General features: G+C 37.3%; 7 protein-coding genes across 17 annotated transcripts in view; 4 read left to right on the forward strand and 3 right to left on the reverse strand.

Moving 5' to 3' along the window:
* Positions 1-41,592: 41,592 nt before the first annotated feature.
* On the reverse strand, positions 41,593-69,568 carry LOC139700210 (zinc finger and BTB domain-containing protein 24-like). Of its 3 annotated transcripts, none has more exons than XM_071598827.1 (5): positions 69,316-69,568; positions 68,929-69,072; positions 64,136-64,417; positions 44,466-44,756; positions 41,593-42,000 (listed from the first exon to the last, which is right to left on the reverse strand). In XM_071598827.1, the coding sequence occupies exons 1-5, from the start codon at positions 69,460-69,462 to the stop codon at positions 41,905-41,907; spliced, it is 960 nt and encodes a 319-aa protein (XP_071454928.1). In that variant the 5' UTR covers positions 69,463-69,568; the 3' UTR covers positions 41,593-41,904. The 3 variants fall into 3 exon arrangements, with proteins under 3 accessions (XP_071454928.1, XP_071454909.1, XP_071454918.1); XM_071598808.1 differs by having other exon boundaries at positions 41,895-43,350; XM_071598817.1 differs by lacking the exons at positions 68,929-69,072; positions 69,316-69,568 and adding an exon at positions 67,636-67,734 and having other exon boundaries at positions 41,895-43,350.
* A 17,567-nt stretch (positions 69,569-87,135) lies between these two features.
* Positions 87,136-92,187, forward strand: LOC139700219 (uncharacterized). The gene is made up of 4 exons (XM_071598840.1): positions 87,136-87,258; positions 87,402-87,518; positions 88,189-88,430; positions 91,444-92,187. Exons 1-4 carry the CDS (start codon positions 87,139-87,141, stop codon positions 91,841-91,843), a joined length of 879 nt encoding a protein of 292 aa, XP_071454941.1. The 5' UTR covers positions 87,136-87,138; the 3' UTR covers positions 91,844-92,187.
* An 18,159-nt stretch (positions 92,188-110,346) lies between these two features.
* On the reverse strand, positions 110,347-129,883 carry LOC139700229 (1-acyl-sn-glycerol-3-phosphate acyltransferase alpha-like). Its single transcript, XM_071598853.1, has 6 exons — positions 129,795-129,883; positions 128,768-128,981; positions 128,187-128,320; positions 126,043-126,224; positions 125,584-125,749; positions 110,347-111,161 (listed from the first exon to the last, which is right to left on the reverse strand). The coding sequence occupies exons 2-6, from the start codon at positions 128,935-128,937 to the stop codon at positions 111,007-111,009; spliced, it is 807 nt and encodes a 268-aa protein (XP_071454954.1). The 5' UTR covers positions 128,938-128,981; positions 129,795-129,883; the 3' UTR covers positions 110,347-111,006.
* A 6,585-nt stretch (positions 129,884-136,468) lies between these two features.
* LOC139688748 (1-acyl-sn-glycerol-3-phosphate acyltransferase alpha-like) lies at positions 136,469-157,169 on the forward strand. Its single transcript, XM_071586257.1, has 5 exons — positions 136,469-136,807; positions 136,935-137,068; positions 137,135-137,316; positions 151,971-152,187; positions 154,359-157,169. Exons 1-5 carry the CDS (start codon positions 136,614-136,616, stop codon positions 154,598-154,600), a joined length of 969 nt encoding a protein of 322 aa, XP_071442358.1. The 5' UTR covers positions 136,469-136,613; the 3' UTR covers positions 154,601-157,169.
* On the reverse strand, positions 157,054-171,922 carry PpV (Protein phosphatase V). The gene is made up of 7 exons (XM_071586258.1): positions 171,727-171,922; positions 171,297-171,392; positions 171,006-171,213; positions 168,662-168,741; positions 167,452-167,557; positions 162,734-162,895; positions 157,054-162,531 (listed from the first exon to the last, which is right to left on the reverse strand). The coding sequence occupies exons 1-7, from the start codon at positions 171,793-171,795 to the stop codon at positions 162,341-162,343; spliced, it is 912 nt and encodes a 303-aa protein (XP_071442359.1). The 5' UTR covers positions 171,796-171,922; the 3' UTR covers positions 157,054-162,340.
* A 215-nt stretch (positions 171,923-172,137) lies between these two features.
* On the forward strand, positions 172,138-231,483 carry shi (dynamin-1 shibire). 6 transcript variants are annotated; one of them, XM_071586251.1, is made up of 18 exons: positions 172,138-172,206; positions 172,515-172,909; positions 173,088-173,161; positions 173,257-173,406; positions 175,121-175,324; positions 180,548-180,740; positions 182,202-182,322; positions 183,491-183,579; positions 184,009-184,208; positions 185,191-185,336; positions 188,370-188,527; positions 189,700-189,886; positions 193,232-193,354; positions 193,679-193,798; positions 201,361-201,567; positions 204,062-204,240; positions 209,102-209,356; positions 227,675-229,538. In XM_071586251.1, exons 2-18 carry the CDS (start codon positions 172,746-172,748, stop codon positions 227,808-227,810), a joined length of 2,706 nt encoding a protein of 901 aa, XP_071442352.1. In that variant the 5' UTR covers positions 172,138-172,206; positions 172,515-172,745; the 3' UTR covers positions 227,811-229,538. The 6 variants fall into 6 exon arrangements, with proteins under 6 accessions (XP_071442352.1, XP_071442356.1, XP_071442351.1 ...); XM_071586255.1 differs by lacking the exons at positions 172,138-172,206; positions 227,675-229,538 and adding an exon at positions 230,329-231,483 and having other exon boundaries at positions 172,408-172,909; XM_071586250.1 differs by lacking the exon at positions 172,138-172,206 and having other exon boundaries at positions 172,408-172,909.
* A 22,909-nt stretch (positions 231,484-254,392) lies between these two features.
* Positions 254,393-288,358, forward strand: part of LOC139688780 (EEIG family member 2) — a 251,010-nt gene continuing 217,044 nt past the window's right edge. For all 4 annotated transcript variants that reach the window (XM_071586259.1, XM_071586260.1, XM_071586261.1 and 1 more), the window contains exons 1-2: positions 254,393-254,556; positions 254,770-255,197. In XM_071586259.1, the coding sequence (XP_071442360.1) occupies positions 255,049-255,197 (149 nt within the window). In that variant the 5' untranslated portion in view covers positions 254,393-254,556; positions 254,770-255,048. The remainder of the gene's footprint in view (positions 254,557-254,769; positions 255,198-288,358) is intronic.

Below are 288,358 nucleotides of genomic sequence, written 5' to 3' on the forward strand. Positions count from 1 at the left end.
GAATAACCATTTCATTTTCCCATTACCGCTGTAGTACCAGGCGCTCCCTTTCTCTTTCTAAATCCAAACTAACATTTACCTTGGTGGTCGTCCGCCCTATTCTCCAATTTCATGAGTTAGCGACTTTGACGCGTGAAACACTAAACTTATGAAACTCCACGTTCTGTTGCTTTCCCTTTCTTCGAATTAGGGATTGAAATCGGCCTTCCGGGGTCTTCGGGCAAAAATGCTTCCTTCCTTAAAAGAAGACACAGATCAAACCCAAAAATATTCATCCTTTCTTGTTTCCCTAAAACTTTGCGAGTCCTGCGAATACTACCATTAGTACTTTTAGGTTAACTATTTTTGGTCCTCTAACACGCGCCCGCAGTCGTCAACAGTGCATAACTAAAGTGGCATTTGCCGTTCTTCAAATTTGGCGCTGTGGTGCCTTAAATGACGGCATCCCTGTCACTGATCGCTATACAAGTATATCCTTGAAAAAGTCTAATATTTTGCAGAGCGTATTCGTCTTCAATTATCTTTTTTCACCTTCTCAGTAAATCTCACAGTTCCGTGTGCTTCAGAAAATTCGAACTTTTGTTCACATCCCCAGACAAATGTATCATTATTTCTAATCCGAATTTTGGCCGAAATCTCAGAGGAAGAGGGTATAAATTGAACGTTATTACCTAACCTCCCCGAGAATCACATCGCTTTGATGATCGCAGGTGGGGTGGAATAATCAAATCGGGTCCGCTCCTCAACGCTAATGGCTGGTTTACTACGTGCCCTAAATATTTTACTTTTCTCATCTCTTCAGTAATATGTTCAGATTTTACCATTATTGTGACCCATTTAACATCAAAAGGACGCCATCGAAGCGGCTATATGGTGATCGAAACTATTGCTGTGTGTCGTGTCATAGGTAAACCGCATTAGAATATTGTGCCCCCGGAACCACCTAAACGCTGAGATCATATTTGCACCTATCATATTCTCCTCGCCGGGCGGATTTCGAAAGGTAATATTGCGCAACCGTGCAAGCCGAAAGTAGTAAAGAAGGCAGCGGTTCGTCTTACCCTACGGCGCCAAAGATATCTGGGTGTATGCTAGTAATTAAGTCTAGAGTTTGAAGGAAACGTGCCTTTACGAAATGAAGAACCACGCTAATAACCGCTAGTCACGTAAAAGCGTCGATTCTTACGCAAGTTCTTCTTAAAAAATCTTATGTAAGTTTTATTTAGGATTATTTCAAGTATTGCGTTAGAAGAAAGAATTTCAGCTCTTTACCTCTCTTAATTGCAATGAAACAATTTTAGAGTGTAAAAATCATTGGCCTTGACCGGGATTAGAACTCGGATTCCTCGATGTCCGGTCGAATACATTAGTCACTTAAGCTACCTAGGCGTTCTCTTATTGTTGCACTGTATTTCACATATAGCGGATGACTCCGTTTAAAGCTACTGTCGCGGTCGCTCCCGCAGATTCTTGGAAGTTTTAAAAGGTAAAACACCCCAATTGTTTACCGTTGGCTTTAACCTCATGGACTGTGGCGCAACGCGCATGACTACGAATTCTTGTGACAATGCTTTCACGGTATTCCGTCAGGTCTTGTTCCTTTAAAGCCCCAAAAATCTCGAAATGTAAGAGGACGCCGCGGTAGCTTAACTGGCTAAAGCACTCGACCGGAAATCGAGGGATCCGGGTTCGAATCCCGATCACGTTGGTTCCATTTCACTGTTTGTATTCCAATTACCTTAAAACTTAAAAAAGATGTTGTCATTCATGGCAGTGAACATCGTTTTCAGCAAAAACATGTCATTGAAGTGTTTAACAGATAATTATAGTGAAAAACCCTTTCGTTAAACGTATACGCGCTTTTTATTTTTTTAGAAGAAGCCTTTTTGATAAATTAATGATGGCGGCAATAATACCTGAAGAGAGGGGCAAGTTAAAGCTTTAAGGACATTATAAAGGGGTAGAGGAGTAAAAAAGTAGAGAGTGGTCTTACGAAATTTAAAAGACGGAAAAATGTAAGAATCCCACCTCGATCTCGACCACTGCGGCACAGCGACGGAGGAACAGCACAGCGGCGTCGAAATGTGTCACACTTGAAATTCTTTCGAAAAATGACCACGTATCAGACCGAAACCCCGTGTTTATATGTTGGGGTCCCATTTGAATATTGCCCCCCCCCCCCATTATAGCCACAATATAGGGTCACACTCTCAGAGAGCCCAGTTCGAATTCGTTAGGGTGGCCATTGCATTTGCATTCCACCCGTTCCATCTCTGTTTTCATACAATCGGGGGAAATAGGGTACTTCCAGGGCTCAAGACGACCAACTGTCAATTCACGGCAGAGTCCCTAGGTTCTTTACGTCCGTCCTTACTCCAATGGCTTGCATCAAAACATTTCCTTTCTTATTTTTATGGCATCGCTATTTCCCTTCGCCTTCAAGTGCAGCGGTGTGTGGTACTCGTAGTTATATGGGTATGATTCAGAGTGACGATGCCTTATGGACCTTCAAGCCACCACTGGCAGGTGGTGATTCAACCCCAGATATGCAACATCGAAAATTAAGTTTTTTTTAATTTTTAGCTGTAATTTATGCATGAAAAATAACTCAAATAATGTAGGTTATGAGAGCTACAGGCACATTCCTTGCGGTATCTAAGTAATATATACACCCCTGCGCATGCAACGGAACCTATTAGTAAACAGGACAATAACTATGGTTAGATGAGACAATGACAACATAATAGGCTACTTAGAATGTTCAACGCTTATTATTTCTAATTTTATCAACATGATCTCTCCTACTGTAGTGCATTCAGCTAGTCATAAATGTTCAACACCATTGCTAAATAGGTATCCTTTCAACTTAAATATGTAGAATATAAATTGTGATTTAATCTACGCTCCGCAGGCCATTCCCAATCTACCTCTTCTCATAATACCGATACGCTATTTAGTTTACCATAACGATGTTTTAAAATCTAACTCCTTTACACAGTACGTGATCTGATTCGGCAATACACACCCGTATATTTAACTTCATTAGGGTCTCATATCGTAGCAGTATAATTTAAATTAGGCATAACTAGGAAAAGATAACTTTTCTACGTGACCTTCGCGTCAAATTTCACGAGTACTAACCCGATAAATACTAGCTTTATGCTAGCCTGTCCACATAGTCCCCGTATGCCTTTCACCCAGGAGAGGTCTTGAGAAGAGGTAACGGCTAAGTACTAAGAGTCTACATTTTATATCGGTATTTCTGATACACTAAGTGTTCGGGAGGGAACTGCTCTTATTCCAAAAATTCATCATTATGCACTTTTTGAAGTATAATTCCAATTGCCAAGTGTTGCACCAACGTTGTATTACATGAAGGTTATCTGCTAAAGCCACTTTATCCTCAGGATTACGGATGTATCTGTAAACCACTGCATTTTCGGAAAATAAACATATCTTACAGTTAACCACTCTGTTAAGGTCGTTAACTCAAAGAAGGAATAAGAGAGGTCCGAAAATATTTCCCCAGGTAACATTTGAAGTGACTTAGCTGCATTAGAGCTAAAGCCATCTACGACTACTCTTGTAAGTAATCATTCCATAAATATTTAATCCAACCCAGGATATATCTGTGCCATCGCTTCTAGCTTAATGTGTCATTTACTATGAGTTACTTGGTATAAAACTATTTTAAAATTGAGAAAAACTGCGTCCATTGGAAAATTGCTCTCTCCCGAACCAAAGATATTATGAACAAAAAGCACACATTGCGTCTTGCAGGATCTAGTCTTTCTGAAATCGTGCTGGCTCTTCATCAACAACTCTTGACTATCGAGGTGACCCACCATCTAACTAGCAACTATATGTTCCATGACATCGCATGATATGGATGTGAGGAAAAAAGGTCTGTTGCCTAGGTTCCTTCTAATCCCCGTCTTTAAAGACAGGTGTTACCCTAGCCGTTCTCTATTCACTGGAAACCTTGAGATTTACTAACGTCTTCTTAATTATGATATCTAGACTCCGCGCTATTTCCGACGCTAGTTCCTTAAATATAAAATCGGACATTTGTTCGGACCCTGAGGATTTATTAGGGTTGATATTTTTCAGCAAACGTTCCATTCGATTATATGAGGATTTTAATTTTGGGCAAATTTTGGTAGGGGCAACATGTAAGCTATCAGAGATATTCGGTGAGACAAGTGCCAAGACGCTTTGAAAGAAGGAATTCGATAAGTTGGCCTTTCCCAAACTTCTGGTTACTCTTTCGCCTTAATCGTTTTGGAGCGAATTAACTTTACATTTATTTTCCTGAACCTCTTTGACATTAGTATGACCCAAATGATTTCGGATTTTCTTTTAAATTTTCTGCTGATCTTTTCCTTTTGGATTTCCTCAACGCTTTCCGGAATTCCTTCTTGGCATTCGCCCTAGATATCTAACAATCATGAATGCTCTCATTCCGTTAGCCACTAGATATATCGTTCCTTATATTTTTCATCTTCGCGAGACATAGATTTTGACGTCAACGATTTTCTAACTTCCGCGTCGTATCATCCAGGTTCCACGTTATCTTCCATAAATTTACTTAATGAACCTGTTAACTGGAGAGCGCGTATTGTCAAGAAAGTGATCCCTCATTTCCTCAGTGTTTCGGTATTTTATTTCTTAAAGTTTACACATGAACTCTGTAACACTTACATTAAGACATTTTTGCCCCCGTTTTTTAAAAAAGTAAATATTTCTTTCCTAGGGCTTCTTTTTCTGACCTAATTCAGGGGAAACTTAGGATTTACTGCTCTGTGATCACTAATTTCTTTATAGTTTCTATATTTAAGACTTTTTCAGGTATTTTCGTTGCTATCAAATCAAGAATATTATTTCCTCTATTTAGTGACGTTACAAGTAGGAGTACGGAGTTCAACATAAAGGAATTCCATAGCGACTCGCAGGTATCCTTGTTTTACTCCCCGTTTTAAAACTATATATGTGCCCCAAACAACAGATGGGGCGTTGAAATCTCCAGCCATTGTCATGTTGAAATATTCGATTCCGACTATTATATCCTTTGTTTTTGGATGAGAAACTTGTGATATGCTGGTCTAGTTTTATTATTGAAATAATTCGGTCCGGTGGCCTGTCAAAAATGTGCAAATCTATATTCTTTTGGATGGAGGACTTTAAATTAGACACCAGACACTTTTCAAAACGTTATCCGGCTTATATTACTACACCCTAATACCAAACATATATGATAATGCAAGGTACAGGTTAGTGTTTAATATAGCCAGCAGAGATTTGGGGGCAGGGGAAAAATAATGTTAGAGGGAGAGCTTTATGGTAAATATATTAGAAAGGCTATTTCAGAAATGCAAAGGGAATGCGATGTAAACGAAGATAGATAGGGTCCAAGAGTACTGGATAAAGAGATTGAAAAAAACGCTAGGCGAGATGAAGTTGAGCAAGGCAATGGAGCTTACAAGAGAAGGGATATATAATATACCCGCAGAATTACTAAATATGTAAGAAAAACAGACGTAAGGCATCCTTTGAAATTATATGAAGCATTTATGAAGAAGGAATATGGCCAAAGATTACCTATGATCAATTTTTATCCCAAACCCAAAAAAGTGTAAGTCATCTGTATGTGAAGACAATAGGACTTAAGTTTAATTTGGTATTTAATGCAGCAAAGATAGTTCTAAGAATCATCAATAGAAGATTACATATTGGTAAAAGAAACTACCTAAGTGAGAAACAGTTTGGCATCGGAAATGGGAGGGGAGTGCGTGATGTCATTGCGTTGATGCGCAAATTAATAGAAAGGAACAAATATATTCAGGATGTGTTTATGTACTTCGTGAATTTTGACAAGGCGCTTGACCGAGTAGAGTGATAAAAGTTAATGAGGTTATTGCGAAATATGGAAGTGGACTGGAGGGATAGGCAACTTATCCGAAACTTGTGCATGGATCAGACGGTGCTGTAGCAGAGGGAGAATCGGTATCGTCATGGGAGTGAGACAAGGTTGCCCGTTATCGCCGGAGATTTTCAACGCATATACTGAAGGAATGTTAGGTGAGAATGAAAGTAGTCGGTGAGATGATTAAGTTAGACTTGTAGATGATCAAGCAATAGTGAATAAGACAAGAGATTAAAGTTGCTATTGAGTACTTCACAGGAACAATGTGAGAGTAATAGGATGGGGATCAACCACAAGAAAACAAGAGTAATGAGGTTTTTGAGAAGTACGAAAGCTAAGTTAAGTATTGTTTAGCAGTTCATGTATTTGTAGAGTACTTGAGAGGGAAAGGAGGATTGCAATGAAGATATTAGAAGATAAATTATATTAGCATAAGAGGAATTTGTAAGAAGAAGAGATTCGATGATGGGCGCACTTAGTGAAGATGTGAAGAACATTTTGATTAAGATTTTGACATGGAGCGTAGTGCTTTACGAATGTAAAACTTGGTCTTTGAGGCAAGAGGATGAGTGTATATTGGAGGCTCTTAAGATGCGAGGTATACCGAAGAATAGAGAAAATAAGTAGGACAGAGAGACAGAAAATCACTGAGGTTTTAAATAGGATGGGCGAATAAAGGAAGTCGCGGGCTGATATGGTGTACAAGACCTGCCCCAGAGACTACAAGTAAGTAAAAGTACTTAAACATAGTAAAGTACGAGCTCGTATAATGATGGTATAAATGATTTCCAAAACCATTGTTTGAAATTGTGGCTGGTGCCTTAACCACATCCGATTGAGGAACCAGATTCACCTGAATATCTGTAGGTGTATCGGGTTAAACTCTCAAAGACAAAATTTACATAATACATTAAGGAACTGTGCAGTAGCAAAACGATTATTTTAGAAATGTGGAAGAATGCTACAGTATACAAGCGATTGCGACAACAAACTTTAAGAACACACTCTTGTTTTGTTAACTATTGCTGTGAGTCAGTTTTTTAATACATGTGTTTGCTCTATTGTTCGAAATGGAGCATTAACCTTACCTCTAACGACTTCAAGTTAAAAATGTTGACGCGAAGAGTGCCGGTTGCCGAATATGGACTCGATATATTTTATTTATTATAAAAATGCATTTTTAGCGGAAACGGATAGACTGAGTCTTTCATTATATCATGAATATGTTCCAAGAACCAAGCTAAAAAAATATCATCTTTTTAAGGTGCGTCAGTTTTAAAGATCCATCAAAATTTTACTTTATCCGATATTTTGTCAAAAATTGAGTTTTTATTCAAACTTTAAATTGCCTCTACCAAAATCACTGTCGCTTTCGGGATTCTCATTCTTATGATATAATGCCCGTCATAATGCAAGCAAAAACAGGCACCTTTCATACACGTGAGTGAATAAAATAATTCTCACAAATATTAACTGAAAACTCGAAGATCAAATATGAGAAGTTCTCCAGCAGGTCAAATATTTCGATGACAGACGAGGAAATCCCGATTGAGAACCCAAGAGAACTTCGTTTAGAGCATGCGCCGGGATACCACCATATCTTTTATTGATAAAAGCTTAATTTTGAAAATAATTATTATACGCGTCGTTCAATTATTATGATAGACCCGGTGCTTGCATACGAGGAGCTGCCACAGAAAAAACCTGCAAGTTCTGAAAAGGAAATGGCTACCACGTTCTGAAAATCTGGATTCAAAAATTTTTATGTGACTATTCTATTTGAGATGAGAATGTATGAACTAAGTTTCCTGATTGCTGTTTTGAAGTCGTGAAAATGCGTATGAGAACGATCAACGCATCTTAAATATTTACTAAATTAGGCCCCTGTATGTATGTGACCCAAAATACAGTATGCGGCTTGAGATAATCTTGGGATGAATTTTTGGCCTAGTGAAAGCAAGATTCCCCATCCTTAGTTTTGGGTACAAATATATAGTACTGAGTTAGTTGGGGCTTAGAAATTTAACAGAGCATAGGTATTGGATCCACCAAGCACCCATCCTACCCTCTAACTATTAATAATAATATTGGGCTTCCTTGGAAACCGCAGTTGGCACAGGGAAAGGATCTTCCTCCCTCCCCTTCCCTGGTGTGCTAATTTCACTCGCTGTTAGGCTTAGTACGAGGGTTACTGTTTATATTTTCAGCCTAATAATGAAGTAGTAGTAGTTTTGAGGAGAGGCGACCGACAGCTGAGGTCATTTGCGCCATAGGGGATGGACAGGAAAGGATGAAGGGTGGAGAGAAACCCGGCGTCGGCATTAGCCTGCTCTTTACGAAAGGCGCCAAGGGGTCCGCAGCTTAACGTCCCATCCGACGGACGGCGTACTTACTCAAAGTGCCCTCCACAAAGCACCTCAAATAGGGATCGAGATACCTCTGAAAAATATTCAACACCGCCGGGATTTGAACCCGCGCCCTCTGGGTGGGAAGCCAGTACGTTAGCCGCCGCACCATCTCGATCCCCCCTAATAATGAAAAGACAGTAATTTATTGTTGAAATTGGCATTATTGTTTTTCGAAGTATTCTCCATGATAACCAATACACTTTTACATGCGCTCGAATTAATTATCGTCACACTTTTACCACTCCGATTGAGGTACCTCCAAAACATGGTTTTTGAATGTTCAGACACCGAAAAACGTTTGCCACGCAATTTTTTCTTTATAAACGGGAATAAAAAGAAGCCATTTGGTGCTAAATCAGGGCTGTACGAAGGATGACTAATAAATTCGACCTTTTGACCAGTCAAATAGGTAGTTTTTTCAGCCGATCTGAGAGATGCATTGTAATGATGAAGAATGATCCTTCGTTGCCGCTTCTTTTTCCGTATTTCATCAAGCACTTTGGGCAAAAAAATGCTTGTGTACTATTCAAAATTCACGGTTCTACGTAGCTCTAACGGTACGGTTGTCACATTTCCAGTTATTCCGAAGAAGAAGGCGATTATTTGCTTCGATGTGCTTCGTGCACGAATCACTTTCGTCGGATTTGCCTCTTCTTGGAAGACCCATACAGCAGATTGCTGCTTTGTTCCGGGCTCAAACGTATAATCCAAGGTTTGTCACCTGTGTAGATGTTATATATATAGCTTTTGATGTACCGCGGTCGTATTTCTTGAGCATTTCTTTGCACCAATTGACACGAGCGTCTTTTTGAGCTTTTGTCAAATTATGCGAGGTCCAACGCTAACAAATGTTTTTCACAGTTAAATGTTCATGCAATATCTTATTGATGCTCGTCATTCTAATCCTCAATGATGCCTCAGTCTCACGATAATTCACATGACGATCTTCCTTTACTAGTTATTGCACAGCATCAATGTTTTCTGGCATAAAAACTGATTTCGGACGACCTTCACGACTGTCGTCGCTGAGCGAACGGCAGCCATGATGCCACATATACCAGCGTTCCACAGTGGTAAATAGTGGAGCTTTATCACCATAAGTGGAAGTAAGTTGATCGATGCTCTCCTGTCTTGATAATCCATGTCGAAAGTCGTAGGAAATCATTGCTCGAAAGTGTTCACGAGTTAACTCCATTTTATCGCTGAGACAAAATTTTCGAGCCACTGTAAACAACACAAGTCATGATCAAACTACAATATGTTCTGAAGAAAGTTAGCGTTAAAAGAGTCAAAATTTCATAGATAAACGTCAGATGGCGCCTAAAGCATTTAGTGTTATCAAGGCTCAAAATATAAATAGCAACCCTCTTGCGAGGTGAGCTCTATCCTCACTTTTCAAACGGAACTTTGGGTCGGTCTAATAAAATACGTCCACTTTCCTCGTCTCGAAAAATGTCTCCCTATTACGTCTTCCACCACATCTCCGCCAACTTAATTCCTCTCCTTACGTTAATTCTCAATGTTAAGTCCCTCTAATTCCATATTCATATTCTTCCCCTCCATTCTCATTTTTATCGTCTTAATTATAATCCCTTCCACAATATATTTTCTTAATTCTCCTCATAATTGCCTTTTTTATTTTATCTCTTCTGAAATTTTCGTACCCAGAATTCAGTCAGTTAAGAGCAGCAGTTCGGATCAGGTGACCAGTCTACTTTGGAAGTGTTGCATTATGGAACAGAAAATTATTTCATGCTTTCCCAGCAGTTATCCTCAACCGAGCCGAGTGGTTAGGTCAATAAACAGTCGAGCTAATGACGGGGGGTGTTCCGAGTTCATATCCGGTTGAAACCTGCAATAAACAAGTGAACCCCATCTTAATCTCTTTTTAACCTTTTGTAGAGTAGAAGATTTAAAAATTAGACGTAGGTGTTTTGTGACTTGACCTTAGGTAGGTTAGATTCGTCTATGACTCTGGAGGTCCCTTCAGAGTAAATACAGGGAGAATTCAATTTTGCATTTATTTCCATTTTCCGAGTCTTCAAATATTATAATTAGATAAATTTACGCTGACTGCAATGAAACTCTCTCTCTTTCTCTCTGATTCTTCTCGAAGCGAATTTTGCAAATCAAAATATTTAGTAAATAACTGCTGCTGATATGGCTCAATTCTTACGCAATTACTTAGTTTCAAAATCTTAATGAAGTGATTCCATTATTCGGATATGTGAAATAATGTTATTTATACACGCCAACACAAATCAAGTGATTATCACCTCTGCTAATCAACAGTTCCATTACACTCTCATTTTAATCGAAATTAGGCCACCTGACGTCAATTGAGAAAACGAGATGAGTGAGATCTTACGACATGGGATGATACTACATCAGCAGCCACAATATTGTTTCTGACTCGGAGGTGGGGATGGAGGTACTTTTGACAATGCATCGAATGCGAATGGGGTTGCAGCAATCACAGTCCGGAAGCGAAAGTTCACGCGTGAGACAGTAGAAAAAAGAACAGCCATAAGTATATAATTATACTTTCATTCAAATAAATATTTTTAATGACTGAACAATAATAATGGCTTTAGTTTCAAATAAAACGATGTGTTCATTTTTCCAATTGAACAACGACAGACTTCTACTATTTTATGTTGGGACATTTAATTCCTAAACTCTAAATAATTAATTTAGCGGAAAAATCTTTTCAGGCATCGTATTCAACGAGCTGGAACACGACCTGCATAGAATAATCCAACTCTACTTTGCTATTTCTATGTAACATTTGGGATTGCAAAAACACTTAAAATTCTTCAAAGTACTGTCCTTGGGCCTCTACAAATTTTTTCCAGCGACACTGCCATGACCGGTACGCGCCCTGAAAGGTGTCTTAGGGGACTTCTCGCAAGGTCTTCGTCATGGCTAATTGGATCTCTTCTATGGACGAAAAACGGGTTCCTTTCAGGGCTACCTTAATCCGAGGGAAGAAAAACAAGTCTGCTGGGGCGACGTCAGGACTATAGGGGGGTGGGGAGAAATATATATGTATAATATAAACATAAAACCATAAACACAGTAATCAACCCGAAGGTCGGTTTGGTAGGTGATGGTAGAGTTCACCCAGTACTAAGCCCGACGGCGTGTTCATCAGGGTAGGGGGGCCAGTCCCTTTCCCTGTGCCGGTTATGGTTTTCGAGGAAGATCTAGTACCCGAAAAATCACATATCTTAGCAAGCTGCAGGTGCCTAGAGACTTGCTTGGAAATCGAACCCGGGCCCTTTCGGTCAGTAGTCCAACGCTCTACCCCTGGACTACCCTCCCAATAAAAAAGAAATGGGTTGTGGGTATCCTTCTTAAAGTCTCAGCCTTGCTTGCTCTCTTCGTGGTTCCACGGGTTCCAGCATACCGGTCACGCTTTTTCTTTTTTCGTAACTTTTTTTTTAATCTGGCGGATTTTCACTGAATTCCTACCAATCCCTCAATTAATATTTCCTCACATTCTTGTGCGTGCAGCGTGTTCTGACTGTAGCCTAACTAAAGCGTAAGTTGAACTTCAATTAGGCGAAATAACTTTTACACTATAAACTTAATTGGTAGACAAGGTAAAATAAAAGTCTCATTATGTGTTATCTCAGGACAGATCCTCCCTTTCGCTAATTTTTTCCAAACTGCTCTATTTTCGTGTACTTATTCCCCTTCCCCCTCTATCATGTATTACGTGCTCTTTTGTCTCTGAGATTTCAAATATTCATCGCCCTGAATATTTCTCCGATCACATTCAACCATGGAGTTTCTCAGTCTACCCCTTCCTATCTCAAAATGGTGCATTTCCTCTCCTCTCATATACCTGTTAGGTGATTCGACTCATATCCACTCTTTCAATAAGGCCAAACCAGCGAAGCACACCTCTTCCATACTTGTGTTTCACCTATTAATTAATACCTGTGTACCTTATCTCAGTATTTCTAGTCTCCAATTCTATGAAAAAATCATGGCTCTAGTTCAAGGGATTAGTTTTCTTGAATATCAGAAGTTGATAGTATCCTCCCTAACTAATAGCCATCAGCCTCGCAACAAAATGAAAGCAACTGCCTCTTAGCTATCGCAAAATTAGGACGAAATTTGGATATAAGGAAACGGAAGTACCAAAGATATATAGGAAGATGTATACCCGGGTTCCAAACCAATGCATGCCTCATCAACCATGTGTGATCATCATATCAGAAAACACAACATCCATGTTCATGTGGAATATTAATGGATGCAAATGTAACAAATCCATTCCAAAACTTAGGGGTTTGAGTACAAACACGACTGTTTCTAAATTGTCTCAGTGATGGGGGGAATTTTTTTCTGAATCATTAGCATCCATTTTTATTGCTTTTTTGCGAATTGGACTCGAAAGATAAAAATACCCCGAGTCTCTCAGGTGCCCACCCTCGTCCATTTGCATGACCATCCCCAAAAACTCTCGTGCGCGCGCGCACTGGGCGGAGTCAGAAACCAGAGTGGCACGCTTCGGGGCCCCTATGGTTCGCGCCCAAGAGGAAGTCTCCTCGCGAAGAAATTTGCCAATATCTTCGGATGGAGGGGGAGAGACGTAATTCCGTTCGAAACCTTGCTCGAAGACTCCTCCCCGCGGGCGCTGACGACAGCCGGCCGAGACCCCGTCCCGGCTGACGAGTTCCGGCCTGCGTTTATGGGCTCGAGACAGATTGAGGAAAGTGAAAGGGTAGTGGTCAGTGTATTTTCACTGTTGCGAGTGACCGTTTTTTGTTTGCCTTAAAAATCTTTCATGAGTAATGGAAAAGACTTGGAATTCGTTGAAATTCAAAAAAGAGACGTTTCAGGCGTGATATGCTGGAATATCATGATTAATAAGAATTTGGTCGGACCTGATGTTGATTTAGTTACACTGAAACCGGTCGTAATAAATTTTATTTTGTGGAAAATTGCCAATTTTAATTAATTGTTAAGATTTGTTTGATTTTCTTCTTTCCAAAGTTCAGGCATCGCGATTGGCAAAAACATTGCCGCGATAATGCATGTTTCTCCTAAAGAAATCCTTTCAGTGAACTGATGGCATTATTCTCCCCGTTTTATTCATGGCAACAATACCAACAACAGCATTCTGGATAAGCACAAACTCCAAGATGGCGAGGTGCGGCATTTTTATTGCAAGCGTATTGATGGCCGGGTGGCGACGACAATCGGTCCGGTTGACGAGTTCCGACAAGCATTGATGAATCCAGACACAGATGAAAGAAAGTGAAACTCCGCTTGTGCTAATGGAGCTAATGGCGCTATCTCCTCCCCCTCCCAAACCGGTCCAAGCACTCCCAAGTAGCGCGTGCGACCTCTCTTTCGGAGAAAGACCGAATGAGTCCCGGGCGTAGGAAGTGTGGGAGGGGAAATCGTAAAAATTCCATCTTCCAACTCACCTTACGGTCATTATGTTTCCTCTTCCTTTCTCAAAGAATGATCAAATCATGCAAAAGCAAGAATGCTTCACATTATCCCCCGGAGGATGGGGGTCGACAATGGAAATGGGACGAACAAAAATGGACGTCGGGGTCAAGCCAAGGCATCTACACGTACAGACAGTGAAATATCTAAATTCGCACCAGTAGTTAAAATGACTATGAAGAGTTCGGCGCGCCACGGTCAAAATCTAAAAACTGACTTAATCGGGCCAGTGTGAGTACCAGGAAAATATAATCTTCAGGAATTCTTCGGTGAATTTAGAAGTCGATGGCATAAAACTTAGTACGAGGGGGGACCCAAAAATAACAGGAATGTTGTTATAGATTCTTTAGTTCTCAATATGTTGATATTAAATTTTTTCACCTTCAAAGTATTCCCCATTTCTCCAAACGATGCTTCAATTGTTCGAAACATTTCTGAAATTCATTTATCGGAATGTCCTTTAGGCCTTCTAGCAATTTTTGTTTTACCTCCTCCACAGTGTCAAAACGCTTTCCTTTCATGTCCCTTTTGAGTCTGGGGAACAAAAAGAAGTCACAGGGAGCTAAATCTGGTGAATATGGGGGGTGGACAATCGATGTCATGCCGTTTTTTGTCAAAAACTGCATCACTGAGAGGGCGATATGAGCCAGCGCGTTGTCATGATGGAAGAACCAGTCGTCTGTGAGCCAAAGATCTGCTCTTTTGAACTCTATGACACTCCAGACATCTCACAGAGTTGATCAATGTTTCTGCGACGGTCTTCACGAATGAAGGCATTGATTTTGTCGACTTTTTCGTCAGTTCTTGATGCTGAAGGGCGGCTTGAACGGGGTTGACATTTCACCATTTTAAAAACGTGTAAACCACTCGTAGACTCTGGTTGTGCTTAGGGCAGCTTCTCTATAAGCAGTCTTGAGCATTACAATAGCTTCCGCGGCTGATTTCCCCAACAGGAAACAAAATTTCACTGCAGCGAGTTGCTCTTGATAATCCGCCCTCACGTTTTTCGCCGAAATGAAAAAAGTTGTTTTACTGAAACAGCTCTCACGGACGGACCGATACAGTCACAGCGACGGCGCTGCGCTTACTGCTGTAGGAGGCGTGAGCCTGACGTACGACCGGCCGAACAAAGGCTTCCCCCACTCTCGCTCCCCACCGCAGCCCAATTTCCGTTAGTTTTGGGTCCCCCCGTATTCAATTCTGACGGATCGCAGAGGATGGAGTAAAGTTTCTAGTTTTTGCTAAGCCTGCCCAAATGTTTCTTGAAATCGGTAATATTTGTGGGAGACATCATCAAAAAATTGATTTTTATCACACAAAGTTTTAAAGACGCCTTATTTTCGTTGACCGTGGAGACTTTCAGGTAAAGATTCAACGTACTGTCGGTAGAAATGGCTTGACGGTAGAATGGGGTTGCTGGTTTCCTAGATCTTGTCAGCCCGCATTCAAGATGCGCGCCCAGTAAACACTCGGAACATCAGATGGGGAAGGCTAAACGGATCGAAATCCTTAATTAATTTCTTCTCTACAATATGCTAAGGGATCGGGTTGATCTGGTGGTTTTCCTTTGGGCTTCCCACCTCAAGGGCTCAGGTTGGAATTTCGGCGGTGCTAGAAATTATCAGAAGTATCCCGATCCCTCCTTGAAAGCCATGTGAATAACACCAAGCGAAGTCTGTCGGAAGGGGCGTTAAATTTCGTGAACCTTTGGCACCTTTCGTTACGAGTAAAAATATAACGCAAATGGTACGTAGGAAGTTGTTTGGTCAGTCCCACAAACAAGTTCGGCAGGAGGTTAAGATCAAGGGAACGACCGAGTCACCCGTCCAAGACATTGCAAGGAAGAAAAATGACAAGGACTTTACTACGGATATTTTCATTTTATGTTTATGTTGATGATTTGAACAACAAACGGAAGGATGTATTTTGCCTTGTGTAAAAAACAAACTGACGTTTGCCGAATAAAGAAGAGATCAAGTCGGGAAGGCGCTAAATTAGTTAAGACAGATATTACGTAAAACTTGCGAATATGTTTTCATCTTCGATTTTCAACCTAAAGTATAACATTGCGATTTTTATGAATTGTATTATAACAATTATTTTCGTTGAACGAAATAAACATCCAAAGTCGTTTAAACGAAATAAGAACTTCGCGGGCGGGTTCAATTCTTTCAGTCATCAACGAGGAGTAGGAAAACTACAGTAAAGCAAGCGATGAGGTCAGTGTATGCGGCCGATGTAAAAAATGGATTGAATACAACCACTGCCTAAGGATCATTGAGGCTGCGAACGTCACCATAGTAATCAAAACTCGAGGTTCGGGTTGAGGTCACTTCCCACCGAGTCTGAAATCGTATGCGACTTACCTGTCGAGTGTGGCTCATCTTCTGACAAAATGTGACAAATAACTTAACTGACTTAATAACTGAGTATTAGAGGTGCCCTAAAGTGGGCACTAGGTGGTCATTCTGATAGCCTGAACCGTATTCAATCGTTTTTAAAAGAAACTGAGCAAATTTCTAAATTTTAACTGAACAATTTACAGAACAACAGGAGACAGATATGTACAAAGACTATCGCAAATGACGAATTAGTCGCTTCATTTGGATTTAAATCCAATACACAATAGACCCGCAGCCGAATCTTGTCCAATAGGTCGCCACGCCCTGTAAGAAGTCATCGTCACGGGTATTTAAGCTGCAGATTGAGGGCGAGCCTTTAACAGATATTACAAAACGTAGTGGAATTCTTTCGGCCTGAATTCTCGTTTGGCCTTTGCAATTGCATTCTCCAATTTTCCATGCTTTCTACTAGCTATAATGCTGTCCGAAAAGTCCTTTCTCTTCCTCTAGCTCTTACCTAACGTTGCCCCTTCTAGCTCGACCTTTAGAACCTCTCAGTATCACATCCATTCACTACTACTGCATTCTTTGAATTTCCCCTCCCAACTTCCACACTCCCCTGACCTAACTTTGAACCTAGTCGTTTTTCTTCCACTATTCAACGCACGCCATACATTCGTGTCCGTATCCACGTCTAAAAATATTCTGAACAACGCTAAAATAAAGTTTAAAAGTCCCGCGGGGAAATATGCGATTGGAAAATGGTAGTTTGTGCACCATTTCAGTTGGTATGGTCAGAATTTATTTTTCCGAGTGCCATTTGAGGCTTAAGCAGTAGTTTCTATGGAAACTTACATCTTAGAGAATGAGACCATAAACTTGATTGGCACTAGGTTGGTTTAAAGGGGGTGTTAAAAAAAAATGACAAGTAAGGGGAAGATGGGAAACATGCACTAGGTCACTTGGGCGTGTTTGGGAAACAGTGACCCACGCGTACCACAATCACACACGAACAATGAAAAAAATAGATAAGGAAACAAATTTACAACCACTGGATCACCAAAGTGTGTTAAGGAATAACAGTCACTCTCGTGAATCGTATTCACACACACACACTCAGGGTTTGTTAAAACTCTGTTACGTTCAGATAACGTGGAGCCCATGATACAATGTAAATTTAAAATGAACGTACCTACGCTCATGAAACAATGGAGGTTTGTTTAAAGGGGGGGAGAGGTTCAAATCATTATGCGATCCATAATTCTTCTCTGAAGATGCCTGCTTGACAGACTTGGTGTCAGTTTTTCTCTAGGCACTTTCCTAACCTCGCTACCTACAACCTTCCTTCGTATTTTTTTCATCTCTGTGAGTGACGGGTCCATGGCATAGGAGGAATCCTTGTAAACCCTGAACGAGTGAGTGAGTGCGATTCACGAAGGTCTAAAACACCCGAGTGATTGAGTGATTGCGCGTTTACGTAAGTCCTTTCTGTTTAGTTTGTAATTTCCGTGTGATTGACGGGCCAATGGCATAGGAGAAATCCTTGTAAATCTTCAAATCCAGAGTATGTGTGTGAATGCGATTCACGAGTGTGAATGTTATTCCTTAACCCTCCCTAGTGACCGAGTAGCTGTAAGTTTGTTTCCATATTTATTTTTTTGCATTGTTTGCGTGTGATTCAGGTACACGTAGGTCACTGTTTCCCAAACACATCCAAGTGACCTATTGTGATTTCCCTATCTTCCCCTTGCTTTTCACTTCATTTTTACCAACCCCCTTAAACAAACCTAGTGCCAATAAAGTATACGGTCTTGGCTATTACGATTTCCATTGTTTCACGACCGTGAGTGCGTTCATTTTAAATTTACACTTACCTCTAATTCTCTCCTCAAATAATGTACGCGGATTATTCCATTCTTTCAAAATGATCCGCGATCTGGATCGATGCTTCAAACCATTACGCAATCCACTCCCCATCGTATGTGTCAGATTTCTTACTATATCTCACTTCCGTGCGCCACGTCTCTGAAAGTTGACCCGAAAATGGCGCGAGTCACTAAAAAATTCAGAGTGGGTCGTCGGAATTCTCCCAAATCGATGTTTTGCACTTGGTCACGCACTTCCTGCTTGAAATAAAACGAGAGTAGTAGCCTCATTGCCCAGTGTAAGGTGCGCATAAACGTATTGCGAATGCATGGCAAAATAAAATCACCACCCATTCAGTGAAAAATAAATTTCCTGTTTCCAAGTCCCGGCTTACTTAATCAAGCCACACTCAAAACAAGGAGCTCCTACACCTAAGCGGAACATCGCAATCATCTTCAATTTTCATAGTTCCAGGCCGCCGTTCGGCTTTCATTTGTCTGACCTCTTCAGCATTCCTTAATACGTGGGCTCCTAAGGGTGGCATTTTGATTAAGGTACTAAAGACGTGTGAAATAGTATTGGGTGTTGATTATAAGTTGGATGTTTTATGGTCTCCGCGCGTTATATGGTGATCTTTTATTTTGGGGTGTGAAGGAATAGTCTATGCTTGGTTTTGTTCGTCTTAGTGATTTTTCGTGGATGCATTTACTCATCAACCCGGTTCTGAGAGGGGATAATACCGAAGGAGTTTGTTGTCGTTGGTGGAGTTGGTCGAAGGAAAAGGAATGAGCAGGTCGAATGCTACATTGAAATGTGTCAAGGACGGATGAATTGTTAAGTTAAGTTTCCGCAAGGGGAACTGAATAATTATGCCCGATGGATTATATTGTTATCTTGTCAAGTGTCAAGATGGCATTGGATTTGATCCTGGCTAAGAATGAAAATCGCTGGCTCCCAGGAGACAGATGTAAATGGGCGAAAAAATGAGCTTGTCGTGGAGTGATTTATTTCTTTGAAATCATCTGGCACTTGGGATGGAAAAGAGAATGACGTTTCGTTTGGTCTGTAATTCGGTAAAGTGAGAGGGTTTAACAAGTTGGTCTGGCTTAGATGAATGTAGCACGGATGCTGGAAGAGCACAAGAGTTTTTAAGTCTAGTGGTTCAGGCTGTTTTCCCTACATAATAAGGGAAAAAGAACTCTCCTTTCTACTTATAATTCACTGCTTAAAATACTGGGAATATTTCAGCTTCTCATCTGAGTTAATGCCTTATAATTGTGTGGTGCAAAAATTTAACTTGTACATTTCTGCACAAAAAGCCTCTTGTAACACAATTGCAGTGAATGTATTATTTTACAAATAAGATCACAGTCGGGTAGGCTCCACAAATTTGGGTTTCATCCAAAGATTTGATTTTTTCTGAATGAGAATTGGTTTCCCTTTTTTTTGTCTGTTCGGGCATAATTTTTTTCATTATCATAATCGGACCAGACATCCCCCTCCGTTCTCACAGACCCGACCCATCATACCCCTCCGTCCTCACGTCGCTCGTGGCAGTCTTGTCATTTTCGCACATTCACATGTCAGTCCATTCCATCTCTCCTCCGACGGCATACGCGTAATCGCCGCCAGGTGGAGTCGATGACCAAACCGGGATTCGGCGCTCGGGACCCCACGGGAAGTGCCTCTACGAGGTAATTTACTAATGTCATCGGACGAGGTGGAAGAAGCAACGCCTCCTTGCCCCGAGATGAGGAGATAAACCCGCTGCCTGCCGCTACCGGCCCGCTGGCCCCTAGAGTGCCGACGTACTGAAATGGATCGGAAACGCACGAAAGAAAGTGAAAGGAGCCCGCCACCGCTGACACTAGGCGCTTCGCCCAGCAGCCGGCCGCGATCCTCCCCTCCTCCCAAACCGGTCCAAGCACTCACGAGAGCGGGGGAGACCTCTTTTGAGGAAACACTAACGATCCGTGGTCCTTATGCCGTGATCTGTGCTTCCTCTCCTTCCCACTCCGCTGGAGAGTGATCGAGCTAAGCAAGGGCCGCGCGTCACTCGTGATCCCCCGAGGGACATTAAACGAAAGGAAAAACAAGATGGAAGGTACCAACAATGACACAATACGTTAGGGATGGATTACGTAGAAGAAAAACTCGCGGAAGTTATCCACGCAGGAGTCAAATTTTCCAAACGTCCACATCGATGTTCTCGAAGTAATTTTCAATGAGTATTTCTAACAACTGGTGACCGACTCCGAGGAATTTCCGCTCGCTATGTATGTTTACGCACACACCAAGACACAAATTCTTTCTTCTTCCGAGCAAATGAACATGGAATATTTCAAACATCACCGGTATAAACAACAATGAAACACGATTGTTTCATTGTTTGCTCGTTATTCTTTTGACTAAAGGCTATAAGCCTGCTTTTCCGCGGAATAATTATTTCACGCTGTTCGTTATAATTCACACATCAACAGGGCAATAAGGGAGAAAGTCCCTTTCCCTGAGCCGCCAATGTTTTCCTCTTGAAGGTTTGGTATCCGAAAAATCACAGCCTGAGTGAGGATCCCCCAAGGAGTCATCCGCAATCAAGCTCGAGTCTTCCGATTCCGTTGCTCAGCGCTCTACCCACTGAACTACCACGCCCGGCACCTGAAGTGAAAATTTCATCCAAAATAGTACCAAAAATTGCCGTTTAATACAATTTCGACTGACATCTATTAAATGACACCTCTGTAGGGAATGGAATCAATAAACTTTCGCTCCAGTACTGAATGAGCAAAACTGGCTAGAATTCCCGATTCCCTGACGTATTTTTCGAGTGTTTCCAAGATCACGATGAAATGAACTGGCATATCCTACATGGCCCGTAGAGGGGAAACGTAAGAGCATCTATTTCCTCTTGCTTTAAAATGGAAAATTATGGCTTTGTAACGCCACAGTATTTTATTTTGACAATGTGTTTCGGCGTTCAACATCAGCACCAAGTGATGACATTGAACGTCGAAATCCCGGTCATGTCCAAATAGAATACAGTGGTATTACAAAGTTATATACAAAAATATACGTATGGTACCTTGCAAGCCACCCATAGGGTGTGGGGCCGGGGGTGATTACGCATCAGACTACTCATCAGACTCAAAATACTTTTCTCCCTTACGTGGTCGGGAAACGTTATTCTGATCCCTCAACGTTCTAGGGAAAAATGGCATCTTAAATGTTTTACATTTGATCTCACTACTTATTTTAACATGTAGTCTCTTAGCGAAATATAATGAGGTTAATAATACATTTTCAACATAATTACAAAAGAGGCATAATTCCAAAGTATGCATGAGATTTAATCTTTAATTTAACCTTCGCTCCGTGAGTGATACCCAACCTACGTCTTCTAATAATATTGATACGCTACTGAGTTTACCATAACAACGTTTTACGAAGCTAACTCCTCTACGCAGCACGCGATCTACGAGGGTCATCCGGAAAGTAGTACCCGTTCGTGAAATAAAGACACAAAAGTAAATATTAACAAACATAAAAAATTTTATTTGAAAGAGGATACTTTAAACTACTTCTCAACATAATCTCCAAGCAAATTAAGGCATTTGTCATAACGTGTGACAAGTTTCTGTATTCCTGCTGCATAGTCCTTCGCCGCCAGCTCATTGAGATACGCGAGGGACCCATCTTGCACAAATTTTTGCATAATGCAGATGGTGTTTAACAATTTCATGAACAATTGTTCGAGAAACATTGGGAAAATGCTCACAGATGTCATCAATTGTGACGCGCCGATCGTTCCTCACGAATTCGTCAACTGAGCTCACCAGTTGGTCTGTAATGACAGACGATCTCTCCGAACGCTCATCGTCGTGTGTGTTCCCCCTCCCCATGTTGAAGTTGCGACACCACCGCCGAACAGACGACTCGTCCATTACATTGTCTCCATACACCTCCTTTAATTGGCGATGAATATCACATGGGCGAACGTTTCTTGCATTGAGGAATTTAATCACTGCCCTCACTTCACAACTGGCGGCGTTCTCAATTTTTTTAAACATTGTAAACAATCACAGAAACAACACAGGCAATGCTAGCGTCACGCAACTTGGCTCAGAGAAGGCAGACAAGCCACTGAAGCTATCTGACCTCGTCCAGCGGCTACTCGCGTCGTCAGCACTTCATGCGGCACGAACGGGTACTACTTTCCGGATGACCCTCGTAATTCAGCAATCAATCCAACTTCATGAAGGGACCATATCTAGCGCAAGTACGTATTTAAATTATCAAAGGATATGATATTAAGCTAATAAACACTTGATTAAGTTTTCTCGGGTCTTCCACCGGGTCAGGGGTTCCATGTTGGCCGACGTTTCGATGCCCGACTCGTGCATTGTCCTCAGGGTAGATGACCTTCTACCCTGAAGACGATGCACTAGTCGGGAATCGAAACGTCGGCCAACATGGAACCCCTGACCCGGTGGAAGACCCGAGAAAACTTCATCAAGGAAATACGCCGGGAAAGCATCAGATCTTACCCCTAAACACTTCCGAAAAATTCTGTTTCGTTGTTTCATTTATGGAATAAGAGCTGTTTCTCCATAAATAAAACTTTTCGTTTTCCTTGTTTGTTATTGCTCCCAGTTATATGTCCATGGCAACAGTGTCAACAAATATAGGGTTCCAAACAAACAATATGGCGTGTAATGAAAGATCTGGTGCTTTCCCGGCGTATTAGTTGGGTGAATTCTTCTCGGGTCTTCCACCGGGTCAATGGCTCCATAGCTGCCGACGTTTCGATTCCCGACTCGGTCATCGTCATCAGGGCTGATTGCCGTTGAAACTTTTTGGCGGAACGGCAATCAGCCCTGATGACGATGACCGAGTCGGGAATCGAAACGTCGGCAGCTATGGAGCCATTGACCCGGTGGAAGACCCGAGAAGAATTCACCCAATATGGCGTGTTTCAGGAACGGCATTTTCTATATTGCAGCATATGCTAAATGAGGCCCAACTAGCCAAAGATAACATTTCTCTTTAACCTTTTCATCACATTTCCCCAAATCTCTTCTAATAAACCCTAATTTTTCTCACCTTGCTCACTACTTGTTCTGCTTCCAGTATGTATGATTCACCACCTACAACTAAAGCTACACAATACCCCGAAAGCCTTCGCAGAGGTGTGTGGCGGGGGGTGTTAGAGCATCAATATCAGTCGGGTCTAGAAACATTTCATTCATGACATCGAGAGATTTCTAAGTTGAACAGCTCAACGTAGGACTGCTGACAGGTGCAACGCAAGCACAGGACAAAATGTTATAAAAGCATAATTTGGCGCATGTTGAAATTATTACAAAAAAGAAGTTTTGTCGCTGGATTGAAACTATTCAAAAATTAAACACGGGGAAGATTCACCTTGTATTCCCAAGACAGAGTAATTTTTCCCGATCGGTCCGAAAAGACAAAGTTATAAAAATGGATGCACGAAGCTAAGTATCTGATGATTTTTGCTGCAGTGAATATGTGATCATGAAAACTTAATGGTTCTTGTTTCCCTTTTCAGTACCATACACTGCCATATGCCTTAAATAGATTAGAGATTCTAGATATCGTAATTTGGTCCATGCATTGCAAACTATGAGCTGAAGATCCGTGAGAAATGCTTTTTTCAAATAAAGTCGAACTTACATGATTTGCACGCCTTATGTGGATCCCATAATTTACTCTGCAACCGTTCAAGTTTCCTCCCTCGAAAACCAAGCGAGACACGGAAGTAAATCTCTAATTACTGACCGATGGACGCAAATAGTATGGCCCCATATGACCGTGGGAGTTTTATTTTTAAGTAAGCATTACTATGAAATAATCAAAATATCTGGATAAAAATTATACTTAATTGATCCATTCGAACAATATGTTGTAAATTACAGCTGTTGACGTCGATTTGTTTGTTTCAGGAAGCCCTAGATTGAAGTAACGCTAAATATGGAGCAGATAGAGAGGCTTGCAGCGCCCAAAAAATCCACAATGAAATCGTGGCTCTTTATGGAAATGATAGCCTGTCATTTGACACAGCTACGAGGTGGAAAAGGAATTTCGACTCATGGACAATTCTGCCACAGTGAAGAATGTGGCCGAGAACTTTATCCTATCCAACCGAGAAGGAACCAGCCAAATGATCACGAAGGAGAATGATCTTTGCTATTGGAGACTGTGGAAAATTATTCACAACCAACTACACATGTCAAAGGTGCCAGTACGGTTCCAAGACTACTGACTCCTTATCAGAAGCAAACAAGACGCGACCGACAATCAAAGTGAGGTGGCTTTGAAATATTGCCACAGCCTTTTCCCAAGTTTGCCCCAAGCGACTTTATCTTATTCCAAAAATTCAATAAGCCATTGCTGTGTCGGAGATTTGACAACAGAAATGACGTCATTCAAGAGGTGGCACAATGGTTTCCCACGCAATTTGCCGAGTTCTACAATGACGCCCTTCTAAGGTAAAGAAAAGCTGGGAGAAATATATAAATCTGGATGGTGACTATTTAGAGAATGTCTTAAGGATGACAAATAAAAATCAATTTTCTACCTCGATTATTTTCTAGTTACAATTAAAAGATTACGATACCCCCTCGTAAGTTATGTCTACTCAAGAAGTTAAACATGTTCATAAATGTCAAAATGCTGACTTTCTCTTTCGCTTTCAGGGTGATTCATAAGGAAAAGCTGACCAGTAGGAAGCCAGCTTTGAGGAGAAAAGTACGATGAAATTGACTGCATGTTTGCAGCAGAAAAGAAAAATATTTCAAATCGTGACTTCTTACGAATGAGAACATTAAAAGCGATCTGTTAAGAATTTACAAAAATGTGTATCAGGGAATTTTTTGGCATTTGGCAGAAAATTTTTATATCATTAGGATGAGCTCCATAGTAGGACTGGTGCTCAACAATGTACCATAAAGATACTTAGACGTGGAGTTACTTACAACGATAATTGCTTATCAGGGCAAACGAGTTTCAAAAAATTTCCATTCAGATGAACGAATCCAAAAAGCCAGCACCCAAAATACTATTTCTGTGATGACAATTAATTGTAGATCAAAAATACCAAATTACACAATAATAAAAACAGCCCGGACAAATTTGGAGATTCGCTATGGGAAAACATTTGGTCGACTTGGTCGAATGAGCAGTGAACTTCCCGAGCAGGTAGGCTGACCGGTCATACCTACGACATAGCTACGATAAACCAGTGGTTTGCGCGTTAGAGGAACGATGACTAATTTTAAAAGTTAAACCGAATCACGTTCCAAGCATTAGAAACATTTACCTCAGCACTATCATCAAAATATGAGTTTGCGACGGAGCCTACGATAGAAGAGCTACAAAGTAGGTGAAACGGTGTTTTGCGATGCCAGAAGGAAATTTGAATAACGCGTCACGAGAAGGTTGTTTTGGCATTAAAAGTTAACGAAGCGTTTTTGTCACACGACCACAGATCATTGGTGTATAATTTCGCAAGAACTGACGCAATCCCTGCGGTGTCCGCCAAGGGGTTAAAACATGAAAATAAATAATGCGGAGGGAGTTGAATGGTGAGTTCTGCAAACGAGTTTGTTGGAAGGTTAAGATCAAACGAGCGGCCGAGTTAGTCTTTGGAGGCCTTGGGGGGGGGGGGAATGAGGGCTAAGAAAAGAAGGGGGAGGGAAACTTAAGCATGAACATTTCGACAAAACAGTCTGATTTTCGTGGTTTTGAATTCAAAGGCTGGGAGGGAGACTACGGCGTGAATCAAGAGCAACAGCTGTTGCGTTGGGGTAAGAGAGGACATATATCTGGGCGAGGCGTTGAGTTCCCTCCGTATTTTAAAATGGTACTCTTCTCGTTCATCGATTGTGATTATACTCTCGTCAACAACCTGACACAAAAGCAAATTTCATCACAAGGAACTCAGCATGCCAAACAGTTTACTTGTGACACCGGGGGAATTATTATGGCCCATAAATTACATTAGCAGATCGGACCACCAGGATAAAATAAAAGAGAGAGGAAAGGTTTGATGCGCTCGTTCCTCCCCCACACGATGCGCCAGCATTACAAGACCAAACACAAACACTCCAAAAGGTTTTGTTCAAAGAGCCAATTTTAAAGATTCACTCAAACATACCGATTATGATGCACGCGGATATGCATATGTACGTATATTTATGAATATGTACAAATATATATTCATATTTATTAATATGAATGTATTCATACATAAATGGCTAGTGCCCTTTGCCAAGCGCCCTGGCAGGGTATTTTGTATAAGTAGCTGATTTTGTCGAAACATTTCATGGTTGGTTCTATTTACAAATAATACTCATAGAAATGAAGAAATATTTGTTGAGTAACGAGGTAAGCTGCTGACCGGATGCAACCAGCGAATAGTCTCGAATTTAGATCTTCTATGCAAAGTGATCTCTTTCCCAGTGATGGTCTAGTGTTCTGGAAATATTGTTTTTAATATACCTGTATTAGACTTATTATTATTATTCTAATGGAATAATATTATTCCAATGGAAAAAAACCGCAGTGCTCATTAACAGCTATTAAATATTTTTAATGTACATAAAATTCCTCTTTGTAATTCGTATTGTTATATTTTTTTCTAATGAGTGAATAAACATCAAATTCACACAACCGTCTCCACTCACCGAATACAATTCTCGCAACTTATTTGAGTTGGCTCTCATAAAAATATATGCAACAAAGGGTATCTAATAGAGTGCTCTGTCTCACGAATGATTAAAAGCTTATGCAGACATGAGCAGTGCACGTGAAATATTACCTAAAATAAAATATCGCCAGCTGATTACAGTGTGGCAATACAAAAAGCTCCCAATCCGTCATCCGTCGAGGACCTGCAAGCAACCCTAAGTGCTATGGATCAAGTACTCGGGGGATATAATATGAACATCAACAAGGAAAAAACTAAAATCCTTACGTGTGGAAGAGAGAAGCTGAATGCAGATATCACCATTCGAGGGGAGAAACAAGAGCAAGTGGAATCCTTCATCTACCTGGGCAGCAGCATAACATGGGATAGATGAAGTTCGACCGACATCAAGCGAGGAATTGCCCAAGCTAAGAACGTATTCATGAAGAAGAGGCTATTTCTATGTGCAAAGAACCTAAGACTGGAAAAAAGGAAACAATTCGTCAAGACTTTAGTCTGGAGCATAGCGCTCTATGGTTCCGAGACTTGATACATTGGAAAAGTGTGCCATCGAAGAATAGAAGCCTTTGAAGCATGATGCTGGAGGAGGATGCTGAATATTAAATGGACAGACTTAGTAAGGAACAAGAAGGTACATAGAAGAACAGAAGAAGATAGGACCATATGGAGAACTCTGCGGTAGAGAAGAAATAGATGGATTGGACACAAATTGAGGCACAGTGGATTGATTAGGAATATAATAGAGGGCAAAATAGAATGGGAGATTCCACGAAGACCAAGAGATATGTGCATAGGACAAATTAAGAAGGACGTAAAACAGAGAAGGTATCAAGAATCGAGGGCATTGACGTTAAAAAGAGTAGAATAGAGGGCTGTAGTACACCAATCCTAGGATTGAAATACTGATGATAGCGTTATGAAATCGTGGCATGCACGTACAATCGACAATCAACTCATAACTCACGAGTCTTTTTGCTTCCGAGAACACAAGGACAACAATTTCATTTATATAATTAATTTTTGGATTAAAATGTAGAGTCATCATTTAAAGATGATCCAAATTATTTTTTTTATTTTCTAGCTTCATTCCATCAAAGCATGACACTTTCAAATTACCGTAGTAATACGCAGAAATTTCTCAGCGGAAAAATCACTCACCTTGATTAGTATGCAAATCTCCGATTTCGGCGAATGATATCCTAACTATGCAATTCCCCCATTTTCGGTGCTCATCAGCGGATGACTCCGTTGAAGTAACTGTCCCAGCACACGACTGCCACAGGTCATGGAATTTGTCAAAGGGAGGTAGTAAAATCCTGAAATGTTACGCATCACAAACAATTGAGAAAAGCTTTCGATACACTCGAGCGGGTCAAAGTCCGATTGAAATCTTCGCGGATTTTTCCCCAGGTCAAGGTTACAGGGCAGTGATGAGGGCGGCATCACCCTGAGGACGATGACGTAGTTAGTCATCGAAACATCGTCACCTGAAACCCTGACATGGAGGAAAATCCGCGAAGACTTCATCGCAATCGTGCGCCGGGAAAAGTCCAAATATTTAAAATTTTGTCACGTTTTGAGTACACAAAACGACCAATCTGCGACATACTTGAAAATCTAGTTATTTAGTACTAACAGTAGGGGTTTAGGGGTAAGTTGACAGAGGAGTTACTTCATAGTTTCAATATCGTCCCAAAATAAAGACGACTATCCATCCATCTAACCGGTATTTTCCACATTTGGAGTTCAACCCACAGTCCTCACATAATGCCAATTCACTGTTTTCAAAATTGACCTTGTGAGTGAGCCTCCTGGTCAAATTCCTTCCTCACTAATAACACCAACGTAGACGTCCAAAAAACATCTTTCGACCATTTTTCTCTAAACACCTGTAATTTTGTGGTAATTCGTCTGTTCCTAGTGCCTTGTTCCCTTTCATTTCCAGTAACGCTTTTTCTATCTCGCTGTCTATTTCCTGGACCGAGGCTATCCTCATCAGCGTCGCCTTCTTTTCCAAAATCTAAGTTAATTGGTTTCATCTCTTCACCAAAAACTTCTTTTATGTCCCATTCCCTCCTGACATGAATCACTTTCTGTTCCATTAATAAAATTCCTTTTGCCTCGCACAGTCGGTGTAAAGTGCTAGGCTAAACGATTTACCCTAGCCGAAAGTGAACCTGTCAGCACCCCGTCTGCTTTGCAAACAATCTTCAAAGTGGCCTTTAACGGTTTAATGACCTCTATTTAGTATACTTAGGGAGACGTAATCCGAGAGAAAAATTCCTGGTTTGAATGGAGTTCGTCCCGCCTTGAAGCACTGAATCACCTCTTTGTTATTCATATAACTCTCCTGATTGTGACCACGAGATTTGAAGGGAAAGGAATTGAGTAGAAGAGGTTAACTAAAGGAAATTTACTAGAGTTGTTCAACATTTTAACTCAATTAAGATAGTTATTAATAGGTTCTCAGTTCTGGTTTAGAACCCAAGGTTGCTTTTACTTACCAATATGATGGCGAGCCCACCTCCATAGCTATGAAAGAAGCTTAATGAAGTAAATTTATAAAATACTGGCTGACCCGGCGAACTTCATACCGCCAAACAATCAATGAACAGTTTAGTTATTACATTTATAAATCAAGAACAGCTGTACCGATTTTAATCAAATTCGACAGGTTACAATGACGTAAGAAAAACATTCAATAAAAATACAAAAATAAGTATTACAATGGCTTGTCAGAAAGACATTTTCTTTATTTAATATATACATATTACATTCGGGTTAATTCTCTTCAGTCAAGCACCTTCAGATATCCAAAAAAATTTATTTGTTTATCAGGTACGAAAAAAATAAAGCGAATGGTTTACCAACACGTGAACATGCCTCATATAATTGACCATGAGAAAAAACGGGTTTTCTAGATTCAGACCACAAACACTCAAAGAATGGCCATGTGATTTGTTAATCGCCATCGCGAATGCAACACGAATTGGAAATGGAATTCGTTTAAACTCCAAGGCCATATCGGTTGGGATCATAGGAATCCTCGGAATGAGAACTTTTTCATCTTTGAATTTTCTTTAAGTAAAGTAGTGTGAATTACATTGATCATCATTTTTTCTATCACCAAATCGCCCCATTGCATAGTTTTGGTTGGTTTAGATTTCGAAGCATCATGAACACCAAGCCAATCTTCAGCTGTAAATTGAGCATTGGTAAGCCAGGCAACAAGGAGTTTAAAAATTTAGATGGATACTTTGTGACTTCGTATTCGTTCGTTACAAAGTCAATAGATTTAAATGAATGCAGTGTGCCAACGATTTGATTCTGAATTATGAATATCAATGGAAAAATTTCAGTGTAAAAATCATTCTCCTTGATCAAAGCGAATGACTTTTACACTCTGAAATTGTTGCATTGAAATGCATATTACCAGGTGACTCCGTTAAAAGTTACTGTACCGCAGTTTCATTCGAATCTGAATTATGCAGTTTAAGTCATTTACATCTTTGTTCTTAGCCGCCAAAATTGTTCGCTCACTCAATCATTTGTGATTTTTGTTGTTATCAATGATGTTCGGGAACACTTTGTTGATGAGCTCATCTTTCGATGAAATTAAATTGCAAAAATTCCGAGGAAATGAAATCAATCCGCTCGATTTGTCGGCAGGAACATGGCCATTACCGATAGTCAACCGATTGGTTGGAGAAATCATCAGCAGACGGCTCGTTCAGCAATGCAAGTCTAATGTTTGTTGTCAGTTGAAGTTTCTTCATATAGCGCCACAGATTTGATAATTTGAGGCAAGCGTTTATTTCATCCACATCAGTCGATCTTCAAATGACTGGCAAGGTTTTGTGGAAATCGGCAGGAAGGAAAATCATTACGCTACCAAAGCATTTCGAGTCATTGTGCAGATCTTTCATGTCCGGGCAAGTATTTCCTACGCGCGTTCGTGCGCCATCGTGCATTCGTCTCTAATGATTTTAGATGGTACTAAAATTTTGGCCATTGCGAACTGCTTCGAAATGTTACATGTCACTTGTTCCGAATTTTGTGGGTTTAACGGCAACTTTAACGCTGAATGAGCCTTACGGAATCCTTGCAACAATGTGGCCGCAATGCCAGAAGAAGCAACTGCTACCATAATGTCCGATCTCGCAAGAACAGTGTTCAAAAGCAATGATATGAGGAATGTCTTCCCAGGTCCACCAGGGGCATCCAGGAAAAATAAGCCACCATTTCCATCATCAATTGCCTTCATTAATGTATCATATACTTCAGCAGGACATTCGCTTGAGATGATTATGTTCCGAAGCCTGATTGCATTACGGGTTTGTTGGGAAAGGTTAGATCTTCTGCGTCGCGGCATAATAATATGAAGCAAACAAATTGACCGGTAACCTATATGTTTGCTTGTTGTCTGTGATTTGTTTACAGACACTGTAGTGACGTGTCAACTCGAGCTAGGCTTAGCTGGAATTTACTCGAGTTGAATTATCAATTAATCAAATCTCGAGTCGAATTATGAATCAATTCTCTCAAAGTTTATAATATTGTTACTAAGCTCACTCATTAAATTGCTAAAAACAAAACAAATCATTGATACGATATTACGATACGATACTTTTACGATGTTATAATAGCCATTCTGGGCTAAGGAGAATCCAAAAGACCAAATATCATTGAAATCGGTACAGCTTTCTAACTTCACTAATAACCTGCCGCTCAAGAGGTAACACATGTCTTCAATCAACAGCAAAGCCTGGTTATAAATCTCCTCATTTTCCTCCATACCAAGATTTCTTGAACTTACACGAATTTGATGTGAAATGTCTTCTGACAGGCCAGGTGGATTGGATAGGAAGCATGTCGAACGGATGATAGCAAATAATGTGCGTATCTGACTTCGAGATGGAGAAATAGATCCTCCAGCCATTGCCGTGTCCCAAATGACAGGAAGCGCGTCGCCTTTCTTCCGACGCTAAAATTTCTTCGATGAAGCGATGCGATACGATATTTTACGACACGATACTTTTACGATATTTTAATGGAGAACTGTGTCGCCCCGCTTCCGATTCTGCATTTTCTTCAATTAAACGATACGATATTTTACGATACGATACTTTTAATGTGTTCATAAACCCAGATATCCTTAACGGAGTCGCTGTAACCTGGTGAAGGATTCCACCTTGGATTTGGGTGTTTGTTTCTGTAGTTGGTCAATGGCGAGGAAGTAATATTCCCGCAAACTACTACAGAATGTTATTCTGGTTGAGAGGCTGTGGTCAGCCACTGTCGAGGAATTTCTTTTCCCACGAACCATCGCAACAAATTTAGTTTTCATTCCGAGACGAATGATGCAAAAGAAGAGTATCAGTAGAACGCACATCCGGATCACCAGGAACCGCGTCAACTTACTTCCGACGTTGAAATTTCTTCAATGACACGATACGATTAGATATTTTACGATACGATATGATATCTTACGATACGATACTTTTACGATATTTTAATGGTGATTCTGCTATTATGGGCTGATATGAATCCAAAAAACCATAAACCGTTAAAATCGACGATACGATACGATATTTTAATGGTTATTCTGCTATTCTGGAATGAGTCGTATCGAAAAAACCAAACATCATGAAAATCGGTTCAACCGTTCTCTAGTTTTAAATGGTGTAACTAACACGATTTACAACTTCCTTTTTTTAGATTCTAAGGATTGAAAGTCATGCATTATTGCTATAACTGTAGGAATATGTAATTGCACAAATTCATCATGATTTGATGACAAGCTAATAATTAAGTTTTTTCAGTAATCTTCCGGTTAAGGTAGTGAAGGGGTATCCTTCTACGCTAGTGGACGTTAGGAAAAATTACAGTCGAGAGTTAAACTCAACGGGTTTATTATCGAAACGGATTTACAGAGGGCGATCGTACAGCTTGCTTCTTCATTCGCGCCAGACTCACTCTCCCGCCCGACGTCCACCTTTCTCCGTCGTACCGACGCCGTGTCCCCCCTGGTGGTACTTTCCGGAACTTGGAACAAATAAGTTCCACCGTGCGTTCCGTCTGCTCTCCTTGCGCCGCCACATCACCCCCTCTGTAGACTTTAGGCCACTAAAGAACGAAAAAGGAAGGATTAGCGAAAAGAAGTGAGATGCTATGGTACAAAATCTTCCAGGTGCTTTGGGAAATGGACCCTCCTCCCAAGGCGGGTCTCTTTCGGCTCTTCGGCAGGTGCAGCAGTGGTGGTTCTTGGGTGTGTTTTGTCCCGCAGAGATGCGGGTGCTGCGCTGCTCGTCCCGTCGTTCTCCTCAAGAGTGTAGGCAGGTTTTATGCGGTCGATTGAAATTGTTTTCTCACTACCTCGGACGTTGACCACGAAAAATTTTGGCTCTCTTCGGATGACCGGGAAGGGACCCTCGTACGGTGGTTGAAGAGTAACCTTTGTCGCGTCGTTTCTCACGAAAACGTGGGATGAGGACGACAGGTCTTGATGCAAGAAGACAGACTTCTTGCCGTGGCGTGACGCAGGAACTGGTCGTATGGTGGAGAAATGTTGCCGTAGCTGCGCGGCGAAATTAAGGTCGTCGTCCGCCGGCCGCTCGCTAGGGACGAAAAACTCGAAAAACGATAAACCATCTCCGCCGGCGACGCCCCAATGTCTGCTTTCCAGGCGGCTCGTATACCGAGCAGCACTACTGGCAGGACGTCCGGCCAACCATCCGACTGGTGGCACATTATGGCTGCCTTCAGTTGGCGGTGGAACCTCTCCACCATGCCATTTGCTGCGGGGTGATAAGCCGTGGTTCTCAGGTGTCTCGAACCGGTGAGCCCCGCCAACTGCTGGAACAGATGTGATTCAAACTGTCGGCCTTGGTCCGTCGTAATCCGGAGTGGAGTGCCGAAGCGAGCCACCCAATTCCGAAAGAATTCCTTGGCGACCGTGTCAGCTGTTGCGTCCCTAACCGGGAACGCCTCTGGCCATCTTGAAAAACGATCGACACACGTCAGGCAATACCGATATCCCGCGGAAACCGGCAAGGGGCCTACAATGTCGATATGAACATGTTCAAAACGCTGGGTGGGCGGAGCAAAGCCTCCCACAGGGGACACTGTGTGGCGATGAATCTTCGCTCGCTGGCAGGGAATACATGCGCGTGTCCATGCACGACAATCCTTGCGCATCGAGGGCCACACGAACCGTTCTGCGACCAACTTGGTGGAAGCCCGTATTCCTGGGTGTGACAAGCAATGCAGCGAGTCAAAGACTGGCTTCCGGAAGGGTTCAGTTACATAAGGGCGGACTGATGGTGTCGACACGTCACAATATAACTGAAATTCACACTCGGGAATGCGCATCATTTTCAACCGGAGGAAATCGTTGGGCTGTTTGAGCCGGTCGTCTTCCGCCTGAGAACGTGCGAGGGCGCGGTAATCGATGGCACCACTCACAGCTTCTACCCTTGAAAGGGCGTCCGCGACTACGTTTTCGCTGCCTGACAGATGACGGATGTCGCTGGAGAACTGGGCAATGTAATTTAGATGCCGAAACTGACGCGGGGAACACTTTTCTGGTTTTTGGGCGAAGGCATAAATCAGGGGTTTATGGTCAGTAAAAATTGAAAATTCACGACCCTCGAGCATATGCCGAAAATATTTAACAGATTCATACACGGCAAGCAGTTCCCTGTCGTACGGGCTGTACTTTTGCTGCGTGGAAGTGAGTCTACGGGTAAAGAAACCGAGTGGCTGCCAACCGTTGCTCGTACTCTGCTGCAAAACTCCGCCCAACGAGGCGTCCGACGCGTCCGTAAAAAGGCCTAAGGGCAGAGAGACGTCTGGGTGCGCGAGAAACGTCGCTTGCGCGAGGGCGTCTTTGCATTCATTGAACGCACGATCCAAGCCGTTATTCCACCGCACAGGTTCATTCCCTTTTACTCCCCCCCTTAGGACATCGTTAAGTGGCAGTTGGATTGCCGCAGCCTTTGGTATGAGCCGTCTATAAAAGTTAATCATGCCCAAGAATTGGCGCAGTTTTTTCACAGTTTCCGGGACAGGAAAGCACTTAATCGCATCTATTTTCGCCGTCGTCGGCTTAACCCCGGATGCACTGACACAGTAGCCTAAGAAAGACACTTCCGTCCTACCTAGCACGCATTTGGCGGGATTTACCAGCACTCCGTACTCCCGCAAACGCGCAAATAGCTCACGTAGATGGCGCTCATGCTCTTCAACGTCCATCGAGGCGACTAAAATGTCGTCTAAATAGGCGTACGAGTGGTCCAAACCCCTTAACACCTCATCGATGAACCTTTGAAATGTTTGGGCTGCATTTCTCAGGCCGAACGGCATGCACGGGAATTCAAAGAGTCCGAATGGCGTGATGATTGCCGTTTTTGAAATGTCGTCGGGGCACACAGGTATTTGATGGTACGCGCGTACGAGGTCAATACGCGAAAATACAGTCTTACCGGCCAGATTGTGCGCAAAATCGGCGATATGAGGCACCGGGTATCGGTCGGGAATGGTCCGCGCGTTGAGACCGCGATAATCCCCGCAGGGACGCCACTCGCCATCCTTCTTGGGCACCAGATGCAGAGCCGAGGCCCAACAACTGTCCGACCGTCGGACCGTACCGCTGCGTAGCATCTCGTCGAACTCCTTCTTGGCGATGGCGAGCTTATCTGGTGCTAGTCGCCGGGGCTTGCAGGCGACGGGGGGTCCGGACGTCACCTTGATGTGATGCATGGTCGCGTGCCGGGGCTCCCTCGGTGTGCCAGCTGGGCGAGTGATCTCTGAGAATTCGGTCAGAATCTCATGGAATCGAGATGATTCGATTACAGTCTTCACCTGCGGGACCGAACACGGCACAATGCGACTGCCCGTGCCCAACGACGTTATCCCATCCGTTATTCGCTGCCGGCGGACGTCCACTAAAAGGCTGTAAAAGGACAGAAAGTCCACGCCAATGATGGGCCTATCGACATCCGCCACGACGAAGCGCCAACGGAAGTCCCGCTTTAGGCCTAAATTCAAGGCTAAGTCTATCCACCCGTAGGTCTTTATCACCGTCCCGTTCGCGGCAAATAGCTGGTAGGTAGAAAGTGGCTGTCGTCCCTTCACCAGCGTACGCGGGTAAACGCAAAGATCGGAACCGGTGTCGACCAGGAATTCTGTCTTCGTCACCGAGTCCACAACATACAGGCGGCGAGGCTGGGGGCAGCGGGCGTCGGCCGCAATTACGCCCTGCCCTCGTGGTTTTCCGACTTATAGGCGCACGGGGAACGGCACTTAGTCGCGCGAGCACCAAAAGTAACATGATACCAGCACCACCTTGCATCTGGGGGCGCGGAAGGGCTGCGGGCACGCCGCTGTCGGCTTTTGGAACGTTTCCGTCCGCGAAAATCTGGACAAGAAGCAGTCAACGCGGCTACCTGTTGTGTAAGGGCCGCTATCTGACTTCGAAGTTCCTCCACTTCGGAATGCGGCGTGACACTGGCGACTTGCGGGGGGCGCGGCACCTCGTGCACCTTGTCGGCTAGTTTCGACAAGCTTTCCAGTTCCAGCGAGTCTTGTGAGGCCAGGATGGACTGTGTGTGGGATGGCAAGCGATTCATCCACAGCGTCTTCAGAAAGTCGTCTGGCACGGCAACGCCAGCCAACGTCCGTAGATGGCGCAAGAACTGGGATGGCTTCCGGTCCCCCAACTCCTCGTGCTCGAGGAGTTGACGTATTTTCTGCGCCTGCGAGACGGAGAGTCGTTGGATTAATTCCTCCTTGATCTTCTGGTATGGGTCTGCCCTGGGGGGATTCACAATAATGTCCTCCACTTCCAGCGCGTGGCGATTGTCTAACTGGGCGACCACGTGGGAATACTTCGTCGCCTCACTCGTTATTCCCGCTAGCGAGAACTGAACTTCCAGCTGCGAAAACCATAGAGCCGGATTTTCTGGCCAAAAAGGTGGAACTCGCATCGTCACTCTGTTTACGATTGACTCCTCCGACCCGTTGCTTGGAGGCGGCATTTTGCACCACGTGGCGCTTCAAGTCACAGAACGAAAAAAAAAATGCAAACCTTAGCTCACGCGTGATCACGTCGGGGTCACCAATGAAGGGGTATCCTTCTACGCTAGTGGACGTTAGGAAAAATTACAGTCGAGAGTTAAACTCAACGGGTTTATTATCGAAACGGATTTACAGAGGGCGATCGTACAGCTTGCTTCTTCATTCGCGGCAGACTCACTCTCCCGCCCGACGTCCACCTTTCTCCGTCGTACCGACGCCGTGTCCCCCCTGGTGGTACTTTCCGGAACTTGGAACAAATAAGTTCCACCGTGCGTTCCGTCTGCTCTCCTTGCGCCGCCACAGTAGGTTTTGGATGGGCATAGCCAAAATGCATACAATTGTACAACAATACATTTATTTGTAAATATCAATCGGACATCAGACACTGAAATCCCTCTTCAATTCCGCAAACTTCTATCCTCCCTTCATTCCATCCAAAATTTATATTTTATTCCTTCCTCTTCATATATTCAAAGATATCCTCTCTATTTAAGTCTTCAACATTCCATTCCCAGTCAAAATGCTCTGAATCCATGTTTCTTTCCTCTGTTAGATTTCTCTCAAAAATCGTCTCTCCTGCTCCACCATATCTAGCACATAAGGATAAGACATACTCTTATTTTAGGAATTAAGAACTTAAAAGTTCTCATAGCATTAGCTTTTTGACAGGAAGGTCACTAGAGTATACACAGTAATTCTTAATCAAAGTACATAGTGTATCATGGATTATATATTGATAGTTGATGGGGTGTGAATGTATTCATCACGGAAAATTATTGGATTATAGAAAACGATATTCTCCGTTGAATGTTCAATACTCTGGACACACCCTTGAGAGTGTTGGGAGAGAGAAACGAAGAGTACTATGATACTATAAATACACAATTGTAGAGTTAACTAATGTTGACAAAATATTATTTTTATTTCTTAGTAGGATGCCACTTGTGTCCAAGCCCTGAAACCTAATCACCTATGTAGCCCGACAGGTACAGTGAAAGAAAATGTCCAGGACAAATGTGAAAATTTATTTACTTTAACGATACATTCAGTGAAAAATATTAATATTAAAAAATGCAACAGAGCTGCAAATCAAGCAGTCATTTATTTGTTGTCCTAAAATCATGGTAAATCTTGTGCAATCATTGCTTATTTCCTTTCCTTCTTCTGTACACTTTTCTCAAAATAATAAATTTTCATTTATTTTGGAAGTATTCACCAAGAATCTATCATTTTTCTACTTACCAAAAGTGTTCCAAAAATAATTATTTATTCCAAGTGGCAAGGCGGGGACCTTCACGACTTATGTGGCTCCATATAAGGTGCAGTTGGAGTGTATCACTTGAAACAGGCTGTCAGCAATCTCAAATGGGTCTGATGTACGTATATGTACTCATCATATGTTAAATGATCATGTATTATCCCGACCCAATTCCAAGCAGATTGCAATTACTGACACAACTTTCGAATCCTCATTGAATCTACTTTGACCATTGAAGAAGCTGATATTAGTCCATTAAAAATTCAGTATGTGAGATTCTCTTGACCAAACACTTTCAAGAATTCAATTATATGAATTACTACATTGAACCACAATGCAAGATTCTAACTTACTCTGTAATCATAAATCTGAAAAGCAATGAGCACAATCCAGAGCACAATATTAGCTTGTCTAATGCACATGCTCCTGACTGCCCAGCTGCAACTCTCACCTTGATGGTTAGCAAGGTCAATGAGAGGCAATCAGTAAAAATGATTGCCTTGCACCATTTTGCTTTGATGGGAACTATTATTTTCACTTCTCCTCTCTACTCTGAGGTAAAATTACAAAATATTTCATATCAATCTGTACTAAGAGCAAATTTTCAGGGATCTAGAAATAGCATCCTTGGTTTTCAAGGTAAAAAACCCAAATATGAACCAAGGACCTACGGTCAGTGGGGAGTCCAATATTTCCAGCAGCACTCACTTGGCCACCACATCTGCAACTTTCTTAATGTTTCCTTTAGAATAATTAATAGAAATAATTATGCACTTCATAATATGAATATGATGGTTGAAAAAATGTATTCTGACAAACTAAATTAATATTCTTACAGGCCATATTTCAACATTTTCATTCAAATGTCTGCTTTTCAGGAATTTGCGATTAGAAATTTAATAATGATGCAGTGCAAGTTCACCGGTAATGTAGCAAACCACACCCTGGAGTAACACCAGCAAGAAATGACTTTCACACTCTTATTAATCAATATTATGAATTTAAATATCTTTAATTTTAATTGGTGAAGAGGCTGGCTTAGCTAGTGGCTTGTTACCAGAGTGTCAACTTACAAAGGGTGGTTTTGGCTAGGAACATTGAGTTTTTAGATCAATAGATATGCTGCATTATTAAATGTGTTATGGTACTTGATGAAATGTTTTGACTGAATACTTTTGTTGCACTTATGTTTTAACTTTACCTATCACTTTTATGTCAAAACTATTTTTATTTGCAGAATAGTATCAAGAAATCAAACTTATCAAGTGGAACTTAGAATGTCATTATTTTGAATCAAAACAGTAGGGTATGTTTTGTCATATTTGGTTGAATTCCCATTTCAATCAATTGCTATTTATCTCCCAAAAAAGTAATGCAACTATTGGGAACAAACTCAAAAGTGGGCCATAAGTGAATTTCAGTGAATTAGTAAAAATGGAGAAAATTGGTCATCGTTATGTGATACAATACTTTTATTTGAAAGGCCTCAGCCTAATCAATATCAAAGCTGAACTGGATTCTACTCTGGGTGAGTCTGCTCCTTCGTTTACAGCAGTAAAATATTGGGTAGGAGAGTTTAAACGAGGTTGTACCAGCTGTCAAGATGAGCATCGCATTGGTCGACCAAATGAGGTCACGACTCCAGAAATGGTGAAAAAAATCCACAAAGTGATACTGGATGATCGTCGACTGAAAGTGCACGAGCTAACAGACATAGAAGGCATTTCAAAAAGTGTGATACATCGCATATTAACTGAAAATTTGGACATAAGAAAGCTCTGTGCAAGATGGGTGCTGAATTTGCTTACACACTAGCAAAACAAGTGCCATGAAAATATTTCAATTAAGTGTTTAGCAAAGTTTCCCAGCAATGAGGCAGAATTTTTGCACTGTTTCATAACCATGGATGAAACACGGGTCCATTTCTTCACACCCGAAACAAAATAACAATCAAAACAATGGATTCGAAAGGGAGAACCGGCTCGAAAGAAGGCAAAGACCCCATTTCATCTGCGGGAAAGGTCATGGCGTTGGTTTTTTCGGATGCGTGTGGCACTGACTACTTTGAAAAAGGAAAATATCAACGGCCAGTATTATGCTAATTTATTGCAAAGTTTGAGCGAATAAATCAAGCAAAAGCAGCCACATTTGTCAAAGAAGCAAGCATTGTTTCACCAAGACAATGCACCAGCTCACAAATTCATTATTGTAATGGCCAAAATTCATGAATTAAAGTTTGAATTGCTACCTCATGCATCCTATTTGCTAGATTTAGCCCCCCTCCGATTATTTTCTGTTAGCAAACTTGAAAAAATGGCTTGGTGGTCAAAGATTTTCCAACCGTGAAGAAGTGATGTAAGCAGTCAATGGCTATTTTGAGGAGCAAGACAGTTCTTATTATAAAAATGGTATCGAACTCATTGAACATTGCTGGTAAAAGTGTAGAGAGCTGAAAAGAGATTATGCAGAAAAATAAAAAATACATTTTTTTCCAAAATTAATGTTTTCTTTGTGAGGTCGGGTACTTCTGGGATTACCCTCGTATGCTGATAGCTGTAATAGACATGTTTGATAGAGGTTAGGCAAGCACGAGAGGAGAAGAAAGAAGAGTTTCTTTGGAAGGCCTGACAGCAGGTAGAAAATATGAACTTCCCTATGCACATGAGTTTCCACTGGAGGAAGTCATGTGATAAATAATGAGTATTAGTAAGACTGGATAATGATGCTTACCCTGCCATCTATCTCACTTAGAATTTCTGAGGAGATGACAATTATTTAAAAAAGTACACTATATGTTAGGCATTGGGAAAATTCATCTAAAAGACACTGCGGAAGCTTATGCAACAGTGGATTTAAATTTCTCTGACTTTGAATTGAGAAGTCAAGTGCAAATAAATATCCTGTAGGTTAAACAGATGTCTGCAAGAAATACTTTACTTTGCCATTTTTAAAGAATTGAAAACTTATTGTCGGAAATATTTTGAAGTGAGCTAAGGTTAAAATTATAATTAAAAAAACGTAGTTGATAAATGTTTTAGTGATTTGCGACAACGATTTTTCATAGGCAGTACATTATGGGTATCATTGGCTTTGTAATCAATGCTTTTTTAATTCTATGCTCTTTGTTTATATGCTCAGTCATGCCTCAATGTTTTTTTCATGGATGAACATGAATGAATTCATCAGTTGACTCTACGTGCAATGAAATCTAAAACAACTTACCATCAAGCCTTCTATTTGGAGACTTGCATTATTTCAATGCCACTTCAAACACTGGGAAGATAGTTTTAACATTAGTTATCCAAAAATGACTTACCTAATTTGTATTCAAATTAACAAAGAGCATTATGATGGAAATTAAATGGCAGATCAATACTGAAATTCTTTATTTTCTCTAAAAATATATGCAAACACATGGGGCAATAAAGACATTCAAAAAGTACACTTTCTTGATACATACCTCAAAATAAATTTTAAGAAGTTATGGGTGGCTAAAAATGAAAAGAAAACTTTTTTCCTTTGATGTATAAAAACATGTATAATTTTAAAGGGCACCCAATTTATTCTTTTTTCTTGAGAACAAAAAGAAAAAAGTAGCAACCTTTGTTGAGTTTAACAAGTCAGCAGTCATCCTTACAATGAGTAAATAAATAAAATAAAACTGCATGATAACAATATACACAGAATTGACATTTGTACCTGGTAACATGCGTGTCAGTTTAATTTAGCCTGGATGAAACAAGAAAACAGATAATATTTGGAAACCAGCATGTTACCACTAAACTCATTTATTTTAGCACCTATGCCAGCAGTTCTTGATTTTCTTCTAATAATTATCATGAAACCATGTACCAGAGTTTATGAGCTGCGATGTGAAAAGTAACAACCACTTTATATGGAATGCATCTGGCAAGAACTAACCCAACCAATGGCTGCGCAAAATAGAGAGGTTTTAGCATTACACTTATAGTATTAATAAAAAACATTCACATTAATTTAAAATGTAAAGTTATTACAATTATTTTGAGCCAATCTTCTAAAGTCAACTTCCCTTGAAAATTACAACTATTTGGATATTCATAAATACAGTTTTCCAAGTAAAATAACCAATTAACCATACTGACCTAAATTTTAAATCTTAAATGAAACTTGCAAGTCACAGCATGTAATTCAATGACAGCATGACAGCTGAAGCAGTTAATTTTTCTTCCTGAATAAATCATACCCCTCTGTGCACCACAGAGTACATACCATTATCTTGATTTTTTTAGCTTTGATGGAATCTTCTAGGAAATTTCATAATAACCATCAATACAAATAGAAAATGGCTTATTCAAACACTATTATAGCATTGAAACAACCATCAGAAGAGAGGCATTGATTTTCTTCAGTATCTCCATTCTTGTACATAATACGCAATCTTGGAATTCGCAACACATATCTGCATAGAAGGTAACTTACATTTCTCAATATATGAAATGCATAACCGATGCAATTTATTCATGTTATCAGGATTGTTAAACATAATTTGATCAGCCATCTCACAGTTTGTTAAATCAATGTTGTTTAGGTCAATGACATTTGGCAGAATGGCATTTCATCTGTGACATATCCACAAAATATTTTGTACATTTATCACATTGGTAACACCAATTCTTATGATTTGTTCGAATGTGAGAAGATAAACAGGGAACACTTGCACAACTGATACCACATACACCACACAGGCATGATTGATGTTTAGTGTGCCTCATATGCCATCTTAATGAAGAAATTTTGTAATAAGCACTACTGCATTTCCCACATCTTAAAATTGGAAAAAGTGGTACATGCTTAGAAGCATTAGTCATCACACATTTCTTCCGGTGAGCTTTCAACATCTTTTTTCTATCAAATGCTTCTCCACAAACGAAGCACAGATTTATATTGTCATTAGCATGAGATGCCTGGTGACCTATTAATGATTGCATTAGTGCAAATGACTTTTTACAGATAATACAGATATATGGCAATGGCTTTTTAGTACAGTTTTTTAGATGTTCTTCTAGCTGAGGTCTAAGGAGTAAGGTTTGACAAAAAGAGCAACGAACTATAAAACATTCCTTCTTATTCATATGATCTTTTAACTCTTGTTTGGTTTTAAACTTTACCGAGCACTGTAAACATTTTTTGATTTTATCCTTACTACTCTTATTGGAGTTACTTGTTTCATTTTGGTCCAATGTAATGGCAGGTATTTTTCTTGAACTGTCATTCATTCCAGCTTGAACAACATCAGCAACCTGTTTTGCAGAACAAAAACTGTTTCACATATGTGGTAGTTGATAATAATAAAATCCTAACGTGATAAAAGAAATTTTAAGTTCATGCTGTTTTATTTCTATAAAAATTTCCACTCCAAACTTCAGCTATAGTTCAATTTCAGTGATTTTATAGAGCAGTTGTATACCGTGCAGCATTTATTCAGAGAACTCACTAAGACATATGACTATTTTTTTTTGTTAAAAGCTCAAATAGGTAATGCCTGATCCCGCTATCAGACAAAAAATTGTCAAAAATCATCATTTAGTGACATGCAGTTGAGTTTATGTGCTAAAAGCATGGGGGAAAACACCAAAAAAATGGATTTTTTTCGAATTTTGAGGATGTTCTGAAGAGAAAATAGCAAATCTAACCCCACCATTCAAAAGAATGGAAAAAAATACACAAAAAATAATTATTTAGAAGTTTGCCAAAAATTACCTACATAACCTAAAAATTCTTTGTAAAATTCAAATATTTTCCCTGAGTTCAATTTTGATCCAAAAAGTCTGAAATAATCAGAACGATTTTGGGCATAAAAATTTATGTTCATGAATTTTTTCAGATTTTTTAAAGCAAAGGATCGGTCAGGAAAATTAAAAAAAAAAAAATTTTTTTGCGAAAGGAGTCCCCTGGGGCCACCTAGGGAGCTAAAAATTTGGCTAAAGGAGTTTCTAAATATTTACTTTCGAGTGCCCATTCCCAAATAACAATCCAACCGAGAGCATATTTCACCATCCTATCCCACTATAGCCCTTATAAGCAAATGCAAAGTCCCATTTAACCATTAATGCTCTAACATAAGAGCTAACAGGTACTGAAATGAATTAGTCCATTAATAAATGTTATCAAGTGTTTCTATTCGATCTTTGGTTAAGTTATGAAAATATTCTCTAACCATTTCCCCACTTCCGACGAACAAATCAGTTTATACAAAATCATATTTTCTCCAACCAAAAAATTTATATTCTTGGATCAAAAGAGGCTAACATTAAGTTAACATGCTAGGATGACTAGCAGCACTAGTATAACCCTTCCAAAGGTTTACCTGATATTTACACAATTTACTTGGTTACCTTGAAATCAGGTTACCCACCTTAATAATTGAAAAGGGATCAAACATCTTAGTTTTACCCTTTGTTGTCCTCCCCAATGTTCTGCTACAGTGCTCAATCAATCTGATATCAAAAGTCTCATCAATCTCTTCCACATCGACATCACTTCCGCTGCTGTCATCTCCGCTCTGATAATAATCCCCGCCAACTTCTTCCTTCTCATTGAAGAGAGGATCTTCAGAAACTAACATGCTTTGCTCATCATGCAGTAATGACTCTTCCAAATGTTTATCGATAGGTATATACACTGCATTTGAAGTAGGCACATTGGGCTAAAAGAAATTAAATTACTGGTTTAATGATTCTCTCCATTACCAACAGCTAACATAATATTAAATTATGAATAATGATGTCATTCATATACCATAAAAGGAATGATAAAAAAATATTTCTTGCACAAAAAACAATAAGAACAAACTACATATATTGGAGACAATATGTAATTCTAGAGTACTAAAGAATTATATAAAAAAAATAATATTTCTTACTTGAACTTCAATATCTTACTTTTAGTAATGAAGTGCATCCTCCCTACAATTACCACCTAAGGTGAATGACGAATTAGCCAATAAAAATGTGTCCACTTGCAGGAAGACTGGTGCTTTTGCAAAAAATGAGGGCATATTTTGAAGCAGTAACATACAAAAGTACATATATTTCATTGGTTGGTGGCAGTGACTAGTTACTTAGAAATATCCAAGAGTCTTTTGCTAGAAGATCATACAATGTGATATGTTCCATATTTGTTTAAAACATGTCTTATAAGCACAAATAAACATTATCACTAGAAATAACACCTAGGATTCTTGCCCTAGGAACTAGTCCTGGTCTAGGCACCAACCCCTGGTTCTGATTAATGTATTTCACTCAAAATATAACTCACTCACACAATTTCCTTGATAACCTTACAGTGGTCCAGGGTTGATATTTAAATTAAACGTTTGCAATTTACTACCTCCAAGTGATACAACTAAAAAAAACAATAAATGCACCTGGAAGTTAATCCTCAAAATACACACAGGTGTACATTGTACATTAAGAGGAAACAGTGATAAGTATTAAAATAGGAGAGCAAAAACTAGAGCAGGTAGAACAGTTTACGTATCTTGGTAGTGTTTTGGACCAACACGGTCAAAGTAGGATGTAAGGAGAAGAATCGCACTAAGCAAAGAGGCTTTCACAAGGAGGAGGGAGTTTATGACAGGGACGTTCGGTAAGAATATTAAGAAAAGACTCATTAAAACACTGATATGGAGCGTAGTTAGGAACTGTGCGGAAACGTGGTCACTGAAGCAAGATGATAGAAGTAGATTGGAGGCTTTTGAAATTTGGGTGTGGAGAAGGATGGAGAAGCAATATCCTCATTGCATCAGCATTCTACGTAGCAAACATATTAACTTTAGAAGACCCCAAAAGGAGAGATTAAGGCACAGAAATGTTAACAGTAAGGATAGTATTGTTTTGTTGGGGCTTACTGATGCTACTTATCTTGTATGCTGACGTTGGTAAAAATGGTAGAATGCATGACTCATCACTTGTTCAGAGTCTGTGAGAAGGTGTTTATTGAGATACACATAATTTGGGCAATGAACTGCATATAAACAGGTCCCTCCCTGCACAATTTAATCAATATTGTCACCTCTACATGCCCTTGTCCATTGATCTCCAATTTTATTCTAATAACACTCTCAAAAGAAAAATTCTTGAATGAACTGATTACCTGACATGCTGCAGCCCCACTAGTTATTACCAGGCAACCATCAGTAAAATATGTAGGAACAATAACACCAAATTTAATTTCAAAATCTAGCTACAGGGTCGCACCCAAAAGTGGTAGGAGTGATTTTTTTACAAGAATTTTGTTGACGATATACTTACATCGACTTAATAATCATCAAAGTATGCTCTTTGAGATGCTACACACTTAGTATAACACATGTAGCTACATGACTCTCTCAGAAAATGTGGGTACCCTGAAAAACTACTAAATAGTAAAATCCTCAAACCGTCAACCCAATACACTCCCCTCCCCAAACCAAACCACCCAAAATGCCCTAATCTTATCACCACTTTCTTCCCCGGAACACACAAAATTAAACATCTAATCCGTGACCTCTTCCCAATTATCTATAACACTCAGTCCACATCACTTTTATTCCCACACTGTCCCTCTGTTTCATTTAAACGCCCGTCGAACTTGCAAGACATCTTCAAGTCCACAAAACCAACTTCAAGCACCCCCGTCTCTCCCCCGCCCCTATCCACACCATGCAACCACCCACGCTGCAAATGCTGTCATCTTTTAAGACCCTCCCCCTCACTCAGTACCAACTCCCAACCACTCGCCACCTGTACCTCAAAAAATATTATATATCGCCTCTCCTGTAACTTCTGCCCTGCCTTCTACGTGGGCGAATGCACGACCGCACTTTCCATCCGCATGAATAACCACCGATATTCCACCAAATCTCCCACCTTTCTAAATTATCCCATCCCTACTCACACTGCTTCACACAATCAATCTTTTGACGACTGCTTCTCCGTTTCGGTGATTGAAATCCTTCCCAAATCTGCTAGTATAATAGAGGTCAGAACCCGCGACTTGGCGCATATCTGGGTGGCCCAATCATTTAAACCGCCCGGACTGAACCAAGCCCACTGAATGCATCATATGGCTGCCTACATATATCCCCCTCCACCCCCTTGTTCATTTCCTATTGGTCCCTTACCTCCCCTTCCCCCACCTCTCCCCCGCACATGTCCTCTCCGCTCTCGCCCGAGAACACCATTCTGAAGACGACAGTCGAGCTGTCGAAACGTCAAATAACAAATTGTGAGTGTCCTTTCTTTGTGTCTCTATATTATAAAAATCTACATGTGTTTTTATATATTTGTGCGTCACCGAAGAGCGTCCCATTTCAAAGATATTTATATATATATATATATATATATATATATATATATATATCCCGGACTACAACCTTGACGTGGTGGAAGGGCTTGTGCGTTCCAATGACCCCCAGAGCTGTGCTGGCGGGAGTAATAATAATTGCTCCTGGTAGGGTCACCCATGCCAGATAGGTCGAAGGTTAGGAGCCAGACGAAGGGTAGTCCACGCAGCGTCTGCTCCTCAGTGAGGCGGCTGCAATGGCGTCTGACCCCAGTGGGGCGGCCAGTAAGTGATGGTGTCACGTTAAAAACACTATTGAGGAAGGCAACGGGATACCACCTCAATTATCATTTCCAAGATTTACATGATGGACAAAACAGAGATTTTGAGTCCTGGCAACTACGGGCCTTGGCCCAATTGGCCGTGTGTCGTGCCTGGCAGCGGGGAAGGCAAGGCTTCCGCGGTCGTCATCCCACGAAACCCTTGCAAGGGAAAACCAGCAGCAGCAGGACAGAAGACGCATGGGAAGAAGACCAACTTAGTTAGAATAGGAACGTGGATTGTTAGGACAATGATGAGGACGGGGAAATTGGAGAATGTTAAGCGGGAGATGGAAAGGGGAAATATAGATATTTTAGGTCTATGCGAGGTGAGATGGAAAGATAGCGGGGATTACTGGAGTGATAAGTATAGAATAATATACAGCGGCAGGGAGGAGAGCCAACGAGGGGTTGCCATAGTATTAAATGTGGAGGTAGGAAGAAGCGTGGTCAACATAGAGCAGGTAACGAATAGATAATTACTAATAGAAATAAAAGCAGAACCAACTTGGTTATTATTCAGGTATACATGCCACCGAGCAACCATAAGGAAGAAGAGTTCGATAGGATATACGATCAGTTAGAAGACATAATCGCATGTGTTCCTGCTGGGAAACATTTGATAGTGATGGGGGATTGGAATGCGACGGTAGGCGAAGGAAGAGATGGTGATGAGGTCGGGGACTACGGTTAAGGCACGAGGAATGACCGTGGAGAGAAACCAGTTGAGTTCTGCAGGAGACAGGTTAGTCATCACCAACACTTGGTTTAGACACCACAAAAGACGCAGGTATACATGGAAAATGCCAGGTGACTCAGAAAGGTATCAGCTAGATTATATCCTGGTTAGACACAGGTTTAGGAACAGTGTGATAAATTCGCACAGCTTTCCGGGAGCGGATGCGAACTCTGACCACAATTTAGTGGTTATGAAACGTAGCGTCCATTTCAAAAAGATAAGGCAGGGGCGGCGAGTTAGAAAATGGAATGTAGAAGCATTAAATGCTTTGAAAATGAAGGAATACAAACAGGCAGTAGAGGAAATCATGGAGGATGGTAAAGAGCTAAGTACTATCGAAGAAAAATGGGAAAGTTTCAAGAAAGGGTTGTCTAAAGCCGCAAAAGACACTATTGGAACCGTTAACGCTGAAAGGACTAGGAAACCATGGATCACAGATGAGATGATTACAAAGATGGATGAGCAGCGGAAATGGAAGAATGTAAATACAGAATTAGGCAAAATGAAGTACAAAGAATTGAACAATAAATTGAGGCGGGCAACAAATAAAGCAAAAGAAGCATGGTGGAAGACACAGTGCGAGGATATGGAAAGTCTGCCAAGGAAGGGTGAAATGCCGGCGCGGAAACGTGGTCATTGAAGCAGGAGGATAGACGTAGACTGGAGGCTTTTGAAATGTGGGTGTGGAGAAGAATGGAGAAGGTGAAATGGACAGAGAAGAAAACAAACGAGGTAGTACTTGGTATGGTGGGCGAAGAGAGGGATTTGTTGGGAGAAATCCTATTGAGGTAGGAAAAGTGGATGAAGGGGGTGTTGACCGGCAGTGGGATATTTAAGACTGTGATAGAGGGGAGAATGTTGGGCAAAAGAGGAAAGGGAAGGAACAGGATAGGGATGTTTGACGGGATGAAGGGAGGAAGAAAGTACTCAGAGATGAAGAGGGACCTGATATAGAGTAGGATGTTGTGTTTTGCTAGGGGTCATAAATTATTTAATTAGTAATTATGTCCATCCAAAAACCTACCTTAACCGGTAGATTACCTAATAATAAAATAATAATACATATATATATTTGTATATATATATATATATAGTACAATACACAGTAACACACAATATAGAAACACAAAAAAATAAGAACACTCACACGTTATTTCTTGATATTTCGACGGAAACAATCCGTCTTCCTCTGAAGATATAGAAGTAATCTATCTAATCCTATCATTACTTCTATATCTTCAGAGGAGGACGGATTGTTTCCGTCGAAATATCAAGAAATAACGTGTGAGTGTTCTTCTTTTTTTGTGTTTCTATATTGTGTGTTACTGTGTATTGTACTATTCGGCACTTCTGTGTTACGTCTACGAAAGCATATATATATATATATATATATATATATATATATATATATATATATATATATATATGTATTATATATATATATATGTGTGAGTGTGTGTGTGTATGGGTCGTGGTAGTCCAGTGGGTAGAGCGTTGGACTGCTGACCGGAGGGTCCCGGGTTCGATTCCCGGGCAAGGCACTCTGGGCACCTGCAGCTCCACCCAAGCTATGTGATTTTTTGGGTATCACGTCTTCCTGGGAAACCATAACCGGCACAGGGAAAGGAACTGGCCCCCCTACCCTGATGTGTGAATTTCACACGCCGTCGGGCTTAGTACTGGTTGATCTCTACCATCACCTACTAAACCGACCTTCGGGTTGATTACTGTGTTTATGGTTTATATGTGTGTCTGTGTATATATACATATATATGTATGTACATATATATATATGTATATATATATATATATATATATATATATATATATATATATATATATATATATATATATATATATATATATATATATATATATATACGAGTACATACACATATATATGTTTATGTATATATATGTATGTATATATATACACACATATATATAAATATACATACATATCATATATATATATGTATGTATATATATATATATATATATATATATATATATATATATATATATATATATGTATATATATATATGTATATATATATATATGTATATATATATGTATATATATATGTATATATATATGTATATATATATATATGTATATATATATGTATATATATATGTATATATATATATATATATATATATATATATATATGTTTTTCAGGGTCGCACCCAAAAGTGGTAGGACTGATTTTCTCTGGCGCGAACGGAGCGGTGGAGGGGGTCTGCCTGGCAGGGTAAGGTGGAGGGGGCTCATAGCAACAGACCGACACCAACCTCAGTTGCCTGCCGGCTGTCGTTGAGTGAGGACACCATTTTTAGTGAAGCAAGTTTTTTGTCCTCGTCGAAAAACAAAATAAATCTGAATTTAAAGCAACGTTATTCCGTGAATTTTGTGCGAAACTCGGGAAGACGACAACTGAGACCCTCGATATGATCAAGCAGGCTTATGGGGACACTGCCTTTTTCTTTATGACATTATTCTTGCTTTATGACATCATAGAATGTTTAACAAATTTAAGAGGTAGGCAACATCTACACTCCTGTGATATGAGAAAATGTGGAATGTTTGCAAGTAAAAATGAATGAAACATCCACAAAAATCTTCCGGCAGATTAAACCACGATTTCACAAGAAGGAATCAAAATTACAACTATTTCAAAAGTCACTCTAGTTGAATGAGTTTTTGATGTTGTGAAAATTATTTACCACCAGCAAATATATTCCCAAAAGAAAAAAACAGTTCTGCGTGCATTTAGCACTCCATAGAAGATATAATTTCACTGCAAGTTGCATAAAAAGGTGAAAATGTTTTTTTTAACTTTAGTCTTTTAACATGGTTAGATAGAAATGGGCAATGATTGCCTAAAAGAGACATATAAAAGTAGTTTTTTAGTAGTTCAGTTTGTAAGTCAATAATTGCTCCCCCTCAAATAAAATATAAGAAGCCTCACACCATAGATAGCATGCATACACCAGAGGTTAAGAACCACTTATTTAGAAATATGACCATGGAAGAAGGAAAGGTTCTATTCATTCCCTTGGTTTACATTTTCCAAGATTGGCACTGTGCCTCCCAGAGCTGTTTTTTTCCCAATATGGGCAGTCAAATAGAATCCTAAACAGTAGAAAAGTTATGAGTAAATTGGTGGCCAAGTAGCCAAGCTAGTTTTGCACAGATTTCCTGCTTTATCATGCGTTATCACAACCATGCAACATTTAGCCAAATTTCTCAAATTGAGTAGCTTCAGGCGTGATGGGGTGGAAGTCGAACATAATGAATAACTGATCGTAGCACTTTTCCACTTGATAAATTATCAAGTGGAAAAGTGCTACAATCAGTTATTCATCAAGTTTCTCAAAGCTAAGACTTCTAATTTGAAGTGAAACATAATTGATGCCTAACAAAACTTCATTGGACTGACTGAGTTCATGAGTTGACCCTGGGATCATTTCATGTTATGACATAAAATTAAGAAAATAAAGAAGGAATCCCTAAATACTTCAAAACCAAGGATTACAGATTTTTCAAGGAGGCAATAAATTCAAGTTTTCCCAGCTTTCAAAGTATGCCAATCAGGCATTGGTTTAGATATGATTTAATTATTGATGATAAATGGGTATAGTAAGAACATAGGCGGAAACTACCCACAGTGCTTTCGAAAAACATTTCTTTACTAACAACTAAAAATTATAGAATTGAGTATTCATGAAAGGGAACTGTTTAAAAATGGAATCATAATTTTACCTTGAATTACCACTTCCATTCATTGAAATGCATCAAAAGCACAAACATTTTCTTAATGTTTTTCCTAAAAACTAAATCAAATTTAACTTATAGACGAAAAGCCTAGGGGAGTTTCCACAAGACACTGGTGCACAGAATACCTGCATATTATACCCTTGAGATGGAAATGGTTATGTGAACACTAAGATGAACTTAACAATTGTGAAGCATATAAGTACTTAACTTGGCAGTCCCGTACAAAGTTAAGGCAAACAAATTTCATCAAATACTTCTACTGAACCATTTAGCAATAAAAAACACAATTCTTCTCATATATTTTAATTCAACCGAAAAATATAAGAAACAATATGATTCACAGTATTTTGGGGCTAATGTGACTCTGATAAGTGAACATCTAAAGAATTTTGTGTTTTAAATGAGCTTTCACATATTACACACGTAAAAGGCCTAATACCTGGACAAAACTCATTGGAATGTCGCTTAAAGCTATACCTGTCCAAAAATCTCTTCAAACAAATAGAACACTTGAAAAATCCCCGATGATGATAGAGCACAACATGCCTGCATAATTTATTCAGTGTTTTGAATTGACTTGCACATTCACCACATATGCAAGTAGCTGTTTCGTGATGCTCCAAATGCTTGCTGAGGGATGACCTAGTATTATAAGCAATATGACAAACACCACATTTATATAATTTATTAATTTTCTTTTTCTTCGTAACTTCACTAGATCTGCACTTGTTACTATCATTTTTATGATTTTTATGAGTGAGTTCGTGTATTTTTAATGAATCAGCATCACTGAACTGCCTTTTACATACTTCACATAAGTATGAAACAGGTGATTCACTAGAATTCAACAAGTGTTCACAACAAGTGCTGGCAGAAGAGAGACAAATAGTGCATAAAGGGCTAGGATACAGATTATTCTTCTTTGCCATGTTTTGTGTTTCTGACTGACTAGTGGAGCAATTAGGGAGATCCTGCCTGCTTTCACAAGAATTGCCACTTCCAGCATCATCTCGCGCAGAAGCAGGACAACGGGTGGTAAGATTTCTTGGATTCCCATCAATATCACTTGCCATGCCATTGGACACCTGTTTATTTTAGATTAGAGGCATTAAAAATATTTTTTTAAACTGCCTTATGATAGCAACATAATTATTTCATTAATGGAAATTAAAAGCTCTACTTTTAGCTCAAAACAGTAACCTGAACGTGAAAATATTAAAAGCAAATTTAAATTCTTATGACATTAAACATTCAGGTAATCCATAAGCCAATAGATTCATGTTGAATAATCCACACTGAAAATGAGTTAATACTGCAAAAAAAGATTTAAAAGCCTTAATACATGTATGTATTAACTAACTGGGTTAATAATTTACAACACACATTACCAAAATAAAGCAACCGCCTTCTTAAACTTTAACAATAAGAATAACTGAAGTGAATTGTGTCAAAAGTATAAGTGATCTTGAAGTTCTGGATTTTTTAAAAGCTACAGTTTATGAAACATTAAGCCTTCATGTGACTCTTACAGCATCACTTACTGCTCATCCTTCCCTTTCAAGAGAGACAGAAATGTTTCATGAGTGAATAACTTAGAAATGCATCTTTGGGTGGATGCTTTTATGTTCTTAGTATGTATTTCCTTGCAGTACTGTAACAGTGAAGAATCCGACAAAATGAACAAAACTTGTGCCAAGGATTAAATTCTCATTCATGGAAGAACAAAATGATCTTTTTTAAACAGAATACATTCAGATGGATTCGGGATAACACCCATTAGCAGAAGAACTATTTTCATCCATAACAAAGGGAGTAAAGATTGACATGAGACAAGCCCATTCAAAATTCATAAAGAATAAAAAATTACGCACCAATCCCACCTTTTTTAATGGGGTCATAATGCTCCAAACAAATTTTTAAAGGTTTTCTGTGAAACAAGTGAATTTGCTTGATGAAGAAGTAGTCATTTTCAATAAGCAGTGACTCTAAGTGTAATTGGGTCTATGATTGGCTAAGATAAGACATGGCTACAGATGCAAGTTTTGTGAAACTACTGTGAAAGAGAGACTGGATTAGGAAGTCACCCACAAATATGCGACCAATGTAGAGCAGTAACGTGGTACACAATTGGTAACTAATACTCTTGCACTGTTATCCATAGGAGTAGAACCTCATAAACTCTTTTCTAAAAGAATTGTTACTAACAAAAAGTTCTGTAGGAACTCATTTGCATAAAATATTATGTACTCTGAAGGTAAGCCAGCTATTCCGTGTTATCTGGGCTGAAATCAAAATTAGAGAGCATATAGTCAAACACTTTGGAAAAGAAACCAAATAAACACAATGGTTTGCTACTGAGAACTGGAGAACAGAGAACTTGACATGTGGCGAGAATTGGGTTTGATATTTTGGGGAATTGTAAAGCAAATAGGCTGAAGGAGAGCTGTGTGATGGCAGCTACAGAATTGGCAAACACACTAATTTCCTAATGAAAATGCAGAGGATAATGTCCCAGACAAATATTGAAAGGGAAAAAATTGTAGAATGCCAATTTGAAAACAGCCACTGTATATCATACAAATCAGCAATGACACTGAAAGATAAGAAAAATGCTGGGAAACTCAAGAAACTGAAGGAGATACATAAAAATACAGGAAAGACCAAAGAGTCTTCAGTCTGACTACATATACGAAACAAAAATTAAGGAACCAAGTGCGTACTTGTAATGAAGTGTCAAGGACAATTTAAGATTTTAGATAGCAAATAACAAAACTCAGACCAAGTAAAAAATGAAATGAAACAACTGAAACTGGACTCATGGTAGGCATTGGAAGAGGATTTGGAAAAAACAGTTGTTAGCATGGACTCTACGGAGAAAACACAATGTAAAAATGTTATAACTGATAATCATACAGGAAGCTCTAGGTAGAAGAAAATCCCTCAACATGATACTTTGGACCATGAAGGAAATATTAGACTAATCAATAAGAAATAAAATGTGTGATGAAGGACTCAAGAAGGGCAAGAGTGTTATAAAAGATAACAAAATTATAACCCTCAAACCAGGGTCGAAGACTGATGCAAGAAGTGCAAAAAACTTGATTTATGAATAACATAACAGCTCTATTCAATAATGAGAGACAACTGTAAGGTATGCAACAAAATTCAGGGTGAGAATAGCTAGAATTCTAATTAAAGATGATGATTTGAGTGAATGTTTGGAAAAAGAATTCATAAAAACAACAAAAAAAAGGGTTTGGAAAAAATATTTACAGGGCAAAATAATATTAATGAGAATAACAAAAGGTTTCATCATAATGAAGGCAAAACTCAATGAAAGCATATTCAACACTTAAGTGCTTTGTATAAACAAAGCCCCAAAATTGCTATCACCTTTATTAATGATTAGTGATGAAAACTATTTAGGAAACTAAAGGAATAATACTGATGGACACAACTGTTCACATTTCCAGAAGGAAATACTGATGTAAATGAGACTGCTTCGGAGCATAAACTCATAGCTAAAAGAACAATTTGAATTTTAAAAAGTTAGGAACATTAGAGGAACTGTTTCAGTCCTTAGGTTCCTTATGGAAAAAGGAAACGATCAAAAGACATACATTTTAGCATAAGATTTGGAGAAAGCATTTGATGTCATGATTTATAAAATACTCCATTGCAAATTCAAAGAAACTGCAGAAGATGCCACAACAGTAAATTTTAACAATTATCCACTGATGCACATTATGATGTAATCATTTTACAGTGAAAAAATCATTCACCTTGACCGAGAGTCAAACTCCGAAGGACACCTCAGTAGTTTAACTGGTTAAATCACTCAGCCAGACATTGAGGGTTCTGGGTTCGAATGCCCGTCCAGGTGAATGATTTTTAAACCTTGAAAATTGTTATATTGCACCATTGCATTTTATTAGTAGATTTAGAGTAACCTTTTCATGATGTCATAAGAAACAATACTCAGTGGTCTCACAAAGGGGCCATATGGCTTTGGTTTTCTTTCATTCACCCAGAATGAGATATCCAAATGATATGAGAGGAAAATATGCCACATTGCTCCAGGAACAGTGCACTAAGGCCAAAAAGCCTCTGTGATATAGTGATGTATTGACTGTTAGTACCACTGCACAAGAGACACTATATCATACATGATGGACCAGCATTAAAATTCAATAATTGACCCACCATACATGTATGTGATTTACACAAGATATTAAATTACAAGTTCAGTAAGATATGCAAAATAGCAGACTGAGCAATAATCCCATTTCTGAAATCAACCCTTCATATTAATTCTACTGACGTTATGAGTTTTCAGATAACTGGACACAATCAACATTATACCACACACCGCACACCCAACAATGATAAACAATACACCTAAGGTGGAAAGGAAAGGATAAGAAAAAATATACTTGCCATAAAAAAAATTATCAAATCATACACGCCTTAAATAAATTTTATGAATATAATAATGAGGCAATGGTAATGTGCAATTTAACTCACTGAATGAAAATTTCATTACATCAAGGCTTTTGAGATATTCAATTAACCTTAGAGGTTAACAATATATGGTCCAAAAGGAGAACCTAACATTTTGGAGAGAAGAATTCACTACTGTGGACTGGATTCCCAAGACCCATGCTAGATTTCCAACATTGTAGTACTTTCAGCAATGTGGATTGATATGAAACCATTAAAAACAGATTCTATCACGAAAGCACACAAACCAATAAGTTAAATATCAACATGTATAATGGATTATTAGTGTTTTTATGCATTTTTGTACAATGTGAATCACACAGTGAATCTGCCAGTGAGAATGAGAGAATCACCATATAAACATGTTTGTTTTCAGCCTAGATACATAATTCGAATATGGTTCCACAACATAAAGATATAAACAGAGCACTGGAACTCACACATCAAAATGTCTACTATGTTTGTTTCAATATGCCATGCCTTTACTCCAGAAACACGACTCGGGGAGTTGAAAAGTTTACGGATACTGCACAGAATACTAAAGCATACCTCAGATTATCAACTATATGCACACGCAATGAGACAAATTTGGTGCAATATAAAGGAGGCATTTTTAAAACCCATTACAGCATATTCATCTTAATGCACTTGAAACATCATGTGAAAGGGTGCCGTGTGGTGAGTTAAATGAAGTAATCGAAGCACACTCTCATGAAATAAAACTGTGGGACCACTAGGCACCTTGAAAAATTAAATGGAAAGAATTGCATACAAAGGAAGACCCAAGATGAATTCCAAATACCAGATTATGGCAAAGGAAAGCAAAGAAATGTACAGACGTTAAAAGGCTAGTAAATATGAAGAGTGGAGAGCCCCATCATATCATTGTTGACTACTAATGATCAACATGGATACCCATGAGGAAAGGTATCAAAACAAAATATTGATAAGGTGCATTTATATTAACAATTTTTTTATTTTAAAGAATGAAAATATTCTTGATGCCATTTATGAAAATAAGGGAAATTGTCTGATAAAATTCCTCCAGTTGGACACACCACTATTTACAAAATTTTTATGGAAAAGATTGAATATCACAAATTGTGCCCAAAGTGATAATCAACAATGCTAACCAACCAATACAATGAGCAAAGAATCTTAAGTGGACAAGCATTTTTGGACCACCTTTTGATAATTCACCCTACAGTCCCAATGATGCACCTAGTGACTATTTCCTCTTCTGACAATTGAAATAGTGGCTTGGTGGACAATGGTTTGAAGATGATAAGGAACTCAAGGCCACCCTACTCTGGTCTGTAGGATACTAAAATCTTCAATAAAAACTTTATCTAATGAATATATTTTTTTATGACCAAACAGACCTATACCATGACCCTCATATAATAGCCCTGTAATAGATGATTTCATGGATATCACATTTTTCTAAATAAGTGCCGTGAAAAATATGTTTTTACTCGTATTAAATTCCATATGGAAGTTGTGTCATTTTTCTCTGGTACCATATGGTATAGCAAAACATTTCCTATTCTAAACTATTAGTGCCAACTGTGTGCACTTATTTTTTCAGCTTTCTTTGTTACTTCAAATTTATTTTAATTTGATCTTTTTCATTACTTTAAATTGATATAGAAGATCTATTTTCTTCTCACCAATTTCATTTCAATTTCTCAACAATAATTGTGGACTGGAAGGCAAGTACTTCCCCCACATAATTAAAATCTTTGAAAAAGAGACTTAATGGCATATGTTATAGGTCATAACAAAATCACAAATGAGACTTTTGTAAATTAATGCATGGAATTCTTCCATAATAGGGCGAACAAGTAAACTCCACTAGACAAGGTTAATTAATAAATCTAGGTTTCACATTAGGGTATCACTTTCAAGGTCTATAGATTTATTTTAAAAATAAAAAATTTTAGCTATTAAAACCTTTGTCATCCAGTAAAGGCTGTCAAAGAGTTGATGATGGAAGAATTTCATACATGTAACACAATGCTCAGTTTTATTTGTGATAAATTTTGTCTAGAACTGGCCACCATTAAACTCCCTCTACAAGATTTTTGTGTTTCTACACAAACAAATGTTCAAAATCAACATTACAATATTTTCAAAGTTTTGAATAGTAGCCCTACTTGAGGAACAGCTCATCACACCCAAAACATAAGGGTCTCCTACCTCAACCCAGACATTCCTCTCAAAGGTGCTTCTGCAATTGAACATTTTCTGGAAAAAAAGATAAGGACTTTCATACATTGCACCCTCATGGTCAGTTCTCATTTTTGTGAAACTTTAGCCGCCCTTCACTTCCCTAAACAATCCATTACCAATAAGATTGTGTGTGGCTCATTCCTAGCAAATTCAGTGCACAATTAACAGTGATAAAGATGAATTTTTGGCTAGGGTATACGTGAATTTCTCTTAAAATTTACCTTCATAAACATTAAATACAAACAACATTTTTTCGATTCCTTCGTGGCCTTTTTACGGCAGTTGAAATAAATTTTGTTATAAAACACCAGAGGTACTGCGCTGCCTGATGCATTATGCCAAAGAAGGTGATAGATAGATGGAATGGCAGACAACCTAAACGGATGTAAACAACAGGATAACTTTGAAGTTGTGTTTAAAAAAGGAGGCTAAATGAATTAGGCATCTCAAATATAATATATCTTTGCATGTGGTAAACATAGCTCGAGTCATAAACTGCGAACACTTCAGAGACACAAATGGGTGGCAACTATTTAAGATTCCGAGGATATAGTTGTCAAAGAGACAATATTTATGAATGCAGACTACTCATTCTTTCATTAAGTGGCCCCTATTCATACATCACTGATCTTGTGCCTCAATCAAACCTGTGCTTTGTTTTGCAAAATTGCTGATTCAAAAACAACACCCCGAGGAGATTTTGTTTTTCTCATAATAACGAGCTTCCACTACATCTTGCCTGATTCTGTTGAATATATTCAATTGTTTGCTGAATTTCTGCTTCTTAGTACAGTTCCTAGTAAAATGCTATACTGTGAGGCATCCCAGCAAGTCAGAAATGAGCTTGTACATCATATGAAGGGGAGAGATTACTACAGATAAATAGTTACACACTGCTGTGAAAATGCTGCCATGGATGCCTCGGACAAAATGTAGAAAATATGCCCAGTTTGATCATGGCAAAGAAAAAATTACAAAGAATATCAAGAATTAAGTGATCTGCGGTAGTTAATTTTGATATTTCTCAGGTAAATCATCCGTGGATATTAATATTATGAATGAAATTAATAATTTCAGGCTCGACTTTGTGGAACTTATCAATTATGGAAAGAAAAAATTGCAAATTTGTTAATTCCACTAACTGTTTTAATCTTATGACCTGGGTTTCAATACATTGTATCATGTTTAGGCACATTTTCAAGCTTTACATTCAAATATACACATTTTGGTCATGGGGCAATGGTAAGGGGGCAAAAGTAGGCATTTTGGGACTGGACAGGAGTAGAGGTTTCTGAGGAAAAAGTTTTGCACATAATACAAAATTAGAAAAACATGTAATGTAAAGACTTATTCTAGAGGACAATGTAATATGTTTTCTCAATTTTATGCGCTGTGTAAAACCTTTTTCCTCTGAAACCCAAACCCACCCTACTCCTGTCCAATCCAAAAACTCCTTTTGCCCCCATGCCATTGCCCCACAATCAAAATGTATATATTTGAAGGTAAACCTTGCAAATGTACCTGAATATGATACTATAAATTGAAACCCAGGTGGTCAGATTAAAACAATAAGTGGAATTAACTAAGTTAAAATTTTTCTCTTCCCATAATATTATGAAAATGAACTTGGAAAGGTTGCAGTACCCCTAAGCACGATGATAAATGAGCTAGTGAAAACAGAATTGTCTTTCCAATTTAAATTCAATAATTATTTCATCTGTTATTCTAAAGTCAATTATCTGACATGAGTGTAGATATAGTGCAACAGGGACAATTAGAGAAACTAAATAGTATCAAAAGACTGCCCATTGAAATAGTCCTATTTTTGATGGTTAATATTTTTGTTTCAAATACAGTGCAGTCATGCTTGACAAGCACCTCGCACAGCAAGTAATTCGCATAACAAGCAAAAATATTGGTCCTGAAAACGAATCGCTTACAGAATGACTTTTCACATGACAAGTGATGAGGAGAGGAGAATTCCCAGATTCATTTCGCACCTGCTATGGCAGTTTGTCTTTAGCAATTGTTCCGCTAGCATCCCAGCATTGCTAGTGATCACACATTTTTCCAACTTGTGTTCAAAAATATCACTAGGGATTTTTTTATGCGAAGTTCAATAATATTTTGATCATAGTTTCAAAAATGACCCCAAAGAAAAATCCATAAGAAAGTCATTGAGAATAAAAATTGAAAATTAATAAATTAATAAAATTAAATAATAAAAATCAAAAGTGATATCATTTAAAACTGGGTAATGAGACATGCTTCAACTGGAGTGACAAGAGTATCTACGCAATGATTACATATTCTCAACCACGTTGAAAGGCTGCTTCTCATATGCATAAACAAAGAGCAATTGCAACGCAACACCATTAAGGAGAATATTATTGTAAGAAGGGGAATGTGATTTTCACTGACTCCACTAATTCCTAAGATGTCTGGATCATCAACAGCGGAACAAATATTTGAGATGAGCCATTCATGGTTCGAGAAGTTAACAGGAGGAACTGCCATCCACGGCATTGTGAGGCATGGTGAAGCAGTAAGCTCTGAGTCAAAGGTAGCAGAGAACTTCATCAGTGACTTCAAAAACATCATAGATTCAGAGGTTTTGCCAGCCATTACATGTTTTTAATTGTGAGATGAGACGGTTCTCTTCAGGAAGAAGATGCCGAACCAAAATTAACCTTTAACCTGTTTAATTTACCCTCTGCACTTAAAATGAAGTCTTTAAAATAAATGTGAATAAAATTTCAATAAACTCAGCAAAATTAAATTCACATCTACTCAAATTGCAAGTATGCTTGGTCTGAATTTGCATCAGTCTAAATTATCAAGTAGTTTATGGTATCAAAAATATTTAGAGTTTATTCAGGGTAGGATTACTCATGTTACGAATTCTGTTTCCCATATTTTTCTAGCATTCTTGGAGCATGATTACCCACAGATTTTCAGATCATCCCTTAAAATTTCACAAACTATTATTTTTGGTTTCACCATGGCCTGAAGAAGTAAAATGGTCTATGGTGTAACCATACAAATAATAGACACACAGCACACAAAGTTCTCATCGAGGATTCCAGATTTCCTTAACATATTCCAAATTGGTATTTAAAACTCCTGATATTTACAAAAGGTTTCCCACATTTTTTTCTAAAATTTTCAAAATAACTGAGCATGTAACACCCAACTTTTTCTTGACTTCCCAAATTTTCAGTGGGTTGGCTGTTGTTGGCTGAGTGGCTATCCTGTTATTTCCTAAGTTCAACGAGTATATTACTTTCTTATACTTCAGTCGTCAGAACTTCACAAAGCAATCAAAACTAAACAACAGTCTCCTTCACCCATTCACCTAAGAATTACTCTTAAAGCCTAGGACTATCCTGTGTAGTTCATTAAGTTACCCAACAAATTATAAACAAATCTAGTACCATAACACCACATGTCCAGGCATTTTCTCTTATTTTCTAAAAACAATGCAGAAGGTTGCCATCTTCAAAACTGCACGAGAATACATAAATTTTTTACCAATACAGATCTTTAGAGGCCATTTTGAGAGTCTCCAACCTCATGAAAGATGCATTGCCACTTCTGCAGAATATATTATCGGCGACATGTCTCCAATCGCTCACAGAAACCATTTTAAAACTGTTCTATTAGCTTTTTTTAGGTATAAAAAACATACAAAAGGCTAACAGTACCAGAATGCACGTTTAGCAAGAGCAATGAGTGCTCCCATTGCCAAGATCTCTACAGATACATGGGTCCCAAAATTGAGATCTCCAAATTTTTAAAAAATATAAATAAATGTTTATTTTCAATAATTGATACATTATTTCAAAGCTTGAAAATTCCTCTTTTCCCTAGATAATTGCTACTTCAGTCAATGCATTTTTGTAGGCGCTGGGGCAGTTTTTGTGCACCCATACATACAGCTCATCGCCATGTCGTTGAAGCATTAGACCTCATCATCATCGCTTGTTACGGGTGAAGAAACCTGGGTGTTCCATTTGACACCTGAGACCAAGCAGCTATCACGTGAGTGATTTCTTCTTCATCCAAGATGCAAAAATTCAAACAACACAGCCTGCCGGCAAAATCATGGCAACTATGTTTTGAGATCAAAATGGGGTATTGTCGATTGACATCATGGCTGCTGGAATCATAATAAATACTGGCAGGTATTACAAGGCACTTAAACCATTCAGAACTAGTTAAGAGGAATGCTGAGTGAAGGAGTGATCCTTCTAGACAATCTTCACCCCAATATCACCCAAAATCCATCACTCTCCTGCAACCGTTTTGATGGGACATCATCGCCCACCCACCCTAGAGTTCGGATTTGGCACCCAGTAACTACCACTTGTTTTGCAAGTTCAAAGATCATTTGGCTAGAATGTGCTTCACAAATGATGACGAGGTGAAAGATATCCAACACTTCCTCAATGACATGCTGGCGACCTGGCGTCATGTGGGCATACAAAAACTACCCCTGTGCCAAAAAAAATGCATTGGCCAAAATGGCCTATATGTAAAAAATTTAGAGGAATGTTCAAGCTTTAAAATGATAAATAAATCATTGCAAATAAGTGCTTATTTCTATTTCTAAAAATATTGGAGACCTTCCACTTGGGATTACCCTTATAAAGCCCAGTTACTACACTGTCATGGTCAATAATAGTGTCACCATGCAATGCATTATGGGCTGATGGCATGAGTTGAGATAGCATCTCCTGAACTGTGGGGTGCAAATGCTTCCACAGGAATTTCTTATTGGACCACATAGCCAGAGAATACTCCAAGCATGCAGTTTGGAATGTGATGAAGCAGTATTGCCAGATTTGGTGAAGATAACTTAGGGCAGTTTCAGACAAGTAATATTTCACATGGAGACTATGCATGAATTATATACTTGCTAACTATACTATAAACAACTGGGAAAGAAGTGACAATATCCCCCAGCATATGGGAGTTAAATAACTTGAGTATGAAATGAAGAAGCTAAACAAAACTCTTGAAATAGCCTACATCCCATCCCTGCATTTTTATGTAAACATATATTGAGCATATACTTAAAAAAAGAAGAGATGTAGCAATTTTTACGAATAAATAATGTCACATGGAATCAAAACCAATAGCTAGGTAAACATAAGAATAATAAAGGTAAATTAAGGAAAAATACTTACAAATTTGAGGTCATCTTGTTCAGGGAAAAAATTTGGGTCTGCGGCAGCAGAGGTTGATGGTTGACAGAAGATTTCTACATCATCATTATCTTCCACAACATCACGTAAACTACAAACAGATGAGTCATCATCACTGCTAATACTTATAGCTGGAGGAGATGGGGCACACACTGTTTCAGCACCTGAGTTTTCATCATCACTGCTTTCATCCAATTCTACAATTTCAACACCTTTTGCACAGGAAACCTCGTTTTCAGTGGGCTCATTCTTCAATGCTTGAGGCTGTATGCACATGAAGTTAGAGAGATAATGAATACCTTAATGCATTAATCCGATTGCATACACTTAGTTAAACATTTCATTACGAATGCCACGTATTTAAAAGTTATGATTGAATGGAAATAAAACTCCAGCATTAATGTGATGCTATGCATCCCCTTTATTTTATCATTTGTTTATTTTGCTTATAAGAATCCAACACGAAATATATAGTTACCAAAAACTAAATCAATATTTAATTGTAATTTTGTCTCAATGGCTCATTACATGCTCCACTGCATATACTATCATAAAAAAGTCTGTACTAATAAAAGGAGCCATTTTTTAAGCATAACTACAAAATTTGAAAAACTAAGTACGAAAAAAACCATAAAAACAGTAATCAACCCGAAGGTCAGTTTGGTAGGTGATGGTAGAGTTCACCGAGTACTGCGGCCAATGGCGTGGGAAATTAACAAATTAGAATAGGGAGACCGGTTATGGTTCCCCAAGAAGATCTGGCACACGAAAAATCACACAGCTTGGGTGGAACTGAAGGTGCTCAGAGGCTTGCCCAGGAATTGACCATAGACCCTTCAGTTAGCAGTCCAACGCTCTATCCCCTGGACTACTGCGACCCACTTTGAATAAGAAAAGCAGTGAAACTTGACAACTAAAAATATAAAATATGCTTCACTCTTTTCATCCACAGAAGTATGATACCACTGATTTATTTTTTTTCCTTGTCAACACATTCTTTCCTCACTTTGTACAATTCCATCAAACAATCACTCCCTGATTCTCCTAACTACCAGCTGGAACGACAAATATTCAATGAAACAAGGCCCATAAGGACCTTTCATTGGTAGCTCCTCAGTTCTGACCAAGCAATTATTGTTAAAAATGACAACGGAGCTCAGCCCCATGGTCTAAGGCCTCAATGTAATGAAAAGGCTTGCAAATCCCTTCTTGATGACCCCTAGAGCCAATACTGGCATGGACAATGACAACTGCTCCAGATAGGGAAACCCAAACCAGACAAGTGAAAGGTTAGGAGTCAGGCATAAGATATCCTATACAGTATCTGTTCCTAAGTAAGGCATCTTGCCACATTCTATGAATTTCAGTGATGGTATAATATTGAAAACACTATCGAGAAAGTCAAAAGGAAACCAACTGAACTCACCTTTTCTGCGACAATAATATGGATGATGTTAAATTAGCATGTATCTTGGCAACAATAAAACTCAGCCTCCTGGGTGTCATGCCTGGCTGTTAAGGAGGCAAGGCAACTGTATCTGCATCTTATCACCATGGGTAAAATCAAAACATAAACGTTTAACTAACTAGAGAGAATAAATAATACCCTCAAAACAGTATAGAGTTTAGGGAAAAATTAAAGGAAGATATTTTTGAGACTTCTTTTTGGCTTTTATGGAAAAGAAATTGGCCAGAAGACTTTTTTGAATTCTGAACTCAAAAATGAGTAAACTAACAGTATGCCAGCTGGTAAGGTGGTACTGACAATCGTTCATAGAAGATTGAGTATTAAGAAAATGCCTACACAAGGATTAGTTAGGGTTGAGGAAGGGGACAGAAAAGTGTGATTTCATTGCAGGGATGAGAGCTTTAATAGACAAAAAATAGCATATTACCTAGAGGTCTCCGTGTACTTTGTACATTTTGAAAAGACATCGAAAAGAGTTGAGAGGACAAAACTGATAAAATTGCTATGGAATATAAGAGAAGAATGGAGGGAAAGGTAAAAAGAGACGTTTCAGGCATGATATGGTAAAATATCATAATGAATTAAAAATTGGCAAATAACTACATCATCGTCAGGTGACCAGACCTGACAATGATGTAGTTACATTGAAATGGGTCGCATTAATAAATTTTATTTTGTAGAAAATTGGCACTTTTTAATTAAAAGGAGGGAAAGGTATCTAATTCAAAACCAGGACATTAATTATATGGTAATAGTAAGGGTAGAAGCAGGAGAATCCAGTTAGGCAGAAAGAGTCAAAGTAGGAAGACAGGCTTCCCGCTTAAAGTTACTTCCATACAGAAGAAAAGTTAATTGTCACAAGATGACTGTCTGAGTTTGGATTGAAAGAAGGCACTGACGTGATTAATTCAATTAAGTTAGCTGATGATAAAGCATGGCCATTTAGCCAAGGGACAACAGTTACCGTTGAATGCTTTAAGGATGATTGTCACATAATGGACTGCGTGCCTACTGGTTGCAGACTGTGTTATTAGCCTTCTAACATTGACTGTTTTGCTACAATGATCTTAAAACAATTATATCCCTTTCTTCATCAAATAGACTGTGAAAAAAGACAGATGTATTTGAAAACATGGATATTTCACTGAAAGAGTAGTCAGTGCTACATTGGCTTTAGATCCATTGCCTTACGACCAACTCCTTGTATTTCTATTTCTACCTGTGCAAGTCTAAATTGAATTTTCAAGTCACTGCATGCCCCTGTGATCCACAAGCATAATTTATCTCAAAATCATTGAATATGTTGAACACTGGAATCTTTTTATGCACTACTCACTATTGCAAAGAATTCTGGTGACTAGATCACATTTATCATGGCAGCTGTGGAGAGGATCAGGTGATAAGGCAGAAATAGAAGGCTCTGAGGCTTATACAGAGCCATGGAGTAGTCTCACTGCCAGTAGTTTTCATAGATATTTACATTTTAAGTCAATACACTGGTTGCTAGATTTTAAATCTTTAACAGTGACCTTTATGATGCCAGGATAGATAATGCATCCAATTCATCATATTTGAACGAAAGTTGACAGTTGAAAGAGAAAAGGTTACAATTACTGGCCATCAATGGGAAATTAAGGCAGATAGGACAATCCCTGGAGGTAAAGGAAAAAAAATTGAAGAACTTACTTTGCCATATTTTTATACTCATCTCAAATGTTATGCACACACAGTCTCCAAGTTGGTTGCCTTATTAGATGACTTCAAGTGTCAACAGTTTTTCAGTGTGGCAACCAAGCATCCCTGAGCTATCAAAGATTGTTGGGAAAGCAGAAAGTTGAATTGGTTCCCTCCTTTTCTTATTCTTTCTACAGTGACTGCTTGATAAAATGCATCATTATACAAACTAGCAGTACCATTTTTTACACAAACAGTTGATGTCACTTGAGTCAACAGATTAAAAAGGGACGATAAAAAAGGTAATACGCTGTAAAGAATACGTCCTTTGCTGACTTACCAGCAAACGTGTGACTTGCACATGTTTGTAGGTTAACTCAGCAAATGATGATACGTCGAATGCTTTTGTTTCCATAATGTGCAGAAAGAGGCATGGGCATGGAGAATGGGAGGTTCCCCTCACCAGGAACTTGTATCAGATTAGTAGAAGGGTTGAATGCATGCAAGCTGGAAGGTTGAAACTGAAGTGTACATAACAAATGGAGATAAGAATACGCGTCACCCACGAAGTTTTAATGAGATTGTATTACAATCGGAAAATTATAGTTTTGCATTTAAGCTAAAATGTCAATGAGAGAGCATCTGCATATACAATTATGCTTTGATTAATTTGTTAAACAGTGACACCATTACCATTCCAAGGTCAATTGTTACCTTCACTAATCCAAGGACAGGCATTTATTTAAAAACTATAATGAGTCTCCACTGATTCTCTTGATTGAGAATAATTACATAAAGTTGAACTACAAATGGGGAGCATCGTGCTTGATATATTTATAATTACATTTGATGATTTGCAAGTGATTTTAATCAAAGAAATATATAACAAGGAAAGTAGTACACTAGTCATGAAGAGATATTTAACTAATACACAGTTGCATTTTTAAGCTGAGGTTGCGGCTGGGGATGTTATTAACTTTTCCTTCCCATATGAACCTTTTGAGTATGTGTCATGAAAAGCAATTAACAAATCCTAGCTGGACAATGACACAAAAACGTAGGCATTATCAATGTCCGGACATTTTGCTTTAGAGAGTCCATCCATGATACCGACAATAATCAGACATTTTGGAATGTCATTAATATCCAAGTTTTGATATTTGTTCTTACAAGTAACTATCACATTTAATAAAAACGTACACAAATCACAAAGTCAAATGTTAAAGTAATTCGAGAGGTATCATGCACTCTGCTATTTGTGCTACATAATGCTGCCAAAGCCGAATGTTTACAATTCTAGGAATTAACATAATTTTCTAAAGCCACAACTTCAAAAATATTCTTACCTACCTTTGATAATTTACGTAGACATCATAAATTATACAAAATAAGGCTAATTAACATCCATTATAATTACTGTTATTGTATATCGTTAACCCAAGACCGACTGCTAAAACTAGAGAAAAAACATCCTTTGGTCTAACAACCAGCCTTCGAATAGCGAATTCAAGGAAACTTCTTTACAGGGCAAACTCAGAGATCTGTTATCGAAAATCTCGAAAAATAAAAGGAAATGTGTGCCAAAGTTTTTTTAATTACTTTTACTTGACTAAGACGTGGACAGTATACTTACTAAAACCTCAGCTTTATCTCCTTTCAGGATATATTCCAAAGTGACTTTCGCTTCACGACAAATACTCTTAAATCTTTTAAAGCGGGCAAGTTCATTTAGACAGTTACAGCAGATTTTGCCGGGGAGGCCATCGCTAGGGCTTACCTATTGAAAAAGAACAAATGCACATGTATTCTAGACAACAAAATTTCCAGATTTAATTCAATATATGATTATTTGCAGAATCCTGAAAGTATCTATAGTAAAGCGAGACCAACTATAATTAGGAAAGTATTTGTAAAAAGAAGCAATTAATCCTGATTCAAATGAGCATTGTTTCGCCTTACAAACAAGACTCATATTGGGTTTGTTTTCAATGTAAACGGATTTCATCCATTCGGTACTCACATTTAGATCTAACAACTCATTGATAAGATCGGCAATGCTGAAACCAAGCGCCTCTCTTTCTCCAAAAATATTAACAAGAGAGGGAGATTTGAGAACACATGTCCTGCATATCTGTAGAGTTTCTGGAAGTGCCATACTTCTTAACATCGATCACACTTTTGATTAGAACTCATTCCAAGATTCACAGAGTTTTAGTCAATCACTTTTCGCTCTCGTCAAAGTTAAGAAGCATAACCACTATTTGGGATGTCATTCGCACATTCGAAACTAAGGCAATAAAATACACACGAGAAAATCGCGCCGAAACTACAGTAGATGGCACTGATGGCACGTATTAAAAACAAACAAATGCGAAGTTCTAAAACCAAAACCGTAATAGAGATATTTTAAATACCCGGCTGATGCGAATAATTTTTCTGCTTTTTTCCAGGCTACGCATTGATTATAATTGTTGAAGTCAGATCTCTTGGTATTCCATAGGTCTTATTTGATAGTTTAGTTGAAGTCTGCTTATTTACTACTACTACAATCTATTGCATTGTGGCTTTGTTTAAGACATTAACCTAGAAATATTTTGATTGTGTCAATACAAGGGGAACAGGAATACATTTGTATTTTTTCTGTAAGAAAGGGGGTGATTAGCTCCTTGTATCGCATCATTATCATGTCATAATCTTCATTTCTCTCATAAATTCATTCCCAGTGACTAGGGATGTTGTTTTTTTGTAACAACTTCAGGTAAATCAGCAAAAAAGTAAAATAGGTACCACCAGGACTAGTGTCATCGCCTTTCTGAATTACACTAACCAACGAAACAACATATCGGTTGTCGATTCTACTGCCACGATATTTTTCCTTTCCCTGTGCCATTTTCTATTTAGGCTCGAGCCCACTTTTAATTTTCCACTGATGGCATTGAATTTGGTCTGTCTTGATGATGGCATGTGATATGATTTCAGGGAGAATTTCTGAAATGGAGAGACATACATATTTGCATGCATCCGGGCCAAATAGTAATTTATGAGTCAGGCGTATCTGGGGCCCAAGTCTGTAACTAGTTATCTCCTGATAATAGCGCTTACGAATCTCCCATAAACAGCTGAGTATCCAATCCTGCCTGTAACTTGTTTGCTCCCGAGATAGAGAGAGATGACGCTCTCTGTGAGAAACTGATATCTTAGCCCAAGTCTGTAACTCGCGAAGCAACTTCCGCGAGACCCTGAAGGTAGTATATATCTCATCGATCCAGAAAGGGAGTACTTTTCTAAGTTTTCTTCTCGGTTAAAATGCGCATGTAGACAGTGAGTGTCAATAGATATAGTGCACTTATATGCGTATTTTAGGGATTGGCTCGGTAGTATTCAATGGAATTCGCGAAAAAGATTGCAGTACCACATCAAATCTATGCTTTAACACGACGCCTCTTGCATTTGTATGGCGACGGATAATTAGAGGTGTGTGAAATATGTACCTGATGAGCAAAAATAGGGTGTAAATAATTCTTAATATATAATTAAAGTTTTTCCCCATAATTCATGAGAAATACTTTGCCCAGCGAAAATATTTTAAAACTTTTTGGTGCATGGCATATGATATTTTTTCTAATACAGGTACCTGTGGTTATATTTGCTTTTATCCCAAACAAATGTTATTGTTACCATTCTGAGAAAAATCAGTTTTATCATAAATTAGATTGAATCATTCTTGTCTTATTCCAATATTAGGTCATTTTTTTGCAATACTTGGCAATTAATTTTTAACAGTCACCCCGCTATGTCAATGGACTTTCCATTTAAGGTGTCAGTTGCTTTGCGATTTTATGCAGCAGATGGGTACCAGCGGGATATTGGCCAAGATTTCTTCTTGGCGTGAGCCAGGAGTTGGCATCTAGGTGCATCAGGGATGTTTCAGATGCCATCACCATTGGATCAAAATTCTAATGAAGGTCCATTGCAGAATGCAAGAATGAGAGGCACCAAAATGCCTTACTTAAAGTAGATAAAAACATACAGTACTGCTTGCATTTTAGTCAAACTTAATATAGATTTCTACCCATTATCGGATTTCCCGGCATTATTGGGGCTATAAATTGCACACACATTGCCTTAGCGACTCCAATATAGCATGAGGAGTCGTACAAAAACCACAAAGGATTTTACTCAGTAAATGTGCAAATGGTAATGAGCCTTTCTATATGAATGATGTAATTCTGAATCCCTGCCATTTGGAATTGGAATGCAACACTTAAATAATTTTCCATGGCCATTATTGAAAATTTCATTGAAAGATAATTAGATTTCGAATGTAATTTAATTATGGCATGTCTTACCTCGACTTTATTTCAGATATGCGACAAATGAAATTAAAATCATGGATATGACTGCCTCCCTCGGCACAGTGCATGACCAGTTTAGCTGGACTTGGAGGAATGCCAGGGTCATCATAAAGGATGGGGAAATTTTACTTGATTGGTTAAGTATTACAAATTTGAAAAGGGAAAATGCAATAATGGCTATTTTCATTGATTCAGCTTATTCAATCTTTCTCTTTGGGCCAACACCACTTTACCTTAAATGATAATTAAAAGTTTCATTCCACAAACGCTAGGAGATTCGGGATATTCCCCTTGAGCAGTGGTGGCTGTTAACCCCTCTCCCTCATGCTGCTGAAGGTACAGCTGCATACTGCTATTCAAGGGCTGTTATAGAAAGAGCATATGGCCTCCATGAAGCACGCTGGAGGTGCTTGCATAGGGACCATGTTCTGCATTACCAGCCTCAACAGGCATGCAAAATTATTACCTCGTGTGTAATTTTGCATAACATAATGATTCACTAGAAGTAAGGAAACAATGTGTTGCAATATGTCAACATTTATGTGTTACATAATGAGGATACTAGGAGTCTTTTCCGCATATGCTTAACATCAGCATACTGCCAATAGTTTTATGGTTTGACGTTGAAATCTTTAAGGTTTTTCCATTCAGAATGCCTGTGCCTAAAATGCTAAGCCTGCCCAGGTTGAGGAAGGGAATGAAGCAAGAGAAGCTGCTCAGAGGAATCTTGCTGATATAATTGGAAGATATTTTGCCCAAGTTATCCTCTTTTTGTTTTAATGTTCATTTGGAATTTAAGGAAAATGTATATAATACTCCATTAAGTAATTGTTCATTTTCAGGATTCTTTCAATGCTTAATAGATGAAAATTTTTATATATTTTGTAAATATGGCTATTCACCATACGGCTCATTTTATTACTTTTTTCTTGAAAGATATTTGAAATTAATCCCTGCTCTCACGAACTAACAAAAGTGTTTATTAGCGTAGAATAATGCATTTCTCTCTCACAGGTTTTTGTTATGGCCAAGGGATCGAAAGGTTATCGAATCAGGGGTATCAAAGGTTATCCATGGCGAATAGCAGCATCCTCCTCCGACTCCATTCCTACCTGCTTTTGGTGATCCTGCTATACCACCATACTGTAGGGCTAACTTGGGAAATGAACTGAGCCCTCACAAATGGGTGATGGGGGCTTTCTTAATATTTACCATTAGACTCTTCTCTATGAATACGGATCAAAGATTTTGAAGCTTCCACAAATGGTGACACACATGTACCAGTTCAAGAGGAGCTACAGTTTACAATGTATTGATTCCATGGACAGAAAAGTAGCTCCTTAATCATTTGGTGAATGCATGATTGAGATTACTATGGGGCAAAGGATTTAAAAACTGTGATTATTAGGCATTTGCTAATTCAATTTAAATACTATTTACTTTCAAAAAGGTCTTGAGATTAAACTTTTAAGGTTCATAAAAATTTTTAGGTTTATCCGTGTGATTGAAGTTGGACAGAAAGTACTTGAACAATTGTGTCTTCAAGCAGAATCCCTGTTTTATTGAAAATGTGCAGCAAATGATGAAAATGATTTCTGCATCTGTGATGAAAGTTCTGGAAAATGAATTTTAAATTATTATTTAGCATAATACATTACAGTTATCCTCCAAAAATTCCATAAAAATAAAACTTTTGGAATTTCATTCATACTTTAAATCTAGAGGGAGCAATATGGTAATTATTCCCTACTTTCCACAGAGAGTGCAATCCTCTCCGAGACTGCTGTGGAATGCTCCCATCCCAGACAGATAACTTCCGTAATCTTTTCCAAGCCTTCTGCAAGTTTGATGAAACTTGCTGCTATATTCTGAACATTTAAAGTTGTCAGAAAGTTGAATCAAAAATAAAACAGTAAGTCAAAATATTGTGCCAAATATCAAGGACTGTACCAAATTAATGAATCAGTGGGGAATGGAATTTTGGGTAATTCTTTTTCATTTTGTTAAGTATGCTCCGACTAAATGAAAAACTTTGCCTAGAAAATATTAATTAGATACAGATACGTTGTCACCTCCATTATCATGTTGAGACGATTCTCCGACTATTGTATTGCAGCATGCGTCCTCTTCAGCAAAGCAGCCACACTCCAAGGGGCAGGAATCTAACCTTTAGAGTGAAGGAATACACTTCAGTCTATTGATTGTATTGCACCATGGAGAATCTATGTCAAGTGCATTCCAGTGCACATATATTATAGCTATTGGAACCTTGAACACATTTCTTTGTTTGAATAACCAAAAAAATGAGATTATATGAACATGTTTTTTGCTTATTATTACATTAAAAGGTAAGGTAAGCTAGAAATACACCTATTAGCAATACTTACTCTTTCACCAAGTAATACATTCATACCTCCTGAATACCATTCATATTTGCTTAAATTGGAGTTCATAATGAGTTTCCACCAGAATATATTTATTCCCATTCACTAATCCATCATCACTTCATTATTTACTTACACTGGGAAGGTTCCACTCTTCCTGAATGCATGTAAAAGGGACATGGTATTAGGAAGGTCAAAGTTTCTGTAATCATTATAATAAGCTCCTCTTTTGGTAAGCAGAGATTTGTTACAATGGCAGAAGAGTAATATCTGGTAATTAAGGACCAGTTATCATATGTTCTAGCTTATCCTCACTAGCTGCCATAGCTTCAATTGATTCATCGGGTAATTTCAACCAAAAAGTAATTAAAGCCATGGGAAAGTATTTAACTCATTAACATCAGAAGTATTAAACTAACCCCCTGACTAGTGAGTGTTTGATAAGGGCAAGGATCAATGCTATCTAGTACACCTTAGCCAGAGTGGTTTTTGTTATCATATTTTGGTTTCAACCATTTTCTGTTTTGAACCATACTATTTAATTTTATTTGAGTTATTTATTTATTTTAAAACATTATTTGCATACAGCAGTAGTGCCAATTTACAGTGAAAAATATAACAAACATGAAAGAGGACAAAATACAATAACAGCATAACAATAAACAACGAGAACCGAATATGGACAGGGTAAAAATTTAATTTGTTGAAAAGTGGGATAAAGCTTGGGTGGTGAAATTGTTGCATGTTAAATTAAAAGGATCGACATTGTGAGGGAGTGAATTTAGAAGGGAAAAGAGGTGAAATATAGGTTAGCGCTTAGTGAGAGATATTCTAGGAATAGGCAGATGGAGTAGGGTGTGGGTGAATCGAGTTGGTATTCTGAGGTTGAAGAGAGAGAGAGGTCAATCAATAGTCGAGTTTAGGGCATTGTGGAGGAGTTTTAAATCAGTTTTAAGCCTGCAGTTTTGGGAACTAGAACTGGATAAAGAAGACAAAACAGCATTTGAGGACATATTGCGGAAATGTGAGACTCGGTATTTCACTATTTTGGCAAAGAAGTGAGAGATGTAGTCGAGGGATTTTAGATTAGTTGGAGATGAGATGGACCAAATTGGGGAAATATGATACTATGGGGAGGACAATTGTTGAGAAGTACAAATGGAGTGCTATTGAATTACTTTATCTTTCCTCTCTAATTTCCCTCACCCATCCTTGGCTCATTTATAAGAGTACAGCTTGGGTTGACTCTTCCCCAAATGGTAAGACATAGGTACTGTTGATATGTATATCCGTTTACATTTTTAAAGATATTTAATGATGAATATTAAGTTTGCATACATCAATGTCTCCCTGTATGAAATTGCCTCATGGAACCTGTGGAAAACATGTAATATTAAATATCAAAGAAAATGTCAAATATATCATAAAATACATATAGCAACAGTCGATCAGTGGAACAGCTAACTCGGTAGTCTGTTGGAGAGGCTGACTTTTCTCTCCTTCAATGATGGATATTATTTGCTCTTCAGCAGTAACATACTGATCTACAGAAGGAAAACTAATATTTTTTCAGTGAAAAAGAATTTGAAAATGGCAAGAAAAGAGGTAAATAATGTACAGATCATAACAATGTTTTCATATCTCTATATTCACAGTCCTAGATCTGGCCACATTCAGTTTGTCCCTTTTTGGCCTTAAGATCTTTCCATGTCTAAAAATGTACCAGAGAAGTTTTTAAAAAGTGCTCGAATTACAATAATAAAACATTAGTGAATGGCAAATCACGTACTCTCATCCAAAGTGCCACATCCTTAGGCTATTTGGTGGCAGCGCCAACCTCTTCCATTTATCCTTTAAACCTGCCTTCCCTCTCATTCCTTCAAACTGCCCTCTTGCAAATGGTATGTTTTCCGACATAAATTGATCATCGTTGGCATCTGCCAATGATTAATGCTGGCCTTTCGAGCGCTTCCCTCACTTGAAGGTGTATGATCATTTCATGATATCATAATTATGAACAGCTTAGCGCAGAAAATGAGCTTTATTTTCTTAACTTACATTTCCATTACTGTCTTCATATTTTCCCACTCGTAAAATCTGTTTTACACATGAAGTTCTACGAAAAACAATCTAAAGTAGATTGCTTTTCCCGCTACTAAGATGATACGAAGTGTTTCATTGGTTAATAAAATTACGTCAGCTCTTTTCCATTACGGTGCAGTTCGTAATTACAATTTTGCATACACTCCACACGACTTTTATTCGTTTCTGGTTGGCATAAAAAGTTATTTAGCTCGGTTACGGACGAGCATCTGAAGATATTCTTTTACAAAACTTTTTAATGTTTCTCCAGGAGAGATAAGTAACAGACTTGAACCCCTGGTCTAGAGAACTAGGCTCCCGACCGGAGAATCGTGAGTCCAATTCTCTAGTAATACTTTCAAAGAGTTCAATCTGAAATCCAAAGATCGTGACTTCGCAGTTACCTGCCTTTCAGAACTTCGTTGTTGTCAAACGCATGTTGGCACAAAGAAACTGGCCACCAACCCTCGATGCGTTAATTCCACTCCTTATGATTTAGTTCAAATGGACTCTCCTATCAACAAACGCATGTTGGCACAAAGAAACTGGCCACCAACCCTCGATGCGTTAATTCCACTCCTTATGATTTAGTTCAAATGGACTCTCCTATCAACAAATAGAATAGCCTTTGGTTTATTGCAGTGAATTGACGGAAATGCATTGTGCGGTAAATAGTTTTAAAAAATTCTCAGCATTTTATTAACCCTAAAGTTGGTGTGATAGATGACGGTGGAGAGCATTTAATGCTAATCATAAACCCAATGGTAATTTAAATTTACAAATTCGGGTTAGGATTAGTTCCGAACCTCAATTCGGGAAAATCAAAAGTAGAAGGCGAAGATTATTCTTTTAAAAACAGCCATTGATTTAAGACCCTTCTTCAACGTATATTAGATGTATGTACATGAATAGATGGCGAGGTCAATTTATAATGAATAGAATACGCAGAATGGATGGATGTAAGTAGTTTCTGACCCGCAAATGCAAACAAAAATCTGTTGAAATATATAATTTCTATTGCTCTACTTTCAGATGTAAGTTCGTGTGCTTCTTCTGAAAGAAAGGCTGTCTTCCCAGAATGGAAAACACAATGCGGGAAAGGGTGCAATTACATCTAAACAATATCTACTTATTTGGCAAGGGAAGTAAGGGTTGTTGATCGGCACAAAACCTACCAGGATCAGTCAGAAAAAGAGACAGGAAGAAGATCTGTTAAGATCGGCAAAAATGGGTCCGTTTTTTCTCGATTGATGCTTATCAGAGAATGCTTGTGACAATTTTACATTTAGCAGTTCAAATTAGATACTTTGTTGCTCACCAAGGATCTGTAAAAAGCCCCTTTACTTAAGTGGAACATTGGATGTTCTTTGCCTATCTTGCTGACATCATTCCATTTCGCTCTTGAATTTCTAGATATCCAAATTCAACACATTTTTGGAGGATTAATAGGATTTAATATCCGTTTCATCATTAATTTCATCGAGAGCAGCATGTAAATTTAAAAAGATTAATATTCCTCTACACTTCATTGCCATCAAAAGGTTATCAATGCAATTTTTCTTTATTAGAACAGAGCAATGGCACTAAAATTGGAGTATACCTCATATTTCTGGGGGTGAAGAGTTGCCAATGATCGTTTTAGTATCTCGTGTTAATGAATTTCTTTCGAATACATTCACATAAATGAATTCCTAGAAAATGTTCGTGATTTATATTCACAAAATATAGTAGAGTTACATGGGCGAGCAATGAAGATGTACACTTCATTGCGTGCCCCTTGAACCTTCTCAGTAAACATGGTTAGTGAACAAATTAACAATTATATAACTTATCAGCATCATGCCCATACATAATGACAAAGGCGTAGCTGCAATTCTGGCATACCATAAATGCTCGTGCGCTAATCATACAGTTTCCCAGCAGTTTAAGAAATATTATTTTCGTTTACAGAAGACATTGAGCATCGTGCCCTAAAAAGAGTAAATTGCTGTGGAAGATTGTTTGTCCTAATACACCCCACCGCACGGCTCTGTGGCGGATCGCTGTGTTTAGTATAAGAGGGTTGTTTTATGAAAAAGTATCATAAGCTTGTTGATCCACGTAGGTTATTGTGTAAACATTTTATTTTATGCTATATTGTTGGGCTAATGTTTATAGAATATTTCTCATAAGTTTCACTGATTGGACTTCAGTATTGAGTCGGTGGTAAACTTTGCAAATTACAACATTTTCAGTTTGACTATGATAATGATGGAATCAACACGCAATGCTGAATTGAAAATTTAGTGCCATATCAATAAGTTACGACGACCTGAGAAGAAGAAAGACACCACTCGTGTAATCGATATGGAGAAGGTCTGTGGGTTGGTTCACGTCAAAGATTTTAAAATGGTAGTATGGCAATACATTAAACTAAGAAAGCTAGAAAATAACTTTGACGCTACAAATTCCATTTAGACCTTCTCCTAGGATGTAGGTACTTCGTAAATTGAGAGGTGTTGCGGATATTGAATGTGTCATCATTCGTTACCATAAATTACCTGCTGGGAAAAATCGATGTATGGCATCCACTTTTTCGTCCACCATCGCGATCACAGAAAGATAAGAAAAACTTAAAAACCATTCAAACTACTTCAAACTAAAATTTACCCAATGATCATTCGTGATGAAATCACCAATGGATGTCACCACGGATGTAAAGACCGCCACATGCTCTTGTGGAGGTTTTTAGTTTTATATTTAGACGTGCATGTAGATCAGGGCATTAAAAAATCGGAATTCTACACCTGCAAATGAAAACGAACGAAAGAGACTACAGCAGCACAGAATAGGACCGAGATAGTCGAAATAGGGACTTAGAATGCTGGGTCGATGTTGTGGACAGAATAATTAGAAAATATAATGCATGAGATGGAGAAAGGAAATATAGATATTTTAGGGCTGTGCATGGTGTGATGGAAGGAAAGCGTGGATTACTGGAGTGATAGTTACCGAGTAATATACAGCAGAAGGGAAGAAAGCCATTGAGAATTGGAAATAATATTGAACAAAAAGGCATGAATAGACGCAAGAAACATTGAGCAAGCGACTGATAGAATATTACTAGTAAAATTAAAAGCTGAACCAATGAACTTGATTATTGTTCAGGTATACATGCGACCAGGCAATCATAGGGAAGAAGAATTCGACAGGGTACATGTTAAGTTAGAGGGTATAACAGGGAGTGTTTCAGGAATTAAACATTCGATAGTGATAGTAAATTGGTAAGCGACTATGGGTGAAGGGAGAGATCAGCGAGGTAGGGTACTACGGTTTGGGAATAAGAAATGGCAGAGGGGAGAACGCAGTAGATCTAGTTCTGCAGAAGACTGGGTTAAATTATACCTAGCACTTTTTTAAATATCGCAAGAGACGAGGTATATATGCCCATGGATTCATTGCCATATCGGTCAGACAATATAATTTGTTAGGCACAGATTTAGGAACAGCGTGCTTAAGTCATAGTTTTCCGGAATGTGATGTGGGCCCAGACCATAATTGAGTATTATTGAAGTAAAGCGTCCCATTCGATAAGATGAAACATGAAAGACGGCTTGGGAAATAGAATTTGGAAGCTTTATCCGGAATGACAAGGAAGGAGTATCAGGTTGTTGAGAAAATTATGGGTTTAGACAGGGAGATGGGCGCTGTAGAGGAAAATTCTCGTATATCAAAGGTCAGGTACTATACTCGTAATATACTCGTGTATCAAAATGGGATATCATAAGCTGCAAAAGAAACTGTAGCAATAGTAAATAAAAAAGGGATTTTAATCCCTTGTTTACCGACGAGATGATTAGAAAGACATACGATAGAAGATAGAGACGATTACAGACGAGATGATTAGAGAGGCATACGATAGAAGAAAATAGAAGAATATTAACTTGGAGTATGGTAGAAGGAAGTAGAAAGTGCTAACTAAAAAAACTGAGGCGGGGAACCAATAAGGCGACTAAGGAATGCATAGAAGAACTTTATGGCATAGACATTAGGACAAGTTAAGGCATAGAAAGAGAATATGACGTGAATGGAAATAGTTTAGGTCCAGGCGCACTCGATGTTAAGATAGGAAAGACAGTATAAGAATAGAAATCAAATGGACAGGTGGGAATAGACAAAATTCCCGGGGAACCACTTCAAGATTTAGGGAAAGGTGGGAGGGAGAGATTTTATGGACTAATTTGTGGCATGTATGAGAGAGGAATATGGTCGGAAAAATTGATCATAACAGTGTAGTTCCTAGTTCACAAAAAAGGGAAAAACAGCCATCTGTGAGGACTACCGAGCTATAAATTTGATTTCTCACGCAGTCAAAGTGGTCCACCGGATAATAAAGTAGAGCATGGAGAGCAGGGCAAATGATTACTCAGGGGATAATTAGTTTGAGTTCAGAAAGGGGAGATGTACAAGTGATGCCATATATGCCATGAGGTCACTGACAGAAAGGAACATAGAATAAAATAAGGATACATTTGCCCGTTTCGTAGAATTTAAATAACGCTTGATAGAGTGAATAGAATTAATGAACATATTGCGGAAAATAGGAACGGATAGGAGAGATTGTAGACTAACCCGCAGCCTGTACATGTCTCAGACTCTACAGGTGCGGATGGAGACCGAAGAGTAGGCACCTAAAAATTATGGAGTAAGGTCTCTATACTGTGCATCGTTTTCATTTGATTAAAACCTATTAATTCATCGTGAACATTATCCATGTCTCATAGCGTTAGTGCTGTCCCAAGGAATGGTTTTCTTCGTTATAAGATGTATCGGGATGGTGGAGAGTAGGTTGACTACATAGAACGCTCTCGACATCTGTCAACGGCAGAGTGCAAATAAAATGTGCTAAAAGTGAGAGACATGATAAATTCCGATCGACGCCTGGGTGTTAGAATGTTAGCATAAGAGTGCAATATTCTGAAAGCCATAGAGAATTTACAAAAGATTTAGTCATGAGTAAGATGGGTGCCAAGAAGGTCCCCAAGGTGCTGTCGGAAGATCAGAAGATTGCTTGCGTGACAATCTCTCGTGATCTCTTGGACAGCTGTGAAAGTGACCTACAGCAGCCGATGGGGCACCGCCGGACTTCCTTTTGGTCCTAAGAATAAAAAGGAGCTTGTAAGGCACCCATTTCGGAACGCTGGGTAACGTCAAAGAAGCTGTGACAAGGTGGCTAAAGTTCCCGTCGACAGCTTCCCGGAAGAGTGCCGCGACTGGCGAAGGTTTCAAATTCAAATGTTGAAGACTTTAAGTGATTTGTATTTAAATCTGCAAAACTTTTTCCCCAGATTTATTAAACTTATTTTGAGGACAGACCCTCTAGTGTTATTTGAACATTATTGTGCGCATGCATGTATGCATTTGAGTACATATTAAATATTTTAATCTGAAAATAATAGTAATTACGTGCATTCATGTAATTATGATAAATAAGTAATTTTATTCATTTAATCGACATACTATATCCACATGTTTTCCCCTACCCTAGTCGTGCAGTACCCGAATAACGGAGAAAAAGTATTGAATTCACCATGTATCGTCCAACATTGTTTTTTTATTTCAAATTTTGAAAACAAATTTGTATTGGGTGGCCTCGGAAACACATTGATACCAATTTTAAATTTAAAATTATAAGACCTTCCTTCATATTTGGCCTAATTTTATTGACCCGACCCCACTGTGTCCCCGTGGGGCATAAGCAAACATTAAGAGTGGATGTTGATCCACCAGGGGCCAGTATGAACGTCGCTAATTTTCGACCTCTGAACATTGGGACATATTATTGGTCGTTAGGGAGACACCTCGATAATTAGGAGTATCAATGAAAAATCAGCTCGGTTTCCGAAAGGGTAGCTCCTGCGAGAGACAACTTGCGCTTTTTGCTCGTGATATCCTTGGTTAGGGAATGTTCCAGCGGATGCGGTTTTTCTAGATTTTAAAAAAGCTTCTGACGAAGTACTTTACAGTAAACTACTCGCAAAGCTAGAAGCCTACAGGCATATATAAAAATATCCTGGGCTGGATTAAAGACTTTTTAAATGGTCGGCTACAAAGAGTTGTCATGCATGGAGTTAGCTCAAATGCAGTAGAAGTTACTTCAGGTGTTCCCCAGGGAAGAGTAATCGGACATCTTTTATTCCATCTTTACGTTAACGACATTAAATCCGTGGACAAGATTAAGATGCATTAATTTGCCGACGATGCAGTGATTCACAGAGATATCTGTCATCGTGAGGATAACGTAGCTTTAAAATATTTTGGAATAAGAGTAATTCCCTCATGAACGCCTGCTACATCAGGAATACCGAAATGGAAAGTGTTAACTCAATGAAATATTTGGGTATTATCCTCACTGACAATCTCTCCTGGATGAAAATTACGCGGGGAATATGTGATCAAGCTAACCAAAAATTAGAATTTACTAGAAGAGTTTTGCAAATGTGATGAAAATGGTAAAGAGAAATGTTTTCCTTCTCAAGTTAGATCTAATTTAGAATATGCTGCTAGTACTTGGGATCCTCATGAAATTGGATTTATAGCCGTATTGGTTCGCGTGCAGCATAGAGGCCTTAGATTTGTACAACGTTGTTATTATTATACGAGTGGCATATCAAAATTATTAGGAGAGCTAGGTTGGGGATCACTCCTGGAGAGAAGGTTAAATTAAAGATTATATCTCTAGCATAAATTGGAATTATGTCTCTTTGGCAATGATGTTGGAAATATATTATTAGCCTCATTTTATTTCGCTAAGAGATACCGAGTTAATATAGCTAGAGAGATCAAACGTAAAACAGATAGATTTAAGCTGTTATTTTTCCCACGAACGTTAAGGATCAGAATATCGTTGCCCGACCGCGCTTGCGATAAAAGTATTTTGAGTCATGAGAATTCTGCCGTGTAATCACCCCCTGCCACACACCCTAGTGGTAGCTTGCACGGTACTTATAAATAAATAAAATATTGTGTGTAACTCATGCATCCCCGAACGCGGCATCTCGCGTCTCCCGGATTTCGGAACATGAATGCCACTAGCTCGTGTCTCGTGCATTCTGCAACACGAGTACGTCACGTGGGGCACGTTACGTATTCAGCAATGTTGACGATATATTAGTAGAAACGTCCGTTAGATGTCATATCCCAAATCTCTGACCCCTATTTTACACAGATTATTATTTTTATTCATTTTCCTGACGATGTAACTTGAAGAGTTTCAACCATGTGGCAACAATTTCTTTCGCAACTCCATCGGCGGGTAAAGAAACTGTACCCTGTATCATATTTTATCAATTTTGAACTGTGAACTATGATGATAACATTAATCCGGAAGAACGAGTAATGAAAAGATTTCAGGCAACTTCAGCTAACGAGGAATAGTATGAAATTCGATGTGACTTTTATTCAAATTCAATTTTCAACCAGATTTCATAATTGAGATTGAAGATTGAGAGGGAAGCTTTTATGAAATGTATGTTGGTTACTCCTAGTAACTAGGGTTACTTATTAATCTTCAGAGGTTGGTTACATGCTTTATTCCTAAAAATTCTTACAGTAAGGAAAGTTTATGTATCCACACGAATCTCAAAATACAGTTCTTGGATCTTGCACTCAACATTGTGCCATGTTCTACGGCATTGAAATTTTTGTTTCAATCCAAAAATCTTTGAGCGTTGAAAACACTATGACTATTAGTCTAGTTGGTATAGGCATTGCATTCTATTGTATCGCTTACTAATTGAAGAATTATGTAATTTTTACTTTTACTAACTCGTACTACCACCTTACAATGGTACATAAAATGACCTATAATACGAAGTGAATCCAGTTACGGCGGCACAGATCAATTGGTCCGGCGAAGTCAGGAATAGCCGCTAATGTGTGGGTGCCCGCGTTGTGTATGAATACGTTAAATAAACACACACATATACATGTATATGTGTGTGTGTATTTGCGTTAGTAGTTAGTGTCATCCATTTCATACTTTCTCCAAGAGTTTTATGTGTGTGTGTATATGTATATGTGTGTGTGTGTGTATATATATATATATATATATATATATATATATATATATATATATATCATAAATGTAGGTCGCGGTAGTCCAGGGGGTAGAGCGTTGGACTACTGACCGGGAGGGCCCGGGTCGATTCCCGGGCTAGTCTCTGGGCACCTGCAGCTCCAACCAAGCTATATGATTTCTCGGGTACCAGATCTTCCTGGGAAACCATAACCGGTACAGGGAAAGGAACTGGCCTCCCTACCCTGATGCGTGAATTTCACACGCCGTCGGGCTTAGTGCTGGGCGAACTCTACCAACACCTACAAAACCGACTTTCGGGTTGATTACTGTGTTTATGGTTTTATGTTTTTATTATACATATATATTTCTCATATTTATCAATATGAGAGAATACTCATGTAATTTATTCCGTCATTTTGTTCATCCCCAAAGCTATGTGTTAGATCACCCATTGGTGTGTGAATGGAGGTGAGAGGTCTATATTAAGATGATTAAAATAGTATACCAAAATGGTGTACCCAGTGGATTATTTTATTTTAATGCTCCTACGGATTTTTCTTCAAGTTAAATGTTCATCCCTTCCTGCATGTATATTTCACTTTAGATGGTCCCACACACTATGTGCAAGAACCCATTCATATTTTTGGGTCGCTGGTTTACATAGGTTTGGGTAAGGACTAGGGGTCAACTGGAACACTTTTTTGTTCGGATTCTACCCGATTGCTGATCCTTGTTCCACTGTGTGCCCATGATAATATATATTCGAAAATAATGGCATTTGACAGCCCCCATGTTTCACCACATGTATATTTCATTCTCAACGGCTCCGAAATTTGTCCAAAAGGTTAAATATTGCAACTAATACCAAGATACTGCGAGGTAATAAGATAATAAAGACGGTGATAGAGGGGCGAATGCTGGAAAAGCAGAGCGAGGAAGAGAATAGGTATTTTAGATGGAATTACGGGTGGTATAACGTATGTACATCTAAATAATGAGTTATTATAATATTTTGCATGGATTTTAAGGATATTTTGATTCATGCAATTTAGGACTCACTGGCACAGTTGTGTGTATCATCAGGATCCATCAGAAACCTACGCTAGCCCGTTGGCCTTCTGCTAATAAAGATTACCTGTATCTTACATAGGGACATATCATCATACATACGGACCCTGCAATGACCGTCATCATATCTCGACCTCGGAGACAGTTTAATGTTAATAATTGCATGGTGCATAGGCTGGTTTTGTAACCGTAGGAGGCAAACTGAATGAATATTCCAGCACCTAAGAAGTTACTTAGTGTACACATAGCTTCTCATGGAAATAAAAATCATCGATTGCTTGTTGAAATTGTCAAAATGAAGGATTGAAGTTCTTCGTGACGATACACCGCAAAAATAGCCACCATCGTCTGAACCCAGAATTAACTTTTTTTTAAACGCTATGAGAAGCCATAATGTCCGAAAAAATCATTTGGAGGGATAAGGGAGTCGGTCTGCCTTGAGTCTGAATATTAGTCATAATACCAGCAGTAAAATGCCTTTGATGGTTCTCTTGAAAAAATGATTCGAATCTTCATTCGTCGAGTACAAATTTTGGTGCACAAACTAATAAAGGTTAGGAAACTTTGGGGTCAATTTTGATAAATTAATAAAAAAATATGAGCTGGGCCAAAAGTGACCGCATCATGTTATGAAGTCAATAGATTCTACTGCTGAGTGAAGAATGAATTGCACAATATATGGTTCCATACCCGGATGCTGTGTTAAACATTTTCTGGAATTCCATTCAATCGAAAAAATTGAAAATTTAACTTTTCTAGCGTGAATTAATTTAGTTAGTTTAATCAAGCAATAATTTTGGCTGCAATACTTTTTGTTAGTATATCCAAAGTATAAAATCCATTTCGCAAGACTTCATGTTTTCTAAGAAAGAATCCAATGCGTCCCGTTGGACCTGTTTCTTAAACTATTCTTTCAGTGTCTTTCATTTGCGTATATTTCAGATATAAAAATCAAACTTAGTTTTACATTTATGAATCAGGACAATTTCGTTTTTTTCGTATTATTACTTAGCCTTGGACGGAGTCATAGTTATTTGCAATTCCGGATAGGAGAAACCTATTATTCTGTCCCAAATAAATAGTTTTGAATGTGAATATGTATGTCTTGAGTCTTGTCTTAAGTTAAAGTGTCTTGAGTTAAATTCTATCCACAAAGGAAATATACTGATTGAAAATATTAAGCTGTAAATCTCCTCTGACATGACCAATATTTAAAAAAAATAAAAAGTTTTCATTACCAATAAAAAATCTAAGAATAAGAATTAATTTTAATTCACATTAAAAATACATCATCGTCATTACAAATGTGAATTAAAACTAATTTTTACTCTTGGATTTTTTTACAAGTATAAAAATACTTGGACATGTCAGAGAGTATTTCAAGCTTCTTTCAAAAAGTTGGACATCCTAACTTTTACGTCCCTAAAACTCCTTGCGAAAAACTGGTAGGATACGGTAGGGTCCAGGTACAGCTTTTACGGCAATCCAACCCATTGCTCCCAAATTACCGACCAACCTTAAAATTCGCTTCATAGAGATAATGCATAGCGCCTCATTTTTTCAAATTGCTTTCAACAATACAAGGCGATCGATACATGAGAGGACCAAGGCTAATTCCTCTGAGTTTCCTAGACTGAATAGCGGCAGTTCAGATCCCGTCTTATTGGGGGTGAGTGGAGGTCAGGAAATCGTGATCTCCCCAACCCCGGGCATGCCTGTATCTACATCATTTGACTAACTGGTAACTGGGGGTGTGATGCATTAGTGCGTAACCAGGGAGATGAAACAAAAAGAACAAGCAAGGACGTCGATTAAGACCGATTAAATCAGAGCGCGCGAAAGTGCTCGCATCAGTCGGAAGTCAGGCGCCCATCCCCGCAGTGCGGCGACTCGTGATGGAGAATTTTGTCGATGGGAATGAGGCGACGGAGACGGCGGATTGGGAGGACGTGGGGGAGGATAAGATTCCCATGGTCCTGGCGGAGATGGCTAAGGAAGGAAAGGACTCTATATACGTGAGCTCTTCGTGCATGGCCCCTCCCTAAGGCCCCATCTGCCCTACCTCCGGCTCTCATGAAGGCGGCGACGTCCTTTTTAGAAGGGGAAAGAAATAATCAACTGTGCACGTCAGACTAATCGTGATGGTGTTCCCTTTCAGATTCTCAATTCCATTCGAAGAATTATGAAGTGGAGTGCGAAATGTCCCGAGGTGGAAATGAAAATGTATCGTCCTAAAAACATCCAATGGCGAAGTTCCGTCATTGTTACTGCGGAGGTTAGTATTTAAAAGTCAGTAATTTAATAAATCATTGGTTACCGGTCGACTAAAATGTTAAAGTCCTTTGAATTCCGATCCAAATTTCTCATCACTTCAGACTTGGAAGCTTGAAACGTTACGAAAAAATGTTATGAAAACGTACACTTGAAAGTGAACGTAACACTTTTTTCTTGTTGAAACAAAGCGCCAGAGTTCACTTGCGAAAGTTTTCTTAAAAAGAACTTAAGATTTAATTTGCCACAATCATTCGTTTTGTTCCAAGAATTCAAGCTTGGCCGTCACTTTAATCGAACGGTATTGAACATTTACTTATAGAAACAATACTGGACTCGCTCCAATGGATGTCATTCTACGAGTGTAGTATGTAGTTTAATACTTTCAGTTGTCTCGATAAACTTGTTGAATTCCTACATCGTAACATTAAAGGATCTTTTCTTGCAAATTCAGGAAACAGTGCACGTCATTAATAAAAATACATTCAGAATTAGATATATTTGAAGACACCTTTTGAATTATTCCTCGTTTTCACTAGTTCACCGAGCATCAAAATGAATAGCAAAAGCGATTGGAACTTTCCAAGACAGAAATTCAAAGAAATTTAAGTTAATTTATGAATTCTGACTGGCAATTCGAAGGAAAAATGTAACTTGTTTGACTTCTATTTCAGGGTAAATTAGATGTGGCGTTCATCTTCTCTCCCTATAAAAGCTGTTCATTTCTCCTGTCGGCTATACGTGAAAATGGTATCATTAAGATGGAGAATCAACCTATGGTGTACTTTGGAGTACCGGAAGAGTTTTTTGGCCACCTGGAACACGAAATAATATCTGGTGAATTTACGGCGGCGTGGAGTTTTGTTTTCAATTCTTATTGGTTACCCCCGGAGACTGCCAAGAAATTCAAAGTTGAGTAAGTTCTCGTTTAATTAGATTACACATTAATTTTATATCGCTATGATGATAAATGTGGTGGGTATTTTAGGAATCACGGAGAAAAGATATAGTAAGCTATCAAATCGTAAGACACTTAAAAACTTACTGCCAAATCTTTGAGTCTCCTTGTTGACGATTTTATGGTTTTTATGTGTCGTGAGTTTTTTCAACGTGGATTGCTGACTTATGGTCCCGAATTGGTTTGAATTAATGCCGGAAAAACTGCAAAAAAGTTTATGTATTAAAGTTGAACTGTTTTGATGATGAATCAGGAGAATGCAGCGACTCACAACACCCAACGAAGCACCCGAAGAAGTGTCATGTGTACTAGAGGTCTCCGAGCAAGTAATTTGCCCTCAGATTATTTCATTGGTTTAGTTGAAAATGTACTTCTTGAACTGTGGATATTACAAATATGGTTTTGTATTCCGTTAAATTGCATATCATTGTAACTTATGAAGAGTAAACAATTCATTTCCCATCTAAAAGTTTGACACATCTCCCTGAGGCCCTTAAGGTTAATCTTTTATACAGACACGTACTTTCGTATATTTCGCCATTATATTGATGAAAGAATATTGATGTAAAAAATGATTTCTTAATTTTCTTATTTTAGAAGCCATCACTATTCTCATGTTCCTAAGTGCCAATTCACATTGTACTTTTTTCATAAGACATGACAGTTTGATTTTCAAGGAAAATAATCTCTTTAAATAGGATAATCTCTCACTTTTGATTGTTTTAACGCAATTATTTCAATATAATAATATTTTGTGTTAAATAATGTTATATTTCGAGTAATACGTAGTATAATGTAATAATACAAATAATGGGAAGAAAAAGGAAGCCGCAAATACTATGTTCCTGTTCTCAGTAGAAATGAGGCGAAAAGTGAAGCAGGCTCGTAGTAAACCGTCAATGGCAACTTTTTCTAGTGAATATACTTGTATGGCCCAATGTTCATTAATTTTAGAATATGTTAATATAATATATTTCTATAATAATAATATATTACTTTCGTACAAACCTAAAAGTTATATATTTGGCAAATAAGATTTTAAGGGGACGTGATATTCCAGTAGGTAGATTTTTGGGCTGCTGATTGGCGGACTTGGCCCGGTGGCCCTTACTCACCACACCCCCAGCTTCACACAACCTGTGTAATTCGCTGGATACCGGATCTTAGTGGGAAACCGCTGGCGGTGCTCAGGGAACAGGGAAATTGCCCCCTTTATTAATGCCCTGAGTGAATTTCATGTGCCTTATAGAGCGCCTGAATTAACTCCGCAGGCCATTGAGCCCTAGGGTTGGCCTCCGTCGGCGTAAGGGCACGAAGGGCTGAAGGGGAAAGAGGAGGGGGCGGGGGAGGCAATTCTAGCATCAATGAAAGGCATTAGAGGGAATATGGTGGTGACAAAGTTATTAATTACTGGCATGGCAATGCAGGAATCGGTTCCATGTCGCATTTTTGTCTTCCGGAGCATAATTTTCCGACTAAACATTTATTTCGGTCTGTGAACAAAAAGGAGACTTTGATTTCACATAGCTCGCTACTATAGTTCTGATAACGTATCTCCGTGGGGATATGGCGGAATTTCTTAGACGCTTGAGCCAATGTTTTTCAATAGTTTTTTAAGCTTCTCCAAAAATTGTGGGAGCTGTTAGGGAATAACGAAATGATGGGTTGTCTATTCAATTGAAAACCATATTATTTTATTCATCATGGTACTCTTCTGTTGCAAGAAACTCTGATAAGACGTCTGATATACAGGTTGCGTTACGAAAGTAAAATTGAATTTCCCGCGCCGCTCTTATTGGTCGAAGTGGGATAGAACAACTTGAAGTCTAAGCCTTGTTGCGAAACCGGTCTCAGTGCTCTCCAAGCTGGGTAAGTGGCGGGATGTCAGTTATTGTAAACCTCTGCGCGCCGACCGTGTCACGAAAAAAATTGAATCGACGATCGAGCAACGTTACGCGATTACTGAGTTTTGTGTTAAACTGAAAAAATCTCTTGAGGAGACTAAAAAAATGATTCGTGAGGCTCACGGGGACTCTGCCTACTCACAGGTTTCGAGGTGGCTAAAGGTCTTTAAGGAGGGCCGGGAAGAATTTCACGACGAGCAACGCTCTGGACGGCCGTCAAACAGCAAAACCGACAATAATGTGGCTCGTGTTCGACAATTGTTGTACTCTTACCGTCGATTGAGTATTAAGATGGTTGCCAATGAAGTGTACTTGTCTTATACTGTTGTGTTTCGCATTGTTACTGAAGATTTAGCGATGACGTAAGTGTGTGCCAAGCTCCTGCCCAAGGTGTTGTCAGACGTCCAAAAGACCAAGGCGTACCGGTCATGGAAGAGTCGCTGTAAAAATGAATAGAGGCCGAAGGGCAGTACTTTGAAGAATTTTAAGTGTTTGTGCAAATCTGTTCAATACATTACGTTTAAAAAGATAGCTGCATCACTTTCGGAACGCACCTTCCCTTTCTTTAAATCTAATGGCAAGCTTCAAATCTTCCTTTGGAATGAAATTGAAATGAAAACAGAGCGCAACATTTCGTATGAGAATCGACGTCCTTCAGAGCCAAAGAGACGACAATTTTTTTAAATTTTCCTAGCTAGGTTCCGACCGTTAAGAATATACGACCTGTTAGGGAATAACAAAATGATGGGTGCGTATGGCAATGGCAGAAACTGCGGGAGATGCCGCAACAGTGACTTTTAACGGAGTCATCCGCTAATATGCATTTCAATGCAACAATTTCAGAGAGTAAAAATCATTCGCCTTGACCGGCCTGAAATTCGCCTGAAATTGTTGCATTGATAATCGCTTATTCATAAAAATCCGAGCAGAAAATTATTTGTTTAATGAAACCAAAATAGCATCTTCTTATATAATTAAATAATTTTTGGATGCGACACTGTGCTCTGGAATAAAAGGCTGCCTATAGGGTAGTTGGAAAAAAAACATGATATCTTTCTCTCCTCCAGTGTGCCCACCGGATTCACTATATCCAGGCTGGATCCGAGCCACGCCTCCACTGTGAATTCCGTGTGGCCTTACGCGAGCGCATCGTCTCTCGCCCTCGTCTACGACACAATACTGGTGAACGAGACGGCCGGGTTGTTCGAGGAAAAGAACTCTCGGCTTGTATCCTGGATCCTACACGTGTATTACGGCCTGGGGATGCTCTACACCGAGAAGGAATACCGCAGGAGGGGATATGGGACCATCATGGTGAAGGCCCTGTCGAAGCGACTCGCGGAGAATGGAGCCGAAATCAATCTCCTGGCGAAAGAAGACAACGTGGAGGCAAACTCCGTGTTCCAGAAGCTCGGATTTCAAGCCACGGGTCCCGTGATGGTCATCCAAATACAAAGCAGAAGCTGAGGGACAGCTTATCCATTTCCTGGGGATGGTCCACGTTTTGAAATGCCCAGCATAGGACCAAATGAGGCAAAATGTTTTTTTAAATGGAGTTGTCAATAGTTATAAGATGAATTCAATTGCAGGAGAGCCCATTCAATCAGACTAAAACAATCCTGTGCTACCTCATCGATGTGAACTAAATGTTAACATTTTCATTCTAGTTCTCTAATTTGTGTACAGACATTTATATGGTGCATCGTTATTTTATGATAATTTCTCTTGTCTACTACTAATGTTCGTTTGTAATAATACCCTTTGCTATCTTCAATTATAAAGTCCTTTTCCATCATTTCAAAACATGTTCGTTGGCACGTTTTCACTGATGGTTGTTTGATTGTCATCCTTTAAAAAAATAAATTTTTTGACATAAGTATGGTAGTTCGTTTTATACTTCCCTAACATTTTATTTCTGTAAAGAGCCTTTATTCGGATTCCTGTAGCATCCAGGAATCCGAATTGTATTGAACAATGTGAATCCACGCTTTGAACAACCTATCAAAACATAATGCACTTCATGGCAACTGGCAATATTGATTAATTTTCGAAGAAAGAAGGTTACATAAAGCCAAACGGGGTTCATCGCGGGCATTTTATAGCCACTCATCTACCCATTCACGAGTTACTGTTTATTAAAAATTAAAGGAAGCTTTTAAATTTTGCCTGACGTATTCCAATTTATAAGGCTATAGTATTTCGACATTCGACTTTGGTTTATTGTGTTTTTAGTATGGTTCCTTCTCGTAACGAAAAATACATTCTTAATTCAAAATAAATTATTTTATACTATACAGTAAAAGGCTTTGGATGACCTCTGGTAATACAGGCTACCATAGCTATAATTCCAAACTGACATGAGCCTAAATATTTTTAAATCATATACACAGTATTAAATAAAAAACTACGGAAATTTAACGACTATAAATACTATAACGACTACTTGAGACTTTCGGAGACTTTCGCATTACATCATATCACATAGTACCCTATGAGCCACCGTTAGGGTGTGAGGCAGGGGGTGGTTGCAAACCAGCCTACTTTTTATCCTAAATAGATTCCTCCCCTTGTGCGGTCCGACTTTATCCTAATCCCTTATCGTTCGTAGGAAAAATGGCATATGTTAAAAAAATACAAAAATAACTAAATCGAGTAAGAAATTTAAAAATGAGAGAATCTAATCATGATCCATTCCTTCCAAAACACTAATCTTACAGTCTCATTACTTTAGTCTTAGTCATACCTAAGTCTTATTGCTTATTCGATTTTCACGTAAAAAACGACCAGTGTGTGCATCTTGAAGAATTGATAGACTTCACTTAAACAACAATCTGATATTAAAACTTGCGTATAGAATACAAGAATGCATAGGTAGTTCATAGATGCATGTGCATTTAATTAATGGTGAGAGGTTATCTTCCCAGCGCCACGCTCGGCGCTAAAATAACTTGACACCCATAAAACCTCATTGCCACAGTTTGGCTGACAGTCCAGAAATATCACCAGAGTGTATTTAATCTGGAACTGCCTGATCAACAGCAGTTGGTTACTCGGTCCCTGGAAACTTTACCATGGTAAGTACCTGCGGCAATGCACTATACGGCTCTGTCAAAGTGATATTGTCATGGATTTTAGGAACGAGAGCAAAACTAGTATACATTGGGCATTTGATCATTATTTTTACTCAAACATGAGTGGAAATTTAAGTCAATGTGTTGTGGTTATTTCTTTCCTACCCGTCGTGTTCGAATAGAGCAGATGGGCCCTATAAAACAAACAATTGAATTAAATTGGAGCAGCAAATTGCAAAAATAAAACCCCCTTCATTAAATATCACGGCGTCTTTCGAGGGATTACCAATTTCAATCGGACTCGGCTCGATTTTTTCCATTTTCTCGTTCTTGTTGTCATCAGATATAGGGCAAGAAAAATACTCGTATCTGCTTATGGCAATACTAATAATCGATCGCTGAATCAGATCAAAAGTCGTCCTAATACAGAGTAACCTCCAAGAGTAAGGCGACAGCGGATTTTATCTTAGCCAATCTAATCTTCTGCAGCAAAAAAAATAATCTTGCAAGCTGCGTTCGGGACCTTCCATCATGATATCACCAATCAAATATCATATTACCATCCCAAACTTTTTACCTGACGCTCATTTGTTTTACTATCAAAGTTGAATCCGGTTGAATGAACTGAAAAACTTCGCATTCTACGCGCCATTTCTTATCTAAATTGTGGAAGTAAGTAGCTCAAGTTAGGCAACATAAATATTCGAAATCAACTAAGGGATACAACCAGTTAGCCCAAGATTAATGCACATAATAGATCGCCGAAGATAAATAGTGGAACATTTGCTAGAAGTATAGGTACTAAAAAACTATTGCCTGAAACTCGTCGGGATTGTATAGTATGCAAAAAATATTATCTTCGGCAATATAGATCGGTTTTAATGGTGTCGTAACCTTTGGCAATCAATGCCAATTTCATTTTGAAGGACTACCAATTTTAATAACAGGCAAATTAAAACCCAAGCTATCTTCAGTTATACTAATTTGGAAACATGTTGCGTGTCTGAGAATTTGGTGAGGATTTTTTGTAAAAACATATTTGCAGAAAATTGTTTTCCTTAAATTCAGGTAGGGTCTGGTGTGAAATGATATGGTATTTAAAGTAAATTTCAGTAAATTTCTTTAAAATAATGAAATATATAGAGAAAAATATTGCACAGGGCATAGTTGGAATCCTGATGACACTATCTCTATGGATTGGCGGACAAAATCACGAAAAGCTGAGAGATATAAAAATTACAATTCTAGCGACTAACTAAAACAATAAAATTAATACTACTCTAGCACTTGACTCAAAGCTATACATCTATGTCAACCAATGCATATTTGGAAAAAAACATTGAAATGATCGTGGATATGCTTCCTAAGAACAACTTTCCATAGACATTCATTAGCACGATATTGCATTTAGGCAGAATTACCCAAGGACCACGCTTTGATAGCCACACAAATAGCACCGACTCACTATCCCAGCACTTACAAACCGTGCCTACTATTATGGCTGCTATTTGCCACCCACAAATAGCAGCCATATTTCACAAACATCAACTGGAATAAACAAAGGAATCACTGATTGCTATCATTGCCATAATTGCCAACCGAGTCACTTCACAATCCAATACAAGATCAATATCACCCAGTTTAGGTTTCCGAATTCACCATCTTGAAATTTCACCTCTACGAATTAAACTAATTTTGATAACGCAGATATTTGCAAACGCCGTGGTCACAACTTCTATTATTCAATTAATTGTTTTTGAGCGCATTACTACTGTTTACGAGCAATGAACACAAATATGTCGGTGGTGGGCAATTCTATGATTTGGTCGACGTACAAGCAACACATCGAAAACAGATAATTTACCTCCTCTTGAATGACGTTAACAGTAGCCGAAAGTTTAGTGGCCGATGATAGATTTGGAATCAAATTATTAACATAGCAACGGCAACGATAGAAGAACTACGAAAAACTTGATCCATTTTTCTGGCTAATTTTTAGCAAGATTGATGTGGCTAGGAAATTCTAAGTTTTACAATGTTGCTAAATTTTATATATTAGGACTGACTTAAAGTGTGTATTTTTACGGAAAAAATCCAAATATTTTGACCTTTGAGAAATTCATGAATATAATACATTAGGCTGATTTTCATTAAGTTTTGTTTTCAATGATAATTCATAGCTTTGTAGTGTATTTCCTGGTAACAGCGATCGTCCATTTTCCAAAAAAGAAAATCCAAGTCTTTTGGCTCACTCAAAAGTGCAAACGTTTGAAGACGAAGATTAATTACCCACACACCTGTCCATCACTATGAAAACTATGGATTACCTTGCACACACTTTTAAATTCAATTCCCAATCGATGTAAGAAAATGTATAAAAATGCATTCAGGTTTGAAATAACGCACTGATTAATAATAATGACTGGGAAACGATTAAAAGACACGATTAGGAACGAAAAAGGGCAAAAGACTCATTGCTCATTTTCAACGCATCACTTTGTGTCCCTGAACAGTTATCGCCCCTTTCAAAACCCTAAACAAGAACTTATGCAATCAAATGAAATTACTGCTGCTCCTCCGCATAAAGGGAAATATGCCGGTCGGAGTGGAGTGGGGGAGTCTACAATTTGGAATGTGTCGTCATTTTTAGCTTGCATTGAAAACATAAGTCGTAGGGTGAAAGACGGGAGGGGGGAGGATTGGGACAATAAGGAATCACTCTTTCCACCATACGCACAAGCTTTGACCCTTTGGGCTAAAAGGTTGAAATTCCGTCTCCCAGCCCATTCGATATGCATGGCCAAATCTCACTGGCCAAGTAGCTCAGCCAGGGTCAAATTTAGTAAATGAATCAACTATGTAGTTTTGAGTTGAAAAAGCCCGCCGTTATTACGCGAGAATATCCCCGATTGAATTCTCGTTCGTTCGATCGATAATTTTTTGATCAGACGGCACACTTTTAGGAACAGTCGAATAAATAAAAGCTGCCCGTTCCATAAAGAATCGTTATGAACAATCGGAAAGCGTCATATTATTATTGAAAGATTGGGAATTATGCGAGCAGCTTAGGTAAAATTCCAGAAAAGTACGAACCAGTCGAGTTTGACAGCAACGGGGAAAGAAGAATAATCCTAGCTCCACATTACATTGGTTGGCGAGACCAGATTATGAAATTATGGGAAATTGACGACAGAACCGATAGAAATAATGAATCATTTCTCCCCCCCCCCCGTGCAATTGGAAACCAAAGCTGTAGGAAGCATAAGTTACGACGCATCTATCAATAATTTTTCTAATGGCTGGTGACCTATTACCCCCTGCAAAATCCCCTCGGGAGGCATTGCAGGTTTATGTAGTGGATGTAGTTATAAAAAAAAATGTTGTGCCACATAACCATCAGATGGTCTAAGTCAACCTCTGATTCCTGAGGTAATCTGTCCCGGTGGATTGGATACTTCCTTTTACAAAAAGGAGGAGTTAGGTTGGTAATCACTCATGGAGCGAAGGTTAAATGATAGATTACATCACTTGAATAAATTGGAAGGATTTCTCCTTAGCAATAATGTTGAAAATGTATTATTACGTCCATCGTCCTGCTGTAGGCGAGATCATATCAATAAAATTAGAGAGATTAAGTGTAGAACAGATAGATTCAAGATGTCATGTTTTCCACGAAAGATAATGGATCAGAATAATGTTGTCTGGCCGCGGTAGGGATAAAAATATTCGAGTCAAAATTAGTTAGGTGTGTATTCTCCCCCTGCCAGACACCCAAGCGGTGGCTTGCAGGGTGCTTAAAGAAAAAAGAAATCATAGATAGTGTCAAAATAATTCCGATGGACTTGTGGCTAATGGCATGGCTAAAATGAATTAAGCACGCATGTATTTGGGCGTAATGATGACACCTGATGCAAATGCCAGTGGCCGCTCGGTGATGGACCATAATTGCGATTTTCTGGATCCCATAACTTCTTGGGAAACCTCGGGTACCTGCACCCTACACCACCTGGTGCGGAGATAGGAAAGTGATGGATCATGTGAGAATGTGACATACCATGCTTGGTTCGAGATGATCTCTACGCTCACCTATAAAAATATCAACCTTCGGGTTAATTATGGTGGTGGTAATGAAGCGGATGATTTTTTTACATTGTAACAAATTAATAATCTTTTTCAACTCCATTTATTCACTCAGTCGGAACATATTTTCTTGCAATGCTAGGTAAAGGATTCAGCTTTTGTATTGATCAATAATCAAGGTTAGCAAAAATATCACAGGTTCGGGAACCGTAGAGCATTTATGTCTAATACGCAGTGGGAATGTGTTGGAGGCGAATGAAGTATGAGAAATTAGGTTAAAATGGACGAAATTAGAGAAACGGAGACACTGTCTTGGATTATGCAAAAAAATTAAACATTCTTGATCCTTAATTACCCGAAAAAGAATGGCTTCAAGTGTTTTTTTCATACATAAACTGCGATTTACCTTCAGCATCTCTTCAAATTTGGTACCCTTTCATCTTGCAAACTCTTAATTCCTTAATAGCTATCCACTCTTGACCAAAATATGTGCCGACAATATAATTATTAATATGAAATTTATGTTACTAAATTTAAAAAGTACGCAGTAAATTCATGACCGATATTCTGATGCAAATTATGTTTCTAGGGTAGATGCACAACTCCTGACCTACTTCATGTTGACATTGAAAATGCGGATGGCAACGGAATTTTATCGGTTGACCTCTGACGACGCATAAGCTCCGGAGCTTCGATCACAGTGTAAGCATGTATCACAAACCATCGAATGAAAAGTATCAGAAGTATAGAAAGGAGGCTATCGAAAAGAAAACAGTCAATTTAGATCATTCATTGAACAACCTTGTAATATACGTTGACTTACCTTTACCAATGCCCCATCAGGTTTATCAAAATATATTCAAAATAAAATAGGATATACGGGACTTCTTATCCTGTACTTTCACTCGTAGGTAGTTGTATATCGTACCTGAATTAAAACGCATAGCTAGGCACGGATTATATTACTCCAATGTTTAGTAGAAGCTGTAAGGCGATCAACAGCTGAGTTGATTTTTGTCATTATTGGCTCGATTGTATGACACCTGCATTTCCAGTAGAATTATTATGGTGGCTTCTATGGGAGCCACGCTGACGTCTTTTCAAGGTGCTCCGCCCATGCGTCATGGGTTGAGACAATGGAAGGATGAGGGTCGCGAAGGCCAAAAAAACTGATTGACGTCAATCATGAACGGCAGATTACTGCCTTTGCTTTCACGTTTTCTTTAACTTTCGCAATCACATTACCCTCCCCCCTCTTTCTCTCTCTTAAGTTTAAATAAGTGAAGGGACTATAAGTCTCAATTTCAGTACATGCACACAGTACATTTCACTACCCGAGTGGACGTTCCGTCGCACTTTTTTGCACCCTTTGACTTGGCGCCAATGACCTAAATGTATGAATAGACACTGATGAATTCCATGGCCTTGAGAATTAGGAACAAATACCAGATACCCCAGACCCGCGACAGAGGCAAGGAATGGCGGGAAGTGTGGATTCGAGAGAGGATTTTGAATCGCAGAGAGCTGTAATCGATTGATAATATTCCGACTCGGTGACCCAAAGGCCGCAGGATTATGTTGTGGGATCAGGCCTCAGCCGTAAAAAATAAATATGCTGCTGATAGCTTTAAGTAGGTATGCAGGTTGGCGGAGAAATGTCATCGTCAGATAATTCAAGGTCGCAGGTTTGATTTAAGTCTGAGTGATCTTTAAGGCGGCCATCCTCGTTATTTCTGGTTTCAACATTCAAAATTAAGATCAAATAAATAAGATGCTGGTTAAATAAATACAAAAAGTTTAAAAAAAGGTGACGAAATGAATACGCGTAAAATGAAAACGTTTTTCAAAAAAGAAAACATTTTTCCCTTTTAAAGGAACTCTCTCCCTAGTGCACAGAAAAAAATTAATGATAGGACGTGTTTTGCTGTTTTTATGGCTAAATATGACTAATAAATTTTTCCATAAACTGGTGAGTCGCGTCATACCAAGAAAAATATTCTGCGGAACTGCGTGATAGGTCTTTCTCAACAGATATTCAAAACTTCCGCGCAGCGAAGCCCGAATTAGTGGAGTTCATTCTTCTCCATCGAAGTATCAAAGATGACTCTGACTATTTACTTCATCCTGATGGTGAGTGATGGCATCCCGATCAGCATTCAGATCGCATCCAGTTCTATTCATTTACCAACACTTCATGAGTACACTTAGAAAAGATGTCACATGGCATTTGTGTTTGCAAAAGAAGAACACGGGCCGCCCGGTTGGCCGGAGTTCCATGTTGGCATGGGCGCTGTGTACACGGTAATGTCACGGATTTATATTTATTTACGCTCCGTGAAAAGGGAATGGGAAGTAGGGAGACGAATGGGAGTCAGACAAGGACTCAGAGTGCCGAATATCAAGGGCGAGGATATGCGAACACTCCAAGGATGCTTCCACACTTGCAATTAGCTAGGCTCTGCAAATCTGTTGTTTTCTACGATTTTCTTTCGGGCCAAATAAACTATGTTAATTTCAACATTTCAGCTTGACCATAGGGATCTAATGATTTGTTCACGATATTTAACTAGAAGGAGGATATTTTTGTCCAATGCTTACGTAAATGTGTTAAAGCTCCTCGAATATTATAAAAATAAAGAAAATATTAGGATAAATCACATGATTTTCCATCGATTATTATTATTTAGTAATCTACCGGTTGAGGTAGGTTTTTGATGGGCACAACTACCAAATAAATATTTTGTGACTCCTAAAAAAAAACAAAATCCAGCAATCTACTCTACACTAGGTCCCTCTTCATCTCTGAGTATTTCCTTCCTCCCTTCATCCCGTCCAACATTCCTATCCTGTTCCTGCTCTTTCCTAGCTTACCTAACATTCTCCCCTCTATTACAGTCTTCAACATCCCACTACCGATCAACACGCCCTTCATCCATTTGTCATGCCTCCTTAGGATTTCTCCCAACAACCCCATCTCCTTGCCCACCATACCTAGTATTTCCTCATTTGTTTTCTTCCCTGTCCATTTCACCTTCTCCAATCTTCTCCAAACCCACATTTCAAAAGCCTCCAATCTACTTCTATCATGATAAACTCGATGGTTTCAGGCTTCACTTTGTGGAAATCCATTCTAATAAATCAAAAGAGAGATGGTACTTTTTTCCACACTTTATTTTACAAGTCGACCGGTTTCGTCGCATAGGCGACATCATCAGGTCCTGATGATGTCGCCTATGCGACGAAACCGGTCGACTTGTAAAATAAAGTGTGGAAAAAAGTACCATCTCTCTTTTGATTTATTACTTCTATCATCCTGATTCAGTGGCCACGTTTCTGCGCCGTACATAACTACGCCTTATATCAAAGTTTTAACGAGTCTTTTCTTAATATCCTTACTCAACGTCCCTGTAATCAACTCCACCCTCCTTGTGAAAGCCTCTTTTCCTATCGTAATTCTTCACCTCACGTCCCTACTACTTTGACCGTGTTGGTCCAAAATACTTCCGAAATACGTAAACTGTTCCACCTGCTCTAGTTTTTACCCTCCTATTCTAATGTTAAGCTTAGCCTTTGTCTTTTCGGAAATCACATAAAATTTGTTGTATTTGTATTTATTCTCATCCCATATCTATTGCACTGCGTTTTCAATGCACTCAGAAAAGCTTGGTGTGGGGTGTCACACCCCTTTCTAGCTTCTCAAGCGAGGCTAAGGGATGTTGGAGTGTACGTACAGTTTGTGCCCATCCAAAAACCTACCTTAGAACGCAAGACTAAAAGAACATTATGCATGCTTGCTGGTATCTGCGACACGGAAGACATTTTATTCCCTTTTGAGATGAATTACCTTCACCCGCGAGATCTCTCTTTTCATCTCACAAACACTAATGAAATTACTCATTTGCCACTCCATACCATGTAAGTTATCCAGTATGTGTGATAAGTGTTTTGTGTTATTTCTCACTTTTATTCACAATCATCGATTAATGAAGAAATCAGAACTGCATTCATTGAAGATATTCACCATTTTCACCTCTTGATGCAGCACGGGATTCGATCTATAGCCGTTGTTGCAGCCGGCGCTTCGCGACGGAGAGAGAAATTCCACTGATATCGCTTTGCTTTTTCGCTGGGGAGATAAGCCCTCTTGACGACCCAATCAAAAAATAATGGATACCTCCTGAATCCAAATAGCTCGGGTTGTGACGATTAAAGGCGAAAAAATATCGCAGACTCCCTAGACGGCAACAATGGAAGAGTAAACCAGCTTAGAATTTTCCGTCGAGCGGCCATACTTGTAAAATTGATGCGACCAACACCTTACTTTATCTATGCAATTTCCCTTTTAATGTCCAAAGACAAGGGCAGGATTTGACATTGAGATTTCACATTGACGAAAAACCGCTCGCCTCGAAAAGGCCAAATCAAAAAATAATTTCGAAGGCTTCTCATCTTACAGTTTATTCGTGAATACGTGTATTTTTATTGGACTCATATCTTTCGGGGTGGAATGGACTCGGCATCACGCTGTTTAGAGGTATGTGCCGTATGTGCAGTAGAGTATGGGCAGTGTTTATATGCTGATATTGAAAAGTGCAAAACAAAACATTTTCAATTCAAATTCCAAGAAACTGCGGGAGATGTCGCAACAGTAACTTTTGACGGAGTCATCTGCTAATATGCATTAAAATTTTTGTAAAAATCGTTCGCCTTGACCGGGATTCGAACCCGGATCCCTCGATGTCCGGTCGAGTGATTTAGCTAATTAAGCTATCGAAGGTAAAACAACATAAGTGTTTTTAGTCGGCTTTAACCTCTTGGACTGTGGCGCATGGCGCACGACTACGAATGCCGGTGACAATATGCATACGAGATGTACGGCATGTCGTCTTAACATCTTGTCCCTTTATAGCCCCCAGAATTTGGGAGTGTAAAAGGACGCCTGGGTAGATTAACTGGCTGAAGCATCCTGCCGGATATCGAGGGATCCGGGTTCGAACCACGGTCAAGGCGAATGACTTTTACCCTCTGAAAGTGTTGCAATTTACAGTACGAGTACCTCAGTGAGGCGGCAGCAAAAGTCCCAGCGGGGAGGCAATCTGCGATGTGAGATCACGTTAAAGACACTTTTGAGGAAGGTAACGGGAAACAACCTCAAGTAATTACACAATTAATTACGGCAGTATAAGGAAACGGAGTTCCTCTAGATATGTAGACATTTATTTCTCAGTAAGAAGTATCTTTCTAGGACTTTACTAACGGAGAACCTTATAACTATATGAGTTTTCTAAACCTCGAATCTTATAACTATAGGAATTTTAAATTTGAAGCCCAATGGGCTTAGCAATGTGAGGCCTAAACCAAGGAAGCACTTTTTGGAAGTTATTCACTGAAGAGGTTGACTTGTTTGAACGGCACAATAAAAGATAGGTCTTCTTGAAAAATTTAGTTTTCCTGGGCAAAATTAATTCCATAAATTTCCAAATAATAGCAATTTTCCCCTTTTAGAATTCCTTTATTTCGATCTAGGTATCGATTCTACTACATAGAATTTCCGAATGAATCCAAGTAGCGTCCCATATCTGAAAAAAGGAGTGGAGGGAGAAAGGTGAGCAAATAGGATGTCAGGGCTGACTGAATGGTCGCGGAAATAGTTTACTTATTCCAAATTCTGTCTTGAATGTGTCCAAGACAGAAGTCCAAATTCTGTCCTGTCTTTCCACTTGGAACAAACAAACTGTTTCCAAAACCATCTTGCCAAACGTGAAACACATCCGCCCGCAACCTTCCCCACCGCTCCACTTAATATACACTCCACCCTATTCAATCACCTACCCCCTCTACCTACCTTCCTTGTCTCTAGGTGCACATAACACGTTCATAATTACTCTATGCATTTTCAGGTGATGTAGTAACACAAAAAACTAGGTAGAAATAAATTGATTTCTCACATGGAATCGATTGCTATTATTTGGTCATATATTGTATTCATATTCCACCACATGCACCTCAGTCCGCATCATTAAAAATTAACATGCCTAAGGTAGACGACCTGCTTCAAAGAACCCCGTCATCTTCTGGTAAGAAATATATTTAAAATATTTGTTACTCCGGGGATGAGTACTTGCAGGGTGGAATAGGAGGAGGTAGTTTATTTATGAGTGGCAATGATTAGTGTTTAAATAATGGTGGATTGGTTCATTGATCAGCGCCGTTAAATTTAATTTTGAGGCAATGCCTAAAAGAGCAGCGGAAAGTGTGTGCATTGTCAATTGTGCGATCAGGATCTAATCATTTCAAACTATTTGAGGATGCTCAATTGAATTCCTTTCTCTTCAAAATGTAAAATATCGGGAATAAGCTGTGGCTTGCATCTGATTGTGAGCAGGTGCTCAGCGAAGAGTGAAGAGTTTCAGTAAGATAAGCAAGCGCTTTCGAAATTATCTTGCTTAGGCACACGCTGTACCTTCGAATCTTGTCTGGGAATCGACATTTCTTCGGAGATAACGCCTCCTTACCCTGTAGGCCTCCTTGAATGCGGGTGCTTGCTTGGTGACCGAAATAATGGCATTTCTTTATGAAATATATTTGTAATTAGGGCGTGTATTGTCCATGCTGTAGCTTTTTCATTATGTTCTCCAGGAAAGTGAAATGGTCAGTTAATTTTATCGATAACTTGGGATTAAACTCAATACGGCATTCATAAAAACAGATATACTTTTTCGTAAATTCAGATGCATTCTTATGACTCAATTATGAGTATGAGTACAATTCATGTAAAAAAACATTGTGTAATTCATTAAGACTTTACGTTTCAAAGAATTAAGTGATGTCAAGAACTAGACGTAGAGTACAAGATACTGATTCTTCGTCTTCGGAAACACCTGTCTCGCTATACTTGAGCTTTTATCTAGTGCGAATCTTGTGATTCCTTGCCCTTTGTATGATAATGCGCAAGTTGCACGATCAAAGATCTTTACTTTTATCTGTCGCAGATTAAGAAATATATTACACGTGGAGTACCTTCGTGGGGATGTCTTTCAGTTGAGCTATTGTCAGCTAAAAATCTATTTCTTAAAGAAACGATATACTACCTTGATCAAAAATTTCCCGGAATTTATTCAGAAAATTAAAAATACAAGTTTATTCATCTAAATCTATATTGTCCCCTTCAAAGTAATCCCCATCGACTGCAACACACTTATGCCAGCGCTTGATCCAATCCTCGAAACATTTTTTATATTCGGTTTTCGGTATGTCCATCAGTGCTTCCTGCGATTTTTCCATTACTTCCTCTCGGCTGCTAAAACGCGTTCCCCGTAATGGTTTTTTAACTCGATTGAACAGAAAGAAGTCACAGGGAGCCAAATCAGGTGAATTCGGTGGCTGTTGGATGGTATTTGTTGCATTTTTCGTCAAAAAATTACGAATAATGATAGCACTGTGCGACGGTGCGTTATCATGGTGCAAAATCCACGAGTTTTCTGCCCACATTTCTGGTCTCTTTCGGCGAATTGCTTCACGCAAACGTCTCATAACGCCCAAATAATACTCTTTGTTTACTGTCTGGCCTTCTGGCAAAAATTCATGATGCACTACACCGTTGTAATCCATGAAAACCGTCAGCATTGCCTTCTTTTTTGACTGAAGACGACGTGGTTTTTTTGGTCTCGGCTCATTTGGTGAACGCCATTCACTTGCCTGATGTCTGGATTGCGTGTCGTACTCATAAACCCACGTCTCGTCTCCAGTAATGATCCTTTTGATGAATGTGGGATCGGATTCAGCCTCGCAAATCATGTCTTTTGCGACGTCAACACGGTCTCTTTTTTGCATGAAATTGAGGTCTTTTGGAACCAACTTTGCTGCTACACGACGGAAACCCAAATCATTAACCACAATGTCTTGGGCGGATCCATAGGCAATGTTCAAGTCCTCCGCTATTTCTCTGATGGTTAATTTGCGGTTATTGACCAACATTTCTTTTACTTTATCAATTTTTTCACCGACTTTCGATGTCGATGGTCTGCCACTGCGTTCATCATCTTCGATTGACTCACGACCACTTCTGAACCGCTCGTGCCACTGGTAAACGACCGTTTTTTTTAGAGAATCGTTGCCGAAACACTTTTCCAACATTTCCAACGTCCGTGCGCCACTAAATCCGTTTTTTACGCAAAATTTTATACAAGTTCGTTGTTGCAAATTTTAATCCATTTCTGCAATTGTAAAAAATCGCCAACACACACAGAGATAGATGTACTCTTGGCTACGTAACTTTTGCAAATGTCAAGTTATGACACTAAGATTTAAAGGGAATATCAACAACAGATGTACCAATTTAACAAAAAAAACAGAACTCAAATCGGAACGATGGGAGCGCCACACGGTGGTTATTCCGGGAACTTTTTGATCAAGGTAGTAGTGGTTGATAATGTTTCAAAACGCCTATCTCTTTTAGATTGATATTTTATAAATATGGGAGAGTTACGACATCAAAAAAAGACTATTACATAAAAAAGTAGTGTTCAATTTCCAGCTCTAGGTAAAAATTCAGATTTAAATAAAATGGTAACTTATTATAAAATTGCTATTTAGAACTTAAGCAAAAATGTATTTCTTAATATCAGATTATCTTCATTACCGACAAGTTTTCATTGGAGATGACTGTCATATCCACTGATGTTCAGACGCAGGGTTTGGTTTGATTATTTGAGAAATACTTCGCCCATTATCAATCTGAGATGACAATTAAATATATCACTCGTTCAAAGAGATTTAGGGAAAATAAATAAATAATATTTTTTTACTTTTGGGCCCAAAATTATTTCCAACGGAACAGCTAGATTATGACATTTGGTGTCTCTAGTGTTTATGTTTTTAACACCTACGAAAATATATAAAATATATAAATTATTTTTATCACAAGAGTTAACTTTGTGACAAAAGAGCGCTTTCATCTTTGAAATGTTGAAATATTAGCCCTATTTATAGACTAATTTTATCTCAAACCACACATATGAGGACTCATAAATAATTAGATGACTTTTACGCCATCACAAATCGACATATTTAATTCAGAGGTTGAAATTTGCAATGGTTAATTGTGAATATGAGTAGATGTTTGGTTTCAAGCGAATGCCCTCAACTTAATTGAAAAAGTTCTCTTAAAAGTAAACGCTGTCTAGATCTTCTCCAAATGAGCAAATGAAACTAATTTCTCCTTACATTTGCCTTTATTCAAAATGCAGTACCGCTAAATGTCAGCATACAGCTGTGCCCTTAATGTTACGTTTTCTTTCCAACCCTGGATTTTCCACATTGCTGCATTACAATCAAAAGATAATACCGAAGCCAACAAGAAAAAAACCAAACCAATTTTAGCGTGAAATACCTAATCAATTACTTGTTACTTAAAAGTTTCTCTCTTCTACTACGCTGTCCCTCACCGACATCATCACGGACTATCAATCCGAGGATTATTTGTCGGCACAACTCAAGGCAGTCCTGTCCGTAAGTCAGTCAGATAGTCAGTCCTCTGCTAATATTTTCATTCACCCATAGGTCTTTGCACCGTCATTTTCATTAACTGCGTCACCTTGGCCTTCCTCTTTAATTCTTCCTGTCCATATTACCTTAAATTGTGGTATATGTTTAGCTCTTGCCCAGGATATTACTGATATTGGTATTCTACCGATTAAGGTAGGTTTTGGATGGACAAAGACTGAGCAACGATAAGTTTCTGTGCCTCACGTGTCAAAAACTCCTGATACCTCACATGAATTAATCATATCATCAATTCCACATACTTTCTTCCAACATCTCTGACCTTTCCCTTCCATGCATGGCTTTCCTGACCTGCTACGCTCCATCAATCTTCAACACCGCATCCCCAAATGAAGTTCTCTGCACCCACTTTTCCTGCCTTCTTTCGAAATCTGTCAACTAATACGCTCTATCCCCCATCATGCCTAGCCCTTCTTCGTTTGTTTTCTTATCTTTTCATTTTACCTTTTCCATCATTATCCACACCCAAATTCAAAAGCTCTAATTTACACCTATTGTCTTGCTTCAACGATCTTGTTTCCGGTGCAAAACAACGCTCTATATCAAACTTTTGACAAGTTGTTATTTGTCCTTGCTATAGTTGTCATAAATAAAGCCTCCAATTAACACCTATTGTCTTGCTTCAACCATCATATTTCCCGTACAAAACAACGCTCCATATCAAAGTTTTGACGAGTCTTTTTTTTCCTTACCACCGATGCTATCATTTTTGCGGGATGGGAGAGGATACGACGAGTTTTTGTCTTGTCCATTCTGTGAGTTTGTTAAGAAGAAACAAAAAAGCACAGAAAATATAAGAATACACAAAATAAATGTTTTCTTTCAAAAATCAGTAAATCGACTTTCCAATGCCTAGATATTATTACAGTCGTCAGCGGTTACCTCGATGAGGACGAAATCTGAGGTACCTGAATAATAGATTGTTATATTTAAACACTACAGCTAATTGCCCCATTTCACATTTCATGACGAATGTTAGCGGAGAAGATAATCGACAATTTAGAGGAAAAAATAATACCTATCCTCCCAAATCCAGCGTTATACGACCTTAGAGACCGAAATTGGGTGAATGGAGATTTCTTTTTGAAATAATCAACCAATTGTACGAGTATTTCGGCAAAAGCAGCGGAGTTCTTCAACACGAAATTCAAATGCTGCAGTTTCTACACTTCAGCAATCCTTTCCTTTGATTGCAAGAACTATTCCGCAAAATATCGCAGCACTACTCGCACCTACCGCAGTAGCCTAGTATATGGGATCTTAATGAAGCTGGATTGATTGCAGAATTGGATCGTGTGCAGTGTAGGTGGGCTACATTTGTGTAACGTTGCAATGACGAATTGAGTAGCGTAACAAAATTAATAAAGGGAGCTAGGTTGGGAATAACTCTAGGAGCGATGGCTAAATTACAGATTAAATCTCTTGCATAAATTGGGAGGATGTCACTTTAGCAATGATGTTGAACATGTATTATTAACCCCATCGTACTACGGTAAGAGAGATCATGTCAATAAAATTAAGGAAGGGGGATTAAGCGTAGAACAGAGAGACTAAAGATGAGAATTTTTCACACAAATGACAAGGGATCAGAATAACATCGTCCGCGCTAGGGGGAAAAAGTATTCCTGCTGCACACCCTAGTGGTGGCTTGCAGGGTACTAAAAAACAAACAAACAGTATCCCTTGCATCCACTTGTTCCGCCTTCTCGGAATTCCCTCCAGCATCTTCTCTTCCGCCTACCATATACACTTAATTTTTTCATTTGTTTTCCTTTCCATCCAATTTGTTATTTCCATTCTTCTCCACACCAACATCTCAAAAACTCCAATATGCGCTTATCCTCTTGTCTAAATGATTACGTTTCCAATCCATACAAAACTACGCTCCATTTGTTTTCGCTGGTCTTTTCTTTACTTTGTTGACGGAACGATTCCAAAAGATTACGCCTGAAACGAATTATTCATTCCTCAATGTTCCTGTCATCAACTTCTGCCTCCTTGAAGATTCTTCTTTGCCTTGTGCAATACTTCTTTCGAACCCCTTTTTTGTTTTTCCATTTTATTCTAAAACTTGGAGTGCATAAATTAAGATGTGAGTGTGACAGTGGAGTGCATAAGTTAAGATGTGAGTGTGACGCAGTGTATATTGGGCAAACCGGCCGAAAATTTCAAGAACGGGTGAAGGACCACCAAGTCTGCGTGAAGGACAAAAAGTCAACGTCACATTTCGCAAAACATTTATTGGAGTATAACCACGGTAATGACTTTAAATTTGAAATTTTACATGCAGAAAAGAAAGGACTTAGACTAGACGTAACAGAGCAGCTTGAAATTTTAATAAGTGTGCGCTCCAAAGAGAATATTGTTAATGACCTTTTGTACACCTCCCACTCCCCCCTCCTAAACTTACCACTTATCGATACCTGCGCTTATGAGGGTAAGAACCCCTCTACTTCTCCTACACCCTCCCTTGACTTCAGAGATATGAAAGAGATTCTAGTATTTATGTCTATGAACCGTTAAAACCCACCCACTTCCCTCTGCCAATAGGAGGAATGCTCCTCATAGGGTGCCTCATGTTTTCTACCCTTCCCTCCAACTATTATTGCTCACTTTCCTCCCCCACCCAACCTCCGACCCTCTCACCTCCCTGCCCCTACCGGAGTGTAATATATATAGATGGATGTCTGCCAGAGTTGTCACCTGAAGATGACGTTGACCGTCGAAACCCGGGTCGTCTCGTAATAAAAATTTTTCAGTGAAATCACAAATTTATTGTTTTTCATTTCCAATATGAATCGGTTCCATAAAGTTACGCCGGAAACCAGCAATCTATAACTTTTTTGAATATTGAGAATAAGTCATTAAAACTAATGTGTGCAAAAAAAATTACCTTTTGGGAACGATACTGAAAGCGATTTCTGACTATCAAGTTGTGTCTCAAAATAGGAGGTGAGATCGGAAGGTGTTATTAGAGTCAAAATGGTTGAAACCCACTTTTTTGTCTTATGAATTTGAAAATATTTTAAAAATTAAAAATGTAATAATATTTTACAAAGGCGATCAGTAAAAGGAATATCCACTAATGATTAAGTTCCATGCGTAAGGAATGAACGTGGTGAAGCATGGTGCTTGTACAGACGAGTGCCTTAAAATCTGATTCAAATAGCAAATTACTCTTGTGCGAGGTCATTGAGTTTTAAGGTAAGGAAATCAATTCAGTCTCAAAGCAGTTTTTATAAATTTTATTCAGAATATAATTAATGTACAAAATATGAGTTAATATTTACTGGAAAATTATAAAAAAAGCTTCCCAATGTGTACTCATTTTTCATCTCGCCTTCCATTAGAGACATAGTATCTTAGTATATTTATGCATTACAATCATAATATTGTTCAATCTTGTTAAATTGAGATCGATACATAAGCAACTCTACTACAATACTTTAGTTTTGTGACGTTATTCACACGACTGCAAAAACAATGGAACAAAGAGCAACTCCCAATTTCACGTTGAATGCAAAAATAATAGCGATGCTCTTGACATGGTTTTCCAAGAATATGTGAAAAAATACATTTAGGAACATTTACCATTAAAATTTATTCATTGGTCATCTTTATAAAAATATTCAATAACGTACTATGGGCTTGATTCTTGCTCAACCACCAACGAATTCAAAAATATATATATATCGACATTGTTCGATAAAAACTACTCACAAAAATAGAATTTTCGAAAATCTTTGGTAACGCGTATCACGTATTATGGGAAGAGTCAACCCCAGCCGTACTCTTATAAATGGGCAAAGGATGGGTGAGGGAAATTAGAGAAGATATATACGCGTATCACGTGCTGATGAAAACGTCACACGTCAATTCGGAAAACACAAAACCTCTCATGAACGCTAGAACTATTCATTTTTTTGATGAATCCCACACCTCCACTTCCCTTGATGTTTTGTGATGAACTTCGACCATAGCTTTCCTTGTTTCTTCGATGAGAGCGTCGAGATCCTCAACAGTCTTGCCTTTGGTAGGGATGGGCGGAAGGATGGTCATTATTATCCTACCTGCAAAAAAAGTGAGCATTAGTATCTAATATACATGCATTTTTTATAGGAATAATTTCCTCCAAATTCACGAGTTCGATTATTCTGGATGTTCCGAATGCTTCTCAATGCATTTACATGGTCATTAAGTATTTTCTTCCGTGCTATGTTGGTTGTTTTACTTGTACAAACATATTATTATGTACATTTTTAGTGGTCGTTTTTATGGGAGGCGACCGACCGCTATGGTCATTTGCGCCGTAATGGATGGATGGGTGGCACATGTCGAAAGGCGGTCCAGAGTTTAACGTCCCATCCGACGGACGTCGTACTCACTCTCTCAAATGCTATCCATAAAGCACCTCAAGTAGGGATCGGGATACCACTGAAAAATATTTGTTGTTTCCAGGATTTGAACCCGAGCCCTCTCAGAGGGAAGCTTCTACGAGAGCCACTCCACCATCCCGATCCCTCATTTACATTTGCACTAGTGTGCATTTGGTTAAATGTATTTCATTACCAATTGCTAAAAAAAAGAGCTATAAAGTATGATTGAGCGATCTGCGTGCCACAATCTGCCCGCGGTTTTCTAATAACTCTGTCACTTCAGTCCTTTCTTCTTTTTTCTCTCCCACGAAATCGTAGTGATCTTAGTCTCTATCCCCCTTCTAATTTTCCTCTCCTTGATTTCGAGACAATTTCAAACAGTTGATCATACATTTTATTTTCCAAGCAGCAGTATATCGTTTCACTGTGGGATATAGTTCTTTGACCTGTTTCGTGACAGACTTTTAATCTCCAGAACCCAAATCTGATCTAATACCTCTGCCGATTCTGTGCGCGAATGTATCTTCGACTTTACATTCCTTACAGCCTATTCCCTGTAGTTTCCCTATCTTCCTGAGCTAAGCTTTACAGTCGCCATGTCCTGTTACAAGTTGCCATATTGTACCTGTGAACTCTAGTTCCACGCTTTTTCTGGAATTAAAATTAGAAGATATTCCTTAGGTGCATCTTCCCACGACGGTGTATTATTTGTTGTTTTACTAGTAGTAATCCGTTAGTTTTTAAATATTGCATCGTCTGGGATCACTTTTCCAAAGCTCACAAGAAGAAAGTAATTTCTTCGGTGGTAGTAGTAGTTTTTAGGGGAGGCGACCGACAGCTGAGGTCATTTGCGCCATAGGGGATGGACAGGAAAGGATGAAGGGTGGAGAGAAACCCGGCATCGGCATTAGCCTACTCTTAACGAAAGGCACTAAGGGGTCCGCAGTTTAACGTCCCATCCGACGGACGGCGTACTCACTCAAAAGTGCCCTCCACAAAGCACCTCAAGTGGGGATCGAGATACCTCTGAAACATATTTAACACCGCCGGGATTTGAACCCTCGCCCTCTGGGTGGGAAGCCAGTACATAAGCCCCCGCGCCATCTCGATCCTCTTCGGTGGTATTCCTATAGGTATTCAACTCCCATCTTTTTCTCGATCTTTATTTTTATCATTCTTACGAGGACCTTTCCCAATTCAGGCAGCAACGTGATCGGCCTGAGGGATTCCATGTCCAAAACGCCTCTGTCTTTTCATTTTAGAATGGTTGTGAGCTTTCCGAATTTCCATTCTTTTGGTAAGTACCAGAAATTAAAATGTTTTTCACTGTAGCGGAAGCTCTGGAAAAACCTTTAAAGTTTACGGTATAGTCTGCTATGTCTTGTGCGTATAAAGAGTGCCTTAATCTCAGTCTCGAGAAGGAAATGGGACACCTTAGAATGTGAACGCACCTTGCTTTGTCTTCTAGCTCTACATTAATATGATTATTTTTAGTGCCGCACGCCCTAGGGAAGAATTAATCTCGAGTTACCTTCGCACTAATCGGACTAAAATAACTCGGAAAAGAATGTGCAATATACGTGACTTTGAAGTTTTCTTCATTGCCTATTCAGAAGCCATCAACGTAAGCATATATTTTGACATTTAAAGTCGCAATAATAAGCAGAAACAGAGTGGGGAAATATGTTTTTTTAATGATATGACGGTAAAGCAATGGACATTGGCGCAACAAAACTCTCTTATAGCAATGGCTCTACCGATATACGCTCCCATGATGGTCATGAAATTCTGATTTTTTTATTTTACGCCTTGAATATCGAGATTAGGTCTTGAATCGAACGAATGACCACGTGAATCAAAAGGTAAACCGGTGAGCAGATGCTTGGCCCGAGTGATGTCAGAAATTGGTGAGTCGTAATGAAAAAACATAAAATTTTCCCTCAGAATAATAAACCATTCAATGAATCCCGGACCGCACAAGCGACTTCACCGAAGCTCGCTCTGTAGCATATGATTTCACAATTTTAAGTCGATATTTCCGTTAGTACAAACGCTATCACTGAACAGAAATAGGACGACACACAAACATTCGAAAAGTCATAAAGATATTAAGTATTTGCGCGTAAGATAATGAAGAACTTATTCCTGAAACCGACTTCGATACCTCGTTTGATACATCTTCACCTGAAACCATGATGAACTAAGGATACATATTTTTTTCCCGCAATGCTCCCTCTCGCTACGTCACTGGCCAGAGAAATGTTCCCAACGTCCAAAGATTACTTTTTTCGGAGGGTTGACACAACAACTGACAACCTAAAGATTGAAAGTTTTATCTGCTTTGGTTATAATATGTAAACAATCAGCCTATTCCAGATTTTATCCCAGTTTAAAATCCAATATTAACGTATACTCTAAAATACATTAGCTGCTACCATGAACCTTCGTCTGAGAAAACGTAAAATAATATGGTTGGTTGGGCGGCGATGCTTTAGATGGGAAAGACCCACGCCAAGTAAGCCACATTTCTTTTATCGACAATAACGACTTTGCGCATACTTTGTATGAATGGCAGTCGCAGATGCAGTAACCTTTAAGATGTACAGATTTTCTGGCAATGACTCCGGTTACGAAGCTAAAGGGTGCAATGAGCACTCATACACACGCTCACCATGCCTTCCGTTCGCTCAAGGAAATCAATAAGTGAAATAATTGTAATGGGCTAAGTTTTTTTTCGTATAACGGTGCACAGAAACCACCCGTTCATTCATGTTGTTCAGTCGAAAAAAATATTTAATTCCTAACCAACGCGAGTTTTGTTTGTCCTTGGTAAACATTTATGTAACAAGTAAACATAGACGTAAAATACAAAAAAACTCATATCCTCAGCTTGCGACATTACCAATCTTACGCGCCATATCTAAAGTTTCGATTATCACTTCGATTTCGGAAAACTATGTGCCACTCGCCGTCTATGACCTTCACAAGTCTCTCCAAATTTGATTCCTTATCAAGCTCAGCGCGAACACGGTGAGATAAGAGGAAACATAAGAAACAGTGGCCGTAACAGATGAAAATGTAACGAGTAATTTATGGTTATGTCCACACAACAGTCGGCATAATCCTCGATTTTTTTATTCGATAATATTTCTTTGGTTGTGCAATTTTCAGAAGTTTCAGCACACACACGTAACAGTAGAATTTCAACCCAGAGATTGATTGCCTGGAGGCCTGATTCTTGCCGGCTCAATGCCAATCTCTCAAGCCCTTGACAGCTCTTCCCTCTTGCATCCTCTTCACATTTGCGGATCATCTCTTCACGTTTGCTCCAGTGGTCTTTAACAGATTTTCATGGATCATTTTTACCGTGAGGCGTAACTAATCCGTCTCGTTTTTCTTCCCCGTGTTATTCTAATCCTAGAAGTGAGATTTGGGCATTTATGCCGTCCCCATTATTAGGGAGGGATTATCCCTCGAGATGCATCGCAAATGTTTCGTAAGCATGCAAAAATCATTTCTTGGGGTACAATTCCAACGCTTTTATTCTCCATCAGTCTTTCCTTCCAATCGAAACCGGCGCCCGTACCTGCCGCCTGTTCTCCTGCGTCCGCTGATGATCAGATTATTTTGTACGTATCATTAAACGGTTTTCCAGAAAAAGGAGAGCTAAGAGAAATATTAAAATAGGAGGTCATAGGCTATAGCACGTGGAGCATTTACCCATCTCGGGGATGTTTTGAACCAATATGATGAAAAAAGAGGGGACATAGGGAGAAGAATTGCGTTAGGTAAAGACGCTTTCACAAGGAGGGAATTGATGACCGAGATTCTGAGTAAGGATGTTAAGAAACGGCTCGCTACAGTATTGTTGTTGAACACGGTTGTATACAGCGCGGAAAAATGGTCATTAAAGCAAGATGATAAGCTTTGATTGGAGGCTTTTGATATGTGGACATGGAAAAGGTGAAATGGGCAGAAAGGAAAACAAACGAGTAGGTGATAAGCATGGTGGGAGTGGAGAGGGGATTGTTATGAGAAAACCAAAGGAGGGAGGAACTATGGATGCGGAGTGTTTTGATTGGCGATGTGACGTTAAAGGCTGTGATAGAGGGAAGAAAGGTTGGCAAGTAAGGAAGGGGTAGGAACAGGATGGGCCTGTTGGACGGAATGAAGGGCGGAAGGAAGTATGGGGAATCGAAGAAGGATTTTTGTCGTTCTGAATATCAGGTTGTGTTTTTAGGATTTTTTAAATGTGTGGTTGCACCGTTGCGTAGGCTTTTTCCATCCAAAATCTACCTTAACCGATTGAACAACAATAATAATAATTTTAAACGCAGGCCAATCATTCCACTAAATAGTAAACAAATTTGATGTATTTAAATTAGGCACACAGTACCTCATGGATGAACAACTTCTTCCCGTCACGTGAGATAATTTGTGACAAAGAGTCCCATTGTACTATGGTCGTTTGCAGATTCATGCAAGCTTCCTTGAAAATGAGGATTTATTTCAAAAGTCAACATTTAAATTAAGGTTTTTCCCCTTTAATCTAAACCATAGATCTCGTGTCTCACCTATTAGTAAATAGGTCGACATCGTACCAATACGACGAAGCGAATACCCATGAATCCTTTCTTTCCTCTAACCACGTCATCACCACGAAACTTTTCGTAATAGTAAAAAAAAATCAACCCTGGCTACAGCGAATCGCACGGCATTGGTGCGTTTCCTTCAAGGACGAAATAATTCTAACTATAACACTCAAACGGAACCAGCTGTTGAATCTATCATTATCTTTCTGCGATAAAGTAAATCCAACCAATCCAAAGGACTTCCGATTCACAAATTAGGCATTGCTTCATTAAATATTTATTGCGAAGCATCAATTTTGGCGGGATGATCATTTCCGGAATTAAAATGGCACAGAGTCTACTTTTAAAAATATGAAAAATTGGAGACTTTGAGCTCATTGATTTTATTCCTGAGCTGATGTCGAAGGATAATACAGGTATCTCCGTGATATCATGTGAGAGCTCGATAACACGGGGGCCCCCAGGGACGATCTATCTGGATAGCCATTTCTGGGGAAGAATCGTCAGATTAAATTCAAGAACGAGGGGCAAATGGGGCAAGTGAACACATTTCTTTCCCGGGAGGCCGTTCATCGCACGGAAAAACAAGGGAACCTAAGAAATTGGTCAGATTATCTCCCTCCACGAATCCTCGTGGAAAATCTAAAATAATATCCTACGGTCAAGGAACCTCTCTTATGCTGACAATTCAAAACGCACTGCAATGATTCCTGCATTTCCAAATATGTACAACCCGAACGGCGTTTCATGGGCGATTTTCGTTGATCTTGAGGAATAACGGGATAAAATCAATGTTTTCCTATCACAGGCAAATGGCAATCAAAGGAATAGCAGCTATAACTCTACACAAGTGACAACTTTAAATAATATAACCACTGACTCAACAGGAAGGTTGGTTTGATGGGTGAGGTTAGAGCTAGCCTAGTACTAAGCCCAATGGCATGGGAAATTCACACGTTAACAGGGTAATAAAGAGGGACAGATTCTTTCACTGTGCTTCAAGCTGTTTTCCAGGAAGTTCTAGTACCCGGAAAATTACAAAGCTTGGGTGAAACCGATAGTGCCCCGGTAATCAAACACGTGCCATCCGGTCTATAATATAACAGTCTACCCACAGAAGTACCGCGTGCTGTTAAATAAAATTAGTCATAGATACACAGTGATATCCTCTGTTTTCGACTTCAAGGCTTTTTATTGTAAGAGAATTTCTTAACTGATTCATTTGTATAAATTTAGAGTTTTGATTAAAGCCAACCTTCCACTTTCCTAATCTTACGCCAATTTTTTTACCAAGTCCTTAGTCATTTAGAGTGTACATGAATGCTGAAAGGCAACGTTGAGATTTCTTATTATGATTCTTTACAATGGAGAAGATGTCCAACCACAAGAAAAAATATTGTCCTCTTCAAACGTTTTAGAAATGTTTGAAATTGTGAATATTCTGAATATTTGTTGCTTAACAATAATATTTTTTACCTCTCATTCTCCGTTGTTATTCAGTTCCCTTCCTGCCCTAGCATCAGCGCAGCGCAGAGTGAGTCAGATGCCATACCCTCCCCCACTTTCGACCTTTCCCCTACTTCATACTTATCTTTCTCCCTTCTTTTCCCCACCCCTCCTCCATGACCCATTGAGACATTTCTATATATACACAACCTATACCTAATAAATTGCAGAGACCTGTGGAAATCATGATTGACATTCAAACTGCTGTGAAAACCACGAAGCAGTTTATGTTCATTTAAAGAATATGAAACGTTTCCACAAAGTTAAGCCTCATTAAATTACTTCCACATGCTATAGTGTAATAAATAACGTGCTTATTTTATTTTTATCAGAATATTATCTTTTTTGACAAATAGCCATTTTTTCTTGAATTTCCATAAATTAAATTCAATTATTTATACTTTGGACAAATATGATTGCGTTAATAATTAAATTCAAAGTTTTCCTGCATTCCATCAAATGATTGTTTTCATAAGGTGGCTCATTATCATACACGAAGATACCTGATTTGATCTTTTTAGACACTGTAGAATGATTGATGCATACTTTTATATTTCAAGTCTACTATTGTGTAATTCTAAGGCGTCATATTAACGCCCTGAGAAAAGGGAGATAACTAATGACAAAGGAGCTCTGATGCAGTTTCACTTCCTAGTCCGGTGGAACAGTACCTGCGAAAAGATGATTCATATGCTCAAACGTTCAATTGCGACATGACCGTAATGATGTCACAGTCAACCACTCATCACCATTATGAATAGCTTGGTTGTATCATGGAAGAAAGACTGGTAGTATTTGTCCTACAAGTATGAATGTCGGTCGGGCGGTGGAAACCAGAAACAGACTTTGAACCGTAGAGTGATCACGGAAATCACGCGACAAAGAGATTTTCCAGCCGTTGAGAGAGATCATGTGACGGTGAGGAAACACTCGATACAAAGAGCAGCGATTTTTTCTCCATGTCCTGAGCTGCCATCAAGTTCGGCGACTAACCTCCGAGCGATCCCTCACCGCGTATGATTGTGTGTACGCGAACTCTGATATATGATAACCGATCATTTGCACTCCACTAAACTGTAAGAACTCCGGAGTTCAATCGCTATACTCGCGTGGAAGGAAAGTGAACAGCTGATCCAGATAGACCAGTAAGAGGAGTCCTCGTCAGGCATTGCCAATGTCAAGGTTCCCTGGGATGAAAGTTCAAGGCGTATTGATGTGTATCGTGCAGCTATCCAAGTCAGCATGGCTATTAGACGATTGAATAATTAAAATTCCTCGTCATTCAAATCGCAAGAATTTTTCCATCGCGATTTGTGATGTATTTGTGATTTCCTTCGCATGAATCAGTGTTTCACAAGTCAAAAATTGATTCTCAGACGGAGTATCGGATCAATAAAAACTCTACAGGTATGGAAGAGGGAGTTACATTGAAAAAAACAATATTATATCCTATTTTTCTACCCATAAAGCTGAAAATACTGTTGAATTTTAAACCCATCTCACGAATTTACACGTATGGATCCAAATAGACACCCAATAGATCAATGTATACTCGGGGGACAGGAGATATTCCAAATCAGTGTCGAGCACGTACGTAACATTAATTTTGAATTTGATTAAAGCCAAAATATTTCGTAAGGGGCGGCAGAAATCCCATGATCCGTCACTGATCCGACGTGAGTGAGGGGTGGTGTGATTATGTCCGCGTGAGTTATCCGGTTGAAGATATATTTCAGGAGAAAATTGCACTTTCGTCTTGGAATATTGTAGATTCACATTCACCTCAATTCCGAATACTGAGCCAAAGCGTCTGTAGGTAGATTCGGTTTTCATTTGCTAGTTGGTCATACCAAAAAACACCCGGGAAAGCATGCGTCATTCACTGCTAGGTTTTCTGGATTTGATACTAAAAATTCACATATGTTCTCATTCTTCGGCCATGAGATTAATATTGAGGATGTCATCAAATCATTCGGTGTAAATTGAAATCTTGTCATTGTTTCCAAGAATCGTAACACTGCATTACACGATGAGTCTACATATAAGATACATGAAATCGTAAACCCTCGTTCTGAAGAGAAAAATTTCAGAAACCTTCAATTTTATTACTGTATCGTGCAATATAAAAACAAAATATAAATGTCTTAGCATGTTAGGAGAAGAGAGACGGCTGGTGGAAGAAATTCAAATACGACAGGTCAAGTGACCTTAGAAGTTAATGAGGATGCTTAAGACGGTAATAAGAGGGGTGAATGTTGGGAGAGCGAGGTGAAGGTAGGAAAAGAATCAACATTTTGGACGGAATTAAAAGACGTAGAAAGTATGCAAAGCTAGCGAATGAACTATTGTCTTATTTTTTGCGGGGCTTAAGGATATTTTGCGTCATGTTAGTTTGGGCTTAGGAGTAATGTGTACAACCAGGATCCATCAAAAACCTACCCTAATTCAGTAGATTACTGCTAGTAAATATTTTATTTGGAAACCAAAACCGAGTAAAGAGCGAGTAGAGAAGTGCTTAGTCTCATGGTTCGAAAAAAATCTACCCTAACCTGGGAGATTACAGATTTATAGTAGGAGTAATAATAAGAATGAAAATCTTGGTTATATGAGTTGGGGTCTCATTTTCGTGATGATTGTTTTTGAGGCAGCGGTGCGTTTCGTTTACAAAGGAGAGGGAGAAGAACATTAGATACAGGGCTAAAGCCGTTGAAGATAACAATGGAAGGAGACTACGGGATGTGATGTGTCACCAAGGGGCGACAGTGGACCACCGATGGGATTCTAAAGAGGTAATCAGATCAACTCGGGGGGTCGCCAATTAAAAGCGTGGGTCACGCGGCGGAAGATCCTAGGAGAGCGGCCCGCGGGTGTTACAAGTGCGCGATAGATGTGTCGGAGAGCAGTAGTTTTCATTCATAAATGAATGGGGCAGCGACTCCAATGAAAAGCTAAAAATCGAAACGTCCGTTCCCGATGGACTCCGCAGCCATTCGCTAGCATTATTTTAATTAAAATTGCTTTGCATCCTTAGGGAATAAAATATGGATTAGGAATTTGAAAAATGGAAAAATAAGTAGCTATTGTTATGCGATTTATAAGTAATGCGATCTGAGGAAATCTGAAATACATCCCGCGTTTTCATTGAGTGACACCTCGATAGCGAAAAATAATTTTTTTAAATGCTAAAAACCTCTTCGCTGAATATACAGCGGACTTCTACTACAACATATTAAATAACCATAGCGCCACTAAAACGCAGTTTCAAAAACAGCATTTAAGGAATAATGTTTAAATATAATTTAAATAATTGTACATGTCATTCTACTTAGCACCAAATGTAGGCATCTGCCCATTGCTCAAGAGCTGATTTGTATTCTGTTAAGGATTCATCTCTACAACAAGTAAATGATTTGATATAAGGGGCAACACTTTCATTTACTTTTCTAAATGAAATGAATTGCACTCGTCCATTATTTATACATACAAATCGAAAAGTAGATCCCGCTAAGGCCGTGCACTGACACTTAAATCATAGACTCATCTTAAAGTTAAACCAATGTGTTGTCTCCAGCGCAACTTTATAGCATTTGCATAACGTATTAAAATGAAATTATTGACTTTGTAATTTCAAACACTTTATTTAAAAACACGACCCATGTTTCGAAGTTGAACGCCATCATCACCTGATGATGACGTTCAACGTCGAAACCTGGATCGGTTTTTTAAATAATGTGAGTGGAATTACAAAGTCAATAATTTCATTTCATTATGTTTAAGTTAAACAATATATTATATCCTGATATATTTATACACAGCTTTTCACAAGATAATTCCAAAATGCAGCGACGAATTATTAGTACCTAAATCACATAATAATAATAATGACTCATGTTGGTGAAGGCTAATAGGATATCTCTAACAAAAAAATCTTAGATTTCCTATTATATGGCGAAATGAAGGTAAACCAATCTCAGCTATTAAACCCAAGGTTGGTTTGTAGGTATGGGTAGAGCCCATCTAGTAATAGATCCAACGGAGAGTGAAATTCACACATTAGTGTATTAAGGGGGCCAGTTTCTTTCCCTGCACCGCCAATGGTTTCCCAGAAGGAAGACCTGGAACCCAAAAAACCGCGAAGCTTGGGTGCCCAAAAGCGTTACCCGTAATCGAACTCGGGCCCTTCGGCCAATAGCTCAGCCACCTACCCGTTACATGACTATTCAAAGTGAAGTTTATTGAAAGAAGAAATACTTTGCAGACAATGAATTTATATTTCGCCAAGGATTATATTTATTAGCTCAGTGGAGATAATTCAGGTTTGTAAACATTTAATTATCTTCACATTGAGTATAATCAAGTAAGATAAGTTGGAATTGGGACATTCAGTATCATCAAGTACCGTTACATGAATTGCATTATCATAAACTGAAAATGATTAAGTAAAATAATGCCACAATTAAATATTTTATACGAAGTAAAATTGAATTTTCTTGACCATTCGGCTGATTCACATTGAGTAGAATCAAGTAAGATAAGTTGGAATTGGGACATTCAGTATCGTCAAGTACCGTCACATGTATTACATTATCATAATCTGAAAATGATTAAGTGAAATAAGGTCACAATTAAGTATTTTATCCAGTGTAAAATGGAATTTTCTTAACCTGATGATTTATATTATTATTACGGAAACGGTTAGAAGTCACCTAGTGTTTTGGAGAAAAGAAAAAATATAGTATTCCAGATGTTACATGAATTTTGATGTAAAAATAGTACTAAAATCTATCTTTAGAGCTTTGGCATCGTTTGCTCTTCCTGAGGCCATAAAATGGACAGCGTGAAATATTCTATTTTCGGCACTATTAACTCAAAGGGTAACCCGATGTCCGACTAACCTAAAAGCCACGGTTTCCAATTCCTCCTCGGTTACGGATCTTGCCTCAAGTATTTGATTTTTTCTCTCGACTGTGTTCACAGTAACCCCTTGGCTGCCGGAGAATCTTCAAAAAACCGAATCGAAACTGAAATATGCCTATCATCTTTAGCTGGGAGCATGCGAATTCAAAAAAGTGTGGTTGGTTAGATACGGAATAGTCATCATAGATCATCTGCCGCGGTTGGCAGGTGCATGGAGGCCTCTTCTCCGCCTTGCTTTCCTTTCCTGTGCCCTTCTCTTTATTTTCACATATCCATCACCCTCTCCCACTTCGTCCTTCATTTTCACCATCCTCCGCCCTCTCTTGCCTTGTCCTTCTTACCAACGTGTCCAAACCAATTTATTTCCCTTTTTTCGAGTTTTCAGAAATTCTCTCTCTTCTCCCGCTCTCCTCAACACCTGATTCCTCACCCGGTCTGTCCATTTTATGATCATCATTCTTCACCATTCCCAAATCTCAAACGCCTCCAGCCTTTCCTGGTCCCTTTTTAATGTAGTCCATGTTCCACATACATATAACATAACACTCCATACATAGCCTTAACTAGTCTCTTTCTCAGTCTAATATCTATTCTGCTACATAACACTTTTTTTTCCTGCTGAACGCTTCCTTGGCGAGTGCTATACTTATTTCAATTTTCTTTTCACTCCAGCTTTTTGTTACCCCCGTACCCAGATATTTGTACCTATGCAATTGTTCCAGCCTTTCTCCTTCCATTACAAAATTTATTTCCTCATCCCCACCAACATTTATTACTTTGGTCTTGCTCCTTTTTATCACCAGGCAGTACTCCTTCTTTATGCCATAAAGATGTTTCAACATCCAATTCAATTGTTTTGCTTCCTCGGCAAAAAGGAATATGGCATCAGCAAACCTGATGCGCACAATAGTATAGTAACGATTTAAAGACTTAATTGAGACGAAATTGGATGTCGGAAAATCACATACCTCTCCCGATGTTAACTTTCGGGGAAGGCACTGTGAAGAAAAACCTGGTTCGAGGTTACGAAAGGAAACCTACTCTTTTTTATCGATTTCTTCCATGTCGCCCTATTCTTTCATACACGCACTTCTTTCTCCTCCGTCACACGCTCATACGTTTTTTTTCGTAAAGACTCTTCCGTTCCGGAAACTTAAGTCGCGTGTGTGCGTTCATATCACCCATGACGTTCACGCTTTATCCCTTCCTCCCTCAAACCACTTACCGCTCTCCCCTGCGCCTGTTTGGTGATTCAAACCTCGCATATCCTCTCCGCATGCATAAACCAACGAATCACATATCTTGCTCAAAATATCATTACCGGCGCGTCCTATCCACATTCTTTCACAAGCCACTAATTCCTCGCTCCTATCTCTGCTATTTTTACCGCAAACACTCCTCGAAGTGTCCGATATCCACCGTATTTAGCCCACATTTATGCATGCCCAAGTGTACGCAACCTTCATTTCCTTGCCAAACCGTGGGGAGTAGTACACTTAGGATTGGCTATGACAACTGACTGGTAGTGTCATAACAGCAATAGCAGGGAATGCTGCATGAGGCAAGGGCACTGTAAAGACACCCTAACATACCCTAACTTTCATTACTTTTATGCATCAACGAAAAGTCTCGGAGGAACATCAAGAACCATTGTAATTCATGTGTTCCGACAGGTTAACGCCGACGGGGGAAGCCGCACCGATGTCTATGTTGGGATCGAATAATGCGGAAATTAGCAGATAAAAAATATATAATTCATACTTTATACCGTATTTACCGCAATGGTATAAAACCATAAATTTTGCTGATAATATTCTTTGTTTTCGACCATAGCTTCACTCTTTCATAACTAGTTGCCTGTATCCAATTCCATTGATTTGCTGCCCATGTTCAACTCTCATGGAAGAACGGATCTTTGTTTGAGGTATCTAGCTCTTTAGTTCACATACATCAGGGGTCGCATTAATGTATGCATCCAAAATGGAGAAAATTTAATGCACAAAGGTGGATGTTTTATTCCTGTTTTTTTGGTACTATAACAGCGGTCGCGCGACACGCAATACTCCCTCCAGTCCGCTGCTTCGGCATTGCCTGCCGCGGAAAAACAAACCAACTCTCTGGCTAAACATACCAGCTCGTAATTGATAAACAACGATGGTAAGCAGGTTTGAAGCACACGGAAATGGTACAAAACATAATACGAGATTAGCAATCCTCTTCTCTCATGTTAACTTTTCGTAGGCTTGAGGAATTAAGGGAATACTCTTGGCGCTCGGCTTCAAAATCCAAGGTTATGGTCGCCAAGCGAACAAAAAACACAGACACCTATGAATATTGCTGCTATGTCTAGTACTACAGTGACATAACCATGGTTTACACGGTTGGAGGTGGAGGGTACCAAACTGATGTTATGCAACTCACTAAATGCAAAACTGAACGTTTACTACACTGACTGAAAGGAATGAAACTTGGATTCAAACTCTTCTTGCTCAGTAACATCTCTAAGAATACATACTAATGTATTCCATAGATTGAACAAGAACGTAATAAACAGGATTTAGAATGTTTTGCCCACCATTAAAAAAAGGCATGGATGGTGAAAGTATTTTCTCTCAGATATGCAGCTGTTGCATGAAGAAGAAAGCAATCACTTAAATCTTAGAGGATTGGTAGAGAAGGGAGAAAGGATTGATCATTGAGGTTATGCCAGCTTTATATAACTTAAGCAATTATTTGTCTAAAAGCTAATCACATCCTTGTTACATGAGATACCTAATTATCAAATCACCTTTTTTATTGGAAAAAACGTGATAAGGATTCAACTTGACAATGAAATATGATTAAGGAAGAACTAAACTTTTACTTCAATTCCATAATAACAGCAAAGGAAAAAGAAATCATTTCAGGACACTGCCTCACAGTCCATTTGGTGAGTTGAAAAAGTATGCATGTGCCCATAATCTCTTTAAGGCAAGTATGACAGCTTTTAAGGTACATAAAGACTGAGAAGACATGAAATTCAATTGTTATATGGAAGTATGCCAATGACATCTACCTATCCATCAGGTAAAATATAGAATCTTGAAAGTTCAGGTACTTACCACCATCAAATCTTCTATTTTTATGGTCCAAAAAATAATAGCGAGAATTTACTATAGGCAGTAATGGTGCTTCCGCTGCTAATGCAACATGAAATGCTCCCTTTTTAAAAGGTAGCAAGGTTTCTCCATTATGGCGAGTTCCCTCTGGGAACATTAATATTTTAGCCTAAAGCAAAGAAAAGTAGATTTCAGAATTTTTAACGGAATAAGTGTTAAAATAAGAGAAATCACACCATACAAAACCTCCCACATTAATTGTTTCAAAAAGATGAAGGGTAAAAAAGTTCAGAAATATATACCTATTAAAAATTTACTATAATTAGTTCTCAGTTATTTGAAGTTAGATAAGAATGTGTAGAGTAAATATAAACCTCATGCCAGGACCAAAGTGAATGAGCATCATTTTATCAATGAACTAACATCAGAGCAGAAGTCATTAAGTGTTTCCACCAAGCATACCTTCCTTTCTTTTATAGCGATGCTTGTACTATTTACAGCTGTCCTGGAAGTCTCTTTATTGTTCCGGTCAATGTAAATTGTGCCCCACAACCAAGCTGCTAAGCCAAAAGGCCAAAGGTAGAACACAGCCTTTTTCACGATAACTGTGCAACGGTCCATGATTTTCCATATGTGTGCTAGAACTAAAAAATGAAACTCTTTTAATAACTGCTGTGTAGTTTTATAGAGCTAATTTTTAATAATATTATTTTAAAAAAGAGGGAATTATCAGACTAAATTTTGCATTCATTCTATGATGGATGTTAACTGTAATAAATAATTTCTAATAAAGTTTTTCCAGGATATACAACTGAGCAAAGAATTTTAAATGTTAACAAAAGAAAATTTTATTGAAAACTAAGAGATAATTGTCTCTCAAATGCCAAAATTAGTGTAATTATAAACACTAATAATCTATGTAAATTTCTTGAGCCATCATGACTGAAAAATAAAGTTTTAATGCAACAATTTCAGAGCGTAAAAATCATTCGCCTGGACTGGGACTCGAACCCAGATCCCTCAATATCCGGTCGAGTGCTTTAGCCACTTAAGCTACCTTAATGAATGCGAATTAGGCGAATGATTTTTACGCTCTGAAATTGTTGCATTAAAATGCACATTAGCGGATGACTCCGTTAAAAGTTACTGTTGCGGCATCTCCCGCAGTTTCTTTGGAATTTGAAAAATAAAGTTCGCAATTGCATTGGAGAGAGCAACTATTTATGATTTGGGATGACTGGATACATAAAGGCAATTGATATAAACCAAGATTTCCACTGAGTTTGTTTCTCATCTTCAAGATTACTGCAGGAGTGAGATTTACAAAATTGTTAAAGGAACAGAAAATACATTTAAATAAACTCACAGGTACTTATTGAGAAAAAATTATGTTCTAGGGACAATTTGGGGAAGTATGAAAGGTGTTTGAATTATAAATTAATTAAACATGGTGCCAGCTGAACTAACATTCTGAAAATTCTTATGCCATTTGCACCTAGACCGAAAAGTGTTTTTAAATACTGCCATGCTTCTTGAAAAATGGTACTTCCCAGATCTTTTTTCTTATTAAGGCACAATCATATTTAATCCTTATGGCAGAGCTTTACCAAGTTTTTTGGAACATAATAACTACCTTTGTTTTCACAGGTACCTTACACATGATTTTATTAAGTTGCTAAAAAAAAACTTCACGGCAACAATAAGGTGGTAGAATTCACATGAGTCAACATCTGAAAATTGAGGAGGAATTTTGATAGAAACCAACGGTAGATACCATGCAATTTTGTGCATGAAATCCACTATATTTCCATGTAAAAATATTTATATGGGACTCACCAAATTTTAACCTGAATCAAGAAATTTTTATGTGGGATCAACATTATTTCCAGAGCAGGTGAACTATCATTGATAGAAGGAAAATAAGAGAGAAGCAGTGAATTTTGTAGTGAATAAGTGATTGCAGCGTACCCAATTCCAGACTGCTAAGTCTGAAACCTCAGTCCAAGTAATGGCTAACCTTCATTATTTTAACTTACTTATTAGATAAAGAAAATAAAATAGGCTATCTAATTTTTTAGGGTGAATGGCCGATTCACTAAACACATTTCTGGCAAATATCTGAATTTTTATTACATGTATCAAAAGCAAAATTAGGAGTATTAATATGAGGTACAACAGAGCACTTTTACAGAAAGTACAAAATAAGAGTGAAAAATATTATTTTACAAGTATCTCCTTCAGAGATGAAATTTTTGTTCAATTATTTTTATCTTGTTATCAATATTACATGATGAATTATAATAAGAAATAAAGTCATGCTCCATTTTCCTTTTTAAAAAATAGAAAAGCATTATAAATGAGCCATAAAAATCAATAAAAAATAAATAAAAAAGATATTAATCAGCTTCCAATTTCTATTGTTAAATTCTTATATTTTAATCCTTACAAATGCTAACTGATTAAGAAGGCATATTATTAAAATTTAGAACAAGATTGAAGAAAATCATTTACTTTCAATAATTCATCCATGGTGTCCCACTATATTGTATTTGTACAAAATATATACTTCTGTACATAAATTTTCTGCAAGAAATCATAAGACTCACCTATAAGGTCTAAGCAACTTTGGTGATTGATGAGAACAACACCGCCATCATCTTTTAATATATTTTCCATGCCTCTTATCTCCCAAGTCAATCCCAAAATTTTCGCTGTCTGCCTTGATCCCCATGCTGGCAAACTTTAATGATGAGAAAATTTATTTTATTCATAGGCACCGAATCTGTACTAAAGGATGGTTGGTAATAAGTATGTGGGCACATATCAAACATGAAATTTTGAAAATAATGTAATCTGTTGAAATAACTGTTATCCAAAACAGACTTAGGGACCTGTTTAATTATAAGAATATTTAATCATACAAAATTAATAAAAATATTGCAGAGGCCATAATAACTTTTGAAAGTTCTAAAATCCACCTCCATTTTATTAAAAATTGAAGTGGTGTCATAACAAGTATATTTGTATTTATAAATTGGAATGTAAAATATTGGTAGCTATTATGTATTGCAGGCATGCATAATAATAGTAGCTATGTATTTGTTTACTTTTGCCATCACAAAACTGGTGGCACTTATGAAACGATCAAACATCTAAAACATCAGTATATAATGATACCAATACTAACTTGGCATTTCTAGGGTCTCTTGGCTTCTTTAACATCAATGGAATAAAAATAGAAGCAGATAATACGCTAAGTAGAGCGAAAATAATAAACTTTGCGAGGTAACGGAAAGTACTACTAACATAGTACAGTACTGTTAGTACTAAAAAGAATGATGCAATTTCATTCAACATATTGCTTCCTTCACCATTCAGCTATAGCTGCAGTATATGAAATCCTAAAATGCAAAAAAATATTACAAGTAAGTGCATTTCCAATGAATATAAACATATATATCCAATTTATAGTGATTACAGTGTTTGGAATAGCTTAAAGGTCTTAATTTACAGTAAGTGACTCAAATTATAGAAACAAACCTACAAAAGGACACAACACGAAATATGCCTTTTATTTCGAAACCCTGATTACTTCTTCGCTACAAAGTGACGCACAATGAAATATATCCTAGTACCGCTTCTTCAATGACCAAAGAAATATAAATTAACAAATGACTATCACATTCCATATAAATGTAATGTGCTATGAGAATTACATTGTAATTCCCGCCCACATTTGCATCGTTCTATCAAGGTCATTCTCTTTGCGTGAAAGCGAAGTTTGAATATCCGTTGTTTTAATTCACCGCGGTCACCCTAGATAAATGCGATTGGCTTTGTCCTGGCAGTACAATTGTATACACCAAAGGTATCCTATTCAAACAAGTCATTTTGCACCTTAGCAAATTTTGCGGCAGCATAACTTCCTTTTTTCAAACGCAAAACGCTTTCAAAAAAGGAAGTTATGTTGCCGCACTCGGTATTTGGTGCTATAAATTTCACACTAATTATTATGAGATTGCCTTTCCCAAATAAATATTTTAGCTGCGATTTTTAAGTGAGTCAATGAACTGTTTTCTGGGGTAATTGAACGTTTGAGGGGCCATGATATTTACCTGAAGTATTAATGTAAATTTCAATAACTCATCTGGAATGTTATAATTTTATGGCTTGCAATTAGATTTTGTCGTTCTTTAAAAATTACCGAATCTTACCTTCATTCCTAGGGAGACTGAGGAGTGCGTTGGTCCCTTACCGAGCTCCGTGGTCTACTCCGCGACCGAGCCGCGAATGAAATAACTACCCGACACTCAACCTGTGACGACGTGTGAAGACGTCGCAGCGTGACGTCACGCTAACCCACCTCCCCTCGTACTCTGGACTCGTGCGATTTATAAAGGCCTCTCTCATTGGTCAAGTCCGTTTAGACTTTGCCGGGCAACGGATAAACAATATACTTGCCTTTTCTTCCCCTCCTCTTGGGTGCCATGGCTAAGGTGGTTTGCGTAGAGGAGGGAGGGGAGTCAGCCCTAACTGGTTGGCGATATGACGACACCAAGGTTGAAACGGTAGTATGATAAGACACAAGACTAAGTCAAGAATGAACAGGGGGAATGAAACACTTACTTTTTTTCATGTTCTCGTTTCACTAATTGCAGTTTTCGGATTTATCATTGCTAATTCCTCCTCTTCCCCGGGAATCCTAATCAAAGTTTTAAAGAACGTGTTCCCTTCTCGCTTCAGCTTTTACGGCGCTAATTCTAAACTGTTGTTTTTCCATACTGAAGTGTTAAAGTCATGTCTATTTCCCTCATGAACTCCTTTGTCGAATGTCAGTGGCATGGTTTAGCTTTATGCTCATTGAAGCGTGAAAAAATGCCTCAGCATTTTTCTAAGCTTATGATGTTCATAAGAAAGTATTGACCATGATCTTTGCCATCCAATCCCTCTCGATCTTATGAATAAGCTGAGGTCCGTTAGAGCATGATTGTTATGTTTTGCGAAGTGTCATCGGATAAAAGGCTTACCTGTAAATCCCGAAGAGCTTCATCGTTGGAAAATTAATAGAATCCAAAATAATGAAATTTGTGAGCAAATAATAAAAATTAATCCTCGGTTCAAGTGGTACGTCATACATATATTGATAAGATTTTCAAGTGCGCACGTGCCAGCCGAGAGAGGCTTTTGATTTAGTGACAGGCCTGCAGCCTGGTCCCCTTCCCTGAAAAACTAATCACTTCTCCTTGGTGAAGAAGATATCAAAACTTCAAACATTTATTAAAAACGCTCAGCAAATCAAAGTATGTTAGTTTGAAAAAAAACGTTACGATATCTACAAATATGAAATATAAAAAGTTTAAAAAAATGTATTTCAAAATCCATTTCCTCACTTTTGAGATGGTGATATCTTCAATCACCTCCTCATCATCTGTTTTCGTTGACAGAACATTTTTTATTGACGGAGTAAAGCCATTTAGTGTACCAAACTTGTGGAACTGATTATCTACTTTAACTTCTTTAACTTCCCACGGTTTGGTGAGTGTTCCACCCCTGGCAACATGATACCAAAACGCAGCAACAGTTTAAACTTGGCCCCTCCACTTCCATCATGCACAACAGAGAAACAGCGATCACTCTTTCGCTTATTCAGTAGTAACATGTGTGAAATATATCTCCATTCATCGACGAATGGTAGTTCAGAATGGTGATGCACACATTCCAGTACAGCAAAGAAATCGGAACTAGAAGTTCCTAAGCATTAGTGTTGGATGAAGGGATTTTTGCATGAGTGTGTACGCCGCTGCGGGTGTAGTTTTGCACGCACTCGTATATGTTGATTTTGCATGTGGTACGGTTCTTTTTTACGAATGGTGACCTAACACCCCCCGCCACACGCCCTTGCGGCGGCTTGCGGGGTATTATGTAGATGTAGAAGCAATGTCAATGCCGTATCAGACTCCCCTCGGCCAGGTCAGGCACATTTTGTTGTGACAGCAAAGGTTTTTAAAGTAGTAAACGCTATGGTTTTTAGAGGTATCCGTGAACTTTGGAGGCGCTGAAAGAATTATATTGTGCGCAAAGAAGACTACTTATCAAAACTGGATGAGTGAAAACCTTAAGTATTCAAGAAATTACGAGAAAGGAAATATTAAAGTTTCAAGGTTTTCATTTGACTCAGCCATGTATGCGCGTGTGTTAGAATACCGATAATCTCACAGCTCGCCAAAACACGTGTGTAGTTTGAAAGATTCTCGGGACCCCCACCAGATGTCAACGCTAGCACAACGAGTTTCCCGCGTAGTAAAAGGTAAACCTTAGTGAGTAAACACGTAACTCATGATGCTCTGGGAAGAGATCTGCAATGCGGACGCCTCATTGTTGTTGTTCCCGGGTAGTAACTTGTGAAGACGGGCAAAAATTGAGATTGGAGCAGTGATAAAATGCTTCGTAAAGATCGATATGAAAGCAGAGGATATTCATACGGACTATCAGAACACTCTGGGGGAATCTTCTCGGGAACATGGAACCTCTGAACGTCCTTCTTCCGGAGCTGTCTCGAAGATTCTTCGAGAGGGCTGCGGATTCAGACGTCGCCACCATCCGACGCCTCGGAGAGATCCAGGTTTCAACGTGGGACCGCTATAAGCGCCCCATTGCGAGCATGGATCGCCAAGATGCCCTCCCAGCGAAGAAGAGGCCCAGGCTTCAGTAGCAGGGATCGCCAGAACGCCGTGACAACGCAGAAGACGACGCCCTGCCTTAGAAGCCTAGGCGGCTGGAAAGGCAACACAGTGGAGCCCCGACCGGAGTAACGGGGGTCCGTCCACGAGAATGGGAATCTTCTCCTTCATACTCAACTTTTACCAAGTGGACAAACGAGTTCGTTTGGTCAGGACAGCTAAGAAGGTGATCCGCGTTGTGGTCGGCCAAAATGTGCCACTGCCCTAGAAAGTATTGCAAAAGTGAATAAAATGGTCATGGAGGATCGCCGACTGAAAGTGCGAGAAATTTCCGAAGCTATATGGATGTCATCTGAACGGGTATATCACATTTTAATAGTGAAATTGGATATGAGAAAATTATCAGCTAGATGGGTGAGGCATCTCAGGATGATGGCTATTGACCCAGGATCACAAAAGCATCAGAGTGGAAATTTTCGAACAATGTTTGACCAATTTTAAGAGCAACCAACAAGATTTTCTGCCCCAGTTTGTGACAACAGATGAAACTCGGGTCCACTACTATACCACAGAGACAAAACAGCAGTCAAAGCAGTGGAAACATGTTGACTCGCCACTACCAAAAAAAGCAAAGGCCATACGGTCGGCCGGAAAGGTAATTGCTTCAGTTTTCTTGGATGCGAAACGGATTCTGCTAATAGATTATCTTCCCACTGGTCAAAAAATACTACGCTACTCTCCTATCAACTACAAAAAAAGATATACGAAAAAAGGCCAAGTTTGGCAAGGAAGAAAGTCATTTTTCATCAAGACAATGCACGCCCACCCACAAGTGTCTTTGCCACGTAAAAAAACGTGATCTAAGAAACGAATTGCTGCCGCGCCCGCCTGATTTGGCTTTTCCATCTCTTTCTCAAGCAAAAAATTTCCCTCGGTGGTCGGAGATCCTCTTTAAACAAAGAGCTAACAGCCGAAATAGTCGGGTATTTTGAAGGCCTGAAGGAATCCAATTTTCGAGATTGGATGAAGATATTGGAGCATCGCTGGACAAAGTGCATTAGGTTACAGGGATACTACATTGAACAATGAAAAAGTTTCACTGAGGTAACTCGTTTAATTCTATTCCAATCGAGAAAATTTCAAATTACTCTCGTATTATGCATGCGGTAAATGCCAATGATAAGCTAATGTGATGGCTCATTTTTCAAAATACTATATTAAGCATAATATTGGTATATCATGCTTACTATGGCTATATTAATTCTATCATAGCTTAATAAATTTACAGCAAAACTTTTGCGGTTAATTTTTATTTTTATGCATCCCAAAATTAATTAAATTGATCATGAAACTATGAATCAAACTGACCGGGACCCTTTTGCAGCTGTAGGCCTTCTCGGTGACACTTGTTACCCATATCATTATTTTCGTGAAATGAGTAGCAATTTTCCTATGAATAACAAAAAGCATTTTTCTGTAGACATGCAGTAGGAGGATTGTTATGAAACAACAGCCGTTGGCTGTCTTCTAGCTGAAGTATCTTCACTGATTGGTATAGGTACGAAGTGGGTAATCGCAAGCAAAGGAAAATGTTTGTGAATGAAAATTCTAGAGCCGATAAACGTGGCAGTATAAAATTTTCAAATATAATGTAAATCATTATAATGAGCAAATAAATATTTTCCGGAAAAATAATATGACGCCCTCAGCTCTGAATCAGGCTTTGATATTATTTTCATTTCCTCGAATTAGAAACTGCATATTAACGAAGAGTATTATTTTACTGGATTCTTTATCACAGTTAAATACTGATGTTGGGTACATAATATTGAAATGCAGTGAAGAATGACATTCCGTATTGTGGTGATTATAAATTACAAAAATTTGAATCCAGTATTGATTGGGTATAAGTCGTTTAACTAAAAAATTTCATGCTTAGACACTACCTCTTCCGTAGATACATAAATAATAAAGAAGCGAAATTTTATACAGATGAAAAACAACATAAATTCATATTATAAATAAGAATAACTGGAATTAAAAATGATTCGCGAGTGGCAAATTTGTAATAATGTGTATCTTGCCAAAACATATGACGAAGTTTACAACGTAAGCCTCAAATGTGCTAATAATATTTTCACGCTAGTCGTTATTCATTTTAGTATAACTGAAAATGGTCTATTAGTGGTATGCACAGCTGTATTTATTGTAAAATTAGCTTTTTCGGCTTATTGAATAGTTGTATTAACGCAATATGCATTCATACCCCGCGCGTCATGCCATCATCGCCATGCACTGTATAGTTCCACAATAGGCCATGAGGCAGTTCGGAATTTAGATCAATTAATTAGATAATTTTATTACAATATTCATATTCCACAAGTCATATTCATTAGAACGGAATCTCATGTTCAAATAAAAATTAATTAGCATGACCCTGAATTTTTTCTTTGAAACTGTAACCAAAATACAATTGAAAAGTGTTACATTCCAATCAGTGTTCCTTTCCTTAATCCTATTAGTATCAAACGATAATTTTGAGCTGATGAATCTTAGATATGCGTGATTCGCACTAGAAAATTAATTTTTGCTGTATTTGTTATGCATGCATCGGGATTGTACAGTAATAATAAACATTTTACATTTTAACTGCTAATAAAATTTCTAACTTAAAGAATTTCCCTTGCTCCCTTAACCATTCCAAATTCAATAGCAAAGCATTAGAATAAAAATATTCTTGGGTTTTCTGATAGAGGTTTGGGGTTTTACTTTCATATCTTTTCCTTTTCTGTAGACTTCATACAGGAGAAAGAAATGGAAGTACCCAGTGGCTACACATGGTTCCTAGTTTCTGAGTGCATCTGGAGGCCAAAGTACATCTAGAATGGTAAAACACTTTTATCTGCCTCAGCAGTGACTCGTACCCTGACTAAATTTAAACGCTACATCATGTAATTGGGCTTAAAGAAAAATCCGCGTTTGGCTCCCAAAACTTAAAATTAAACATAATTATGTTTCACCTCGGATTCAAAATTTCCAGCAATCAATATCAACTCTCCTTCAGTAGAAACCTGCCCATAATTTCAGTGCTGAGCATAGATAAAGTATATGTTTCGAAATTATAAAAGATATATAATAACATCAATTGTAACAATCAGACGGAAATCATAATACCTTACAGTTATTAATTATTTTCAAGCTATGTTTGACTAAGATTCACCAAGAATCGATTCACCAATTTTGGGGTTGTGTGATCATCGAGGAATATTAAATAGTCCATTTTTTAAATGAACAATTTCCCCCAGAATAAATCATTTAATCATAAAATGTTAATGCACATTAGTTTGTAAAAGGGATAGTAAATACTTCCTTATTTATTCGTTCATGCTGCAGACTGCGCATTCGTTTTCAATTAAAAATATGACATTTCAATTCATATAAAACAGATGATTTGTTCTTTTGTACTATCAACGTGTATGAATGCAGTAGATTTAGAGAGCGTCCGGATACTAAAGAACACCAATTTTCTCGGTGCTGCAGCGAAGGACGGTGTAATATGAATATAAAAAATGTTTTTTAATGGTACACATTTAAAGGGCTATTAGCTTTTAAGGTCATTCAGAACTCCATATGGGAACTTAATTTACATTTGGATTGACTCCAGATCAGTCGGAAAATTAGCTAAGATATCTCGTCCACTTTAGGCCTTCCAACTTATATTGCAGTGCCACAAGAGAAACAATTATGGCATTTACGAGGCAATATTTAAAAACATTGCGATAACATTTGGTCAAGCAATTGTCACATGCATACATTAATTTCTGATTCCGTGCAACCTTTACCATCTAACAGTAAAATATATGTATGCTAACTTCATCTTATAACCAGTCATGGTTATACAAAATTATGATGTAATGAACGTCCATAGAATCATTAATAGGAAAATGAAGGCGTCAAATTCATACCTGTTTTTCTAATGAACTGTCATTGGGATAAATATTATAAACTGCAAAATAAGAATGGAAAAATTACAGTTTATAGCTTTCTTATATTCGATAACGGAGGTAACTTAAATAGCCGGACTCATGAATATTCATGACCTGCCTCGAAGACCATGCATTCTGAAAAACTTTCTGCCACCCGCGTAGCTCACGCATCGTCATTTGTTCGAACTGCTTTGCGCTTCGTAGCAGTGTCAACATCAGAATTGTCAGCAGTCGCAATTTCGTCCGTCTGAAAAAAGTCGCAGAAGTGTTGGCCGCCGATTGTTTTGGTTAGTTAGTGGTGTAAATACCTCTGTTTGAAGAGTAATTTCGCAGGTTTTTCTTGGAGATATAAATTCTCGAGACACAAATGATTCAAATGGCGCTGAATTCTACTGAATTAGTTATAGTAGGACTGGTATTAATTTTGCCATTTCTATATGAAACAAGTAAAGTGTTTCGTTATTATATAAAATTTTGTTTATATTATGGAATCGTGATGGCAATTGCTGTATTTGTGATTCCGATAATGATGTGGAGGCCGGGAGAAGTGAAGAACCTTCTGTGAGTACTTAAGAATATTTACTAATTGTGTTTGCTTCGATTGCATCTAGATTACATAATTCATCCCTCGAAGACCAATTAAGCTGGTGGTAAATAAGCTAATAACCTTGGTGTTTTCTCATGACAGACTGGCATCGGTACTTTGTCGGCACATATCAGGTCTTTTGGGATTGAAATGGGAATTACGTGGTCGAGAGCATCTCGAAAAGGAGCAAGCCTGTGTCATAGTTGCGAATCATCAAAGTTCGCTGGACGTACTTGGTTAGTGTTTATGTTGCAGCTAGATTAATAAAATGAATTGGGTCTGCCATAGATTGATTGTTTCAGGTATGTTTGAGCTCTGGCCGGTTATGGAGAAATGTACTGTCGTCGCCAAGAAGGAGCTACTTTATGCATGGCCCTTTGGTCTTGCTGCTTGGTTGTGCGGCCTCATCTTTATAGACCGATTCAACTCCGAGAAAGCACGTGAAACAATTAATGCCGCGACCTGTAAAATAAAGGAGAAAAAAGTAAGTTTCTGGCTACATGATGTTAATATTAATACGCCGGACCTGGTATTCTTGCTATTGAGTTCATCCTCCAATTATTTACCACAGGTTTTGTTCATATTCGAAACAAAATTCAAATTTCCGAATTACAAATTTAATGGAGCTTTTCTATGATGTACACCTTTGTTTTTAATTCAGTTGTGTTTCAGTGAATCATGTTTTATATTACAGTTATTGTAATTTTTCTTAGTTAAACATATAGTAAGAAATATGCTCATATTATAATACACGTCCTGTAGTAGGAATAAACAAAGGCATATACAAAGACATTTTTACAAACAGACAAACCTATCATTTGAATCATGAATGACCTGAATGTATTACATATTTCTTTTGTATAGCACCTGAAATAATGTGCAATTGCAATTAAATAGGTGACTTAGGTTTTATTTTGGTTCTCCAGAAATCGTCAACTGGTAGCCAAAATAGTGTCATGGGAACGGTGAAGTAGAATGAAATCGTTTTGATGAGCATTTTATTTTCTCTGATTACCAGAAAGAAATATGTGGACTAATGTTAAATTTTTTTTGATTATAACATTGAGCTTTCTAGACATTTTTTTGCTATTATTTTGTTCTCATTATCATCCTAACGAAATGAGCACATTGCTAAATCTTTTAAGAATGTTCTCCAAAACGACAGCAGTTAGACATGTACATGATAAAAAATTGACTTCCATAATTATAACAATCATGATACCTTTAATGAGATATGAAAAGATAGGATTAGATACTTGAGAATGTCTAGAAAATCGGTCATGAAGTTGACAGTTAAGCGTGATGTTTACAAATTCATGTGAGTAGCAAAATTTGATTGGAAGAAGAGATTCTTTGTTCATTATTTATTTTTGCATCTTTTAAGCCAGTATGGAAAAGTATTATGGACTAAGAGAAATCATAATATTATGAGTTTGCTATATATTAATGGTATTAATGAACGTAACTTGGTGTTAGCAATCAGTGGAGGCATCCAACAGCCGAAGTTATTTGCGACGTTAGGGATAGATGGGTAATGTGCTAGGAGCTAAATATTCTGCATATGGAGGAAGAATGGAGAGAATGGTATTAGCCTTCTTCTAATGACCGGTGCCATGAGGTCACATAGTGTAACATCCCATCCAAAGGACTCCGTACTCATTCGCTTAAAGACCTGGCACACCGGGTATGGATCAGGATACCACTGAAAAATCCTCCCACCTCAGGATTTAACCTGGAGGTGGCAGGGTTGGAAGCTAGTTCATTAATCACCATATCATCCTGATTCCCAGTAACTTGGTGTTATTTAGTGACATTTAAATAGTTAAACCTTCTGAAGCATTTACAGAAAAACATACATGTGTTCTGATATGCCGCTGTTTCAACCTTGAGGATGAACATATATGTTAATTGTACTGTTAGGAACTGAGTTGATTACGAATGAAATGAGTGTATTCACAAATCAAGTTGGAGATAGATAAATTAATGTAAAGTAGATGTGAATGTAGAAGTTGCTAGGAAGAACTAAAAATTCTAAAGTGAACGTTTTGCTTATAGAAATGGAGCACAACAGAAGAAAATAAGCTTCATAAAAGAGCTAGATACCTGGTTTTCTCATGTAATTGCTATTTTGTTAGTCAATGAAAAGCAGAAATCTCTAAAATTCATACAGATATGTGAAAAAAATCATGAAACAGAGAAATACCTTTGTTATTTTCTTGGGACATTCAATGAATTACGCACACTATTAGTGTGAATCATGGACAGTGAAAATCACATATGTGGTTATGAACAAATGGTGTTGCTATGTAATCTGCATATAGCATAGATCTCTAATTTCGATATGACAAGTTGTGCATCAAAATTTTAAGTATATTTTTAATTACATGTATTTCATTTTTATGTATAAACAATTTTTTAATGTTTATATTTTTTATTTGAAAATAATCCAGTGAGATATTTAATTTGTAAAGCCTCAAAATACACTTTGACAATATATTTTCCCTTGAACTCATTCCACAAAACATTTTCCCTGGACCCCTCAAAAACGTGAATTCCAGGTTTCACTGCAATGATTTAATTATTATTATATTAATTATATTTCCTTGCCTTTGTTGACAATCATCAAGTGCTCATTACTGTAAATTATTGATCATTCATTCATTCAAATAATTATCAAGGATCTTCCCTCTGCAATGGCCTACTCACCTCACACAGCTTGGAGGTGGTGGGCTCTTCCTCCCTTGACCCATCTGGGAAGCTGAATTGTGGTTAAACCATGGAATTAAATCTGCCAGCCTCCTGGCTTTTGTCCATATACGGGCTGTGGCATGAGATGGGATCTACATTGTACCATGAACAAGATGTGATGAATCTGAGAGTCCTCAGCTAGACATATCTTCTATCATACAGGGCCTCCATTTTGAGGTTGACAGTTTATGAGGTTATTGTCTCCCATGTTTATTTTTTGAATGCCATTAGACAATTGACAGTGTTTTAAGAACTCTAGAGTGAACACATAATCTACGTAGCCACATTATTCAAGAACTTGAAAAACAGGATTTGTTGTTCCAACTATAGACTTTTGTTAACTAAGAGTAAATTGAATATTTTATTCAAGTGAGTTACAGCGCTTAAATGCTTAGCCTGGGCAAAATACGGTCGGCAGTGAATTATTTCATTAGTGTGAGATATGTTCAGTTATTTTCATTTGCCGATTTGCTGCCATAATTCAGCGGCTGCTTACTGAACTGAAGTCACTGCACTCTAATCTTATTAAGATTCCAGTATAGCAACCAAGAAACAGTCATTAAAAGGACATGCCAATGATTTTTGCAACATTTCTTGGAAAATTATTTCTTTTTTTTGTATAAACTGTGCATATTTCAAATAGGTAGTAAATGTGAAAGTTCTTTGCTAATGAAATATAGTTAAGTATTGAGGAATATTTTTTTAATTTAAGGCTGGGTAAGATATAAATTTCGTGTACATGAGCAGGGGAAGAGGACTGTGAATATGATGAATATGAAGATCGCATTGAAAATGTGTTTTTTGGTTTGATTTGAAATATTCAAGATAAGCATTTCAGTTAAAAGGTTTAGGGCAATGTGGGAGGAAGAGTCTATATGGACTAATTCGAAGCATCTGTGGGGAAGGAATCTGGCTGAAAGACTTTGTGGGGTCAGTGTTGGTCCCTATTCCAAAAAAGGTGGAAGGCTACATCATTTGAGGGCTACAGAACCATAAGTTTGATTTCTCGCGCAGCTAAAGTTGTTCTCAGGATCATTAACAGGAGTATAGAGAGTAGGGCAAATGATTACTTAGTGGGTGATCAGTTTTGGTTTAGGAAGGGGAGAGGCACGTGAAATGCCATTGCAGTAATGAGATCACTAATCAAGAGGAATATAGAATACAATCAGGACGTGTTTGCCTGTTTCGTAGATTTAGTAGGGTACGGGGAGTCCAGATGGGCAGTGTTAGGAAGAGGTGTAAGGCAGGGTTGCCCAGTATCACCGTTGCTGTTCAACGTATATGTGGAGGAAATAATTAAAGAGGCATGGGAAGAACTAGAGGTAGGAATGAAAGTCAGCGGGGAATTCGTAAAATCAGTTAGGCATGCTGATGCTCAAGCTCCAATTTGTCAGCCAGCCAAGGGTTTACAAGCTTTTCCGAGTGTATTGGAAACGTAGTGCAATAGATATGGGATGAGAATAAATACAAATAAAACAAATTTTATGTGATTTTCCGGAAAGACAAAGGCTAAGCTTAACATTAGAATAGGAGGGTAAAAACTAGAGCAGGTGGAATAGTTTACGTATCTCGGAAGTGTTTTGGACCAACACGGTCAAAGTAGTAGGGATATAAGGTAAATAATGCTAGGAAAAGAGGCTTTCAAAAGGAGGAGGGAGTTGATGACAGGGACTTTGAGTGAGGATATTAAGAATATACTCGTAAAAACTTTGTTATGAATTGTAGCTATGTACGGCATGGAAACCTGGTCACTTCAGCAGGATAATAGGCGTAGATTGGAGACTTTTGAAATTTGGGTATGGAGGAGAATGGAGAAGGTAAAATGGACCGGAAGTAAAACTAACGAGAAAGTGCTTGGTATGGCGGGTGAGAAGAAGGGATTGTTGGGAGAAATCATAAGGAGGCGGGAAAAATGGATGAAGGGCGTGTTTATCGAAAATGGGATATTGAAGACTGTAATAGAGGGCAGAATGTTAGGCAAACAAGGGAAGGGCAGGAATAGGATATAGATGTATGACGGGATAAGGGGGGGAGGAAGTACACGGAGATGAAAAGTAACGTGTTGCAGAGTTGGATGTGGGGTTGTGTTTTGATAGGAGATATTTATTGGGTAGTTGTGTCCATTCAAAACCTACCTTGACCAGTAATTACCTAAAAAAAGTATTCCAGTACTGAAAAATGTTTATTTGAAGAAGTATATTACAGCCTAATTTTGATAACTTTGTTGTGCTGATCTGTATTGGGGTCAGAAATGACCGAAGTAGTTCCTTTTGCCCTACAGAAAATAGCTTGTTGAAAATGTTGATAACAGCATAATTTACCCATGGTTAAATGATAACTTTCTCATTCTTACCACAATATTTTATTAAAATTGAGTTATTGTATCATAGAAAAGGCAGTTGAAAATTCTATAAAATAGATGCGGATAGGTTTAACATGTTAATCACGGCTTATCTGGTCAGCTGACTCAGTTATATTGAGTCGCTGGCATTACAAAAGGACACTGCTTTCCACTTTCATGATTTTAAGCTAAAACTTTTTTATTTTTTTTCCTTAATGAATTTTCAGAACCTTCATTAAATAATAATAAATTGTGGTTGATTAAAATTGCAGATCGAGTTACTCTCTCTCGTCGACTTTCATCTCTCTTTTGAATTATACAGTGAATATTAGTTTGGAAATATTTTACTGCTCTCCAACGCACCTTAAGCTTTATCACTGAAAAATCACATCTCTTTAAATTTGTATATCTGTTTCAATGAAGGTGTTCCGTAAAACTTGGTCCAGAACCAGTCAAATATGGTAATGAAATTAAGAAATAATGTTTACTATCTGAAATCCTGTAGTATGTGGTCCTGAAATACATTAGTTTAAGATGTCAAGTGCTCACTTTATGCCCGAATTTTTTGGGACACCCACTGAAATGCTTCCAAGTGTATTCCTTAGACTCTTAGGTTGGCAATGTTTGTACTAGGACTCTCCTAGTCCTCCCTCTTGTAGGTAAGGAGAGGGGCAAGAGGAGAATACTACATTGAATTTTGTCCAAGGTGGAGCACCACTACTCTTCCCTTGTATCAGACAGTAAATGATGAAAATAATATCCCCTGACCGGATGAGTTCATAGTAGTCATTTTTTGATTTAATATGAGGTCATATTGTGATGTTTACATCTATGTAAATCTATATCACTCCAACAAATTTCCAAAAAACCATAGCTATCCCAGTAGGGTTCCCAGTCAATTAAGAAGTTCTGGTGAAATGTGTAAATATGGTAGTTATTGCTAAGGAATAGAATGGACTAGCTCAATATGGCGGCTATGAAGAATTTAGTTTGCTTATGAACTTATTGATAATTGCATTTTTTATGTTAGCCTTTAAATCTTTTTGCCATTATTGCTAATACCCCATAAGTTTCATAATCCAATTCCCTACAGCCATAATTCATGGAAAAACCACTACTGATGGTTCCTGTGTGTAAGTGATACTGAAAGAGAAGCTCACCACACTCTAGAAATAGAATGATCCGCCTGTTCAACTTGAATGGGAGTGATGGTAGCTGAAGAAAATGAGATCTGAAAAAAAGATTACGTGCTATCAATATGTGATCAAAAAACAGTAGTTCAGCTGATGTCATGGGCCAAGACTGGTAAACAAAAGTCTAAGTAGGTTGCAATGGGGGCAACATGTTTCCCCTCTCTTGACATGCATTCTGTGAGAAATATATTAATTTTTGAAAATCTTTATTCAGTTCTAATATTTAGTTTAAAATTGCCAAGTCACCAAGCTTTTAACAAAAATGAATTTGATAATAATAATATTTAAATGAAACTGTTCGGTACATTTCAATTCGTCCTCAATTCAGTCGTCTCTCCACTGGTATTCACTGTTGTAGTCAGGTCTCCCCGCTGAACTCCCATCTTATTTGTTCCCATGAGCTTTTGAAACCAAAGTTTTACTACATATGGACTGCAACCTATCGGCAAGTGCTTCAATAAAGCAAGTTATTAAGACTGTTACCTTGAAAGTGCTGTATTGTAGGAGCTTGACGAGTGGATTTAGAAAACCCTTAAAAGATGTGAGAAGTATTAAGGTAGTTGATTAAAATATTAAGAAAAGGTTAATGCTGAATTGATAACAAAGGTCTGAAGACCTTGCAGAATCCATACCAACCATACCTAACCATAACATAGAGGCTGTATGTACACAATGAAGAAACTGTGCGTTTTACAGTTACTGTGAATAGAAATTAAGAAGGTGAAGCAAAACAAAGATTAGGGGACCTTAATTTGAAGAAAATCATAGTCCTCACCTATATGCACTTCTCATATGACCTAATTTTCAACAAATATGTGTAACTATAATTCTCCAATTTCAAACAATCATATTTAGAAAGTTGATTTTCTTTTATATTTTGTAGCAGCCTATAAAAATAATATTTTTTCAATGAAGCAAAATCTCAGAAGTTGGAAGTACTAAAACTTCCTAATGTAAGACATGGGTAATGCAAGAAGGGTTTATGGTTAAGATCATTCAAATTTCTTGTTTTGTCACCAGAAGGTATTTTTTTTTCTTGAAGTTGGGACCCAGTGTTTTTTCTATTTTTTTAAGAAGTTTTGTGAAAATGGATATTATACTCGATGACTATTAAACGAAGAGAGTGAGATATTGGACTCACAACCCAAACAGGTACTGTAAACGATGTTAAAGTTTAATCATCATTTTGATTTTATCATTTCTCAATTTATAATATGTATACTCATATAATGGGAAAATGTATCAGTAGATCCTAGAGCATCATCACAGACATGAAGTTGCCTCGTTTGGTATTTATTAGAACTGGTAATCATGCAAATATACATTCCTGGAAGAGTTATCAAATTTTCCATTTTAGTCACCATTATTATTTGAAAATGAGTACCAACTTACCGATTTCATTCATGGTTCACATCCAAAATGTTTTGTCAGTGAAGCATGAATTACATTTCTCTCACCAGATTCCCATATTCCATATGGGAATCTCATTCATTTCATTCAAGTTTTTTCCTTTAGTTGCCAATTTAATTGCAAAATTGCTATTGCCTTTTTTCTTTTCAGATGCAGTGTATCACCCGAGGTTATTCTATTCAGCCAAGTAGGTAAACAATATTAAATCATGCTGGAAATTTCTTTCTCTAGGTATCAGATCTCTGGGCTTTGCTAAAATCTTGCGGCTCCTTACTAACTTTCTCTCTTTGTCTCAATGGTGATCAATGTCTGTGGGTTGCGGTGTGTAGCAGTTAACTATCTTGTATTTTGGGCATATGTTTTGTTTTCAGCTGGCTCTTGTGTAATCTTTAGGTTTAGCTCAAATGCAGTAATACTCTAATTTATGAATCCCCCACTGTGGTTCATCAATAGGTGACATGTTTGCATGTCATTTAACAATGTGCTTTCCTCAAAGCTATACATTTTATATAATATTTGAAAAACTGAAAAATTATTGGTCATAGTGTATTTTTTGAGTCCATATGAGTTGTCTTAAATGGTTGTGTATGCTCACCATGTGCATAATCAGTCTTGGTCTATGAATGGATAGAGCAAACAACTAGGCATTAACTAAGTAATATGAATTAAATAGAGCAATTTTCTTGGACTAAATATTGATGTTTTTTAAGTAGCATAAGTTACTTTTTGGATTTTCAAATCCTTGGGTATATTTATTAATAAAATATGTCTGCTTCTGTTGTGTTCAAAATAAGTTTTACATGAAAAGTCACAAATATTTTTTTGGAATCAATCAGAAATTTGAAATAAAATGAACAGGGTTCCATTTAAAATCAAACTTCAGCTAATGGTAGTTGACTCTAAACCTAATGATCATTGTTTATTATGGGACATAGATTTATTTATTCTGTACGGAAAGTCTAGGCATTGACTGGTTTACATTTGTCTTCTGATGAAACTTTCCCCAAAAGTAAGGAAGTTTTGGTATTACTGGATTTGTTTTATCACAAAGATTTACATAGAAATAAAACCTGGTTATTTTTGGGCCTGTATGATTTGAATTTGAATTAATTTATATAAATGATGTGATGGACAATTAAATGTTAATGTAATGGTAAATCCTTATTCTGCAATGCATGCACCTATATTGGTTCTTAATTGACATCTTGTTTAGCATGCACGTGACCTTAAGAACTAAATGATGTTTGGTAAAATATGAATCCCCTTGATCATCTTGAAATTTTTACTTCCTCCAGAGGTCATTCCCGTAAAATCTTTTATTTGTAGGGTGAATTCTAGATCTTTAAATAAAGTTTTCTGAAATTTCTTTGACCATTTTCGCGCAAATATCTGACATTTGTTTGTGTATGTATTTGTTTGGGGTTTATCAACATAATAAATCATAATCATGACTATTATGTATATATGAATTTTTTTGTAAAAAATAGACATTTAGAAAATAGAAAATTTTTGCCTACATTGCACATATTAACTGACATTTCACTATGGTTATGTTACTATTATCTCACCTTTTTCTCAGCTAAGACTTCCAAATATTTAAATACCTTATATTAAAAGTTTGTATAAAAATTGTTTTCTTCTTCTGTTGTATCTTTTAATCCAAACTAAATAATTTATTTTGGACAAAGTTTTCACAAAAGTATTGCATTAAAAGAAGTTTCAGTTCATTTTATCTGGTAGTGAAAACATATGTCACTGTATAGTTAATTCATGGAGTAGATATTGATCAAAACTAATTGAAGAATCAAATCCAATATTTTAAGCAAAATGAAGTCTGCTTTTATCCCACCTATAAATATACTTTATCTATTTAGAAAATTTTCTCCAATGGAATTTTAGCGATTATTAACTTCAATGTTGTCCTATTCATCGTAGTTACATTTTTTTTAGTGATGAAAAAACTACTAAGACAGTGTAGATTGCATCTAGCTGGGGAAAAGTAGTGTTACTTTTAACAAGGAGGAATAAATTCGGGACTATAGGTTAGAGGAAACATAATCATTATTATTATTGGCACTCCACCAGTTAAGGTAGGTTTTGGATGAACACAGACTATACAAAGTTGCAACAATGCATTTCCTTGCCTCTACTATAAAAACAATACCTGGCACTAAAATAAGCTCATCTTTAATTCTGCATGCTACCTTCCTCCCTTCTTAACATCGAACATACCTATCAAATACCCTTCCTTGCCTGCCTAATGTTCTACCGTATATCACAGCCCTCAACATACCATTGGCAATCAAAATCCTCCTCATCCATCTTATGTGCCTCCTATGGATGTCCTTCAACAACTCGCTTCGCTCACGATGCCTTGCACTTCCTCATTTGTTAAACTTTCTGCCTATTTTACTATTTTCATCCTTCATTGCACCCATTTCAAAAACCATCAATCTCTCTATCATCTTGCTTCAGCAACCATGTTTCTATGTCATACTAAAACATGCTCCCTGTCTTAGTAATAATAATCATAGTAACTTAATAACCATAGTCATGAGTTTTAAGGAGTCAATTGTAATTTCAGGCGTGATGTGTTGAAGGTCAAACATAATAAATAACTAATAGTAGCAAATACAAGGTGCAATAAATCTTATCTAGTGGAAAATTCCTACTCTCAGTTCTTTACTTTTAATGGCCCTTTTCTTAAAATCCTCACCAAAAGTTCCCTGTCATCAATGCCTCATTTTGAAACCATCTTAAAACAGTGTAAGCCTTCTTCTTATATTCCTTTTAACTTGACCATCTTGGTCCGAAACCCTGCCAAAAAACTTCTCCCTCTGTTGCAGTTTTTACCCTCCTGTTTTAGCATTTATCTTGGCCTACCTCTTCCATGCAAATTTTATAAACTTTTTTTGTTTGTATTGATTCTCATTGCATGCTTATGACAATTATTTTCTAATGCACTCATTGATGCTTGTAACCCCTTGGCTGACCAGCTAACAAAAGTGTGATCATCCGAAATCTAACTGGTTTAATGAATTCCTCTCAGACTTACATTCCCTATCTCCAATTCTACCCATTCCTCTTTTACCAACTCTTCCATGCATACATTGAAAAGTTTGGGTGGTGATGGACATCAATGTCTCACCCTCTTTGTAACACTGCCCATCCTAATTCTCCATCCACCACTGGTGCTGGGGCAGTTGTGGACTTATAAAGTTTGTGGGTAAAGTGGCTTATCCCTCCAATCTGTTCCTAATTTCTGAAATGCGTTCACCAATTTCAACCAATTTATACTGTCAAATGCCTTCTCAAAATCTATGAAACAAAAAAAATATGTGATTATATTATCCTCTCTTTTGGTGACTTAATTACTGCCTTGGCATTATGTTTGCCTCTCCCCTTCTGAATCCAAACTGATCATCCCCTAGGTAATCGTTTGCCATAGGTTTCATCCTCTTCTTGATGATCCTGAGTATCACTTTGGATGTGTGAGAGATCAAATATTTTGTTCTGCACTACTCACATATGGCTGTATTTCCCATTTTTGGGATGGAACTAACACTGGTCTGATGAAATATTCCAACCCAATTCCTAACTCATTGATGCTTCAATTAGTCCATAAAACTCTTCCTACCTCAAGTTCCTAACCCTGAAATAATTCTGTAGGTATGTTACATATCCCCATGACCTATTTGATTTCATTTCCCTCAATGCTCCTTCTGTCTCGCCAGTTAGTAATCCTGGACATAATTTATCCATATCCATTATAAGTATCCGTATCTAGGTCATATCATATCCTCTTTAATGTTTAAGCTTGCTGGCTTAACACTTTTACCACATAGTTCCTCTATTCAGTATTTCCTTCTCTCTTGATTATTTTCTTTTTTTTTATTATGTTAAATAATTTTCTTGACTTATCTTTGATTGTTTGCCCAAATTTTTTCATTTCCTATGCGGCACACCAATTATACCTTTTCTTGTCCTAGTTTTGTGTCTTCCACCATGCTTCTTAACCCTATTAGTTTCCCACCTCAGCATTTAGTCATCACTTTCTACTTCCGTCTACTTATGTCCATGTTTATGTTCTTCCATTTCCTATTTTTTGTCTATCTTTCTAATCATCTCATCTGTAATCCATGATGTTCATGTCCTTTTTTATTTACTCTTCCTACAGTTTCATTGGCAGCTTTTCCTTTGCATTTGCAGCTATCCTTTTTTGATAAATTCCAATTTTTTTATATTTTGCCCTCTCCCTTTTTTCATTTGTAATTATCTCACCAGCCTGCTGATACTCTTTACCTATTATCCCAGTTAACGTTTCAAAATTTTGTCTCCTGGAGAACTCTATTGCTTTTTCCCTGCATTTATTCCTTGTTCCTAAACTATAGTTCCCTACCTCACTACCATCTCTTTCGTCGCCTACCATCGCATTCTAATATCCTAGCACTATCAAATTTTTCATTCCAGGAAAACCCACAGTTATTTCTCCTAATTGATTGTATACACTGTTGACTTCTTCCTCTCTATCATTGGTTGGTGGTATGTGGACCTGAAAAGTGGTTAATATGTTGGTTCAGCTTTTATTTCTACTAATAATATTCTATCAGTTTCTTGCTCTATGTTTTATATGCTTCTTCCTGCCTTTTTTTTTAGCATTATTGCCACCCATCACTGACTCTTCCTCTCTGCTGCATATTACTCTATATCTATTGCTCCAGTAATCCCCGCTATCCTTCCATCTCACCTTGCCCATCCCTAAAAAGTCTATATTTCCTCTCCTCATTATCTGCCTAATATTTTCTAATTTCCTTATCTACAACATCATCCTAACATTCCACGTCACTCTTCTTCCTGGTTCAGTCATCTTCTGTGCTGCTACTTTCAATTTAACCGTGAAAGGATTTCATTGGATGACAACCATGGAAGCCTTGTCTCTCCTGCTGCCAAGCATGGCACATACCCTAACATATGTCTATCATTGTATATTTAATTGAGGTGGTTTCCCATTGCATTCCTCAATAGTGTTTTAACGTGACACCATCACTCAAATGGCTGCCCCACTGGGGTCAGATGCCTTTGCAGCTGCCTCACTGAGAAACAGATGCTACGCAGACTACCTTTTCTCTGGGTCCTAACTTCCTCCTATCTGGCATGGGTGATCCTACCAGGAGCAATTTTCATTGCTCTCACCAGTACAGCTCTAGGGGTCATCGGAATGCACAAGCCCTTCCATTACGTCAGTGTTGTAGTCCATGGGGAGGGAGAGGAAACAGTATGCATATAATTTTAATGGAAAATGCAAGTATGGATATTCTTTTAATTTCTCATTGTGTTATTATCAAAAGGTAAAAAAAAATTTTGGAAAGATTTTCAATGTCCATTCCCCATCAATTACTGTTGATATTGCTGGCCTAATGATGATTCTTTATAGCGATAGCATTATGTGGTGAGCATTAGGAAAAAAATATTGTTATAATATCCTTTTGTAGCCAAATAATCTACAATAAGTTGGTTTCAATTGATAGTTTATCATTTTTTGACGGTGTGTCCTAACTGTTTTAAAATAGGGGATATTCACTTAGGAGAAAGTAATGTTCTGGTCATTTCAGTTTGTTTTTCATACTGTTCAGACGTAATAAATACTTGCTAATGCATCCGTAAGGATGCCCACAAATGGTGATTACATAGTTTGTGCAAACATTTTTGCAGAAAAGGAACTTTGCCCATTAATAATAGGATTCAACATACTATCAATATTGATGCAAAAGAGCCTTGGGCCAATTGGCAATGTAATGCATAAAGGAACTGAAATTGCAAAAGCGCTTGCTAGATGGGTTTCCTAGCTCGATAATTATGCTAATTTTACTAGTACTACCATGAAGTAGGCACATAAGATTATTATGTGGTGTTGGGTTTTTAATAGATTTGCTGTGCAGTCTGTTGAAAAGATTGTATGTAAATATACTGAAATGCAAACTCTGGGTAGCTGGTGCTTCCTTTGCTCCTCTTAAATATTATGTATTTATGGAGGTGAAGGGCAAAACATTTAGAAGGTGAGATGTTAATACTAATTCCATCATTTATTTAAAGAGAGAGAGTCTATAGTTGAAGTACTAGTTTCAAGGAAATTTGTTTAAAATTCTCATTCCCTGTTTGAAGATGGTAAAAGTGTTCAGATTTATTTCCCCGGATAAACCAAGTTAACTATGGTATTTTGGTTGTTGTTTATTGTACCTATTAGTTGCCTCCCTCCAAGAGTAAATATCCAAAGTGATAAAGCTGCTCAGAGCTACAAATGAAAGCCTAACTTGTCACACACTCAGCAGAGCCGGCTGAGTTTCATTGTACCTATCATTGAATATTATTTGCTGAATTGCAGAGGTCATGCACTTTATAGATTAGATTTCTAGGGTGTCTAATTTAGCAAATAGTATGACCTGTTTATCGTGTACCCATGGCTAACTAATTGGCATCATATCTTCAATTTATTTTTGAAATTTTGTCATTTTACATATCATTTCATCAGTCTTTTTGCTTCTCCTTAATTTTTGTATTAGTAGTCATTCTTCTTCTAATGTGACTGATCTTTGTACCTTTGGTCTGAAGACAGTATTTTGCGTATTTTCAAAATAGAATACTGAATCTAGTATATATTAAGGTACACACATTTTGTTACTTCATAGAAGTTTCTATTGGTTATTTGCTGCTGTTGTAATCAGTACTCATAGAATAATGAAATGCTGCAATCAAACCTAAGAACAAAAGATTTTATTTTTCTGAAAGTCATTCTTAAGCTTTTTATGAATGCTGAAAATTTCTCCTCCTAATTTCTAGCATAGACAAATTGCACAATAATCCTTGTTCTCATTGTGTTTAATGGAAGAGATATTTCAGGGGATTAAAATTTACCCTGTTTATAATGTATTATGTACACTCACAAATTTACCAATTTCTGATTGTTTTCATGCACATAGTCCATTTCTAAGCTCATGGCAGTAATACTATAAAGATGGAGGGAATGCTAATCATTGCAGAAAAATGCAAGGCAGAATGTAGTCAAAACCAATGGAGAGGGTTAAACAACTGCCAAGAATAACATGATGTAATTATTAATTCATGTATGATATCTAATGTTGTGGATAATGGAATGCAAGGTCACTTTTTCCTGATTTTGAAATGAAATTTTTCCAAAATTCCACCTGTAATAAATGATTGAATTATATTTTTATTTCAGGATTGATCCCTTTTTTATCCTTAGTTTGAAAATTACTCCAAAATTGAAGTGTTCTTTTTTTCATGTCTATCTTATATGCTGCTACTTAAATATGTTGGCAGTTCTCATTTATCTTGTCAGGATTGGATGAGATCAGTTCAGAAATGCTCAGATTGAAAAATGGTTTTGTGGTATTTCTCTTTCATGGCCCATGCTCTTATGTGATTTAGATCAAGCTATGGGTGTTTCCTGAGGGGACACGTAATACGTGTGGACCCATGAAAACTGCAGCCCTGATGAAAGCTGGAAATGGTGGTTCAAAAGATTTGATGCTTCCGTTCAAGAAGGGTGCATTTCATGTTGCTCTCTCAGCACAAATTCCAATTCTGCCGGTTGTGTTTTCATCTTATTATTTCCTTGATGGACACCAAAAACATCTTGATCCAGGTAACTGTTAGCATAGCTATGACTAATGCATGATTTATATCTTTGCTGTGTATGATGTGAAATCTATATGGTTTATGCATAGCCAGTATTGTTAATTGTCAGACATATTGTTGTCATTGATCGCCATACTATTGTCTTAATATATGAATCATATTTATTATAAACTTACTGACATGTATTTGAAGGTTAAAAGTTCTGTGGGTTGGCTTCGATGCAGTGATCAATTTTATCATATGCCTTATGCTAGTTATTTCTTACTTAAGACTGAAATATGTTATTCAGATTGCTTATATTTTGGTCAAATTTAAGATATTCTGTTTGTCTCATGGAAACATTTTTTGTAGATAGTATGCTGACATTCAGAAGAAATCTTCTACTCTTTCTGGGCTTTTGGCTATCCACTAAGCTAATTTTACATTGAATTAGTGCCTTTTTTTGGTGTATATGTATTGTTTGAACTATCTTAAAAAATTCTTCTGCAGCCAAGGCAATGTTTTTATTTTTACTCAAACTTTTGCCCCTTTTATTCATGGTTGGCCAGATTTTTCCAAATTATGAATAAGGTATTTTTGGTCCTCTATAGTATAATCCATGTGGAGTTGTGGCAGATGAATTAAAACACTACAGTGGCCATGGATTTTTGACAATTTTTCAGTTTCAATGGCCAAGCATCATTTTTATGTGAATCAAGTTCATTTCTTTTTTGTTGATTAAGTGTCATCAAATTGTGATGCACAATTCGCCCACACATCAGTGACACAAGATTTGATGATTCCATCAAAATATTTGGATTGCATCTTGAATCCATAGCTTCAGTTATAGAAAATCTTTTGTTCTTCCACTTCTGGAATTTATTAAGGTAATTTAGAAGCATTTCTTAATCTTGCTGCCCAATGTAACCACTTTCTTCAAACCAAGGATGTCTCATAGGTGAAAGTAAAGTTTATTTTGTGGGGAGTCTTCCTGCTTATGAAATTTTGGAAGGTGGAACCTCTGTGCTTGTAGGTGGTTTACAAGAAAGTTTTGGTCCCCAGAAAGTTACGTAGCTTGAATTCAACTGAGTAACTACAAGAGCTACGCTTCATCATTGCATGAAGTTATCTTTTGGCAAAATAAAAAAAATATTTAACAGCTCTTTTGAAGATACCAAAATTTCATAATGGGAAAAAAGCAGTTGATTCATATGAAGGGAATAGCAATGTGTAATGATAACATGAATATTATACTCTTCATGAATATTCTGGCAAGGCCCTGTCATAGGTTGTAAGTTTTGCAAAATTTGTATAGTAAAACATGCCCACTTCATCAACCATCAGTGCACTGTTTCTAATCATTGGAAAAATGTAACACCAGCTATATCAAAACTAGTCTCAGAGTTGAATTGCTTATGGATATAACTTGCAAAATTATAAAATAAGACATCAGAAAAATTAGAAATGAAACATTTTTCTGGTGCCATTACACCATTGATTATCGTAGAGCTACCAAGATTTAAAATTTTCTGAAAGTGTATTGGTTTCCTCTTATATAAGGTATATATTCTCTTTAATCAAAATAGTTTTATTCATGTTCTACCTAGATTTTTCAGATAATGTAAGTAAGATTGCAAATAGTGGATATGCTTTATATAACCCATGTATGCTTCATGTTCAAAACACTAATTTTTCTCACCATACTGAGTATACTTTAAGGTGATGTTCTTCCGTAATTGGTTAGTATAAATCATTGGGCATTAAATAACATGCATTGGTTTTCTGTTGCTGAGTGTATTGGGTGATTTGGCAATATTTCTGACTGCTTGCAATTCTATTGCTAAGTACCTATGTACTTGTGTCACCATTTCATTTTTCTATTAATTAAACCCATTATCAATCAAATAAGCACCTCATTGACTGAATATGTTCCATTAGAATACCAATGAAATTTTCATGATGAAAATGGAAAAAAAACATTGTGAGCAGTCTTTACCACACCACAGAAACCTTCATAATAAATTCACAAGTTAATTTGGTTACTATCTAGTTGTTAATGATTGTCATGTATGCAAGTCATATTTTGTCTTAGTCATTATATTCAGCATATGAACTAATGAAGTACTTGGCTGCTTCTTATTCCTTACATTATTTTTATATTTGAATTCATATTAACCATTTCATTATTCTTTGAAATAGGCCATGTGATCATGACAGCACTTCCGCCAATTGAAACAAGGGGTCTTGGTCCAGAAGACTTAGATTTGATACTTAATCGTACCCGGGAGGTGATGCTGTCCACATTTGCTGAATCATCGCTTGAAGCTCTGTCAAATGACTTAAGCTGGCCACGACCATCTGCTAATCTTTCCACCTCTAACTCATCACAAAAAGTCTTCAGAAATCGCTTTAATCCTGGACCAAAAAGCAGCATAAATTGATAATGTATTTTCTCAAAGCTCTTGAATATTTAACTTGCAAGAAATGGCATTCCAGTTTCTAAACAATGCCATTGATTGGCATACGTTTTGGATGTGGGACTCAATGGGAATATATGCTTTACAAGTCGGATTTGGATGTTGTTGCTGTTATTCAGGAGCAACGCAAAAAATATTTGTTGTTGAACACCTATGATAACTCATGGAATGAGTCAAACATAATTTTTAAATTTCATTGTCATCTAATTGGCAGCTCAAATTCAGTGAGCATTGCTGCTAATGTATGTATTTAAAATAATTCCATTAGTTAGTTACTCAGAGGTGTACTGACACCTGAGAATCTCATGGATGCAAACTTATTTCCTCAAAGGAAATATATTGCAAGATGTGTAATGCATTGAAAGGTATACCATATGATATTTAATTTGAAATACTCCTTGTTTAAACATATACAGATGCTGGAGGTATTTACTTCTGATGAAGAGACACCCAATTCATTAACATTACCAATTAACCAGCCCAGCATCTTTGTTTCAGCGCTCATTTCATTGTATTTGATCAGCTGTTGGTTTTTAATAGTTTTTACAAAAACCCAAAACGTTTTGTGCATTCCATGTTCAGTAGTTTAGCAGAAAATGGAGTACAGGTGCTTGTGTGACTTGGCTGATACTTTTGAGCAATAACAGATAATGCTCTCTGTCCATGTTTCCACAGAAGATTAAGAATACAAAAATTATGTGATGAGTAAATCATATTTCCAGAAAATGTGTTGGTTCCAGAGTTGATGCTAGAATTAACAAATGCCTATTATTTTTGTATTCCACACCTAAGCAAGTCAAGTTGTTAAAATTGCATTAATGCTAAGCATGTTCCATATTTCCTTGACTCTGGTTAACGAAGTGTCACTGGTTGTGGTTTGAATTACTTAAATGGTATTCATTCTGAAAAGAGACATTATTGGTTGAAAAATAGCTCTTTTTAGAATCACTCTCAAGGCCTAAAAGTTCTCTTGCCTGCCAATTATGGCATGGCAAATGTTGCTGCTAAGCAATATTATATTGTTCTAATAGCATTAACTGGGCACCATTTTTATTTAACATGCTGTAACAAAGCTGTTTAAGGCAAATGTAATTTCCAATTGCAATTTATAATATTCCGTATAAATTCACCTAGCAAAATATTATTAAAGGGAAACTTTTGCAATTGTATTAAATTCCGGTTGTTCTAATTGGAATAATTCAAAATAATTGCATGCTGTTTTTTTCACATGCATAATTATAAGGTTTAGATACTCAGGTATTTTATGTTCAACTTTATTGAATAATATTTTTTTAAAGTGTGTGTATAATTTAACTTAACCAAACCTAGGTTTTCTAAGTAGACCTGTGAAGCTTTCTTTAACTGTGATGATTTTAGAGTATTATGATATGTTAAAATGTCTTTGTTTTTAACCACTCACTGATATTATTTTGGAGTGCTTCAATATGTATATTATTACGAATACTTACATTTGTTTTGCACTTCTAAAGCAAACTGTTATGTAGATAGTCCACTTCATGGTATTAACTAGTATTTTATGAATATACAATTATTCTACATGATTTAATTTATCAGATGCTAAGTACAATACATGTATCATTTGTAAGATATTTACACTAGTTCATTATAGAATTCGCCCAGTGTGGTGTAAATATTTATCAATTCTCTTATCTATACCCAAGTGCAAGGCTTAGTTTTACTCTCTGCGGTGAGTGCTAATAATGCATTAGTTATTGTGAACTATTGTCAGTTAAAATTATCTATAAAGAATCTTCATGGAACTATCTTTTGGCAGTGAATATAAGATGAAGCCTTATTGTCTGTCTGATAAGTGTGGTGCATGTTCTTTTTTGATTTGCGCTTCATCCCATGCTAGCGCAAATTAATGGTTAATCAAGTTTCCTCTTAAACAAACTTCTATTGATGCAATTGGAATACTTTTCATAATATCATAGCTAGCGTGAGCATCAAGCGCTATAGTTTGAACCTCGGGATGTTGCATCATGTGTACTTATCTTTCAATTGAAAATATGGACTAATGAAATGTACATTTTTCAAATATTTGATGCCATGTGAATGTGGAGCTTTGCCATGGCCAGTTCTTCAAGTTGATTGTGGCTAATGTACCTTTTCATCGTAATTGAACTGTTCACTTAGTGCTCATCGAAAGTTTGTCGTGTAACTATTCTTTTGAATGGAAATTCTTGTAAAGAGGTTTATGTGCCAAAGTCCTTATTTTTTAGATGTGTTTGTGAAAACTTTTTACTTTTCTAGGTCTGAAGAGTTAATATTTTACCTAAGACTGATTTTGGGTAATCCAGTAATAAATGAAATAGTTGCATTGTTCATCATCTTCATGTCTAAGGAGGAAATTGGCCCTTAAATGTTTAGGCATTCAATTGTAAAAACAATGGAAATGTTACAACAAACATTACATTTATTTGTTCATTATGTACAAAGGCAACTTGCAGGTTTTAATACACATTGTATAAATGTTATGTCTCTTAAATCCCTCTTGAGACTTCATTCTCTACATGTGTCAATGTCATTTATTCTTCCCTTATAAATAGTTCATGTTTCTTACTTAATTTAAGGCTGACTAGATAACATTAACATGCTAATCAACACACCGAATCAGCCTTGGAAAACTTTCAAAATATAAAAACCTGTGTCGCAGAGTGCACAATAAATAATGAAGGAATGGCAGGAAATTGGTAGTTGGGAAATGGGTTAATCTCTTGAAGGAATGTATTCTTTAATTATGTCCATCAGTTGCATCAAATATGATGCAATTGCAGAGGAGTTATTCTCAAGCAAGGCACCAATAAGTAAAATTATATCTTAAATACTTTTATGGAAGTTCAGGTGTATCTTTAACTTGGGGTGATTGCTGTCCCAAGCATTCCAGTGATTAATTCTGGTTCATGATCATATCTCTTGTAAGTCATTTTGGGAAATAATTTTGACATCGTATGATTTCCTTATACCTAGTGCACTGAAAACAGAGATGGCTTTAAGTGTTGAATGACATTTCTTCATTCAGTCATAAATAAGGCACAGATCATTCATTTTTCTGTGGTATCAGAGAAAACTTATTACTAAAATGAATCCATGGAACAAGTTACCTCTCCTGAAGATAAAATCATCAGGCTTAAAAGCTCCTATTCAAGCCAGATAATTTTTAAATGCCATCAGAAGCACCAAACTCAATTACATGAAGTCTGGAAGTTCTGTAAGGAAGGTACATACAATACAATGCCCTTGAATCAGGCGGCTCCAACAAGAGAGTGTATAACCTAATGTGCAAGTTGTGCTAAACCCCTTAGGATTTCACAGCACTTCACACTTATACTGGGTTGCCACCAATATGGCTTTGACCTGGCTACTCTGGATTTACCTTTTGCCAAGGCTATGATCTTGAGTATAAACTCTCAAAATTAAATTATAATTGAAAAATTCATTCGTAAAAAATCACAGAAGTTGGTCATCTACTTATGCTACCTGCCAGGGCCCTTCAGTTATTCAAGAGTAAAGACCCCCAATTCACACCAGGTCAATATCCAATTGCAAGTGGCAACCCTCAATAGCAAGCAGCAATCAACATCATTTGTTATTTCACAAATTAGGCACAAGTAACTATGTGGTAATAGTGAATGAAAACTACAACAAAAATTATTTTCTTCTACACATTGAAGCAAAATTAACCAGAAACTTAACCCAAATAATATTACACACAAATTTAAGTAGGACTGCAATTAGGTATTAGTTATGGAGATCACTATTTAGGTGACAATTTCTGATTATGCATAAAAAATTGCTTTATTTGTACAAATAACTGCAAAATTATAAGAAGAATATGATAGCTCTATTAAGTGTTTCACTCTAATATATACAAAATCTATTAGAAACTGATTAGGGCATAATAAAAAAGGTTATTCATGGTAATTACGTGTCCACCAATATTTCTGGCCCCAAATTTTAAATGAAGCAATTTATTCATAGTTTTAAAACATGAGGAAGTGTATTCAAGACAAAAAATTATCACAAACATAATTGACAAAATTTTTAAAAATCATGTACTACTGTGCAACCTAGAATGTTTTCTTTGGCATTCACAATTTTTTCCCAATAAACTACATTAATCAATTAAAAAATTTGGTCTGACACCTGAAGAAATATGTATGATGTTGTACTGGAGCATCATCTTGCTTTTGATTTCCATTCATACGAAACTTCCTTGAAAGTAAGCCGAGCTTTACCCACTGAAGGATGATGAAATGGCTAAGAATGGACACTAAAAAGATTTAAAATGAATGGCATAAAATGGAGATTTAAAAGAGCTGACTCAGAAATGTATAAATCATTAAAGCATTTGAATGTAAGAAAATAAACCAATGTTATTTTATCATTGACTCAAACAAAAAAATAATCTTTAATATTTTGCTAACAAGGCTCCAATTCATGTAGGAAGACAAACAGCAAGGCCTTCTAATTCCATTAGCATCAAAGGCCATAGCATATAAACCAATAATTATACTCTTTAGATGTTTGAATTTGAGCACATCACAGGGTAGGTTCCTACTTACAAATGTACAATAATTATTCCCAGAACTGCATTTAACAGAATAACTCTGCACACCCAAATATTCACAGGCACTGTAACTGGCTATAAATGTTATTTCTAAAGATTTCAGCACAAGTCTAAAAGGACGGGTATGCATGAAACCTTAAAACTTGGTGTATCGCAACAAATGAGCTATTTTCACATCAATCAATGAACAGTTGAACTGACTGCCACAAATGACCTAATTTATCAAAGCAAGAAAATTACCGGTGCATAACAGGTTTCCTAAATGACATGAAAAATAGCTTCCTGCTAGAGTATAACCTTAAGGTTCAAATTCTTAAAACTTTTAAGACTTTTTTAATTCAAAAAATAAAGAAGTATACTAATTTTACAAATAGGCACTGCTGTGAGGGTATATAACTGGAATGTCTCGCAACTCAGATTAAACTACAACATTAAGAGCCAAAATTAAGTAAAATGGTTATGCACATTCCCTAATCATTTCGTTTAGAAAAAATTAAATACTAATAAGCCATGTAACTGCCTTAGTTTAAGCAAAGTTATTTTACTTCCTAGGAATCATAGAACAAGGAGTTTCAGCAAAACTTCAAATTGAAAAAGAATAATTTGGACATTAAAAAATTCTCTGAAAATCTCTTTGACCTATGATATCAATTAATGTGTAAGAGCTGTCAAAAAATTGTGGCATTATTTCAATTAAATACATTTACCATTAATGGTAATGTATGATGAATGGCTATAACAGCTTGAACTAAACCATACCAACAAGAAAAGATTCATGAAAATTCTATACATATGTACAAGTAGCAATCCTGAGTCCATGTTATTATGAAGGAACTGCCCATACTTTATGGGAAAATTTTAAATTATCCTGATGTGATGAAGCACATGAGAAAAGGGACCAACTAGTATTGGCCTCATGAAAAATTTGCACATGGGATAAGAACACTACAGTTGTCCCGACTCATTGAAGACTTTAATAACCCTAAATGATCAAGAAAATGCACAACTGAGCAAATATGAGTATGAAATGGAAGAATTTTAATCGACCTGTAGTTAAAAAAAAAATTGATTCAGGAAGGGCTAATATTGAAAATACACAGAAAGAACTATAAAAAAATATTTGATATTTTTTTATCCAAACTACTAAATGTTATCACTAATGGAAACGATTCCAAAAAAGCAGGAAAAGTGAAATGTTAAAGAAACCTTCCAATGACTAAGCGTAGTCAATTTACCCTATTGAATTAAAATTAATACCAATTAGTTGTAGCAGCAATTTTTCAGAAAACCTTCATTTTGCAAACGATTAGTTAATATTAATATCTGTTGAAGATTCCATGTTCCGATATTTTTGTTGTAAGATTTCATCATTTCTGATCTAACAGCTTTGGGTCATAGATGTTACAGTGCACTTTAACATGAGCTAGTGGGTTATAATTGGAGCACCTCTAAAAATATACAAATCTAAGAAAATTATCAGCATTCACTCACATAGATATTTAAAATTTACAAAATAAAATTATTTCAATCACCCACTCATACAATTACTCAGCTCCTATAATATCTTTCAATGATGATTCGGTAAAATTTTCTGCCAGTTGTTTAAAACTCACTATGTAGTATAATTTAATATTATCTGGTCATTTCCTTGATGTTAAGAGACTAGTCCTGATGAGGTCGAAGAACATGTGGTGGATGATTGGCTAGGAGAGGTGATGAAGATGCATAAAAAAACTAATCAGTCTTGTGCATTGTGAATGCAGACATCTTTCGTTTTTGTAAGAGATACTCCAATTATTCCACTGTAAAAACTATCGTTGACTCTTTTCCATTGAAAGTGTCCTGAAGCCACAGATCATTGTTAGAAGTACCTATATGAATGCGCCTCTCTATGTATGATATGCATGTGGTATTATTACAATGTGGGAAATAGAGAAGCAATAGCACTGATGTTAAATAAACCCTTCTCAGGTGATTGGTGAAGATACTTGTACTATCAATACTGTCCTCACAGGACACTTCTGCCCTGTAAAACACAATTTCATCACAACTTCTATTGCCTATACTTGATCAGCTTAAAAACAGTAGCAAACCAATTATTTTATTGAAAGTAATAATGGACACCTTCAACTTTTATCTCGGAGAAAAGGATTCACAAATACCATGCATATAGTTTTTAATGTGATACCAAAGTTAATAAAGTTGGCTTCTCATCTCTCTAGAAACTTTTTCTGGGTAAAAAGCCTATCACATAGGGAAACCAAAAAATTCACTGGGGAAAGAATTTTGCTATTTAACACAATAAATACATTTAAATAAAGAAAGAGGCGACTACTCAAAATTTTTTTTGTAATATTTAGCTGATCACAATCTATACCTTAAGCTCAATATCGTACAGTCCTCCACAGGTATTGTTTCACCTCATTTGAAACCCAATTCTTATAATCACACAAAACTCCCAGGCCACCTTAAAAGAGTGATTCTTTTCCTTTCATTGGCAAGTAGAGAAAACCAGGAAAACAGATGTGCATTGGGATGCTTTTAACTGCAAAAACATTTTAAAATTTCACATTCGTTCTGAAGAGGATTTTGATTACATTCCAGACCCTCCTTAGACCAAACAGCCCAACTCTAGAGAGAGCCCTTGTTGTCTCGAGGCAGTGACAACACCTGTCTCTTCTTGAGCATGTATACTGACTGAAGAGGAACATAAAGAAGACAAATATAAGAAGGCCCCTGGAAAGGATATAGCTGGTAAAGGAGAGAAAGGCAGTAGGTACTTTGGCAATACTGTCTTTATAGAGGAAGAATAAGGACAAAATAAAACATAAGGGCAAAAGGAGTTAAGATTCAATTCCCTGCAGCAGCACCACCACTCTCTCTCTCTCCTTCACAATCTTCATCCTGCAGCACTGGCTTATGACCTATTCCTTCAGATGCTGCCCAGCCAGCTGGCATGCCAAGTACAGGCAGATTAAGAAAGTCAAGGGTATGCAATTGGCATGCTGTACCAAATCACCCTCCTCTGCTCCTCTGTTTACATTTCCAATGTCCTTTGCCATCAAACGCCCACATAACAGATTCTTGCCACCCACCCAGCTGGCCTCCAGACATCACAAAAAGTACGGTGTGGTGGTGCGTGGTGGGATCACACGTTCTGTATCAGGAACAGCATTGAAGATGAGAGGAGACTTATCTTCTACATTCCTGAACTGAAGGATTGAGGCAACATTTCCACAGCGATAGCAGTAATTTGGGGCCGACCATACAGTCACCAATTTATCCTTGAACATGTATTTATAACCTAAAAAACCAACAAAATAAAATGTCTCTTATCTTTGCTTTATAAAACAATACTTAAGGGTAAAATAGCTGCATAGTGAAAAATCATCAAAAACTACTAAAAATAGTTTCTCCAATTCTGTGCCAGCTTGAGATAAGTTGTTTTTATATGCAAATGCATCATGATTGTACTATGTACCAAATAATATCTAAGAAATACTAACCTTCATGTACCAACTGATGTGCACGGCATATAAGGGAAAGTGAATTCAAATCCATGAACTCATGAGTCACCTGAGCACCAAACAGCCACCCTGCACCGCGTGGGCTCACAGTCCATTTTTCAACATCTTCTGGATCACTCCATACAAGATCACAAAATGCACCTATAAATTTCATAATAAGTGAACAATAAGAAATTGGTCTTTGTATATTCAATACAAAAATACAGACTCATACATAAATTATCTACTTTACATGCAAGATCGTTTTGTGAAGATAAAATCCATAAAACTTAATTTTCTAAACTTTCATTCCCCTTTAAACAAAAGGAAAGTGATAATGAAAGGAGCAACATATAATTTTAAACAAACATGAACTACAAAAAAGGGCATTATAGATGAAAGAAATGAGAAAATTGAGAAGTGCACTGAAGCATGCTTACGGATATAAATATCAAATAAAAAATTCAAAGGCATTTTATCTTAACAACAAAAAGAGACCATACACGAGTATTTTGTAAATAAAATCCAATCTAACTCAAGTTTTCACATCGTCAATGATAAAATTTCCTATTCTCCTGATTACTCCTTATAATTTGGATAACATTTAAAGAATTACATTTAATAGAATAAATTGCTTCAAATGGTAATAAAGAGTTAAAACTCTCTACAATGGATATAAATTGATTTCAGGAATGCAGAGAGGCATGTAAGGAAGGAAGAATCCGAGATGGGAAAAGATCATACAAGGGAAATAATTAATAACACTAACTCCTTGCTATCCCAGTACATTCCTTTCTGCACATTTATTTGGCATAAAGATTTAGTGGGGTATACCTGCAAGACTATCTACTATTGTGAGCATTTTAACCAGTTTACATAGGTAGTCTTGAAAAGTTTTCGACAAATAAACGAGAAATTTTTTCCTGAAATTATTTTATTTTTTTAACTGTCTCCTTTTAAGTGTATACACTTGTTCCAGATAACTTTCTTAACCCTTTCAAGAAGTAGTTAATGCCTTACCCCACAAAATAGGCATTTACGTGAAAGATCTTGTACTTTCCAGGCATATCTGTTGAGTGACATCCTCTTGGGTCTTCCACCAGGCACTGGTAATTTCACTTGGTGTTTGCGTACGTGATAATCTCCTCATCCAATGAAAATCTGTCCTCCAAGTGAAAATTTAAGGTTAGGAAACAGGAAAAAGTCACTGGGAGCCAGATCTGGTGAATACAGTGAGTGGTCAACCAACTCAAAGAGCTATTAGCAAATTTTAGCCATGGCGACCACGGAAGTGTGGACAGGAGCATTGTCGTGCTGAAAAGTATGTTTTTTTCCTCAATGTGGTCTTCGCTTTTTTCCGGAGCAAGTTTACCCTTTGAAGTCCAATGTTTTGACTCTACTTTCATCACATTAGTGTAGAGGTGAATCCAAGTTTTACCTGCAGTTATGAATTGATGCAACAAATCTGACTTGTTTTGCTTAATCTGCTCCAACAGGGCCTTGGAAATGCTCATTTAAATGTACTTCCGGTTTAAAGTGAGCAAACAAGCACCCAAGGCACGGATAGCTTACACATGTCCTATTCTTGAGTCAATATATGACAAATGCATTCTTCAATATTTACATAGCCCCTGCTATCTAGCTAACCTTAATTTGATTGTCCTCCAGTACCATTTGGTGAACTTTTTTGATGTTATCAGTGGTTGTTGTAGTTTTGGCCCATCCCGAACGTTCACCATTAGCCAAGCTGGTATGACGTTAAAATTCAGCTACCCACATTTTCACAGGCATAAATGATGCTGCATGGTACATATAGTCCAACTCATCTTTGATTTGCATAGACTTACTGCCTATGAAAAACAAATATTTAATGCTATCTCAATATTTTATTATTTTCACAAAAACCTTCACAAAGACTAACTCAAACGATTGTCAAATGAAAACAGAGAGTCCAAAATGCCTGAAATTTTGGTGAATACCCTTCAACACATGTGCAAATGCCTTTCCCAACTTTTGCTGATGAGTGCTGCCATCTTCATGCTGAGATTGAAAGTTTTCAGATCACCCATGATCAATAAATTTTTCAAACTTTTCAAAGACTTTCCAACCAACTCTTCCCTGTTTACTCACAATAATCACTTTCTCATTATAACCTGTGCATGCTATAAGTAATTTTGTGCAAATATTGGATTATAATATAATTTGATATAATAATCTTAAAAAAAAACAATGAGAAAAAAGGTCATACATATGTACACTGTTTAAATGTAGTCTCTTCAAAATAGTGCATGAATGTTATGAAAATGGGGAAATACCTGAAGACTTTGTTAAAAGCAAATCTATTATGATACCAAAAGCAGGGAAAGCGATTGAATGCACAAACTACAGAACAATTTCCAATCTGTTGCATGCTTCCAAGCTTCTTTTACACACAATAGGGAACAAAATCAAATAGAAAGTGAAGGAAAATGTTGGAGAAGATCAATATGGCTTTTGAGTAGGTAAAGGAATGAGGGACACGCTATACAGTCACTAATCCTAGAGAAAAGGCCAGAAATGAACAGGAAAGTTTTCCTTACCTTCATTGATTTGGAAAAAGCCTTCGACACTATAGATTGGAAACTTATGTTTAAAACTATGAGGAGAAAAGGAATAGACTACAACGACAGGAAGCTCATATTTCAGCTCTACCAGAACCAAAGCACTTTTATAGAAGTAAAGGGATGTGAGAAAGAAGCAAAGATTAGAAAAGGAGTACGACAATAATGTCCACTTTTGCCATATCTATTTAACTTATATATTAAAGAAGCTATAGAGACAATGAAGGAAACAAATGCAATGAAGATAAACGGAAGAAAGATACATGGCATTAGGTTATCAGATGATATTGTGACCCTGGCACAATAAGCCAAAGATATGAATAGAATGCTCAAAACCCTGTCCACAGCTTTGAATAAATGGAAACTGAAAATAAATGTGAAGAAAACTAAAGCTGTGATAGTTTCTAGCAACAGGACAAAACCTCCTGTAAATTTAATGATAGGGAAATCAATGATAAGCCAGGTAGAAGAGTTCTGCTACTTATAGAGTGTACTTACAAGAGATAGCACATACACTCTGCAGTGAAAAGAAGGATAGCCTTGGCAAAGAAGGCATATGAAAATTATTAGTATCTTTTACGAAACAAACTCATGAAATTGGAATGTAGAAAATCCTTTGCAAAAATGTTTATTTCGATTACATTACTACATGAATGCGAAACTTGGACGTTGGGAAAGAGGGAAAAGGCTCAGTTGAAAGCAATGGAAATGTGGATTTGGAGAAGAAAAAGAAGAACATGATGGTTGGACAAGAAAAGCATCATAGAAGTATTGAGAGAAATTAAAGAGGAAATAAATATAATAAAAAAGATGAAGAAAAGGAAAATTAAATTTGTAGGACATGTTCTCAGAGATAACTTCCTGGAAAACATTATCGAGGGAAAAATGATAAGAAAAAAGGAAGAGGAAGACCAAGAAAGAAATTTATAGATGATATACAATTTACTTTGAGAGTAACAACCTACATTGAACTGAAAAGAACGGCAATGGAGAGAGACCAATGGCTGTTACAACAAGACTCTGCCTTTAGAAGAAGAAGATGATGATATGTACATTACTATGTGACTTCTTATGTACAGAATCACAGCTTTCACTGGTCTACGCATTCCATTCAACCAATCAACAGACATTAAAACCATAACAGTTAATGAGAAGCCCATAAAGTAGCAAAAGTGATAAAAAGAAAAGTTTCAGGCATGGTATGGTAAAATATCATGATTAATTAAAGTGGAAAATTGCCAATTTTTTAACTAAGCAAAAGTGATGAATGATTTGTGAATTGAATTCAGTAACAGCACTATAGGTCATTTGGAACTGGATTTAAGTACTAAGATGCATGAAATTGATGATAAGTGCAGCAACTTAGAGGAATTGCACATCATAAAAAATGAAAGAAAACATCATTGTATCCACAATATATTTATTAATTTGGCCAATTCTGGTGCTAACATATCAGGAGGTTGTAATGACCCTATTACACATACCATTGCAATCTCTTGATAACAATTTGCGAGCATCATAACTGGTTAGGTAATTTTATTAAATAGCATTGAATGCTACAGTGCTTTTCATTTCCTATGACCAGGGGATTAATTCTGTCATTGCAGTAAGAGGAAAAGATTTTTGAAGCTTCAGGGGCAATTTAGAACACTGGTCAGCTGACAGCAAATATCACATGAAAAAATCAAACATCAGGCTTAAGGCTACATAAAGGCCATTGATTCATCTAAAGACAGAAAAACCCTAGGTTAAAAAACATGGGAAAAAGTTGAACAGTAAATACAAAGTGGAAAAAAGTATCATGAAGATGAGTTAGGTGATAGCTACGATGCAACAGGGAAAGGAATGGCAATACTCAATAACGCCAACATCCTTGGTCCACTTAGAGTACAGTAAAAGGCATTAACTGATACTCAAATATGCTAAACATTGTGCCTTGCATGCTAAATGCACATCATACTTGCAACCAGCTTACACACACCTCGATTCAACCAACCATGGCTACATTGACATTCTAGTGAAACACCCACAGAAAATTCAAGGGCAGTAGATATCCTAAACTATGGTAAGCATCACTATACTGTATAAATTCAATTTCATCAGGAATTTTGGCATTACCTTCATGTGGAATTTCCTGATTCCTATCAATGGTACGAATTTGGTCAAGAGTACGAATGTCTGGAGAAAGACCACCATGCACACATAAAACCTGCTCTTCAATTAACTGAAAAAAAGGGAATTATTGAGTATTTTGAACTTGCAACTGAAAATATTTCTTTCCTATACTAAAACAGCTTTGAGAATTAAACCTGTCAAAGAAGTCAAATATTCATGCTAACATTCATTACACCAAGATTTAATTATTTCATGAAATGAAATACCCCAATCTTATCAAACTACATGATATTCTTATAAGTGGATACCAATTGAGTGCTGCTACATACAGGTAAATTATTGGCCCCTCAACAATGTACATCCCCTGCTGAGTAAACTTAGTTCTGGCTTCAGGCATCAAAGCATAGTCAAATTGATATTATACCAAAGCAAAATACCACTTTTATACATGCATCAAACTTAAGACCTTATGACAGTTGACAAAACGTCAAGAGAACACTAATAACTTTCACACCTTAAACTGCGCGAGTCCAATAATCTGAAAATAGAATCAACAGAACACCAAAATGACATCTTCTAAACCACCAAATTTCAGTTCCATACAATAATATGCTTTTATTTTCATTTATCTTTTCTTTACATCTTTAATTGAAGCCCCTATCACCAATTCTAAACTCTCTAAAAAGCTTCTTGACCAGATGGCTAGCATTCTTTATCCTTCTTTTTAAAGTGCCCCTAAACCTTCCCATGCCAAATCAGAGATGTTATTTATCATTATGTTCTCTTTCTTTGACTACCCCACACCAGAACAATATACATACCCCAACCTAAAGCCTTATTGCCTGACATTAATGTTCAGCACTACCTTCCCCAACCTCCCACCATTAGTAATGTGTGAATCAGTCTACACTGGCTGTTTCACCAAAACTTTATCTACCCTTCCAAACAGTCATCCCATTGACTTCACGGCTGAATTGTATGCAGGCAACCTTGGCTATTGTACTTTAAAAAATGTCTAATTACCAACATTGGATATCATGCTTTTCCACAAAATCAACCACAAGGGAAGTTTTATATTCTAATGCAATACTAGAATTTCAGGTAACAGGAGAAATCAAGACAGTCAACACAAAAATTATCAATTTTTTGCAATTGCCCTATTTTCATCATGCATGGCAAAGTTATGGAATTAAGTTTAAACTGTTACACTTACCGCTGCTATAGTTAGAAGATCAAAAACTCTACAACAATACCTCCAGGCATTTGCATTTCCATATTTTTTCTGACATTCATCTAAAAAATGGAAAAGATGCCAATGATGAGAGAAATGAAATTCAGAATTCTATTATATACACTCAAATTAACAAATCGAAACCATATCATTACTGAACTTCTAGCAAAATGATGGATCATAATACAAGATATTATTCAGTCAGTGCTTACAATTCCATTCGACAGAGATATTGAATTGAGACCAAACTCTGGTGGCAGAGTTATCAAAACATTAAAAATAAATACAACTTAATACTCAAATGAATTCAAAACATTCACTTCCAATCAATACAGATCAAGTAACCAATAGACTTCCATCTAATTTATGTCACTCATTCCTTCTTTGACTAGTTTAACATATTTCAAGTTACATGAACGTCTTTAAAGAGTAACCGCCATGAAACTTTGCATCAAAAAATCAAAACTCCCTATATAATTGCTGGATTTAGAGAATTTTGATCCAGTATGATTAGAAAATTCCATGTTTGATTAAAATAAATGATAAAAAACTGAGCCACTATATTTTTCTAGGGAGCCAAGTGAATTTCTGCTCGAAATGTAGTCAAATTGTTTTCAAAATACTAGAAAATGCCCATTTTTGCATGTAACAAGGTGAATACAAGCAAGTACCATACATGTTTAAGTGGGGAAACCAGGGGAAGAATTGCTATTTTTTAATTTGAGTAGACAGATTACTGAGCTATTACTATGGCTGGACCAGACTACTACCACATCACAATATGCAATGGAAATTCAATTTATTTTGTAGTAATATTTGGCACATGTCTTCACAGATTATACATTCATTTGATCATCAAAATTCATGCTTGTTGTCCTATTAAGCTTAGCATTTTTTGTAGTATTTTAGGGCTTTCTCGATTAAAGAATGTTTTAGCATAATCTATAACTAAATTTCAATAAAGTGAACATGTTTCACATTCCAGTTATTAATGACATAAAACAGGGCAACTTTACCCACAACAGGATTAGCATAATATAATGTGTCATTGACCATGAGATTGTGATCATGCATGGAACACAAGAACTGATACGGTTTAATATAAAAGAAAACTCACAACATGAGACAAATTGAAAGTTTACTGATGGGTGTGTTAATCAGTATAAAAACTGAATCTTTTTTCTTAAATCTGAGTTTTCAAAAAATGGATTTTTCATCGATGGTAGTTGAAAATACCCTTTGCATTTAAATGTTGTGGTAATTATCACTTTACCAAAAGGTCATAAATGGTAATGGTCTTGGATGATCAGTCAAATGAATGGTTCCAAAAGTAATTTTTCAGTGACCAATTATAGAAAAAATTAATGATTTGAAAGCAATGGTAAAATTTTAATAAGAATAAGAACTATGTACCAAATTTCCCACTTGATTTTTAAATGTAAAAATAACATAAGGCACTGTATGTACAGTATGTACTCTTTTCAGGTTGCTGAACCTTGTAAATTTGGGATCAAAAGGAATTAAGTGCTAATAATGGCTAGAGTGTGACCCATTCTTTTGTCACACACAACTACATAACTAGCTTTGTTTAACTTCCCAATGCATACATTACACATAAATATGATGAAAACTGATATATCAAGTCCATTAATCCCATTAATAAGGAGGGTTCATCGCCATCATTTCACTGATCCAGTACAAGCAGGCATATTAAAAGAAACTGGAAGTGTGCACAAAAATTCCCAAAAAAAAATGAATAATACAAATTTTCAAAAGTACTACATAGTGAAGTGACACTTTTACTGCAAATGAGCCAAATTACCAACTTTTGACGCAAGACATTCACAATAATGTTCTATTAAGTCTACCTCCATCGATCGCATCCTGAAATTTACGACAGTGAGAAGAGGCGATTTCTGTGACTGTGCTACTTGACATGGAACAGTTTAAGTAGCTTACATAAAAAAAAACGCTTGTCAAGAAAAGCAATATCCATACAGATATTATACACAAGGGTGCTGAGTAGGATGTGGAGTGGTGGATGATTATGCCCAGCATTCGCGAATGTTATTCCCAAATATATAATTCAGCTTATCATATTCAATACGAAGAACGTGCAGTTTTCAACGAACTGTAGCACAATCAATACCGCAACAACTTTTTATTTGATAATTTGATGAAATAAGGTTATTACAGAGGACAATACACTGCACAAGGAACACTATTCAACAATGGAAGGAAGAATGAAGACCACTGGAATTAATTGAACCGAAATTCCTCTTAACATTAAAATTGCTGCTGTGAATGAGAGAATTTTTTGGCTTACCATAAAATCCATACACTTGTGTAATCTGCCGTGACTCGTGGTTTCCTCGTAAAAGTGTTATCCGATCCGGCCATTTCGCTTTTAAAGTTAATAGCCGTGTGAACGTCTCCAACGAATAATAACCTCGATCCACGAAGTCTCCCATGAATATGTAATTTGTATCTGGAACTTGTCCACCTTTTCTAAAAAGCTCTTCAAGATCATAAAACTGAAAACGAATTTATTTCTCGAAATTATTCGTAGTTCAAACATTACTCAAGTCTCCCTGTTAATATGTACAAATATGTTTACCTGACCATGAATATCACCACAAACAGTAACAGGAGTGGAAACAGGTTGAATATTAGATTCTTCAAGAAGGTAATCGCACACCATATCACATAATTTCTGAAAAATACAAATCATAAAGCAAGTTCAGGAACGATGTTGAACGTTTTAGCCACTCAAATTTACTTTTAAAACATTCAAAATACGATCCAAATTGAGAAAATTTGACACTACGGTAGAATGATTACTGTAAAAATTCGTTTTGTAGACACATCTGATATTTATTCAGCCGGTAACGTTAAAACAACAACAAGGTTGAAGCTCATGTGCATGGTAAGCTTTTATGAACAAGTGGTTTAAGTATTTAAACAGAAAGATACTACTTTAAAACATCTACACCGATTAAGGCTCAAAATATAGTTAAGCGGCATGCTGATCTTAGAAATTGACTTGCCTTTAAATCGTTTTCTGGGAGGTATTTACATTCTTTCGCTATATCAATCCATTTATCCAATTCCGACATCTTGGGTAACTAGACCTCACAACTAGCGCCTCAGAGGCGAACTACTTGAAACACTCAAAACATGTTTAAACGGCAAATACGTTAAGAAATTTCATCGAGCAATGCTACACTTCATCTAAATTTTCGTTATTAAAAAGTGCGTCGTTACAAAACTACCATATTGATATATTAGACAAAGTAAAATTTTATGCTTTAATTGTCATGAGGCCACTAATAAACATTTCGTACGTAGTTTGTTTTCAGTAGCATAATGAGCATAATATTCACGCCCATAAATTTTGGTGGGTTGTTAATGCAATGCGGTTATTATATCATTTAATTTTTCTCTGATTCATTTGATACTAGTCAAGACCGGTCTCACCTTAAGGGTTTATCTCTTCTTAAATTGATAATGTTGCACTGTGAGATATGGTAAGATAGGGATATGATAATATTAATTTGAATGTGTATTTAATTCAGCTGTTTATCGCTTTCAGCTAGAGTGAAACCTTTTTCTTTGAGTGGATTCGTTTTTATGATGGATTTCAGAAGGTGGTCGCTAATGTTGCTTCTGCGCACACTCTGTCCGTGATCTTGCTCATATTGATTGAAAGTCTATGGGTCAATCTTTACGCTATGCGAAAACTGATACGACCCACTTTTGAGCTCGTATTCAAATGATGATGGTCGAAGTCAGCCTTGTTAAAATTAAATTTTCTATTATTAACATTCATAATTAGTTTTACAGGAAAACTACGAACTTGGAAAAGAATGTCCTGTCTATATCACTTCTCAACCTAGGACAATCTTCGATCTGAAACGGCCGGGCCACGGGGAGCATTGTGGGAAATAAGCCTTCCATCTTGGTTTTATTCCGTACCGTGTCGGCTGGAGGCCTAGGACGGCGGAAGGGGTGTTGAGAATTTTTTAGGCAACTTAAAAAGGAGGGCGTAAATACAGGACTAGTAAAGATGTCAGGGAACACGGGGATGGAGCAACTCATCCCCATCGTCAATAAACTTCAAGATGCATTTACTCAGTTGGGAGTTAACATGCAATTGGACTTACCACAAATCGCTGTGGTAGGTGGGCAGAGTGCTGGTAAAAGTTCTGTGCTAGAAAATTTTGTTGGAAGGTATGTATCACTATTAACTGATATATTTTGCATTTCATATTTAATATGTAGTATAATTTGTTGCCGACAATTTATCTCTGTCATCAAGCATGATTAGTAACGTAACGGTTTTTGACGTACGCAAACCAATGACAGTTCTGTTGCATGAGTCATTTATCTTGATTTCATGTCTTTGCAGAGATTTTTTGCCCAGAGGATCAGGGATTGTGACACGAAGACCTCTTATTTTACAACTTATAAACAGTAGCATAGGCAAGTAATTTAATGGGACTTGTTGTCGAGATCTGATATATACCTCTTTGGCTTCGTGTAAATAAGAATTTGTTACGCTCCGGTTATAATTTCAGAGTATGCCGAATTTCTGCACTGTAAAGGTAAAAAGTTTACTGATTTCGATGAAGTCCGCAAGGAAATCGAAGCGGAAACGGATCGAGTGACTGGTAGTAACAAGGGATTATCTCCAATCCCAATTAACCTTCGTGTCTATTCGCCAAATGGTAAGTACGGTGAATTGTGATTACGGTGCAACCAAGTTTAATTTTGGCAATTCCCTCCGATGAAAATCAAATTTGACAAACGTGGATTACTTTAATCAGTTGTTGTTTAAATTTTTCATTTGTTGTGAGTAAAACTTGCTCGTCTTGAGTCAAAACTTTCCTTTTCAATTACTAATAAATGGTTGATAGGTTTGACAAGTCGTAGCTAGGTTAATGACCCCTGGATATTTTTTGGCCAAGAAGTAATCAGTACTCATGCACAAAAAAGAGAGGTTCATATAAATAGTCAGTAGCAATTCTGCTTGCGTATTACGTGAAAATAGTGTAATGGAATAGGAATGAAATTTCGTTAATTGAAATTTAAATCCCCTCGTTCGCTGTTTCGTCAATATTTTAGGAGGAGGAAATGAATTCCATTTGGTTTGTCGCATAAATCTTATCGCGGAATGAAAGGTTCATCATTGTCTGTTACTTGTGAATGTATGCTTTCAGAATGTAATGATATTATGTATCGAAATGCCTCAATCACTCAATCTATGTAATTAGCAGAGCATCCCATGGGTAGTATCTGCCCCATTGTAGATTGTAAACCGTTCGGATTCTGTATTTCATCGAATTGTGCTTGGTGTAAACCGTGTAAACTCATTTTACTATTATCCATAAAAGGTTTGTAATTGACGGATTTGAACTAATTCAAATGTATTTATTCCAGAACAGATAGGCCGTGTTATGTTACTGGTTAAATAATATTATAATTAAATTATTCAAATGAAATACGTGGTTGTGCAGTTGGTATACAGGTGCCAAGAAACGGTGAAAAGTTTGATTGTGAACTTGGGAGTCCACATCTCTCAAGTCTGAACCTTAAAATTTACTTTGCCTATAATATTTGCCTTTTTTCGATTTAGATTACGAATGATCTGAATTGTGCCTTGTAGTGACAATAGTAGAATCTATGACTTCAAAATCATGCAAAATAATTTAAAAAATTATCATAATAATGAATGGGATAATTAGACTTCTTACAACCTAGACTGCTCGTAAAGATAGTCATTTTTTTGAACCTTCATAGTATTTTTTAATTTATATAAGTTTTAATTTGGTACTTAATCGTGCCATTTAAATGAAGTATTCCATTCTCCAACTTATTCTTACGATTGAATGAAATTCATGCAGTTATCATGAGAATACGCCCAGAAAAAAGTTTTACTTGAAATTTAACTTGTAGCACAACATGTGCTCGTTGAGACAATGAGTTTAGAAGTTCCTTGTTATGAATACAGAGTGTAACCCTTTGTAGCATTAAGGATGCAGCAACAGAACTTCCTTTTTTAAAGAGGTTTTGCATTTTAAAATAAGGAAGTTATGTTGCCTCACCCTATAGATCCAATTCTTTTGAAATTTGTATATGTACAAGTGTTTCAAAAGGTTGAATCAGTGGAGCAGTAAAATGGGAATACAAATTATCACTGAAACTCTCCAGTTTTAGTTCAGCTTCAGTGTTATAATTGCAAACTTGGAATATCTGAATGTGCTTTGAAAACTGTGGATAGACATAGGTTGGTTAAATATCCTATCATCTCGTTCTGCTTTTAAGAGGATTTTTTGAAGAAAAAACACATTTCTAGCGTGCACCGAATTTGCGACGTACTATTTGTAAAATTATTTAGTAGGCAGGATAGACTTTTTAATACTAGTATGTTTGAAATTACAGTGTTGAACCTCACCTTAATTGATCTCCCGGGGTTAACTAAAGTACCAGTTGGTGACCAACCAGCTGATATTGAGCAGCAGATACGCAGCATGATTATGCAATTCATAAAAAAGGAGAATTGCTTATGTCTTGCAGTAACACCTGCCAATATGGATTTGGCTAATTCTGATGCATTAAAACTGGTCAAAGAAGTTGATCCGGCTGGTAAGGCTAATTTTCTATTTGAAAGTTTGTTTCATACATAACCCTATCTGAACAATATCTGTCAAAGTATATTGCATGCTTCTAAATTGTGTGACTATAATGCTGTAATTATTGTGTTATAAGCCACTCAGCATCTAATCCAGAAATTTATCTATGATTACCTGTACCTATTTCTTCTCTATAGCTTTTATTATAATACTATTATTATGATACATTTATTATTATTAACCTTGAATCCTTAGGCATGTGCATGCTTCCTTGAATGTATCTGTTCCCATTGTATTAATATTTGAGAAGGCAATCAAGTTTGGTGTATGGCTGAAATTTATGTTATTAGAAAATATCCAAATGGAAAACAGGGACTCCAAGAAAGTAATGTTTTTATGCATGAGTACTTATCCAGCTGACTACAGGCATCTTTATCGGCCCTTCACTAAAGCATTGTGTGGCAGAAACAAGCTGCTAGAACTTAGTTAGAGAGAGTAGTCATGGCAAATAATGGCATGTGTGAACATTGGCCAGAGCAAAAATAAATACCAATCTTTAAGTTTCCTGTAAAAGTTCTGTGACCTCATTTTGTAGCGAGTCAAGTAATAAAACAGAAGTAATGATATCAGAAAATGGGACAATCTATCTGTTATTGCAGTTTGTTGCCATGTAAGCTTCTGATAGTGGAGGTATTTTTGAATAAGTGACTGTAAATGTTACCTTGAATGATGTATCCTATGCGCTTATCTGTTCTTAGGTCTCCTTTAGCCAATTTTCAAAATACATATGTTAATAATTGTGAATGCCCTCAGGACTCGCTGTGTAAATAATTTCCTAACCACCCTTCGGTTGCTGCCGTTGATATGTGTGGATATGCAATCAAGTTGTAACAAAGGCATCTTTCTCAGACCAGAATATGTGCTTCTACCACACACTGATTTGTAGTACTGTTTTGCTGTTATAATTTACATCGTGTAAGATGAGCCTTGATATCAGCAGTAAATGTTTAGGTGGGAAGGTTTTAAATTTTGTCAGTATTGCATTAGATTTCTTATGAATCCAGACATAATTAGTGGTATTTATTATTGAAAGATATAACTTAACGAGGTATTTACAAAAGTATCCTTTAGGATTAAAGGCTTCATTATTTTACTTTATGTTGTTGCCACCCTCGGGGCAAATAATCATTTAATTCTGAAAAACAAGTAGAGGCATTCTTTAAAAAAAGCTCTTTTAAAACTAGAGTTCCTCTTAGAGCTCTTATCTCATTGATAAGATGATATGTTAAGAAAAGATGAAGAAATCATTAGAATAGACAAATTAAACCTAATTACTTGCACTTATGTTAAAATACTTGTAAGTTATTTGGGTTTTATCATGGAGTGCTCTAGTTTAAACCTAGGATTACACAACTTTCTTGCTCACATCCTGATACAGGTTCCATATACCCTGTGTGATATACCGTTGAAGTTTGTTTTTTCCAGTTTCTTTACTTCCTTTTTGTGATTATAGCTGTGTATCAAAAATGACCGTTTATTACCATCTTCATTTACATCACACCATGTAGCCATAGCTAGGGTTTGTAGCTCTAGATGATCACCCATTAGGTGTGCATTATGTCTTTTATTTGTAACTGAGCGGTTAGGAGTATGTGAGAAGTTGCTCATTTAAAGCTTGAAAGTAACTGCAATATCCAACAGCATTACATGTGATGCAGTATAGGAATTAAACTGTTACATTAAATATGATAGTTGCGCTACATCAAGTTTTAAGCATCAGGCTATAGAATTGGCCTACTGATCTAATATCTTATCTCATGGTCATTATGAACAACCTACAAAAATTGTAAATTCAGGTTAAATAATCAACTTAAGGTAATTATTATCAGTGATTCTTGTAATTGAGTTTCCCTTTACTTTTCCCTGCAGCTATTACATGTGTTTAAGGCATCTTATTCACTTAAAGAGATTAGTATTTAATCAGGGATGTGATGGGATTAATTTACTGAACCGGAGGAGATTGTCAGGTGAAAAGATTACATCGAAGAAATGTATGGCAAATATACTGTAGGGAATGCAGGTGGTTAATATGTATACTATTTTAGTAGAGAATATGATGTCATTATATATAACTTAAGTTTAGGTATAATAGTGATAGGCGATGAGATAGAACAAGCCTTAAAGGAAACAAAAGTAAGCAAGCTTGTGGTGATAGATTGTACCCCTACCATTTAGGGGGTCAAGTGAAATGTGGAAAAGGGTTAATATGAGTTCATTTATGGCAGTGGAAATAGGTCACAATAATTTGATTGATTAGTTACCTATCCTATTACAAAAGCAGGAAAAAAACAGCACATGTGAAGACTATAGAATCAGAAGTTAAATTTTGTTCATAACAAAGGTAGTGGTAACAATCATCGCCGAAAGACTGAGGAAAGCAGGTAAAAGATTACGTAGTTAGGAATATCAGATTGGGATTAGAGAGGATAGTTGTACCCATGATACCATAACAGATATGTCACTGATTGGAATATACATTGTAGCCAGGATGTAATTGATTTCTTTGTGGAATTTGATGAAACATTGATGGTCAATTGGGTGCCATTAATTAACATCCTGTGGAGAATGTGGTAGTCCAATGGGTAGGGCACTAAGCTACTCACCAGAGGGTCCCGGTTTGATTCCATTTGATGCTTCTGGACACCCTCGGCTTCACTAAAGCCAGATCTGCCTGGGAAACTGCAGGCAGCACAGGAAAAGAAGCTGGCCTACTACCCTGATGTGAGTCTAATGTACTGTTGGGCTTAGTTTTGGTTAAGCTCTATCCTTGCCTGAAAAACCTACCTTCAGGTCAAATACTGAGACAAGTTTACAAGAGGGATAGGTTGTGTTTCTGTACCTGTTGCTGCAAGTGCTGGTAGTGGATTGAGATCACCAGGAGTGATAATGTGCAAGGTGCTACAGCAGGATTATCTGTTATCAAATATGATTTACTACATATAAATGCCCAGAGAAAATGGTAAAGGTGGAATGAGGACAAGGTAGAAATAAAAGTAGATTTGGAACTCTTCAACTCAAAATTTCAGATTCTTAAGGTATAGATGTATAAATTCAGCCAAAGGATTGCTGCAATTGATGCATCCTATACAGGATGTGCAGTAAATATAGGCTTAGAATTATAAGAATATAAAGGCACATATGCCCCTTAGTAATGGGAAGGTCAAATTAAACACTAAATATGATGGGCATACCCTTGGGCTGGTTAGATCATTTCACTTATTTAGGAAGTCTTCTAGATGAAAATGTCTCGTAGGAGAGAAATAAATAAAAATTATTCTAGTTAAGGAAGTTTTTTCAAAGGGGAAACAGTTGGTAACAGGAGTGTCAAATAAAAGTGTAAATGTAAGAATTGTAGAAAATGGAATATGTACTGCATTTTTGTATAATCAGAAAGGTCAGAAAATGAAGAAGGGTTATGCATATTAGGGGAAGACAGGCAATTGTTGGAATAAATCCAAAGAAGTCAAGGAAAGTGGTTGAAAAAAAGGAAAGAAAATTGGAGACAGGTGGCAAAGGGGAGAATTTGAGCAAGCAACAAGGTATGGCATATTGGGCGTATTGATCAGAATGAGTGGAGAGGAATGTATGTAGAGTTAAAAAGGGTATTTTGTAAATTATTCTGTCAGGATATTTAATTGCATGTTGGTTGAGCCTCGGAAAAGTAGTAGTGCTTAGTGTCTGGGTCTATTCATAACCTTCATTAACCAGTGTACTACTAAAATTAATAATAATCTCAACAGTTATTCCAACTATAAATAAAAATTTTAATGAACACATGTTAATAAGGTATAGATGCTGTTGAAAAACTGATAGTGACTGCCATCAATCATTTTTCATCATAAATTCTTTCGTGTGAATTTCATTTTCCTAAGGCCTGTTGATTCTCTGCTGTGAATGTAGCATGAACTAATCTTAAAACAGAGGTTTCCACTGCTTCTCTTATCGAAAATATTACACATATTTGAGATTAACTGTTTTTTATACCCTTGTGATATTTTACTCCTCTTAAAGTGAGTGTGTTTAGGGAAATGTAAAGAATGCAGGTGTCCAACCTAATCTTACAGGCCCTGGTGTTTATGGCCAATGCTCCATTTTAAGAGATTTCAAAATGTGCAAAAACATTATTTAATTTCATTATTTAAGAGGGATAGGAACCTCTTGCAAATTGCACTAAAGTTCTCATGAAAGGTTTTTTGCAATTGTATTAATTCTCTTATTCAACACATGGTAATATCATTCTGATGGAAACCTTTTCCCTTTCAAAAAGATTTGTACTCAGGACTAGAAATGAATACTTGAAAATTGTTGATGTATAGTATCATGTGTGCAAAAGATTGCAGTGTGGTAATTTCTTTGCTATATTCACATGTTACAGGAGTGTAATGAAATAATATTAATCTTCTTTGCTTGCATGGCATATTTTCATATTGTATGGTAATTGTCTTTTAATAAACTCCCAAGTAACTACGATGGGAAGTGTTAGAGTGAATCATTTGAAATTTCTGATGTGGAATGTATGCCATATTCCAATACATCTGAACCCCTTAAGAATGTGATATATCTTCCAAAAATCACTGCTTAATAGTTTCAGGCTTAATGGTTTCATGCTTCATTTTGTGGAAGTATTTGATGTCCACACCTACAGTTTTTGTACTTTTCCCATGATGTACCCACAACCCTCCCTACTCAAATTCCAAAGAAGCTGCGGAAGATGTCACAACAGTAACTTTTAACGGAGCCATCCGCTAATGTGCATTTTAATGCAGCCATTTCAGTTAGTTAAAATCATTCGCCTTGGCCTCCCTACTCCTCTTTCTGAGAAAGGAGCCGTGGGGAAAAAACGAAACCAACCCTTCCATTGTCCCTCTACCCCACCCACATGCCACTTCACACCCATGGCAGCAACACCTCTTGCCTTGCCCAATAACCCTATTTATATTCTAGTGCTGCGTATAAATGAAATTCGTACCTGATGATGCCCTGAATTGTTCAAAAGCATTATATCTTAAAATGTCTGTGGTAAAGTGCAAATTCTTTTAACATGTATATCACCGCCTAGGTTTGATTACTTTAATTGTTTTTTAATTAAAGGTGTTAATGTAAGGTTTGGCTTGAGATTAATATGTATTTTGTTTGTCCAAGCTTCTTTTATTGAACTGTTTTGGATTAATTATAGGAATTCGCACCATTGGTGTTATTACTAAACTGGATTTAATGGATGCTGGTACTGATGCTAGGGATATATTAGAAAACAAGCTGCTTCCACTGAGAAGAGGGTACATTGGAGTCGTTAATCGTAGTCAGAAGGATATCGATGGCCGCAAAGACATCAAAGCAGCTCTTGCAGCTGAAAGAAAATTTTTCCTAAGGTATCTCTGACTTTATAGTGTAATTATTTTACCTTAAATACCTTTAAAAATAATGTCTCTTCATTCTATAAGGTAATATAAGTAAAGGAAAAAGCTAAAGGCTCATTGAAATAGATCTTTGAAAAGTGTACTATTTTTCTCATCTGTCAGATTTTCTTACAGATAGTGATAGAAATCCATGCTTCATATTTATGAAACCATAAATAACTGTGCTAGTATCTATGCGCACTAATCAAAGGGAAATTCAGTTGGCCATAAAGTGTATCAAACAATAAATTAAAAGGAAAATGGTTAATTTTTTAATTTTAAGTAATTTTGGGGATTGCCAATACATAGAAAATAAGAAGTTTCTGTGAAATTAAAGATAGGATAAAATAAATTTTTATAATTTTTTTGACATTTGACAAAATATCCATCAGGGAATTGTTATCTAAATAAAAAATAAATTTTTGTACATGCTATAATTAAATAGGAAAATTAGTATTAGATGTAATTAATTATAAAACTCTTCACTGAAAAATTTGATACCAAACTTCTCATATAGAAATGAGATGGCTATGAAATTTAGAAAAAATATCAGCTCCCATTACATATTCAATGGTTAAAATGAGCAACTTGGACAATGCAAACTATTAATAGTTTCCAAATAAGTAAGGGCCCCATGGAAAGGAGAAAAATTCTTCATTGTTATCATCACTGCTGTGCATTTCTCTTAGTTATACAATTGTTATTTTCTATTGAGTACTTATGCTCTTAATTGTGAATTATAGGAAGATAGTGTTTTCCCTGTTATTGCTTGAGTTATTTATGTGTCTTGAACTTGAAATATAGTTTCATTTTCCAAGCAAGTTTGCCAAATTTGTGTGGACTTTTTACTTTTATTCTTGCTTCTAGTTGATTTTCAGTGTATTTAATATAAAAAAATGGAAAATTAAAGTGATATGTTTTAACTTGGGTTATTCAACAGCTGTTTTTTCAAGTGACTCTGGAAACTCACATATAATGAAAGCAAGGGGTAATGTTTCACACTTTCTCACAGGTCGGATTAAGATGCTAGCATCTTACTTCTCTGATGATCATTTAAAAAAAACATATTAAAGAACAACTTTCTCTCGTTAATTACTAAAGACTTAAGTTAAACAAAGTTTAAATGTAATGTGAGCAAAAACTTGATATAAATGAAAATATGTATTGGAAAAAATGTTGAAATCTGATCTTCACCTTTGAGATTGCTGATGGAAGTTGTGTTCATATGCATCTCAGTTTGACGTTAACTCTCAGCAGTGAAAGTTTAGGTCAACAATGAAAAATTAGATAGCCTTATTTATAATATGGCTAGGAGAGGGTTTGAAAATGATTAAATATATTGAGACATTGGGATTTATTATTTTGCTAGCCCTCTTATATTTTATGTTGCTTGTGTTGTATATATTGTTTTAATATGTTTTTAAAATTTTACAGTCACCCAGCATACAGGCATCTAGTGGATCGACAAGGCACACCATATCTGCAGAGAGTCTTGAATCAGCAGCTGACCAATCATATACGAGACACACTCCCTGGTCTTAGGGACAAATTGCAGGTTAGATAAGTTTTAATTATGTTTGACAATCGAGTTTTCATTTCCTGGATGGAAATCACCTCAAATTTTGAACATGAGAATTTGATATGGTTTGTAAGGGGAATCTCTCCTAAGAATTCCGAGGCATATTAGTATTGATGATACTGTTTTAACGAGGCACTGTTACTTTCGGGTGAATTTATTCATCAGTTAATGGAATAACAGAATCGAAGACTATTAAGATTTTCCCCTTAATAAAGATTTATTTCTGACTAGTTTTGATGAATACATCATTTTCCTGAACATCATAGACTTGAAAATGGTGAAGTGCAGTGAAACTAGTCAGAAATAAATCTTTATTATGTGGAAAAGTTTAATAGTTTTTGATATAGTATTTGATATATTAATAGCATATTTTGGTCATTGAGGTGTGCAAGACAGTTAAAGGGGTTAAGTTAAGTGAGATTACAGTTAATACCTTTGGTCCCATTCAGTGAGAGTGCTCAATCAGGAATTTTATGTATGATAAGATTGATGTAAATGATAACTCCAAGGAAATGCCTTCAATGGCATTTATAAGATTGCATGCAATTGTGTAATGCAGTAAAATAGTCGGAGGAACATTGCCTGGAAGAAGATCACTTGACTGGTTTTTGAGCCCAGTATTGTAGTTATGGATCTATTTTTTTGCATTTTATCGATGTAGTAACCTGCAATGTGAATTTTCTCTACCACAGTTTGCAATCTTAGATGGATAGTCATGCTTAAATAATTCACGGTAGCATTAGCAATCAATGTCTGAAGAAAGATGATAGAATATTCATACTCCATCCTGTAACTAAAGTTAACAAGCATACCATTACAAGATCAGTGAAAGTGTTTTGAAAGTGGATGTCAGAACAAATATACATTTTAAAACCTAGATATAGCATAGTATGTTTTTATTTAAGTGTGCAACCAATACTGTACAAGTTAAAAGTGCTAAAACAAGCAGATACAAGAATAATATCTGCCATGTTACTTTTATTATCACCTATTCTCATGTTGTGGAACTTATTTGAATTTTTTTATATACTATGATGGTCTTAAGTGATTAAATTTTAATTGAATATAACTTACATTATTCTTGAACTTTTGTATCTATTTCATAGCATCCTAAATTGACTACCTTTGTGTAATTATTTTCCAGAAACAATTACTTGCTTTGGAAAAAGATGTGGAACAGTACAAAAACTTTAGGCCTGATGATCCAGCAATCAAAACTAAGGCGATGCTGCAGTAAGTTATTGTCTGTTTACTGTTTTGTGACTTTAATTGTGGATGATTATTTACTAATTTAGTTGATATTCTCTTTTCTCATTTTAATTCTTTTATTTTTTAAATGTAGACTTAAATGTTGTAACAAGTTTGAATTGCCTGTACCTTCATTTGTTGATTCTTTCAGGTGATGGCTCCGCATAACTTTTTACCATATTTGTATAAACATTTCTTATGGTGTAAGATGAGTAAAATGTCTAAAAGGACTATAAATTCCCTAATTATCAAGCCATTTATATGTAGTGATTTGTTTTGCTTTATTAATTTGTTTTCAGTATCCACAAAAAGGCATGAACACTCACAAAATGAAAGTTTGTTCCATTACACTTTTCACCAATGATAATTTCTTTATTTTTTCATTAAAATGTAATATTTTAATTTCCATTTCAGGATGATACAGCAATTGCAATCAGACTTTGAACGTACCATTGAAGGATCTGGATCAGCTCAGATCAATACAATGGAACTGTCAGGTGGTGCCAAAATCAACCGTTTGTTTCACGAGAGGTTTCCTTTTGAAATTGTTAAGATGGAATTTGATGAGAAGGAGTTAAGGAGGGAAATAGCATTTGCAATTCGAAATATTCATGGTAAGAAATTTTGCTTATATAGATTTTTCCACCATAATGAAGAGGGCTGGTGTTAAAAATTTATCGAATTTGAAAAAATAACCAGATTGGTGTACAGTAGAGGACCAAATATTGTCTCTAGTTAACCAATGGGGAGGTTATATTACAGTCCCAGCAAGAGACATTCCCTCCTCTCCAATCCACTCTCCCTGTCACCTCATTGTTAGCAATAATGTCATTTAATACATTGAATGTTTTTCCTTCTATGCTCAAGTAATTTTACTCTCGTTAATCATTAACATGTGAATGCAATATGAGTTGCTTGTGAGAGTGATAAAAGTATCATTTCAAGAGGAGAGCAGTGAAGAAAGATTTAAGGGTGTAGAAAAGACTGATGTAATACTAATAGTTTTATATTCACAGGCAATTGGTAAATGCTATTGCCATGTATGGAAATGAAAGAAGGCTGCTTAAGTTGTTAATTGGGTAGTTTTGGCAGTTGGTAATTTATGCATGTGTTCAATATGCAGATGATCCTGCATTGCAAGGGCATCTGTATTGAGAACTACAAGTTTGGTTAATGAGCTAATGTAAAAATCATGAGCCCCGCCCTTGACCCTGATTGATTTGATAACTATTAATCATTCTCACACATGGCATATTTATATCCACTAACTCCAGCCCCTAGCCCAAGTCTCATCAAGACAAATATCATCTGACTAGCTGATGTGATGAAGATGAAACGATTATCTTGTTTTTTGCATCTAATCACAAAACATGATTCATTTGCTCCTTCTAAAACTTTCTCAACCGATGTACCTGTTTGCCAATTGGGTGAACAGATATGGAGATATTGCTATCCCTATCTCCTCAAAAAATGTTAAGAAGAGAAAGGAAGTATTAAACACTATTGCCACTCTTGAGTTTAACAATGCTCACTTCGACTTTTCTTTCAGTAAATATTTTTTTTTCATGTTTACTAAATGAAATTATCATTTTCTAGGTATTCGTGTGGGATTATTTACTCCTGACATGGCATTTGAAGCCATTGTGAAGAAGCAAATCAGTCGGCTGAAAGAACCTAGTCTGAAGTGTGTTGATCAGGTAGTCATGGAGCTGTCAAATGTTGTTCGCGTTTGTACCGATAAGGTAAGATATCTTTCTCCAGAGATGATCTGTTGTGCTTTCAGAAGATATTTTTTTAATATAACCTGTGTCTTACAAGGTAAACACCACGCAGTACAAATACAAACACACAAATGTTTGTAATTTGTGCATGCATACTACTGCTGTTTGTGTAAGCAAGAAAAGCTGAAATGAGTGGCCAAGTTTTACTTTAACTTTTGTTCTTGTATCTAACTACTGAATATATCCTCTAATATAGATTGGTGTTTGTGGACTAACAATATAGCTGTAAATATTCAAATGGATTTCTATGGATTTTGTTTAAAACAGTTGATAAATGTATTCTGCATTGTCAGGTTTCACTGCGTCGTTGTTTGATTCTGACAACAGTTTCGCCGAAGTTGCATTCGGCATCTTCAGGTCGAATATGAGGGACTTGGAATAAGCAGTTTCACCTGTCGGCCATTTCAGAACACCAATGGAGTGAACCCGGTCACGAGATCTTATTCCAAAAAGCCAACATAATAGTAAAGGAGAGTAGATACTACCCACGATTAATTAGAGAAGCAATTGAAATTGCATAAAACCCGGAGAACATTAACAGAGGTGAAGGCTACCATCTCCACAATGCGTGGAAGAGAGTTCTCCGGGAGTGGACCAATCAACGAGCAGCCACTAGACGGGACCACCTATAAAAGGGTGGCAAAATTCCCTCATCTTCGACCTGAAGACGCCGAATGCAACTTCAGCAAAACTGTTGTCAGAATCAAACAACGACGCGGTGAAACCCGACAATGCAGAATACTTCAAACCACCGCCACGAAAACCTACACAGCCATATACACTTAGGTGGCATACACTGAATTAGTAAGACTTATAAAAAGCAGATTAAGTCTTATGAAAGATCTGATATCCCAGCATAGCTTCAGAGAAAAATCTTATCTTGTCTTCCACTGAGTGAGGTCATCCACCGTCCTGATTCTTGATGATGGACTTGCTCATTGCCCTAAGGGCTGTTGAGCTTCTTCCATCGCCATGATTTTTTGGTGACCGACTTGCTACATAAAACATCAGGGTAAATAATAGACCAGTGTCTAGGTTAGTGGAAAACCCTTGAGGAAAATTGAGTTGAAAGCAGTAAATGAATTATAGTTACATAATGATGCCTTTTGGTATTGATTATGCATTCTCTTTGTGCTGGAAAACTCACAAGATGAGCTCATGCATCCTTTAAATTTATTGTTGTACATATAGGTTTTAATGTATTCTGATCATATTTTTCTCCATTTCAACTTATATATTTGACCATCATATATTTTACCATAGGATTCCTCGTCATACATTTACCATAAAAACTTGGATATCTCATGTACCCTGTTTTAAAGCCTTAAATTGAGGAAACACAAGGTGCGGCAACATGACTTCCTTTTTTAAAGGGCTTTTGCTTTATAAAAAAGGAAGTTGCCACACCCTGTGTGTAAAATTCTCAAATGTTGAGAGAAATCATTTTGTATGCAAAGGGACTTTTAGGTTGTTCTAAAATTTTTTTAGAGAATTTTCCCATTATCTAGGACATACTATAATTAAATCTGGCAGTTGAAATGCAAACTCATTGTCACAGTCCTGTACATTTCAAATTACCCTATGGTAGAAGAATTTAAAAGCATTCTAGAAATGAAATAAAACACAGAATAATGTATCATTAAATAAAAAGAGCATTTTTTCTAGTATTAATTCTTAGCCATTTCTTGTGTTTGGTGTCACTGGCATTTTATGTGAAGATTTTTAGCCGTGTATAAGAATTAGACCTTAAAATGTTATCAAAATCTTACCTTGGGACATTACTATTAATCAAATTAGGTCTTCCCGTACTAAAATTACAGAAGAATTGAAAAAACAATTACCCTTTGAAAACAGTGTGGTGAGAATGTTAGCAAGTGAGCATATGATAAGAGAAGGGTGGTGCTAGAGAGGAGGTAGTGTAAAAGCAAGGCTCTGATTGCCATGGACTAGGTTGTGTATTCCCTGTAAGTACTCATTTTTTGCCCTAGAGGCAGAAGAAGAGAGAGTCCGAAGATTAATTCATCTTTCTGTTTGCGTTACAAGAGAGTATGATTTATCGAAGGAGAGTGATTCTTTGCATGGTGCATCCTACTTTTTTAATGAAATTTCAAAGAAAAAACTGCATGAGGTATATAGGTTTTTTTGGGTTTATACGTTGTGATATCCACATTTGGCCATATTGTAGTAATGACTAGCTTAATTCTCATTCACTGCTAATAAGATGATATTGGTTATGATGAAAAAGTCACTCGTATTGGGCTATTGGTCTTTCATTATGACCGATGATGTGGATGTGAAAGCATTGATTCAAGACCACAAAGATGACTGCGTTATGACACTAGTGGAAATAAAAGGGCTTTCAGTGAAAAGAACTGCCACAAAACACCCTGACTTGATGTTACTGAACTCTAAACATGCCAATTTAAAAAACTCAATCATAATAGGGCTACACAGTTGTTTTGAAAGGCTGCAATTATAATTTATATGGCCTGAAATTGGTAGTTTTAGTTTGATGTTTGTTTTAGTTTTAGTTATGAGTTTGATGAGCATTTCGTCAATTTAAGCAGTAAAATATTAGGGGACATTTGACATTATTTGGGATAATCTTTCATGAAAATATCCCCACTTATTAGACAAGGGTGATGGTTTGGGAGAATTCGGTCAGATGTCTCTATAAGGATAAGGGTGGGCGTTTCCACATGTTATCACTGCAACTGTTACTTCAGGAAACTACTATTTATTTCAGGAAACAATTTTTGGGTTCACTTTTAGATTTTTCCTATTTCAATTAGGTTCTAAGGAATGGGTTAATATGTAAAGTGGGATCCCATTTTATTTTGATAAGTGGTGTATTACATATGTATGCTTCCTTGCAACTCAGTAGGTTTGAGATATTTACAAAAAATCAATGTCGTGTATTCTAAATTCCACTTGTGCTTCATTTGTTTGCTCCATTTGGTTGATTTATGCAACCCTTTTTTCTCTATAATATAGATGGCAAGGTACCCAAGATTACGTGAAGAGACCGAATCTATTATTGCACATTATGTGCGTCAAAGAGAACAGCTGTGTAAAGAACAAATTGTGCTTCTAAATGACTGTGAATTGGCATATATGAACACCAATCATGAAGATTTCATCGGGTTTGCTAAGTAAGTAATTGTCCTTCCCTTACTTTCATTGGTTTACTGACCCTTGTATTAAACTAGGCACACTTAATGTTTTCCCATTTGAAGTTTCAAGATATACACTTACACGTCATACCATCTTCATGTCTGCTGTATTTATTTACTGTGTTTCCTGTTTATGGTTATTTGTAAATAAAAATAAGATGTAAGTGTAAAAACCTCTAGAAGTATGCACCTTAAATCTTGTTTGGTTTTTAGCAATGTCTGAGGCCAGGTCTTATTTTGTATGGATGAAGAAAATCAGTTTTTCAATGAATAATTACAATGATAATATTTCAATTTAAAAGTCAAATATTAATCTCTTAATTTCATTTATTTAGAAACTACACACTAGTAGTGAAACATAAAGTAGACACTAAAGGGACTTTAATGATGGATGTGTGTGTAGTGTTCCTGCAATTCTGAAAGTTTTGCCTTGATTTCTATGGTGCATAGTTTATTTCACATGGCATTTCAAAATCTCCAGCCGCATTTATTTTATGTTAAAAAATAGGGTCCTTTAATCATGTACATCAAGCATGTGATACTCCAGACCACACTATACAAGTTGCAATTTTTTATCCCAGAAAATTCTTTTTAAATTTTAGCTGTCTTGTTTCAAGTGCAAAACTTAAAAGAGTAATTCCATTCATTTATAATAAGTCAGCAAAGGGAATTGATTGAGCATTAAAATATTAACGTGTATAGTTCCTTCATTTGCATAATTTATTTTTCATTGGTTGTAGAATAACATTTTTTTTTAAAGAAAGTAAATGGTCAGTCTTCTTATTTTCTAATTTCATATCAATCTTTTACTTTTCTCATGTTGTAATTATTGCCCTAAATTATATACACATCATCGTATGTATGTTTGTGTGCATATATATTAATGTTTTTATTTTTTATTTGTTAGGTAATTTTATTTCTTTAAACTTCTTTTTCTATTCAATTGATCATCTTATATAGTTAAGAATGGAAAAAAAGAAACTTCATTCTCATTGAATTTGTGATTGGTAGTGATAGTATAACTGCTTTCATATCCTAAGAGAGGATTCTTTATTACACATAGTATGAAGATTCAATTGCCCACCCATGCCATTGATAGTCACTATTATCCAGGGAGAATTATGAACTTACTATCAAAAACTGTCATCCAGTTCTCTTTTGCCTTCAAGTGCACAGCAGTCTTCTGAAAATTCCAATAAAGCTGGGAGAAAGTTGGGTAACCAAGTCATAAGGAAAGGTTTCATGTGTATACACAACTTGGGTATAATGAAAGGAGGTTCAAGAGATTATTGGTTTGTCCTCACATCTGAGAGTATCTCATGGTTCAAGGATGATGAGGTAAGTCATATATTTTTAAGGTAAAATTAGATAACAATTTATCTATAAATGTTTAAGAATAACTTAGTTCTCGAATCACATATTTTGGACTCTGATAGCACTGGAACCACTTATGTACAAGTATTACCACGTATCGTGTTAATTAGTGTAATGTAATCAAATGATATCCTAGGTTTTTAGTACAAATAATTCTGGAACAAATTATTTATTTCATTTTCTCTTTATTTGAATCATATATTATGGAATTTGATATACAGGGTCGCACCCAAAAGTGGTAGGAATGATTTTTTACAAGAATTTTATTGACGATATACTTACATCGACTTAATAATCTTCAAAGTATGCTCCTTGAGCTGCTACACACTTAGTATAACGTTGCTCCCATTCCCCGTACGCCCGCTGGAAATTTTCTTTGGGGATGCCGTTGATGACCTTCGCCAAAGCCTCTTGAGCGGCCTTTATCGAGTCAAAACATCGTCCCTTGAGCTGTCTTTTCATCCGGGGGAAGAAGAAGAAGTCTGGTGGTGCCAGATCGGGAGAATAGGGCGGGTGCGGCATCGTGGCAACGCCGTATTTGGCCAGGAGCTGTCTGACGACGAGCGCGCCATGGCAGCATTTTTGGCGCCATCTTGGCGCACACCTTGCGCATGGCCAAATCCTGTGAAATAATGCGTTGGACTTTGGATGCAGACAGACCCAACTGGTCTGCAATTTCTTCACTGGTTAAGCGTCGGTCTGTGTTCAGCAGTGTCCTCACTCTGTCCACATTCGTGTTGGTTCTTGCCGTCGACGGCCGTCCGGAGCGATGGTAGTCTTCAACAAGCTCCCTACCCTCAACAACTTCTGCCACTCAAATACTGTGGAACGGCTTAAGGCAGTGTCCCCATAAGCCTGTTTGATCATATCGAGGGTCTCAGTTGCCGTCTTCCCGAGTTTCGCACAAAACCTCACGGAATAACGTTGCTCTAAATTCAGATTCATTTTGTTTTTCGACGCGGACAAAAAACTTGCTTCAATAAAAACGATGTCCTCACTCAACGACAGCCTGCAGGCGACTGAGGTTGGTGTCGGTCTGTTGCTAAGAGCCCCCTCCACCTTACCCTGCCAGGCAGACCCCCCTCCACCGCTCCGTTTGCGCCAGAGAAAATCAGTCCTACCACTTTTGGGTGCGACCCTGTATTTTATGCTGTAGTGGTTAGAAAATTCTGTAGTTTGCGTGTACATGGGTCGTTTGATAAGTTCTTAAGAAATAATAGAAAAAAACAATTATTTTGTGTAGATTTTTTTTATTATTTCACATGTGTTCCTTGTAGCTTGACGCTCTTTACCAGCATTTCTCCAGCTTTTATTATTCATCCAAAAAGGATTTCCGAAGTTCCTCAAAATAGTCATCTATGTTGGCCATTACTTATTCGTTCATGGTAAATCCTTTTCCACCATACCATTTTAGCAAGTTCAGATTTTGAAAAAAGTCACTAGAACCAAATCTGGTGAATGCAGGGGATGTTGTCATAACTGTGCTTGTGTGCACTCATGCATTGTCTTAAGGGAAGAGAGTGCTTTTCTTTGACAAATGAGTATTTTTTTCTTGATTTATTGGCTCAACACATGTAATAACAAAGAATAGTACTCCCCATTTATCATTTGTCCTTTTTGCAAGTATTCAATATAAATACTTCCATGAGCATCCCAGAAAACTGTAGCCATCACCTTGTGGGTCTGTTTCACCGTCTTAGCCTTCTTCGAAGCCAGATAGCCTTTAAAACCCACTGTTTTGACTGTTCCTTCATCCCTGGAGTGAATCCATGTTTCATCCGTAGTTTAGTATCAATGCAAAAACTCATTAGGATTGCAATGGAGGAGTACCAAACCAGCCTCCAAATCGACCACATGATTGCATTTGTTCTTCACTGAGAACCAAGGCAGCAACCATCTTCCCAAGAGTTTTTTCGCATTAAATTTTTACTGAAATATTGAAAACACAACCTTGTGATATGCCTGCGGCCTAATTTTTTTTAATAAACAAGACGTTTGTTGTTTCAGTCAATTATGAAAATGAAAACACGTGATGGATATAGTTGAAATTTAAACTGCACTCTAGTGAGGGATGAGGCTCACTAAAAGGAAAACTTTCATGATATTACTTGTTCCATCTCATGGATTTTCTAAGCCTTGATTGAACTACCCATGTACAACTTGTGGTTTATCTTTTAATATGTTGTCATTTATGTTATCATTAGTTGAATTTTTAGCAGTAATAAATAGAATTTACATAGGGAAAATGTATTATTTTCATTTAAATGTGGTAAACCCCTCTAGGAGATGACCTAGAATATTATTCTAATTATTTACCCATCAATGCGCAAGGAAGAATTAGAAAAACTTTGCATTTCACATAGATTTTTTTCCTGTAAATTCTTTTGGTGTACTGTGGCATCATCTGGACTAATCCATCCTGTGGAAATGCAAAGCTATTTTGATTCTTCCTTGTATATCAAAATGGAATTCTGCAAAGTATCAGACTCAATTCTTCTCTAATTGCATATCAATAGCCACCAAAATTTTGATGGTAGTGGAGGGAATAGGGTTGGATTGTGGGAGAGGGACTCAGTCATCTGCTTTGTGGAATTTGGGATATTCTGCCCATTCTGCTTAATAATAACACATTGATTAATCAATGCTTCTATATATGACATTTCAAGGAGTCATGGAATGTGAATGCTGGACAAGAGTTGAACGCTACGGGTTGAAAGCAATCCTAACCACTTGCAGCTACTTTAGTGAAGTTAAAAAAATTAATTATCCTTGGAATGTAGAAAAGAAATACACAATGTATAAATGCTATGATGAAAACTGTCAAATGTTAGGCAGAAATAAAACTACAAACCAAGGCTTTATCAACAATGGTTTATGTGGTACCTCTAGTCCTGGAATTTGTTCATAATAGCAATATCCCCATTACCAGTGATAAATATTTGAATATACTTGCCAATTGTTGATGTGAAAACCCAGTCAGTAGAACATACTTGCACAGCTGATTGACCTAAGGAATCAGAGGATCCTGAATCCAAATCCTGGTGACGTCTTTGGACATCTAAAGCCTAGTTTTGTGATTTTCTGCGCACAAGTTCTTCCTGGGAAACCACATTAAGTTCAGGGAAAGGAAATAGTTCGTAGTCCGTAATGTGAAAGTATGCCTCTCACACAGTAGAACTTAAAGTGGATGAGCCTAAGCTCAAAATTCAAATATATCTTTGGTTTGAATATTCGTCATGTAGGTATATTAATGATGACTATACCAGGTCTGTTTTAATGACATTTATGTGGCTTTTGTGATAAATGCAGGAAAGAGAAAAGAAGTACATGCTGCCTTTGGATGGCCTAAAGCTCAGAGATTTGGAGCAAGGTTTTATGTCTCGCCGACATACTTTTGCCCTTTTCAATCCAGAAGGCAGAAATGTGTATAAGGTATGGAGTTTTTTTAATATTAGAATATATTTATAGAATTTTGACTGGTTTGCTTCCAAATCAATAATAACAAAGTGCCACGCATCCCTAGTTTTGACGTACATTGTTCAATTGTGTACCTTGCTGACTTTGCAGTATATTCTTATTTTAATGAAATGTTAAATAAAATATCTCAGAGTTTTTCTTTGGAATGCTACTTCTAGATAAGTTCCACAAAAGCTACTTATTTTGAATGCTAAAACCCACTGTTGCATTGAAACATTTGAAAAATCTTTGACAATTGTGTTAATTTCTAATATTAAGTATATTATTTCAATGCAATAGGATTATAAGCAACTGGAATTGAGCTGCGAAACTCAAGATGAAGTTGATTCATGGAAAGCATCATTCTTAAGAGCCGGAGTGTACCCTGAAAAGTCCACTGATCAAGCAAATGGAGACGAGGTTTGTATGTTTCTATTGATAAGTAAATTCCTACTCAAAGCAAGAAGTTGTGTAAAAATGCTGAAAACATGGTTGTCTAGCAGCAGTAATGGAAATTATTTTGCTGTTTTGAGTCCATGGTATATCGTTGACTGCACAGGACATTGAGGCCACACTTACATTAAATGTGGATGTCATAATTAATGTCCTTGAATATGACTTTCCTTTTTTTTCTTTTTGTCCTATAATCAGCTCATTCTGCTATTGTTGAAAGTCATCAACCATGAAGCATTTGCTTATTTAATTTAATGTTTTATCATTCAAGTGATTCCTTAAGTGTATTTCATATTGAGAGTTCCTTTTGAGACATACCTGTAGTTGCAGTGATAGACATTAAGTCATTCGAGTGGAACTTCAGAAAAAATTGAAGCAGTGATTATTTAATTGTCATCTTCTGTATTTATTACTTATGATAATTGGTTCATATTCTTAACTCTAGATAAAATATTGTGATGATGTAGCTTTGATGTTGCTGGAAGCGGTTACTGTTGAATTATATGAAACTAAAGATAAAATTCAATGATTTAAAAATTGTAAATTGAGGCACTTGGTTTAGGTATTTTTATGTTTTCAAATATAAAAGTGCCATTAGGTTGCTTAGCACACTGTACTCGAAATGGAAGCATTCAGTTTTTTTTCATTTTTGTTTTCTTTCTTCCTTTACCCGTTCCGTTTTCTCATTCCTCCCTAATCCCAAACATAGGAAACCAGGGTAAGTTCTCCAAGTCTTTTTGGCCCCTTAATCCCAAATCTACGACCAAATGGTGAGTTTCCCCTCTTCTTAATCAGGTGCTCCTCTCTTATTCCTTGTGAACCTCCTGCTTCTCTGGAGTTAAGCAAAGCACCGACAGTGTTACTTTGAGCTCGTTTTTGTCATTTTTGTGTGTCTCACTCTTGTGTTTTGTATATGGCTCGTTTATTTTGCTTCTTGTTACATGTCCTATATGACTGTTTTCCCATACACGAGGCTCTTCAAGGTCTCGTAAAAGCAGTAACTCTTTATCATCCTTTTTGGTACCTGTGAAGATTTCTTGTCTGATGTATTAATGCATTTTGTTGGCTGGTGGGATTAAAATTGCTGTATCTGTGGAACTAGACAACAAGTGATGCTTGGGGTACAATTTGAATCTTAAATTTATTTTCTTTAAATATTCTGTCGAGTGATGGTGTGTTTTCTAATGGATTTCTTTCATATATAGTACATAATCATTGTGTGTGGCTTGGCAGTCATTTAAAATTTATTTTGCCTGCATTACCAGCCTTGAGGTGTCTCCCTTCTTGCCTGTTTCCACTTGCTCTTAGCCTACTCTTCTGTATTGAAACTTTAAGCAAGCACATGATTAAACCCTTATGAGAAAATTTCAATTGTTCAAATTCCTTTATTAGAGAATTAAATAGTTTACCGGCCATGAGTTATCTTTTTCTGCCTTTACCTAGGCTGTTTCCTCTTCATTTTTCAATAAAATTGTCTAATTCTAAAAAAGAGATTTGTGATATTGTTAATTTTTTAAATGAGGTTTTCCCTTTTTAGTTAATTGCAATTCTTATAATTCTTAAAAATTCAAATCTCTCTTAATGGAAGATACATGGTATCATTTAACATAAAGTTATATGAAACCTAGTACAATGGTAGGAGATGGCCTTGATACAAACAAATAAGTTAGTCCCAATTGTCTGCACCTAATTTTTACAAACGGTTCACAGTATATAGTTTGTCAATTCAGCATGTACACATTCTTATTTTTGCTCTCATGGTTATGAACTGTCTTTCCTCACTTATGTGGCCTTATATTTCAGCTAAGAGGAACATGTAGGCACTGTGGATAATTGTTTTTTGTCTTTTAGTTCCAAAATTAATTGAAATACACCAGTGAACAGAAATATCTTCAAAATTCTCACCAATGACTAATTTGCAGATGCCTATCTGCTGCTAGTTCATTTCATATGAATGATTTTTGAGCATTTATTAAATTAGCTAGAAGATATCCGAAGAATTTTTTCTTTCCTCTATTTTATTACTTCTTACACCCAATCTGGGAGCTTCCTTATATTAATTTACATCTTGGCTTCTGAAACAGCCCCATTGAGCATATGGATGATTTGGTTGCATTGTGTTTATGATGCATGCTAAACCTAATTCTTAAATGGTGAATTGTTCTAAAGGTGATTTGGTCTTATGAGAATCCATAGGTGTACAGGATCGAGATATGTTCATTCTGACTGAAAACTTTTATGCAGTTTTTCAACAAAATTTTTGTAGTGCTATTAATAACTTTTTTTGAGCATTCTTTTCAATTTGGGTTGCAGCTTCCATGCATTTTGCAGTTCAGTAAGAACAGGAATAGTAAATTACTTCTGATGCGCAAGGTTTTCACCAAGGTCTTAAAATATGGTTACTTATAATGCCATGAGTTGAACTACGTTCCATGCTGTTCTTCTGATGAAATTTGCCTTCATAGCTTGATCTTACCTAGGCAAGGTAATGCTGGAGGAATACATGATGGATCACCCCATCATGGAGTAGAAAATTTTCAAGGCATATCCAAGATGGCTCTTCTTTCTAAACATGGCACAACCATTCTTTTGGTGTTTACTAGATGTGCTATAGATTTCAAATGTTATGGATTTGAAGTTGAAGACTTATTATGACTCCTAGGTGCTTGAGGAATGTTGAGAAGCAATTTTGTAATTCATTGGATTATTTTACTCTTTCCCTGAGTAATCATTTTTTTCCAGCATAAATTCTTGTGGCTGAAATATCTAAAGTAGTGTTAGTTTCATTTTTCATCGCCATTAAATCACATTTTCATGTTGACCTTCTAAAATTTTCTTTATTTTTAAGGTTGTTATAAAGAACTCCATTTAACCACATATTCCTGATTTAGTCAATCATCATTATATTGTTTCAAATATTCCCATTTTTATTACATTTAGCAGCTTTTAGATGCTCGGCTGAGACTAAAATTAAAACATTTACTTGAAAATGGCATTGTCGTCATCATGAAGCTACTTCTCATTTAATGGTTGAAATGAAATTCCTACTAGGTACATAGTCATTTTTTTGTTTCACCTGGAATACACAGGATTTAAATTTATATCTATGCATTGGTCATCTTACAAAAACAATGATATTGCTCTCCTGTTTATAATTTAACAGTTCATTGGGTGGCTTCTATACAGTATCAACACAGCTCACATGATTTTCTTGGAAAGCATAATTTTATGTTTTACCAAGCAGCCTATAATTTATCCCTCAGTATATCTCATTATATGTTAGTATTTCTTCAATTTTCTAATAATTTTCTCTCCAGATCCCCAAAGCTGCAGCAAGTTCATGTTAAATTTCTCTTTTTAATTCTCGAGCGTAATAGAGGAGGACACTAATCATTTGCTTTGTTGCTACTCTTTCCTTCATGCTCTCCCTCCGAAGTCCTCTGAGGTTTGTACATTTATTGACTGTTTGTGCTCCATTACACAAGTGGTTTCCAATGAAAATTGCACATAAAACATGAGTATCAGCAAGGATGCCTTGGAAAAATTGCCATTACTTGAATGATTTTTTAATGATGAAATTATTTAAGCACATTATTCATTAATCCTTAATTTGAGCTTTTTTTCACTTGTAAAACAAGGTATGGCATTAAATAGATAAAAATTCAACAAACTAAACCAAAAATACTGTTTTGAAGAATTATCATGCTCTGGAGAGTTTAAGTCATTTGTTTCAATATTGCCAATTCAGGCACTTCATTAAACGATTTTATTTGGGTAGATGTCTTAATTTCAGGGAAAAGTTAATTCATATTCCCAACTTTATAAATTGTCAACTTGAAGGACAATGTTCAGATATCATTTTATTGTTATTGCAGTGGAATTTTGTTATCGCATTCCTCCTTCGTGCATTTTTCTGTCATTAGACAATTTTTTGAGGTCCTGATAATATCCCATTGAAATTCAGAAGAAAATATTTTCTTGTAGCTATAAATCCTATTACTTTCCTGGCTAGTGCATGCATTAAGTACTCAAATTCTTCTCTTGAAAAGAATCCTCAAATCCTTCTCTTGATCCTTAAAGATATGCTAAAATCAACTGAAAGTGCAAAACTAAGTTAATTTAATGATTTCTATAGTCTCTAGGCCACAAAAAATTCATTCACATGCAATTACAATATTTATTGAGAGATGTAAACAGGTGCAGATTAGATTTCTACTGAGATTAGTGGGGAAGTGACTTTCAATAGCTATTATAAATTTTATTGCAATCTTCCCATTTTCCAAACCATGTAAATGGCATATAATCTGGATATTGTGCAAGTAGGTGGACATGATGGCTGACCAGTGATAGTTGACAATATATTTTATCTTCTTATATTAAACATTTTGAAAAACTAAAGCAGGATTAAAGGCCGGAGTACCTTGGACCCACAGAAAAAGAATTTTAAACTTAGCATAATTTGTGTGAAAATAGCTTTAGAAGGGCTATTTTATGGGAGAATGTTAGTCCCCCTTTCAGTTGGAAGTGTGCAAGGTACAGCAATGCTTAAGATAACTCTGGGACAGCTGTCTCCTCCCTTGGTTTGTCCACTGTTTACCTTTTGTGCTTTTGTATCACTTCACTGTATAATTGGGATTATCTTTGTATTCTCAATATGAGACTCAAGATAGATGTAATGACAGCTTCTCCACAATAATCTCTTTTGATTTGTAAAGCAAGAGGAATTGATGTTATTTTGCTCTCCTTACTCAAGGAAATATAAAAAAATGTTTTCATTCATTCATTTTTTATTTTTGTAATTAGACATAAATATTGATAAGTTAATGCTTAAGAAGTCAGTTAGTTTGGGAAAATGCAATAAATTACATTTATAGTCATTTTCATTATGACTATGACTTTGTTTTAAATTAAATTCTTTGAGCTGTTAAATTGTCTTATAATTATTGTGGTTAGTACATTATCTTTCTTAGGACTTCATTTTTGTATGACCTCCATAAAAACATAGTAACCAAATTCCACTGTAATAAATTATGAAAGGAGATATGTGCTTTAGATTCTTTTGTAGGAAAGCTTTAGTCATAAACTGCATATGACTGCACTTCTGGAAAGTTCTGCTCAGAAAAATTTACTGGCTCTCCTTCCATCTAGATATGATAAAAAACTTGGCTAATGTAAGAATTGAAATCATTATTTTATTTCAAGAATGAAAAAATTAGATTTCCAATCTAATAGCATTCCTACTTTTCTGCTCCAAAAAGCATCCATTGGGTAACTTTCAAAGTCCCATGATTTTCGAATACAGGGAATGACTTACAATGGAAAACACTTTGATCAAATAAAATATTATTCCATCTGCTGTGTTTATTTCCTTAAAGTATAGGAAAATGTAATTTAGCACAACCTAATATCTTACAAATATTTCCATAATGTTCTGTTTTCAAATACTGTCTTTCGAGCTGTATGTTGTCATTTTATCATCTTATGATAATAATATCTATACTACTGTGATACAGTTTTTTCTGATCAGAGTTCCCCTGCAGAATAACTTATTTAATGCTGCTTGAATAAGGGATTATTTCAAATCAATAGTCAATTGGACAACCCCAAAGATGTCCAAACCTAGCAGTGTCACTATCACCAATTGCCCCTGCTGATAAAACTCTTACTGCAAACTCAAAAGCTTACTTTGATTAATAGTGAAAATGCTGCCCCATTTAAATATAAATATTATTTTCATTAGATCTCACAATGAAGGAGTTACAAGTTAATGATCTCATTGGCTTGAAACTATGGTATGATGTTGGGAAACTATAGTAAGGTGTAAGATGTATGTATGCATCCTTCAGAATAATTTATTTTGAGAATAGGCTCATGTTATCAAAATGTGATAGCCTGCTGTAGCTAAGTCCTGTATGACCATAGCTTGTGTCATGGATGTACTCCAACAGTACTTTGGTGATGCTCATGTTTACTATCATCATCATTTAATGCCATTATATGAGTGCCGTTAGTGTTGGTGTGTGTGATTGCTATTCTAGTTCTTATTAGAAAGGTTTTTAACTTTTTGCATGTAAGTAGTCTCTTCTCTAGATTGTGAGCTCCTTACATTTGTACACACTTTACATGTTTATAGAATATTGAGTCTTTATTATGCATCTGGTTTGGTGTGTTACTGCAAAGCACAAATGCTGTCATTTGAAATGTGGAATTTTTAGTCTGTAGCCTTGTAATACTGTTTTACTAATGATATTTGAGGCATAATATTAATTTTATTTTTAGTAATGATTGCAACAGTAGGTTTTGTATTGATTCATTTTTTTAATGAATAAAACCGAGAAAATGTTCAATTGAAAATCTGAAATACCTGTGGAAACAATTTTTCAATTGCCTTCAGTTTAGTGGCCATCTTAATATAAAACTAAGTTGGGCATTGCCTCTAAAGTAAATTATCCATAGATTGCTGTCGGGAGGTTTAATTATCTGCATTGGTGTGGCATTAACTGGCAAATTAAAATACATAATTATGAACATGGATGTGTGTTCACTGAAATTAAAACTGATAAATTATTTCATTTTTGCCATTTTGAATGAATTTTTTTCATGATTTTAATCTTTTTCAGCCATTTAGTAATGCTGAAGATGCTCAAGCACAATTGGAGCCATATTAACTGCATATGCAAATACCTAAGATTTAAATTTGAGCATTGATTAAATCATTAGTGTTGAATCATACATATTAAACTCAATTCTCAGGATTTGAAATTGAAGTTAAATTAAGTTAATCCAAGCAAGCCTCTCAGTATTTATAAGTTTGGACCAGTATCATTTGAAAAAAAAATGGTTTCAATCGGAGTCTAATTTGCCATGTAATTTTTCCTTTTTCCGTGGGTTGTTTTGCTGCATTGCTTGTGGAATCCTGGCACAACTGTACTTCTCAACTGCTTGGATTACCATCACTTGGCATCACCATTGTTTCAATTTCTACTGTCGTGGTCCACTTATGGTTGGGATTGGCTTTGTATGATACCTTCCCCACTATTGGCTCCCCTCTGCATTGAATCCTTAAACACAAACTTTTTTCAAATCCTTTTCAATATTTTCTTTATGGAAAATCCTTGATTGTGGCTGTCCATCTTTAATTTTATATTTTTGTTTTTTATTCTAAAATAACTTTTTTAAATTTATTTTTCATTTAAAATTTGAATAAACTCCAAATCTTGCACATTTCCTTAATTTCCTTGTTACTTGATGCTCACATTGTTAATTTTTTGCGATACTGCTGAATTTTTTTGGAATGCAATAAACAAAATGTTATCATTTAAATATATCAACATTATTTTGTACTGCGTCCTCAAAATTATTTTTTTAATTTATCACCATCCTCAAACATGCCATGTTGGTATGAAAATAAACAACTGTCCTTTCATTGCTAAACAAAATTGTTTCATACATGCCCCTTGATACTTCATTCTTGACTCTCCTGGTGCACCCAATTCCCTTTGTGTTGTTTGCTGGGGTATTATGTTCAGGGATCCTCTGAAGGAAGTTCATCAATGGATCCTCAACTGGAGAGGCAGGTGGAGACAATAAGAAATCTTGTTGATTCATACATGAAGATTGTGACCAAAACAACCAGGGACTTGGTACCCAAAACCATAATGCACCTCATCATCAATAACGCCAAGGATTTCATAAATGGAGAGCTTCTGGCTCATCTCTATGCCTCAGGAGATCAGGTAAGTTTGAATCATGTTTGAACTGTTATTTTTTCTTTCCTAAAAATCCTAGATACAGTCAGTCCATGATAATGACTTTTAAAGTATAGAACACTTAAAATAATTTTATGCCTCTGTACTCACCATACGTAGATATCTTAGCATGCATTGCCTCATCATTAGAATTCGTTGTTTATTGGATTGTAGGCCTATTTATTAATTGATTTGAAATAGGAATAAATAGGGTGCACTGATTTGATCCCATGACGGGGAAAAATAGTTGACTTCCAAAATGACCACAAATCATTGTATCCTGTGTGTGCATTGAAAAGTTACCCATATAAATTATTAGGGCATAATTCTGGCACTAATTTCTTGCAAAAATGCTCCACTGTTCCCAAAGCACAGTTTATTTTGGCTCGGTCAATAGTTAGCATTGGATAATATCATATATAATACAAAATGAGGTAGCATTGAACAACTTTGAATTGCTAGTCTCATTACAAGTTGTTATTTATTTCTCAGGTGCATAATGCCAATAGATCAACCAACTGAATGTAAGGTTCCTTCCTGAAGGAGATGAGGATAAACCTCAATTATGTAATTTGGTTAAATGAAAAAATTTTATCCATTTTGAATCCTTCCTGACTTTTTCTCACTGTCAAATGGATAGTGTGGACAATATTGGAGTCAAGCCTGCCAATGAAGCCTGGCTCTCAGAGGAAGGGTAGATGGCAACGACAGAAATGGCAGCCTCTTGAGGCAGGGGAAGAAGTTATGTGTAATCATGCAGTGGAAGAGTAAACAATTGAAACTTCAGATCATGCCCAATCTCCTCTCAAAGCCCTTTTAAGGCTCCTATCAAAATTCTTTCAAATGAATTCAGAGACCATAATGGCAGTGATTCTTTTTATTAAGGTTCTCCTAGTGTTCATTCCTGAAGGCACTGAGTGGAATAAAATAGCTCTATTATGGCTTTGGTTCTTAGCTTGATAATTGTCCTCTCGTGTCAAGGAGCAAATGATAACACAAACATTCCCTTGTCAGAAGGACTACAGATGGAAAGAGCTGTGCATTATCAGAAATCAAAACGTATGCTATGCATCACTTTACAACTGTTTAGTCATTTTTTTAATTAGGATGCTCTGAATGCCAGAATCACATCTTGATATGAACTCATTTAAATAAGTCTTTGGAATTTAACTTCCTTATCCATGATGGTAAGACCATATCTTTAGATGAAAATCCACAGTTCACCAATTCAAACCCATAGATATGTATTCATTTTCCCTGTTTTTACTAAATACTCGTGATACATTTTTTACATGGCCATGCTTGTCAAAAAATATCAAATTGGATAATGCAGTATTGAATACAATATGTAGAATTGACCTGATCTTTAGATAAAGTACCTATACTCCATATTCATTAACTGTTGTGGCTCCTAGATTTCATTATGTATTATTCCTGATTGTGGGATTTTTTCTAAGAAGAGATTTTTTTCTAACACCTGGATAGTTTTGATTCTTTCCTTACTCTTTAAAAGAACATTTTACACAAGGAAAAACATAGTCACTTCCGAATAATGAGCTAAGAGTGTTTTCTTTCCTTTGAATAGTTTCGCTTTTGAAAGAAATTTAAAGTTATGTAATTAATTATGGCTGAAGCACCACATTCATGCATACATTTCATATTCTAGTGCTAACAATAAAAATATTTTTTAACCCCCTGATATACAAATGAAAATTAAGTAAAATATAATATCATATAGGACAGATATTTGAAATTAATATTTATTTATAATTTCACTAATTGAATTTGAACATTAAAGGAGATAGTCATTCTCATAAACCAGAATAGTCCCTCAAAACTTGAGTTTAATAATAAGCAATCTTTTTAATTAAAACACTCATTTCATTGATTAGGTAATAATACTTTTTAATAAGGCTTTGACATACTTATTTATCAAATAAAGCAATTAATATAGGCAGTCCTGGAATTTGAACATATTTTAGTCAGAGGAGGTGGCTCTTGGAATTGGAATTAATGTCATATGTCAGAAGCTCTATCCTATAGTGTTGAGTGTTCAACTTCAGAGTAGGTTCAAGTATCAAGGTCACCTCTTAACACTCCTAGCTAATCTCTAAAGGCTATTTAATCTTTATGTCCTGGGTATCAGGTCTTGCTGGGAAGTCACAGACACCATAAACAGGAACCCCTACCCTGTGAATTTCACATTCCATTAGTCTTAGTACAGCATGGGATCCTACCCTTGTCTATTAAACCAACCTTAATTATCAGCAGAGGTTAATGGGTTTTATTGCATATATGCTGCTTATTGGTAATTAGTTTTTGTCTCTCTTCTCATTGAGCAATATTAATGATACTTAAATTTTTTCAAAACAATGCAAAATGAGAAAAAAGAAAATGATTTTTCTCTGTTTTGGTTTTACAATTTGTTTTAAAAGTGTCGATCAACCCTTTCACATTTTTCAAAAATGTTTGATTTGTACAGGCTAGCATGATGGAGGAATCACCAGAAGAAGCTTTGAAGAGAGAAGAGATGCTTCGTATGTATCATGCTTGCAAGGAATCGTTGCGCATCATTGGTGATGTTTCCATGGCAACTGTAAGCACTCCCGTGCCACCTCCAGTGAGAGATGATTGGCTTCGCTCAGGTTTGGATAACCCAAGGTGTGTACGTTGCATGTGATAAAATTCATATTTATGCCTGTTGGTGCATGGGTGTCGGAAACTTGGCTTTTGATGTCGTATTTGGGCATAGTCCTTATGCAACACGGAAACCTTATCTTGTATGGGAATAAGCTGTATCTCTGCATGACAGATGGTCTGCAATAATTTGTAACCAATGGCAGAAGTACTGTATCAATCTCATTTGAAGATCAAGTATTTCCTATTCCCTTTAATTATTTCTTTTAGACATCAGTGATCTTTGTGCCTGCAAAGGGTGATCTGCTAAAATAGGTCCATGATTTTCAACAGGGTTTCAAAAACCCTAACTGATAGCTTTTACACAACACCTGCATCTATGGTGGGATGTTGTTCAAAAACTTTTCCGTTTCAAAGCCAGCATATTTCCTACTAGGCAAATTAGCCCAAGGTCAATACAGATTGCACTGGCAAAGTTAGGTCTCATTGATGCAGTTTTAATGGTGAGAAATATAAAATGAAATTAGTGATTGGAGGTATGGTGTAACTGTGAGTAAATTCTGTAAGCCTCTGCAGTTTCTCTTTGTCCCCGGCTTCAGATTTATAATTTCCCCATCCATGCTGGTTCATTATCGTACATAATTGTATTATGTATGAGCTAATAGTTTTGACCCCTATTCAGTCATTCACATTCTCAGTAGGTTTTATCTCTACTTGATTTTCTGCTTTGTGCATTTGTCTTGCTCAAAATTCTGGACCTCTTCTGGTGTTTTTTATTGACTCCGTACCTTATTCAAAAGTTTCTTTTCAAAGCTTCATTAACCTTTTCTCAGGATTGTCTCTCATCTTCTGTCAAGATTTGATTTCTTTTCTGTTACAACTATGATCTGTAAGGTAAAAAACTGCTCAGTACTCAGAGACTTTCTTTTAACTGATTGGTGTACTTAATTCAATGAAACCTCATAATTGCAAAATTCAAGGGAAAATAAATCTTACAGTCACTTATTTCTCCAGTAAAATCAATGTTTTTTACTATCTCAATTAAAATTCTGGTTGAATTTGTCCAGTCAGTTTGTATTGTAATTATTTGTCATTAAACATTTGTTGTCAAATTAAAAAAAAACCTTTTGTCACAATATTTAGAATGAAACACTTGATGCTGCGAATATTTAGTTAATAATTATGAAAAATTTATTTAGTAGCTGTGTCCATCCAAAAACCTACCTTAACCGTTAGATTACCTAATAATAATAATTATGAAAATTAATCCCCAACCAGCCAGATTGGGTTATTACCCCTCTGCTAGAAATTGGCATAATGGTCGATGGTTGTTTCTGTGAATTATGGCAGCTGCAAATGTGCAATAATTGCAGTGAATTTGTAAATATACAAGTTTTGCATGAAAAACTAGGAAACTGATAGATAATAAACAATCAAAGAAATGGGTGTATTGGAAAACATTAAAAGGCAACTTCTGGAATACATAAATAATTCAAACAAATGGATATATTGGAAAATTTGGGAAAATAATTAGTTCATAAAAAGTTAAGTTCCTCATTAGTGCTATATTATGCTGGTTGGTATATCCTTTAAAAAAAAATTCAGTATTGACATTAATTTAGCTCTAAAATGTTGATCAGTCATAATAGGGAGGGTTAATTATGTGCTGTTTTTTTGTAAATGACTTCACATGGCGGAATGGCATTTGCCTTAGGGGTTTATAACCTTTATAAAACAAGAACGTATTAGGGATAGAATAAAATGCCTTCACCTAAGTAGAAAGGTAACTCTGTTCTTCTCAGCATGAGGGGGGCATTAATGGCATTAAACCAAAAACATGAACAAAATCTGTAATAGGTTAGTGATTCCAAGTTGACATGCTACATCCATTTGTAACATATCTGATTATTTCATTGTGGCAGTTGACCTAGGAAAGAAAAGTTGTGTGTTTAATTAATACGTGTAACTTTGTACTATGATAACACACAGTGCAAGGCAATGTCTTAGGGAAAATTTCAAAGGAAACTATATGTTTATGATTCACAGAACCTGTTCATAACTTTCACCTTTACTAAGGTATATTTTGATAAATCGGTACTGAAAACCATGAAATGCCCGTTTTTTGCCAATCCCTTGTGTTTGGCCAGGATTTTCATAGTACCCATGAATTATTATATGATATTCGAATTAAGGGAAAATTTAATGACAAACAGGTTTACTCTATGTAACAATCAAAGGACTCCTGCATGCTATACTAAAAAAATGTTCATCCTATTAAAAAAATCAAAGATTGTATTTTATGGCATGAAGATAACTAATTCAGAATTAATTCAGATTCCTAAAAAGTTAAGAGGCATTGTTATTGAGCATTTGTGACATAAATTTCAGTAATGCCATAATTATGGTCGCTTAACATAAAAGCAATTATTCCAAAATGGATAGTAAATTTATAATCACATCAATCTTAACAGGCATTGTTGGGTATATTTTGTAATTTTTCAATCAGCCCATTGATTATTTAGAAGGAAATGTTTGAATTTTGTAGTTAGTGTCAATGGATTATTTGTGACAAATCTATCTTAAGTGGGAAGTATTCAGTTTTTTCAGTGGCAACCAAACAGAAATCAGTTATTCTCATGATTTACTCAACAAACTATGTAGCTAAATATTTAAAATATTGGCAACCAAAAGTAGTAACCTCTCATCAAGCAGCTTCGGCGTTGTTAACTGCTTGGAATTGATGGGAGAAATATTTTATCATAATTTTGATGTAAAATTGTTTCTTTATTGGCAAAAAGTTTGAAATTGTAAGTTGTGGGACAAAAGTTATGCAAAAATTTTCTGTACTTGAGTCAATTTGTAGAGAAAGAGAAGAAAAGTATACCACTTTTCTGATATAAATGACCCATTTCTTTAGCTGACATTTAAAAAAATATAATTTTTGATTTTGCATGCAATACAAGTAAATATTGTGAATTCATCCCTATGGTAAAAAGCTGTAATCCATACCAAAAATTAGGAATTCTTTCAAAATCTCCGGGAAAAGATTGGGAATATCCCTCAGGCATACGAGTAGAATGCTATCAACATTATTAAATGTACCCTCGCAAGTGATTTATCACGGTTATGTCCATATGGATTTAAGATTTACACTGTGGAATTCAGCTCTCAATGGTAATCCACTGTAATCAATGAGGTTTTTTAAAAATACTTTAGTGATGCAATCTGCGGTTGGCATGCAATCTCGTACAATGTGTTTGAGGTGAAAAAAATCTGTCAATTCTTAGGTAGCCATTTAAGGTGGCAACTGATAGAAGGTAGCCTTTCCATAGTAGTTTCCCTTATTATCTAGGTAATGGCTACCATAGCAGTTTTCTGAATGTTGAATAACAGCAACAAATGTGGTCTTGTTCATAAATTATACAAACAGGTGACTGATGTTTAAGTCTTCTTTATTTGCCGAAACTAGTTAGGTCTCCAGGCACACAGATTGTGTACAATGTCATGAACTGCACCTTGAGCTGCCTCTCTTAGTTCTTTCACTGCTTGGTAGTTCATTTAATGAAATTGCACTATTCATGTAAAGCACATACTCTATCAGTAATGTATCATTTTTTTTTAGTGATTCTGTCCCTTGAAATGCTGTAATCTCACCACTCATTATTTAGTTTTCCACATAGAGGGAGTGAGTACATGCCACTTGTAAATAATGCACAGTTTCTTTGTAATTATGTAAAATAAAGAGCTTGCACCTCAGCACATCTGACAAAGTTTAATTTTTCCAGTGATATCAATGGGTTATAAATGTGTTTCTTAAAAAATCTTGAAGGGTAGTAGTGTTATAAGTTATATCACTGGTGTAAAAAAGAGGTATCACAGGGCTGTATTATTTAGTAATGGTCTATAAACTTAAATATCATTCCCCCAACCACTCCTTGGTGGTTTATTTTTAGTAAATCAAGGGGTTTCTTCAAAAGCAGGTAGGCATTATTCCTTGCCAGGTTAGTAGTCAGCCATTTAGATGGCATTTGTAAAAAACAGGATGGCCTGTGATCCTTAAATTCTTGAAAACTGGGGAAAATTTTTTTTTAATTCTGTAATCAAACAAATTCAAGTTTTTTATTGGTAAAATAGCCAAAATTAGAAAAAATGTTTTTAACAGCTTCCTTTTCGTATAAATATTTTGAAATAATAAAGAGGTTCAAATTGTTAATTAACATTTGAAATAATAATACATTTTCAAAATATAGTATCAAATGCTTATTATTTTCATCATGGTTATGATGCAAATTATTTTATGCAAAATTTCCAATCAAGAAATTTTTGAAAATAAAAGTAAATAGAGGGTAGTTAACAAATGAAATCCATACATTGACACATGCCTTGAGTATGTGAGTACCTTCATTTTATTATTGTGATTAAAAATAATTCAATTCCTAAAGCTCATGAAAACCAGATATAATGCCATCCTAGGCCATTTTAGCAACCCCTTAACCATCCCTTTTCAAGTTAATTTTCCTCATATATTTGAGTATCTGTATTGTACAAGAAGACTTTTGTATCCATTTTTTCCATTGAAAATATCTGCCAATAATTTATTTCAATTATTTTGTAAAAACTATGGTCTTGCTTCATCTAATCTAAAATAAAACTTTTTGCCATTACACAAACTCGGTCACTAACTTGAAATTTTAAAGTGACCAAGTGATCAGGAGGATTCATTTCAAATTTCTCCTCCTTGGATTCAATTTATTTTGTTCAAATAGGGTAATTTTTTGGTTAGGGATAAAACCTGCACTGCACTGCACCAAAGGCATGGTAATGACCTAATGAGGTATAGCGAGTCTCTCTTCGAAAAAGCGGTACAGCCTTTGCACATTTACAGGCTTTCCCCTCCTTCGCCGGGTGGACCACGCAGGATGGCACCAGCCAGTTCAGGAGGCCCACAGATGGGCGGGATGGGTGGAATGGGGAGTATGGGGGGCATGAGTGGTGGAGCCCGGGCCCCTCCGATACCTCCGCAAGCAACAGGGCGGCCTGCCCCGGCAATACCATCAAGACCAGGTGGTGGAAGCATGCCACCAATGCCTCCTGGCAGGCCACAGGGAGGTGCAGGTCTCCCACCTCCTCTCATTCCATCGTAAGTAGCATCCATAGTACTCTCACGCAGCAATTAATAGTGCTGACTAATTAATTGACCTCTGCTGACTGAAGAGTCATAAATCTTTTCATGAAGCAAGTAACTGACGCCTAATTCCTACCATGATAATAATTTCCTTTTTTTTAATATGATGCAAACTGCTTACTCATATACAGCAATGTTAAAGTGTGCACGTGGGCCACCAGTTTTGTAATGTCTTTCTGCTAATTCTTGGATTTTTGTAATATATAATTACTGGAAGTAGAGAAGTATATCCATTACTTCATTGATGAAGTTTGAATGGTTGATAACCCTAATGAATAGTGATCTAATTCAGGAGTTCTATTTATGTTGGGTGGATTATTTATGGCATTATTCTCTTTTTCCATCGTGTAATGTAAAATACTGTAAACTCTCGATTATCCATGCTAATGGATGGATAATTAAAATTCATGGATTACCGAAACAGGCAGAACATATGATGGTGATATAAGTGATGTACGGAAATGCACAAAAACTCTTTTTTTTATTCTGTGTGTTTATTCAAGATTTTTAATGGTGGAAAGTGGGTTTTTTGTTCAATTTTTCACCCATTTTACAAGGGTGGAATTAGAGATTTACAAGGAACCAGAACTATCATAAAGTGAATAGTAGGGTGCATTTTCCTCAGAAAGACATCAATTACGTAGCCAGGATAAAACAAATTACTGACAAAGGGCTAATTTTAAGAAAACAATTGCTAATGTGGATTCATATTCGTCATATGATATTGATTGAAATAATGCATTGTAGATAGTGGCTTATTTATTGCATAGTAAAACTACGTATTTGATAGCCTTAAAGGATAATATGAAATTCTCGAGGCTAATAAATTTGAGGAAAATGATAATGGAGAAGTGTGGTTAGTACAAAGATGTTTAAAATGAAAAAATTAAATACTTTGAAAACTTGTGATTTGGTGAAATGAAAAACATTTTTTAATAAGTACAGTAGTCCAGGGGTAGAGTGCTGGACTACTGACCATAGGGCCCAGGTTTGATTCCCAGGCAAGCCTTTCTGGGCACCTGCAGCTCCACCCAAGCTATGTGATTTTTCGGGTGCATAATCTTCCTGAGAAACCATAACCGGCACAGGAAGAGGAACTGGCCCCCCTACCCTAATGTGTGAATTTCACAAACCTTCAGGCTTAGTACTGGGTGAACTCTACAATCACCTACCAATCTAACCTTTGGGTTGATTACTGTGTTTGTTTTTTTTTAAGCTGAGGTTTTTCAAGCATTTTTTTAAAGTATCAAAATTTATAAACATTTGATTACTTGACAAATGTTATTTTATTAAAAATTTGAGGCGGTCAGAAGAGAATAGCATGGATAATCCCCAAAATGACTAATCGAGAGTTTACTGTGTTGTAAAGACATACCAAATAAATATTAAGCTCTTGCATTTTCATTTCATTGTGAAACATACAATTGAAAAAACATCAAGAGCATCTACATAAATTAGATCCAATACTGAATGATTATCAGTTATCACCACAGATCTCTTCCCAAAGATCTATGCATTAGGTGTTTACTCATTAAGGGCTACCCATCACTACGTGGGAAACTTGGTGTGCTAGCGCTGAAATCTCTTGGTGATTCTGAGAACTTTTCTTACTACCCTCATATCTTGTAGAGTGCTCCGTAATATCATTATAATACAGTCGATATTGAAAAGGTTAGTTTTATAAGAGTGAAGTATAATACCCCTGCTTTTCCGAAATACTTAGATGTATTTTGCGATCTTTTGTGCTTCTGTGCACAGTCTACTTGGGTTTAATCCTTTAAATTGGGACACAATCATGGTGTACATCAGTCATCCATTACTGGAGTGGGGGCAATATCTCTCCAGGAGACTGATATGACCCAATGATACATAATATTGTATTAACAATCAACCTAATCAATGCTATAAGTAAAATCTAAACTAAGAAGCCAGCCATCAAGAAAATATTTAAACTGCTAAAGTAACTCTTATTAATAGTAAAGGCAAAGAATAAGTAGACCATGTAGCTCGGTTGAAAGCTAAAGGCCCATCATGCGTAGAAACGAGTTTTGGGCCTGGAGCTTACCCCTTCCCAGAAGAGTGCAAAGTTTCATTCTCTCTCTCAAGGTCTCACTGTGACAATGTGTGCCCATTGCCAACCTCACCGTTTTTTCTACCTTCATTTTTAGTTGTACATTTTAGTTAGCTAGTTTTGTTTTTAGATTTTTCTCCCTAAGGTTTAGTTAGGTTTTTTGGGGGGTGCTAAAAAATGGGTGGGAATACATAATGTTACCTTTAACATAAAAGAAGTTAAAAGACTAGTTTAAGAAAAGTGTATGTATATAGGGGCAGAAGAGTGGAGAAACGTATGGGCAAGAAAGAAAGAAGTGGAAAGAACATTTATTGAAAATTAAGTTGTTATGGACAGTTTCCATGGAATTATAATAAAATGGTTTGAGGCATTTCATGAAATTATAATTAATGAAGGAACTGATGAAAACGACAGTGACTAAGGACATTTTTAATTGACATATGTAAACATTTAAAAATAAATAAACGTATTGCACGATATCAAATTATTAATTTCTTACAGTTTTTAAAACATTGAGAGAATAGTATTTATGTAGTGTGGAAAATTGTGCAATTGCAAAAATCTGTTGGCTGAGAGTAATACTTAAGTTGGCTCTTGGTTGATGTCTTCAAAGCTGTTCAAATCCCTTCGCTACCGTTGGCTGCACTGTTAAGTGTCTGCCCAAGACCTCCCTTCTACCCCTCTTCTTTCCCTCTCCAGTCAAATTTCTCCCCATCCATGCCTCTTTCTGTGCAGGTTGGGGCAACCAGCTTTGTGGAAATAAAAACCGACGGAAATGAATCAAGTCAGTAAAATAAATATACACCAATAAATCAATCCAATATCTAAAATCATAATTTATTCAAACAATGATCTCCATCTCTTATCAATTTAGCATTGTATTTTGAGATTTAACTGAGGTGTACAGCATACTTAAAAACTGTTTTAGCTGATGTTTGCAAGATCTGTTGCAACAATAAGGGAATGGACATTTCAATGTTCCAATTGTTATTGGAATCGCTCACCTATATATTATATGCCAAAATTATAGGGCTCCAACATATGTCTATCATGCACTTGTCATCCCCACGGACCACTTTGAGTACCATGCCTCATTGCCCCTCTGGTGTCTGTCTTGTGACCCACACTCCTTATTGGTATTCCTCAAGTGAGCGCTGATTTTGAATCTCACTGACAGAGGCTGTTGCCCTTTGGCTTATTTCCACATCACATTCCGCTCACTGCTGTTATTTTCATTGGCTTTTTTCTAGTATCAAATTGCCATCTCTCTTATACGCATTAATGAAGTTGCCAAAATTGTCAACACAACGAGAATCCAACTCTCTTGATCAAAACTGATATTATAAGGATACGAAGACTAATCACTCACAATAACATGAATACATAACTCTTCTTGGTAATAGTTACTGATCATTCTTCTCATGTTCCTTAAAAACCCATAAAAATCATTTTTATATTCAGAGATTTAGTTTAGTCTTAAATCTCCTTAACATGTTCTCATAGAGCAGCTTAATTACAAACTTTCCTTAAATTGATTTTGAAGATGACAATAAATAGAAGAGTAGTATGATAAATGCATGAAAAATCAATAAATTTTTTACTTGAAGGGATATCTAGATCTTGCAGTACATGGGCAAAACAAGTCTTAGTAGGATTAAAATATTAGGTTATTTGTCTATAAAATGTAATTTTTTCATGATCATTAGAAATTATCTACATGGTAAAATCTTGTAAATATTGTTGGTCATGCCACAATACCTGAGTAATTATCATTATATGCCTCTCAGAATGTGAACGAAGTACCAGAATTCTTCAATAAAAATTTATTTTTTTAACTATATAGTATACAAGGTCTGTTCAAAAAGTATCGTGACTTTTATGTTTTTTCAAAAATTATATATTTATTCATGAATATCTATTTTGTCCCCTTCAAAGTACTCCTCATTAGATAATATACACTTGTGCCAATGTTTTTTTCAATTCTCGAAGCACTTCAAAAAGTCATTTTTTGTGATCTTGTTCAGCTCCTCCTGTGATGTAGTCTTTATCTCGTCAATCGTAGCGTAGCGTCGTCTTTTCATGGGCCTCTTCAGTTTCGGGAACAAGAAAAAAGTCACTGGGGGCCAGATCTGGGGAATACGGTGGTTGAGGCATCATTAGTTAGTTGTTTTTGGCCAAAAAGTAACAATGTGAGAGCAGGGGCATTGTCATGGTGCAAAAGCCAATTTCTGTTCTTCCGCAAATCCGAGTGTTTGTGGCAGATTGCTCCGCGCTAACTGCGTATATACTGCAGGTAATATTCCTTATTTTTCGTTCTACCCTGTGGCAAGAACTCATGATGCACCACACCTCTGCTATCGAAGAAAACTGTAAGCAAAACTTTCACATTCGACTGAAATTGGCATGCTTTTTTCGGTCTTGGCTCATGCTGCAGCTTCCATTGGGATGATTGAGCTTTACTTTCCATGTCATAACCATAACCACATGATGCGTCACCAGTTATGACCCCCTGGAGCAAATTTGGGTCGTCATGGACAGAGTCCATTACCTCATTAGCAATATTAATACGTTGCTGTTTTTGGTTGAAATTGAGCAATTTTGGTACGAATTTTACGGCGACCTGTGTCATGCCCAAATCATTGGTAAAAATCGAATGGCACAAGCCAATCAAAATGTCTAAGTCCTCGGTAACTTCTCTAATGGTGATTCGACGATTGGCCAATACTATTATCTTCACTTCATCAATGTTTTCATCTGTTGTTGATGTGCTCGGGCATCTGGCAAGCTCATCATCGTTCGGCCCTCTGAGAACATTTTGTACCACCGATAAACGTTGCTTCGGTGTAAGGTAAATTCTCTTTATGCCACAGTCAACATTCGGAATGCGTCCGGACACTTAATTTTGTTTTTCACACAAAATTTGGTACAGAATCTTTGAACCATTGTTTGGAACAGGCATTAATCAAAGACAAGCCAAAATACGTCCAAGCAAAACAGCTGTCAAAAATTAACTGATTATTCAAATTGGCCCAACCTTTCGGTGTAAGTGAGAGAAATAAGTGCCTACATAACACCACAAATATAAAAAAAATTCAATCCATTATGGTCATTGCATGTTACTTCCATGGTTGCTTTGGGTGAACTGAGTATCTTTCAAACTACAAAATCCACCTCTAATGCAGTACTGATGTCAAATCAGTTAACCACATTTTAACAAAGATTAACATATTTTAACAAACACTATGTGCCTGGTGATAATCTTCTATATTATCCAATTGGTACGGTATAAATTCTGATGAATGAAAAGCACTTCAAATTCTGTGGTATCAATGTTTTTAGGCGGCCAATCTCTAAGGAAATATTAACCTGCATGAACCTGCAAGGTTCATGATGATATCATATTAAAAGCCATAATCAACCATCATTTATAGTTGTGTATATATTACCTGGGTGCTAACAATAAAAATTGCCAAATATATCATGATGCAATTCAGAATCATTTCAGTGCTGAAAAAAACTCCATTTTAGAACTTCCAAACTTCAAACATGGTTATCTCTCTACTGTAATCAGGATTTTTATTAAATATACATTAAATTTCCAACTATTGTCATAATTTCAAACTCTGTGGGTACACCTTTTTTCATCTGATGCCATTGAATCAAAGAGCTACAAAAATTCCTAATCTGCCATTGCCAGTCCATCCAGTTCTCAATGGAGATGGAATAGAATGGCCAACTTTCCGCGGTATATGTATTGGTGATCAAGAGTTGGAAGCTGAGTCATGCAGTCTTCCAAATGAAGATACACGGACTAATACCTTGGCAATTCACCCAACATAGAAGGTATATATTATCAATGCGTTATTTCACAAAGTATATTCCTCCTCAAACAGTGAATTACTCCCTTTGTGGAAATGATACTTGATTTCTGGCTTACCGAAGATATGGATGTGACAAGGAATTGGTCTTAAAAAGTAGCTCCTGAAAGAAAACCTGGAATATGGTTTGAGAAAGGACCTCTGTGCAGGAAGAAAGACCTAAACTGATAGCATATACCATATGGGGCCAGCATTACAGAGAAAGTTCTCTGAATACTTAAAAAGCTTAACATCATCACATGCTTGAACTGTTTTAAGAAAGTGAGCAACATCCTACCAAAATGGAGTGACTGAATCCTGCACATTAGGAGTCTATCAAATAACTTTACAGCTTAGGGAAGTCCTAAATATGATCAATAGAAAGAGCAATTGAGTGCCACCGCCAGGAATACCACAGAGATCTGAAAAACAAGCATATCCACCTCATAGCCATTGTGGAACATACCTGATCAGAGCAGCTAACAAGATAAAACTCAGGGGAAGCTGAAATGATCTATATTAGTCATGCTACTCCAGGCTTATTCATGAGGCCATCAAAATTGCAAAACAATCTGCTCATTTCAATGGGGATGATAGATACTAGCTCTCAAACAAACGGAAACTAATATTCCACGAACCATCTAATCAGACTACATGGTCGCCACCAAGCTGCCTGTATAAGGATGGCCGAAATCTATTATCAACTATTCGACCTGAAGTGGATTACTCCTGGACAGATTAGGGATATTGCAATAAAATTCATGCCTCGCTTTCATTTCTCCTTGGCCATAAATATTCATTTTGGTTGTCTTAGTTTGACCACAAGTAAATCAGTGTCACTTTTGAATTTTGTGAATGCCTGTGTAAAATTATGTCAGTCAAGTTCTACATAACTCGGCATTGCCCATGGATTTACTTCAAGAGTCAAAACATTGTTCCATAAAAAAATGTAAGAAAAAAACTTATGCTGGGAATTTGGTTCTTCTGGTTGCATTTTTTGGTGGAAAGCCTTAGAGATTCCTTTCTTATACATAGGGTGCTGCAACATAACTTCATTTTTCAAAGTGGTTTTGCTTAGTAAAAAAGGGGTGTTGCTGCACCCTGTATATACTATCATATGAAATACTCAGTTGTAGTAGCTAAACTATGCATCCTGAAGGTCATTGGAATTTGCTAATTAGTGTTAATAACAATATCATTTGTATTCTAACCTCAGTTAAACTTGGGATATCAGGTCTTCAAAACCACAGGTAGCTTTATGGAAGAAAATGGTCCCCCTACACTGATAAGTGTAGGCCGGTCTCGGTGGCGGCAGGGTAACGTCCTCGCCTACCATCCCAAAGGTCGCGGGCTCGATTCCCGCCTAGGTGGATTTCCCTCCATCTAGGGCTTGGTTGTATGTGATTGTCTTCAATATAATGTCTGTAATGTAGGGTTAGGTGGAAGAAGGGACTATTAGTCTCAACCTCGCCCAATTAAGTCGATAAATAAATAAATAAGTGAATTCAACATATCATTGGGCTTAGTATTAGAACATCTCTTGCTTCATCCATAAAACTAACCTTTGGTTGAATTATTACTATTATTCACAAGTATGGTAATAATAATGAATACTTGATTTTGCCAGTAATTTTTTTAGGTATTGTGAACACTTCTTTTCCAATATTCCACTTAACTTGGTAATATGGGGTTATGCACAAGAGAAAGTAATAGATCCCTATTGTTACCCCAATGGGGAAAATTTTAGTTGCAACCTGATAATATTCCTTTTGCATCAATTTCATCCCAGTATCCTTGAATATAGATTATACACGTATCATTTCCTTGTGATTAGGCAACACACTAAGCTTAATAGGCCCCCATTTTCTGTTATTTAGTAATCCGCCTTTAGTCCACATCTGTTTGGCCACCCCTCTCTCTAGATTTGATTGTTTATCAATAGTTTGTTTCATAAATACAAATGGCCAAAATATTGAGAGATCAATAGTTAGCATATGAGCTGATTGCAATTTGTTAAACAGTAATTCCTTCAGTTGTTGATTTACACCCTTTTTTATACATTTTTCTCAAAGTCAGTGTTTGATCTTATGGTCTTGTATGCTGGTCAATTCATAAATTTGGAAAAGTATGAAAATAATTCAACATCGTGCAGTCTTGCTTAAATGTTTTGATGACCTACTCTGATTGGAATCTTGTTCAAATGGTTGTTCCAAATTAAAATCTTGTTCCAAATACTTCTTGGGAGGAAGAACTATTTTTTCACTTTCTAATTGAAAGGAGAGCACTTTTCTCGGGGTCAAACTTGTAGCCAATGTCTTTTCGTGAACCGTTACCTTCAGAAAAATCTTTTACTTCTACTGGTCAGTGCATGGCTACTACATATCTCCCCTTGCATCTCTGCATATTGCATCATGCACAGTAATATCACGAGGAAAAATATGTTTTCATATTAATTATGCACTTATTTAGCCTTAATCATCCTTGATAATTCACCACAATGAAGTAATATTTAGGTCTCTTTAACATCATACTAATGAGTTCGTCTTGAACAACCTCATTGTTTGGTTATGTGACATTGAAGTGTCAGGCATTGGATTTTGTTACAGAGTGGAGCATTTTACATGCTGTCCCTCTGAGGGATCAAGTATAGTGTCATCATCAGTTAAAAGATAATGAATGGTTCAATATTGTTTTTTGCCTGTGTTTTTCCAATGGAAGTGCAAAGAAATTAATCATGTTTATTTTTAAAATAGTAGTCCATTTCTTTATTTATACTTCGCTATGTTATCTGCCAAAATCTTTTGTAATTTTCAGGTCAATAAAAGTCTTCCACTGCTTTTGATTTAAAATATTTTAATATTTCATAAATCATATCAAGTTTATTTTAATATGTTATGATGCAAATGTTTTTCAGGTTGTTGAATCTTGGTATGAAACTACATATTTGACAAATACTTTTGAAACTACCCCCTAATTAACTTATGACTAAATACAGTAATAGCGTTGTTATAACCTAAGGAAGTGATTGATTACTTTTTTTCAAATATTAACATTGATTTTGTTCTTTGGTTTTGGTTGTGTGTTTATCTTCAGAGACAAAGGAGTTATTATCGATAAATTAGTTTGTAAACAGGTAACTCTCCTTGAAACTAAGTTGTTAAATGTATTTCAATCTCAGGGTTACTTCCATTTATCACTATTGAATTAAAAGTAAAAAAGATGGAAAGAACCATCAGGAAATGTACTATATTGTTAAATTAATTTTTGTGTTTAAAGAATGCAGCAGTTCTCTATTACCCTTCAAAATTCACATTATTACAAATACAAGCGTTCATTACCCTAGTGATAGTGTGTACTAGTTCTTGTTTTTCACATTTAAATCACAATGGTCCTGTGGCACTGGGTGTTTGATTTGATGGAATAGTAATGGAATTGTGAATCCAAATATTGTTAGTAATTGATTGAAATATTATTATTGTATTTATCTTGATTGTATCAATAATTCCTGGGGGTAGAGTATGTTTTCAACTTTAGATAAAAGTTCTTAAGCTTTTAGCTATTAAATAATTATTGAATGAGTTTTTTTATGCCAGAAGGTTTTTAAAATATGCATGATTGAAGTTTTGCATTTTCCTTTGAGTATTAAAGTCTTGCTTTTCTAAATTTTTGCACATTTGTACTCATTTGCTAGGCATTTTATTTGCTGTATTTCATCTTTTTTTAGTTCTAGTTACACTCTTCTGTCTTTGGTTTAATTATTCAATATCAAGATTGGTTAGGTTAGCCAAATTCATCATTTTGTATTAAATGAGCTAAAATGCTTGTGAAACAGCTATCTCTAATTATATTATTGATAAAAGTTGCAGTTATGATAAATATGCTGTATATATTTGCTGATGAGTGGATTTATTCTAATGTGTACAGGTTTTTTTGTAGTTGACTATTTTATCATTATTCCGCACAGAGGATTGCCATGTTACTAGCATTGTACATTATGCCAGATATCCTTGCATATTTCCACAGTCCAACTACAGAATGGCTATTAACCCATAAAACCACACCTTATGGCCTAAAGAATTTGTTAGTGATGAATATATGTGCATGCAACATGTGATTCTTATAAGGAAACGTCTGTTGGAATATCATGGAAAGTGGGAAAAACAGCATATTGGTATGGAGAAATTGATCAAAAATAGCCCAACTTTGGAAGAAATATTATAAAAATAAACATTTCAGGCAAAAGCCATTAAAGTTGCTAATAGAATTGCCTCATAATGGGATCTACATTGAATTACTTTTGTATTGACTGTAAGTTTCTGATAACCTTCTGTCATTGAAATCTTGTGAAATTTATTCTTGCGAGTCTGTGCTTTGAAAATTCTTATCATAGCCTGAATTTTCTGGAGAATATATTGGTTTGATAGTTAATTTTGTTTGATAGGTCTTCCTTATCAGAGAATATTGTGTGTTTGGTAGGTTCTCAAGATAGTTCCTCCTATCCAAAATTCCTTTTGTGTCTACAATTTTTCATTGCTGGAAATATTGATCATTATTATTTCATAAGCAAAGGACATATTGCACCCTCGACTAAGCTGTGTAAAATCAATCCTGACAACATAACATCCCTGTCTAAGTTAGGAATCAGGTGTTCTGTCTCCGGATTGACTTGTGGCATTTAATCCTGTGTTACCCAGCCTCTTATGTGAAACTCAAATTTAAGCCTCAATTCATTGATTAATTTTTCAGCAATTAATGAATATATTTGCATGTTCTTCATAGAACTCAGAATTTCACCTTGATCACATGACTCTTTCATGGTTCAGTTTATAAAATTCCTTCCGCAAAGCTAGCTGCTGCTGCATGCAGTGCACCCCTGCCCTCGCAACCTTAATGAGTTATTAGCTCGTAGCCAGTAGCAAAATGGCTATGTTTTCACAGACCTGTATTCATAAGACCATACCCACCATTCTTTCTGTTTATTTTATTCATACAAGTACTGAATGGATACATATTTCAGGAAATGGATTAAGCCAGGATAAATTGCAATAAGTTCTTTACAAGGTCGAAGAAAAAATATCTCCAGGGTGGGAATTGCCCAAAGTGGAATCAGTTTGATCAATGAATAGCTTCAGAAGCAAATAACTTGGAGGGGGATAAATAATTGATAAATTGTTGCTTTTTTCAAGAAGTCCTTTAGCTTTTGGAATGCATCTCACGCTTACATGTTTATAATGAATAATAAAAAAATCACCTAAACATTCAATAAAACGTTTATATAAAATTTAAGAAGTTTTCTGCGAGGATATTATTTTGGAAGTTCATTCCATTTGAAAATAGACTCACTATTAAAACTTCACAGGAGAAAGTTCAAGGAAATTTAGATAGAACTCTCTTGAGTTGGTAATCACCTGGTCATCAAAAGTATTAATCTTTCCTTTTATAATAATTTTTTTGTACAAATATTACTTAACTATTAATTTTGACCAATTGCAACCTTTTTGAAATGAATATTCATTCATGGTTGAATTAAAATACCTTAATTAATTATCACTTCTCCAAAAATGAGCTGAGTTTTATTTTCAAAGTCCACAAAGAATTGTATTAGATAGAGCTCTTGTTTTGGATCACATATCTGGGACACCATTAGTTTATTTGACATTGTATTTTAGACCATATTTCCAGTACCTATTTAGATTTAGTTTTAATGTCTTAAGTCAATGTAATGCTTTTTCATGATTTTAATGAATGACGTGGATAATATTGTCTGAATCATTGGTTAATTGCCAAATTCCCTAAAATCAGAGAAAGGTATATGTTCATTAATTTACCCTGACCAGAACAACAGTTGTACTTGTTCTGCATAATTTCGAGGCCTCTAAAGAAATCCCACTATCTCAGAAATTAAAAAGCTTTCTTGAAAATTATATGAACTCATGAAGGAATGGTCAGTGGTGAGAAAGGGTCTGGATTTGCCTATTAAAGCAAAGGAAATTAGTTAAGAGGCAGATTATAAGGACATTGTTGATATTAGTATTCTCCTCATAATCACTAAGGATAGCTCCCTAATGCATTCAGCAGATCTCAATCAAAACTTCTTATGATGAATGAAAACTAATATTTTTTAGAAAAACTAATTTTTTGACCTTGGATTAAGAGAGAGATGAAATTTTGAAGAGTGCTTTAAAACCTAACACCCTTGAAACATAAATCGAAATGCAGCTTATCTTATCGGCACATATACTAGGTCAGAAATCTAGGGTATTGGCTAGGGAGCATTTTATCCAAATTAATGCTCTAGAAGGTCGTATATTTTAAATTTATCAGCATATTTAAGTGGCAATATTGCTTGTTCATAACCCTCAAGAGCATACATGACCTCACAGCTTGTGACTTTTTTATACTAAGTAAAATAGAGCTATCTCAGAGCAACATGAGCGCTCTCTCCCTGGCATAATGTAGAGGATATATTTTTTCTTCAAGGGTTAAATTAGAATAAATATGTTTATGATTGGTTTACGTTTTCTTTTTACAAGTGAACTTATATTTATTTTTACTCAATATTCCTTTGAATATATTTTTCACTCAACATTTCGATCTCCTTCCACTAATGAGTTACATTATCAAAATTATGCTGAATGGGCACTTTTTGTACATTTACTAACTGATTGTGTCTGTAATTGAGGCATAACATTTTACATTATCATAGGGGAGTTCCTTCTTCCTAATGCTCCAGTGGATGGTGACCAATAAAACTTTCCCATCAGAAACCCAAAACATCCCGTTACTGTCAGGGTGCTAACTGTGCACATTTCAGCTGAGGTTTCACATGGCCCAAAGGCACCTTTTTCATTTCCACTATGCAGACAAATAATTACTTCCCATCCTTGTGTAAAGTAATGGTCACGATTTGGAGAGACAGAAATTAATAGTTCCCTAGACTTTTTCTTTGAATCCTTTCTGGAATACAAAGGAAGAAGTCACTCCAGTGCAAAACTATGTTTCAAGATACAATCAAGTAGGTAGCAGGACATAAAAAATTCTCTTAAACTGTCAAATCAATAATATGACTACAGTAGAAGAGGATTTATGTTTTGCTTGAAGGATAATTATAGGCAGAAAAGCACTATTGAAATGAGAGTTGATAAAAATTATTTTAAATTACTCAAAAAATATGTATGAAAACTAGGATTGGGAAACCATTAAACAAAATTAATTGGGCCAAAAAGTGAAAAGTCTGATTTTTGGTGAGAATATAGTGAGGATTGAATCCTCGTTGTAGAGTATGATTGAGGGCACTGTACCCCTGGCGCAATATTACTTTTGGGAGATGCAGTCTTGTTAGTGGAGATACTTCTGCCAGTTAGCTTTTTCTTTAATTTTCAAATAAAAATACTGTGAAATCTTTGTCTCCAAATGAGCATTTTTCAAAAAAATATGGGTCTCAAATTTTATTGTTATCTTTCATTGTATGCACAAAGTTTAGTAGCAATCCAGTGATCTCAGTAGGGTCTCATTCCTTGTCTTAATAGAAATTTTATCCAATGTGATAGCACACTCATGTTTAAGCTTGAGTAAAGAATTCATTATAATTTAATCCATTGTGAAATGAGCAAACTTATGGAAAAAAAAGAGAATAAAAATTTCATTTTTATTAATCCATTTTGGAAGAATGTTCCTGTAAATATAGCCCTAATTCTGATTCTATATTTGAATTAATCCACCTAGGATTTTAATCTCCTTTTCATAATACTATTGGTTCTTGTGTAAGAGGATGTTTGTCTCTTATCTTTTACAGGCGCTCAGGCAGGCAGTAGGCAGCTTGCCCAAGTTGTCTTTTGAGTTACTCTTCATTCCATCATCCTTCCTTTTGTTACACCCTAACCTCTCTCTCTCTCTCTGTCAATCTCATTCCGTCTTTTCCTTGCTTTATTTTGTAACAACTGGGCAAGTCCTGTGTAGTGTGGAAGTCTCAACATCTACTTGCCTACATTATGCATTTTGAAGTTGAGGAGCGAGACATTGAATTTTGTTGGAATGCCAGTTTGATTTTTCATGGTGACTTATATGAATGCACAAAACAAGTCTGTGTACTTTGGCAGGTTTAACAAGAATGCTGTCCTAATTTTTTTTTTCTTTTATTCAGAGCTATATACTGAGCTTTTCAAACTCTTTGTTCATACATGTAGGAATAACATGTATGAATGGTCCAATTGAAGATTTTTATAAAACCCAAGCTCTGTGAGTAGCATATGGAGAAGTGATCCATAAAAGATATTTCTTGTTTCAAGATGGGATGTGATTGAATATAAAATACCCCATTTGTCAGTTCTTTTGGCAAATTTATATTCTAAAGTTAAGTGCATAAATGACCTGTCATGAATTTTTATTTTGATGGATCTGATTGTACATGAATTGTTTTATAATCAAAGAAATAATTTAGTGGAATTCATTGGGAATCATAGTCAGCCGTTGGGCTGATGTTTATTGTGTGTTTAATACTTAAGTGAGTTTTTTATTTATTTTGAACTCATATTTCATAATGGGTGTTTATAATGTAGCTTAGGATGTGGAAACTTAGCATTTGTTCTGCACCCTAGATTCTAACATACAGTGAAATCCTTTTAAAAAAAAAGTTTGTGTGGGGACCAAAATGTTTTGGTGATATTAAACTTGTGATTCTTAATTTTTATCTGATGTTCATTTTACCAAGCAGATTAAAGTCAGGCATTTAATAAGAATGGTCGATCAACCTAAAACTGATTTATTGTCATTTTGTAGCATATTTACCTGTAATTTGAGTTATTTCTAAAAGATACACAATTATGTGAGATATGTTTCCATAACTAAGTTGCCATTTATGAATACAGTTCCCGTTTCACTCCTAGTGATTGTTACTAATATTTTGATGAAATGCATAGTCATTTATGTTGACATGAGGCAGTTCATAACTATAATTGATATACACATGGAATGACAATTGTAAATGGTCATCATATATTTGATACCTACCCTATAAGGTGGAAAACCCATTATGAGTAAAGCAATTAATAAATCAATGAAAAATATAAAGTCATGAATCTCCTAAACAACGAAATACTATCCTTAATTACATAATGATGAAAGAAGCCATAAGTTTCAAAATTCACGAAAACAGTGCAGCATCTCTCATTGTAACTTTTTTTTTAAATGTCCACATTTTAATCAATTTGAGCCCCAATGAGGTCTTGAAGATGTCTCAGATTTCACTGTATGTTTCATTTATGTCTGCACTGACAGGAGTTTAAGCATCTTTTGAAAATATTTGTAGTTAAGCACGTTTCTTCTTCTATGTGGACTTGATATACATGTTGTTGGTTGCATATTTCTTATACTTTAGACACTGCTGAGATATGCTTGGCAAAAGTGGTCCACAAGTACCTGATTGAAACGTGATGTAATGTGATTGGGCATTCTTTGTTCAGATGTGTTATGCTCAGATTCCTGAAAAAGTGATGTCTAAGAATTTGCAGCTACCTAAAGCTTGTTGTTTTGTGATTAATGCTTCCTCTGACTCACCAAGGTGCACCTTTTTATTTCTATTTAGTGATATACCAACAAATCTCACCCACTGCCACCATAGTATATTAGGCTGTTTGTATGTTAACAATTTGAAGAAATAATATGATTAGCATTTTTTTCCTCTGGTGGGAAAATTGTGGTCTGGGAAAAATAATGATTTTATATAACTTTAGAGGCTTACGGTTCAGCATCTATATTTAATGTACTGGATGATGATTTATTTTTAAGATTACCCTAGATTTGTTAAGCTGGTCTGACTTTGACAAGCATAGCAAATAATGAACCCTTGTATGTCTTCCATTACACTTTATGGGGGAACAGTGGTATTTATATGTATGGGAGTAGACTTGAGAGTTAACATTTATAAGATTAAATCTTAAATTTTCCACATTTCTCTAATATAATGTAATTTGAAGTTTGTGGTTGCTGTGATGAGTTATGTTTAATTTATAATGGTTTTTAAAATCATGATAGGTTCTCGTGTATATTCTTTGAAATTTTTTTTTTTTTGGCCCCTCTTAAAGTGCTGGGTGCCTTACGAATGCTGCTTTCCAAAAGCTCAAGGGAAGTAGGATTAACACTTAAATAGTGGCCTTACATAAAACTAGTAAGTGAAGGACATTTCATGAGAAAATGCTGCATTTAATCTGAGCTCATGCCTGAGAGAGTGAAAAAAAAGGGTTTTGAAAAAGAATATTTTTACCCACACACACACAGATGTGCTATTGATAGTGTGAAAAATTGTTTCTGAATGATGAATTTTGTGAAAGAATCTTCATCTTGAATGATAAGACAAAATCTTAAAAATGTATGGCTGTTAACAATATTTGAAGCATGCCCTAAATTATGGATATATTAACCACCGTATATGATATGACCTTGACATTATTAAAAAGTTGCTCTGAGGAATGGATTACCAGTATCTTTGGCCTTAGAAAGTCGATATTTTATCACCTACCAAAGATCTTTCTGTATCCTTTGAGGACTGCGAAAGTATGTTGAAATTATGAATTTATGAAATGAAATTACATGCAATCTTATGTCAGAAATCATACTGGCAAACCTCATTTTTTTATTGAAATTCACTGAGGTTACTTGCTCCTCCTCTGTTAAACATGTGTTCCAAATTGGCATGAATTTTACAATCTATTTATATTTTTTGTAATCTCTTGGACCTTCATAGTATATATGTGTGTGTATACATATATATGCATACAATATATGTGTATATATGTATACATATATATGTGTGTGTATATATATATATATATGTGTATATATATATATATATATATATATATATATATATATATATATATATATATATATATAAAATATCTTTATTTATTTATTCGTTTGAGTTATTTTCCATTGTGAGACCAAGTACTGCCAAAAAATTGAGAGCGCGCCAGAACCAGTTGTTCAGCCTAAGTGGTAGCAGAATGATTCTTATGGGAAATGGAAGTTAAAGAGTTCAGCTAATGGCATTTCTGGAATATATCTTTCTTAGTATTTGAACAAGAGTATGTCTGCATTATTTTCATTCATAATTTATCTCATACCTTTGCACAGCTTTCATAACTGGTCACAAGTCTATTGTTACCAGGAATTTGCCTGGCATGTTCATCAAATTGATTAAAATGAATCTGAATTATTGCATATTATCATCATGCATTCACTGCAACCAATGAACACCCCCACATCCACCAATTTTTATTTTTATATTTCATTATTCATCGCTATTAAAATACATTCACATATATTTTATTACGTATCTCCTGCATTGAACATTTGAAAATGCGTTGGGCTTTTTCCAGTTCCCAATGTTCAGATTGTAGAGAAGTGAAATACTAATTAATATTCAGGACACGCATATAGGAAGATTAACCAAAAATTCATCATTGTTTCTTCTTGATAATTGAATTGTAGGGTAAAAATAAAAGTTTTCAGTAGTAATGTCTGCCCATTAGTCTTAGACAAAAATTATTTTGATACTCCTGATAATCAATTTATACTACTTTCAAAGTTCATTCATGGAAACTTGGATTTCAATTTCTTTGCTATTTCCATTCCCAATTCAATGTATTGTAATTGCAACTTGAGGTCCACATTTCATCCATTGATAAGGTGTTTTCCAATCAATTATGCACCCTGTGGGGTGTGATTTCAAATTAATAATTAATATTTATCTGTTGATTTAGCTCAGCAAATGTAATACAATCTGTATTGGGTGCAATTGCATTAGTTTTTCATAAATGTTGACCCAATTTCACAATTCATACAAAGCTATCATGCTTCCTTTTCAAACATCAGTGAAGAATATGACCCAAAAGTGATGTATATAAAAAGTATTCTCCCCACATGTGCTCCTTATTTTGTAACTATTTGAATGGTAATTGTTAATACAATATTGCCATCTTTTAAGTCTATAATTGCATCTTATTTGAAATTATAATTGGGCAAGTTAATGCAGGTTAATCAACCCATCATTGAAGGAGTATTCACTAAATGTTAGAAGGATTGATTTTAGGAAAATTTCCCTCCTGGGCATCAAACAATCATATTTCCAAGTTCAAAATATCATTGCTTAATATGTGTTGGCCAACACTGAATTCAGTTACTTTAGAACCAAATGACTTTTGGTCATATGCTAACTTTATGAAAATGCTTCAACTTTCATGGCAACATAATTAGAGTATCTCATAGCATGAGGTATTTGTTTGTCTATGGACTTCTTAATTTAATTGGTCACTTTGCCATAACACTCTCTTTGCCCCGTTTGTGAAGCACCCGTGGGGGCTCTGGCGGCATTGGTGGTATGGGGATGCCGGCCATCCCACAGAGGGTCCAGCAGGCTGTTGGACAGGCAGTGACACAGGCCGCTGTGAACGAGCTCATGGATTCATTCCGAGGCAAAAAGTAAAATATTCAATGTGGTGCCATATCAACATTTTGACTGAGCTAAGCAATAGTGTGCTCTACTTGTACCCCTTCCACTTGAAGGCCATGGACTTTGGTTTTGTAATAAATATTTGTTCATCTTCAATAAAACATTCCTCAGGTATAGGAACTTTGGCCCAATAAAAATTTTGAAAGTCTTAAGCAATGTTTTGATTATGACTTTCATCAGCTGTTAAGGGTGGTATTGGGTGAGGATTGGAGGTTGTTGCTGTTGTTGTTTCTTGCAATGATTTGCTGTCACAATTTTGGCTTTTAGAGGATTCTCCTAAGGGAGAGTTCTGGTCGTCAGTGTCTGCTGTGGCTATAGCCTTATTTTGGAAGCATCATTGTGTGAGTGCGTGTCGTGTGTTTGCACCATACCATATATGTTTGTTGGGCAAATAAAAGATCCCACCATTGTTGCACTCCTTGTTTCCTTGGTCTTTGAAGCTTATTGTCCATGGTGGTAGCATGGGACAATGGACAAAGATGATAAACTTAAGACAGTGTATATGGAGCCTATAGATTGTCATACTTCTATAGTCAGTAATGCAAGGCTCATTAAAAGTTGTTATTTAATTGTGTAGGTATTTTTCGGACTCGGTCCTTTGATCAGAAAAACTCATGAATACTAAAGAGTACTCGATATACTGGGGTATATTTACTGTGCATTTAAGGTAAATATTGGAGATTAATACTCTTTTGCTCCAATTGATGATTGTCTCATTCCTGGATCTCATTCCATATGTGGCTTAGTCTCTCTGGATTTAATCACATTTGATACATGCTGTTAACTCTGTATGTATCTGAATCTTTAAAAAAAAATAGTATATTTAGGTGTTTACATGTTAATATCTTGTAAATGGGTGTATAGAGATTCCTCTTAATGTGACCAACTGAATCATAACAAGGCCATTGAATGATTCTTGTACAGATTCCTGTCCATGTCTTTTAGTTTTGGTATGTGCTTTGTAATGGATAGTTGGCAGAGTTGTACTAATTTTTCTAATTTCCTATAGGGTTAGGTTTCAACGAATGTTTATATTCTTGTCTGGATTGTTGGCCTTTTCATAAATAAGGGTTGACAGTTACATAACAAAGCCTTATGCTGGTATATGCAATTGTTCTTCAATGTTGTGGTTTGAGACTTGAAAGTAATATGGCAGAAACCCTGGCTAGTAGTATGATGATTGTGAGATTTCAATTTATCCGGAAATGTGAAAAGTAATTATAGCAAGGCTCTTACAGATTGCCAATATGTTATTGCCACTCATACATCGTAGAATGAGCACTCTAAGAATGCTCTTGCCTAAGGTATTGGTTTCATAGTGAACCGCTGTAATAGGTGTGTATATAAATAGGTATATATGAAGTCAATTAAAATCATTGAAGCAATGTAGAACTGAAGGATGTACATAAATCTCCTTGCATTCACATGTCTGTAAAGTAGTAACTGTTAGCACACACTGATTAATGTAAATATTGACATAAAGTGTATAAGTACATATAAACATATAGGTGGAGTAGTGCTCATGTTAAAACTGCGAAGACTAATGTATTAATTCCTGAGTGTTCATTCATCGAGTACTTTATGAAACTTTGTAGAAATCTCATTATATAATGATTTTAATATTTTAGTTACCATTTAAAAACAAACTAAAGCAAGAAAACAGGCATGTATATTTTGCATAATATAATGTATTATAATCTCTCTATTGACTATACATTTTGTTATTGATTCCATGTACCAAAGACATTCCTATAATTTTTGTTTGTATTGTTTCATAGGGTTGCTGATTCAAATATATTGCTTCTAGCATATCATTGTTTGATCTCAAAATCCTGTCACTCTTTCTTTAAGCTGTTGGCATTTGTTACCTTTTTAGCATATTTATTTTATGTATAATGTGTGATAAGCGGGGACAAATAATGAAGTTTAAATGAAGGGTATTGTAAGAAAACATTTCAATTAAGGGGCAATATTTTTGAGATTACTGCATGTTTGTCACTTGATTTCATTGGCTTTCAACTCAACTAGCAGCCAAATGAAGCACATAAGCTCAAATGATGAACATTTCATATGTATTTATATTCATGTGTAGATATGGCATTAAAGGTTACAACAAACCAAAAATGTTGTTCCTTTTTTGATTAAATATATATATATATATATATCAGTTGCACAATTTTGTTGGAAATGTACATTGGTATGTATAGAATTGTTGAAAAAATACACTGAAAAGCTGTTGAAAAGTATATATTTCAAATGAATAAATGTCTTGCCAACAGTTTATCTTATTATTGAAACACCCATCTTTTTGCTTGCTTGAAGTTATACCCTTTATAGGTGGTCCTTTATCCCTGGCTGCATTTTATTTCCTAATATGGCCTGTTTATGTTCTTATGCATTGATTTTTTCCTGCGTGATTGGCATTATTTTTACTTCATAATTAGACAATTATGATTTTATTCTTTATTTTTCTTTGCTTTTTTGTTTCTAGGCGACCTGTTCCCACAATACCTCCCAGAATTCCTGACAGGCCCAACATACCTGCCCGTCCTAACTGAGACTTTGGATGGGGAATATGCAAATGAAAGGGAAATTTCATTAGCATCGGTGTACTCCTATCAAATGGAGACTTGGTGTTGCAGGGTTTTGGGCCTGGTGCAGTGTACAAGTGACTGAGGGAACATGAGGAGATTGAGCCCTTAAAGAGGTCTTTTCCTTTCCCAAATGACTGCAGTCAATTAAATATTGCTCATCTCTGATAACCAGCTCAGGGCCTTAACTTACATAAACAAATGACCCATTTTAGAATGGTTCAAATCTCTCTTTTCCTTCTCCAATTACAAACAATGAGGAGAAACCTTTGTTAGGAGGAAGAGGCATACTGTGATTTAGCACACAGAACTGTCATGTTGATATTAATGACACAGGAAAGATGGTGTATTGTAACAATCTTTATTTTTACCTCTTTCCAATTTCAACTGGTGAATTAGTTTTCACGTTCCTTGTGTATTGCATCTAATTTAAAAGACATATGACAAAGTTGTTTAAACACTTCTATAAAAGTCCTCGGAAGTGCTCCTGTGATGAGAAGTCAGTGAAATGAACATCAATAAAATCACTTTCAAAACCTACATTCTAATTTGAAAGAATGTTAAATTCTTTCCTAGAAGACTAAAATGGCCATCTGTATTGGTGGTCATAATGCTGTGCTAATAATTTTGACCATTTGTTGAACTCAGGACCACATATTAATTTTTGTACAGTATTAACAAAAGGAAGGTCCTCATTATTCCTGTATGTGCCAGTGCATAGTATTGAGCTACTATTTATCCTAATCTTGAGGTGCATCACCATAAGGTTACCTTAATTTTCACTGTTGATTTATTAATTCCTTATTTTCTTGCCAAAGAGTTATTTAATATGAAGGCTGCTACATGATTCATTTATTACTCAGTAGTGCTAATGGAATTATGCATTGCTGTGAAAGATGAATACATTGTTGCTACTGTCTTTGGGCTTGCTTTTTGTCTAAAGTGTTGTACAAATCATTTTCTGTAACATACACTGTAAGTTATCAAAAATGTACCAACAACCCACTCGAATTCCCAAATAAATTGTGGGGTCATCTTTGTAATATGTTATATATATATATATATATATATATATATATATATATATATATATATATATATATATATATATATATTATGTTTTGAATCTGGGCGCTGCTTAAATGCGAGCAGTGAACATTATTTTGTTTTTAGCATGGTTAAAAATTTAATCATTTCAATTTCAATGTATCTTATTATACATTTGACAAGTCTTTTAAAAAGATGCTAATTGTTTTAATTTTATCCTTAGCATCATGGTTCAAGTTTTGGAATGACAATGTTTTGCTTTTATATTTGAAGACATTGAAATATTTTCCAAAATCAATTAGTGTTTGTTTGCTCAGGCAGCACTGGATACATTTTCTTCTCCTTAAGCACAATTTGGAAGGTGGGAACAATCAATGCCACATTGTAGGCAGGAGACAAGACTGAAAGAAAATAACGAGTCTGCAGTGGCATCTTGGTTGGTGTATTGATCGAAGTTGATTTGAAAGGTATGTTATCAGTTAGTAGGTAGTAGTAACAAGTATGTGTGTGTACCGACTTATTAAGATTGAATACACCTCATTTCACTACTTATTGACTCACAACAAATTTGAATTGCGTTATCAATTGCTTGTTAAAATTTATGATGGAATCTATTTATTTGGTATGAAACTTATTAAAATATTGATGGCCTGTTTAGCATATGGACTATTTTTTTAATTATCTACGAGGCCAAGAAACAACAATCAATGGATGCATAAAGTTAACAATTTAGGTTAGCAAGTCATTAACAGGGAAGTTAAATGCTGTTTAAAAAAATCTTTGTATTTATGAAGCACCTTGCACAAAGCCTTGATGATTGAGTACAGAAAATTCAATAAATTTGAATTTGAGGCCTTTACAGAAATAAGTGTAGAATGCCAAAATATTGTGAATAAATTAAGAATTATCAATGGAGTAATAATGTTGATTTGCATTAGTTTTTCATTAATCCTTATTTTACTCTCAGGAATGTTAAACGTTTTTATTTGAGTTTTAAATGAACATTCCGCAGTGCTCTGACTGAGCTCATTGGTTATTCATTTGGTATTGGGAGCTGGATAAGAGTGAAGTAAGGGATGACTTCGATCTACCTAATATGCCTGCATTGAGCCAATTGTTTTTTTCTACTAATAGAAAAGTGAACTGTCAAGAGGGAATGCAGAATTTGCAAATGTCGATGATGAAAAATAATTTTCATTAATTAGCCTAAGAAAATCTATAGCTATTGATAGTGACGCATTAGTAACAGTTCCCCCTTTGGATAAACCCCAGACAAAATCTGGCCTGGTTATAGAGCAAGAAACTTTTGACCTAATTTACATATTGATAGGTCATCACAAATCTAATGAAATGTTTGTTTACTTTTTTAGATGGTATTTAATATTCCTGTTCATTTCTTCCATCGTTTTCAAATGCAAAATCTCTACTTTCAAATTCCAGAGTCATTGTTGGATGTCCTCCACCTCAAACCTAATACCATTGAATATCACCTAATTCTCTTTCATTTATTTCCACTCTTCAATAGTTCCTTGGCCTAAGGTTTCAAAATGGACAAGTGTTAACAGACTTCCTCCCTACCTTTCCCTTCCCATTGGAATTTTTTGTATGATAATCTGATTCATGAAAGCATTTCTTCATTGAGACATTTATTTCGTCAAGTTCCATCTTTATTCACAGTGTTCTTATAAGTTAAAAGCACAACAGAAGACATCTTAAGAAATATTCTCTCATTACTGTGCAATTTTAAGAACTTGTAAGATTGAACAATTCAGATTGTAGAAATTGAGTAAAGTTTCATGATTTTGATTGAAAAAAAAGAAAAAATAAATGCATAAATAAGGTTCTGTATTTTACAGGTTAACAGCTTTTAAATAGTCTCTTTTTGGAATTTTTCACCCATAAAAGTAAATCTTATATTCTGCTATCATTTGAAGACATTTATAACTACTGTCAGCTGACATTGAAAATTATTTGGTCTAAGCTGGGTCAAATCAATTGAACTTGATCCAAATTATACCCCAATATGCTTCCCTCAACAAATAATTTTATTTTCCTTGAATATCTTAAAGGGCATTTTATTTGTGGAACAGTATGTTTGGAGATAATTAATCCGTCATTGACAAACATTTGCAGTTACCCATTAGAAATGTCTGCATTTTCTTGAATATATTTATGATATTTCTATTCTCTTTTCCTCGGGTAACCTGCAGGATTTATTTTTTTACTTAATTTTCAACCAAAAGGTTGATGTCACTGATGATAGACCTCTTCTAATCCTTTGAACTTCAGCATCTATCTCCATTGTCATGTTTCGAAGGCCTTTATTTTTCTCGGGTCTGCTTTTTCAATCTCACGATAAACTTTTGTTGAATTGCTCCAACTTTTAGAATCCATTAGTTCCAATTGTTAATAGTGGTTGTGCAGTTAATAGATGCCCTCACTGAAGTTCATGATGTGGTGAACTAGAGATGGCTATGAATTATGTTTCAGTTGAATTAGTGTTTGAGGAAATGCATGTTCAGCTGTTCCTGGACATTTTAAAATGTGTCTGAAAACTCCTATGGCCAGCATACAAGCATAAAATACAAAGCAGTATAGATTGACAGAACTTTTAAATTAACAAGTAGCACATGGTATCTCTCTAATAGATATTAACTGGGGAGTATTTGTCATAGAGTCATTTTTATATTTGTTGAGGAGGCTGATTGCCTTAAGACCAGAAATTAATAGATCAAAGACTTGAATGCTATAATCCTTTTTGATATAGGCTGGTAAATATTAAAGCAGGCAGACTTCCTCTTTGGAATAAAATGTGTGTAAGATAGGAGTGAAAAACCTTAGAAGAATAGGTGTTTGTGTAGTGTTACCTGATAAGAATATTTGCCAACATTAAAATCTGTTGACAATATTTACATTTTTTAAATATATAGAACCCTCTTCAATTGTTGATGGAACATTAAAGTGAATGAGTAATGGAGGCAGCAACAAAGTGGATAGCAGTTGGTTGGTTCATCATGAAGCCGTTAGTATTATGCTATGCTTGGTCCATTTAGCTTTCTCCAGCCCATGACAGCTGCTGCTGAGGTAGGTGAAAGATTTATCTTGTTATAGTCTGTCTCCTTTAAGCCCTACATTTACCTTCAGCCTTTGGCTTTATATGCTGAAATTTTAGTTTTCATCATTTTGATTTACATCTTATGGCCTTGAAGTAACTGATCTATTGTATTCAAGGATATGAGCTGGTGTCAATTCTTTGCTGTAATTGTAATGTTGTTTGCAAAAATGAGCTGTCTAATTTTAATACCCATCTCTGGTGGAACTTCCTTGATTGCCCCTTCCAAATACATGCTTGTAAAATAGGGATGATGGGATATTATACCCTTGTTTGACCACATTATTCATTTTCACCTACATTTTTCTTTGTTTTGACTCGGGCTTTTATGAGTGCATCCATTATTGTTCTACCATCATCATTTATTTATAGCGTTTTCAGTAGTTTGGTCTTTCAATCAACAATAAGACTTGAAATAACAGCAAACACCAAACAAGAGTGCTATTGTGCACTCTTTCTTGGCCTATTCTGATATAGTCCTTCCTATCCTAAACAGCCCAAAATTCCTTCCTAAAAATCACCAGAGCTCAATTTAGAGAGTGCATCACAAAAGCCTAAAATTGGTATTAAGAAAACTTGACTATTTCTCTTATGATGTATAATATGATTATTTTATTGAGTTGATAACTTTAACTATTGTACTCCATAGGAGAGAATTCACTGACTTAACCTTCAAATATAGGCTTTGCTGCAGGTTGTGGATTGCCCTGTTCTCCTTGGGTTTTAGTGTCTCAAATTGTCAAAAGTTAATACAAGAAAAATGAGTTTTAGTGTTAAATTTTGTAAAAGAAATTACTCCTTCTTCATTTGTACCATTGACAGAATAACGAAACAATGTAATGAACTGCCCAGCAGTATTGATTTACATACCATTTCATCTTCCTAAACAATGCCTGCCTTCAATGCTGCTATGCTAAAAACTAATGATATTAATCCATCACTAATTAGCATTAACCTGTAACAAATTGGTATCATTCATCAGCTGTTAGTTTGGCAATTTTAAGTATAATATGCTTTTCTTGTTTTTGGATCTTGCTTAATAGTCTTTTTTGTTGATTATCAGGTTTACATTTTTTAAATTTTTTTTATTCAGTTTAGCTCTAAGTTGGATGTTTGTGTCTGTATTTGTATGTATATGCATCATATGCATATATTGTGTGTGAATTTTCATGCATGAATACATATTAATATATGCATAAGATAAATTGCACTGGTACCTATTTATTAATGTGTATATCTCGTTTTGAAAAAAGGGCAATAATTAGTTAATAAACATAATTATTAATTTAAAAAATAGAATCCATAAAGCGTTATTCGAAATGAATTCCATATGCGAATTCACGTCGCTCTCGTGAACGAGAATAATTAAACTGGGCGAGTTGACCATCTTGTAGGGAGGGGGCTGAAAATTTGCAGTGAATTTTCAAAGTCTGGCGGTTTTCCCATACATGTTTGTCGAATAGGACAAAGGGGTGGGGCAGCGTCGAGGACGAAGGCCCCACTAAATCGAGCGCCTCTCGCCATCCCTCCTACATTTCTTTTGGCGTAGGCGTATCAGAGTAACCCTGCATAGGTTCGCTTCCCGGTCAGGGTCCTCCCATTAAGGTGGCCAGACGTACCCCATTTCGGGTTATAATGCAGTAATTTACTGAATAAAATTAATGACACCCGTTTTGTAATATGAAGTTGGATACAAAAAATATCCCTTTTCAGTGTTAGGGACAAAATTCTTTTCTCGTTGTCCTGCGCCGTGCGAATAAACATTACCTGTATAGCGAGTGGGATAGCCAGACATACTCAATACGCCAGTGGTAATAGGACAACAAGCTGAAGGCCTAACATTAATATCCTATCGAAAGCTTTGAGCAAGTTTCGAAAATCGCTAGTGAAACACGCATCACTATTTTTGTGAGTTATAATTTAAGCACAAAATATTCGTACTATTTTAGAGTGAGGTTTTCTTAATGCCAAATGATGAACACTCAAAAACCTACTTGTAATATTCCAAAACAAAACTTTGTATCTGGTCACCCTGCCTCCGACAACTCCCGCGCACTATTGGAAACCTCTTTGAATACCTTCCCCATGACAATGTGGGTGGTAAATACAGATCTTGGCGACGACGGGACTCGATCTATGGACTCTAGGCCTAACATGGGGGAGGCGGTGGTCAATACCCGAAATCTTTGCACAACCTGTTGGAAAGACGACTGCAACGCATGGAGGAGGGAGAAGGAATGTTAAGACAATTTTATGGGCAAGGTTACATGAAAAGTTCGAGCGAACCGGAGAAAGGAAGTATAGATATGTCAGGTTTGTCTGAGTGATAAATTGTCAACAAAAAACAAGATACCGTATTTGTGATTCTACTTACCATCCCTTCACTATATGCTATGTAAATTATGTCCTGTGTGTTACAAGTATACACGTGCGCAAACAAGTGTGTTGTACGCTTACGTTTCAGGCTTTGTCTTTCGTTTCGAAAGTGTTTGCACAAGTCACTGTGGGGGAAAATTCTACAATCAAATTTAGTTTTCAATGTTATTGGGTTTAAAATATACAAAAAACTCGAAATAAGCTTGAAATTTATTTAAAAAATAGATTACCCTATCTATTATTTTAAAGTTATTTCCAAGATCAAGCGATTCTAATGTCGACGTATATCATCACGATTTTATTAAGGTGCTGTGTACGGTATCCATGACTGCGATGATATTTGTTGCTGTGTTACTCTTTTTGTTGATGTTATTCCTTCAACAGTCCCGAAGCCAAATAATCCGCATGTAGGTAAAACGACTTAAAAACGTTTCATGGTAGTTACCCTCGCTGGAGTGTGGGGTTTTCGCGGTGGAATGTGTGATATGTTGCGTCAGCGTCGTATTGCTTTCTCTGGGATGTAACTGCAATAGTAATGCAACTTTGCACTATTTGTTTCGCGCTCGCAGTCGATTAAACAATACATAAGTTATTAAGTACACTGCTGTTAATTCATTTCCAAGGGTCTCATTTCTTCTTGGGAAAAGCGAGGGTCCATATCTTAAAGAATTTCGTGCCCAATAAATCTCACGGGTGAATTGACCCGCCATTTTATAATAAACGTGAATATAATGACTTCAGTCGAACATCAATGCGAACATTTGAGTCTCCACGAAGTCATACCCTTGGCGCCTTTCGTAAAGAGTAGGCTAATGCCGACGCCGGGTTTCTCTCCACCCTTCATCCTTTCCTGTCCATCCCCTACGGTGCAAATGACCTCAGCAGTCGGTCGCCTCCCCTAAAAACTACTACCCACTACGAAGTCATACGAGGTCTGTTCAAAAGTTATAGCGAATTTTGAATTTTCGCGGGTTACGTAAATTTGATTTTAAATTTTTTGTGGCGTTATGTTGGTACTTATGTCTCTCACTTATGCCGAAAAGTTCGGCCAGTTTGAATGTTCAGTTAATTGGTGACAGCTGTTTTGCTAGGACGTGTTTTTGCTTGTCTTTGATTTTTGCCTGTTCCAAAAATGGATCAAAGAATGTGTATCAAATTTTGTGTGAAAAACGAAATTAATTGCGCGGACGCATTCCGAATGTTGACTGTGGGATATGGAGAAGCTACCTTGGAACGAAGCAAAGTTTATTGGTGGTACAAAATGTTCTCAGAGGGCCGAGAAGATGCGAACGACGAAGAGAGAGCCGGACGCCCGAGCACGTCAACAACAGATGAAAACATTGACGAAGTGAAGAAAATAGTATTGGCCAATCGTCGAATCACCGTTAGAGAAGTTGCCGAGGACCTAGGCATATCGATTGGCTCGTGCCATTCGATTTCTACCAATGAATTGGGCATGACACGGGTCGCCGCGAAATTCGTACCAAAATTGCTCAATTTCGACCAAAAACAGCAACGCATTAACATCGCTAATGACTTTGTCCTCGACGACCCTAAGTTGCTCCAGAAGGTCATGACTGGTGGCGAATCATGGGTTTATGGTTATGACGTGGAAACTCCCAAACTACCAATCATCCCAATGGAAGCTGCAGCGCGAGCCAAGACCGAAAAAAGCGCGCCAAGTTCGGTCGAATGTGAACGTTTAGCTTACCGTTTTCTTCGATTGCAGGGGCGTGGTGCATCATGAATTCTTGCCACAGGGTAGAACGGTAAATAAGGAATATTACCAACAAGTTATGCGCAGTTTGCGCCAAGCAATCCGCCACGAACGCTCGGATTTGTGGAAGAACAAAAATTGCCTTTTGCACCATGACAACGCCCCCGCTCACTCATCGTTACTTGTGCACGAATTTTTGACCAAAAACAACACACTTGTGATGCCGCAGCCACCGTCTTCCCAAAACTAAAGAGGCCCATGAAAGGACGACGCTACGCTACGATTGACGAGATAAAGACTACTGCATCGAGGGAGGAGCTGAACAAAATATCACAAAAAATGATTTTTTGAAGTGCTTCGAGGATTGGAAAAAACGTTGGCACAAGTGTGTAATATCTAATGGGGATTACTTTGAAGGGGAAAAAATAGATATTCATGAATAAATAAATTATTTTTGAAAAAACACAAAAGTTGTGATACTTTTTGAACAGACCTCGTATATCACTTACGATGAACTCATAATACTATATACTAGGTCAGAAATCTAGGGTATTGGCTAGGGAGCATTTTATCCAAATTAATGCTCTAGAAGGTCGTATATTTTAAATTTATCAGCATATTTAAGTGGCAATATTGCTTGTTCATAACCCTCAAGAGCATACATGACCTCACAGCTTGTGACTTTTTTATACTAAGTAAAATAGAGCTATCTCAGAGCAACATGAGCGCTCTCTCCCTGGCATAATGTAGAGGATATATTTTTTCTTCAAGGGTTAAATTAGAATAAATATGTTTATGATTGGTTTACGTTTTCTTTTTACAAGTGAACTTATATTTATTTTTACTCAATATTCCTTTGAATATATTTTTCACTCAACATTTCGATCTCCTTCCACTAATGAGTTACATTATCAAAATTATGCTGAATGGGCACTTTTTGTACATTTACTAACTGATTGTGTCTGTAATTGAGGCATAACATTTTACATTATCATAGGGGAGTTCCTTCTTCCTAATGCTCCAGTGGATGGTGACCAATAAAACTTTCCCATCAGAAACCCAAAACATCCCGTTACTGTCAGGGTGCTAACTGTGCACATTTCAGCTGAGGTTTCACATGGCCCAAAGGCACCTTTTTCATTTCCACTATGCAGACAAATAATTACTTCCCATCCTTGTGTAAAGTAATGGTCACGATTTGGAGAGACAGAAATTAATAGTTCCCTAGACTTTTTCTTTGAATCCTTTCTGGAATACAAAGGAAGAAGTCACTCCAGTGCAAAACTATGTTTCAAGATACAATCAAGTAGGTAGCAGGACATAAAAAATTCTCTTAAACTGTCAAATCAATAATATGACTACAGTAGAAGAGGATTTATGTTTTGCTTGAAGGATAATTATAGGCAGAAAAGCACTATTGAAATGAGAGTTGATAAAAATTATTTTAAATTACTCAAAAAATATGTATGAAAACTAGGATTGGGAAACCATTAAACAAAATTAATTGGGCCAAAAAGTGAAAAGTCTGATTTTTGGTGAGAATATAGTGAGGATTGAATCCTCGTTGTAGAGTATGATTGAGGGCACTGTACCCCTGGCGCAATATTACTTTTGGGAGATGCAGTCTTGTTAGTGGAGATACTTCTGCCAGTTAGCTTTTTCTTTAATTTTCAAATAAAAATACTGTGAAATCTTTGTCTCCAAATGAGCATTTTTCAAAAAAATATGGGTCTCAAATTTTATTGTTATCTTTCATTGTATGCACAAAGTTTAGTAGCAATCCAGTGATCTCAGTAGGGTCTCATTCCTTGTCTTAATAGAAATTTTATCCAATGTGATAGCACACTCATGTTTAAGCTTGAGTAAAGAATTCATTATAATTTAATCCATTGTGAAATGAGCAAACTTATGGAAAAAAAAGAGAATAAAAATTTCATTTTTATTAATCCATTTTGGAAGAATGTTCCTGTAAATATAGCCCTAATTCTGATTCTATATTTGAATTTATCCACCTATAGATTTAGATGAATAAACTTGTATTTTTAATTTTCTGAATAAATTCCGGGAAATTTTGATCAAGGTAGTATTTGGAATACATAGAGCATACATATTAATGTAAATAGGGTTAGAATAGTAGAACTAACGCATATTGCTCCATGGCTTATTATTCCTTTCCAGCAGTTATGCTTTGAGAGTTATTATATGCTATATAGGGGTAATAGAGGGTGAGTTCCGAAAGTAATGCAATTATTTTTTTAAAGTAATTTATTGAACATATCGGTACAAACACTAACAATTCTTCAAAGTACTGTCCTTGGGCTTTACACATTTTTTTCCAGCGGCAGCTGCCATGACCGGTACGCGCCCTGGAAGGTGTCTTAGGGGACCTCTCGCAAGGTCTTCGTCACGGCTAATTGGATCTCTTCTATGGACGAAAAACGGGTTCCTTTCAGGGCTTCCTAAATCTGAGGGAACAAAAAGAAGTCTACTGGGGCGACGTCAGGACTTTAGGGGGGTGGGGCAGCGTTGGTGCCTGGTGTTTTGCCAGGAACTCGTAGCGAGTTATGGCAAGGCGCGTTGTCGTGATGGAGTTGCCAGGTAGCGGAGATGTCTTTTCTCATTCTGATGACCCTTTTTCGGAGTCTATTCAGCACATCCACGTAGTAGGCAGCGTTAAATGTCTGTCGAAAAAGACAATGAGCATTTTTTTCACTTTTGATTTGCTCATTCTTGCCTTTTTGGGCTAGGGGAACTGGTCAGTGTGCCAGTCAGAGCTTTGGCGTTTCGTTTTTGGGTTGTATTCAAAAACCCAGGTTTCATCACCAGTGATAACGTTGGCCAAATAATCAGGTTCATTTTCAATAAGTTGCAAAAGATCATTTGAAATTTCCGCGTGGTTGGTCTTTCGTGACTCGGTCGACGCGCAGAGGTTTACAATAACTGACGTCCTGCCGCTTCCACAGCTTGGAGAGCACTGATACCGATTCCGCGGCAAAGCTTAGCGTCCCCCACCTACCCCAAATAATTTGATCCCACTCCGACCAATAAGAGCAGTGTGGAAAATTTAATTGCATTACTTTTGGCTCTCTCCCTGTATGTTATCTCACCAAATGATTTCTGATGAGAGAATAGTTTTTCTAAAATATGATGACATTGTTCCCCAGAATATTTATATTTTATGTATATTTTTGCTCCATATTCGTTTTTTGCCCGTTTAACGGTGTCCTGAGACTATTAGTAAACTGAGCGTCTTCAACTAATTTCTGATGCTAAAATTCCAGGAGGAATTCTAAAATCGCGTTCTGCCTATTTTGTCGAACTTTTTCTCCAAAAGAGATACCATGCCAACTACCAATCGTGAACTTTGTAAGATATGACTTTTCGTTAATATTTACTTTTATTCTTTAAATTCAGCATCGAAGCAACAGCGTCTTTTACGCAATTTCCCATCGTGAAAAGTAAATAGGATCTCCGTTAAACGCTCATTAACCTTTTAGCATTGTGTATCAACCATTGAAAGATAAATAAGCTATAAATATAGAAATAATGCAGTTTGCATTGAACTATGAGCATTTTAACTATCGCAACTGAGACTCCAAAAATGTAGGTGCTTTCATCATTATCTGAACTGGATATTCCCGCTGCATTCGTCTTTTTACTGAAAAATTTTCTTCTTCATTTAAAATAATTTTTTTATAATTAGGTAGGCTTTCATAATGTCTGTACTTATATTTTGGAAATTTCCATGCTAATGTCATCCTCCTGATATACTAATATGAGCGTATCTCCAATTCGTACTCAAAACCAGTCTCGGCATACGAGTCAGTATTCTGGGGTATTATCTAAAGCTGCATGCAATGCGTAGAACGTAGTTATATAAAGTTTCTACTATTTTGATCCCTCTAGCGAATCTTTCCATAATTTTATATAATGATTTGAAAGTTACCTCAATAGGAAGGATTCGAATAATCAGCCATAATGTTCCTCAATTCAATTGGGTCGACACACTGAAATCGTCGCCGTCTTAGTGGCTCCTTGTATGCGGAGCTAATTATTTACGCTTAATGGGAAAACATTCGACGCCTTAAAGAAACATTTTTGGGTCCTTGGACCAATATTTATCGAATGATCATAACAATCATCACTCAGCCGTGGAGCTTGTAGCCACTCAACATGCTCATTATCGACTGCAATTCCACTTCACCGCACTGATGCTGATCATTGATAGAAAATATTTTACGCGCTCAATTATTATGCGAATTGGTAAGCAACCCCATTCGGTAGTAGTTATAGTAGTTTGAATTCGCCATATTCAAAGACATCGTAGCCGGAATGCATTTGAACGTCAAGACTCGGCCCTGTGCTAAGCATAAACACAGCCACGCCTTCTCCATTCCGGACTTCATCAATATGGTCCGCCAAACATCAAAGCAACATTACACCGATGAATCAATCACAGCAGCGGCATTTGGGAAACTCCAAAACGCGGAGCCCAGAATCAAGATAGAAAATCGATTATTCTTACTTGGGCATCGGTGAACTTTTCCTCAGTGTGGAAGAAACGATCGGTGAACTTTTCCTCGGTGTGGAAGAAACGATCATCTGACAATGGAATATCGTGGAGACATTCAATTTCTTATGTTCATAATACCACGGAACTAGACATGTTGTCTGAGTCTGCCTCCGCACACTACTAGAGAAAATTTCAATCAAGTAATTCACCAACCTATATTATATAAAAAGAAACGCTTCCTCAATAGCATAGCGTACAGCAAATTGTTGACATGTACTGGACGACATCAAAAGACAGAACGTTATCGAACTGTCTTCAGCATCGAAGGGATCCTTACGAAGTCGACTCTGGCTCCGACTGCACATTCCGGCCATGATATCCAGACTGCCACGCTGAAGTTGAAGAATCCACAACTAGAAGATGGAATTGGTCCTCTACCTCAATTCCCGAAGACAAAATTCAAGTATAATTCACCATAAGTGAAAGATCAATGCAAGGCGAAATCGTCACATAATAGTTGCAGCATTACTAAGGATAATGTGCATTCGACGACAAGGCATCGACTTCTAGTAAGAGCTGGACACGCAAAATACGAGTACATATGTGCATTAATGGTACATTTCAATTTCCATAAAGTATCAAGATATTTTAGGAGAAAAAATCAGTTTTGTCTCTTACTTCGAATACGATAAAACGTTTGAATCTACGATAAAACACTAATCAAGTGGATGGAAAATTCCATTCGAGCTTGGCGAACGTACGGTAAAAGAAATCTACTTGCTTGAAGAAGCCGGAAGCATAACAGAAATAGAAACCAGCGAGATAGGATCACCTCTCGCTGATTTTCACAGAGAATAGACGATTGCGCATACAGCGTGGGAGTCAATGAACATCTCACAAGTTCCCAATACTCAGTAAGGAAAATCGAAGCAATACTCAAACATTTTCCGAAATTAAAAATTTCTGTCGACCCGAACCCTTCAAAGAATTTATGCACCTTCCAATTGATGAGAAATGAAGTAAATTCCAATCAATTTGGACTCATAGAGGCACCTATCTAATAAATCAAGTAGGTATCTTCCGGCATAAATGTCACCCTCCGAATTAAATAATTATTGGTATTCTACCATTTGGAAAAGGTTTTGGATGGATGCATACTGAACAACGATAAATTTCGGTAAAAACATGACCTGAAATCCGAAACTAAAATAAACCCCTCTTTAATTTCGCATACTTAATTCCTCCATTCACTCCGTCCAGCATGTCTTACCTTTTCCTATCCCTCCCTCGTTTTCCGAACGTTCTCCCATCTGTCGCAATGTTGAGCATAAATTTATGAATTCTACCCAGTTTACTCTATCAAGCGCCTTCTCAAAATCTACGAAACAAACAATGATACATACTGATTGTACAGTATTCTATGTTGCTCTCTAATAGTGACCTCATGACTGCTATGGCATCGCGCGTGTCTCTCCTCTTTCTGAACCCGCATTTATCGTCCTCTAACCATTCATTTGCTCATATCTCCATCTTCTTATTGATGATTCTCAGAACCACTTGCTGCGTGCGAAATCAAATATTTTGTTTTGTATTCTTCACCTATTGCTGCTTTTCCTTTTTTTGGAATAGGAACTAACACATCTGACGAAATCTTCCAGTCAAGTTTCTGGCTCATAAATGCCCTTTCCGAATTAGGTCATCTAAGTTGCTCCTTTCATGTTTTTCTAAACCCTTCAGTAGTTCCGTGGAAATGTCACGTATCCCCACGGCCTTATTGGATTTCAAGTCTCCCTGAATTCCCTTTCTATCTCGCCATCAAGTATGGCTGGACCTTGGACCCCATGTACGCCATATCCTGCTTATGTGTCCAAGCAGACAGGCATACTAACATTACCGTAGTTTTCCTATATATATTCTTTCCATCTGTCTTGAATATTTTCTGGTTGAATTAATAATTGTCCTGTCTTATTTCTACTAGTGTTTACGGATTTTCCCTTCTTAATTCCTGATTCCTCTCACCCTTCCTGAAAAGCGCTCTAATTTTAACCTTCCGTTTTAAAACTTCAGTATCCTCGCACTGCATCTTTCACCACGCCCCTTTCGCCCTATTAGTTCCCCGCCTCGGTTTATTATTCATCCCTTTGTACCACCTTAGACCTAATTCTCTGTGTAAATTCTCCCCTTTCAATCTTTCGTTTGTTTTCTTAATTATCTTGTTTTTATCCATGTTTTCCTTTTCCCATTTACTGGTCCTACAGTTTTGTTTGCGGCTTTCGATATCTCTCTTTTTGATACGTTACGTGTATGTTCCCATTTTTCTTCTTTATACCCGTCCCCTGTAGTCACGCATTAATTTATCTACTGCCTCCCGGCACTAATTTCGTTTCGGTTAATACATCCTATTCCATTTCCTTAACCTGTTTTACCCTCTTGAATCTGACATTAAACTACATTAGTAATAAATTATCATATGAATTTACATCCAGTCCTGGGATACTGTGAGAATTGATCATGCTGTTCGTAAATATAGTATGTACCTAACCTTCATATGGTATAACTGATCTGGACTGGATAATTCTCACAGTATCCCAGGACTGGATTACATCCAGTCCTGGGATACTGTGAGAATTGATCATGCTGTTCGTAAATATGTACCTAACCTTCATATGGTATAACTGATATCATTCTGAATCCCCGGTCATTTTTCAAGTAACCTACGCCTTTTGTGGCGTTTAAACCAAGACCAGAACTCTTTTCATTTCTCCCCGTGTTCATTCCTTGTTCCTAAACGGTATTCTTCTACCTCACTACCATCCCTGTCATCACCTACCGCCATGTTCCACCACCGTTCACTATAAAACGTTTCCTTGCAGGAACATGCATAATTATTTCCTCTAATTGATCGAGCACCCTGTCGACTTCTCTCTCTCCCTATCATTGTATGGTGGCATGAAGACCTGAATAATGACCAAGTTATCCATGAGTATGCAGGTTACACGGAAACTGTATAACTACAAGATTCCTGTACAGAGAGTAGGGCAAATGATTACCTAGGGGATGATCAGTTTGGGTTTAGGAAGGGGAGAGGTACGCGTGATGCCATTGCAGCAATGAGATTATTAATCGAAGGAATATAGAACACAACCAGGAGGTTTTGCCTGTCTCAGACTGCTCAGGTGCGGGTGGGGAACGGGGAGTCCGGATGGGCAGTGTTAGGAAGAGGTGTAAGGCAGGGTTGCCCATTGTCACCGTTGCTGTTCAACCTGTATTCAGAGGAAATGATTGAAGAGGCATGGGAAGAACAGGAGGTAGGAATCAAAGTGGGCGGGGAATACGTAAAATCAGTTAGGTTTGCTGATGACCAAGCTTTAGTTTGCCAACCAGCCAAGCGGTTGGAAGCATTGCTTAGTGAATTGGAAATTCAGTGCGACAGGGATTGGGATGAGAATCAATATTAATAATAAAGAAAGGTTATGCGATTTTCTAGGAAGAAAACGGCTAAGCTAAACATTAAAATAGGAAGGCAAAAACTAGAGCAGGTAGAACAGTTTACGTATCTGGGAAGTGTTTTGGACCAACACGGTCAATGTAGTAGGGACGTAAGGAGAAGAATTTCGCTAGGCAAGGAGGCTTTTACAAGGAGGAGGGAGTTGATGAGAGGGACGTTGAGTAAGGATATTAAGAAAAGGCTCGTAAAAACTTTGATATGGAGCGTAGCTATGTACGGCGCGGAAACGTGGTCATTGAAGCAGGAGGATAGATGTAGACTGGAGGCTTTTGAAATGTGGGTGTGGCGAAGAATGGAGAAGGTGAAATGGACAGAGAAGAAAACAAATGAGGAAGTACTTGGTATGGTGGGCGAAGGGAGGGGTTTGTTGGGTGAAATCCTTTGGAGGCAGGAAAAGTGGATGAAGGGAGTATTGGCCGGCAGTGGGATGTTGAAGACTGTAATTGAGGGGACAATGCAAACGAGGAAAGGGAAGGAATAGGATAGGAATGTTGGACGGGATGAAGGGAGGAAGAAAGTACTCAGAGATGAAGAGGGACCTGATATAGAGTAGGATGCTGGATTTTGTGTTTTGTTAGGAGTCACAAAATGTTTTATTTAGTAGCTGTGTCCATCCAAAAACCTACCTTAACCGGTAGATTACCTAATAATAATAATATCTACAAGATTCCGTGCAAACCACCGCTACGGTGTGTGAAAGGGGGTGAAAACACACCAGGCATACGGCATCAAAAATGGTTTATTAACTGCTAGTAGCAAATTTTTCAAATAATGTAGACTATGATAATTACAGAGACATACACTACGGTATCTCAGCAGGCACACCTCTCCTCGCACACGAGAGGAACTGTTAGTAACAAGAAGGACAATAACTAAGGTTAGATGACATGATGACCAAATACTAGGTTACTTAGAAAGAAAAAAGTGAAATTCTTTTTCCCCTATTGCGATCGCATTCAATTATTTTCATCCCTTATCGTTCTTAGGAAACATGACATCTTAAATGTGTCTGTTTTTTACTAATATCTCTAATTTCATTGAAGTCCATACGTTCAGCTTTTACTCCTACTAATGACATTCTATCACTCAACTGTTTTATGTTCACTAGAAAAACTATCTAATAATCAAAATCAATGAACGTGAAAAAGAAAAGAATTTTTCGGATATTGAAGATGATATTCACAGGTTAATGTGATTGCCGTGACAACTTAGATGCACGAAAATAACTCATATTCTTGGATCAAGAGAATAACCTTAATTAATGTTTCCCATTCTTCATCATATTCACAAGCACACGAATTTCCAACCTGGCACCATCTGGTATGGCTCTAGGCAAACTCAGGATACCAATTTCTATTAGCGTATTATCCCTTATTTAATTAAGTTTACAATAACTTCGGACCTCGATCGGAAAAATGTTATGTGAAACTCTTATCTAAAGAAAGAAATACTCGCTTTCGTGATCACGTCGACATTGAGGTCCTAAGTTTGCGCTTGGGCGAATGAATTTCATGCTCTCTACTGAAGCAAAGGTACTAAAATTTGGCAGTATGCTACAGCGAAGTTTCGCGTGCGGGAAGGTTTTACCAAGAGAAATATTCCAGCTCTGAAAAGACAAGCACACACCGCCTTTTCTAGCATGGGTGGGTGGCGTTACCAGTTCTTCTCAATATGCTGTTACATTTTGTCAGTTAAGAGAGCAGCTTTTTTTATGTGAATTTCAAAGAAAACCATTCATAACGTACGAGAGGCTGTTATTGCCTGTAGTGTTGTCCACCTAAAACGAAATAGCATACAATTGTGATTTTTTAGAAGCTGTTCCAAAGTTTAGGAAATACAAAACGCGGAAGGATCCATTTTAATTTAGTTGCTGAATTAAACAAAATCAATCAGAATTTTGCAATTCCGCTTTTATCAATTTTTAATTTTCCATCGTTTTTTCTTTTCCGCACATTTTATGCGAGAAGTGGGCGCTATTTTCTGCGCCTGTGATTCTGGCGAGAATATAAATGCGGTTTTAAGAAAAATCGAATTGTGGGAACCATCGCCCATTTACTTTAGAACCGGCTAAGGTTTATACTTAGTTCAATATGTTCCTCCTGCGGGAGTGGGAAGATCTCTCAATAATCTTCGTGGATTGAAAAGTTTCCTTCCTTTAAAACATCATTACTAAATACGAAAAATATCCGGTAAAATTCACTGAAGTGTCTCCTAATATAGCCAATAAAGTCGCAAAAATAGTCGCAAACAAGTGGTATATAGTTTTAAAATTAGCAATCAATTTCCTTTAAAATAAAGACGTACACAGATTCACCAATTTCTCTATCACCAAATTTAAAAATTTGCGTTTACCAGCTGAATTATAGAATTTTAAACTAGTAATCCAATAGCTACTAGTATATAATAACTAGCACATATGCTGGTTAATTGCAAATACGATAGGTAAAAGATATTTTCATTAGTATATCATTTTAATTTAAGTATTAATTTCAGAAAGTTATGAAAGGGACTATCAAAAAATAAGCATACTTGAAGCTACTCATTTTCCTCATGAAGCTACGTTGGCCTCCCATTGGTTTTTATTGGCTCAGTCCTTTGATAAAGTAGTTGATCACAGCATATGCACACTCATTTATTTTCAACATTAAGATTGTCCTGCAGTAATTAGAAATGATCTTATATGAGCCAAGAAAAATACCATTCTGCATCACAGGATATGAGTTGTGAGTACCTAAACATGATCTTTTTGTTCAAAGAAAGATTTTTAACAATGTACTCACCATCTAATACTTGCATAGCTCGTTCCATGAGAGTGAGGCTAGGGTTGTTGCTTAGCCTTGCTGAAAAAGTATCATTCACTGTCTAAGAGGCCCCACCATCTCATTTAGCTTTTCTTCAGCATTATCTAGAATGGTGAGAGAGGTTGGTTGGAGCTGCATTTTGGACCCCTCCAATCCTTTATCTTGTTGGACAAGGATCCAAAGTGAGCGTTGGTCACACGCACCAGAATTATCTCATAATTTTCATTTCATAGAAGCCCCCGAGACTTCATCATGCACTGCATGTTATTATTCCAAGTAATAATGTATCAATGATTTCTTTCAATTTACATTAGCATACTTGTAAATAACTTTTTCTGTTGGACCCCTGAATATTATTGCAAAAGGCAAGAAAGTATTGTTCTCTGTCTAGGAAAAAAGGCATCTGATTTTAAAATTATTATGCTTTATCTACCCAAAAAATAACCAGAAAAACTCAAAGGTAAGGGTTCTTTCAAGGAATATGACTGACAAAATGGGTAGCAAAAAATAACCAAGAAATAATGATGAATTTAACTTAAACTCCTTTAAAAACATAATACTAGTCTGGGATATTTTAACTCAAAGTTCTTAAAAAATTTGAATTTACAGGTTTATGTTTTATGCCATCTCCCCCGATATGAAGCACACTGTCTATCCCTATTTGAAATGTAAGGATGCTAAACTGATTTGATTTGTTTTTCAGGAGCTTAGTATGACCAAAACATATGGGGAATCTTTACTGCATTGCAAATGATGAACTGCTGCTGACATTTACAAAACTATGAGTGCCTGATTGGTTATTTAACAAGGCCAAGCACAACTTGGCAACGATTCATTTTTACAATTGAAAAATGTAAATGGAAAGTTTTGCTTCAATAGCATGTCCAAAGGTGATGCAAACAAACTGGGTGGCAAAGTAATAAAACCCCATGAGCAAATTTTGAATGATGCTATTCTCACTTTATGGTACCATATAGTCCACGTGGTACACAAGGTTTGTTTAGAGAGTAATGCATGGTAATTGTTTTTTTTTGATGCCAAGGGTGTGGTTTGCAAAGACTTTGTACCCCAAGGGCAGACCTTCAATGCTACCTACGAAGTTGATCTGCTCAAGAGATCAAAGAAAAGGGTTCCCCGATAGATGAATGCAAACACCTGGCAATTGAACACTTCTCTGCACATTCTCCTGAGTTCCTGACTAAGCACAGCTTGGCAAAGCTGCCCCAGCCCCCTTAAAATCCTGAGATGTCTCTGGCAGACATTTCTTGTTCCCAAGAATCAAGATCGGTCTTAAATGAGTTCAGTTTGTGATTACTGAAGCTATTCAAACTGCTGTGGCAAAGGTTTAAACAAGGTTCCCATCAATGCTTTCCAGTATGTATTCATATTGTGTTAGAGTCACTGGCAAAAATGCGTAGATGCCTATGGGGGCTAATTTTGTAATGATATCTTACATAACATTTTTTTACAGATATAATTGTATTCCTTTCTGGACAAACCTAAAATGATAGTAAGTCATTGGCGGAAGGTCTCAGAAACCAGTTTCTAATGCTAGTCGACCGGAAAATTAATAAAGGTTCTAAATTTGCCTTTCATTTATGAATTTTATCTGTCAAATAAAATAGTGGCTCCAATTTTCCCACTTAGAACTCAACAGAATTTGAAAAGATTCAGTTCATCTCCAACAAATTGTTGAATCAATGATGAGAAAAACGCTGGGGAATGTGGAATGAAGACAAGGGAATAAGTATAAGTTGGAGAGGAATAAAATTAATCATAAATTGTTTGGAAGCAGTGCTTACATATATCTTAGGTAAACTGAAAGCAGTAGGAAGTAGAATACTGAATGAAAATAAAACAACAGTGTTAGAAGCTGGCACAAGGAGGAAAGGAAGACAAACAACCACATTCTGAGAGCTGATGGATTGTTGCTGGAGTAAAATAAGGTAGAGCTATGGATTGTAAGAGGAGAGAAGAAGAAGCTATGCAAATTCAATACAATGATGCAATAATCAGTTCAGCAGGAGCTTTTATTAAGGTAAGTGAGATATCAAGAAGTATCAAGAATGTGGTTTCTTATTTTATTTGTGATGTTATTCTCAATGGAATGTAGATGCTACTGAAAAGATCACTTCAGTAACATTCCGTCAAGAATATAATTATGAGCAAAACTCTTAATACTCACTATCAGATGGATCAAATAATAAACATGCTGTTGCTGAGAAGAGAGGGAGAGGAAATAAGTTGCTGAACATCACACAAGGCAAAAAAAAAACTAATTTGGTGGTTATATGCTATAAATGGAAAATATAGATAAAGCATAAAATGTGTTTTGGAGAGCAAAGGGAATGACTATCCAGCAAGAAGAAGAGGGAATATGAGCAATGATTTGGTAGAGGATGGATTCATATGGAAATTAGGATAGAGAGATGAAGAGGCACGAGAAAGATCAGTGAATACAGTACATTATGAAGAATTTCAACAATCAGCCTGCAGGTCAACTTCATGGGCAGTATCTATAAATGAAATCACCCTGCTTCTAAATGATTACAGAGAAAGAGCATAGCCATGAGTTATTACCATTTTCTCACCTGTCCAACAATCTACAGAAATGATATACTGAGCCTCTCTGGTCGGCTGTCATCCCCCGAACGAGATAATTTGATTTTTTGGATGAATGCAGGGCAGGTTACAATTTCAATATATTCCTCTTACTATTAAATTATATAACGGTCATACAAATCTAACCCAAAATTCACAGTCAACAACTTCTTAGATTTAAGTACTGTATTTTTGATGCATTATTATTTTGTGATCAGTACCCATTAAAAAACAATAACATGGAAGTGTGGGCCCTAAGTCATCAAAAAATTCTATTGGAGGACAATGCTAATCCACATGAAAAAGTTCACTTTCTTAAACTATGATAAAACCCTGCTTAAGTTTTAATGTATACTAGTAGGTCACCGATTTAAGTAATAATCATGCTATTTTAGGCATTAAAAGTCCAGCTATACACTTAATTCTAAATTTAAGAAATAATGTTATGTTTAAGTATCAAGTCAAACAAATGTGGCTTGAACAAACTTAGGCAGGTACCTACCTCATGATTCTTATGTGAATAAAATTATGACTACACAATACACAAGTATTGTGATCATAAAACCATAAACACCGTAATCAACCCGAAGGTCGGTTTAGTAGGTGATGGTAGAGATCACCCAGTACTAAGCCCTATACGGCGTGTGAAAATTCAGACATCAGGGTAGGGGGGCCAGTTCCTTTCCCTGTGCCGGTTATGGTTCCCCAGGAAGACCTGGTACCCAAAAAATCACTTTAGCTTGGGTGGAGCTGCAGGTGCCCAGAGTGCCTTGCCCGGGAATCGAACCCGGGACCATATTCCCTATTTTGAAAAATATTTAATGAGTTAATGGTGACTATTCAGAACACTTGCACATTTCGTTTAATAATTCAATTCAGAAGAGTAGCCTTAAGGCAGTAGTAAGGTGTTTTGTAATCGAAAAAATAGTAGAAAAGTTTTGTCAGTATAAATGCCAGGCTCATTTAATAAAAATGCTTTCTCTCCAATCATATGCAATGTATACATCAGTATCTCTTTGGCAAAAAGGAAATAAGAGTTTACTAATGGTCAGCAATATAATTATGCAAGCAAGTAATCACTTTCTGAAAACATATATATGTACAGTGTTTTTAATGGTAGCAATGAACCATGGAAAATAACAGCAGCAGACAAGAGATTATTAGAAGTATTAGAATACGATGCTGCTGAAGACTGATGTGAATTCATGTATATTCCTAAGGTAATGGAATTAGGAAATTTTATTTGGAAGTTTATTTGTAAAAGTTTTTAAAACACTCTGCAGAACAGGATTACATAAAATGCGTGTCTCCCTGATACCTCTGCTCACCTGCTCTTCATTACAATGCACCTAGGAACTTGAGTGATGTATTACTAGGAACGCGTGCAGGGAAGTGAAAATATCAAGTTTGTATTTAAGAAAATTTGCGTGTTATACGTGGAAATCCAATATGTTCAAGCACATAAAAAGCTGCACATTAATTTAATCTTTATCGTTTGGCTAGAGACCCTTTTAGTTGCTTAAGATTAGAAAATGCAATCACCAACATTTAATACTCTTCTTAAGCTTATATTTAAATAAAAGTGGATCATCTTAAAGTTTTAAAAAAGAAGTTATTGTAACTCGACTGCACGAATTGGACCTATTGAAAATTCAGCAGGAGCAAGAAAAAATTCGATAACGACGTTTGCTATCTGTAAGCGCCACAGATGGGTGGATGAAATGTACAATTATTTTTGGGATGAAAATGGGAGCTGCCTAAATTATGGTTGATTGCAACACCCTGAAACCTTCAACCAGGACGATGAACATATTACTTCCTTGTACTAGGATGGGCTGTAAATTTCCGGCCTCAAAACTTTCAGAAAAAATATCTTGTATCTTTGTTAGGTCGGAAACTTTTCAGAACACCCATGTATCCATATAATTCGAAATTTATAAAATTAAAATTATGGACAAGTAATTGTTTATTTAAGAATGGTGTAATGGCTGAAAGTTTTAATTAAAAGACACAATTAACTTAATACGGGCGAAACCGTTTATTTCCGTGCATTCATTATGTTTAACAGTAACTTATAACTCATTTACTCAAATAATTACTACTTCTGCATTGACGAACCAGGCCCAACCAAAGGAATTTCGACTTTCATGTGACAGCTTTGGGAGCGGTTGGTGCATTACAATCTTCTTTTATTTAGGTCGACTGGAATCGCCGATAGAGGGCAGATACGTACAGCAACGAGTTGGATACCATACGGGAGAACGGGCTGTTGGACGTCAGAACATAAATACATCCCAGAGACTTGACAACGAAGACCCCGATGTAGCAGGGTGGCAAGTTGCTTGTTATTGTAAATGAAGTAGTTTACGTTGTGGAAATGGTATCTCGAAGATATAAAGTGTTCATCTGCTCAATTTATCCTTCGCTGAAAGTGTATTTCACATGGGAAGAAGGTATTTATACGTTCTGTCATCTCCTTCATTGTTTTTTACTTGCTTCTGGTGTTAAACCGAAACAACGAATCATTAGTGTCAATGGTTAACTTTACAAGTTAATATATAAGTTTTTCGTGTGTATTTAATGTTTGCATTCTTGGTAGTAAGTAAGGCATGTCTTCTTTCGTGATCTATGTTACTCTCATCATGTATTCTCAATTTAAATTTCAGATAGTGGATAGTTCAGAATTTGTTGCAATGGTTTCTCGTGAAAATGAATTCAACCAAAGTGGTCTGGAAAGTTCGTTATTTGGCTAGTGACTTTAGCTCAAAAGTTTTTCTCAGAAATTCAGAACTACAGTTTTGTGTGAATCAGGAGTGAATTGTACTCTTCTATCAGGAATCTTGTTGTTTGAAATATAATGCCCCATGTGAGAATGACTGTGTGTTACTAGTGTGATAATCAGTGAGTGGAAAAGGTGTTAACCGTACCGGATTTTAGTAATCAAAATGACTTTCATGATGATGAAGAAAAAGAAGTACAAGTTTCAAGTGGAGTTTGACTTGGAAGAACTTACGGCTGTGCCATTTGTTAATGCTGTACTATTCGCTAAAGTGAGGCTGCTGGATGGCGGAAATTTTAGCGAAACTTCTTCTAGGTAAATACTTTGTTAATTTTCACTTTTATATTTTTAATAATCAGCGTCTTGTTTCCTGCCTGCAAGTCGTTTGGTGATACATGAATTATTGTTTGCTCATTTTTGTCTCGAAAGTTTTGGCAAAGATAAAATTTTGATTTTCCTCCTCTGCTCTACGCTCGTTGTGTAAATGAATACCGATTAAGAATTTTGGTGAAAGGTTAACAATAAGTGGGCGTGTGAAGGGAGCTTTTCCGCTTTGACTGAGCTTAAGTGCCGAGGGTAGTTTTATCGCTTTTTCGGTTTTCACGTCTAGCATAACTTGCAGGAAAGTATAATTGCTACCTGAGAAATGTTTTCGTGTGGTCTCCCTACCTTTGGAAACTGTATTAATATTGTCGAAGGCCATCACGTGAGATATTAGCGCCAGAATTATAGTGTAAATATAATAGATTTCCTGAGGGTTATAGAGGGGATCGTTTTTGAATTTATTTTGACTTTATTTATTATGGGAAAATATTTCCCTTTTATCAATTTCAATGGACAAGGTAATTACATTGATAATTATTATCCACATATTGTTGTCGTTTTAATGTACGCCAAAAATGGGTGAAATAGTTTATCAGCGTTCACAATTGATGGCGTTTAACCTTTCACGGCGAATAGTTTTATAAACGTACAGATTCATTGTGAAGTTTGTCATTATCTAATGATATCATCCTTCATTACGATTGCTGATGCTAGTGGTGTCGGCGGGATTAAGGGTAATTTTTTTCTTAACGGTAGGCATTTGTCATTTATCAGTATTCATATGTTCAATCATCAACGTTATGCATGTGAAATCTATATTTATGTCGACCTGACTTAGGCTTCATTTATTACTGTTATAATTTCCGTTGGAATAATTAAAATTAGAAATTTAAGTTGGTTACCCGAGACAACTGCAAAACATCCTGTCGCCAACAACAATTCAAATAGGATGTACAGACATGTATATTTTCCTCTCTTTCATATTATGACAGGTCGCATAACTGCCCATCCTCTTCAGATGGTAGTCATGATCATTAGTATGGTTAGAAAGCTTCCGTTATTTCCATAGAGAATAAATTGATTCAACAGAAGATAACCGTATCTCTTCACAGTCAGAGGATCTGAACGTTTAATCAAGAAGACGGCAAAGAGTGGCCCGTTCCTGGTAGGATCGCTATCCGGGCCGCGATTTTCATGATTATTCACATCTATCGATATTTTAAAAACTATTTATGAACATATATTGTAAGGACCATGATTCATTCCCGCGATTTTGCGAGTTGAATTTTAAAGCACTTCCATTGGGTTTCCATCATTAAAATGTTATATTTTGTTTGATGATTTGCACTGGGACCGGAAGGGAGAATGTCATGATTACCAATTGATTATGCATATAATTAGTACGGTTATAGAAAGGATCTTGAATGCATGATGAATCCATTGAAAGCTGATATGACATCGTATTACGTATTCACACAGGTCGAACCAGTTTATGTTGCTCGTGGACATGTGGAGAAAGCGTTATTTTTAAAATTATCGCGGGCCATAGGAAAATGTTGCTGACTTGGTCAATATATGAATGCAGAACTAGAAATTATTTGACGAAGTAGTTAATAATAATTGGTAGAACTAGATTTCGATGACAAATGCATGCGTTAGCCGCGAGGCTATCACTTCATATCATGGCAACGGATCACCCCCAAAAAGCATTTTTGGATTGGATAAGGTTAGCCCCTTAAAACACCTAGCATTTTCAAATTTACCCTATTTAAATTTTTATACGACTCCGGCATCAGTAGAAATAAAATACGTTTGTTTAGCGGAGGACTTGTTACCAATATGTCCTCGAAGAATAATGAACTATTTAATTTGCTTTTTCCAAATATATAAATGGAGGAGGTGGCAATGCATAAATGATAGCTGCATCCAATGTTCATGGAATCTAAGGGGTGTACCTACCCACATGCGTTTCATCATTTTCATTCGCAGTGGCTTGGAAAGCATGGGTGTTAATAATTGTAGGACCGAATTACCGAATTGAATCACAATCTGAAGAACACCAAATTATGTTTTTGGAATTTTAAAAGATTTTCGGGCGTGTAAAAGTTTGCGAGAGTCGTCGTATCTTTGTTGTTTGATATGTCGATATTTTGTAAAAATAATTTTTTGTACTATGGAATTTTACAATGGTGAAACAATACTTCCAGAGAAACTGCGGGAGATGCCGCAACAGTATAGTTTCCCTGGTGAAATGTTGATATTATACATGCAATATTGACAATGTTTGCATATTTTTCACCCTCAAGGCTACGTTATTTTGAATTTATTTATGGAAATACGTACCAAGTTTCTTTTCTTGAACCATTCATGTGGTGTTCGTTCTCCATTGTTTTAGTCCTTTGCACTAGATACGTTTAACGATCCGTAATTTAAAATTAACCCCCACTATCAAAACAAAGGAACAGCAATAGTTGCAGAATAATCAGCAGGTATTCAACGTGCATATATGCATAATGTGTTGGTGTTTGATGATCATATTTTAAACCCGTGACTTCGTCGTTTGATGTACCAATATATAGCTTGTGTTTTAGACTTATAAATCGGTTGAAAGCTATAAAGCAGTCTGAGCATCGCCAACCCAAGCATAAACTATTAATGCAATATAATATAATCAAAATAAATATGGTAGGATTAGTGTTAGTGGAGACCGACGTTATTTTCTTTGCGATCCAGTGTATTTGTCAGAAACGTATTTTTACTGAAGTGCATGAGCCACTAGCTAACAGCTATAAACTTAAAAACCCGCGGATGTGGGAGAAACATTGTATTTCAAAGCTTACTAATTTATTGACCTGAGCGTAGCCGGATCTAAGGATTTTGGCGCCCGGGGCAAATAGTCCCCCCCCCCTTTGCAACCCTCCCCTTATTTACGTAAGCGATTTAGTTTGTCAAGATTTACCGTATACAGAAGGAGCAGTTGATGCTGTACGTGTAGGCGACACCGGCATATCTTCTCTCCTGCTTAAGGGCTCCTGCAGAGGAGAATAAATAACATTTGGAAAAGAAAGAAAACACGTTACGTCGGCAAAATCGCTTTCATGGCAGCTATGGCGCGGCAATCCATGAGGAAATGTTCACTTTGCTTATATTAATATTGCTTCTCTTCTTCCAAAACATGACTCACTCCGGGTCAAGTCGCGCGATCATGCTTAACATTTCTCTGACGCGCGGTATTTGGGGTCTACCTTTAGATTCCGTTCTTGCTTCTTGTTCGCGCCCTGACCACTGAGGAAGATACGACACAAAAATTCCACAATTTTGGGTTTGTGGGCATTTGCTTCACTGAGAATCCCTGTTGCAAAAACTGTCATCTCTGATCAAATGAAATTTCAAATTACCATCCGTACTTTTTCCCACCTCAAAATAGTTTTGTAATAGTTCTTACTGGATAGATGCGTGCATAATGATTTTTCTTATTCAGTTCATCGTACTTCCTTGTCTCCTTCCTGTTGTCGAAAATGATTCCTCTTTTTCTAACTCTTCTCTCTGTTCTTACCTTTCCTATGTACTATTGCCTAAAATATTTCCTGCTAAGAAAGATGTTAGGTTAAAAAACACATAGCTGCTAATATTGTCGCTACATTTAGCGACTTTTTTCTATTTTAACAACTGTTTTGATTTTATGGCAAAGAGATTTTCCTCGCGAACTCAGCGATTTCAACTGAATCATGTGAAAAAATTGATCTCTTCCTCATATTTGTGTTAATATGTGCAGTTCATACTTATTAGCAAAACGGATTACTCTAGACTGATTGGCAAAACATGGGAAGGCATGAGAAATGCCGTTACAATTACAAATTTCTTGGACGTGTTAAAACAGAATTGAGTCAATTGAATCTTGAATGAAGTAAACTGATCATTGAACAATACGTGCTTGAAACTACCCTTCTGTTTCTGAGGAATTATTGAAGGCTCGCCTATGCGCAAATTAACATGTTTGACGTGTATATTAATCAAATTAGCTTTACTTTGTGTGGAAAATTTATTCTATTCAATTCTATTACATTTATTTTATTCATAAAATACCTATACTGATAATATTTTCATAGAAACGATGGTAATTATGTATAAAATAATGCGTAAAATATTCATTATTTCAAAGCGTTGGAGCACTTTCATTGTTAACTACTTCTTTTGTGATGCATATTTTTTTAACTATTTCCTAGTCGTTTTATCCAACCGAATTTGGCGACGTGTTGAAAATAATTTTGGCAACTCTTTTTTGTCACACTCTTCATCATTCAAAAACCTCTTATTATCTTAATCCACTTTAATCAATCTCCTTAATCCACTTTAATCAATCTCCTTAATCCACTTTATCCTGCTTTTTGAAATATCCCCCAATAACTTCCTCTCTTCTTTCCCCTTGGAGTTATTCTCTTAATTTCCCCATCATGCAGCTTATATTTTTCAACACTCTTTCATACTCTATTATCATGAGTCCACGCACATCGTCCTTTTTTAAAGTTAAAAGTTTATTAACCACAACACTCCTTATCGAAGTCTTCACTAATAAGTTCTTTGCGTCGTAAACTCCGGACCCAGGTCAATAATTTGTGCCTTTTGCCAAAGAAAACCGTCTATCGTTAGCACTCTGCTTGGGATCTTAATTAGATAATTAATTTTTCATATCTTCGTAAAACGCGACCTATGCATAATGTCACCCGCGTTGAATATCATGTCTAAGACTAAGATGAACTCCCCGGCCATCGAGATTATTAAAAGAGGATTCCATCTTCACTTTTCTTCACCTGGTACAGTCTCAAGACGTTCAAGTTTTACGTCTTAGGGATGTGGGATTGATCTACTCTTCTATCGAGCCGAAGGTAGCTTGTTACTTTTGTTTAGCAAGTGGTTACCAAGATGGTTTGGTTAGCACTTCGATGTGATCGCATATCCAGAAGTTTAATACTTATAGTTTCCATACTACATTCCTACGCAATGTTGACTGATGCTCCGTATTCTTATTCTGCGTCATCTTTCCCTGCTCTTCTTTGAAATGTTGTTTTGGGTGTCTGATGATGAAGCATTTTCAACATGGAACCTGAAATGATTATTTTAAGTGGTGATTATTAGCGAAGATCTTTTGCCCAAGATTTTGTTATGATAATATTTCATAATTATGCGTGTGGGTGTTTGGAAGTTTAAAAGTAGGAAAACTTGTAATGCCACGTAGAAATAATTTCACGACAGTACTTTTTATGAATAGGATAACTGTTGTGCCACTTAATTTTAAAGAATTATCGTGTAAGTTAGGCGGACAAGAGCAGGGAACGGAAATGGATGTGTTAAAAAATAACACGTGGAAGAATGACTGATCGAACCGACATTACACTTCCTGTATGGGAACTGAGTCAGGAAAGTCGATTGGAGGCGCAATGAACATACTTTGAAGAGATTCCCTGAGAATGGGGCTTGTGCGATGTATATCTAGCATCGGAAATATCCGATAAATAGGCGTCGCGATACAAACGGATGACTTCGCATTCACATTGCATATCTCTGAAGAGTTTTTCCTGTGACATTTTTATGCTTTTCCATTTCTCTCCACGTGGAATTTGAGTATATTCGTACAGGCGTTTAGGATATTTTTGACATCGCATAACCTTTATTTTCATGGCAAATTACGCTACAAAACATCCGCATCCCTTTGCGGATCCGCATCGCGATACGATATCAATAATACACGAGACATCGCAGTCGACACAATATCTCTTAGCCAGCGCTCGACTCGATTAAATCAAGAAGGGCGACGGTCGAATGTAAACTGCTGTGGTGAATTGAACAATATGCGCGTATCCTGTCGTCAATTGTTAGACTTATAAGTCCTAATGCTTATGAGAGCGGTCATATTTTATAAAAAATATCAAAAAATTTGCTTCCTGCGATCATAAATTCAGCAATGAAATGAGACAACGAAATTAAAGAAATTATATAGGCGGAAGAGATGAAAGGAATTCATTGGTAATTAAATGTCAGCTCAATTGCGTCAGGTTGACGCTAAATGGCTAGAAATATAAATCACGGTGGCGAGTACTTAAAAGAGGAAATTAGTGATAAGCGTTGTCTCAGACAATTCGCACAAAATGAGAAATGGTCTTTGTCTTTTCCTGCATCCCTTTTGGCTAAAAGCTGTGCCCCCATGCCTGTTACTCACGCGTAGCGCAAGAGGGCGAAAACCCAGGCACACTATATTTCTATATCTCATTTCGCACATCCATAGATATATCTCGTTTCCCTAGTAATTCCCCAGCATTAAGGATAAGCTCGAGAGCGTCTTGCTCCGAAATTTTTGCTTACTCTCCTCGTGATTGGATGGGCTGCATTCTTATGTTTTAGTAATGATGAATTTTCTTTCAGTTCTATATTTACCTCCGTCAATGAGGCCGCGTGATTTGAAATGCTATTGGCTTAAGATGGTGGGTGTTGATGTTGGTGAATCCTGATGAGGTTGGGAATTAATCCATTGGGAAGTGGAAATCGGTACTGTGGTCCTGGTCGTGCTTTTACCAAGAAGAAGGAAATCCGGGTCCTGCTCGAATGACTTGGAAGTGCGCGAGGCTCACACCGGCATTATCTTCTTCTTGGTCTGATTGTCCTCGCGACATCTGACCGATGTCGGGTCTCTTGGAAGAATTAAAACTTGTACCGCAAGGAAGTCCCACCAAGCTGCTCCCTCTCGCCGTCTTGAGGACGCGATCCAGTTCCGCCCCGGGCAAGGACGCGCCGTGGAATGTCTTGTCCTCCGCGCGAGCCCCCCTTTCTTCTCCCCCCCCGCGCCTATACTTTCTGCGTGACGTGGCCGCATGCCCGCATGGAACTCGTCCGGCCCGCGGCCCGCCTCCTGTATCGCTCAAACAGAGTGATAGGGTACAGACTGACATTTTATCGCAAAAATGTGAAAACTATTCTGCCCTAGCTCAATAAATAGAAAGAGAGTGTTAATCCTTGGTAATTTGTATGAGTTCGTGGGCATATATTTTAACTTTTGTGCCCATTAAAAGTTGTTTTAGCGCGTTCGAATCGGCGATGAACTTGGGAAGTACGATAAAAAATAATGTTATGAATGTATTTTGCGAAAGTTGAGGTGGCTAATGAACGCTGTTTTAGGGGAAAGATAATCCATATGGTATTAAGTATCCTCTAATATTTCTATTCAGTTTCTCAATTTAAAGAATGGCTATTAAATCAGAAATATCACTGAATTGGGTAAGGCTATGTCGATTAAGTTAAAAAACGTATAGTTGGAAAGAATAATCTAGTAATATCTCTCTTCTCTTTCACTCATTAGTGAATGACGCTCCTGATGATGTCACTAGGTGACGAAATAGATCATGTAGTATGAAGAGCATTTTATTGTAGAAAGTTCAGTGTTATTTCTGTAAATTCGTGGAGGAAATTTAATGGAGCCATCAGCAGTTTCTCCTGTCGATGGCTTTAATCTAACCAAGTTCCAGAATTCAAGGTAAATTGTTGAAATAATTAAAGAATAGTTTCAGTCATCTTAGTAAATGTTTGACACCAGCGAATTTTCGATCCTGCCAGTTAGCATTTATAGGTTGTCATTGAAGGATTATTTGCAATTATTTACTGTTTCAGCATGTTTATTAAAATAGAGTTGACGAATGGTACGTATGACACTTTAAAAAATTATTTAATTTGAACAGTTCAAATTGTTCTATGTGTGGAAAGTCAGATGTAATTTGGGAAACCTGTCATCATTTGGGGGGGGGGCTAATTATAGACCTACAATTCAGGGCAGATCTGTCAATTTGTAAAAAATATTAGCGAGAAAAGGATTATGTAGAGCTATATGCACACACCCCCTCTGCAAAACTAAAGTACGTAACGTTAATAAAATAGCACCAGAATAATCCTAAAAAATAAATGAAAACAGTTTTGGAAAGTGCGGGCCCAAACAAAAAGGTATCAATAAACCAATTAAATAAAATTAAAAGGAGGACCGTTATATATGCAAAATATCTTTATGAGAAGGGAATCAGCTTGGGAGTTTTTTTAGAGAAATAATATAATATGCTTCTTCAATAACGGCTAAGGCCTTTGCGGTGAGAAAGGCTGACCTAAGTTTGCACAGAGAATCATTGCGACAGCTTGACAGATTGGCCTTATCCGATATATTAAGAGAAACATATTTAAATAGTCTTGCGCAATTCACTCTCACAGCAAAAACACGGTTAGGCGCCGCAAAATATTTGATCGGGATCTTGTTTCCATCTGTCATTTCATTTGCGTAACCTTGATATTTGCCCTCGTTATTACCCACGTTTTAGGTTCTGGGCGATGGGTGGCCCACCACTCAGGTTAACGCATGTTTGCCATTCCGCTTCGAACGTTACTCTGCGGTGAGATCTGTGCAAGGCGAAAAAGCTTTCGCCTGATTCGAAGAAAAGTTTGTCGAGAGCATTCCATGTCGCAACTCTTGGGAAAGATACCGACCGTGATAACTCCTCGAAAATTAATAAGTCTAACGCAGACTGAAAGGTTTGTAACGTTTTGTTTCATTGACGAGTGAGGTTTAATATTGTACTCAATAATATTCAATTGAACTAGAAGAGACTTTTTCGGTTGTAGTTATCTCTTCAAGAAAATGTCGTGAAGGGTTTTTGCAGAATTTACAATTTAACGGCCGGATTTTGGAAATAATTGCGAAAGGCGCCATGATGAGCATTAAGCATTTACATGATTTCATTGCATACCACCATAAAGTTGTGCGGCGGTTGGTGATTTCAAACCTTTCATGAACCCTCCAAATGGTGTGTTATTAAAATGTTGGGGAGCAATGGAGAAGTTGACACGATGGAAATCATTTTTACATATTGCATTGCAATCCCTACAGTATCTACTTGTCAAGCATTATTATATGCATGAGAGACGAGTTGCTTTAGTCGGTTTCAATAGAATAGATTGGCGGATAAAATAAACTAATCTTGTCTACAATAATATTTCTTGAGTGTTCGCGGGGTCAGTTGTGATCTATTGTCGTTAGTGGGAAAACCGACTTTTCTTTATACCTGTCGATTCTACTGTTAATCTCCAATTTTATCTTCATGATATATCTCCCCGTACCGAAATGCTAGGTTAGTTATTCATTGTTAGCGTCTCTATAATAAGAGGCCCGCCTTTTATTAAATTGTACCTGGCGCGTAGTCCGAAACAAATGTAAAAAACCCCTCGAGTTTGATTTGCTCTGCCAGGAAAAACTTTCACAATCGAACAGCTGTTTGATAAAATATTTCATAAAAATATTCTTCCTTAATATACGAATTAGGTAGGTATTAATTGGACGATCCCCGTGACGTGATAAGAAATAAGAGCTAGCTACTTTGGTATTATATTTTTTCAATTTGATGTTTGGTTTGGTTGAACAAGCCCTAGTGAAAGTTATTACCCAAGGACGTAAAAACTTGCGAGAGCCAAGTTGTGAGGTGCTATCCCATTGCGAGTGGTACATTTACGCTTGCTAAAAATTAATCTATACTTGTATAATGCTTTAGTAATCATCTCGGACCCAGTCGAAATTACATCATTGTCCCAGGTAGGGCAGCAATACGAGTTGTATCGGGAGCGACACCAGTATATTTTTTAAAATTTCCTATCTGTGTGTTTTTAACACTATTGTTTTTACTGCTCGCAAATTTTCCTGTTTGAGGAGGTTTGAAATGCTTAATTTTTCGGTTTTTAAGTGCGCGGCCCGGATTTTGCAGTCGGTGTATATTTGAATTCGTGGGATATATTATAAGAACTTAAATTCCTTTGAAATTTCGTTATCCAATGGAAATACCACTTCATGTGGCTAGGGAATAGTTGTCCTGAGAAGTGTTCTTCCTCTTCACAGTTTTAATTTCTATTGTAAATAGTATCCTACCTACATTTTACCACATCGTTGTAAATCTAGCCGTGGAAATCACTTAAAAAAAATGTAGTGAATAGTTTATTTATGCACGATATTTATATAGTATTGATTAAGTTATACATTTCTTTCGTAGTGACGCGGTGTTAGGAAATAGTTAAAAGTTGGTCGCTGGTTTTTCTTTTCTAATGATTACGTTTACTATTTGTATAAAAAACCATAAACACCGTAATCAACCCGAAGGTCGGTTGGTAGAGGTGATGGTAGAGTTCACCCAGTAAGCCCTATAAGGCGTGTGAAATTCGCACATCAGGGTAGGGCCAGTTCCTTTCCCTGTGCCGGTTATGGTTCCCCAGGAAGACCTGGTACCCGAAAAATAGCTTGGGTGGAGCTGCAAGTGCCCAGAGTACCTTGCCCGGGAATTGAACCCGGGACCCTCCGGTCAGTAGTCCAACGCTCTACCCCCTGGACTACCGCGACCCACACTATTTGTATATGGGCTTGGTATTTGTTGCATCTATCTTTTATCTATTTTAGCGTCGGGTTTCACGTGTCGTGTCAGATGAGATATGGAAATGCAGCAATCATTAGTCAGTATGCCCTTAAATAATATTCCATAGCCGGTAGACTATCACAATAATTATCATTGCATCTTTGAGGTTCATAAAAACTAATCCAAGTCTGGAATTATCATGTGCTTAGCTGGGGGACATGTGGGTTTATAAACTATTTTGCCACAAGAATTCCTTTATTCAAACTCCAGTTAGGAGCGAGTCTCCGCACGTTGGTGCTAATAAAGTTAATGCCCTAGCCTCGCATCGAAGACGTAATGTGCCCTTCAGTTGAAGCCACCCTTTCTTTTTGCCCACTCACCTTGTCACGCGGCCGTGAATTTTCTCTTACAATATCCATCCTTCCTCCTATTGTGTTCGCGCGTATTATTTTTTTCGAGTGATAAATAGCCTTCAAAATTGTATTCCTCAAGCTTGTTACGCAACTTTAAGACTAGGCCTTCATTTGGAGCCTACGGCCACAGAAATTGTGAAGCTCCTGATTTTAAAATTTGCGGTTTCGCTAAACCATGCGTATGTATGCGTGTACTTGTATATCATATGTATACGTGTAACCAACAGTGTTTTTCTCTTTCGATAGCTGAAAAATTTTCTGATAACGAAGTAATCCTTCATGCGTTGATTTCAATTTGCTCACTCGTATTTCTGCGTAAATTTCATTAATATCAGACATTTATTTTTGTATTAAATTTATACGTAATTTTACCTTAAAGCACCCTATAATACTTACCAGTGGACATTATAATGACTAACACGCCTCCTATGGTTCCAGGTCGTAGAACGTTTTCCCTAGAACATTCAGTTTGTTTTAAATAAGTTCCCAGCTCAAGGGAAAACCAAGAGAATTAGTGATGCACAAAAAACAAAGCAGAAAAAGGCGATCATTTTATTCCCCAATTTGCAGTTTGGCAAGGTTAAATTGCTTTTCTTTTCGTGAGAATGGCCTGCTGAACTCTCTTGCGGAAGCGCTTTGTTTGGCTCATTTTTGCGGAAAGAGAGAGAGGCACCGGGCGTTATCAACCGTTCATCATTGACGTTCCAAAAGAGGAAGCCATCCGGGCGTCAAATACTAGTCTTCTCAAAGAGACGCGGGTGCCGCGCGCCTGCCGTGTGTCCTTTTGTGAAGCCATCTGGAGATATCAAATCAAGAGTCGTGGCTAATTTTTTTTGTCTCTCAATGGGGAAACATTTCGATCATTATCTCGCGGAACAATCATGACAGAATAACATCATTGTAAATTCATCCTATTTTACTTGAAGAAGATTAGGGTGGCGACAGCGTTTCATCGTTCCGAGGAAGTCGCAGAAGAGAAGTGAACTTGTGTACGCATTCAGAGGTCCTTTAATTGTGATTCCGTCTCTAACCCTGCTGCTTGATTCTTTCGATTACTTACTTATTCATTTGATCTGATTTCACTCAGGTCTGTTTAAATCATATTTAAATGCAATTGCCCTGGAGGAGTCGAGGCCGTTCTTAGTGTGGGGAATAAGCTTTCGGCCTCCGTAGTCTGGAAAAAATATCCTCTACTCATTCCGTATGTAAAATTTGATTGATCGGTTTGTTTTTATAAGTTTATTGACCTCGGTTACTTAAAAAGATCGGTTGCGAAAGAATTTTGCATTCCCTTGCTTCAAATTATCATTATCATGGCATAGCATTCTTGTGTTTTAATTTATATATTTTAGGATTTATATACATAAAAATTTAACCTATTCATATCTTATTGGCATTGCTGCCGAACTCGCCCCGTGGTTAGGCCTCACATTTTTTACCACTGAATTCCGTACAGTCACGGTCAATTTCGCGGTAATGTAATCTCTCGTGATTCATTTCACTTTTGACCGCCCAAGTCAACCATATTTTCTCGTAGGTAGGTTTCCGATGTTGATGTTTTGAAACGGAGCCGTTTATGTTTACGAAAATGCGTCTCATTCCTCTTATTGATCTGGTATGTTTTGAAGAATTTTTGAAAGAATAAAGAAGGTTATATTGCACGAAAGTGCCTTCCCATAATTGAAGGGTCGATGGGGTGTCCTTAGACTTCCAATTTTCTCCCTTTAATAGCTCCCCGAGAAGCAGTCGCATTTTCCCGTTTGGCGATGTTTCCCGAGAAATTTTTCTCTGTTTTGCTTATTCTAAATAGGTAGTTAGTGCCCTTCATGATAACTTCCGCTGACCGAAGATGAATTTCTTCAGGGGGAATCTTTGTTCATCGTTATTGTGAGCGCATCACTCTTGATATTCTTCTTTGCATCCTTTAAATGCTGAAATTTGCGGTTCTCTTGTCGCCGCATTTGTCGAACGGCGTGTCATGTGAACCGTTTCCGAGCCGTCGTGTTCGAGGAGGATGTTTACGAATTGGAGGCCGATGTTTGTTTGGCCCATCCACCTCTCTGGGTGATTCATATGACTCACAAGTTTCGCATTGCTGCGAGGCTCTAATATCTCCCCTCCGGTTGGCCTCCGCCTGATATCGATTTCATATCTCACCCTCCTCCCCGGTTCTTTCCTTCGACCCTCATTCTTTTAGGCGGGCGACGTGTCAACGTGTGGCGGTAAACAAAAACTACAGCCGTACATGTCACCGTTTTTTCTTAATAGCTGAATGTATTGTGCTATAAGGTCGGTTTGACCCTTGGATGGATGTGCTGGTACTTGAGACGCACCTTTCACCCTGTCATCCTTCCTGCACCGATTTGTCATGTATATCTCAGGCTCTGTTCAAACAGTCCCTCTTTCCCATTCGGCCCCTCACACACCTTAAGGATATCAACTGCATCATCATTTATTTGGATTTCCCATACAGGGATATCCAAAATTCTCCCATAAAATTTTAAACCACCGGCTGCATTATAATCTCAGCCCTTCTATGCTGACATAAGAGTGACGGTGTTAGTGGTGGAAAGAAGGAAAAAATGGAATAAAATGATCTTTTTTGCCGTGTTTTGAAGAGAAGTGAAAGTATAAATCGTTCTACCTCCGTAGTGGTTGCTAATTTCTCCACTCACAGGCGGACGGACCCAGGGTCAGGCAAAGGGAGGCGTTTGTTTTAAATGAAAAAAATTCTACACGAATATATTTTTTCTGTTGTCAGTGTTATATTCTATAAATTGACTCATTAGTGTATAATTCATATTTCATGCATTAAAAATAGATAGGACTCTTAAGGACAACGATCTTCATTAGTTGAAATCTTTTTGGTGGTTGACTTACGTGAAAAAGATGAAGAATCATGAAACGGGCACTGAAAGTCTGATAATTAATATTAGGCCTAGTTACCGTGTCATACCTCATGAAACTATTTCATTGTAATGTGTATCGTATTTGTACCGTGCCATTTATGGCAGATGGCATCAAGTAATACAAGCATAGTTCACATTTATATTTTATTTTAAAAACTCTACGTCGTCCTTACGTGTGGCAAAATATTAAGTATGAACTTCTAAAGGATATTTATTTTGCCAATGAGACATTCTAGATGGCGGCATTACCCCATTATCCTCTCGTTAATGACTCCATTGTTCGAAGGGGTAGAGATAATTTGAATCTCGATGTTCGGCAGTGGAGCTCCTCATTACTGCGGTTAAAGTGCCAAAATTATGACGGTTTTAAAGATAAATCTTGTTTTAACTGAGCCCTCAAAGCTAACAGTTTTCGCTTTATGGTTAATCTAATTCAAAATATTCCTATCGCTACATGCTACCAAAATGGGACGGAGCTTATTTTCTAGTTTGAATTTGTTCTCGTATAGTTGATCTATTGGTTAATGCTTGGTTTAGAATTACGTATTATTTTGTTAATATATAAATTTAATCAAAGCGCTTCGTAGTTTAGCGTAAGTGATTTAATGGGCCAGGAGAATTTTAGGACATTTAACTTGTTGGCGTTAGTCGATTAGTTCACAATTCGTGGTGAGGCCAGATCGTTTAATACGCTATATTTGGACATGATTGTGCACTCTTGCTCCAGCCAATGTATCAAGAAATTTCGTATTTTCCTTACATCGGAGCAGACTGGCCTTGAGAATGGTCCGCTAGTGTTGGTTGTATCCTGGAGAGAAAATAGCCTGGAGGGTGTCGCTCCAGCACCTAGTGGGAACACTCGGGAGGAGGTTCAATCGTGACTTTACTGGTTATGCCAACTTAGCTCATGTATTAATCACGAGTAATGGAATCAATGGTATCACCCATTCATGCGTTTCGCAAACAGATACGATAGAATACACAGTTAATAAGCTCGTTAAAAGGTTCTTATTAACTATTACAACATGCTCTAAGTTTTTCTTCAATTTCTGAGGTGCCAATTTTCGAAACTCTGGCATTTCGGTTATTTTTCCCGCAAATTAGTTGATATCATTGAAAAATCGTCTAGGTTCTATTATGTTATCACTATTATAATCTTTACATAACTGTGCACGTGATGTAAGTTCTAGAAATACATAATCCATAGTTCTTCTGGTGGTAGTCCTCTACCATAAATGCATGTAAAAATCTTGGGTTGTCTATGGTCATTTTTATGAAAACTAACAGCAAGATCCTGTTTTACACTCGTCGTTTTATAGAGTGCACTCAGGGATACAAATATATGAAATTTTATCGAAATGACGTAAATTGGTCGTCTCAATGTAACCTCCTTAACTTGAGCTTGACGGGGCATTATGTAACCAATTAATACGGAGCTACCCTAATCCTTCTCTAGTATTTGAAGTGTAAGTGGTCAGAGTGTTTAAGTCACCTCTCACTGTGACTTCCGCAATGGAAAAATGACTGCATGGCATAGTTTGTGACACAAGTGGGATTATAATTTACGACATCTTTAAGTGAGGGAATGATTGTATAATAAACCTTAGCTATCCATGTTGTTTAAGTTTTTGATCTTATATCTATTGGTGGCCATTTTCGAGCCCGAGAAGTGACTATTGCATATTCTTATCGTATACCTAATCTTGTGAGCACATCTGTAGAGATTTAAATAAGTTATAAGTGCGTGATAAATATCTGATAATAATTAATCGCTGGTGAAGGTGTAATGGGTTATTTTCGATTCCGTCTATTCGTTATCTTTCAATTTTGTTGTTGTCATGGTGAAGTTGCCTCGTCCACTTCGGTGGTATCTGATCGAGTAATCCGTTGATAAGGCTAATTGTGTGGGCCGCAAAGGGAATATTCGACCTGCTATTCTTCACAGAAGCTGTGAAGTTGGCTCAAAATGCCGTTACCTCTTATCAAATCGTTATGTACGTGCATATCAATTCACTCAATGAGGACATTGCTCCTCATATTCAGCATCGCGTTCGCGTATCAGTGCAAATTTTCGGCCCCCACTCCTATTGCATCCACTGCACTCCCGTTCGCGTAATGACTCTTGCGTCTCTCGCCAGCACCCTTGGACGCGAAGCCCTTACCTTGCTCGCCTCCCCAGCCTACGTCTTCCGCCTGTCTCAGTTGCCCTTCCCCATATCGCCCCGAAATAGCCCCTCTTGAGGCAGCCGAGAGGTTGATGGGCCTTTTATTTTCGGTGTGCGTGTATCTCGTGACGACTCCACACCTCCTCACCCCCTCCCCTCTTACGCATCGGACCACTTCGCTTCGAATTCCCAACATAAACTCGGACTCCTAAGGGTTGATTTTCAGCATCCCGAGGACGTCACTTATCCCTTCCTTCGCGCCCACACCAGTTACCAGTTTATTGGCGACGCTGGAAAATTTAGGTCAGTTCTCGAGATTCACGGTGGGTGGATTGAGGGAGAGCGTTGTGCATTCTCGCGTGACATCGTATATAGCTGATTATAGTACAGGCCGTCACTCATTATGTATATTTCGTGATGGAACGAGTAGTTCACTCAAGAAAAAGACGCAATCGTCGAATCAGTCTGCGGTTGAAACAGAGATTCTTTTAGTGCTCCTCTTGGAAGTCCGTGATGTGAAGTCAATTCAAGAATGTTAATATATTTAATATATGAGCTGTATTTAGTGGGTAAATGGTGAAACCAGCCGCGGTAGTTACACGCTTTTATATATATTAGCGGAAAGTAGAACTTTCTCTCAAAAGATTGTTCCATAATCCGCGGTCACTGCGGTGACGGGCGTTATTATGCCCTCACCAAGTTTCCTCAGGACCTTATGATTACTTGACATTGGTTCTCACTTGTTTTCGATTTATTCGGCGCGGTGGGCTCTGCCTGATCCGTATCGCAGTTGCCCTCTTTTTGAGGCTTCGAACCACATGTCGGGCTAGTGTGTTCGGTGGTTTTGGACTCTAGAATTACTGAAAGCGAATGCCTCTCGGGATTGCATGGTCACAGGATACGTCAGTGAGCGGAAATAAAAAAAAACTCGTTCCTCGTTTCTTTACAAGCGTCGATATTTTTTTTACGAAAATATGCACTCGGTGGAGCTATTTACAGCGAATCTATTCGGCGACATTGGGAACTTTGTCAATGCTATTTGTGTTCGTTTTTGGCCTTCGATCTCAAGTTTAATTTTAGTGTCCGCACGGAGATGGTATCGGTTTTATCAGGAGGCACATCCGACGTAATTTCGGGAAAGAGATGGTCCCCTTCCAGCCTAGAGCGCTCCCAAATTCTCCCGCCCTTGGGATCCCATCCCGCCCCCTTCCTCTCCATCCACATTTCTCCTTTACGGTTATAATGGGAGGCTGCAGACGACGCCCCACGCCAACTATAAACCCTTCTATTGACGATGGGGCTACGCTGTTCGTGTAGCGTGCCTCTATGCCAGCATCAGTGATGGAGCGCATTCGTAAATAAACACATAGAGGAAAGGAAGCGTGGAGATCATTAGTCTTGGGAATGTTTCCCTACGTTTTGCCTCTGTCATTGGAGTTGTTTTTGAAAGAAGGCAGACACTCGATGTCTCTCCGAAAAAAATCGATCTCCCCTTCAAATAGGATGTGCTCGTGTCCCTTGCTGGTTTGGATTTTGAAATTATATTGACTTCAAAGAAATTCTTTCGAGAGAAATGAGGAGACTGACATTTTGACCAATTTGAGATTTTCTTTTCCGAAAAAAATGGCTGATGAATGTTCCATACCTTGAGTCGCCTGTTCCTTTTCTCTTTTTGAAGTCGCGTGTGCACTAGGCGGAAATTTCGTTATTGAGGAATGAAAAGATTTTGAGTGGCACGTGCAAGGAATAAAGTTATACGTTGCAGTCGTAAATAGGAATGACAATCAGGAACCTTATGTAGTGTAAGTGTATGCAGTGTAAGAGTCGGCATAGTTGCGATATATTATTTTGCGGAAAAGGTTCTTCATACCGAGGACATTCATCTAGTGAAGAGTTCGTTAAGACATTTGAGTTACTCTGGAATAATATTATAGTTCCGAGGCTCGAATGTCGGGGTCGAACGGCGGTGCCAGACCCGTAAGTGGAATCTGACCTGAAAATCCTGGTATTTAGGTCCATGGAATGTCCCAAGGTAAAGTGGGAAAATGTTCTAATGAGAAAGTTAAGTAGAGATTGTGTTAGTTAATCCTTGAAATCACTACGAGTGTTTGGGACCCTGCCCAAAAGGACCTAATTTTGGGGTGGAACAGGATTCATAGGAAAGTTACGAGCTTCGAGAAGAATCATTACGAATGAAAAGAAACTGCTAGCCACGCCATTTTGGGCTAGATTGGATAGAGAGCCACTGGACGCACGAAAACGACATTCACGAGTTGAAATTTTGGATCAATGCAACTGAGAACTGAGTTAAGCTCTGATAAGGAAGGCATAGTTTTTGTGCCACATAATATTGGTAGGCGAGACCCCAGCGAAACCTTTTAGGATAGATAATAATGGAAAGGATAGTAGGAAACATCACGTGGACGGGTCGAACTTAAATAATAAATAAAATTTTGCCCATAGCTAGCAATTAGTAATTGCTCTAATTGCCGGTGCATTGTCCTCTGGAACACGCGCTCGTGACTGCTTGCAGGATAAGGTTGAGATCTAATGGAATTCTATCGGTCGACCGTCCTTGGGGAAATGATACGTCGTCGCTCGGAGCAGTTACTACTGCAGACCAAAGTATTTGGCTCTAATTTTTCTTTGTGGCTGACTATCTTGTAATTGCTGTCTGTACTATTGTAGGACGAAGCGTGTTGCTGCAATATTCCATTATCCGGGGATCTATCAATAAGGTGATAATCCCGCAATGTCCGCCTCTCTCGAGATAGGCAACACCCTCCTGTCTAGTCTGTGGCATCACACCCCCCGCATGGAGATTGGCCTTGAAACGGGGAAATGAAGTAGCGACATCGAAAGGGAAGGAGTTCTTCGAATAGACTCCTTCTGGGCGCCAGGTAATTTCTAACCACACCTGTTAACGTTACAATGATTTGTATGTTGTTCGCTCCAAATTACCCTTAGCGCGCCATTTCCATTGGTGCTCAATCATTGGTATCTGGCTCCCCCTATGTTGGGTTTGTTTTCGGTTTGCTGAATGTTCTTCGCGTCAGCGATGCCCTCGTTCCATTTTGGGTCGATTGCGTACTCGCGTATCTGGTGATTACTTGTAGCTCGACCATGTCGTAAGGGTCCTACAATTAGCGATGCCCGTAAGAGCGCAGATGTGTAAAGCTATGTAATTTATTTGCTCCGGAGTGTACATTTTCGGAGAAATATGCTTAGTCTCTGCGGAATCGGGTAGATATTTAATATTTGATATTAAGACAGCCCGATGGGGTTGCCTTGTTTCAAAGCATTAGAAAGACATCGTGTTTCGTCATTTTTTCCGAGTGAGTACAGGTTTGCTTGAGTATAATCATTTTATTATTTAATTTTATATGACCTGTTTTTACTCACGCATGTAAGGTATAATTTAAGTTCTTCCAGTTCACCAAGTAAATTAATGTTTTTGGCATTTTCAAACTTGAAAGGTATCGCATTCAACATCATCATTACCCACCATTTGCACCCAGTAAGTATCAGCTCAGGTGGAAATAAGATAGTGATAATATTCCCTTGTCGAAACATTTCAGAAGCTCTAGAACTTAGGGCAAAATGTTTTCAAATCACATGAAATAAGAAAGAGACCCTATTTCCCCCGTGGTTCAAAATCATAGATTGGTTATTTTGCTGGATTCATAGCGAGAGCCGTGGCTCGATTTATGGCTGTGGTAACATCTTAGGGTTATACTGGTCTATCTATTCCTGTAGTACCCGTCATACGGGACTTCAAAAACTACCAATCAGCTATCCCCTCCAGCACAATGCCTTCTCTCGGTTTTCTAACCCTAATACGTGCCCTTCCCTAATGACCAGCTTGTTGGTTTATGATGCATAGTGCGGTCGTATTTTTGCTCCGTTTTATCCTCTAGCTTTGCATCGTTGAGATCCCGGGTTTGCTACTTGGTTTGTTTAGATTTGAAAGGAATCTCTTTTTTTCTAAATGGTACCATGCTAGCCTTACGCTGGGGTGTGTGGCAGGGGCTGATTACACACCAGACTACTATTGACCTTTTCCCGTTACCTCGGTGTGTTGGTGTTAATCTGATCCCTTACTATTTTTGGGAAAAATAACTTCTTAGAGCTATCTGTTCTACACTAAATCTCTCTTATTTTATTGACGTGATCTCCCATAGTGTAGTACGTTGGGGCTAAAAATACATGTCTTCCTACTTGTGGATGTGTAAGATGTTCATTCCAAGGGCAAGCACTCCTTCTGACAGTCTCATTGTTAACTCCTGTAAAGTTTTGCGAGGGGTATAGCGTCCCGAGTTAGTTTTCGGCTCTTTTCTTTTTTACCAATCTTAATGGTGGAAATAATCTTCTAGCAATTACCAATATATCATCGTCATTGTTTGTTTCATTCTAGAGTTCGATGATTGGAGTCCTACATTTCACCCTCTTATCTTCGTAAATCTTTGACGACGTCATTTTTCCAATTTCTCATTCATTAATCCACCATTTAATTTATCCCCGAGTTTCCCTACTTCTCCCCTTAGAAAAAGGTAAACAATAACAACCCCGTTACTGCATGAGTCGGTTATGCTCTTCAAGTTTTGTCCGTTTCACTTATGTTAATCCATCCAATTTCGGTGAATGCTGCGTGATTATGGTTTCACCTGCTTCATCTTCAGTTGGCTTGAATATAAATTGGATGAATTAAAAATGTGTCGTTAGATTCCGAAAAATTTTGAATTCGGGTCGAGTGGCTTGGCAGGAACATGTTTCCGTACTTCCTCCCCCTCACGGAAGGCCGCTGCGCTCGATGGCTGAGATGGCGAAGTGTTGGCCGAAATGAGCACCGGAGACACTCTAAGGTTAAGCTCCCTTTAACCCTCTTCGCTCCCGTGCGCGCGGTGTAGACTTCTAATGAAGTGTCGCTGAAAAACCCCGTGTTGATTTCCATGGCCGTGCCTCTAAACAGAGGCGCTCATGAAACGCAACCGATCCTCGAACGGGTCGCAATCGTAGATTTGTTCTCGTGAATTAAAATATTTTCGGCCTTCGCGTCCCCTTTATCTCGTATTAACTGCGATACGTTTTACACTCCTTCCCTCGCTGCGCTCTTCCCCTTTATATATATGTATATGTATGTATATATACACATATACACACACACATATATATATATATATATATTTATATGTGGGTCGCGGTAGTCCAGGGGGTAGAGCGTTGGACTACTGACCGGAGGGTCCCGGGTTCGATTCCCGGGCAAGGCACTCTGGGCACCTGCAGCTCCACCCAAGCTAAGGTAGAGGCTAAGAGGATTTTTCGGGTACCAGATATTCCTGGGAAACCATAACCGGCACTGGGAAAGGAACTGGACCCCCTAACCTGATGTGTGAATTTCATACGCCGTATAGGGCTTAGTACTGGGTGAACTCTACCATCACCTACCAAACCGACCTTCGGGTTGATTACTGTGTTTATATATACATATATATATATATACACACATACACACATATAACTTATGTAAAAGTCTCACGGAAGTAAATAATAATGTATAGCAACATACAACTAGCGAACAAAAACATATATATATATACTTATATATATATATACTTATATATATACTTTTATATATATATATACTTATATATATATATATATATATATATATATATATATATATATATATATATATATATATATATATATATATATATATATATATATATATATATATATATGTATATATGTGTGTGTGTGGAAATATGTGTGTGTGTGTATATTTAATGAATATCAAGTGAGCACTAGCTAACAGAAACACACAAAAAATAGAAGAAATTCAGTACTTATGAACACAGTAATCAACCGGAAGGTCAATTTGCGTAATGATAATAGAGTTCACCCAGTACTAAGCCCAATGGCATGAAAAACGCGCATCGGGGAAGGGGGGGTGGTTATGATTTCCCAGGAAAATCTGGTACCCGAAAAATCGCATAGCTTGGGTGAAGCTGAGGGTGCCCAAAGGGACCTGCCTGGCAACCCGGGCCCTCCGGTCAGTAGTCCAACGCCCTACCCCTGGGCTACCGCGGCCCACATACGTTTGTACATATATCTACATGCATCTGGACTAAAAGTAATCTAAATAATAATTATACCAATGACTAGGCTCGTATATGGTCAACTGTTGGCCGTTGAAATATTTTGTTATGCTAATTACAATGTGGAGTACTGATGGAAGATCTAATGAAGGAAATCCGGAAGCTCCTTCGATAAAAATATCATAATATTCGGTGAAATATTTTTATTATGGTATGATCAAATTGATAAATTATTGGTTTGAGTTCGCTGTCACAATTTTCATGCTTAATGAACCGCCTCATATACGTATGAGGCAGTTCATTAAGTGTAATTGGGAGCGTATGTTAAAGCAACAAAGCAATACTCCGGAATAAGTCTTCATAATTAAAGGGCGTTCAATTATCGTAATGGACTCTTGTATCCGAAAAGTAAGACTAAAATCTATCTAAAAGTAATGATCGAACGACGTTACAAGAGGAATGTCTATTCACGAACCTTTTTCATAAAGTAATCTTCAAATTCGTTGATGTTTCAACCCCAATATTGAGATAAGCTTGATTCACAAGCATATCTCTATGTCCATGGATACACTATATCCATGGATACACTTGTCTCAGCGTAAGAAGAGCTTACCGATACCGCGTTGAAAAGTTTATCTTTCTTCATTTATCTAACTTCATTTACTTCAAGTGCCACTTGTCACCTTCTGCTGATAAACGTATTCGCCTTTAATGCGTTGGCAGTTTTAAATAGGTGATATCTCTTCCACACATGGTTTCTGATCGCTCATTAAGGTCATTTTAATCTCGTGCCTCGTGTCGTGTTATATAAGGCACGTTTGAATTGATTGCACTCAATATGGATGCCATTTCACCAAGTATAATTATGTGACAGTAGGAAATTATTTTGGAATAAAATACTTCTGCTAGACTATAAACCGCTATAATGCCACCACAGTATTCCCTTCTTCCTCGAATTCTTTTTCCTCGCCATTCCCCTCCGTTCGGCGTACCCATTACTTGCTGTCATTAACACGTACTTATTTATGGGTTTTATTTTTGCAGTTAACATATGACTAGAATAAGAAAATGAGAAGTATGTAATTTTTCGCGCGTATATTATTTTCACCATGGGACGATGCATGGGTCAGCCAATATAGTGGCGAAATTATGCTCTTGGGAGAAGAAATTGCTCCCCACGTAAACGAACAAGTGGCTGTCCAACGGAGGGATCCAATATTGTCTGGGCTGATGACGTGCGTGTTGTCCCGGTACTGTACATGCTTTGTATTCCTTTTCGAAAACCCTTCATTTATGTAAATACATACGTGGGAGACCAATAAAATTGCTTACAGAATTAAGCCCGGTGTGCGGTGAGGTTTTTTCCATGGCTCACTCGTTCGTCCCCTTTACGGTTCAGAGCTCTGTACAATACCCCGACCTAATTGAGTCCAATTGTCACTGTGGATCACACGATCGCATTACGCTAATCACCGCAGAGACCTGTGCTCTCGGGTAAATTTAAACCTTTGACCTGGCTCTCCGTATTACCGCAACGGATTGGCGGCTGAGGTGGCGATTGGGTCGATCGATGGTGGAAAGAAATAAATGTAAGAGCGATGTCATTGCATGTTTGAACGAGAAACGGACTGCTCGCTTGCTGCCCAGTGAGGAGCTGGTGTCCCCTCTGCTACGTCCTATCACCCCGTCGCCCTCTCGTGTGTGTACTCCTGGTGCACGTCATTTCGCTCTCCTGCGGGGAAAAGACGCGTTGCTCAACGGGGATAAAGAGGGGGGGGGGGTGCGGAGGTGGAAAATAAAAGAAGGGTCGCCGCGTGAAACAGGATTCCGACCTCGGCGGCTTCGTGCGCGGCTCCGTCGCTTCCCTCAGGTGCTGCCATTCCCAACCTCGCCCCGCCCTCCCGCGGCCCCCCGTGGTTTTCTTCCTCCCCATCCTCTTTCCCTCGCCGCTTCACTGACCGCCGCCCCATTTAATCGCCCCGCGGCGCCGCAGTTGTCGATGCCTGCGTATTATCTTTAATTAGACGCTGGAGGAAGATTCAACTATACTTCGGCTTCTTCCAATTTGTGTTCCGACGTAAAGCTACTAGAATTCTTGGGCTGACAGGGCTTACGTACACAATCGGGCCCTGTTCTCTACCAGCGTGTTTCTAGTAGCAGTAGTTTCGACCTTATTCTCCAACCGTCCTCTTTTTTCGGTTCCGAATTTTTTAATTCTTGCTCAGGCGTGGAAGACTGATCTATGTGGAATCGCTGTGCTAACTGGCATCGCTCCTTTTCTTTTCTATGCACGGCGTTTTGAGGACGTTCCCACCCTCAGGACTATGCTTTTGGTGTGAAAAAATTACGAGAGACTTTCTCTTTCAATCAATTATTTCGTATTTGAAAATATTTATGGTTATTGAATGATACTTATGTCTTTTCAACTTTAATTGCTATACGTAGGCGTTCCAGCGGTCTCGCGAAATTTGATGAACTAATTTGCAATAATTGAATCCTCTTTTCTTTTCAGTTATATTCATACCGCTGGCAAATATTTTTTTAAATAAACCATGATTAATTTTTGTTAATAAATAATATGTATAATAAAAGTGACCGTCCATCTCACAACGCTGAAGTCTCTTTGTTACTTGTGAAGAATAACATTAGAAAAATGTTCATTGTGATAAGGTAAAATTGAGTATGCGTATCAATACATTAAAAGTCGTTGGAGAAGGTTGCTGGAAAAAAGTAACAATTTGCAATCGGCTTGGGACATGGTGTTCGACGGCGCCCCTTTGTATATAGGGGGTAGGAAAATGGTTCAAAATCCGAGTGTGAATCTTATGTGAATGCTCTTGATTTGCGTACTGCTCTCCAGTATAGACCAGTCGAATGCAAATTATAATCCAGGCCCTAAGTTAGGACGATGAAAGCTGTTATTCATATTAAAACGATTGCTATGTAATGAAGTTAGTTAGGTGCATTTAAAAAAGACAAAACACAGTGCCTTCCATTTTTGTATGTTTTTTTCGGACGTAGATGGACTGCACGACACCATTTGAAGCTTTTCTTCGGTTAAAGCCCAGATTTAGTGCTAAGTATGTATTGTTGCTCCCCGGTGATATTACGTTGGAAACAGAAAAGTGGAAATGCGTGCAGCGTACCATGTAAAGATTCCGCCCATCGGGGTCATCGTTCTTATTTCATGGGATGCTATCGAGTGGAAGCTTTGACATATCTTCCCCTCTTTAACACATCACGAAAGTTAGGATTTTCTGTTTTTAGGATGTCTCTCATTCCGAATGGCCGGATTGATTCATCGCCAGTCGATCAGTAGTGGGAGTTTGCGCGACGTGCGACGCTTGTATCCGCGAATGACCTTCCTCGTCACGGTCACCCCGTTTTGCCTCTTCACTCGCAGCACCTCTCAAGAGCGGAAATGTCGATTGAATATGACGCAGCGCTTTATGATATCGAGTTGAAGGTTTTGCGGTGAATGCTCGGGATAGTTATCCCTTTCGGCGCTGGTGAAAACTTTTGTGGCTACATCGAAATCAGCATAGTATTAGAACCAGTTGAATAGCTTTCGGCTCTGGGAACGCGCGCGCATTTCGTCCGGAAACTTCTCGGCGCCTCGGTTCGTGTTTGAGCATTCATTCTCTATTGTAAGGTTCAATAGTTTGATGACGTAATTTAGATAATGATTTCTTTATTCCTCCGCAGAAAGGTGTACCTACCGTTTTTCACGTATATACTGAGTTTATCAGGCAAGGATTGAATTTTATATATTCATGGTTCTTCAAAATCGCATTTTTCTTAGAAAGGTTCCATCCAGAAAGTAGGTGCGCATAAGTTTCCATATATGCTAATGTTGTTCACGACGGGGTCTAAATTCCCAGCAGAATGCCCGCTTTTCCGCCCGAAGCGTTTCCGAGGTGCATTGCGGTCTTAATTCTATCAAAAAAAATATTGATCCATAAATTTCCCGGACTAGTAGTCGAGTGTAGGTAAGTCGTGGCGGGCATCCTTTTACAAAAGGAACTTCTGATGGGGTTACTTAAGACGTGTTGCAGTACTTGTTGCTGTGCCTGAAGCAGCATAATGGTAAACGTAGATATACAATAGTTTAAAACGAATCATTTCTTTACTTCGATCTAACATGCTTATGTTATCTTCCATTAGTCCAGTTAAAAATATGGATTTTGTGATCGGTTTTATGAGGATCAAATGTTTTTAGAAGGACACCATTGCGGTTATTGGAAACATGCCCTCCTTTTTATCAATGCAACGGACAACCACTTCGCCCTCGCCGTTCTCCCGGCTTCGCCCAATAAGGCCAACAAGTTAACTTGGTATTGTGCCTTACTCTGGCACTATTCTAGGAACTATCGCGAATGATTGGAGCTGGGTCGTAAGATGCATAATTGGAAACTATGCTTCAGAATAGAATCGCGTAATGGATTTCGAGAGCGACAAGGCGCTAGGAGGGACCAATGATCGCGCCCCATGCGTTGTGTTAAATGGCCATACGAAATTCTTTGTCAACTATTCATAGAAAAACATGATTATAATACTGAACGTAGTTCCCATTGTTCTGTACAGTTCGTACCTTAGTCACACTTCGTAAAAATATCATTTATTAATCGATAGGTTATTGGCATTGGATCGATTAGGCAAATTTACAGTGCAGTATAAGGAGACGTAAAACTTGCTTAACCGAGGCCGATATCAGGTTAGCTGTTTTCAAACGGGAATACCTCTTTCCACTTCATCCGGTTCACGCCACTCTATCGTTTGCCCATATACTTCGGCATTCATTTATTGCAGTATCTTTGGAACCGCACCGATAATGGTAGACAAAACTGTTTTGTGTAACCTCGACTGATTAAAACCACCTTTATTAATTCGAAGGTTGGTTTGATATATGAGCTCACCCCTTACGGTCCTGAGGCCTGTGAAATACGCGGAGGGCAGTGGGTGGCATTTTATTTCCCTGTGCCGCCCGCGGTGTCCCAGGGGAATGTTAGCGGATAGAAATCCCACAGGCTGGGTGGAGGAAGATAGGGGTGTCTAGGGGCGATACGAGGGGTTAAAACTCGTGCCCTCCCCCCGTTCGGTGGCCCCAATTGTCCATTCACTAGGCTACCACCCTGCTCACTCAACTGGTAACAGCGCCAGAGATGTAATCGCCATTGTAGTGGGAATTACCTCCCTGGAGGCAGGGACGTGTTTTCTCGTGCGGCGTAGTTTTGACCGAATGTCATCGCCGCTCGGTCATCCTCTTGCTTGGGAGTCCGTCGCGCAGGCCAGAGCCGGGAAAGACTCCCGCTCCGCAGTCGACGCCGCAATCCCACGAAAAAGACCGCAGTGGGCACAGTTAGGATTGCATGATGCAGCCTTTGGCTTAGGGTCTCACTAAGATGAACGGTCACTGCGTAATTAAAAAGTTAAATGTAGATGTATAAACGGTATGGTAATTATGGTAAATGTATAAATGTAAAAAAAGTTACTTATGTCCTGCTTCGACATTTGTTAGTTTTATATTTCGAATTATAACTTGGAGCGATTTTTATATCAGCGATGTTATTTACGTGATTTTCCCCAATCATTAAATTCGTCCGTGTACACAAGCCCCGCTTGCAACACCAACTCACCCGGTCCGCTGCATATATTTTTGTAAAGATTGTCTGCTCTTACTCAGGCTTATATGTTTGTTCTAAGGCGCAACTGCCTTAGATCGAAACATTTGATTTCAGTCTTTTTTTTAAGAGCCTCCCTTTTATTCGATCCCCATTTTTAACACTTAAGCTCCATCGTCCCCTTTCATGTTTCCCTGATTCAAGCCCCAAGCTTCAGCTCTCACATTATTTATTTACGTGAGATAAAATTCTGACATATCTGATTATGTCCAGAGCCCGGAACAGTGCTTATTGTAGAATTAGGCGAGTCAATATTTTTAGGCCGTAACTTCTAAGGGTATTTAAAATTACGCGCAGATGTTTATTTTAAATCCCAGGAGTGTATCCTTGAGCTAATCCCATATATACTCTTGAGAGGCACCCAGCGAGCGCTCACAAAACCCAAACTCTTGGTGGATTCTGACTTGGTGGCCTGCCCAACTTTAAAAAGATTAATTCCCGGATACTCTTTTTTTTTCTCCACGCTCAGTGTCTTTCCAAGTTTTCCAAGAAAGCTTAACGTCATGCTAAGCGCGCTAATCTGCCCCGGCACTGAATTAGGCACCGCAAAAACCGTTCGCCATCTGTTGTGGCGTGCGGGGGTGCTCGAAATGGCCGGTTGAAACAAACAAAAAGCGTGTTCCGGAGTCGAGGGGAGGGCATCCACCTCCCTTACGCGATCCCTCCGCGTTTCCAGCGCGGGTTAGGGTGCGAACTCCCAAACGATTCGCTTAAACTCGCCCCATTCCACACGCCCTCCCCTCACCCTTGCCCCCAATACCATCCCCCCCGTCCTGCCCCCCTCTCCTACCACCCGTCCACTTCCTCCTCCTCTCCCACGCTTCTCTCTCTCGGTCCCCATCCTTCCCCTCTGTTCCCTTAACTCATCGCACCCTCCGCTTACAATTCCCCCCCCCTCTCCCTTCGCGTCAAATGCCCTCCGTTCAATTCCTTCTCCCCACTTGCGTGGAAGATTCGTCGGAGCTAAATAAATAAAAATAAACACAAAAATCAGCCGTTCACAGCGGGGCCCGATCCCGGATCTCTCCAATTCCATGACGGGCTCTCGGGTCGGTCGAGCTGCGAGGAGGGTTAACACTTCTAACATGCTACCGTCCCTATACATGTCAAGCGAGCGGAGCGTATTCTTTTAGATCCGGCATGATCACGAAGGTTGGTGAGAACGGGTAGAATATTTGTTGGCCATTTTTTTATGAACCAGAGAATGATGCATGGATCCCTGCGAATGTTTCCGAGGGAGCTGCTAGTGGATCAGAAATTATACATTAATGTAGGCGTGGATTCCATACTTTTCTAAAGAGTATTTAATTGGTTGCTTTGGTCTTCGATTTTATTGTGTGATGAAATAGATCCAAAATAAGCCGAGGATGTTCTAAAAGAACAAGTAATTAGAGTGCCATGCTATGATATTTAATATTTACGCTTTGTCCCTTGGGCAGGCCCAACTAGTGATGAGCGTCAGCCTGTGTGTCTGAATGTCTCAGAGTCGAATCCCGTCTTTGCTAGGGAAAAAATGGTGTAATTAATTTTATAATGAACGCATTCCTTTTTGAATGGTTCACGTCATTTCGTAGGTACTAAGAAAATTGTTGTTACTATGCATGTACCGCCAACTTAGATCTCTTGATACCAAGGAGCTAAGCGTCTGGGCAAGGAGACAGGTGATTTACTTTCTTTCTTAATTCTGTGAAAGTTTTACTCAATTGTAAAAGCACGTAATGACAGATTCGTAAACCTTGTCAAAAAAGTCAAGTGTAATATTAAAATAAGACCAAAACACATGTATTTAACATTTGGGCTTCAGAAAAGAGATCTTCCTGGAAGTTTTTTTTATCTTTGCCATCCTTTCAAAATAAGCAGCGGTTCACTGCGGTAAAAGGGCTTATTCAATTATATAGATTTTACTTGTTTTCGATGGTTGCGGTAAAGGAGTGGTGATTGTTTATTTAGGCTCTGTGGTAGCCGAGGCACTTCACATCACTGCAGTCCAATAAAAGTCCTAAGTATACAAGTCCAATAAAATTTACGAAGCAGTTGGACATACACGGCCCAGGTGATGTTCGGATTCTCGGCGTTTTGGTCAAACGACAAGTAGCTATACCTGGTTCTTGTTAATCTGCAACAAGGACCGTATCGCTAGAATAGCGTTTGGTGATACAGCTCTCCTGTCCTGGTTGGTAAATTACATCGCCAACACTGGTCATTTTGCCAGAGTTGGTATTCGGACCATGGAGATGGCGATGTTAAGTCCAATCTAATCGTACATATTTGCTCTGTAATTTGCATATCGCTTCGTCAAACTTACTACTGTGACACCATTTTAATGTCCCAGCAAAAGGCCCATCTTTGACGTCCTTAGAGAGGGGATCTTTATAAGAGAGAAGCGAAAAAGCGAAGTCATTGTCCAAAAGCAGAGTCGTTTGGAATGGATTCATTTCTGGTAAGGATATCTTTTTATATGGGGCATTGGAATTTATAGTAGTTGAGTTTAAAGGCAGAAACTTGATGGGCAGTCGTGATGAACAAAGAACAATAAATTAATTTGCATCTCAACAAAATAAAGTTTGTTATATCCTTATTATGTTTATTGTTTATTCCGTGGGAACGAAAATAATTTTACTCTTCCTATTCTTAGGTATATACTTTTTATATTATAATAATTATCATTGAGGAATTTTCTATCATTTTACAATCCTCATTTTCCATGCCTAAGTGCTCCTTGTGGGAAAATAGTACACGTATGTAATCCAATCACATTTACTTTCACAATGGAAATACTTTCTTCTCTTATATCCTAATGGGCATGCTGTACCACGATGAAATCCCCTTTCACCTGGAAAAACGACGGGCTCCCATGGTTGACGCTCTTTAAATCCTGCAAATCGATTTCCAATAGTGTCCCGGAAACGTGAAAACGATTTACTCCAATGAGCATTTTGTATAAACGTTTGAGGAAATTCAAATGATTATTTATAATGTGTTGCATCATTGACACAGCCCTTAGGAGCTCTTCGAATGACTTGCAAATTCGGTGTCATTCGCTTTTAGAATGCCTTGGAGTATTCTGTTCTTCTCCACTGCTTCCGTGGCAGTATGTCATGGGACAACTTCCCACCCGAAATTAACTGGCTGCAGTGTGCTGCCCCCCCCTAAAGCATGCCCTGAAAGCGGTGCACATTTTGATGATCCGGGGTTCTCCGCCGTGGTTATGCTCTCCCGTCCACTCATCCCAAGCTTTTAATTCCATCGCACGTCCTCCCCCCCTCCCCCGCACTCCGTTCTGCATACGCGCCCTGCCTACCCGCCAACAAGCTCAACAAGCCGCCCGTCCCGCAAACCCTCCCCCCTCCCTTCGCCGCCTTTCTCTAAACTGCAAGTTTCCTCCTCCAAGCCGCCGCAGCACCGCTCCTCCGCCCGCCGTCCATTTTTCCCACGCCCAGCTCGCCCCCGCCGCCACGCCACCGCCAGTCACCCCTCCACCCCTTCGCCTCATCCGTCGCCACCCCCTCTTGTCTCCCCCCCGCCTCTCTCCAACCCCCGCCTGAGCTCCATGCTCTCTCTCTCCACCCCATGTGCGGCCTGGTAGTCGAATACGCGACGAGGCCGATGTTCCATGGGACTACCACGGGAGCGAAGCAGAGACAGCGCGCACTGTCTGGCTTCGGGTGGATTAATCTGCGGGCTCTCTTTTAAAGCCTGAATAAATGAACCCGAAAATATTTATTCGTCACCAGTGATTAATGAAAACAAAAGGTTTAGATCGATAATTGTCACTTTGGAATTTAAGGGAAATCACTACGTGAAATAAGTTACATTTTGTGACGAGAGGTTGAGTTCGTCGCCGAAATTACTAAACTCGAAGACCCTTTTGGGCATTCGAGGGGTTTAAAGGTCGTAAAATGAGGGATTTCTATGATAACCCTATATGTGAGTGTTTTCTGCCGAACCTAAAAAGCGAAGTTTTTTTCAAATACAGAGGAGTTTTTCCATTGTTATTTCACCAACCGACCCGTTCTACTACTTTTTATCATATGATATGCGGCCTATTAAATTTTAATGATCATTTCCAGTTCAATTATTACCGTTATTATGAAAGGTGAAGGCCTATGGATGCCTGTTATTATATGTGCCACAAATTTTCAAGGATAATGGTTATTTAATAAGATTGGGATGGATGTTTCAGAATTGTACCGATATTTTATGCTAGGCACAAGTAATTTTAATATCACACATTTACTTAACAATGAACTAGTCATTCATGAGCATTGATTTACTTTCGAAAGTAATGTTCCTGGAAAACTATTTTTCTTTGCCTTGTTCACCACGTAGGTCAACCTCTTCGCCCGTGGGAAGATTCGGGTCCGTGATTTCGAACGAGCTAGCCTCCTGGCAGTCTTCATAGATAACAGTTGGCGTGAGTTGTAGCGTGTGAATATTGTCACGTTCGAGATGAGGTAGACTGCTGGCTCTGGAAGGCGACGTACAATTATTTGTGTGAGACTAATTAATTTGACTTGAAGAATTGGTTTTACTGTGTATCTCTAGAAGTCTCTAAGCACCAGAACGTTTACAGAGTTTAAAATAATAGTTACGTGGCGAAGCTATTTTGTAAGAAGTGATGCTATCGCTATGAAATCTTTGCAATCTTCCTTTAATGATATCTTTAATAGCCTTGAAGAGCGTACTTACTGTAGATGCGAATTTAATTTTCGACTTGAAATAATCGTTGGCCCCTATAGCGTTACCATTATGGTATAGAGCGCTAACGTCTAAACATCTTGAATGAAATGTTTTATTTGTCTGTTTGCATGACTATTTTCTGAAAGCCAAGAACCGCATACCACCATATTGGCTCCCCCGTCATCTTGTTGTGTCCGCTACCCTAAAGAGTGTATCGTTCCTCTGGTACACCTGATAGCTTTCTGTGATATCGAATGGTGTTGCTTCGTATGGAACATCTGCCGAGCGACCTCACCCTTGCAGCCTCTCCTGTTCTCCTAGCTCCCTTTTCCCTTCCCCGAACACTGCCCCCCTCCCAAATGCACGAACCCCCGTGGGACACCTCGCTTTTGAGGATGGGCGTCGACTGCACGGCATTCGAATCGCGACCCTTTAACAAGTCTCCCGCGCTCCCCTCTCGGTCCATCCCCTGGCCACGAAACTGCATCGAACGCCAAGGGAGGCAGGGAGGATGGCAAGCTCAGGGAACGAAAGGATGAGAACAAAGGAATCCGGAAAATTTTCCTCACAGGTCGAAGGAGCACTTTCTGTGTATTTTTTCTGTGAATTTTTTCTGTGCGTTTTTATTTCGCTTTTAATTCCCCCCCACCGCCATTCTAGGGTTTTTTGACGTCGGCTCGTGTTTGTACTCTGCGGAGCCATTCATCCGTTTTATTTTCGGGTGAGGGTCCCTGAGGGCGAGGGGTGCAGAGGTGATGAGGTGTTGGGGGAGCTGCGTGGGT

This window comes from Hetaerina americana, unplaced genomic scaffold (assembly GCF_022747635.1).
Source record: "Hetaerina americana unplaced genomic scaffold, ioHetAmer1.1.p SCAF_1, whole genome shotgun sequence".
NCBI classification, from domain to species: Eukaryota; Metazoa; Arthropoda; class Insecta; order Odonata; family Calopterygidae; genus Hetaerina; species Hetaerina americana.

What these genes read in the sequence shown, in the direction of transcription:
- LOC139700210 (XM_071598808.1), bottom strand. Translation starts at nt 69,462, where the DNA reads ATGTTAAGAAGTATGGCACTTCCAGAAACTCTACAGATATGCAGGACA. An exon ending in GAGATAAAGCTGAGGTTTTA is followed by an intron (nt 64,418 to 68,928) that starts GTAAGTATACTG and finishes ATGTGCATACAG; the next exon opens with CCTCAAGCATTGAAGAATGA. An exon ending in AACAAGATGACCTCAAATTT is followed by an intron (nt 44,757 to 64,135) that starts GTAAGTATTTTT and finishes AATTTCTTTTAG; the next exon opens with CCCAATGTGCCTACTTCAAA.
- LOC139700219 (XM_071598840.1), top strand. Translation starts at nt 87,139, where the DNA reads ATGGAGAATTTTGTCGATGGGAATGAGGCGACGGAGACGGCGGATTGG. An exon ending in AAGGAAAGGACTCTATATAC is followed by an intron (nt 87,259 to 87,401) that starts GTGAGCTCTTCG and finishes GTTCCCTTTCAG; the next exon opens with ATTCTCAATTCCATTCGAAG. An exon ending in GCCAAGAAATTCAAAGTTGA is followed by an intron (nt 88,431 to 91,443) that starts GTAAGTTCTCGT and finishes TCTCTCCTCCAG; the next exon opens with TGTGCCCACCGGATTCACTA.
- LOC139700229 (XM_071598853.1), bottom strand. Translation starts at nt 128,937, where the DNA reads ATGTTGAATGAAATTGCATCATTCTTTTTAGTACTAACAGTACTGTAC. An exon ending in AGAGACCCTAGAAATGCCAA is followed by an intron (nt 128,321 to 128,767) that starts GTTAGTATTGGT and finishes TCATCATTAAAG; the next exon opens with TTTGCCAGCATGGGGATCAA. An exon ending in AAATAGAAGATTTGATGGTG is followed by an intron (nt 111,162 to 125,583) that starts GTAAGTACCTGA and finishes CTTTTTTTGCAG; the next exon opens with GTAGGATAATAATGACCATC.
- LOC139688748 (XM_071586257.1), top strand. Translation starts at nt 136,614, where the DNA reads ATGATTCAAATGGCGCTGAATTCTACTGAATTAGTTATAGTAGGACTG. An exon ending in GTAAAATAAAGGAGAAAAAA is followed by an intron (nt 137,317 to 151,970) that starts GTAAGTTTCTGG and finishes TATGTGATTTAG; the next exon opens with ATCAAGCTATGGGTGTTTCC. An exon ending in CCAAAAACATCTTGATCCAG is followed by an intron (nt 152,188 to 154,358) that starts GTAACTGTTAGC and finishes TCTTTGAAATAG; the next exon opens with GCCATGTGATCATGACAGCA.
- PpV (XM_071586258.1), bottom strand. Translation starts at nt 171,795, where the DNA reads ATGTCGGAATTGGATAAATGGATTGATATAGCGAAAGAATGTAAATAC. An exon ending in TCCCAGAAAACGATTTAAAG is followed by an intron (nt 171,393 to 171,726) that starts GCAAGTCAATTT and finishes TGTATTTTTCAG; the next exon opens with AAATTATGTGATATGGTGTG. An exon ending in GTGGTGATATTCATGGTCAG is followed by an intron (nt 171,214 to 171,296) that starts GTAAACATATTT and finishes ATTCGTTTTCAG; the next exon opens with TTTTATGATCTTGAAGAGCT.
- shi (XM_071586251.1), top strand. Translation starts at nt 172,746, where the DNA reads ATGTCAGGGAACACGGGGATGGAGCAACTCATCCCCATCGTCAATAAA. An exon ending in TTCGCGTTTGTACCGATAAG is followed by an intron (nt 185,337 to 188,369) that starts GTAAGATATCTT and finishes TCTATAATATAG; the next exon opens with ATGGCAAGGTACCCAAGATT. An exon ending in TCAGGTTTGGATAACCCAAG is followed by an intron (nt 204,241 to 209,101) that starts GTGTGTACGTTG and finishes GCACATTTACAG; the next exon opens with GCTTTCCCCTCCTTCGCCGG.